The sequence below is a fragment of the Poecile atricapillus genome, chromosome Z (assembly GCF_030490865.1).
Source record: "Poecile atricapillus isolate bPoeAtr1 chromosome Z, bPoeAtr1.hap1, whole genome shotgun sequence".
Taxonomy (NCBI): domain Eukaryota; kingdom Metazoa; phylum Chordata; class Aves; order Passeriformes; family Paridae; genus Poecile; species Poecile atricapillus.
The window spans coordinates 108,140,756-108,429,113 of NC_081289.1; the positions used below are offsets into that span (position 1 = coordinate 108,140,756).

The following is a 288,358-nucleotide window of genomic DNA, read 5'->3' on the forward strand; positions in this document are numbered from 1 at the left end:
CTCTATTAAATTGCATTTGTTTATATGAACAAGAGCACATAATAATTGTGGTCACTCTCTCTCTCAGTGATTTCTTCTACCCTATTAACTCTCCCTAACATTTACGTTATCTGCTGTCTCTGTTGGTATGGAGTTTAATTTTTCTTTCAAGTCATCAATACATAGAATAGTTTAGTTTTTTTTTTTTTTGGTTTTTTTTTTTTTTTTTTTTTTTTTACAGAAAGAGTAACAGGAAGGGCTTCTGGAGTTATGGTATCCTGAAAAGGAAAGTCAAAGAAGCTGACCTACCAAATAAACAAGTCCAGCAAACTGTTAACAAAGGATGCAGGAAACATTGAGGTACCCCACAGATTTTTACTTCAGCCTTTAGGGCAACCTCTCTTCCCCCACTTCTCAGTTAGATGGACAGGAGGATGGGGACTGAAGTAACAAAAGTAAGTTTTAGTTAAAAATTAGTTTCTGGACTACTTGAGGAACGTGAATGCACCTAAATCTATGGGACCTCAGAAGACTCAAAAATCCTGAGGGAATTTGTGAGTTATGTAGTTGCCAAGCCACGTTCCATGATGTTTGAAAAGTCACAGAAATTGAGGGAACTGAAAAAGGATCAACATTGTAGCCATCCTTAGAAAAGGATGAAAGGAAAACTTAAAAAGTAGACTACTTAAAAAGTAGAAAGGAAAACTCTGGGAACTACTAGTCTGTCCCCCTCTCCTTTGTGCCTGGGAGAATCATGGAAAAGATCCTCCTAGAAGCTGAGCTGCGCTAAAGCACATGGAGGAGAGGGAGGGGATTCAAGATGGTGTGTCTTCAGCATGGGCATTCTGAGGGTAGTGATCAATGGTTCAGAGCTCTGATGGACATCAGTGACAAGTGGGGTCCCTCAGGGGTCATTACTGGGACCAGTGTTATTTAATATCTTTATTAATGACATAGACAAAGGGATCAAATGCACTTCCAGCAAATTTGCAGATGCCACCAAGCTGAGTGGTACTGTTGACACACCTGAAGAACAGGATGCCATCCAGAGGCTCCTGGACAAGCTCAAGAACTGGACCCATGTGAATATCCTGAGGTTTAACAGCAAGGTGCTGGACCTGGGTTTGGGCAACCCCTGGTACCAGCACAGGCTGGGGATGAACAGATGGAGAGCAGCCGTGGGGAGAAGGATTTGGGGTTGCTGGTGGACATGACCCAGCCATGGGCACTCCCAGCCCAGAGAGCCAAACGTGTCCTGGGCTGCATCCAAAGCAGCGTGGGCAGCAGGGGAGGGAGGGGATTCTGCCCCTCTGCTCTGCTCTGGTGAGACCCCACCTGGAACCCTGCATCCAACTCTGGGATCCCAGCACAGGAAAGACATGGAACTGTGGGAGGGAGTCCAGAGAGGAGTCACTAACATAATTAGAAGGGTGGGAAAACACTCCTGTGAGAAAAGGCTGAGACAGTTGTGTTTTAGAGCCTGGAGAAAGCTTTGGGTTGATGTTACTGGGACCTTGGCTGAGACAGTTGTGTTTTAGAGCCTGGAGAAAGCTTTGGGTTGATGTTACTGGGACCTTGCAGTACCTAAAGGGAAGATGGAGAAAGACTTTTTACAAGAACATGCAGTGACAATACAAGGGGGAATTGATTCAAACCTCAGGAGAGTAGATTTTGATTAGATATTAGACAAAAACTCTGCTGTGAGGGCGGTGAGGTAGAGGAACAGGTTTCCCAGAGAAATTGTGGATGCCCCATTCCTGTAAGTGTTTAAGGCCAAGCTGGATGGAGCTTTGTGTAACCTGGTCTAGTGGAAGATGTCCCTGCAATATGAGGAGGGGGGAGGGATGAAGGGGCTGGACGTACATGATATTTAAGGTCACTTCCAACCCAAATAAGTTTGTCATTCAGGAATTCTATGATTCTATGATTAATGTGGGTTATGTTGATTTTGGATTGTTCTGATTTCTTAGTCAAAATGTAATGAGATATCAGACCAAATGTTTTACAGAATCCTAAATGCATCATATTAACACTATGACCTTTAGCAATCAAACCTACAACCCCAGCAGAAGACATAATACGTTAGGTTTACATGTATTTTTATAATAAGCTTATGCTGATTGTACTAAAGGCCACTACTCTGAATTCCCACAACAATGATTTCCACATGTACAAATGACCCTGAATATCATAATTGATTTTTGTTTGCTAGCATGCAAAAGGAAAGCTGAGAAGAATGTATTTCCCACAGGTATCATTCCACTCAGTGCACGTACCTTTCCCCCTCATTAGTAACTCTTTTGCACGAGGTTTTAAGAAGCATATTTTTAAATGGTCTACAATTCAGTCCACAGGGACTTGGGAAGGAGACTGAACAGGGCTTACAAGTAGTATAACTAGGTGTCTATGTGTTAGTATTTATATGTATAAATTAATGCTTTTAGATTAGAAGTGTTTTTTAAAGAAAACAAATCTAGAATGTTTTTTTTTAAGCACAAGATTAACTGAGTAATTTTTTTGGTTTTTTATATCCAGATAAATTTGGAGGCTGATCTTTACACGTACATAAAGAAGGTAAGTCTGGCAGAGTAACTTTGTTCTTTTGTAGGACAGTAGAATATTATCAGCATGAAAAAGGTATTTTCATAGCAACATGATGCACAACCTACTACATTCAGGGACCAATTTACTACAGCCAAAGACAGTTAAAGGTTTGTATTTTCCATATAACCTTTCCTAAAGGAATTATAGTAAGAATGCAAAACTTAAAAACAAGGGCACAGTTAAGACCTTCATTATCAGTTCTGAACAGGATTAATTTTAATGATAATTCCACTTGCCTACACAGTGTTCTTAGATGTGAAAAAACCCCATGGGATTAGGCCAAATATTGTCATGGTAACTGAAAGAGAGGGGAATAATTCTAAAACAGTTTCCAACAAGCAAGAGCAGCTACCATTCCATCAGTAGCCTTCAACAGAATGTGACATCTGTTTTTCATTTGCTGTTTCTAGGCTTGAAGAAAAGCAGGATAATTGGAAATAGTACAGTGTTCTGGGAACATATTGAATAAAAAGGCTCTTAGTGCTTTTTAAATATTGGTCCATTTATCTTTAAAAACATCTAGCATGTACCTTCTTTGACCATTTATAAATTGGACAAGTTAGTTGGAAAATTTTCTGGATTCAACTATGCTCAAGCACTGATACATCAAGGCAAGCTTCTTGCTTTCATAAGAACTACCATTTCAGCTGAGAAGTGGACACCTATTTTTGGAAACTGAGAAGATGAGGATGAATTAATTGTATGAAATTATGTGATTACTTCATATTGGGAATAAACTAACCCAAAGAAGAAACATGCATCAGTAGTGGTGTTTTCCACTTCTTATATTCAAGCACACCACTATGTCTTACACATGAATTTAAGACAATACTCATAACTGTACTGCTAAGAGACAAACAGACCAAAAGTCCAGTTGTGGAACTTGAAGGGGAGAAAAAAAAATGGAAAAATCAGTCATAATTTTTAGCAGTAAGGGTGGTTACCGGTGAGACAGTCTACCATTGAATTTTCCCACACATTAAGCTATTTGGACCATTTCTAAGAAGCTGGTCATGGAATGTTAAGTGTGCTCTACCCAATATTAGAAAAGCTTGTTTGCTCACCTAGGTTAGACAATGCACATGCAAATAAAAGCTCTTTTGTCCTACAAATCCATGAGATATTTATACATCAACTTATCAGGTAAAAGGTTGATTTTAGGCACTCACAGTTTTGCAGTAGGAGCTTACAAGTTAGTGTATTGTTAAAAGCTTGGACATTTAGTAGGAGTGAAAAAAAGAGAAGAAACAATAATTTTACTTAATTTATACTGAATATAATTTCGTTGTCTTCATAACAAAGAGGAAAAAATTAGAAGAGAATAATAGAAACTTAAATCTTACCTGATGTTTCTTAAATCAGAATTCTGGATAATACTGTATGAAAGACTTGTTTCTTGTATTTTTTGAGAAATACAGTCTAGCTATATTTCGTACACTGGTCACCTCTGCAGCTTCCTGAAACATCAAGGTCTGATAAGGGTCAGTACAAAGGGTGTTGCTACACTGGTAATTTTTAGTAAAAAGTCATGGCACCCAAAACACTTAAGTCAAGAACCAATAAAGAGTCATAAATTAACACCTTTCAGTTTTTAAGATGAAATCAAACCAAAATGCCCCCAAAACCCATGCCAACAACACATCACCAAGGCAAAAACCTCACAGATCAATTCCAAAACCATTTAAACTAAAAGATAACTGCAGAATGGCTCATTTCATGTGCAATGTGCTACTTGTGCTCTTTTCTCTGTTCATACTGACAAAAATGTAGCTATAAATTATAGTTAGCATCAATTCTTCCATTCCTATTCATTTAGGTATTCTAGGATGTTCCAATAACTATAGATAATGTGCTAGATGCAATTTCCAATTTGAAAGCCTACTGTTGAAGCACTTTTCCAAAAAGGACCTAAGGTTCAAAATAATTTTATTTCAGGCTGCACTCAAATTCACAGTATTTGAAATTATATGCTGACATTGTTTTACCCATAATTTGGCATCTGATTTTAGTGTTACAATAGTGCATCTTGATATCTTTGACCTTGCCTACTGCTGAATTGTGTGGTGACATGACTCATGTCTTTTGAATTCCCTGGCCCTGGATCAGGTTGCTCATGTGTGTAATCCATGCTGTTCCCAGATAGTCTCTGGGTAGGGATGATAGGGAAACTGCTGCTCAGCTTAGGCTCACTGTCCTTCCTGCCGAGGAGACTGTTAGATGACAGTTAAAGGTTTTACGTTTACCAGCTTTTCAGCAGGAAATTCTTAACATTAGGGCAGTTCAGGTACAGTCACATCTTATTAGTGTGAACAAAAGCAAAAAATACCCCAAAAACCTGTTAATCATAAAAATGATTGAGTGGGGGGGTCTTTGTTTATACAGACATTTCGAAAATACAACTCACTTGTCTTGTGACTATTTGTCACAGCAAGACCAGCCTTAATTTTCTTTTTTTTTTTCTTTTCAAATTTTATTTTTGCTTACTTCTATGCCAGTTTCAGGCTTGATTACCTTCAGTTATTTGCGTGCATAGCAACTTCATACACTGAAAAGAGAGCTAATAAGCAGTGACCATCACTAATGGGAGGCAAACACTGAGGAATTTCATTCTTGATGAGTGACTATCAAGGACTATAATGGTGGTTTTGTCACCATTATGCTCATGTCAGACTCTGTGAATCTGACCTACTTGGCTAGGGCAGGTGAAAATTAGTGAGCATGAGGTGGCCTGCATATGTGACAGGTTCTCAAGGAAACTGTCCCTCCAGCCCATTGTCCTCTGGCCCACTGCCCCTCTTGCAGCTCTCATTGCCCACACATTGCCTCCAGGAGTCAAAAAACAACACAGGGAAAGGAGTATGGACCTTTTCAAGCCCTGCTGCTTCAGCTCCCATGGATGCTGGTGCTGGAGAAGGGGAGAACTTGGATTTGGAAAGCAGAAGTCACAGGTGCAGCAGTAGTCTTTATTGCTGTGTTGATTAGAGGACCAACTTCAATATATAAACATAATAAAAGACATAGAGATAGTCACTCTATTCTGCCAGCTGTGGAAATCTCCTTATGTAGCTGGAGACTATGTAGTAGGGCTGGAAATGAAAGAGGAAACTGATTTATTCTCGCTGTTCATTACTGCAATTCAGAGCAATTTATTTAAGGTCACTATCTCCCATTCTCAGGGAAAATGCAAACATTAATCTTCATATACTGTATCTTGGAAACCAGTGTTCTGGATAATTAGTTTGCTATCCTCTTTGTGTGTGCAGTCTTTTCATATTCAGCAAGAAAGATAGTAGTCTAATCATCTGTGCTGTACATATGGGCTTAAGTATACACCACAGTTTAAGCAAACAGGAGATGATTGCTGTCTTCAAATTAATGATACCTTTGGTGTTCTTTTAGGAACAGATTTTATATATTTCAAATAGTGCTTCTATTATTAGGTCTAAACCAACAACAGTACAACAGAAAATTAATTTTTTTGCTTGGCTTGTCCAGAAGTGCTGGACCAAGATGGAAATGAGTACAAGCCATTCTCTGAGTGTTTGCCTTGGTTTTAGGACAGATTTTGCTGTTCCTGCTAGTCAAAGCAAAACCTCTAGTTTACCTGCCCCATGCACTTCCCTTGTGGTGAATTTCAAGGTGCAGCTACATTTTGACTATGTTGTACATGTCCCTTGCATGTCCCATGATTCTGAAGACCTAACCATTGCTTTATGAGGGAGTTTGGGTTCTAAAGGTTCAAGTAGGAGCTCATCCTACTCTACATGGAATTGAAATAAACACCACCAGAGACAGTGAAGTAAGCAAAAAGCACTTCTGACTTCTTTTTGTCACTGTGAAAATATCCATCCTCCTAGATAATATCAACCTGTATGACCTCTCCCACTGCCAAAGAAACATGGAGAAGATGTCCCACAAAACCAAGAAAGACTAAAAGCTCAGGTTTTGCCAGTTCTGATGAACCTAGAGGATGTCACCAATATTTTCCATATGATGGATAGTGAGATTTTTCCTACTTTACATTATTCAGAATTTCTTTTCTGCCTTTGAGGTCAGACTAGAGGCAACAGGTTTTACTCTGCTGGAAATGGTGTTAAGTGAAGTGGAAGTTGAACCACCCAAGGGCAGAGACACACCCAGAGATGCTGAGGACACCAGCATCTTAATGATGTTAACTCCTGGTTTCCCAAATAGGTGCTAATAATCACATAATGCTTCAACAGTATTAGTGAATAATATTTAAAAAACACTGAAGAGACAAATCGGGTACAGGTGGTAGATAAGAGCAGCAGTTAATAGCACCTGGACAGTCTTCATATGAAAAGCATATGAAATTAGCCTGCAAAATTATTCATTCATGATGAATTTCATATAAAAGACAAAAAATAATTAATGCATCAGGAGCAGACCCTCAGAAGTCTAATCAAGACTTATGTGACCTTGTGCTCACCACTGAATCTTTCCAATAGTTGCCGGTCCAAGCCTGGTCACACTGGCTCCTTGACTTTGCCAGAGCCAAACTGGGGCAAGACCAGGTCTTCCTGCAGGTCACATTTCACTTTTCAACCTTGGCCCTGCTGGTAAGCCAGTGTCATGCAGGGATCACTGCTCACTTGCTCTTTGGTAGAGCTCTGCAGTTGTGGTTTCCCACTGGGCTCTTTCAATTCTTCATCCCTCTCTACTGGCTGTTCTTGTCTGGCTTGTGGTTTATTCTCTAAATGTCTGTGAGAAGATTAATAGCATTACTGCTAATGTGCTCCTGGTACTAGCTCAATATTCACAAGACCTCTCTGGGACAGTTTTTCTCATAGCCACTTGCTCAATGTAGAGATGCCAAAGAGAAGAGAGGGTAACTGAAGAGGCAGCCCCTAGCCCTGAGCTGCCTGTGTCCCTCTTCTGGCATGCACATACACACATCCATGCACAAGTCCACCCCATGTCCTCCCACCAGCCTCTTTGTTTCCTTACCTTTTATGCTCTCCAGCCTTGTACGAAGCAGCCATGCAGAAAGCACCTCTCATATGCATGGTGTCCAAGGAGGGACCCCCACAGACAGACAGCATTCATAACAACACAGAATTAACTGCTCCCACTCATCAAAAGCAGAATCATTACATGTATCCCTTACCCAAATGCTTAGAAAAGGCTAAACTTGGAGCAACACTTTGTAATTGTAAATAAAATTTTTGTGGACAGCAGTGGTCCCAGGACTTGCGTAGATGAGGACTGCTGGAGAATGCCAGGAGACCCTGACAGATGCAGTAAGATATGTAGGGCCTGAATCAATTTAGAATTAGTCTTTGCCTTCTATTAAGTTTTAGTTATAGTGAGGAAAAAACAATCATATTCCACTTTCGGACAACAGAAGTGAAAGCCTGTGACTGGCTTGCCTTTAAATTTTCCTGCACAGAGCTTCTACTCACAAAAAAATAATTCTGTATCTGTGTTTCTTCTGTCTGATAGTCCCCACTAGGCTTGTGCAAAGAGGATCAGGGAAACAGAAGTAATTAGAGTGTAAAGCTGATGTCTACCCTGATTGGCTGCTGACTTATATGGAGGATCAATGATTGGTACCAGCTGGAGATTTGGCCACTGGTCTGCTTTGTGTAGCACTTCAGAGATTAACTTCTGGATCAACCAAAGTGACTTCTGAAGTTATATCTATTTTGTTAGGCAGTGCTGGCTGAAGAAAAATAAAATGAATATTTCTTGGAATATAAAAATGCTTTGTTTAGAGTTTGGACTTCAAAATCACAAGAATATGCAGAATCTTCATGCAAGTGAGAATTTTATAAGCTTTGCATTCGTCTCTCATCCAAGCTCTGAATTCTGTTGAGATGGAATTTCAGACCAGACCTTTTGCATCCAAGAATGCTATTTAATTCCTGGCTCAGCACGAGAAGACTATGAGTGCTTTCTCCTGACCATCTCTCTGAGTTGCAGCTGAAAACACAAGAAAAATTTAATGTCAGTTGCAAGAGCTGTGTCTTGTGCCATTTTATGGTTTTGGGCTGGGTTGGTGTTGGGTTTGGTTTTTTTCTCCTTGATAAATAAAAAAGGATCACCCAAGCAAGATGATCCAGAATTAAATTAATTACTAAGATAGCATTTCACTTCAGCAGGGGAAGGTACCTCTAAGAAGGCATCAGGAGGTAATGAACCATCTAGCAGCAGACATAGTGAAAGGCTGCAGGGAACCAGGAGCAGGTCCAAGGGCAGCACTTCTCCCTTGGACTCTGCTCCTGCAGTACTTCTCTGTGGCCAGAAAACAGCATCAGTCCTCGTGTGCCCTATCTCTATGTAGTTGTCATAGTCCCGTCACAGCACTTGAATTTTTCACCAAACATACCTTTGATATGCTTGGGGAGCAGAAGTTTCCTTCTGGCCACACATAAAGATTTTTGCATTTTTTTTGGTTGAAAGAACTTCGAGACAACAGTCTGCACATGCAGTAGTGTACATAACCATGAGATGTTCAGGAGAACAAACTTTGGTGTAGTGTTTTATAGCTCAAAGAGAGCACATCTACTCAACTGTCAGCACATTCATCATTCTTACTCCATTCCTTCACCTAGAATCATAATTTTCTATGGCGATGTGCCCTGGGAACAATACACTGAGAAAAGCATCCATCCATCACAGACTAAAGCTGTTTAGCCCAATGGTGCTTTACCAAGTGCTTCCATGTCAGGGCTGAAAGTTGCTGTATCTGCAACCTCCATTCCAGGCCTGTCATTTAGAGAGGTGAAGGAGAAGCAAAGCTTGGTGTGAGTGGGAAAAAGATGTTTATCTTGAAAAATGTAAGTTAAAAAGTTCAGTAATCACTACTCTGTGTTCTGTTAGCTGAACATCAGGACTTATTATCAAGTACTGCAGTAGAGCTTGTATGTAAGAGAGTTTGAGAGAAGATAATTATTTGGATTTGTCTCATTTTTTTGCTTTGCAGACTGGAGGCTGGTGAACCTATAACCTAGGAAAACATGAGAGACACAGACTAATCTCTCCAACACTCACCTTAGAAAGCATAGCAGACCCATGACTTCTGTAAAGTCAGTGGGAGTTTTTTCACTGACTCTAGTGGAGCCTGGATTTCACTCTGAATTTTTGTCGTGGTTTTAAACCAGTAATTAACAAAAGGGGAAAAAATTTACTTATTTCTTGCTGTGAGATATGGATTAAAACAAGAGCAAACCAGGCATAAAATTTAAAAGGAATAAAGAAAGTTTATTGACAAACTACAACAGTAAGAACACCAGAATAAACTTCCAGAAAAAACCTTTTCATTTCTTACTGCCCACTAGTCTTTTGTTCACATGACAACAGAGACAAAAACTTTAGAACTTTGATGGTTTAAACAGTCTCAATTCTTTCTACAGTCTTTTCATCAGTCTCTGTAGAGAAACAGAAGTCTCTTTCTGTTAATTTATGGAGTTTCTCACAAGAAAACTATTTTTGTTATAGTTTTCCGTTTCCCTGATATCAGCTGCCTAGAGCTGCTGTTATCAGAGCCCACTCCTCCCATTTCACATCACCCTGAGGTGTGTTATGGGTCATGAGTTTAGGGATAGCATTTTTAAGGATAAGTTATTCAAAGGCAAAAAGTATTCTTCATCTGTTTCTGTGAGCTTCACTAGAAAACAGTTTTCTCATTGCCTCTCAAGGCTTCAAATCTCCCAGCACTTCACTATACCATAATTACTCTACTTTTTACTCAAATTTACACTTTGAACACTCTATTCCTCCCCATACTCTGTCATGAATTAAAGGAGTTCTTTTCAGGACTTCATTGTCCATCTCCGTAGTTTTAACAGAAAGATATTTCAGCTTAATTAAAGCATCTTCTTAATTCTCTACCTTTCTTGAAGCTTCTTTTCTTTCTTGTCACTGGTAGTTTATAAAGTCTCTTTTCATGTTGATCACTCTCTTTTTCTCTCTCTGGATAAAAAGATTAATCCGCAAGTCTTATCTGGATAAGAAAGAGTTAAAATCTTGCCCAAGCTTTTGTAGATGGTTCGGTGATCTCTGCTGAACAGGAGCTGGAGCCGTCTGCGATGGAAAGTTCCTCATAGCTGCTCTGGAGAGCGTGGTCACCGTCTCTGCTTGCAGCAGGCCCAGAGCCCCTCTCTTTCTTCACTCGGCAGTTTTCTAGTGAATGTAGTTACAGCAAAACCTGCAGCTGAGCCAGAGATCTGGCCGGGCCCGGCCCGGCCTGGCCCGGGGCAAGCCCCCCCCGCAGGCCCCATCTCACGGCCGGGAGAACGGCAGGCCCAGCCCGGCCCCCGCCCGGCCGCATGGCCTGGGCAGGGAACGGGAGGCCTGGAGCTCCGCCACTCTTCACAGTCAGGAAAAACAAAGAGCACAGGAGTGCTCTGGTTTTACACTTTAAGGTGGGGTTCACAAGTTGATCCCCCTTTTTAATGGCTAAAACTGCTGTCAATTCTCAGCAATGACTGATAATTGGTCATGAGAAAAGACTCCAGGCAGTCTCCAGTAACTTTAACTTTCTTAAAGGTAAAGTAACCCCATGACAGTTTTCCATAATGAAGGCCAGATTTTCCCTTGATTTATGAAGCATGGTATTTTCCCAGCTTCAGTACACACTGTCTCTTGTTTTCCAATGATGCATTCAAAAGCAGAAGTACACCTCTGAAACAAAGGGGAGGATATACAAGAGGGTTTAGAAGAAATATGCTTATACCAAGGGATGAAATGTTTCACTTGGTTTGCGAATTCCACTTTGTGGCCAATATAAATGCAAAACATAATATCTCTTGGAGATGTGATGTGGTCTTAGAGAAGGAGGAACACCAACCTTCTGTTCAGGGTGAACAAACTGACATGAACAAAGAAATCCCATGATGCCTATCTTCCATTAACTGTTTGTTTATGAAGTTAGCCTTGCTAAATTTACTTGAGAAAATAGTAGCTTTTAAAAGAATGCATTTCCATAATTCTCTGCAATTCTGCTGACTTCTGCAAGTTCATCAGGATATCCAGTTCAATAGGATAGGAGCTCCATTTTTAATATCTTACATTTTAATTTGAATGAGCCATTGTCTTGTCTTTTCATGTTTTCAGGCTTAATGGAAATAGTACAGAAAATGTGATCTCACAGATGTGGAGGATTCACAGTTAGGAATGGCTACAACATGCAAGATCTTAATTTTTTTCGACCATTTAAAAACTTTTCAACTGCAAATACTTAAGGTCCCAGGACCAAGTATTAAATATGTCTTTAATTCTGGGACCCCAGGGTTACTTTGTGGTACATTAGCACTTTCAATTCTAATGTAATCCTTGGGTAGCATTTGGTACCTGAGGCTGAAAGCAACCATTCATGGGAGCACACTAGAGTTTGATCCTTTGCTTACCACAGAAATGAGCAGAGTGATTAAAGAAAGAAAATAAAATCCATACAACAGTGTCCTGGATGTGCATAGGTGCTAGATTATACGCTTATGAGCAAAGAAGGCAGGAGAATACATGAAAACACACTCAGGCTCAGTTGCCCTGAATGGGCATTAGAGGTCACAATACAAAAAGCAATTCAACATGAGAAATTCCACTGATTTAATAACAAAGTTATTAATAACAATGAGTGTATGAACAAGGAAGAAGTGATTAGGAGAGGAGATTAAGGTAATTTTATCTCTCTGTACAGTTCAAAACTGACTACTGGGAGAATCCTCCACAGCTGTAAAATACCACTGAGAAAAACCAAAGAAACACAAAACTCATATTAGGACTGAAACAAGTAGAGCATTTTCCAGACAAAACCGGAATGAATTTGGCTCGTCTTCTCATATAAAGTTCGAAATGCTCAGAAGAGAAAAAAAAACAAAACAACCCAAACCCCAAAGATCTCTCAAGAAATAATCTGAAGATGGAAATATTATAGGCAATGTTGTTTAATGGTCTTTGATGCAATGCATAAAGGCACAACAAGTCAGCATGTGGGAAAAGGCCCAATCTATTTAGGTGAAAAGTGAAGACTAATCTTTCCTTACTTGATCCAAGTTGGATGACACAGGTCTAAGGGAAGTGACAAGTATTTGCCTCTCCCTGTCTTGACTTTAGGTCTAGCTGCCTGACAGAAGAGCACATATAAATGAAACAGAGTTAACGGAACAAGATATAACTAGATGAAATGTAATGGCCTGTGATGTACACAAGGTCAAACTGGATGATCTAATGGTCCCTTCTGGCCTTAAACTTCATAAATTGTTTTTACAGCTGCCCTAATAAGCTAGTTGCCAGTCTGGACTTGAGCTGGCTGAGTTTTCCACACCAGTTTCATTGTGATAGCAGCATCCAGGACAATTTCAGGGCCTGGAGGAGTGCAAGTGGCTGAGAAATCGTTCATACCTGGTGTCTCATGCATGTCAGGAGTGGCACAATGCAGTGATGCATGGGACTTGATTTTCAGGATTTTAGTTTCTGGAGTCTTTGAGGTGTCAGTGTCCTGGCTAGCTTGCCTCCAGAAAGGTGTGTCTTTCAAAGAATCTTATTTTCCAAACTGATTGTTAGGAAGCCAGTGAGCTGGTACTCACATCTGCAGGGCTGTACTTGTGCCTGAGCACAGCACTGCTTCAGATCCATGCTGAACAGGCCACATGTCCCTGTTGAACCTCTATGGAGCAATAACCTACAAATGGTTATTTTAGGTAGATGGAGGCCTGAAGGCTGTTTTTCTCATTTGGAAAAAAGTCTCACTGTTTACTTCATCAGCTGGCTACACCTCACTGCTGGGGCTTTGTACAATGGGGAACATGCTTTTCTTCTCCATCCCACAAAGCTCTCCCATTTATTAGCATTTTTGTGTACAGTGATTTACTTGTTAAGGGATTAATTTTCTGTAGGCATCACAACAAAGATAGATGTCCATCAAGTCTATTAGAAATTAGTGATATCCTTTCATTCAAATTTAATCACAAGTGAAGTTTAACTTGCATTTGTGAGGATGAGGCATTCAGATATGGTTTTATGGTTACAAAAAACATGTAACGATTTTGATACTGGAGCCGAAAGGACATCATCAGACAGGAAGAAAATTGTCTCCTTGGTAATATTTAAAATACTTTCAAAACTAAATGCCTTGAGTTGATGCATTCCTAGCTCTTGAAGGGCATAGTAAATTCTCTAATGTATTGGAAATTATATCTAAAGGTAATCAGCAAAAGCACTGGTACAGTTTATTTCCAGATGAGACCTTGAAATTCTGCCCTCTTGTTCAGATATCATTGTTACACTTTCATTCCGTTAATTAATTATTTAACACAATTATCCCTTCTTGCCCTCCATGAGAGCAAGCAGTTTACTTAGTTATACACAAAATCATAGGCTGATACAATTTGCTGACTAGAAAAATCACTGCTATGTTTTGGATTTATTTGTGTAGAAAAACATACATACAGACACATTAAGTCTTAGAGCATAGCTTATAAATTATATTTGCTTTTAAAAAATTAACTGGATACTTTACCCTGCATGTACTGTTACACCAAGTACATGCTGATTATAACTAGAAGCACAGAAATTTAAATAGTACTTATGCATTTGCATACTTGTTTATATGAATGTGTGGCTTTCTGTGCTGGTGCAAAATGCATGGGGTACTTTCACAATTGCAAAATTTTTCTGCAATTACAATTCAAAATAATTAAAATTAATAAAAAGTAAAAGAATGGTTATTTTTAAAAATAAATTACTGAAAAATATTTACTTCTAAAATTATGTGACATACCACAGTTCCAAAATTCTTATAGGTATAAAATGTAACTGCAAAAACCTCCTTAAATACCTTTTTGATTACTAATGTCTCATTTGATTTGAGGCTTGACTTCAGGCCAGCCATCTCATTGCAAATACTCCTGGGGGCTTCCCTGGGACAAATTAACATATTTTGCATACAAAAATGAAATATCCTGGGCTTTGGCATACACTCTGCGCTGTGCCAGAGTGAGACAACAGACTTCAGTCTAGTTTCGTTCTTCTTTCTTCTCTCTACAGTATGAAAACACCTATGAATGAAAGTAAAACTGTCTTTTTTAATGGTCCTTAAGTTTTCTGAGGCATCTCAAATGATGTGCAGTAGCAATTGAATTATACCCTAAAATATCAATGAGATTTTCATTAGAAGAAAGAGAATCTTCCTTAAATGTATCCTTTGCCACCAAAAAAAGTATAATTTTTAAAAATCTAGTCAGGGAAATGCATCAAATTTCAGAAGATGACAATGATTTAACTAATGGTCAAATCCTTTTATAAATTATATAATGTGCTTTGATAAACATTATAAAAGTCTTGGTCCATTACTAGTCTGTCTTCATTCAGTCAAGCTGAAGTAATTTGGAAAAATTTAAGGAAGGAAGGAAGGAAATTATTTGGTTGTGAATTAAGATTCTGCAAAAATAATACATCTCCATAAAGCCTGTTATTAGGCAAAATTTTTCTTGTGAATTTTACAAAAACAACTGAAAATTAACTCTGCTCTGTTTCATGGATTTAATTAGTCTTTTAAATAGTTTATTTTCAGTGGGTTTACTAGTTTTCAGATACTGAGAAGAAATTATCATATGCTCAGAATAATTCTGTTGTTTTCCTTAAATCAGTATTTTCCATTAACAATATTTCTTCCCCTCTGCTCTGTACAGAGACACTTCTGACTGACATAAAGCAGATGAACTCAGCAGTCTGTTCCTACACCATTAGAAGAAAATGAAAATAAAAGGCCAAAACAGAGAAAAAAAGATTTCAAACTGTCTTAAAACAAAATGAAGCGCCTGGCAAGAATTTGTGTAATATATCTAGCGGTTTTAAGATTATCAAACAAACCTCACTGTTTTTGTTAATCTGGTATTAACCTGTGCTCTTTTGTGAGATTTTCAGATTCTGTGAACAAAGCACGGAGATTTTAATGACGGTCACCTGTCCTCTTGAAGGTGATTTCATCCATAATTACAGCTTTGGCACTAATTAGAGGGAGCTCATAGATAAAGATAAAAATACAATTACTACTTTGGAAAGTACAAGATTTTCTTGGGGTACCAAACATTTCAGTAGGGAATTTTCACTTGCTGCAGACACAACAAACGTTTTCTCTTAATTTCAGTTTTGATTTAATTTTCTTCTATAGTATTTCTACAAATGTTCTAAACTATTCTTCTCATAATAACTGAGAAAAATTAGTTACCACCATGAAATTTTGTATCACATTGTTTTTTTTGTTGTTTGCTTGTTTTACAGGATGTCTTTTGCCTCCATTTTCCCTGTTTATTTGGGCAAAGCAGGGTTTGGAACCCCGTACAATTTCTGGAGTGTGGCAGAAGAAGTTGTAAGCAGCTTTGTGATTACTTTGACAAAAGATGCTCCAAAAGATCTGGATGTTGATGTCTAGGTGTTTGCATTGTATTGCTTTCTAAGAATGGTGTGCAACCATGCATGATATCCCTGTCTCCCTGCTTTTGCTAGTGTTACTCTGCCTCCCTAACTATCCACCCTTATTTTCTGGTGATAGCTATGAGAGAGATGGAACTACACGATCAGCAGACCACATGATACTATACAAACCACAGGCAAAAATATATAAGGGTTTAAAGGAAGCATTAGTTTAAATTAGAGTGTCAAATGCAAATGTAATGGTGAGTTGTCCTGCTCATAGTTTGAGAGGTATGTCATAACTTTTTTTGGCTTAAGTATTGTGGATACAGGAATTTAGAAAAGCTTTTAATTACAATTATTAATATTTTTGCTCTAGTCCCTTTGCCATACTGTACACACATACAGGGCTATTAAGTTGTATGAATAACAAAATAATCTACTTATGCTTCAGTTTATAATGACAATGCAGACCTGAACTGTAGTACTATGTCACAGTACTAGAAGAGCACAATGTTTATGTCAAACCTTCCTAGGATGGGGTTCATTACTTGTTAGTGATTGTTATGGCAAAAATCCCAGTATTCTGCAGCATTTCTATATGGAGCTCTCCTTACAGAAAGAGGAGGCAATTACTCACGTGTCTGGGGTGAATTATAGCTTCCCAGGATCAGCTGGGAATAAATTAGCTGCCTGCTAAATACAATTAAGGTGGCATGCAATGTTTATTTAGTACATAAGATAAGGAAACTCCTAGCACAAATATCTCTCTATTCAGAATATTATCACTGTATAAATGGCTTAACAGGATGAATGGTGGCTTTCTAAAACAGGCAACATATAAACTGGCTGCCTTATGCCTATGTCAGATTGACTCTGCTAGTGTTATCTACAGACACTCTTGATCCCTTGCTGGCTTGAGCACAAGAGACCTGCACAGTGTGAAACATCCCACAGCTTCCCAGTCACTTAAGACAGTTGAATGTTTCTTCACAGAAACCTGCTTTTTGACATTACAGGTAGCTATATCTCAGATAGCTAAGGTTTTTCACGCCTTCTCCCTGATTCATCCCAGATGTCCTACTGAGATGGACTGTCACATCTCCAATCTCACATCTCCAATCTTCAGCATCTACATCCTCTGGTTCATCTAACTCATCATGTACTCTATGTGTGCTGTTTTTATGTTTATTTATCTTCCTAAACTTAGAGTTTAAGACAAGTGAACAAAGAAAAAGAGAAGTAGAGGAGACCACAAAGACATCAAGAACAAACAGTGCTCTTGTTCAACAGTGTTTCTGAAGACAAAAAACTCAGTTGTACATGAACATGAAGACTCCATCTTACCTTGAAAGAAGGTACATGTTTTGCAGAAAGATTATGGGGATTTACTATTCATTTGTCTTAATCCAATCCTTTAAATGATTTCTGATATACAGGTGATTTTAAAATATTTTCCTGTGGCATAAGATACACTTGTCCTCACTCTTTCCTGCTATTTATTGATTACATAATCTCCAGTAATCATTCTGGGATCCACTACAGACGAAAATCTTTGCGCATTTATCTATACTGTTTGTTTCTGTCTGGTGCACTGATATAACATCACGCACACCAGTTAAGTAGCCATTCTTGATGTAAACCTCTGTTTCCAACTCTCACCCAAAAATACCTTCAGAAGCACCAGTGAAGTGGCTGTTCTCTATTACTTGGTGGTATTTTTTTTAATATTTGTTTTTATTTTTAAAGATAATTATGAATGTTTTGTATATGCACTACGGTTTGTGTTGCATGGCAGAAACAAACAGCAGCAAGCTTGGTTTTTTTTTTAGGGTTGTTGTCTTTCTTTCTTATTTCTCTAAATCAATTATTTAATAATTCGGATGACAATTTAATTTTGGAGTTAATGGCTTATAAATTTTTTTATATCCCAGGCTTAAGAAGATTTTGGAAATTACATTACAAAACATTTGGAAATGTTTTGTTTGTTTTTGCTTAAAGAAGAGCAAACAGTGACATACAAAATACATGAGCTTTAAAAAGGAGTTTAAAAGAAATGGCAGTTGTAGATAAAATTCCAAAAGTGAAAGTAGTGCTGAGCTGTCCTGCCCATCCCTGCAGAGGGAGCATTTTCTCATTTGGCTTACTATGGAGACAGGATTTATAAAGGCATATACAGTAAAATAGCAGCCAGTTCCTCACATATAATCTACAGTTTTGAAAGCTTTGAGACAAGATCATTTTTCCGTATGAGGAGTCTGGGAGGATTGTGACAGTAGCACCTGGACCAGAGACCTTCACCCTGGGAGATTTTGGGGACCACAGCAAAGCAACATTAAATGAAAGCTTAAGGAACTGTCTGACAGTGAGGAAACACCAGTGGATAGTGCATTTTTCTTGAAGACTAAGAACACACTTTCAACTTTCATGTTATGAAATGTTATAAAGGCAAAATGAGTTCTTGTATCTCCACTTCTCTGCACGCAGTTGAAACAAGCCACTTCTGTTTTGTTGAACCTTGTATTGTTTCTTTCCAGAGTATGACTGTATTTTGCTATGCTTCATATAGCTGTAACTTTTTTTGCTTTATTGTACAACTGCATGGAAGGGACCTAAATTTTCACTGAAATAATGCATTTTTAACAACAGCAAGTAAAAGACAGTATTAAACTGTGTCATTGATAACTTTGTTTCACATTCTAATTTATTTAAGACTTTTAAAGAATTTTTTAAATTGAAATAGAACTACCAAACTCCAGTGGTAACTATATGAACTGTTGTAGTAGTGGGATGAATAAGCATGTGAGAAGGCAATCTTTTCCTGAGCATACTGCTGTGGCAGGCATCAGTGAAGTGGCAAGAGGCAGAGGTAGTGGCTCACTGAGCTCATTCAATGGGACAACATGCAACAGTAAATACTAATCACTGTGCAGATAACAAATAGAATTGACTTCAGAAGTACTGCTAGGTAAATAGTCCTGTCTTCAGGATGTCATTTACATGGGTGTGTTAGTTCATCACAACAGTTATTTAACTTAAGGAATGAGGAAATTAATAGAAAATTTGTTCAACAGCCCCCATGCTCATTCAACCAAATCATTCAGACTGGTCTGGAGCACTTGAATATAATTAATCTCTCACAAGTCTCACCAAATACATCAAAGAAATTTTTACCAAAGAAATTATTTCTGGAGAGAGGTAAAAGATACTCATTACAGATATTCATTACAGATCTTCCTCCCCCTGCTCATAGTGAAATAGAGCAGCAAACCACTGAACCAGAAAATCGGTTTATCACGATCTCTACAAGTGCCGAAGCATGATACACAGCATGCTTTAAAGGAAAAGAAAATTATAATGTTCAGCTAAGCAAAACAATAGAACAGCTTGGTATGCACACTTCTATAGTGAAAGTCCCAGCATGTCAGAGACAACTGAATGGGATGCAAGGGCTTCCCAGCGCAGAGTAACATGATGGAAAAAATATGCACTGTGTCATGTACTCCAGTCTGAGGCAAAACAGTTATTTGTTTGATCTAGGAGATATACAAAGATGTACATTTGCTGTGAGTTGCTCCTGGTGGCCTGGCTCAGCTGTGACCTGCCCAACCCAAACTAGAAAGCCCCACACCTTGGTGAGAAACACATTATGTCTTGTCTTCAGTCTCACAACCGAGTAAATATCACTGGTTTTCTAGTTGTCTTTTCATGCCTCCCATCTCAGGGAAGGGAACTCAGCTGGACTCCCCCTGCCTGGCTTATGGCCATGTACCCTGACTTTCTGAGGTCTGGCAGCAACTGGGTATACCAATAACGATCTACAAAATAAAACACAGCCTTCTTAGAACCTATTAAAGTTCTGCACTTCTGTGAGAGTATAAGCCTCATCCAGCATACAGTACATCAGCCTCTTCATGAATGGCTACCTCATCAGCAGTTCTATTATAGCAACTGGAATTCTGTCTTTTTAATCACTTGTCAGTTGTGTTCCTGCCCAAGCCCAGAGAATTTCTGATTTGAAGAATGACTTTCCAATAGTTGAATAAATAAGAGTTAGTTGCAGCCCTCTGCACAAATTGCTACCCAATGAATGCAGAATAATGCATTATAAGTAGTACTCCATTGTATTTATTGTACAGATACTGATGTGTGTTGAATTTGTGCTATTTAAGAGGCACTTCCATGGTAACTCATCTCTCTTGACAGTCTTTATGTCAGAGAAGAAGTAGAAGATGCATAAAGTTAACTTTGAGTAACCATAAGAGGAAGGAGGCCAGCATTAACCTCACCTAAGCATCACTACAGAACAAGTTGATGTGCATGTCTTCCTTTGAATGTCCTGCTCACCAGGGACTTTCCAGCTGCAGGATGAGAAGGGAGGAAAGGTGGCAGCTGGAAGTGGCTTTTTAAGGTAAAACACAATAAATCTGTGCTGCATTATTTTCAAAGATTGGAAATAAATCTTTTGCCATAGATTTAATCACTGGTATGTTTTAAAAATAAAATAACAGCATGGGAGGGCTACCTCAATGTGACAGTGTTACTAAATGCTGTCAGTAATAGAGCAGGTAACCACACAGCCAGAAAGATAATTATAAGAGCAGGTACACTTTTCTGCCTTTCACTAGTACTGTTGTTTTCAGTTTATATGCAACAGTTTTGCTACCATTTCAAGGTACTGCTAGAGACTGTCAATTTTAGGGATTTTTACACTGGCTCTGGCTCAATTTCTTAGCCTGGCATGAGATTATCTAATTCTCTCCCAAATCTTTTAGAATTACACCTGTTCCACTGAGATCCCTGAGTTTTGACCTCTGGAAGGCAAAACAGCAGCAGGGTTTGATGGCTTGGCTGGGTCCCAAAAGACATCCTCATCACAGCTGACACTTTCCTGGTTTTGATTGTATAGTCCTCAATGACACCAGCTCTGCAGTTGTATGCTGCTAATTGTGCTGAGGCTAGACTGGTTTATTGGTGCCACAGACTTGAAATCAAGAATATTCATGTCCATTGGCTGTATATCTGTCTTTCTAAGGAAAATGTTGGCTTTGTCCAAAGAGAGCTGGCAGCCAAATTTGCCTTATGTGCCATTCTGGCTTGGGAAAACCATTTTTGGACCCTGCCCTGAGTCACATTCACAAAAGTGTTTAAAAGCAAATCTAGTCTAAAAATAACCACTAAGCAATGTATTTGACAGCACAATAGAATTTTGCATAGCTTGGGAAAACTGCATATCCTGCAGTACCTATTTCTTAATGCAAATTTTACTGATCTCTTCATAGTTTTCCAGTGTGGAAATCTGTGAGGTTGTACAACACAAGATGAGCCAAAAGCACACTGCAACAGCTTGTGGATCACCTAGCTCTTGCCAGAGTGATTAGACTCCCACTGGCAAAAAACCCAACAACAATTACTGCCAATAGGTGTTATTTTAACCAAGCAAAGTGCATATTTCTTCAGTGGCCCCTGCTGAATCGAAGGTACCATGTTTAGTCTCCATCTGCTTTCTCTTACCCAAGCCTCTTTAGATTCTGGGTTGCTAAAAAACCTTGGTCCTAGTGACATTTGCCCACATAACTTCCCAAATAGAAAGCAGTAAAAAAAAAAAAAACCAAACAAAAAAAACCAAACCCAAAACCAAAGCAGAAAGGGATTACCTGAGTTTATAATGGATCATTTGCAGAGACTTTTTTGTGTAACTGCTTCAAGGAACTGGAAGACAAATTCTGTGCCAAACCCCTTGCACTTTGAAGTGGGAGAGGGGAGCAGGGGATATGAGATCCATATGTTTGTCTTACTTTATCTCCTAAAAGCTTGCTGTTCCTGACTGTGATTTTTCTTGAAATGTTAATTGTAGGAGCTGGGGATGTCAGTGATGCTCTTAATAGACTGACTCAAGTTCTTAAAAAAATATCACTCAATGAATAAAAAGACAGTTTTAGAAACAGTGATCAGCTGCAGCAAAAGCAGTGGCCTGCATGAGGAGTGGAGGACAGCTCCTCTGCCCACCTGGCACCACTCTGGCCAGGGCTCTGTCAGTGGATTTTTCCCTATGCTGGTGTGCTGGCTCTCAAAACCAGCCTCAGCAAGAGTTTTGAGAACACCCCTGGCTGAACAGGCATTTCCCCCACAATGGTGAGGCACACAGGTGCAAATACTGTTTCTGCCATCCAGCTGGTCACCAGGATGAGAAATTGAGTCAAACATAATGTGTCTCCAAGGAATGATTTGTCTCTAGGACAAGCAATTTTGGTTCTCCCTTTGCTCAAAGAATCAATGGATGCAATAAAACCAGGAGAAGTATTACATTACACTACTGAAGGATTTATCACTTGCTGTGCCAAGGTGAAGTTAGACAATGTCTTGCAGAGAGAAGGTGTCCCCTCCTGGCTCATCTGGGAGTCATCCAATTCACTGCTAATAGACCTCATGCAGCTGAACAGGGTGGCCAAAAAACGGCAAAGGCCAAGACACAGGGATAAAGGCAGTCATCAGCTTACTACACAGCAAATATCAAATTGCCTGAGTGGCAATGAGTGGTGCCTCCCAGCCAGCATGTTCACCCAAAAACTGAGGGTGTACTCCTGAGGTCATGCACCCCTTATCACAAGCACCAGTTGGTGCATGCCAAGGCAGGCAGTGCTGCAGCTCTCTCATTGGTGACTGGGTGTCTTGCTGCGATGGCATTGCACCAATATGGGAGTGTGGGCAGCTGTGTGTAGTGTTTTTGATGAACAGAAGGACAGGAGCCTCCCATCACAGTGATCAACATATTTTCCCACTCACCTAAGACCTAGACCACTGCACAATTAGTCCTTTGCACGCCTCAGTGGAAGTGTGCTGCCTCCTTCCTCCTCTCCAGGGTATCAGTCCTGGACTGATACAGAGGCTGCTGGAAAGAGTCAAGGGGTATTACAGGTTTCAAGCTGACCACAACCACATGCACCCTGCTCATGCTGGGGAAATACCACACCACCTCTGCAAGCATACCATGGGACTGTCCCAATTCACCGCAGAAGAAAAGGACACCTCCTGTCAGCAATTCACCCAGCGATTTGCCAGCGAAAAGGAATCATGTCCATCACTTCTAGCAGGATGTGAACACGCAAAAGCCAAATCAGTTCAGACTTGAGGACAGGGACATCTTGTTTGCCCAAGAGTCACATGAGACTGAGGGCCAAGGCTCTGCTCTCCTCTGTGGGAGCAGCTGCGCTGCAGCTGGTCTATCCTTGATGTACGTTGGGGCAAGACGGGAGGGGGAAGCATCTGTGTTGGCTGTAAGACACAAGTGTGCCGAGATGTTCCCATGTTACTTCTCAGTGGATAGCGCAGGCCTCCCAGCACTACTTAGGGCCTGAAAACCACAAGTTCAGCTTCTGTCAGTTTTGTAGGCTGTGCTGGCTCCCATTTCCATGTTTTTTTCTCCTTTCTCTTGCATCAACAAAACATACTGTCCACCTGCCCTCACATATATTGAGAACATCTGTTGTCTCTGCAGGGCTTAGAAATTAGAGGACACTTATATGTGCAAAAACAAATCGGCTAAGCTTTCTGCTTCAAGTGTGAAGCTGACCATCTCTGCCAGACTGGGTGGTTCTGACCTGCCAATACAAGCTGGGGAAGAAAAGAGCTGCAATTTAATGTTACCCAGGTCCTGGACTGGTAGTACTGGGTAGAACAGCAACAGAAAAGTGTCCAAGAGAGGAAATTTTTTACTTTTGATCAGCTATCATTAACCAGTTGTAAATTGGTTTCAGACCATGAAGCAGAAGGTGATGAATGCCTTGTCATTACTTGCACAGCCTCAGCTTTCCAAAGAAGAACCTGGGTTACCACGAACAGGAGCCTACACTGGGAGTTACCAGTATAAATCAATGCTCCCATTCCTGCTTATCATCAATAATTTACTTAGCCATTCCCAACAGTTCCTAACTGGGATAGCTAGAGAACTCAGAGTAATGAACCAGAAGTCAGCTCTGCCCATGTTGAAATACACTGAATAGAAGTATCACTTTTTATGTATTTACATTAACGGTTCAGAAAAAAAAAAAAAAAAAAAAAAGAAGACAAAAATCAGAATAATAGTGACAGATATGGACTTTCCATGACACTAGAAGTCATTGTAAAAATCTCCCAACTCTTGAAAGCCATGAATTGCTGAAAAAACTCTATGTCTGTTGTGCATGTTAATATATGCAATAAGAGGTTGAACCATGAGGCTCTTAGCATAGAAACTAGTTGAGTAGTTCTTCAAGTGTTTACTTCAAATATTTTTCTTTTTTGCATGAAATCTTTCTTGCCAGAATCAATGGTTTATGACAAATATCAATAAGCTGCTTTGGTAAGCAAACCTGTGAGCCGGATAAGTACAGTCTTCCTACCCTGTCTTGAGTAGATCAAAAATTTTGTTGTTTTTCTTTTTGTCCTTTATAGCACCATGCCTTTTTTTTTTTTTTTAAACATAAGCATTCTCAATATTTAAAAAGGAAATTATTAAAACCATTAAAAATACCAATGGGAACAATCAAAAGGCACCATGAATCACCTTTGAAGCAATACAATGATCAAGATGATTCTCAAGTTATATGAATCATTTAACACAATTACATCCTCACTGTGACATCACTTGTGGAAGTTTGTTGAGACTTAGCAGTAGCAGGTGCAGGACTTTTGTTACATATTCTTTGCTGACCTTTTTAGTGTTTCAGAATTCTCTGCAGATTTTATGCAGGAGGCAGGCACTGGCAAGCTGAGAGACCTTCAGATGCTGTGAAGCTGTGGAAGGATATTGCTGATCTGTGCAAAAGTGATCTTACACAGACTACTAAGTCTGACATGTTTTGGGAGCGTCAGGAACTCATCAGACTCACTAGTCTTTCCCAAGCCTCTTGTGCAGCCTGAACTAACACCCTTACCCTTGCAGTTGCAGTGAACAGAAGGCAGCAAAAATAGCACCAGTCACCACTGCTTTTAAACTGCACCTGTGCTCTGATTTGTACTGCATGCTGCAGGGCCATACGTGTCCAGGTGGGAAAGACAGAAGATACAAAACTCTTCTTCCTCAAGTGACCAAGCGATGAGCACATGTTTCAACACGTCTTGCCTGCCCAAGCCTCCATCTGAGATTGAACTCAAAAGAGCAATGGGACTCCGTGGGTAAGCAGGGTGGTTGCTGGGGAGAGGAAACTTAAACTGGAGTCTTGGGTAGTCTGGGCCATGCAGGAGAGGTACCTGCCTGCCTGCTGCAATGCTGCAAAAATTCTGAGTGTACTGCTGAGGCACTCCATGGGCCCTGCTGGCTCATCTGGCTTTGTGTCTTTGGTGCAAAGCCGCCATGAGAAGGGGCAATGTCCCATCCCTGCTGCAGCTACATGCCCCTCACCTTAAAAATCACTGGGGAAAAGGGAATGGCGGGGACAGTGCATACGGGCTGTTGCATCCATGCTGATGGGACTGCAGGGCAGTGCTAAATACTGGGGGTTTCCAAAAATCTCACTGCAGCCAAACTCATCACAATCACTCTCACTGCAGAGATGTGTTTAATTTTGGGATAGCAAAAATGCATTCAATCCAGAAGGCATCAGGATATTACCATGAAAGCAGGTAAGGCATTTCTAAGCCACTGCATGAACATGAACTGTCAACAAATTTTTTAGTGTGTTTTAATGATATTTTCAGTTTTGGACAGATTTCATCCTGAGGCTCCTTCTCAGTGGATTATTTTCCTTTGACCTTTTGAATGCTTATAGACAGCTCATCTAATCTTTAAGAGGTCTCTTGGCAGAAGGAAACACATACATTCATAGAGTGGCTCTTGTATTGTTTTGATCTGACCTTGAAGGGCTTGGTTGAGATCAAGAGATTGTGGAGGTGTCACTAATACAGCTGCTGAACCTTCCTTTGAATGTGTACATTCTGAATCTTAATTAAGTACTTGGATTTAATGCTATATTTGTTCACAATATATTCATAGTAGACTGACATGAGTTAAAAAGAAAAAAACCACATTTTTAGCAGGGCTGTAGTTTGAGGCACACTTTAAGAAAAGTGCCAGAAAATACCTGAAGGCTTCTCCTAGAAGGTAAGCGGGTGTTTGCTGCCAGCTTCCCAAACGAACAAGAATTTAAATAGGATCTTCTTTTGGACAACGAAGACAAAAAAGATGAATCTGCCATCAGATTGGCCATTCCTTTGTCCTATTAATTTTGGCCAACTCTTCCGTGAACTGTGAGTTCAGCACCTGTTTTTGCTTCACAGTTTTAGAATGCAAAGCTGCCATGCTTCCAAGTATACCAAACTTTTCCTTAATTTCATCCTAAAAGGAATAGAGGTGAATAAAGGCATTCAAAAACAGAAAACAACACACAACACTTCATGAAATTTTTAGTGTTTTAAAGTAATAATTTTATCTTTCTTTTGGATGACATTGTTTATTGTAAGACATCATTTTTATTAAATACACTGTAATACAAGAGACTTTCCATGTCATGTTGAGAAAGCTGGTCACATGATTCACAAACAAAACTTTTAACACTGATACCTAGGCATCACTTTGAAATCAGCCAAGATGCAATGAAAGTTTTAAAGCAATGACTACTTGTAACAAACTGCAAAACAAGAACCACTAAATATTTCCACGGAGACATCACATTAAATAAATTAAAAAAAAATAAAAAACGAGAAAAGAAAGGAGAAAGATAGCTCTACACACCAGGTCACAATTTGGTGACAATATAGAGATTTATATTTGTATGTAGATATTTATCTTCCTCTTTACCTAAAGTGACAAACAGAGTGATATCTAGAAATATATATACATAAAGTATAGGTGGAGAGAAGGGCTGGGACAAATATTTCATAATTAATTGATTCTCTCTCTATTGGTGATTCAATTAAAGATAAATGTTGAATTAAATTATTTGTATATAAAACATTCTTAGGTGCTTTTCTATAAGTTACAGAAAGATACATATCAGCTGCAAGAATTAGGCCTCTGGATAGATTTGATTTGTTCTGTTTTCTCATGTATTTCAATTGGTGGCCTCACTTACTAGCAGCTTCCATAATCCTTGCTCAAATTCAGTGTTTATAAAATATCAGCCAGTCATCATTCAGAACCTTCTACAAGCAAACAAAAATCCCCACAGACCTTGTGCAGAATGCATAGACGGAAAAATAACACACCCTTCATTTCCCATTTCTTCTCCTGAGACATGTTTAAAAGATGGCAAAATAGTCACTTGGTTGCTATTGTGAATTTCACAGTGTTTTCCCTGCAACATGTAGATTTTCTTCTTTTTTTGCTTCATATTTGTGATGAACAACACATGCCCCCACCCTGCCCAAATAAAGGTATTTTAACTAAGGCTCTAAAGGACCTGTTATTCAAAGCAGCAGTGGTTTATTCCAGCCCTCACAATCAGAAAATACAACTTCCTGTGCTATCAAAACCTTCATCTCTGGAAATCCCAACTTGCTCTCCAGTCCTTCCCTGCTCCCCTGCCCCACATTTTATAGCAGTATTTGAAATTCAGTTACAGGCCTCAACAACCCAAATGCGGGCTTGTTCTAGCACATATGCATTATACCTTTCTCATTTGGGTTATTTAATTTCTTTTTGAAGTGTTTTGTAAAAGTCTACATCAATCACAATCTCTTATAAAGGTGGGGAGGGTACAGACAGAGAAAGAAAGAGAGGGAAAGAAAGAAATATAAGAGAAGGAAAGAAGGACAAAAGACAAGAAAAGAGAAAGAAGGAAAGAAGGTGATAAAATAAAAAATAAGCAGTTACTCATTAACCTGTAGACAATATATAGATATCTTGTTTTACAGGTCAAAACGAAGGCAGTCCTTTTTAAAGTGTACACTCCATCAGACATCATAGGGTGCTGTTGCTTTACAAGTGTCTTTCTCCATGGCCAGTTCCAAGTTCTGCAGATCTATTGAGAGTGAAGGACAGAGCGCAGCGAATGCTACTATTATTACTCCTGAATGTCAGTGTTCTCGTTGTTCTACAAGTCATGTTGCAGTGTGAATAGTCCAGCTCATTCTTGGAATTATTTTGTTACTGCAGGCAAGTATAAAATGCTAATGGAGCTGCACTGTTATGCTAGAACAATAAAACAACAGTAACACAAACCCAGAAACAACAGTAAAACAAACTCTGTTTTCTGAGCTTGGAAGCTTATTCATTAATTTCATTGTGAGAAATCAACAAGTGAGATGGGAATGGAAGAAATGTCTTTATGCAATCATCTGGGGAAGAAAAGTGCTTGTTGTTAAATCTCTGGCATTCTAGCACTGCCTCTGCTGCACACCAGTTAGAAAGTTGAATCTTACAAATATAGAAAAAGAAATATCAAAAGAAAAAAAAAATTTGGTTACTCAGTGGACATTATCAATTTATTAATAGCACTCTAATAATAATTTGTAATAACATAGGTGTATGTAAATTTATACATATACACACAGCCCATACATAATGTGCATGCATGTCTGCACATATATAAGTAAAATACAACAGACATAGGCATACATGTATATGCTGTGTGTGTGTATATATATATATGCCATATGCAAACACACATATATTATATATATATATATATGGTCAGTTCATAGTACAGTCCAGAAAGACTTTTTAAATTAGCCTGATTGTCATATTTACTCAGTGTACACAATTTACCTGACAGTGCAAGCATGGTGAATATGCACATACACTCACCCTTCATTGTGATTTGAACATATTTCTTCCTTTTCTCTGCTCACTCTGCTACACTTACCCACCTTTTCAGGAACAAACGCAAACTATGTATAGCTACACTTTACAGCTTTTCTACTGTGATTATACATTTTATGCACTATCAAGAACATTAATGATATAGGTCAAGGTTATCCATGGTGGTGGCTCTGTAGAACATTTGGTCCTTTAGAAATTTAACAAACTGCTATGTTATTGCACAACGCATTTTAATACTATTTATTCTCTGAAATGACTCTAAAAGTGTCACTAGTAAATTAAAAAGAAGATGCCACTAAGCACATTTTCAGGGTCTTGTGGTTATTTTTGGTATACATTCTTTCAGTGCTTGCAAAACACACCTGCTTGCTTTTGGGCTGGAGACTCTTTTACAGTAAAAGCATCATCTCAGATGCCTTTTTCTTCACCTCAGAAGAAACTAAGACAGAATATGCAGGTAGAAACTTAGCAGCCCCCTCCACCAACTGCACCCTCTTCCCACTGCACAGTAAGAGGACTCTGATGTCTTTCTTTTCCACCACTCTTATTTTTGAAGATCAATTTCAAATTCCTTTAAAATATAACATTCATATTCTCAAGAGAATGGGTTTCACTGGATGCTCAGTCTTTTTCTAGTTTTCTGTGAGAACTTCCAAGACAGTCTAGATAAAATCTTAAGGCCCACTTTGTAGGAATCTTCCTCTGGCTTTTTATGAGTTTCCAGTTCAGTAGCAGTTAAGAAATAACATCTAGTTTATTAAAGAAATACTGAGTATGGCTTTATAGTTACACTGTCATGTTTATTTGTAATGCTGCCTTTTCAATGACATTGAGAAGGGTAGAACTTCATCAGTGTCCAGTGAACTCTTTTCTTCTTCTGAAAATGTTCAGAATTTTTATAAGCTAGCTTTAAAAGCTTTTGGAAGGAAAAACTTAAAGTGCCTCATTAAATAATACATGCGAGCAAATGATATATTAAATGTGCTATGGGAACACTTACAAAAATAAAATGCTTAATTTATTAAATAAAATATCCCCAACACGAAGATGGACTATTTTGATCTGGCTCATATCAACAAGAAATAATAAAAAGAGAAAATGGAAAGAAAGATCACTTTTTTTGCAATAACGCCCCCTCACAGAGGGAAGCAGAAGTCTTGAGGAATAGGTAAGGTAGGTTTTCATTTGTAAGAATTCATATTAAAAATAATCCTAGCTCTAAATTTCAAATTGTCAACTTCTAGTTTGAAAAACAACATGTATGTCCATGCAGCGGTCATCAACACAGTGGCCATGCAAATGTTATACACATACAATGCCAATCCAACCAAAAATAAATTATTTAATAAAGTGTGTATGTTGGTTATGACAGCAATAGTACCAATACAAAAATGACGCTGAGCTCAGAATTTTTGCACTCTGAATAGCAAGCCATAACCACAGAGTAATTTGTTTTCTCTAGAGATCTTTATCCCCTGCTATGTCTCAAACATAACCAGTGATCTCCGTGCTTTAGATTATTCATGTTATATCAGCCTATAATATCTATAACATTGTAAAGGCATTTTAAGGTGGCTAATGTCCTCCATTAGCCCCTTCTAATGAAATATATATCATTATGAGTTTGCTATGCCTACTAGGGTGTACTACAAGATGAGTGATTGTTTCTGCACAAAGGGCATTAATTGACAAAGACCATGCACAGTTTTGCTTGCACGGTTAAAAAAAGGAAAAAGAAAGGATTGAGGAAGGAAGGAATATGCTGCTGGACAAGCACAGTATAAGATACACCTGCCTCAGCATTTATAGCTTGTCCTATCAAAATCCTTAGTTTCAACATGTGAGCTTGAGATTAATATTGTATGTAACTAAACTTAGCTTCAGCCTTTACTAAAAAAGACTACCTGGAGAATATTTTTACACCAGTGGCATGTCAATATCCTACCAGAAGACAAAAAAAGGGCATCAGTTTAATTTATCATGTTGTAACACAATTACGTGCAGTGCAGGCAGAATCTTTTTTATGTTTTACTTGATTCTGGCAATGAATGGTGCTGGCAAAGCACCTCCTTAAACAATCCCTTTAGTCCTCAGACTCTTCAGGGAAATAGCTAGACCCCCTTTTATCTTCCATCAAATCACTTCAGTGTGAAGTGGGTCTTGTAGGGTTGGATGCCACCTGATTTCCCAAGTTCCTCCAGGTAGTGTATCACACAAGAGTGTCTTCTTTCTATCTGGCTTTATCTCTGCAGAGGACATTCTTCATGTAGAGAACACCAGTCTTCTTTTTCCACCCACAGGCTGAAGCAAAAAAAAATGAGGTGAATCCATAGAAACTCCCAGTAGCTATACAGCAGAAATCACAAAGTTTTAGTCAAATATATTTTTCCCTTTTTTTCATCCACATCAAAGGCATGAATACAACAAGGCATTGTTAGTTGTGGTGGGCAAACTGAGGAGTCTGCTGATATAACAGATTGGGTTTTTAAGGCCTTTGTCTATGCAGAGTTACAATAATGCAGAAGCCAAATTGATTAGAAAGACAGGAGAGAAGGAAAAAAAAGATAGAAACTGAGAGAAAGAGAGAAGATACTTCTTGGTAATGTCTAAAAAGTCAATACTGTGTCTACAGATGGAGAAGCACACATTGCTTGCCCTTTGAAAGCTTCTCCACAACTTTGTCATTAATACTGTCAAAGTTAAGAACACATTTTAATGTAGTTCAGCGGCAGTTGAACACATTCATTCCCGCAGCCCAGAAGAAGAAATGCTAGGAGACTTTAGCCTAAAATATCCAAGTAGACTGGAGATGCCTTGGCCAAGTTCTGAAGGAGGGAGTGGATTTCTTTGATGTTGAGCCTCATGTGAGGCTCCCGTTGCCAACAGCCCAGCATCAAGTCATACACTTCCTTTGGGCATGTGCGAGGTCGCTGCAGGACTCGGCCCTGAGTGATGCACTCAATCACCTGTGAGAAATCACAAGCAAAAGATCATATTCACAGTTGTGCCAGCTACAGAGAATTAATCCCCAGGAGAGTTAACTTTAACCACAGCAGCCTCACTGCTGTGAGTGGCCATGCAGCCATCTCTGGAAAGGACTGCTTTTCTAGGCAGATGAATGTGTAGCAGTATACAATACGAAAATTCACTGTAAAGTAAGTGATCAAAGAGTAGTAACTTCACTCATGTCAAATTCACCCACATTGTCCACTCCACAAATAGGAAATTGGAGCTGGGCATTAATCCCACAACTTCTCTCTCTACCCAACTACCACCTCAGAGGGAGGATAAATTTTCAACCTGCTCAGAGCATGAATGCCTCTACTTCTTTTTACCCTCTGCAGATTTATGAGCATCACTGTGGCTAATCTCTGGCAGGGGGATACTTGTGACTGCCTAGAAATCAAGAGATAAGATTACTTCAATCTAATCTGTCCATGGTATGGACAACCACTCTGAAACAGTACCATGTATGATACATCTTCTCAGGAGATAGCTAAGGTGCTTTTCTCATGGTCTACCTTTTTTGCCTCATGGTCTACCCAGAGCAGATATTGTGCTATATAAAGGAAAAAAAAAAAAAAAATCCAACTGTTCTAGTTCTGCTTGAACACCTTCCATCTACTCAGGAGAGAAAAGGGTCAGAAAGAAGCAATTCAACCATGTGGTTCATGACAATATAATAAATACCATGTATCAGTGTCAGTCTTTAAGAAATAAATTTGTTGCTGTCCCTTCTCCAGGGAGGCCACACCAATAATTAGTATAACAACTTTCCCAATGCAATTTGAGAATATATTACACACACCTCATTGTTTGAGAGCTGATACCATGGCTGTTTGCCATAAGTAAAGATTTCCCATAATACAACCCCCAGGCTCCAGACATCACTTTCTGTGGTGAACTTCCTGTACATTATACTCTCTGGAGGCATCCAACGAATGGGCAGCATGGTGTGACCCCCAACCTGAGAAAAACAAATAAAAGAGTTAGAAATCGTTTCTTCAGACCCTCACAAGGCAGCCTGAAGACATTAAACATGGAGAACCCCTGGTTTCTTTCTTTCCTATCTGCTAACATTTGCTTTGAGGAGCTTTGAAGAACAGTGGATTCATGGTTCAAACTCCGCTCCCCCAGCAACAATCAGTACCACACAATAAGTTCCTCAACAAAAATCTCAAAGAATGTTGTTTCTGGAGTCTGAACTAATATTTAATGTTTATTTGCCACACCCTACCTAAGGAACAGGAAGATCTATATTGCACTACCAACCAGCTTTGAATTAGGCCAGTTTTACTTTTAACACACAAGAAACTCAAAAGGATTCATTAAATGAAATATGGACAGGTGATTCGCCTAGAAATTCATCAGCATCAACTGAAATACATGAAGACATTGAGGTCTGACTATATGAAATGGTAGAATTTGATCTGTGTGGTTGAATATCCTAATTCTGACTGAATTAAAGCAATGTTATTTTTTGGTTTTAAGTTCCACAGTTAATGCATGAAATTATTTTGTTCCACATTAACTACCCTCTCCATTAAAAAAGATAATAAAAATCAGTCCTTTGGATATATTTCCTTCATAATAAACAACTTGTAAGATATGGATTCCTACCTTAAATACGCTCCTGTTGAATGGGCCCTTCACTGAATTAATGCCTTTCTGAAAGTTTTTAGAACATTTTTAATCTTCCCCAGAAAATTAAACTTCCTAAGACTTAGGTTTCCTAACCTTAATAAAAATTTCTAGAAGTCTTTTATTTCCATGTTCTAAACAACTTATTGTTCCTGGCATGTCCTTTTCTGGTTGGATCATATCAACAAATAAATAATTTCAGTAATTTTTAAACAGTGTAACTGCTGAGATACTGTGATATGGATATAAAGATATGCTATTACTTTTGTACCATGACAGCTGAGAATATTTCCAAGGAAGATTTAAAAAAAAAAAAAGAAAGCTTTTTCAAGGAAATTTTACTCTTGATTAACTCATTTTCCTTTCTGAAAATACATTTAGTTATGAAACCACATTTACACTTTCATGATTCTGTCAATTCAAAATATGATTTCTCCTTTTGGGATGTAACATTTGTTGCTATAAATAATGGCCTTCTTGTTCTCATGTTCAAACAGCAAATGGAAGAAAAACCCAACAGTCAGAGCTGACATTATTTCTAAATCACACAGGATATCCATTACCACCTATTTGTCAACAATTCAGTGTTAGTGCAGCATACAAAACACAGCTATGGCTGTGAGAGCTCAGTCCTGTTCTGTGCATCACCATAGATGCACATAGAAACAGAAAGTCTCGCTAAAATTTTCAAAGACTTGGTTTATTATGATATCCTTCTTCTACTCCCTCCACATGAAATATTATGCGAGTGGTGGATGCATATTACTTAGCAGGCTGTTGAATGACAGGCAGGGCTCCCTATTTCAGTTCCTGACTACACTGTGGATATGCTTCTGACTCCATGCAGGTTTCCATGCACAGGTGTCCGAGCCATTTAAAAAGGGACCCAGCTCCTGTGCAGTGCATTGATAGAGAAAAGACACACATTTTTAAGTGTTTTTTCATAGTTTGGCCCATTTGTCTTTATGTTAACAGTTTATCTCTCTGGCAGACAGACTGGTTGTAAGCACTCTGTGCTTTGGTATTTTTCATTAGCTTTGACTAAGGGGCCTCTCAATGATGTGGAGAGTTTGAACATAACAACATGCTCAGATGCAACCAAACATTCCGTTTCCCACTTTATCATAACCTAAACTGACATGACAACCAAACACTTCCCAACCACCACCACTTTTAATCCAGTCTTGAGAGGTATTTCATTAGAAAGACAAAAAAATTAGTCCCTTAGAAACATGCAGCCACATACACCCATTCAAAGGGCAAGTGCCATTAAAAGATGGTTAGTGATGGGAACCTTTTGGTCTCATCAAATATTAAAATGGCTCTTACATCTGCTCATCATATAACATCTGCTACTGGTTCTGTTCAGCAATTTCTTTGACTCGTTCCTTTAAAAATTAATGGAAGTTATAGACAATAAAATATGTGACTCCATTTTTTTTTTTTTTTAATCACATCTTAAATCAAGATATTTTGAGAAAACAATTTTAAAAATCCCCAACCACTCTTCAAATCTTCTTATGTTTTTTCGTTACAGATCCAGTCTACTTTTGGTAGGACTCTATGCTAAATTTCCAGTGTCACTCAGGAAAATGAAGGACACACCTCCAGAGTGATGATGATAAACTCACACCAAATTATGGCTCTGTGATGAACTGATCTGTAACATCACACACCTAGCTGTCTCTCTTTGCAGTCATAGCAAGACTGACTTGTTAATATTGAAGAATATACCAAGAATTCAGTTTACAGGTAAGCACAGGGCTCATTGGTATTCTTCCCAAACCATCTTGCCTGGAGCTGTGTCCATTTCTGTCCCTGAAAGGCACAAGATTTCACTGGACAGAGGACTTGACCAGTACTGAGAAGTCCTGCGGTCTCTCCATCTCTATCATTCATGTTACTTCAAAGACTTCAACATCTTTTTGAAGACAGAATTTATTGCCTTTCAAAGTATCAACAAAAGTATTATACAGGGTGGCCTCCTTGACAGATGCCACTGCAATGAAGACAAGATAACCCGCAACACTGGTTATCTTCTATAGCACACTGTGCATCTACCCATGGCCTAAAAGCACATTTCATTTCAGTTCAGTTCCATCAAAAGCACACGTCTGGGCCAAAGGCAGCTCTTCTAAATGCATGTTTCCTTCTCTATTAAAAATCAGTGGTTACTGAGTCAACACTCACTCAGCTCAGAAAGGCTTTAAGGGCCATGCTGGTTCTATGCCTAAAATGAAGCACATACTTCAGAGCTTTTTGAACTGAAGCCTAGGACTTGACACAACTGTTTGCAGGGTGCCTGAAACAAATTGCATTTGTTGAGGGCTTCTTTTGATTTTTATCTTATGAGTCCAAGCACCCAGGGTTATACTATAACAGCAGTGAAGAGAGGTGGGGTGCCTTTTTGTTGATGTTGCCATACTTTCAGCAAGGCTAGGAGGTGTTTTCCAAGAAGCACTAGTGAATGAAAACATGACTTCACTGGCCAAAGTTAATAGGTTCTGAGTGCTTCAAAGTGATGCCTCCAGTATATCCTTTAATAAGAAATGCAGGTTATTACAAAGCTCTCAGATATCACCAGCATTCTGCAGTATAAAGTCCCTGCCATGCACACTGTAATTTCACTGCTGCTTGGTACACATACTTTTCAAATGATTTTGTGCTGAATAGACTACAGTTATGTGTAAATAAAACCTTTATATCCAGTCTAGCTAAAGTTATGACAGGATTAAAAGCATTAGAATTTTAATATACTATCACTTTAAAATCCATAACGTAGCTGCATGACCACTTTATATAAACAAATCAAAGCATGTTTTCTTGATACTTACCTGTAAGCAGCTGCATTATCACCATAATACCGTACAATATCACAGTTCCATTTTATTTAGAATTGTACTTCTGCAGAAGTACGGACTTAAGTACTTCCAAATGCCAGTTTATGAAAGCAAGTACACCATAGCCCAGCTATAGCCTTTCATAATATTCACTAGCTGCTTTTACTAGCAATACTGGGCTAGAAGACCTGGTGAATTACCCTCTGCAATGTGCAAACAATCCACGGGGAGGAGACTGCTATGCCCAGTCAGTGAACTGTCATGCTCTCCAAAGAAGCTCTTGCAAGGAAAAACTGCCACAATTTCCCATGCATGAAATGTTGCACTTTCAAAAATACAATCTCATTACCACTTGTCACTGCTTTAAGCAACCATCTTTTCAGTGAATTTAGCCCTTGAAAGGTGCCAGAGGAGCTGGCCTTGAACATTATTTCAATCTATTTGCAAACGTTAACCTTCTAGGGCTGCTATAGAAGGACCATGCCTTAGTCTTGAAGCAGGGCCTCTAATTTTACAGCTTTTTCTCTTTCTTCCAATTAAAAATACATCTGTCTATACCCTGACATGTTCACTATTCCAACTTCATGGCCTAGCTACCATAGAAATCCAAGACCCTGTTGTCTGATTATTCCAAGAAAATGGATGTGCTGTCTTACAGAGAAAAGCAAATGAAGCCTTGTACTTCTGCTGGAAACAGAAGACAGTGGGTGGAGCTCAGGGAAGCCAACCAACAGAGATATGGAACGCACAAGGAGGATGTGGGGCTGCACATATAAGACTGAAGCGACAGGCCAGGAAAGACACAAGAAGTAATCACACGGAATCATCACACAGAATCACTAAGGCTGTCAGAGACCTGAAATCTCATCTAGTTCATATATAGCATCACCACAGTCACCCCTAAACCATGTCCCCAGGTGCCACATCCAGATGCCCCTTGAACACTTCTGGAGACTGTGACTCCACCACTTTTCTTGACAACTTGTTCTAACCACTCTTTCAGAGAAAAATTAATTTGGTGTAATTTAAGGCCATTTCCTCTCATCCTTTCACTTGAGACACGGCAGAAAAGAATGACCCTCACCTTACTACAACTTCCTTTCAGGCAGTTGTAGACAGCAATGAATACTCCTCTCAACTTCTTCTTTAGACTAAAATCCCCCAGCTTGTTCAGCTGTTCCGTGTAAGATCTATGCTCCAGAGCTGTTACCAGCTCTGTTGCACTGCTCTGGACACACTTCAGTAGATCAGAGCAAGAGGTCCAGAACTGTACACAGGATTAGACATGTGTCTTGCTGGATGCATTATGTTTGATCAAGCCAGGATGCTATTGGCCTTCTTGGCCACCTGGGCATGTGCTGGCTCATGTTCAGCTAGCTGTTGACCGGTATCCCTAAGTCTCTTCCTGCTAAACAGCTCTTAAAGCACCCCTCCCCTAGCCTGTAGCACTGCATGGGGTTGTTGTGACTCAAGTGTAGAGCCCAGCACTTTGCCTTGCTGAACTTCATGAAGCTGTCCTTAGGCCACTGATCCAGTCCATCAAGATCTCTCTTGCAGAGCCTTCTGACCCTCAGGCAGATCAACCAATACTGCTGCTAAGATGACCACTCAATCAATTCACACCAGGTTTATGCCTTATTCATCTGAGTACCATGAGGAGGGACTGGCTGCTCTTTTACAATGCATGCCAGCTGCAGCGCAGTCTAACCATACATTCACCGGGGGCTGTGGTGCTGAGAGTGATGGATGGCTTTGGGGCTCCACAACCCAGCTGTAGGGTGCTGCAGCAGATGACAAGGGACAGGACAGAGACCAGACAGAACAGTCTTCCCCCCAAATGTCAGTGACCATATCGGGGGGGCTCCAGCCCTCCTGGAGAGGACATCAAATGGAATTCCCAGCTTTTGCAGGCATCCTGTTACACAAGCCTTTTCTGATTTCCACCCCCCCCCCCGCCCCACTCCCCCCCACCATTTCTGGCTTTAAGTAGTAGATTACTCTGAATTCATGCAGTAAAAAGCACAGCAACCAATTGCATAGCCTCGGAAAACAGACTTCCTCATTAACATTTCACGTTCCCATGTTCCCACGATTCCTGCAGTGTGACATTTCAGTAATGTGTCATAGCACTTTGTATATTCTCTAAAGACTAGTGATGTTATTTCTGCCAAGAGGATAAAAGCAATCTTTTTACTTTGCTAGCCCAATCAAGCTGAATGACTATCAGGGATTCAGCCCTGATCTTGTCCCAGTGTCCTCTCTGGCTTGTCTGGTGCATCTTTCCGGAGTCCTACTGTTTTCAGGCCTTTTGTAATTCAGGGTGGTAGACTTGAGTGCAGCAACATAGTTCAGCATATGTCCAAATTAAAAGTCATGTGACAAGTATATATTCAATCTCTTTAACACAATCGTACCCTAGTCTGTGAAACGAGAAAGAAGCTGAATCTTTTGAATCATTTGTTCACCCTCTCCTAAAGAAATACAAAATCTTGAATACTTGCAAGATAACGCCATTTTAGGGTATTTTTCACTATTTATATTTTGGTCTTCTGACTTGTTTCCCCATCTCAGGATGATATAACTGCAAAGAAATGTTCTCTGCAAAAATTATCATGTCTTATTGCTAAAACTGAAAACCTCTCCTCTCTTGCTGAACATCTGCTCTTTCCCCCTCAAAAAAGCTGGCAAATGTTTCTCTCAGCACAGGAAAAAAAAAAAAAAATCAATCAATAATTATTTTCATTTCTGTCATGCCCTGGCCTTGCAGATGAAGTCAATGTCTTCTCTTGAAATATCAGTCCTGCATGTCTACTTGCAGAAAAGCTATATATTTTTTTCATAGTCATAATAAGCCATACCACTCCAATGCAAGAGGTTACCAATTTATAAAATAAGGCATACTATTAGCCAATAGCTAAAAATGCACCTTTTCATTTTCACTTTTAACCCTGACTTTGTTAATCTTTTATGTATTTTATGTGTATTAAAAGGGGTTTATATCTAGATTTTTTAATTAATTCTACCAGTGGTTTTTTCAGAAAAAGGAAACATGGCCTACAACATTTATTGCACTGTAAATCTCTCTTCAACTGCTTATAATGAACAAAAAGAGGCATCCTGTCACCTAATGTACATCTGCTTGTGGAGCTCACTGACATGAGACACTGCCAATGTGGAAGGTTTACCTGGGATCAAAAAGTGATGGATGATAAAATCTAACAAGGACTATCAGATATGAAGATACTGTTTCTGGCCCAAGAAGCTCTGGAGCTACAGGATGTTGGAGGCTAAGAGAGTACTTGAGGAAGGTATTAATATATGCTTAGCATGTTTCCATACTCTTCCGCAGGCATCTGTTTCTCACAGTGACAGGATCCTGGATTAGAAGGGCTTTTGGAGAAGTTATTGCTATGTTTCTGTATAGGTGGTGCACGTTCAGTCCTTATTAAACCTCTCAGCAATGCTTATGGAGGGCTAGAAGTGATTCTGGCAAAAAGATGGAATGAAGGGGAGATACCACATGAAATTAAAACAGATGAATGATCTAGAGCATCTTGCAATTCAGCATCTTCCGAAGATCTTAAAATGTTAAGTTGAACAGATATAGCAATGGTGCCTACTGTTGTATTTTACACGACGCAATACAAATTTGGGCCCGACAAATAAACAGGATAATTAATAAACTTTAGTAGTAATGGCACTACAGGCCATTTACTCTTCTAAGAAAAGAAGATGAAGTGCTCTGGATGTAAGATCAGATAAGTGCTACAAAGAAGGTGACGTGATTCACATCTCTGATTAAAAGAAAGATCCCTTATCAGAAAGACAGAAGTGAAGTTAACTTCAGTAGAAATCTGCAGCACTTAAAATGAATGGATAACAGCTTTTTGGTGTCCCAGATGAAGTGTGCATTAATGAAAAAACCAAGTCTATTCCTTTAAAATATAATTTCTTTTGATTCAAAATGATAAAGTATTCTAGTGTTAAACAATAAAGAATAACCTAAGCTAAGAGAAAGGGAGATATACTGTGGAAAATTGGAAGGAATGACACTTTGAACAGTGTATTTCAGTGAATTCAGTGTAGATCTAAATTAATTTCTGAACATGGGAATTCAGGATCTTAGTAAAAAAGCAAGAAGATTGGATAACCCAGAGAAATTCTGCTGAATCAGATGACCCCTCCTTTCTAAAACACTCTGCATTCTCCTGATTTTCCATATCAAGTTATGCCACAGCATATACAGTTACTGGTCACTCCAGTGGCATGACTTTCACCTCAGAATGTTGAGCTCATGGGAGGTCCTTTGTTATTGAAGTCCTTACAAAAACTTACCACTATAACCTTTGTACCGTACCACTGTTTCCACATTTGAGTGTCTGCTGCTTATACCAGCAGATGAAGAGAGATATCAAGTACCAGTAGACAAGCAGCTGGAATGACTCATGTTATAATCCTCACAGGCTCCAGGATGATCGTCTAATCTGTCCAAGTCAACAGCAAAACAATTTTGCAATGCAATATTAATGAATTTCAGTTACTGCCTTTCTGATTTTCCAAGTGGTTTACATTATATCAAATTCCACTTTTATATTAATCCTAAGTAGTTTAGGCTACCCCAGCTAAGAAGGTTTTAAAAATAATCTTTAATATGCACTGGAAAACTGGCTTGTACAAATCTGTGTCACAGTTAAAATTCAAAACTCTTTTGCTTTTTCATGTGGGGGTTGGAGGTGTAATGTGATGAGATGCTAGATGAACAGCACAGTCAATATCAACAAGTTGCAGTCACTGGAGCACAGACTCTGAAAGCCAAATAACATGCCACATAAGACAGTTTGCGTTCACTAGGAAATCTCTTACTGCTAATGTAAGTCTGAAAGCTATTTCTTAGTTACTAAAAATCACAACTTTTTTCCATATTTTACTGAAAACCACATTTTTCTTCAAATTTACTGTAGGTTAACATAGCATGTCTCTATTTGGCTCTATCGGTCATGTCAAATTACATCACAGGAGAAGAAGGGAGCAACAGAGCTTGGTTTGTAACTTTACTTCTCCCTTGTGAGTCACAAAAGTATTTTTATAATGTACACTGCATGGGAGAACCTCAATTTTTAGCTGAAATGTCTCAGATGTTCCAATTCTTTGAATTTTGTAAGACTATCTCTTTCCCCTTCCCCCAGATGCTAATAAACAAAGCAATGACAAGGTCCTTGTGCTCATATTCCTTCTCTTCTGCGTCTTGATGATGTTTTCTGCTTCACACTTTCTCTGGGCCATAATTTGTTTACATAAACTAGAAAACACAAGAGGGAAGTTTCACTGAAATAGAACAGGAAAAAAATCTCTGTTGTTTTCCCTCCATGAATTCTAGTTTTTGTCTCCTTAGTTGCGCCACAACATCATTCTATGAGTTGAATCAGGCATTTGCTCTGAAATGAGGCATGCATCAAGCAACACGCAACAAAATCATTAAAAATACAAGTTAACTGCTAGTACTGGGGAGGGGGAAAACCCCTCATTCCTATGGAGCTTGCAAAATCCTGAATTGTTCTCATCAAATTCGTATATCGAATTATTCCTCAAGCCATGCTTAAAATATTGTTCTTGGATACAAGAGCCAAAGTGTAGCCCAAGGAGTGATGAACTCATTTTATAACTCTTGGACAAATTCCTGTACTGGTGTAAAGGGAAAATTTGCACAAGCAGAGGGCTTGGAACCATAAATTTGGGGGTTGGTTTTGTATTAGGTTTCATATTGTTTTGTTTTTTTCCTTTTCAGTGCTTCTCTCTACCCTCAGCACTGTAATTTTCCATTTGGGAAACAATATCCTGCAGTGTGTATACAATGGTTCTTGGAATTCACATTACTGCATTTGTTCAACATCAACATTGAGGTTTAAATTCTGCCTGTGATGCTGAAGCATCTTACCTTCTGCCTGTTAAACAAGGCTGGATAACCTCCTGAGAAGCCAGCATTGGCCGAAGGTGTTAGTCTAGTAAGAAATGACCCCCCAAAATCTCATTGGGTGTATCCATTCACTGATGGCATCTCATCAGGGCAGAGGTTTGGCTTTCTGGTACAAAGCCTCTTTAGCTTGCTTATTACTAGGTGATCCTAGGGAACTAAGGAAGATCAGAGTAAACTTTGAAAGGATTTAGGACTCTGCACCAGCACTGTTGCATTTCATGTAAGGACTCTCTGAAGATCTGACATACAGATTTCCACACTACAGATTGTGCAATGTACTCCTCACATCCTTCACCAAATGTTGGAAGTGTGTGAACAAAAGAAGTGTGTGGGGTGGGAAAGAAACCCACAGGTACACCTATTTTCCTTGCTTTTCCCTCATATTTTGCGGTGCCCCAAGGAAGCACTCCTTCCACATTTTTGTCTGATTGAAGCTACTCCTTACTGTAACCATGCAGCTCTGAGGGGGCTCCATCCTCACACATCTTCCTCTCTGGATAAATAAGAATCTTATTACATGTGGAATTCTTTACTTGCTGCACTTCAATCATTAATTCAAAATAAATATAGAAACATAATTTTAGTTTTCCTGCTCCAATAAAAGTAGGATCTGCAGTAAAACTGAGAGCTCAAAGGTTAGATTCAATTTTTTTAAAAAAAACATGTTCGAATTTTACACCAAAGTAGTTAGGACAAGTAATTTAATTTTTCAGGTCTCTACTATTGGAACTGCAGGTCAACTTTATAATCTTCAATACAAATCTTGCATACAGATTTCCCAGACACCAGAGTTGCAAAGATTCATGAAGTCCTGGAGACATTCAAAACAAGCCAAGTGGAAAATGAAGGTACTATGCTGTTAGGACAACATATTTCAATTTTTGAAGGGTTTTCTGAGATTGTCTACAGACCCAGTTTTTTGATTGTCAGGAATACGTCAGGCTAGGACACTCAAATCAAACTCTGTGAAAAGCTGTTACTAAACCAAGTAATATCTTTATTAGCCTGGAACTAGTATTTTGGCATCTGGTTGTATAATACCTAGATCAATGGAGGCCTGATCTACATGAGGATCCTAGATAGGCTTGCAGTGCCATCATCATCATCATCATCATCATCATCATCATCATCATCATCATCATCATCATCATCATCGTAACAACACCACCACCACCACTTTTTCTAGTCACTTGTAAAAAATTACAAATGGGTAATTTTTACCCATAGCAGTTGCAGTGTTACTTTTTTATATCTGGAATAATTGGGTTAATACAGCCCTAATACTGTTTGTGAGTCTTTGTACTTCAGAATATTTTTCATATGGTCCAGATGAAAACTTCTGAAATATTGTTTCATAAAGCCTGCATTTCCTTTTAAAGCCATGTTATTTTATATTACTCTTTGGACACATTTAGGATGATCCCCGCAGAGTATTATTATCACACACACTCAATGATGGTCTTATGAAAATGTTATGGGCTTCGGCCCTTAGTATATAATTTTCTTTGCTTTCTTGCTAGGCAAATATATTTATTCTTTTTGTTTATTAAGCCATCACATTCACCTAAATAACCTCTGTGGTTATTTCCATCAAAAACATCCCTGGATTTTGTATCCATCAAGTGTGGTTCTGGTGTTCCCATTAGCCTTGACCCCACAGTTAGGCTGCAGCCCCATTTTATTTGCCTTTCCTCTCTGCCAGATAGCAGTTCTCCTTCAAGACTCTACAGTCACTGAGCTAAGAGATTTTTGTTAGTGAAAAGCAGATGCAAAACTTAAGTTCTAATAGAATCTTCTCTTAATAGAGTCTTCTTCCTACCATGTTAATTCTGAGTTTGAAAACCCACTGTATCGTGAAAACCCATTCTGTATGATTACTCCAGCCTTCCAGAACAGGGTGTTAATTTTATCAGAGAGCTTATGCTGAGTAGTTAACACGGACAAAGGAGACTGCCTTTCTAGTATGGCAAGCACATATGAATACTGACATTTTAAATGACTATCCTCCAAGCTGTTGAAGCATGCATTTATCTGTTTTAAGCTGCTTTTCAATTCTTTTGAACACTTTACATACTCATTACATTTATATATTATATTTGCATACTCATTGCTATATGAGTGATTGGGTGTTCTGATGCTGAGACCCTTAAATTAGGTAGTGAAAGAACTGGATAAGCGCAAGATCATGGAGACTCTATCCCAAAATGTGTGCCACTTAATTTTGATATGTTACTGTGTATATACCTATATATAACACTGTAGTGCACTGTGGTGCATTTGGTCAAGCACCTCACTGTTATGGTCAGTATGTCATCTTTGGTGGAGAGCAAGAGATGCTCGCAGTTTTCTGTGAGAGCTGTTGAGCTGTGGAAATAGTGAGGTGGAAGTTAGACATTTGAAAGGCAGATATAAGGTTCCATGTACTTTCCTTGCCTGTTTTGAGGAGCTAGCCATGAATATGTGAGCCTATATGGAATGTACTTGAATCAGGCAGGAATTAAGTATTACAATTCCTGAACAAAACGCAATTCAACTTCTTGCTCTTTAAGGTCAGACAACTTCCCAGATTCCATGTCCTCAATAATGTCCACAATAATGGCAAAAGGAATTTATTGCGTCCATAATAGCAAACTAGAAAAAAACCCCTTACAGTTAAGTTTAAAAAACTTAACTATAGCAATGGGGAGAATGTTCTCTGTTAAATGAACCTAATATAGGTTACTCCCCGCGATGTTCTTGCTCAAATAAGGATCTCTTTATGCCCAGCAGGAGCACTTTAATGAAGAAGCAGCTACAAAATGAAGCAACAACATGGCACCCTAGCTCTGGAGAGTAGGGAAAGGAATCAGGACGAGTATCAGTCGAACAGAAAAGAGAATGTGGGAATGCGATAGAGGGTGAGCAGAGACAAGGCAATTTCCACTAGCTCCTGATGGATTTCATGGGTTGTGAGCAGTTGTCCAAAAAGCCCTGGGCTTTTCAGCTGTCACCACCAGAAAATGGGCTCTCTCCAGGTGAAACTCAGGCAGAGGTTTGGGGAAAGAATCACAGCATGCAGACTGGCCCCAATTTTCTACAGGTCTTGAGGTTATGTCTGCCATCATAGGAACAGACATAATTGTTTTCTCCAAAACAGTTAAGTACATTTGCATTCTGTCTTGCAGCAGAAGTAGCACTGAGATGCATACCAATCACTAAAGTGTATTTACCACAAATTCATCTCCAAAATAATTAACTTTAACATTATATAGTAATGAAAAAAATCTTACCACTATTGTGGAGGAAGCCAGTCCTCTGACAGGCATCCTCCCCAGAGATCAATCCCCTAAGATAAGATAAAACTGCCTAGTCATTGTGACTAAGCTGTGGACCCCTTCCTGTTTTAGGACCCCACCTGTTATCTCCCTGTTAGCTATTGGTCACCTTATCCCCTCTCAGACCATTGGTCCCCTTCCTGATTCTCCTCTTCACTATAAAAACCCCAGCTTTTTCCCAGATCAGTGGTTAGACCATCAGTGTCCCTCTTCACTGAAGCCTGCATTAAAGAACTCTGGTGGGAAGCTACATGGGTTCCCCATCTCTGTCTATGCATGGCTGGGGTAACCCATGAGTGGAGCAGGCTGGGCTGAGCTGAGCTGATCACTGCAAGAGCTGAAGTAACTTCTAAAAGAGCTGATCACTTGAAGCCTCAGGCCACGATCTGAAGGTTTACCCCTTGGCTGGAAACCACCTGGAACTCCCCAGATAGGGGCTCCCTCTCTGGACATCTATCTGGGATTGCTGCTGGCAGAGCTGGGAGTCAGACCCCCGGACCCAGCCACAACACATTATGATTTAGAAAATTCAAATGCATTTAAAAATTAATATTTTATGTTAACACTATATCATCCTTGTTAATATTAATTATTATAGTAATAGGCACTGTTTATGCAGAGAAAGATGCCATAGCTTAAATGAAAGCCAGAACTACTCTATAAGCATGAGTTGGGATGCTGGTTCTAGAATTCAATCATATTTTACTATTCTGAAATAATGGAAAACCTTTTTCTATTGTGCAATTGTATCCAGAAGCAGCCTATGTGCAACCAAACCCTAGATATTTTTGTTCTGTTTTGCTGATACAAAGAAGAAGAGAGAAGAATTAAGCTCTGCAAAGAAAAAGTTTGTTGTATTTAGTCTAAGGACTCACTGACAGAAGAATCACTATAAGTTTTGACTATTATGTTAATACATTGTGATTCAGAAGAATCAGAAGTAGGAGAGGATATGGGATAAGCAGAATAAGAAGTCAATAAGGCAACAGAAAAGTTCACCCTGTACTTTTAATCTGAGAAAGTCTCCCTTGAAAGAGAAAGACTGTCTTAAAGAGAGTCTCCTCTCTTTCACAACACATTCAAACTGATTTAAATGAATTTTTGCCCAGGCTACTTGTAGTACTCTTACTATTCTACTCAACAAAACTATGGTGGTCAGAAAAAGAAGCTCTTGTCTTTGTGAGAATTACTGAAGTTTTGAAATACCTTTGATCCTGTATCAAGTAAAAGTACTGAACATTTTCTCCTAATTTTGAGCACTGCAAAAAAAATTTAAATTAAAAATTCTGGTGTTTCCCAGCAAAACATAGTAGCCAGATGCACCCAAAAGATTTCAGTTTAAATGAAAGCATAAACCAAAAATTACTCAGATAATTTAAAATAAAATGTAACTGATGCTCAATTTAGGTCACACATTCTGCAGCATGCTTTTTGATACTGTGCATTCTCTAAATGGGTTCAGAAAGGAAGCAAGGATCTACAGAGGTGAGAGAAGAAGAATCTCGGCTGAGGCTGCTGCTGGAGGGCTGGGACGTGGAAGGGACCATTATCCTTTTGGAGGGCAGCTTCCTGCACACAGTGAATGTCCTGCACACTTTGAATATGTGGGTGTGCAACATTCAGGCGATTTACTGTGTGTTTCAACCCTGGGTAGCTTGGAGAAGTGAAAGGTTGGCAGAGGCATGATTGGTGGCTTAATGCAATATCACTGGTCTCTAAATGATTTTCATTATCACTTCCAGAAGGAATTCTTCCCATGCTTGAAGCTACTCCATATACAACTCAGATACTCAAGATCTGCACTGAGAGAAGGTACATTTTATGGATATTCACAGAAAAAAACAAGTAAACAAAGGTTCACATGAGATCAATAAAACATGTCTTAAGGCAACTGGTTCCCAGATAAAGCACTAGAACATACTATAGGGAATGAAACTACGTTGAGAAGAGAATGGATTATTTTACAGCCTAAACAAAAACAAGCAACAACAAAATAATAAATTAATAAGCAAATCCTTCTAAAATTTCCCTAGGCAGACTCTTTCCATGGAAAGTAAAATGATGGGAGAAAGCAATCATGAGTTGTTAAAAACTAAAAATCTGAAATACCACCAATCAATGTCCATTAAGATATTTAGACTGTTCTCCTTTCAGATATTAAATATTGTAGTATCACTCTATCACAACAGAACTAATCCATCTAATAATCTCTCCCTGTGTCTTGTTTTCATCTGTGATAGAGTTAATTTTCTTCCTACTAGATGGCACAGTGCAGTGTTTTGGATTTTATATGAGAATAATGTTTATGAAACACTGGGGTTTCAATTTCTGCACAATAGTGCACACCCTAAGTCAAGGACTTTCCAGTTTCCCATCCTTTGACAGACAACACGTGCACAAAAAGCCAGGAGGGAGTACTACCAGGGCAGCTGATCCAAAGTGGCCAAAGGGATATTCCCTACTGTAGAACATCATGCCCACTGCATAAACTGGGGGGAGTTGATTGAGAGCCACCAATCACTTCTGTGGGATGGGTTGGGCATTGGTTGGCAGGTCCTGAGCAATTGTATTGTGCATCACTCTTTTCTTGGGTTTTATTCCTTTGCCCCTCCCCTTTTCACTATATATTTATATAATTTATATATATTATTATTTAAAATATAAATGTTAAAATAATAATTATTATAATATTTTACTTTATATTAATTATTAAACTGTTTTTAACCTGCAAGCCTTACTTTTTCTGATTCTCCCTCCCATCCCAACACAGGTGGGGAGTCAGCAAGGGGATGTGCACTAATTAGATGCTTGCTGGGATTAAACCATGACAGACTTTTACATTGCCCTGTTTATTCAGAAGCCTCACAGAACATTTACAGATCCTGCACAGCTGCATAAAAATTCAGTAAGAGGCAGCTTTACTGAAGTATTGTCAAACAGTACAACCCAGGAAAAAAAATTACAACCATTTAACAGAACAGAGATTTTTTTTTAAAAAACCCACTGGACTAGGCCAAGAAATTAGTATAAGGACTAATGTAAAGAGAAACTGGATGCTCTGCAGGAGGGGGCAGCATATTGCTTGGCATCATAACTACAATCTACCAGACCCCTGTCATCTGCTCCTATAAAAATACACCCTGGTCTCCAAGCTGCATCTTTTCTGTAATACCGTTCTGCCATGGCCTACAAACGAAGAGGCAGCAGAGAAAATATCAAGCCTTTATCCAAATTAAGTTCCCCTACTCCTTCCTCTCCCTGCAGTTCTCCAGCTGAGTGTCATCATGAGGGCTGGTTGGTCATTTCAGAATGCATCATTTTTGTCCCTGTCCCTCCATTTTCACATACCATTTATCTTGTGGGGTGGGAATGGTGCTGGAGAGCTTGTATGTAAGAGAGTATTTGGTGTAGATCCCTGCTTGCTGCCCTCTTCCCCTTCAGCTGACCCTTCAGCTCCTGCCTGCTGCAGCCCTCTTCCCCTGGCCCGCGGCATCCCGGGAACCCCTACCGCTGCCACCGCTGCCTGGCCCTGCATACTAATTGGCACATTTAATGACTTTCCCTTGCTCTCCTTCCCTTCCCCTCCTAAGCTGCTGTCTGGGAGCAGGAGAGCCCGGCTGCCATGGAAACTGAGCCGTCAAACACCCTGAACCTGCCGCACCAGCCTTGGGAGAGGATTCCAGTGGTGAAGCTCAAAGAAGAGGATGCTGGAGGGGGAATAGAAGTGGAGGAGTGGGAAGGTGCAAATCTGACCGTGTCAGGAACGGGTCTGGGCTGTTCTGCGAAGGCACTGCACAAGAGGAGTATATACAGGGCATAAGGAATCAGACATTCAGGAGAAAAACAGGATAACCTTCTGTTACCAGCTTTTTTCTTCACAATGATTCAAATATCTCTCTGCCCCCTTCCTCCCATACATTTACTGTCTGGATCAAATAACCCTAGTGTATGCACATATCATACCATCAAGGGGGTTTTGACAATCCCAAATATGGATCACACATCTCAAGGACTAGCCAGAAAAAGGGCTGATTACAGCAAGCAAATGGTTTGAGGGGGCCTCCAGGCACAAGCTGGCAGAGGACAAACCCCTGCCTAGGCAATAAGGCTGTGATCCTCTGCCCAGCCTTTCAGTCCTGCCTCCCTTTCCCAGGCTAACTGCTGGACTGGAGTCGCATGAAAATGTAGCAGTTTGTGGCACTGTCTGCATGCGCTGATGCCTTTTCTGGGCAGGCACCTAGTTCAACACCAGCTCTGTGTCCAAAAGAATTCTGGTCTCTGCTTCAGGCTGTGTGGCTATGGGAATTGTGCTTTTGTCCTCTGTTTGTCTCCTGAGAATTTACGGGCAAGTAATAAAGGTAAACAAATGTTTGCTTCAACCTTAGCACCCTAATTTCAGCCTTCAAGGGATCCTGTCACTTCTACCCAGTCTCCTTGTAAGCTCTCAGGCCAGCAACGGAGAATCTCCTTGTGTGTCTTTTTTCTAAGCAAAGCTCCCTATGATATGATTTATTCATGAAGGGAGCCCTCAGAAGGTCAATAAAACTGGCATGCTCCCAAAAATACACAAACAAAACAGGGAAGAAGAAAACCCCACTGGGTCAGCACTTTTCTGAAGACAAGATGAAGCTGTTTATGTCCCAGGCAGACCCGCTTATGCAAGGGACATAACAAAGGTTTCGGCTCTCCTCTGTTCCAACCTCTTGAACAACAAGCTTAGTACTGAAAATTTACTCCAGATACAAGTGAGAACTTGCTGTGCCATGAAGTGTCACTGGGTTTTGGATCTGAAGTACCCAAGACACCCAACAAAAGCACTGCTTGGTATTCCTGTGAAACAGGGGAACCTGCAGTGCAGGCTGGGGAGCAGGTCTCAGGCATGACAACAAAGGACAGACAGCCCAACTGACTTCCCAAAGGGATTCTTCCTCCTTAGCTAAGGCCACCAAAGGAGACTTCTGCTTGGAATTTTTTTTTTTTCAGGGACTTTTATGTTGCCTTGTACCTGATCTTGCCATTGATTTGAAAAGGAAAAAGGACTGACCCATTATAAATTGCAGTACCCTTGGTCTGTCACATGTGATTTGCTACTACAAAAATTGGTACATAAAAGACGAATTAGTGCAGAAATATTTGCAAGATATAAAAGTGTCTAAACTAAGAAAGAAAACTATTTTACAGGATTTTCAGCATTTTGTAAGCCTCTGGTTTCATGCAATTGAGAGTTATTTTATTAAATAGGAAATAATATTTGAAACAAAAATATTAAAGGATAATAGGGGGGAAAAAAAAAATAAAGGTTTTTTTCTCCCAAGCAAATAGAGAAACTGGTTAACATTACCAGGGATTCACTTGAGACAGAAGGCATATAGGTGGGAAACTTCAGGTTTCTCATTTAAGAAATAGAGAGGTGATGCATGGGAAAAAAAACTATCAGTCTGTATCTTTCTGAACAGAGAGGAAAAAAAAGTCTGCAGAAAGAGATCCACTCTATCAGCCCAGAGGTGATCCACAGAATGAGTGTGAACAAAGATGATACAGCAGATGATAAAGCATATGTGGATTTTCAAAACAAACACCTTTGATGAGGCTCTACATCACAGGCTATTAAAAAAAAAATAAAATTAAAGGCTGCTACAATGTTTAGAAAAGGCCTTTTTAGGGAATGAAAACTGGTTAAAGTACAAGAAGCAGTAAGTAAGACTTCAAAGTCACTTCTGTTTGGAGAGAAGGCAGCATTGAAGTCCTCAGAGGTCAGTGCTATGACCAGCTACATTCAGCATCTTCAGTAGCCTAGAGATGGAATGGCATTACCAGGTAGTCCAACTCGGGGGGATAAGTTTCAATGCAGTTAACTAAATGCATGATAATCAGCTCAATAAGCAAAAGCTGCCACAAAAACTAAAGACAGTGAGCATCACCAGCACAAGTACCAGCACCATGGCACAGGGCATAATTCTGGCACTTTATAAAGGCGTAGCCCCCTCACATGCCTTCAGTGTGCAGTTCTGATCTCCAGATCTCAAGGAGGATGCAATGTAATTGGAAAGGCACAAAATAGGAGAACTAAACTTCAGTTGAGGCTTACAAACTCACTGAAATGATGGATAAAGTGAGGTCAGTCAACAACTACTGCAGAATAGTTATTAACAAAGTTGGAAGAACTGTAACAAGAGAATACTCAAGAAAACTACCAGGAGATAAATTCAGAACAGATGGAAGTATTTTTATACATAATGGATACTAAAATTCTGGAGCTTGCTCCCACAGTAATGAACAGAACCAGAAGATGCAAACAAGGATGAGACTAAACCTATAGAAAGGTTCACACACAAGTAATAATGGGAACTGCCAGAAGTGACCTCTAACATGCCACATCCTGAGCTTATAGACTCTGTCACAGTATAAGAAAATTCCCATAAAAATTAGGTAAAACATGCAAATTGTAAGAAAATGTGATTCATATCCAAGAACAGGCTCAGTCATTTTTTGGAAAGGGTGGAGAGTCTGCATATTGAACTTGCTTGGGCAGAGTAGAAAGGTCAGGAGAGTATCCTCCTAGACAGAGAAGATTAGGCCAGAATGGAGAGCCACATGCATCTATGAGATGTCTAATTTTGAAGATGGGCTGAATTTTCACACTTTGTTGCTTATTTTTATGTACCAGGTGCATTTTGCTTCAGTAGGAATGGATTAAACCTTTCATTTGGTATGAAAATGGAAAATCACCTTTGCATATTGAATTAAAACATAATGAAATGTCTGAAGATCTTTGGCATTTTACAAGTCCCTGGGTAACCATTTTTATGTGTAGTTGATCAAGGCAGAAGAATTTGTGAATGTACTTTATTTATGACTGTATCACTTCTATATAAATATTTTTATATATATTTTATATCACACGTATGATACATATGGGTTTTCTCCCTCTAGAGAGAAGAGCCCAGTGTCATTAGCAATCTGAAAATGAATTATGGAAAACATTTTTGATTACAGGATCTTATAATGTTTTTCCATACAATCTCTTTTTTAATTCTGTACATTTGCTAGACTGTGCTCAGCAAATGAGGGAGCTGTTAAATACTTCTTCTTAACCACAAGGCTGAAGAACTCCAGCTCTTTCAGCCTGTCTTCATGTTACCTTAGTGGCCCTCCTCTGGACTCACTCCAACAGGTCCATGTCCTTCTTATGTTGGGGGCCCCACAGCTGGATGCAGCACCCCAGGTGGGATCTCACAGAAGTGGAAAACAACAACAACAACAATACAAATCTGGGTATTTGCATCCCCCTGCTCTTTCATGCATGTGAGAGAACCAATTTTAACATCAAAATTTACATATGAAAACTATTGAAACCAAATGAGTACCTAAGTCTTTTAATTTCAGGACCTTAGTCTGACACACTAGAAACTTTAATGGTCAGGGTATTTTTTCTATAAAGCAGAACAAAGTGCTGAGGTGAAGGACTGCAAATTTCACATTATGAGCTGAATGCCAGAAGAATCTTGGATGGACAACTAAACTTCATGTTTTGTTTGTGCTTCATGACAGTGGGGGATTTGCTATTCAGAGGGTAATAATCTTGAAATAGCTGTCTGATAATAACTGCAATTTAACCCACCTGTCTGCAGAAGTCTCCACGCTCCTTTTAAATTCTGAGTAGTTGCTCTTTAAAAGGCATAGAGTCATCCTATAGAATTGAAATTACAGTTCCAGAGTTTTATTCTCTGCGATTTCAGTGTAGAGTAAAATTTCTGTAGCCACCCTGGGGCTTATATTTCCTTCAATTCGAGGCTCCCAATGCTTGCAGTGAAGACCAAGATCAGAAAAAGGCACCCAGATACCCACTAGAAATCAAATAGCTCATCTTGACGTTACTCAACAGGGTCCCAAACTCAGCAATAGAAGAAAGGATGAACCGTTCACTTAACTTCCAGGCAACTTCCAGTGGTTCCCTTCTAACCAAATATTATGTTTTTTCTAGAAGTCGCAAAATCTGTTGGGAAGGTGGATTGAGAGGAAAATACAATTCACCTTTGAGAATAACAGGTATAGGTTTGCTTTATTACATCTTCTTCTGTTACATCCAACAGGAAAATGAGTCTGTCCATTCCCTATCTCCACTATCCAAAATTCAGGAAGACTGACTCAGTGTCCTGGTTGTCATATCCATGTTGGACTGCTGCTGCTAGACTTTCCAATCATATTTGGGATCTCCAGAATGTGAACAGACTTTCGGAACTTGAATACTCTAGAGTGACTGAAGCTGTAATGGCTTTGTACTCGCTCTGAAAGAAGCTTGGAGTATTGCATATAATATGCAATAATGAATGTGATGAATTTGCTATACATTAAAACTCCAGGGAGAACCCAGCACAATCTAGTGTGGAAGCTACAGTACTTCACTTTGCAACAAAGCTGCAATTTTTGACCTAAAGTGAGCTTCCACCTCACCAAACCAGCAAGGGTTGTAATAGAAGCCACTCAGGTTCCGAAATGGTCATGAGCTGAGAAGGTAAGTTCAAATTGCCATTCTTCTTAAAAAAAAAAGAAAAAAAAAAGAAAAAGTGTGCAGAAAACAGAAAGGAGATACAGCTGTAGCAGAAGCAGTGCTATTACATGTTTTCATCCTTTAAAATCTTCTGACTTTCACTTATAAGTAATGGAAGACACTGGGAAACAAGATAAAGCAGTATTTTCTCCTACTGCAGTCAAATAGAAGCACCTGAAAAACTAGAACTCAACCTGACTGGAATGTTGAGAGTTAAAGTTTAATTATATCTAATCAAAGTCAAGGACAAGGAGAATGCATGCTGAATTAAAAGATGGGTTTTTCCTGTCATAGTCACAGAGAAGACATAGTCAAACCTGATTTTCTGTTGTGTGTGTTGTTCCATACACAGTGACAGAAGACAAGAAGTTCCAAATAAGATTTGCACAATTAATAGCAAATATTTTCAAAACTTTTTCATTGCCCTGAAAATTCAGTCACTTTGAAATGTCTTTCAGAAATACTAACAGCTCTGCTTTGAATAATCTGTGCAAACTAATGATGGGGTAAACTGATTGAGGCAAAATTACCTGTGCTTCATACTGCTACTTATGCTGGCACTCTGCTGAACCAAGTATTTCTGACACTATCATGAGTTTTGGTTCTTCATGTGCTTCAAGGTACCTAAACTAAGAATTATGTGGAGCACACCAAGTCCTCTGGTCCTCTTACATCCTAAGGCATAGCTTGTCTACATTGAATCATTCCCTTCATAAATTGCACAGTACCACCTTAAAATGAGATTATTTTATTCTGAGTTCACAGGTTGTCAAAGAATCCCATGCTTTGTTAGAAATCTTTTTCTAGTCTCTTGCTTAAATTCTTGGATAGCCAGATTGCATTAATTTGTTCTTATGTGAGCATTTTTCTTTAGTTTCAATTGTATTCTTTCATCTCTAGTGTTTATTTTAGCCTTTTGAAGCACCCATATAGTACAGTTCTTTTAGACGCTCCTCCAACAAAGATTTTAATCAGGAATGCCCTTGTGCTGCACTTTGGTTTGGAGAAGTACTCTGCCCCCTCTGCAACCAAGAAAAAAGAATTGTTTTTCAGCTGGAATGTTTCATTAATGAAGTTTGCTCAGTGGCTGTAGAAACATTGATCCGGGTGCAGGAAAGCAGATGTTGCAGGAATTAGCTGTTGAGACAAGAGGAGGGCAGGACCTCTGCTTTGGGCAGCAGGGCTGGTTTATGCTGCTCTAAGAGTGTGTTGGCCTCTTTGTCTCCAATCATGAAACAGGCTGTCAATGTCCCTCATTGTTTGAGGATCTCTTCTCTATGTGTGTTCCAGGTTTAACTTTCAATATAGTCTTCATTCCATTGGCCTTGCCGCCTGTGTCTTCATATTTATCACTATCCTTCCAAGACCTGATGTGAGAAATTAATTTTGCTTTCAGGCCAAACTAACTCTCCTTCCCACATCATCACGTCTGCAGTGGCAACACTTTCCTCCTCATACTCTTGACATTTAAAAAGAGACTACTCTTGTCTATTTTAGTATTCTTTTCAAAGCCAATCTCAAATGCTTTTTGGCCCTTTTCACTGCATCCCTGTTTGTCCATTAGCCTCTCCTTCTTTTGTATTTTTGCTTACCTTCTGAGTCCTTCATGAGATTAAATCATCAATAGTTCTGCAATGTATTGCTCCCCACTTTTACATGTGATTTAGGGACATAATTTCCATCTACTATCTGCATCTTTAAAGAAAATCTGCATTCCTCCAGTTCTCAAACTGAACCTAACAACCAGTGCTTTCTATTTTTCAAAGTTGACCTGAACAGCAGCAGAAGGACAGCAAGAAAACAGGTGCTCCCAAAATTTTGGGGTCACAATTATTTTAAAGCTAGGAATTCTGAGATTCTTAGGCAGTTTTTAAATCCATCAATAGCCCTGTGAACTTTACTTACAATAGGAAGTTATTCAACAACAGGTTCAGATTAATTATTATTAATCTATATATATTATTAATTAATTCTCTTCTATGTAATCTGAAGGCTAAACAGATCCAGATATATTCCTTTCTTTTCCCCATGTTTCCTGTCTTCCATCTTAAACAAATGTATCAAGATTTAATAGATTAAAAGGAGTAACTAAGGAAGGAAGCTTTATTTACATACCTTTTTTTTCCTGATCATGTTAATGAGCATAACACTGTTTTCCACATCCCTAATGACAAAGTTGAGAACATATAAACACACAAGCTACATTTAAAGCAACTAGCTTGGACATTGTGAGTAGCACAGAGGAAGAAGTGTGTGCCTCAGAAAAGGAACATTCATCCTGCTTCTGAATAGCTTTGCAGTCTGCATCAAGCTTGTGTCACAGTTTTTGAGCTAGCAGTGTCTGCAGATGTAGACTAGATGTACCTTCATTCTCACACTGTACAGTGGAACTGTATAAACCTCTCCATGAAACTCGTTTGCATTTTCTAATTTATGCCATTTTAGCTGTATTTAAATATGTATTCAAAGGGCTTTTTACTGTGTGCAGCACAACCTTCACTTCCCTAATTTTCTATTTAGCATTTTATTCTACTAACTAAAGTCGATCAAGATGGAAAACCAGGTTAATACTGAATAATAATATGTGTGCATATACAAGCTCCAAACCCACCAAGTAGGCCGTTTCCAGATTGTGATGGAAATACTTTCTGGTCAAACATGTATGTTTCTCCAAGCTTGACTAGTGTAAGAATCACAACTGTGTGTGTCTATGTGAACAGGTAGAAGTTGTGCAAAGATTTCTAACTACTTCCAACAGACTTTCCTTTACAGAAAATGGTAATATTGGACCTATATATTTTAAACAATATACAATCTCTGCTTTGCAGATTCAAATTGGTTTTCTGTTGAAAGGCACATTCTACCCATTGTGTATAGGCACTGACCTTTACTTTAACACAATTAAGCTTTTCCCACACAACTATTCAACACTAGATCCTTTTCTCTAAAAATGGCTGATACTGCATGAGAGACCAGTACTAGAATATTTGAGGATACTCAAGGAGCATGGAAAAGTCACGCAATTGAAAACTGCAAAATTCCCTTTTTCATTGGTGCTTTCAATCTAGAAGACAAGACGAGATGTGCTGCCAAAATTATGGCATGAAATATTCAGCTCTATTTTGATCTCTCTTTTTTCTCTGTGTCTTGTTTTGGTAAAGATGATTTAGAACTCTGCTTGCCGAATCCAAAAAACAAACAGCTCATGCATATGACAGGCTGCCAAGAATGCAAGACCCTGCCCTTTGCTTAGCTCACAAGCAAGAAAAATCTTTTACAAGGATAGTGCCAGGCAGTATGCTGCACTAAATCTCATCGTCAGAAAATAACATTGGCAGCATAATCAGCTGCAAAAGGACTGCATGCAGAGCAGTAATTTGCAAAGAGCCCAGCGTATCAGTTAGCCTTCCAAAGCGACTTCGTGGTGACAGGCATCTGGTAAATCAATCTGGAAAGAATCCATATTCTCCCGATAGCATAACAGTTTCATTTTGTGGGCCTGGGCTGAAGCAGTATGAGGAACACAGATGACAAAAACATTAGGACAAATGATTTGTGATCACCCTGACTGTCATTCAGGCTTCTTCCTTTTTTTTCCCCTTTATATTTATGCTGGCTGTGAAATAATTGCAATACTGATATGTTATCAAAGAATATCTGGCAATATTTTTAATGAATATTTTTATCTTCTTAAAATTCTATGGACAGAAAAAAGGAGAAGAGAGGAGACTCGAGGAGACTCGAGGAGAGGAGAGGAGACTCGAGGAGAGGAGACTCGAGGAGAGGAGAGGAGACTCGAGGAGAGGAGACTCGAGGAGAGGAGAGGAGAGGAGACTCGAGGAGAGGAGAGGAGACTCGAGGAGAGGAGAGGAGACTCGAGGAGAGGAGACTCGAGGAGAGGAGACTCGAGGAGAGGAGACTCGAGGAGACTCGAGGAGAGGAGACTCGAGGAGAGGAGACTCGAGGAGAGGAGACTCGAGGAGAGGAGACTCGAGGAGAGGAGAGGAGACTCGAGGAGAGGAGACTCGAGGAGACTCGAGGAGACTCGAGGAGAGGAGACTCGAGGAGAGGAGAGGAGAGGAGAGGAGAGGAGAGGAGAGGAGAGGAGAGGAGAGGAGAGGAGAGGAGAGGAGAGGAGAGGAGAGGAGAGGAGAGGAGAGGAGAGGAGAGGAGAGGAGAGGAGAGGAGAGGAGAGGAGAGGAGAGGAGAGGAGAGGAGAGGAGAGGAGAGGAGAGGAGAGGAGAGGAGAGGAGAGGAGAGGAGAGGAGAGGAGAGGAGAGGAGAGGAGAGGAGAGGAGAGGAGAGGAGAGGAGAGGAGAGGAGAGGAGAGGAGAGGAGAGGAGAGGAGAGGAGAGGAGAGGAGAGGAGAGGAGAGGAGACTCGAGGAGAGGAGACTCGAGGAGAGGAGAGGAGAGGAGAGGAGAGGAGAGGAGAGGAGAGGAGAGGAGAGGAGAGGAGAGGAGAGGAGAGGAGAGGAGAGGAGAGGAGAGGAGAGGAGAGGAGAGGAGAGGAGAGGAGAGGAGAGGAGAGGAGAGGAGAGGAGAGGAGAGGAGAGGAGAGGAGAGGAGAGGAGAGGAGAGGAGAGGAGAGGAGAGGAGAGGAGAGGAGAGGAGAGGAGAGGAGAGGAGAGGAGAGGAGAGGAGAGGAGAGGAGACTCGAGGAGACTCGAGGAGAGGAGAGGAGAGGAGAGGAGAGGAGAGGAGAGGAGAGGAGACTCGAGGAGAGGAGAGGAGAGGAGAGGAGAGGAGAGGAGAGGAGAGGAGAGGAGAGGAGAGGAGAGGAGAGGAGAGGAGAGGAGAGGAGAGGAGAGGAGAGGAGAGGAGAGGAGAGGAGAGGAGAGGAGAGGAGAGGAGAGGAGAGGAGAGGAGAGGAGAGGAGAGGAGAGGAGAGGAGAGGAGAGGAGAGGAGAGGAGAGGAGAGGAGAGGAGAGGAGAGGAGAGGAGAGGAGAGGAGAGGAGAGGAGAGGAGAGGAGAGGAGAGGAGAGGAGAGGAGAGGAGACTCGAGGAGAGGAGACTCGAGGAGAGGAGACTCGAGGAGAGGAGACTCGAGGAGAGGAGACTCGAGGAGAGGAGAGGAGAGGAGAGGAGAGGAGAGGAGAGGAGAGGAGAGGAGAGGAGAGGAGAGGAGAGGAGAGGAGAGGAGAGGAGAGGAGAGGAGAGGAGAGGAGAGGAGAGGAGAGGAGAGGAGAGGAGAGGAGAGGAGAGGAGAGGAGAGGAGAGGAGAGGAGAGGAGAGGAGAGGAGAGGAGAGGAGAGGAGAGGAGAGGAGAGGAGAGGAGAGGAGAGGAGAGGAGAGGAGAGGAGAGGAGAGGAGAGGAGAGGAGAGGAGAGGAGAGGAGAGGAGAGGAGAGGAGAGGAGAGGAGAGGAGAGGAGAGGAGAGGAGAGGAGAGGAGAGGAGAGGAGAGGAGAGGAGAGGAGAGGAGAGATTTCTTTGCTTTGTTACGATTTCTTCTTTTCTGTGTACATCATTAAATCCAGATTTACAGATACATAATCTTGCAGACCATAAAATAATCTGAAGGACTATCTTCACACACACCTTGAAATGGACTAGATGGTGTTACATAGGAATCTCTTAAGGGAGGCTCCGACTGCATCACATTTTACATATCAGTTTAAAAAAATCCCAGCTTGTATTTCCAACAAAACCTGTTGATTTGCTTTATGGTGTGATATGCAAGAATTGGATCATAGGGTATATGATTTTTTTCACCCTGTGGATCCACCAATGAACATGGAAGTGAAATCAGATAAAAAGCCATTACAAATTTGCAATTAATAAGATTAAAAATAAAATTTCTGTCGCTAGTAATATCAATGCCAGTTTGCTCAGTTTGGATGGGAGGTAGACAAGTTCTCATTCTTTGAATAGGTACCAGTGTATTTCTGTCTTCTAGAGAAATTGTGCGGGCTATAAAACTAACTGCTTAAGTCATATCAATTTTCAATAACAACAGAAAGGACCCAATACTTTGTGCTTTACTGTATTGTAGACTTAAGATTATTTTATCTTGATTAGTTTTTTTTTAATCTTAAATAGTTTTAATTCTGTTTTATTTTTGTTATGTACTCCTTTATTACACAGGATCAATATTTTTGTAGATGTAAATTTGTAGCCTTACACACTTATTATCAGAAGTCTCACACTATAGCTATTTCTTTAAAATCCTGGCTTCTAAGAGTGTGATGTGAATAACTGGAGTGACATTCATTCTACAATGTTCACTTCAAGGACTCACATTTGTGAAGAAATGCTTGAACACAGCTACGTGGAACTGAGGACAGAAAAATAGTTTGATGAGGCTCAAAAATTATGGAATTCTATAGTTTAAGCTTCTTGCAAGGCAATGGGAAATAGCTTGAAGACAGACAATATAAACGTTATACCTCTCTGGAGATTAAAACAATTATAAGAATAAATAAAGGAGTAGTTTTGAAATTTCATTTGCATCACCTCTTGCCGCGGCGACGGAAAGCCCGGAGCACCGCGACTTCTCTGGAGAGACAGCCCTGAAAAGGGCTGGGCCGAAGCGCGTGTGAGCAGCTTCGAGCAGTCGAGTGATTCCAGCTCAGCTCAGCGGCGGTGGGCAGGTGACACGGGAAGCAGGGACGAGAAAGCTGGGCCAGCGTTCCACTAAGCACAAACCTTTATTCAGGCAGAGCTTTGGCGAAGGGTGACAGCAACAGCTAATCTGCCCATTAGGGAAAAACCCGGGATATTTATAGGAGAGGAGAGGAGAGGGGCGGGGGGAGCCCGAGATACCTGTATCGGGGTGGGACAACAAGGGGGAACACCAATGGGGCACAAGAGTTTAACAAAACTAACTCAAAGAGCCCTGGGAGCGATACGTTGTGTCTCTCTTACAGAGCAGTACCTTGTCTCCAGGGCAGAACCTGGATCTCGGGCTCGGCGGGTGCCTCCGTACCCACAACCTCTCACTATTGGTAGCTCTATCTGATCATTTCAATGGGTCTGACTCGGCTCCCAGCCCAAGCATGTGAGACCACTATGGCAATATCAAGCCCTGGATGAAATGAACTGTGGAAGAGAAATAGGAACTGATTGTACACCAAATTTAATGTAAGCTCTTCAAATCCTCATGGGCTGGACAGCACTTTGCAAGAATATTTTAAAGGGCAAATAAATAGTAATTTTTGAAAGCAAATTCAAGGGTATTAAGTTAGTGGGTTTTTTTTCTTGAAGGCATTTCAGTACATAGGAAAGAATGAAGTTACTTCCCACCCATATGGCTTTTCTTTTGGAGGTTTGTTTATCCACCTGATGGAGGCAGAAGTATTTGAGTCACCACAATATTTTTTTTTTATAATTCCTTTATATCTGTCCTTGATAGAAGATGCATGTTCTGTCACGCACCTTAAATCAGGCCTTCATCTCTTCGTAGGACAGCTAGAAGCTTGACAGAATTTTATGCATATTTTGGTTCCATTTTATGTAAGATTAGATTAATTCAAAGCCAAATTATCTCTGAAGCCTAATTACAAAGTTCCTGAGACTATAACATGTGGTATCAGTTTATTTCTGGAGTCCTCACCTTCTAGGGAGCTTGGAGAGCTGTTCCTGACAAGGTGTCAAAAACTTTACCGCTGTTCATGACATCTGGTATTGAAAACATTTCACAAAGGCATACGTGTTACAGCTACACAGGTAACCACAGATTGTCTGACGGAATGTTTTCTGTCACTGATCCTAACAGCCTGTGATTAAATTTTTGCTCCTGACTTCCCTTCCACTCCATGTTGGAGTGGACACATGCTCTACTGGACAGAAAAAGGACACAGAGAGCAGTGAAAATGGAAATGATCTGCAGTGTCACACAGTTCTTCCCCATTTCCATCACCACCAGTAGGCTCTTTGCTATGCATACACGAGTCTGCAGAGCTAGATTCGTAGCCTCGGCTCTATTACTAGCTGGGGCTGTCCTCTTATCCTCTCAATCCATCCTGTTACACGTAGCACTTCATAGTCTAATTGTCTAGTTCTTCCTTCCTGTGCTTCCTGAGTTCTGTGGGCCAAAAGAGTGCCAATTGTTCATCAAGCCCAGGGTAAAAAATGCATATTTAGGAAAACTGCCTAGCAACTGCTTTCTTTAGTGCAAGGAGAGAGGCCATTTGCATAAGAAAACCTTCCAGCTGGAAGCCTGCAAAGACTCTGCTGGGAGCTGATTCTGTGACCAGACATCAAAGGAGAATTCCCATTTCAGGACTGCTCCCTCTGGGTGGCCTTTCTGTGCTGTCCCACCATCGGCGGGGGCAGTGGCAGCCGCACAGATCGCACCAGTGCTCTGCAGCACCCAGGAGATGCCATTCCAGCCTCCGACTGTGCTCCCAGAGATTTTTTACTGATTTTGTTCCCACATCATCTTTTCCTCACACTGCGCACATCACACATCAAAAAGTCAACAGTTTCAGCTGCTAACCTTTGGAATTCTGTAAATTGCTTTGCAGATTGCCTGCCAAAAGTGACAATCTGTAGCACTGCAGTATAGTATCTCCAGATATTTACACATGGTTCCTCCTCATAATTACTAAAAGGCATTATGAGTCTGCACAAAGACCTGGCCCAGGAAGAAAAACAACAGAAATTACTTAGCAATTTCTTTTGCCATTTTATGCCTTGAAAAAGTTGCTCACAAACTTTTCACTTTCCAAAACCCCCGGACAAAAACATTGGCTCTAGTAAAGTCAATGGAAATGGCCTCCACCAAGTACAATCCGGCAAATTGTGAACAAGGATGGGATTGAGGACATGGCTCTCTTATGTGCTAATCATCTAAACAACAGTTAAATCGTTTCAGCACCTGCAAAAAATAGCTTTGTACAGCTCTGCTGCTACTTAATGGAAAGAGGCGATTACGATCAGAGTTCTGCAAAGCTCTCCAAATTGCAGTTCCTAAGGCTAATTTCAATGTGTGAATCATTGCTTTCCTGCAATTTATATCCATATGTGTGGTTATTTTTGAGAATGATTCAGTTTTGTATGTATAATTTTAAAAGGACTTTTTAAGTTAATGAACATCTGTGCTAAGAGCCCCTCAACAGAAAAGCTTGTGTCAGCCACTGGTGACGATGACTGTGTAAACTTCCTGTTATCCTATAGGGGTGCATGTGGATCCTATGGCTCTTACCAAATTCATACTGCAGGAGTAACCAGCTGAAAAGCACTCCATTAAAATTCTTTAACAATAGGGTGGGAAATCCAAAATTTCCAGCCCCTTGAAAACAGTAATATCTGTTCCTTAATCGGTATGGAACCAAATACTAAATTCTCAAAGCTTTAAACAGAAGCAAACAGAGGAAAAATTTCCATTTGAAAATTTCCAAACACTTTAATATTTTGATTGACACACAATTCAACACTTTCAGGTATAGTGTAGCTCAACAGGATTTCTGCTTAACATATATTTCTAGGTACTGCCTCCTGGCTTGAAGTTTTTTTTCTCAAGGTGAACTTACTTCTTGACATCTGCATGAGAACCATATTGGTATAAATCTAGTGGGGGTGGATTTACAAAGGAAAAATTAGGCACTGAAATTCAATGGATAATCAAGTAACTGGACACAGCAACAAGGTCACTTTGCTTTGGTCTGTCTTTTAATCAGCTTAATTTTTCAACCTAGTTATTATGGGTTTTTGTTTCTGCCCTCTTTGCACTCTTTGATCTCGCAGACTGAAGGAGAATGTACTTCAGGAGCCATGAAGCTGTCTTCCCATTTGCACATTTAAAGCAAAAGGCAGCTTAAATCTGGCCAAGTGAAGTATGTCACAACCTCCCAGTTAAAAGTCTGATTTTCTGTATTACTAACCTGTCATTAACCCTGCGAGACAGAGTTTAGTAAGAACTGACTCTTAAATGCAGCACACTACACATGTTGGACATCCAATGTTCCTTCTCCTAACACTAATAAGGAAAACTTTCTTGGACTCCCCTCTTAGGATGTGTGTTGGTGAAAACAGATGGAAGCAGAATGCAGATGCAAGTACGACCAATAACCCTGTTGTGAAGATGATGAAAAAACTTCACTTAGTGAAGGAAGTGACTACATCTACAGCTGTACTAAAAAAGTTGGAACTTGTTCTTGTTAAGACAAAGCTGAAATTAGGTTTTCTGTGAAGAACTGAGGAAGTTAACAGCTGTAATTCCAAATAATTCCAAACAAAACCAGGAATCCAACCAGTAGTTGTGTAAGTAACAGCTGGCGACAGACCATGCCTCCTGCACAGCATAGAATATACTCTGGCTTGGGCAAGTAGTGACAGTTATCAAGCCATGGTACTCATCCATTGTCGTCAGGATAATGCCATGTCCTGGTACATACCAGTTTCTAAATGCTGACATTGCAGTGACTTTTAGAAAGCCCTTTAAAATCATTAGACCTAATTCTGCTTGTGATTATGTTACTTTAAGTTCAGAGGTGCTGCACTGTCTTCAAGGAAGCTACTTTGGATTTACATCTCTCAGGCTGGCCTATTATTTCTGGTATTGTTTCCAGTTGCATGAAATCATCTGTGCACGTCCTCCAGGATTGCTGGAACCCTCTGTCCTCCCCAGCACTACACATGATGCAATGAGCCTCTGACGGAGGAGGAAAGCCGAGAAGTCCATGTAGGGAAGCAGATAATTTCCTTTTGAGCAATGGATGCAAAAATAGCAGCTAATAAAAAGCCTTCAAACTGTGCCTTCAAACTGTGACAATTCAATACACACACCTACGAGAATGCCTTGACAAGCTGCTTGACTTCCCAGTAACTCTTTCTTGTTTTCTTTAGTGCAGCCTCCTCCAAACTCCCACACACAGGTATTCATCTCTGTAGTGACAGCTGAGGCCTGCAGGTGTTTGCTGCTATTGCCCTTTCAGAATAGACAGACACTTGTTCCTCACCGTAAACATTTGTATCATGGTGTTTGCCTGGCTAGTTACAGCCCAAATAATGATAAACCAGCCTTTTCTTTTTTTAGGCCCTTGCTGTCATGCATTAATTCTCTTTGCAAATAGGCATTAGGTAGTGGAAATAGCTTAAGCAAGATCACTCTCTGGTGATTATTTCACTAGCCTTATCTTTTGGAAAATATTTCATAGAGTGTCACCAGAAAAGTAATCATGCAATTTCCAGAAATATGGACTCTACAGCATTAAATTCATATATGAAGGGAGGGTATGTCTAGTGGGCAAGATGCTTTTTCACTCCTTTAATTTTAATGTTATTTCACTGTTCTTCAAACTGCGACTTTGGTCTTGTTAAGGAACAGCAAAAATCGGATTAAGAATTGTTTGTTAAAGACTTTTAACACTAACAGGTGTCAAAATGGTTTCTCAAAAGGGTTGTTAACCTTTTTTATGTAGCAAGAAGGTCCAAATTCCATGTATTTTTAAATATTTTATTTAATTTGCCTGGAATGGCAAATTGTGTAACCATTTCTGGAGGTCTGGGAGGTTAAGGAGTTTAATAACTTCTCCTGTCCTAACTGAAAGTGCATGGGAACTCTATTTTTTAAAAGGACAGACATCCCAGAATACTTAATGTTAGCATTAAATAAAAATTATCAAGGAAACATTAGGAAACAAAGCTACAGAAATCTAGGAAGCTTCCTTACAAACCTTTCTCACTCTATCAGCTGTTTACTTTTTGGTACCCTGGTTCTATTTTTTTAGTTCTTTTTCACTGATTCAGACAAGACCTGAATTCTAATTTAAAAAACCAAAACAAAACAACCCAGCCCTCAAAGAAGCCAAAAAAATAAAAGAGAAACAACAGTCTTTCTCAACCACTGGAGGTACAAAATGTGCCAGTATGAATTGCAAAGTCATTCACTGAGGGACTGAAACCCAAAACTTAGGGGAAAAAAAAGGGATGTTCTTCATTTGCAGGGAGTAGAAGATGAGAGTGGCCCAGGGCATTGTCTGACAATACAGTTAACATGTGCCAATGACACAGGCTGTGTGAGTTTAGATGTACTATGCAGCACATTTTCATTAGGGACTGGGAGGTACCTCTAATCCAAGAAAGGGAAAAATCTGACTTGAAAAATACCACTCACAGTTCTAGCAATGTCTGTACCAGAAAGAGATACAAATAGTGGGTTTTTGCACAGTGAAAATCATTGGAGAAAGCTAGTGAGGGAGAAAAAAATGAAGACACTTTTTTCTCTGACAGTGGGCCTTTTTTAACCCTCTAAAACAGTCTGATAGGGGACAGGAGTAGTTTCTCTAAATACAATTGATATTTAAAGGCTGGAAAGAGAGTAGAATTATGTGATTCAGTAGGTGTCTATTGCTCATGAGTTAATTCAGGTTGCTGGATTTTAAAAAAATTTTAAAAAATACAGCTGTTAGGACAGAGAAGCTGTTGTGTAGCCTTCTGGATAAAGCACTGGCAGCACAGGATTCTACTTATTTGCAGCGTCCACTTTGAGAGAAGGGGCTGTGTGACAGTACAGGAGTGATTCAGGAGTTAGAATTCCAGGCTTTAGAAAGCCTGCTGCTATCCAGGTCTGTATCTGAGAGGTATTTGAGAAGAAGCCTGTCAACATTTTGCAGGCTGCATCTTATTAACTTTTTCAACTAAAGTTTTTTTCAGGACTTGTCTATTTGTTTTTCCTCTTGTGGTATTATTTGATTCTGGATCATCTTTGGTTCCCACACTGCTCTAAGGTGCTGAGGACAGGCAACATGGCCAGATGTGCTCTGAGAGGGATCACCAAATGCAAGTTATGCCACAGACTGGTGCAGCTGGCTTGGGCCTACATAGCTTTTTCCGGTTCACCAGTTCAGAAGATGATTTTCACAGAAATGTCTGATGGGGATTGCTGTCACATCTTGCTGTGTGTCAGGTGTGACTGACTACCTAAGACCTCTCAGGAATTTTTGCCAAATATAGTTTCTCTTTAAGTGCTTAGGACACTTTTGAAATCTTCTCTTTTTCCCTGGCAGACTAGAATTTTTATAGGGCTTTGTGTCTTAAAAAGAAGGAGCTAAAGTACTAGTGAGTGTTTTACTGGCAGCATGATGAGGGAGCGGGTTCTTGTTGCTCCTACCCTTAACACCTATTGCGTGGCTTCCTTCAAGAGTAAAAGAGGCTCAGTAACCTGTGTCTCTTCTTACAATCTGACATGCTATGCTCTCTTTAAATAGCAAAATGGTACAAAACGCGGAGAAGATTTTAAAGAGAAATGGAGTCAGTGAAATTTATACTGAAACACATCCTCTTAGTCTTCTGATGAATCTGTGCCAGACGTGAAGGAAACTAGTTTGTGAACCTCTCTTAGGTTCAGAGGCAAGCTGGGCCTAAAGGAAGACAGAAACCTCACTAGGCCCAGTCTTTTGACAGAGTTTTGAGTGATTTGTGCAAGCTGAGAAAAGGAGTCCATATTTTCTCTGCTGTTCTTGTGCTGTTACATAAAGGCAAGTAGGTTATACAATAGCTAAACAGGGATTACAAAACTGAGCTCCATAAATCTAAATAAGAAACAGAATGTCTATCCTTCACTGGACAAACAAAACTGGGGAAGGATGAAACTCTGGTCCTAATGAAGTTAATGGGAAAACTCTTGCTTAGTCTGGTGAGATCACAGTTTTATCCAAAACCTTGGCTCAAGCCTGTAGTTGGCTGACCAGACTGCATATTTAAAGTATATCTGTGTTAAGTTTTTCCAAGTACTGGGATAAGATGACTTCTACATTTTTTTTCAAGCTTTTTGCTTATAATTAAGAAATTAATTTATTTTAAGACCAAGTACTAGGCGATCACTTGCAAACCTGAACTGGAAACCTAAAAAGACTCTGATGTGTTACCTCTGAATGCAAGGAAAAAGTAACAACAAAATAGCTTTTCCCAGGCTTCAGTGTCAACACTTAAAAGCACTGAAAGCTACTTTAAAGCATTACCTGGGTATCTTAGAGTAAGATAGGAAATTCTGACCTGCGGGCATAGGAAATCAAACAACAGACCCCAGACATCAACAAAATAAATAAAACCCCCTAATAAACTTGAGACCTAAGCTCTGTAAGTAAATAACTTTGTAAAAGGATCTTTTGTGCTAAAAGGATGGCAGTGTAGCAGTGTTGCTGGAGCTGTTTGGCTCACAGACCAAACCAATTACTTGACAGTTGTTTAACTTTGGCCTGGGGTGTAGAGCACTTTTGGGAAGAAAAGCCTTCATAGTTTCTTCATGTCCCCAGGCTAATCTGGTCTGACTATCAAAACCTATTGATGTTACACCGGATGCTAGCATGTACATCTGGACTTCTCCCACCTACAAGACTCCTCCTGCATGATGAAAAAGAGAAAAAAAATTAAGGGGGAGAAAAGGAAAGCTTTTCAGGGCCACACATCACATGTATTCCCAGTCCAAAGGTTACTTCTCTCCCCCTCTTCCCTGAAGCATCTCTTAACAGCTGAGCTGATTCGATGCAGAATGTCATTAACAATCTAACAGTGCACAATGACTTGGGATCATCCTTATCTTACAGAAGCAATCTATAAATAATCATCTTGGGCAAATCTAACATCATGACTGAGTGGCAGGCTCCAAAAAAACCACAATCCCTGTGTATTGTGTTCATCATCAAATGATGAACTATATTTTGCAGAACTTTTTGGAATTGTTTAAGTCTCTCCAATGAGCACCAGATAAAGCTGTCAGGGTTGGGGACGATTTGCTCCTCTCTGAGTGATTAAGCCTGAACGGTTAAAAAGACTTAGCCTGCTATAAGCAATTAGGTATGGTATGTCACTGCCATTCCAGTGTTATCACTGACTTAGGCCTGTCAAGGATGCAATTCTCCTGGCAGCCATCTGGGAATTCATCATTGCCTTGATTTTTTCATGACCATCTTCTGACCAGCCCACAGATATCCCAGAAAGGGCAGGCCAAAACTTCAGAGGCTTCCAACTATTATCAAGTATGAAATATGATGGCATGGCAGGCTGTGGCTCTGTCCCTCCTCTGCACTAATTAGAAACTAATTAGAAACCAGCTGGACCACGAGGCTCCAAAGAAATTAACCTTCTTGCTTTTATTACTGTGTAGAAAAAGCAACTTCCCAGCTTGATGTTTCCATCACTCCGCATGCTTACACCACCAGTTTGGATGGGGCCATTCTATTTTACATTGTCCCTTTTGATACTTGTTTACCTCTTTCTCTCTTCATTCACATTTCTGTCTTTCAGAACACCTTTCTAACACCTCTCTACTCCTGCCTTTCCCGCCTTACTTGTTCCCTCTCTCACATCAATGATTGCGCTATCTTCACACTACTGCCTCTTTCTTCCACTTTGTTACACCCTGGACCTCACAGAAGCCCTCCTATGCCTTCAAAAATAAGTGAAGATAAGGGAGAGAAGAAGGAAAGAAGAGAGCGATTCTGTATGAAGGACAGTGGGAAGTACAAAGTACCCCTTAAATGAGATCCTTTGAGAGGTGCCGAAGGACTATTCTGGTTACCCAGAATTTCCTGAACTCCAGCTTTTTCAAGGTCATTGGTGTTCTAAATTTGTGTTACAGTGGGTAGGAAGCTTTGCTTGAGTACCCATGTGTAAGACTTGAGGATTAAACCCAGAGGTATGTGAGCAGGTACACTGATGCCAGAGTCTGTGCACCATCACATGCCCGAGCCAGGCCTCAGTTGTCTCCAGGAAAGCCATATGACTACTGAGCTTCTACCCCCTTTTGCAGGTAGTTTTTATGCAGCAGGGGGAGTTACTATTTTTTTTCCAAAAATAAGCAAAGGGTATGTTCAAAAATGTTGCCTCTGACTGTAACAACCTTTGGAAACACGTACTGTTTTGCATATACATTCGTTCTTAAATGTAACGACTAACACAATAAACACTGAGGTATGGAACAGAGATATGACTTCAGTCCCAATAAGTGGTGCAAAGATGCAATACGCAAAATCAGATGCAAAATCCAGAAACCTCAGCCTCTGCTCACTGCTGTCCTTTAAACCACAGAGGAAGTTATTACCATCATGTATATTTTTTTCAAGCTCTGAAGTGGAGTCGTGCTTATTAGACATTGAGCAAATAATTCAAAGTCCCAGTTTCCAAAATAACAATATATAAGAGGAATTCGGATCGTATGTTTACTAAATACTAGGTTTGTCTTCGAAAGGAAAGAAAATTAAGAGGGGAGGCTGTTACTTATGAGCTTTCAAGTGAGTCAGTGTTCAACAATTTTCAAATGCGTAGCTTCCTCTATCCTGTCTACCCAGCCTCAACCACATGTAGAGGCAATCTCTTTCCAGGCATCCCACCAACACTGATGGTGAGGTGACGCTTTCCTTTATTAAGACAATCCAAACTGAGTGGCTAAGAAAGTAATAGCGAAGAAGGAATAAGAAATAAGGACTACAGAGGCAGATACAAAACGTGCTTAAAGAGGATGAGTTTACCTTACAGGATAAACTCTAGGGTTTGTAAATTATCAGTTTGGTCATGGCTTGCCTTCCCCAAGACATAAACACTTGACAGGTTCAGTTTCAATCATGAAACTGAAATCTGATAGCAAACAGCAAACGGTGTCAACTCCATAACTTACCACATAGCACAAAGACTATGTCAACAACATCATTAATATACACAGTTTGTTTATCCCAGCAATCTTAGAAGGTCTTTGCAAAATTCAGTATACCACTTTATGGCAACCAAGCTCAGGGAAAACAGTCAGAATGAAAAAGAGCAATGGGCTACTCTTACCCTCTGCAAAACATTCAGAAGTTTCATTCATTCATCATGAATCCTCTTCAACATTAAGAAGGAGGACTAAAGACCTGGCTTATGGCAGGAAAAGCTTTCAGGTGCTGAGTATACAACAACTTCTCACCTAATCTCTTCTTGAGTAAAATAACTGGTCATGTCTGCTGTCCAGTACTTATGTTTTCTCCAGTTAACTGTCACATTATACAAGTGCTCCCCAAAGTTACCATTTCCATTTTTCTTAGCAATATTTAAGAACATATTTTAATAGCTTCAAAGTGTTGGGACAAATTTTCTTCCTTTTCATCTGCTGCGTCTTGACTCATGCCAAGCAAACATGCAAAATTTTCATCGTGAGAAAAAGACCTTTCTGTGATTTAGAATCTAAACCAAACATATACAAACAACAAAACACGACAAACTATTCTGAATAACTCTCCACATTTACAAAAACCTTTTAATTCAGAACCAGGCTCTCCATATGCTAGGCTCTAAATTACCTGACAGACAGATGGTCAAGTGTAAAAGCAGAATCAGTCACAGCAAAGTGGTAAGAAGACTGAACAAGACCTAGGTTTTTACTTATTACAGCAGTTCACTTACCCGATAGTAGTCTGTGCTGTACACATCTCTAGACATCCCAAAATCCCCAATCTTCACCAGCAGGTTTTCACCAACCAGACAATTCCGGGTAGCAAGATCCCGATGCACGAAGTGCTGCGATGCCAGGTAAACCATACCAGAAGCAATCTGCTGGGCAATGTGAAGCATCTGGGATTGGGTCAGCTCAGCAGGACGGTTGCCTTCTGCCATCAGTCCTGCATCAGGTCCATGTGCCCTGCACCAAAACACAATCTGAGAAACTGATAGGCCACTTGTAAGATAGAGAAGTGAAAGGCATTAATGAGTGTCAGCCCACACAACTCCATCAAAAGTGCTATAAATTACTTATTGAAATAGGGATTGTTTTCTTTTGTCTCAGCTTTTTTCATTTACTGTCTTTCTTCATTGGTGAAAGATTGGTGTTCTGAAGAGTATTACAAACTGGATATATATTACTCAAGGAAATAAGGCATATGTGTTCACAATAGTACCCATCTGTCAGAAAGCATCACTTTTCTCCTGTTCCATTCTAGTAATTTTTCTGGAGAAAGGCTGACAAACAAACCTGCTTGGGAACCAAGGGAAAGTCTTATCACTTTGTAAGACTGAAAAACAATTGAGGGAAAGGCGATGAAGTGGCATGCACAGCATCACTTTTCCTGTGACTGGCATTCCTTCATTTCTACAGGGATACAGGCCATTGACCCTTCCATCTTTTCTTAAACAAGAAAGAGCTAACTTCCTTCTCCATTTGAGAAACAAGGGCAGAAATTTGAAATTTATACTTCTGATTTCCTATCCAAATGCACAGCAGGAAAGGATTTTTGCTTATTTCATCACCAAGGGTGAGTCCTGCCTGAGACTGGAATTATTTACAATAGGAAGAGGACACAAAACACACACTATTTGGAAAAACAAAATAGCTTCAGAAATATGAGTTTTTCAAGACCTAGCAAGTCCCTAAGTCCTTAAGAAGTGCTTAATATGCACTTCATCAAAACCAGAGATATTTTGCATTAGGAAAACTCAGTGTAGTACTGGGACACATGAGCTTTACCCATCTTAACTATGTGAGTTCTGGTATGCCTTTACATCCTAGGATCTTGAAGATACAGATACATAAACAGTCATATTAACAATGTTTTACAGGAAGAACTACTAGCTAATCCTTATCCAATCAATGAGGTAATCTGGCAATCATTCCTCATTTGATACATATTACAATGTTCTAAATATAGTTTTCCATCCATTCTATTTTTCTGTGTTTTCAGAAGCCCCTTTTTTTTTTTTCCATTCCTGAAAAGTATTCTTTCAAAGAGATCCCCTCTTCTCTTCCCTCCTCAACAGAGGTGAGGCCTTAATTTTTCTCAAGGGTAAGGGCACAGGAGTTTGGAAAAGAGTTCCAAATTAATCAAAATCTTTGAGACCAAATCTGACACTACCAATTAGAAATATGATATTAAAATTGCCCCAAGGGAAGAATTTCATGAGCAAAGTGACAGACATGAGAAAGAAACAAAGGAGGGTGTGTAGCATTGATGGGACTGTATCTAGTACCAGGCAAAGCAGCTTTCTGCCACAGGGTATGTACAGGCTGCTGTTCATCTGGACTAGTTTGATGGGGATAGGAATAAATGGAAAGATATGAAATCTCCAACTAAAAGTCACAAGCAAATTCCTATTGAAAAATAGTGTACCTTTATCATGCATAGATTTTTTTTTAATAAGTGCTCTCAGACATGAACCTCTGAGCTTCTAAATTAGAGAACTTTTCATCTTTTGCTAGTGTCCCTGAGGACATGGTCTGTATCTAATGGAATCTGTAGATTATTCTTAACATTCCACCCAGCTTGCTTGTCTGCTTCGTGCTGGCCATAAATGAGGTGATCTTCAGTGTCTGCGAAAGCCAGGGACTTTGACAGATATTCTCTGCAGCCACATCGTCCTCTAGTCCACAGACCAAGCACTGGGCAGGCACAGGTTTGAGGCTTTAGTCCTAGATCCAAACAGCCTTTGGCTGCATGCAGGCAGCCAGGCTCATTTGGGTTAAATTTTCAGATCAATTTTTCCCCAACTGCCTTTGGTGGCGCTGCAGGGTAAGAAATATGGAACAGCCCACTTTATGAACCTCTGGTCTGCGGCACAAGCTGCAGAAAATGTGAGAGGAATGACAAATTGGAGCTTAGGTTTAACAGCTTGTCCCAGCATAATCATTTTATGTTCTAAAGACAAGGGCTGATTAATAGTTTTTTTAAACGTGAAGGCATTAAAGTAAGAAATATACTGTCTGCTAAAATACTTTTCTGTACAATAACTCAAAATCAGAGTTACAGCATAAGAAAAGGCCAATCAAAAAGAATCAAGATGCAAGTATTTCTTATGGAGCAAGAAATTATTTCTCATCAACTGAGAATCTGGCTTCTTCTAACAGAAATTCAGTGTTCTGAAAATGTACTAGGGCGGCATCTAGGGAAACTGCAGCTCTCTCCTGATTCATAGAAGAAGACCAAGGAGACAAATGTAAATGCCCTTAATTCTTAAATAAACTTAAATCCTTTGCCAGAGAGACAGTCAGTCTGGGAAGAGTAGTAGTGTTTGCTCTGCATCTCCAGTTCAGATCCCAGTTTCTTCATCAAACCTGCCAACCCTGCCAGTAAGGGAGGATGCCAGTTGATGTCATTTGTGTTATGGTGTGGCTATTTTTTTCAAGAGGCAGTAGAAAGACAGTAAACTCATTTCACATACGCTATAAATGGCAGCATTAGCAACCATAGTAATTTCAGTTATATAGAAAATATGAATCCATTTAACAGGACGTCTCTGTAACAATCTGTTCTAATTGTTTTACAGCTTTGTTAGAGATATCTTTCCAAAAGGGTGGTATCCTTAGCTACCTTTAGCAGGAAAGACCTCTGTATATTGAAATTCCTTTGTGATATCTATTGATAAAATTACACAGTAGACATGGAAAGAATAGTCTTACATTTTTAACATAGAAGCAAATGATATCTCTTAACTGTCAATTTTTATGTCAAAAAGTGCAAGTTAGTAGAAATGGCACATACATGAGGCCTCTGTCCATAACTTCCTGGATCATGGGTTACCTATTATTGTGAACCTTATGTATCATCTATTTATTTATAACTGCTCTACTGCCAAATTTTGATTTCCTATGCACATTCCTGAATAGCTTTATGAAATAAAGCCCTAATCTGGACCCCAAAGTACAGCATTTTCCAACTAGAAGAAGTTTCCATAGCTCACAGTTTTCTTGCTGCAGATTTATAGCAGTCTTTCCAAAACAGTGAGAGGAGAGAAGAGAAAAGGGGTTAGACTTCAGAAGCTCTTTGACACCTACAGATAGCAATAGGTGTTGAGTGGGATCTTCCAAATGTTATCAGAAAGCCTGTAATAAAATCATTCCTACTGTAGGATTTATAACCAAACATTTCAGAATACACTGAAATATACTGGAAACAATATTTCTTTGGTATAAAACTTGATTTTATGGTACTTCCTAACAGGCAAAGAAAGAGAGCCCCACATCCTGGTACAAAACACCAGTAAATTTGTTTTCCTAGGTGTCAGCTTTTTCCAGTGGTAGTTGTTAATTTAACATTAAGTAGCAGTAACACCTACCTTTTCTGCCCCCTTTTGGCTCAGAATCACAATATTTGTTCATGGATTTACCTGAGGAATTTGTTAAGATCTCCATGCTTCATATACTCAAAGACCATGATGAGTGGATCACCCTCAACACAGACACCATAGAATTTGACAATGTGCTCATGTTGCAGGTTAGTTAGCAGTTCTGCCTCACGGTGGAAGTCCTTGCGGGCATTGTCACTGGCATCCTTCAGTGTCTGGTGGAGAAAATGAAAATGTAAGGAAGGACAGATTTTCACAGAAGGTAGGAAACGTGTGGGACAGCCCTGTGAGGGTAAGACAAGGACACAGTACAGCATAGAGGATGGAGGAAGTACTCTCTTAATAGCTCTTTTAGAAATGCAGATGTGATCTTGAAGTGCAGTTAAATAATGGCAGTACAATTTTCATTCTCTTGCCACATGTTATCCCAAACAAACACTTTTCTTGTAAGAGAATGTATGAATACTCATGCTCTCACTGTGACAAGTGTTTTCCAAACACAGAACAAATAAACTGATCTCATCCCAAAAATATACTAGTACACAGCTGGTTTGTATCCCTGAGCATTTAACTCAAGCAACCCCTAGTATCCTGCTGGTATTTACCTTTCCTGTTAGTTCTTTAAAATAAAAATCTTCTTGTTTGAAATACATGGTGGTAATGTGGATGCATTCTTTATGTACTGCTGACATTAGTCCCTGTGGTGTGCTATACATTAGGTAGATTTACATGAGAGTAGGTCCCTGGACCAGAAAAACCTGAGACTTCAGCCAGAAACTTCTTTGAAATTCTGTTAATCTACTCACATGACTAAGATTAGGCAACAATCCAGGTAGGTTGACCTGGAGGTCAAATCCTAAAGTGATAGACACGGAGGAAAGCAGATGCACCGAAAGTGTCACCGGATCAAACAGGAGGCTTAAAAGTTGTATAATGAAATAATATTAATTTAACTGTCACACCTAGGCAGTTTCTGATTTCTCCTTACAAACTACATTTCATGAGCAAGAAAACACTTTCATGCACAAAAAAAAAGCATGTTCAGACACCAATTAAATGAGGAATAATTATAATTGACAATAAACCACTAATAGACTCTGCAGTCAAGAGGTACAGTGGTTGCACTATACTAATTCAAAAAATATTTCTAAAACCACAAGAGAAAGATGGCAAGTTACCAACATTCAAAATTTATTCTTCACAGAAACTGCTGTCTGGGCTCTGTACCTCTAGATTTTAACAACACCTAGGTTTAATACAATGGAAGATAACACACAAAACTAGTGGCTATGTTTTAACTAAAGATGCCTTTTTCCTGGCCATATAGACACTTTACTTTCTACCCTGAATTGATATATAGAGCATAGGACCAACCACACTCACCAGAACAGAAACAGAATAAGCTGATACTGTCCAATTGTTCTGCCAACAAACTGAGGTTTTAGCTGCAGTAGTCATGATTTGTCCAACCCTTTACTCCAGCAGGGACAATTCTGTCCACTTTTCTAGTATTAGATGTATGCATGTGTGAAGAAGAGCCTAGAATATGACTGCTGGAAAAAACATGTGCTTTACTTGTGATACAACAATTCTGGGCCTTGAAAAATGGATAGCTACCATAACAAAATTCATATGGGGGGATAAGGAGTAGGGCAGAATGGATTGCTGTCTTCTGGGTTAAGGGGCTTTTCCCTGTGGGTTTCAGGCTCTGTGGATCCTAGAGGCAAAAGAAATCACTCATGCCTTAGCTGTCCCTTCCCCTGAAGAACGTACCTATGAACCTTAACATGCCTTCAGGCTCAGAATACCTTCTCCACAAGACCTACCAATGGTGAAACAAGGATATTGCCTCATCAAGGCTTCACTAGTCATAATATGTTAGTAATACACAGCTGTAGCATGGGTATCAATTTTGCTTCCCACTCTGGTCTACACACAATCACATCTGAACTGAGTGAGGGCTGAAATGGAAGTGTCTTCCAATACTTTCAGGCTCTGGGATGATGCTTTAACATGATACAGGGATCAAGCCACAGTCAAATGTATGCTATATATTCTGAAAACACAGGTAATAATTATGTTGTCACTTGAGTTTCCTCTGGTGGTTTCATATATGAAGTGATTGGACTGTAATTCTTCTCAACAACAGAATTAGAAAAACAATTAACACAAAACCCATTTTTAAATAATAGCAATCTGGAAAAAAACTGAAAGGGAGAAGCAGAGGCTGATCCTCTTTCCAACAGGCTCTTTCCCTGGAAAGACAGTAAAAATGCTGACAGCTCTGTCCTGTGAGGATGGCATATTGTATATTTGAGAAGATGCTTTTTATCTCACAGAAACAGCAAAATTATCATATGACAGAGCAGTTGCCATGGCAATTCCACATTTTCTGTCAAACAGCAAAATGCAGAAAAGTCTAAAACTCTGGTGAAACTCATGCAGGGTTTCTACTACCATGGGCTGACTAGAATTTCTGTCACCCACCATTGCAAAATCTCCTTTTCATTATTTCATGGAGTGCATAAAACACTGACACAATGACATGAGAGAGTTGGCACAGTCAGGCAAGGAGGAGACTGGAAGGTAAAAAAAATTAATAAGTATGTAGAATTTACATAGAAATTACATCGAGTAATGCATTTAGCTTGCTCTCAGTACAAGAAAAAAAAGAAAAAAACCAAAATAAAACCCTGAGAGCACAAAGAGAGGAAAGACATATTAATTATTATTATCATTACTGACAAGTATGCCAAAGCTCTGCATACAAAGCACTTTCACCAGTCGACAGGAGGTTTTCCCAAGCAGGATCTGAGATTCAATCACATGTGCTTCCCAGCCACTCAGGCCCACAGTTAAAGAGGAGGAACAAGCTTCCTTGGGAAGCAGAGGGGCCCCTGGCTCTTACAGGAGCTCCACATCTGCCAAGTTCATCCTTGTAACAGTTGGACTACCAGCCCACACTTACTCTCCTCCACAGAGTCCTTGCCCAGGTAGCAGCACTGTGTGTGGTCTGTGCTGCCCTGCAGCGAGTGTGAGCCCTGACACCACAGAGATGCCTTCGTGGGTCAGTCAGAGCAACAGCAGGAGGATGGGGCTGCCACCAACATCAGCAGGACTTGGCAGCCAAACTCTCAAGACAGCTATATGACTACTACTACTGCTTTCTACTGTTTCAGCCTTCTCCTACAAAGTAATTGCTACTGCTTCCCATAAACATATGGTATGTCTCCTCAAGAAATGAAGGGGTCATTTCGAGCCTTCTCAGAACTGAACATCTGAAGAATTGGAAACCTTTGATTTTCCTGTGCAGGTGCCATGGAAATGTTCTTGATGTCATACACGCAGCAGTCTGCTAGCTGAGCAAAACCTCGCAGGGGAGCCAGAAGTAGTTGCTAACCTGTGTCTTGTCAGCCTCACCTCCCGCTCTGGACAAGCTACACTAGTGTGAGACTATGCCTGGGGATCCAGTCCTGTGAGGACACAGTACTGACCCAGGCCTGAACAAACATAAGGCCCACAAGAAAACACTATTTTTTCCTTCCTCTACCCTCTGTTCTCTAAAAGTGCCTGCAGCAAATGGTGTCCTGATGTGCTTTGGGGGCAACGCTAGTACAATGCCCAGGTTTTGTCCTATGGAAAATATTTCCAAACACTCTGTGTTGCCCCCAAAAATCAATCAAAACCAATGTAAACAAATTGGCTTTCTCCTCTTTAAAGGACCAAAAGCTCAAGCTCTTTGGTATTTTATGCTAGGCCTGATCTTTTTTATCTTCCCAGATTTTTCTGGGCCTCCTAGCTCCTAAATAATTTGCTGCAGCAACATCAGCATTTTGGATACCAGCTGGCTGATAAGAAGGGAACGTGTTGAGTTAGAAGGAGGGATGCTCAGGGCCAGGCACAAGCCATTCAGTTTTTCAGCAACTGGCAGGCACAGGGAGCTGACAGGGACCACTAGCCAATGTGACCCCCATTGTGCAGGTGAGGCTGTGCCTCCTTGCAGCTGGAATCTCCCTGGCAGCACCTTACTCTTCAGCAAGTACCTATTTCCACTGGGTTCACCAAATCTGTTTTATAGTTATAGGTGTGCTCTGTTTTTGCCCATGGAGCTGAAGCTCTCTAAAGACCTTGTTGTGTGTCAGCAGGAGCTGCTTACTGCTGCTGGCATCCAGGTCTGCTCCTCTACGACTAAAACTGCCAAATCCTGTGTTCAGAGACGTAGTCCAGACACAGGAGAGCTCTCTGCACTCCAGCTGAGGCCCCAGCCCTTCACCTCCACTGTGGCTGAGGGATACCTGCTCTCTGTGGCTGGTACCCACAGTGGAAGAGACAAACATCAGGCAATTAACCCCTCAGTTATATGAAGATCAATCCAGTGGCTCAGTTCACAAAAAAATTTGCTCTGTGACAACAGACAAAGTCACATCTTTAAGTGCCAATAACAGAAACATAAAATGGGCATAACCTGTTCCCAGAGGTAGTTCTTCCCAGAGCCGCCTGCAAGATTTTTATTATAAGGACACTATAAAAAGAGGATTTAATGAAAAAGAAAAACCAAACCAAACCAAAACAGTATGACAACTTGCCCAGAAAATGGATAGATTTGTCATCTAGGTCTATGGAGACATATATACCTTTAAAGATTGAGTACTCTTCCATTTGATTTACACTAAGAATGAGCAGCAGAGAGAAAGTGCAGTGCAGCATTTAACAGCAGAAGTGCTGGGTTCCATCTGGACAGGATTTTCAAAGGGAGCAGGTGAATGGAAATACTTTTATTTTTCTATTAAGCAGTTCTCTAAAGTGATAAAGGCCATTTCCATTATAGCTTCACCAAAATACAACCAAAAAATTATTCAGATATAACTTTGTTGTCTCTTATCTCTTGCTTTCTCCTGTCTATGCTATATCTCTTCAGAGCTTATTTTTCTTCTCACCAGTCAACATGACTGAACTACTCCCAAGTATTGAAAAGCCTACTACATTGGCAAACCCAAAACCCCACTATTTTTGATGGAACATTCTACAAGACTATCCCCCTTTCATGCTCTTCCACTGTCAGATTCAAGACTCTATTTCTTGTTACCAAATTAAAAAGATGATCTGCATGATTTTTTTTTACTGTGTGGTTTCATCCAAAATGCACATAGGGTTGCCTAATTGTGACCTGTCAGATAAAATTATTCTCTGGTCACTTGGCACAGCCCAAATTCTGGACATCTATTCCCTCTGCACGTAATGAGATATTTCAAATGCTGGACACTTAGTTTAGCTTTTAGGAGAACACTACAGATGGAGGTAAGAGGTTGTTTTCAGGGAAAGTTTTTGAAATCTGAGAGTGTAGTTTCACCAATACTGTTTTCTAGCTACATCCACAGCTAAGGTCAACAGCTAATCTCAGCTCTTGAATTTTGGAGGACAAGAAGGGCTTCATGCAGAGAAGCAGGCTTGGTCTCCAAGCTACATTAAAGAAAACTACCCACTGACAATTTCAGTTGCAGACTGAAAGAATGGCACAGTCTTGAAACAGAAAAGTGTTCTTTGCCTAGAAATTATAAACGTAACCTATTCAGTTAGCTAGTAAGAGATCATTTTTTAGACACACACACATGCATTTTTAATGACCTAGATATTATTTTTCTATATATTATTTTTTATATTTAATAATGCTTCAGACAGATCATAAAAGATTTTGCCACCTCGTGACGCAATCTGTTTCCTCCCTTTTCCTTATGAGACTCAGGTCTCATAAATTTGTGGATTTGTAATCCACAGCAAGATCAAATACCAAATTACCTTAACACTCCATTAGCCTTGTGAACTCTTCTACAGATATCAGAACAGTTACATGGGATTATGGAATAGGTAAACATGATCATTTACAAATAAAACAGCATGAGTTGCAACCATGAATTAATAATGGTAACCCTAGACTCTTTTACCTTCACTGCAACCAAGATCTTGCCCTGCTCAGGACACAGGTTATAGCATTCTGCCAGAAAGACCTTCCCAAAGGCTCCTTCTCCCAGTTCTCTTTTAAGAACGATATTGTGACGCTTGATGTGATGCACAACTGTGAAAAGAAGACAAAATAGAGGTCAGAAGGGAGCTGCAAGTTGAGGATGGAGCCCATGCTTACAGCCACATGGAGATAGGCTTGCCTGTAAAGTAAGGGAGGAATCAAAGTGCCCACATGTCATTTTTTACCACTTTCTGCAAAAAGACTGAGTTCATACATGTGTATTTGGAGGGTAGTGCATTTTCTGGATAAGAAGACATGGAATTGAGGAAAAAAGAAAAGGAAAAATGTCCTGGGAAAAGGACATTTATCATCACGTTAGGATGACTGCTGAAGAGCATATTTAAGAGCCAATGGTACTTTTTAAAAAATATTAAGACAGTGAATCAGAAAACAAACCAAGCCTTTCTAACAACTTTTCTGCTTTTGTACCTTTAACAATAGCAGAACTCGCCTGTCCAAATCCAAAAAGTTTTAAAACTAATCTAAACCAAGAAAACCAAATGTGTCCTCTTTCAACTAAATGCAACTTAACACTCTGCTTTCCCAAGTTCTGCTACACTATAGCTACAATAAAATAAGAAATTCTGTTCTCACAAACATGATTTACAGTATTGATCTGAAGTAAAAGAAACAAAAGATGGACAAAGATTTTAGTCCACATAGTGGACAGAACCTTAGTTCAATTGCTGCCCAGAATCAATTGATTCATGAAGCCCAGGAACGTTTTTTGACTTACTTTATATTCTCCTTTCAGCAAAATCTTCCATTAAAATCTTTAATATTTAAAATATTGTACTAAATTTTGTAGACTACATTATCAATTTACAACGTTCAAGCTAAATAAAGCAGTTCTAAGGGCAGTTTAGCTGCCAATAGGGTGGACAGCTAGTGTTGCTGAAACCGTACAATCCAGACAGCATCTGCTGATGATTTTAACCTCAGTGCACTTAGCTGTCTTTGAAAACACTGAAATTTAACCCTGCCTGGAAGAAGCCCATTTGCAACTTAAATTCTAAACTCTGAATTAAATAGCAGAGTACAGGCATCAGTCTGACTTCTGCAAGGGTGAAAATCTCACCTTGGCTGCTCAACTGCAGGGACCAGAACTGAACCCTGGCAATAATTTAGGATCTAACCAGATGCAGACCAACATCTGCCTCCATACTTGGTCACAAGCCTATTCCAAACCAGGTGACCACTTACAGAAAATCACCTTGCCTCCATGGCTAAAGGAGGAGGGCTGATGATAACATCAGTATGGAGAAACGGCACAGCCTGTTCCTATTCCCATCACCAGTATTTGGATAAAAGGATCACAGTTTACAAGAGAAGAAAATGTGTGCCCCATACCTTAAGCCTACAGCAACCTAACCCGAGCACAGTGCACGTAAATACACTTCATATCCGTGTGTGTGGACATGAGGGAAACGTGGTGCTGGAGCCGGCTTGGAGAGACAGCAATCCACCACCCATCTGCCGTCATCAAGTGGGCAGCACACCCAAGGAACAGATCTCCACCAGACCCAGCTGGCACCTGCTAGAGGGCCCCTGGGCAGTGTGCAAGCAGCACCCCCACACACTGTGCATAGAGTGGTGAAGGCTGGATTCACTCCACAGCCCACCAGACTCACCAGGCTTTGCTGCTTTCCCCACAGCTGGTGGCTGCAGAGGGAATATTCACAGCCTCATTTTCCAGTGCCAAGTCTTCCAGGAGAGGCCACATGTCCCAGTAGGTATACATGAAATGAGACTACATGGTACCTAAACTTTTTACTCTTGTCACACACTGGTCTAGCACAAAATTAAGTTTTGTCATGGTGATGCTTTATTTGGCCAGCTACCTTAGCAGGTCTGTGCTAGCACCCAGTAAGAATTTGCTTTTAATTTTCATTTCTTCCTCAGCACTGGCTTTGCAAGAAAGGCTCAATATGCAGTCAGCACAAGATAGGCCTGAACCAAAACACACCCTTTCCCCATGGGCACAAGTTACCCAGCATTGCTGGCCTCTGCTAACCCTGGTCACAAGGCAGACCAGCAGAGCTGAAGGGTTGCTGCCCTGGCATGCCACCTGAGCGACAGAGTGTGGCACATCTCATCACCTGAACTTTAAAAATTTCTGGTAACAAATGAGTGATACCCCCTGTCCTCTAAAAAACCTACCATCCAACGCTACCTCTTGGGGAAATCTCTTTCCCTCTGCTTTACTAGTAGTATTACCAGTAGAGGCATTGCCAGGAGAATGCCTCTCTTCCTTTCTCAGAGGGGAAAGGCAGCAAAGACAGTTTTTAATTTTTTTTTCTGCCCACATCTGCCAAAGACTTGTTGATGAAGACAGTCTGAATTTTGTGTGGATCCTCTCCATTTTGAGCCCATTATACTGCTAATGTTGGGCCTAGCAGTACAAAGGAGTTTTTTGTGAAACTCCTGGAGGACTTTACAAACAATAGAATAAAAATAAATAAGAAACATATTCAATACTTCTCTGTAGTACACTTACAGCTGCTGTTAAACACTCTTATATAAACGTAGAATTTGAATAAACAATCCATCCCATAAACCAAACTGTAAAAGCTGAAACACAGCAAGGCGTAGAAGAGGTCTGCACAGAATCTATTTGCAACTTGTTATGCTCTATCCATTCCTGTTACCTTTTTGAGCTGCACTGAGTTACTGAACAAATAAAAAATGACAGTAAGTATGACTAAATGGGCAGAGATTAAATGTAAGAAAAATGTAAGTAAATCAAACACATATGATGTGACAGATATATGAGCTAAGGAAAAAAATCCATTTAGCACACTCAGGGCCCCAACCATAATGACACCATCTTCAGTGGGAGGATATTTGAGCAAGAGATACACTGGAAAATTCAGGTCAAAATCTGCTTTCAGTTACTATCAGGATAAAGCAAATTATGTCTGTTAAAGTCCAAGAGATTATCCTGGATTTACATTGAAGAAATAAAGCAGAATTTGGCCAAAGAGGTGACATAAACAAAGAAGTCATCTCATAACACTGTCTCACAAGAAAAGGTACACAAACATTCGAATGACAGCTATGTATTTTCCTCCTTTTGATTCTAAGTGGCAATTGCATTTGACCTGCCATTTGTACTTTTAAGGTCATATCATCTCTGTTTTAAATCTCAAATGATTTCTGTAAAAAAATATGTTCCATTAAGCTAAAAGCCAAGTTGAGTTGAAACACTTCAGATAGAAATTAAATATAAAACACGGAGCAAGACAAAATGAATTAAAGAAGGGTAAGTGCTGAAAAGAGGCTATGTTAAAATAATACCCATGCAGCCATACCCTTAAAAGCAGGGGGCTCCCATGGAGGATTTCAGGGGCAACTGAGAATCGGATGGCAATGGCAGAAAATGTCTCTCTTCTCATCTTATGAAGCATCAGAGAAACATCTCACAAAAAGAGTTGGATCTTTAGGTATTTCACTCACTAGAAGACATCATGTCACACGGGAAATGATGCAGTAACATATTTCCAGGTATGGGACTGCACTCCCCAGGTAACCTACCTTTGATGGTGAGACTGAACAGAGAGGGCCACACCACATTCTGGAATGGATTCCAGCAAAACAGGCAACTCAGAATCACCTCATCACATTGAATTCTCTGAGTTGGACACAAATTAATCCAGCCAGGGGCAGCAAGACATGCAGCAGTATAAATTAGCATTTTTTTGCCCATATTTAAAAAATGAAATGTGACTAAGTGAAAGAGCTTCTCCTTGGTCACAAACAATAGGTCTTCACATTTTACCACTACATGTGACCATTACACCATCTAAACTGACCTTCTAAACTGTATAGAGCATAATATTGATAATAAATGACTCGTATATGGCAGAAGACTGTCTCCAGAAAGAGACTGTGCCAGTTGTGATTTGAAAGTCTGAACTGTCCTCTTCCTTTCATGTGTAATCATTTCATTGTTAATAAAAATGCATGTCTTTTTCTTTGTCTCTTAATCATTAACTTGTCAGGTTTGCATCTCCCTTCCTTGGTCTTTAGGGGACTTTCCCTGATAGTTTTAGTGGCCTTTTCATGTTTGGTATTAAATACATGTAATCAACACCCTTCTTGCCCTTCTTGGTGAGGCAAAGAGACAGAATTTCCTCCACCCAGGAAAGCATTTTCTCCAGTTCACCAGTCATTGTCTTGACTTTTCTCCAGATAAATTTTAAACATTTTTTTAAAATAAGTTATTTCTAGTTGATTTTTCCCAACTGGTAGCCACTCTCCCCAGGGTTGTGATAAAAACATAAAATCAGTTCCCTATATCTCTTCACATCCATAGATTACACTAGTCCTTTAAGGCTGGATTCCCTAAGGAGCACAAAAGTGAAATACTTCTGTGGTATGCCTGTGAGTGTCTCATCTTGAAGACCTCACCCAAATACAATATTACAAATGTTGTAGGTTTCAAATGCATTCCCATATACCTCACGAGAAGAGCGAGATTTATGGAGAGACTGAAACATGGACTCACTGATGGACAATAAACAGACAACAGCTGACGGGCATCACTGCTCACTGAACTACCAACACTGTAAGATCCTTTTATGTTGCATATCCACTTAAATTATCTGCTGAGTCTGCTTCTGAGGATACTGTTCAAAATTTTGCTAGTGGTACACACGTGGGGCAGTCCTGAAGAAATTTGTTGTGCCAGGACTCTGAGAAGAGAATGAGGACTTCAAAATGCCAAGAAACTGGGCAAGGTTTATATATGTAGATATAGATACAGATATATTTATATTTATATTTATATTTATATTTATATTTATATTTATATTTATATTTATATTTATATTTATATTTATATTTATATTTATATTTATATTTATATTTATATTTATATTTATATTATAATCTCATATAATATTATACCCACAGCTGCTTAAAGTTTAAAGGCAGTAACGGCAAAGACTTAGCTTGTGATGTGGCACAAGGTCCCATAGAAAGATCCTTTGCAAATTTCTTCATTCCTTTTCCCACTATTTCTATGGCAATTGTGTATTGAACTATTTCTGATGCCTAGCTAGAAAAAAACAGTTGTAAATGGCCAAGTGATTGTTTAGATAGTGTATCAAATTTGTACAGCATTTGCCTGTATAGAAAAGAAGTTTCTGCTGGAGTCTTATAGCAGAAGGATATAAATTCACTACAAACAGCATGCAGCAAGTCTAGACTGATGGCCATGTCTGCAGTTTCTAGAAGCTATTGCCAGAATAGAAATTTTGGCTTATTGAGATATCTACTCTCTAACATGGCAGTAAAAGCCAACAACAATGGTGGGAGTATTTTGGTTTTTGGTTTGTTTTTTTTTAAACCTTTTGAACTGCCAGCCTTGTCTGGGCAGAGAAATAGGTCAACTCAGCTGTATCTTTCTGATTATTTGATGCATTTATCCCATACAACATTCATTACTTATTATTCTGTATAGATTTTTATGTAGTGCTACTGTTTAGTTTTTACCATATAGCAGCAACAATTGCTCATGCAAGGCTCATGCCCAGCTGTTGTAGATACAAACAAACAATGTTTCCATGTATAAATATATATACACATTTTTAATTTGTATATATCTGTGTATATATAAATGTGTGCATATACACACACACACACACCCTCCATTATATATATGTATACATAATAGTCCACAGCTGAGAATCAACTCACACATCTTCAACAGAAGTAAAATAAGCTGACAGAAATTCTCCTCTCAGTGCCTGAGGTACTCTGTTCTAAATGAAAGGGGTTGGTACAGGCTATAGAAAACTGAGTAGGGAAGACTCACAGAAAACAAGGCCAGAAGGGCACTTGGGCCTTGTCACATTACCTGTTCAAGTCCAGCTTCTGAAGCACTTTGAATCTTGTTTTGTGTCTTTGGAAAAAACACAGTATAATTCAAGAGTGGTAGAACAGTTATCCCTTGGGTGGCCATCAGTGATTTGTCAGGCTTGTCACAGGCATTAGATCCTAAATGGGCCTTAAGGAAGGGATGGCCCACTTAGGATCTAATACCAGTCTGAACAGGAATTGAACTTCATGGAAGAACTGGAGGCATTTATGAAAGGCAAACAAGTGACTTCCACAGGAATGGCATAATTCCCAGGCACTTACTTCCTACTGGTCTGGAGCTACATCTGGTAAATCAAATAAATCTGTGATTGCTGCAGCTTAACCTTTCAGTTGCTTTGTTTACAATTTAAATCCTCACAGGATATATATTTAAAACACAGAATTTTTATTTTCCTGCGTTAGAATTAGGCTTCCTTTTGTAACACAGCGCTGCAGCTCTGGTGGGTGTCCTGCTCTTCTCTACCTGCCTGGAGCAGCAGGGGCACCACAGATCTTGTCCACTGTAAACTCATTTTGCTGTAGCTGGCATGGCTCTTGTCTGTCTGAAACACAAGTGTTTACTGTCTTTTGGGGTTAATATTTTATTCCTGGTGAGCCATTTCACTTTACTAATTTCTTACTAGAATTTATTTGGTTCAGTTGGCCAAGATCCCCTCAGCTTGGCTACAGATAGCCATGATGCCATACATTTTTAAATCATTATATTCAAATAAGCATTACTTAAGAATAAATTCTAGCAAAAATGCCATCATTGTCTTAAATGCATGAGTCTGATTAACTTAACTCACCCTTCATGGGGAAAAAAAAAAGTCAACAGTTTATCCATACATGAACTTGCCCTTGCATATTAAAACTGAGATGCACAAGACCTTCAAGCCCTAGCAACGTAAAACTGATCTTTTACATGCTAAAACAATTGGGTAGAATAGAAAAGCTGAAAGCTAAATTTGGCTATTTTCAGAATTAATCACCCTGCACTTCTCCTTCTATGATGCTTCCAGCCTACTAAAAGCTTTTTAGCACGGTATGGTAAATCAGCTTTAAGCAGAAAACCATGCTGGAGTTTTGACAAAACACTGCTTTTACAGATATGTATACACTTAATTTATAGATGCCAATCTCAATGCGCTTCTTCCAAAAGGTTAATTAATCATCATGCAACTTAGAGTCTATTGTGTGTGAGTTGCTGTGTAAAACCTGTTAGCATTATTTTATGGTTGCAAATCTAGTCTGTCTTTCATATTTAACTGGACACAATGATCTCAACATGAACACCCTTCCCATACAGACCTGGAAATCCTCTCCCTCCACACTATGCTAATCTTCAGGAATCTTCTGTATTACAAAAATAGGAGTACTTGGCAAAGGATGGGGGGAATATCATGTAACATATCTGATATAATAGATACTTGCAGAGGGGGAAGGGCTAATAAACATACGGTACTCCAAATAGTAACTCTTTTCTATCTGTTTTCAGAAATGGACATGGTCTGAAAAGCATCTGACAGTGCCGGCCTGAGAAGTAGGACCTGAAAGAAACTACCTCCAGAGATGAACCATATTCAAGCTTAGAGTAAATGGGTATAATGTGAAATTCAATGGAGATTGCACTGTTTTTGATCTACATTTCTCAGCTTTGCTACTGCTCTTCTTGTTTTAAAAGGAAAAGGAAATAATTTGGTGGCTCTATGTTGTGGTAATGAGAGATGTAGGGACCCCAGGCGGGTGCAAAGGAGCGCTCTTTATTGTTACTGATACGTAAGGCTTTATAAAGCCTTACCTATCAGTAACAGCTCTACATGAGGGAGTACAGAAGGGTTTTACTGATGGCCTTTCAAAGCGAAATATGAAAAGCAAATGGAGCTTTCAAGCTTGTGAAGGAATAAACCATATGCTTGGCTCATAGCTGAAATTCTATTCCCTTCTTAAAAGTTAAGCACATACTCAATCTTTACCTTTTGCTGAACTATCTTTCTGAAAGACAGCATAGAATCTGATCAGCCATGTTAGATAGGTAGGTCTGCCCTGTTGCAGTTAACTGAGCATAGAAAGAAAAGGGAATATTAGAGAAAACATCATAGCAGCATGACAGAACCCAGACTTACAGCTCACTTTTGAGCAAATTATTTACCCTTTTCTTAATTTTTTTTCCCATTTCCTTTTACAGTTCTATCAGGCTGCAACACACCGTGTGGCTTTTTGTGATGAAACCTGCATCTTAATGCATTTTTATGTTATGCTTTGCTTTCTTTTAGCCAATCAAATTAAACCCTTCCCCTAAGCACAAGGCTCAGCCTCTGCCTGCTTCCTTAACTGCACACACTGCTAAGGCTTTGCTTCTATATGGTAATTTGCTCTTATGATTCTGTACATATCTTCTTTCCTTTATGGATTTTGCCGCAAGTGGCCTTTAAACAGAAAGAAAAGTTAAGAGTTTAGCCATGTCTGAGGAGGATCCCCAAATGACACATAAAGACACTTAACACGGCAAACAAAGAAAATATAAGACCTTCCTCATCATGCATTATTTACTGAAAAAAAAAAAACAAAACCTCATCAAAATGAAGAAAAAACATATCTCGAATTTTCCTACACACTGACACAGCAAGAACATCAGTTTGCCTTCTGTCATATGGGTACATGGAAGGAGTTAGCATTATATTGTCTGTGCCCCATTTGACAGGAGAGAGGACCAAAACATCATAAAAGGTGGACAAACCTGGACAAGAAGCTATTCCCTTTTACAGACTTGCTGTCCTTCAGCATTTCTGCCTTCTTCCATTGGTGAGGCACTTGCTCTGTTTTTGTTCCACTGCCAGACTGGCACACCTTTTTGTTAGGACATGCCATACACAGAGCCTTATGTCCCCATAGGGCATTTTTCCTTTGGCCTTGCTACTGTTCCAGAATTCCAGTGCTTATGATGTAATTGGCAGCACATGCATGCAAGGCACACCCAGAAAATCCATCTTTACCACTAGGCTGTAACAGATACCTCTACAGCAGCCACAGTGCAGTCAGAAGATTATTATGTTGTGCTACCTTCCAACAAAAAGACCTGCAAGATTTCACTTTTAGGTCAACAAAATGGATTTGCAAAGGGTTTACAAGACCGAACATGATGGGGGTTTTTCAGGATCAAAGCCTTAAAAATTGCAAAGAAAAGATGACTTTTCTTTTGTCCTGTTATAAATGCGCTGGGGGGAAAAAAAAAAATCTTTCTATGTTTCCACACAAGCATAGCACATGCTTAATTTTTCAAGCTTGAAAAGATCTTATTGCTAATTGCAGACCACATATCACCTCCTCTGCTGACCTGATTCTTCTCTCCTTCATCCTTGGAAGGACTAATATAATAAAGTGTATGTTTACATGAAACAAATTATTTCCTGTGTAAAGGCAATGGAGTTTCTAGAGTTTGAGTGACTTATCATTCTTCAGGGTCTGACAACCTTCCCAAATCCTAGGCAAGGATGCAAACTAGACAATACCATGCTCCTTGCATCGAGCTTTGCATAAGGAAACAGTGGTACTCCTACTTGGACATTATCTGTAAACTGCACTAAACTATAGCTCAGCCAGATTTGAGAACACTAAAGGCTTTTTTTAATAGCAATGAGATGAGTGCCTATTCTACTTCTCCTACCAGAAAACCCAGCCTGCCCTATGATAAAGTGAGAAAAGAAAACTGACTTTTCAACGGGAACAGGAGGACTTTCCCAGATCATTTTTCTTGCAAGAAAAAAGTCACAGGTTTTCTTTTCTCTCTTGGTTCAGCATGTTATTTTCATGTAACATGAAAACTGATACACCTATCTAACAGACATAGAAAAGAATATAAGAAATCTCCTTTCACTCACTTGAGCTCCAGATTGCATTATCTGACAGCTGAAATTACGTTTCCCTACATTTCAGATAAATAAGGAGGAATTCCACACCTTTACTAAAACAAATTTAGTGAGGGAGAAAAGGTCTCCATTATGTTCAGGTCCTTGCAACTGATCTCACAGCCTGCAGCCCAGGGCCACTTGTCCTTTAGTGCATCATAGGCAATGTCTTGCCCAGTATGCCCCCATGGCTAGGGACAGCCAGGCACCAGTCATGCAGTCAGCTCATAGTCAGTCTGTCAAATGGAGGTGTGTTTAAAGTAGCATCCGAGAGTGTCTTGGTTCCACTGCAGACAACAAATCCACAGCTCTGTTTGGTCTCAGCAAGGGTTCCTTCAGACTGTGTTTAAGTAAGGCCTTTGTAAACTCTCACTAACACATATAAATCCCCTCCCACATATCCATAAAATTTTATTTTAGAGAAAGAGAATGAACACAGATACATTGATTGAAAGTTAACTATACAGTATGTCAGGAGCTAATGAAAAACAAAGACATATACTCCTTTGGGATAACAACAACTTCCCACAGGGTCCAGTGTGATAACAAACTGTCAGAGCCCCAGTGCCAACAGTGACAAAACAACCACCACCAAACGGATCTTATAAAGCTGTGGCCCATTATGAGGTTGAGGACAAAGTCAGTCTCTGCCAAAATGCTTTCACTACCTAAAAGCATCTTGGTTTTGACTTGATAATTATAGTGTGCTGAGCCAACCAGCTGTCACTAAGGAACAGGAGCTGCCCAAATGAAGCAAAATGCATAGACATTTACTGCTGATTTATCACACAATAATGAACCCAGTTACAGCCTTTTGAGGCGTGGAACTGAAAGACAGAGAGAGAGAGAGAGGAGAAAAAAAAAAAATAAGAAGAAAGGGAGAAAGAAAGAGCTTTGAACGCTTTGTTCCAGTCAGTTCCCATGAATGAGGAAAACACCAGGCTTGATTCAATCGAAGGATGCCCTCCCACAGTCATGCTGTTGCTGGAGAAGTGGCCACTGGGCAGATACCTGAGACATACATATCCCAAAGCACACAGACCCAGCCTTCACTGAAACATGAACTGATGGCAGCACACATACATAGCAGGGCACACAAGAAGAACAGCAGAAATGGCTGAACGAACTTTATTCAGGATCTGACATACAATGTCAGTATAATAAATGTGACCTAAAGAAGATTGTTACACTCATAACAAGACTGAATTGGCAGCTTTGCCCAATTAGTACCAGTTCATTTTATGTTGATAACTAGTATACACATACGATATGCTGTAAAAGCTTAATAGATGTCACCATAAATCATAGTCCTTTTTATCCCCTGTGCTCTTTATATTTGGAAAGTACTTTTAGTTGAATCTTCTTTAATACTAGTTGTAGACTGAAATTAATGCAAATGTAATTCTGGCAGTCTCTGCAAGACACCAGAAATGCATGGACCAGAAAGGTTCTTTTCTCACCCAGCATCTATAGGACTACCACTCTTAAAAAAAAAACCTGTTTTGTTCCAACTACTGTACACCATGATATTTACAGCAACTTTTGCCTGCACATAACTAAGATAGGCAAAATGTAGGGGTTTTCTCCCCATCCTCCTGTAGTTCAAGTTCTCAGAAAAACAACTACCAGTTTGCCTACATACTCACCTACTGGGGAAACATTTTAAGCAGCAGTAATCAATACAAACAGCTGCTACATTTTTTGCACTGTAATGGCAGAGTACCCCACTTGCTTACCAGTAAAGAAAATAGTAAAAATTGCCATGATTTTTCCTGTTACCAGTGAAAATGCTGAATTCTGGTCTCAAACTGCTCAAACTGACAGTTGCAGCCAAGGAAATGGGGGTCATCCCTTGATATGTCCCTGGCTGCACTTAGCTAAAACACTGAAGTGTTAAAATGTCACCAGGGTAGCCTCACATACCACTTTACAGGCAGTGTTTGTTAACTGCTGCCTTCTGCAAGACCACCACCAGCAGGAGGGCAAGTACAGACCTGCTTTGAGGAGGGACATGTCTGAAGTCTGTTGTCATGCTGGAGGGATACTTTACCTTTTGGTAGTCTAACATCCACAAAATGGCCCCTAGGCAATTTTCAGGGCTCTGTGTTTCCAGCCTGTCCTTTAGAATTTTAATGAGGAGGAAGGGTCAGAAGTTAACATAATTATTTATAAACCAATGTCAAGATTTGTTGGGTAGTTTTTCTAGTGTTTCCCATGTACAACTCTAAACTAACTAATATACTAGTGCATTGCTTTCAACATTGCTTATTTATTCTTGTAACATTTTCTTCAGTAAGAGAATGGTAATTCAGCCATATGTTCCAAGAATATAACAGGCTCTAACTGCAAAAATAACTATTACTGATTTTCATTTTTCCTTACAGAGAAACTACAGAGAGACAACATTGTTTACTTCTAAAGACTAGATACACACACACACACACACACACACACACACACACACACACACACACACATATTAAAAGGTATTTGTCATAAGCATTTTGGCAAACAACTCTTATGAGGCTTCTGCTGAGTGAATCCCTCCCTATATGACTGTTTTCCCCACCTCAAAAATAAGGCCAGAAATGCATACCTAGCTGTTTCATAATAGTAGTTGGGATATTTAAAAAGTATTGCTTGTTTTCTACTTGAATAGTGTCACAAAGCTATAAAGCATAAGTTATATATTCATCATGATTCTTATTTGGTGTATTTTGAAAACAATGGCACAAACTCCTCACTGACATCCCTTTCTTAAGTTTAAAATCTCAACTGGAAACTCTTCAGTTAAGAGTTTGGCTGAAATAAATATTTCCTTGTAATTTTACTGATTCTGGCCTCCTTAAAGTGTATTATAATGCACTCAAAAATAAAATAAAATAGTCAAGAATACATTCAGAAAAAAAGATTTTAAAACAACACTATTTCTCTTGCATTGCATTCAGAATTATCTTGTATGCCATGAAAGCAATCCTCACTCACAAAATGTGAGCTGGAAAAACAAGTGGAGTTCTTCCAGATTAACTGTCACAAAGAGAAACTGCTGAAGGAAGCAATTAAGAAACCCACAGCATCCCCTAATTTAAGACACATTAAAAGAAAAAGAAAAAAAAAAAAACAAACAAAAACTTGCCATGAACAAAGGAAAATGTGAGGTCTACTGCTAGCTGTGCCCTAATTCTTTGCTTATTCCAATCTTTATGCTGTTAGTTTACAGTATTTTATGTACTATCCTCCATAAAAATAAATAGGTCCTTGGGGACTAAAATACCACAACCAGCACTTCAAAACTACTTGCAGTAGCTCTCTTTCCACACCTTCATAGATGTAAACAAATAAAGATTTCTGAACAGGGGCTACTGGTATCATTTGCCTTCATATTGTGCCAAGCAGGCTTTTGAAATACCAGTTGTTGTGGAAACTGGGGGAAATGGTAAATTGCATCTTAATGAGGGCTATTCTAGCTAAGCATTGGAACAACATCATTAGGAAAAATCCCTTCTCAATACTATTTTAAAAGGTATTTTCCTCCATAATTTACCAAATTGAAAGCTAGGACAGTAGCTAAGACCAATCAGTTTGAAAAATCTGCATTATCCTTGCTACTCGCCGAAAAGAACTGTGCTTTCACATATAGAGCTTACTGGAAGCCCTTGTTAAGCACAGCTGTGACAAATCCTGCTCCAGCATTTTTAGTTCAGGTCCAGTTCTGCAGGATTCTAACATAACTTTCCCAAATCAGTGACAAACTTGTCACTGACATTGAGTGGAACCTGAAACAAACAGTCTAACAGAAACGAGGGATGTCTTACTACAGAAAGACCTCTGAAACTGGGCAGGTTGTGAGTCTGAATGAGAAGACAGTGCACACATAGAAAATGTGCTACATGCTGCAGCTCTCCATTCAGTAATTAATATCTGCAGATATACAGGAGAGGAGGATGATCCACATTGTGGAGTTTATTGACAAGGAACACAGAAGAGAGATAAAATACGGGCAGGGTACAACATGAACTCTAAAAAATAGAAAGAAAAGGAAGATGACTAAACTGCTACAGTTCAAAAGAAAGGGGATCTCCAGAGCTCAGGTGATTACTAGTGCTAGACAGATATCCCCCATTTTTCTCACTTAAGCATTTTAGGTCCTGTTAATTCATGTTTCTTTATTCTTAACTGTGTTTTATAGATGCTTTATAGACAGAAAGATAAACATCTGTCCTGCAAAGAATTCCCTTAAAGATTTTATGTAACATTTTACATAAATACTATGCCTAGTACAGAAAGAATTTGTCCATACCCAAACCAACACAAGCTACTTATTTCTGCACAGTGATTTTTTTTTTTTTTTTCTGTTACACTAGACAATCATATTTGGGATATGTTTAGAAAAAAAGACAGAAACTTTTGCTAGCTTCTATTTCACTACTTCTTAATGACTCAGCTTTATTTTAATGCCACATATTGCACAGCTACCTGCCTGTTGGAAATAATTCTACATCCTATTTTGTTAGCTGTCCTACAATTTCAGAAGCTTGTGATCTCTTATGGAAGTTTGCAGATGTAGTTCCCTCTCCCTCCCCAGCTACAGCATGACAATGCATGCCAGAACATAAGCTCTGGCACAGACTTTGGAGACGGATGTGGAAAGGTTACATAATTTTGCAATAAATTCAATATGATCAAGCAGCACCAGTTAAAGCAATCACTCTCCTGGCCAAAGAAATAAGTGAGGAAAAGAAAAACAAAAAACCCAAGTCTTCACTTTTCTGATGTCCTGTTGCATCAAAGCACAGGTTGCAACAAGATGAGAAAGTGTAATGTGCTTCAACGTCTTTTTCAGTTGCTATGGTACAGTTTCTTATGGAAAATTCCTTGTTCTGCGTGATGTTTTTCCTGCCTCATTTGGGATGGCAGAACCGTTCCTTGTGTCACCTGAGAAACCGGGCTGTCAGTTTCCACCTATTGGTGAGAAAGAAACTCATCAGCAGCAGAACTCAATGGAAAATTCCCTGGTCAGAAGTTTCTGCGCTGGAGGCCAACATGACAGTGGGGAGCAAGGACGGATAGGTCAGGGGATGAAGGTGCCACACAGGAGATCTGGCTTCCCATCTCGGGGTCAGACACACATTTCCTGTGTAATCTGGGGCAAAGGATTTAATCACTGGGACTCCCTGCTCATACAGGCAGGACAACCAAGCATCCTTTCCCCGTTCTTCACCCTGTGTGTGAAGCCCCAGGTCTGTAACCTGTCCACTGGACAACTAAGTAGCTCCAGGTTACAGCAGAGGGGCCATAGCCCAAAAGCTCTTCAGGCAAGGGTTATGTGAACCTGCAGAGTCCCCAGTGTTTTGCACAGTGAGGTCTTGGTCGGACCATGGGGCTCTAAAGTAATGGATGGAAATAATACAAACTGATTTCATTATTCTCTGTTTTTAAGGAAAAATATCAACATAGGCAAGGAGGGAAAACTCCAGCTTTAGTGTACAGCCAAACAGGAAAAACACTGGGCTTTTGTGTTCTGGAGGAGACCTGCATTCTATTTTCTCTATAGATAATACTGGAAATTGCCAGAAATACAGTATAAAAATGCTATTGTAGCATCACATTAGTGATGCAAAGCAATCAGGGATCAGGACTTGTCACTAGGAGAATTTTTGTTATGGACTTGTTGGAAGTAATCTGATTTTAATGTGACATTTTTCCTGCTGGAGTGTTTGCCCTTCCAATCAAAAAATAATTAGATTCCACCACTTTTGATTCATGACAAAAACAAAGCATGGTTAAAAAGAAGAACTAAAAAAAAATCATTAATATTTTAATGCTGTTGGATACCTGTGGTACTTCAGAATGCCGAAATTTCCATGGACTCCCTATGGTGGTGAGAAGAGCTTTTGACCTCTCTGACCAGATGGGTTTTGAAAATAATAAATGCATAAGTATTTGAAAAGAGACTTCTTTAGTAATGTCTGTCATGAGAATGAAGAGCATTCAAAATATGACAATGCAAGTGCATTCCACAGGACGAATTTTCTGGTGGTGCCAATATTTAAAGCTCCATTGACTTCAGTGGAGTTTCACCCTTTAATCTAAGAAGGTTTGGACTTGTTGGATATCACTCGCAGTAACATACAAATTTTTGTCTTTTAGAGTCCCTTACCAGCTAAATTCAAATAGAAAATTAATGGAAACAGGTGTAGGAATGAAAGAAAATATACTAATACTAGTTAAATATGAGTCAGGACATTCAAAATTTTGATTCCCATAGCATTAATTCCAGCATAAAGCTAGTCAAAAATTTCACTGAAAAATATTAATGATGTAAAATAAAGTTTTAAATATTTGGGAGCAGATTTTTAGTTACCCTTTTGCTTTCTAAAACAAAGAATCAAATTTAACATTCCAAAGTGGGAATATCATTCCCCTCCCCCAGACAAGCACACACCAAAACACTCTTACCCATATTTTTGAAATATTTTCACAAATTGAAATATTAAAAAATATATAATTTTAAAATACCAACTTGTTTAAATTTTATTGAAGTTTTTTTTTTCTGTTTCTACAGTTCAAGTTGAAACTTGAGACAAAATTGAACCAAGTGCCCTATGCTTTCTCTTATATTTTAAAGCAGCAAATAATCTTGAAATGCTAAAATCTCCCATGGGAGGAAAATTCTATTTTTGAACAGCTTTACTTCTGTGCATTTAAAATCTCAGCTACTACCCTGGAACTCTGGAGGGGGAGGGCTTGTACTGAACATGGATTAATTCAGTAAAGGCTGTATTATTCTGGCTGTACAAGGTGGTTGGTAAAGGCTGCAGGACCTTCCTTTCACTTTGCATTATGATGGAGGAACCACACTTTCAAGGCTGCCACCAGATGTAGAACTGGTTGCCAGTCTCACTCAGAAACCTGTGCAGGATCCCTGCAAACCAGCACATTGCTCCACTGATTATTTTCCTCATTCTAGCAGTTTGGACTCCCAGATGACAAACTTTACAGTCTGATCTGAATTCTGTGACTTAAAAGCAATTGTTCTGAAAATCTCTCCCAGAATGCGCAAAATGATAAAAATGAAAGAGGCATTCTGCATTTTAATTCCCATGTTACTGCAAAGATTTGTCTATGTACATATCCTTTGGAACAGCAAAAGTTTTGTATGCAACAGTATTTTTGTGTTTGAGTCAGCATTTGGATTATGAAGGGCCATCTCATCTTCTGTAAGGATAGTGCTGTTATATCAATATTCCTAATAAAAGAGAATCTGAAGAATAGTTCCTCAACTTTTCAGTGGCCAGCGTAAATTAGGATACCTCTTAAATACCCAGACCCTTTGATAATCAAAAGCACTGCTGTTACATTTCCCCTCTCCCAGCATCCTAATAATCTTCCTCCTTGTATCTCCAGCAGTAGAAGCTGGAGCCCAGAGGTGGCCACAGACTGATGGAGAAATAAAGAGTGACCTAGAAGAGGTTTTTGTTGCTCATCTTGTACTCTGTTGATCCTTTCACACTCCCCAAAGATCTGAGACATTTTATAATTATGACCATAATGCAGTGCCATCAGGGATTCAAGAAGTAGATTCCTACTGAACATCTAGAGGAGCAATAAATATATATATTAAAAGCTACAAAACAAAATCAACTCTTAAAGCCACAGTTATAAGGCCCTGACACGCCAACTAATTGGAAAACTTAATGAACACACTGGCCTGGTGAAAGACAATTAGAAAATCCTTAATCAAACACTGCATGTTTAACAAATCAGGTAATGTATCAAAAGCAAAAACTACTTGCCTAAATCCTTTTGCTCTCTTAATCCTAATCCTGAAACCATGGAGTACATGGTAGATAGTGATTGTAATTGTGTTAAATTTGGAGAAGTACAGCTGCAAAACATTGGCTTCATCAGAGTAAACTGACAACAGGCCTACCTTTTGTCTTGTTTATCTTTTATTTCCTTTTCCCTCCCCCATTCTCTCCTTCCTTCTCTTTGTTTGGGAGCGGAAGCTCTGTATACTTCGCTGTCTCCCAGAGTGCCACTTCTTACGGGAGCCCTCTGTGGTTATTGCTTGGATGCAAGTCACAGCATTTTGTGTGTCCTTTCCCCATTGTCTGAGCATGATTTATATATGCTGCGTCTTTGTGACATTGGTTCAGTTTTGTCCAGTCTAATTAACTTCTCAGTAATTTTTTCTCACAGTTTCCATTTATGACACCTTAATGTTCTTTCTGTCTTAAACAGCACCTAAAGATAAGATTTTTTTCTCCATGTTTGCAACATGGGTATTACTCCCTGTAGCAAAGCCTAACGACATACATCGTGTTCTGCCCATACAGAGCAGCTGCCTACTAAAGGTAATAGGTAAAATGTTAGAGTTTGCATTGACTTTTCTTTGTTCCATAATCTTGCTAAAAATGTAAGAATATACTTCATATATTTGCATTCATGTATAGGGTTCATTTCATAAGTCTTCACATTATTTTTACCTGGCACTTTGTTCCACCACCTTTCATTGGGTTGAAGAAGAAGGGAGAAGAAACTATTGGGCTCTGTGAATCAAACTATCCACCTTCTGTAGATCAGATTAACTGTTCAAAAGTGTGATTTTACTCACAGTCATCCTACAGCTTGCATAACTTAACAACACACATAAAGAATCTCAGTAACTCAAGTGTTTCAGAATGCAGAAATGCTTAGCTTGCACAGTATTAAATGGCTCATTAATTTACATGAAAGCAACAACCTAAAAGCTAATTCTAAACACAAAGAACAGTAGTAGCTGGGTTTGGTTTGAATATGTTCAAATAGGCTTTGATCTATGTCTGCCTTAGACTGCCTTAGACTGATTACCCAGAGAGCTAATATGCCATGCAAAACTCCAAGTCCAGCTCAGCACTGACACAGCCTCTCAGAATTTCAACCAGAAAGCAGAGTAGGGAATAATGGGCAGCTTGTGACCTTGGAGGATTTATATCCTAGCTTGTGAACCAGGATTTCCTTTCCTTATTGGAAGTGTGTCGAGATCTAGGAAAGATTGAAACCCAGGACTGATATCTTTCTGAGACCGCATTGCCATTTAAATTATTGTTCTTTCTTAAAAATGAAAACTCATCTCTTGAGATGCTTTAGCTAATGAACAGCATGGATTTTAACATGCATGATTGTATATAGTATACCCATAGAGAAACACCACAGAAAGCAAAACAATGTTTTTTAAAAGCTTTTGCAGACATCTAGATGGGATGTATGACTGGTCTCATGAGGACAAGAGCTCACTGTGGGTGGGCACAATCCTTTTTATACGATGAAAAATATGGCACAAGGAGGCAGGAACTCTGTCCCAAGAGTAGACCAACAAAAACAAAACAAAACAAAACAAACAAACAAAAAAAAAACCACCCACAAAAAACCCCACAAAAAAAAACCCCAAAAACCCCAATACCCAAGCACTTCTCTGTACATTTTCTCTCCATTGTTATAAAAAACATGCAATGCTTTTCTGTGTTTTTCCCATAAAAAGTGCTCTATATATTTCTGTATACATATTCTGTCAATAAACACAAGCATAAAGTTGAGCTGGCAAAGCTGTCTTCTGCAGGAGCAATGAACACCTGTGTGATTTGTTCTGTCTTGAAAACACTCTATCTTGCTGTCAAAAAAAGAAAACTACCAGTCCAAAATAAATCTCTTACCAGTTTGTTTAATGTTGCCGTTTACTACAGCCCTGCTTCAGATGCTGAGGCCAATTTCAAAACACAGAGAGACCAATAAGCAGGAAAGACTCATGTTTGTTAAAATGGGAAATCAGTTCTGGATTGGGCCTCTAGAGGAAAGATAACACTGCAAAGAAAAGTTGAATCTTCTCATCTTCCTCATTCAGTCAGAAGTTGAACTTTATGATCTTGGATGTTTTTTTCCAATCTTAATGATTCTATGATTTCTGAAAGATACACTTTATTTTGCACTGTGTTTATTCCTCAGTGTGGTACAATTTCAAGGTTCCCTAAAATGTTGCTATTAATTAATTTTAATTAATGCTGCCAAAAATATGTAACTTTAAAGTTCAATATAACCTCATGGAAAATGTGGGAAAGCATTTCCAACAAGGAAATGTGCAACATCAGAATGCATAATGCAAAAGCTTTTAGCAAGTTGGGAAATAGTCATCTTCCTATTCAGATAAAAAAGCTAAGACAAAAAGGAAGTCTGTTCTCCAAGAAATTCTCTGTGAATTTGAGTCTTGAGTCTGTGCTCCTATACCACATCTTCAGGGTAAGAACTGTGATTTACTGTGTTTGCAAATACACCTCACTGAAAAAATGCACCCAGTGGTGGGTGTGTCAGGGTGTCTCAGGGGTGGGCACAAGGCTGAAAGGCCTTTCCTGTAGGGCTGAGTGAGCACAGAGCTTTTGAGCTTCATGCCTGACGCCTGCTGGGGCTGGCTATGGCACCTGAGGGAGTCCAGCCCACTAATTCACCCTGCCCAGCAGTGGCCACAGAACTGATGTGACTTGGTGACAGGCAGCTTACACCTGCAGTCAGCTCTGGGCTGTTGAGCTTGAGTGACCACAAACTTGCCTCTAGTTGTCCTGCTATAGATGAGGTGCTCTTCTCCAGGCACTTTGTGAAAGCTGTGGGGGTTCAGAGCCCTCAAGGCACAACCAAATGCTCACTCCTGTGATTGCACTGAGGGCTGGGCTCTAATCATACCTGATCTTGCTAACACTGTTTCACGTCATTACCTGGCAGGACAGATGAACATCAGCTCACTGCTGCAATGGCTGTGGGTGATCTGTCACCCTTTGGCCTTTCAGCTGCTTCTGAATCTCTCTTCTCCTCTGGTGTCCTGGTCCTGAGTGTTTCAGGCATAGGAGGATATAAATATGTTGCTGTTAATGTCAGTGAAAGCACTGCATACTATTCTGGGAATATCTGCTTGTTTATTAGACAGGGTTAGTATTCACAAAAGGACAATGTGTCACTGAGCATAAGCCAGTCTTTACGTGTTAGACGACCTGAAAGAAATACACACCTTAAGGTTTATTGGATGCTTATTTGAAGAAAAGTTCCTAATAGGTACTGCCATTTTCAGGTACTAGAAGAGTTACTACCGGGATCCACTGTAGCAATTTGTCCATTCCTGAATTGAGCAGACAAAGTATGCAAAATAAATTGAGAATCTACTACCAATATAAGCAGGAATGGCATTGCTGGACAATGATAACACAAATCATTTAATTCTCACCTGATTATTCAGCACTTTTGCACACCTGCCATTGCACATGTAAACTTCATGGAACCAAGCATCACAAACCCATTAAAACACAACGCTGTGTAACAGGGTACTTCTACATCAGAGGTTGGAGAATTAGCCTATAAGCTTTTCGCTTTTTCCTTATCACTCAAGAAGGAGCTATTCAAGCTTTTCTACATAGGGCAGGTCAATGTGTTTCTATCTGGAGGCAATCCCATTGCTATTTCAGTCTCAACAGCCCCTTGAGTGGAGTCTGCAAATACTGCAAAATGGTTGTTTTTCTTATGATGAGAATAAAACAGGAACAAGATAAATCATGTCCTCCTGCAAAGTGGTTGGAACACATCAGACATGTATTTATTGTGTTTTCTTTGCCAAAAAAAGCTGAAGCTGAGGTTCTTGTTTATTTTCCATTTGTTTTTCCCTTTTTATGTTCCTACTTTGTGTGGGACATGTTCCACTCGATGGGTATTGTTTTCAGCTATTTCTTGGGGTTTCTTTCTTAAGGCAGCCACAGGCGTTCCAAGCTGTGGGCACCAGGGGGAAAAAAAAAAAGAGAAAAAATAATAAAAAAAAAGAGGTACATCCTTGAAAGAAATCCCAAGAAATCTAAAGAAATCCTCAGCAACATTCAGAAATAATTGCTGTGTGGAAATGGCTTAATTTCAGAAAGTTCCTAACTGAAACTGTGGCTCAAGGAAGTATTCATAATGGCAGTTGAAAATCTTTCTGTCAAATCTTTCTTTCCTTCAAAATTATATAGGCTGGAGATTGTTTGAAGTTAGATTTAGTTTCTATCCAACCTGGGAATAAATAAAACAAACATGATAGAGACAGGCACCCCATTTTCCATTCCAATTCTGTGGAAATAAACCAAGGTGGGAGGAGCAAAGAAGGAAGGAATCTCTGAAAACAGCTTTGCTTCCCATCTTATCTCTGATTCCAGCCATCCAATACAACTCAGAGCTGCATCCTCCTGCAGCCTGTGCAACTACTCACTTTCAGCAGTTTCCAACAACCAGTTTTCAAAGGCATTTAGGTAGCTAAAGGTGAACCAATAATTTACTGGAATTTCCCAAAGTACTAAGCTGACTAAGCCTCTGAATTCTATTGACCAGACTTTGCACTTTGAAGCTGTTTAGGGCTTCCTAGAAAACCAGTTGGTTAGTTTTATTTAGTACCTGAATGCTGTTTCAGAACACTAGCTGACATCTGAGGAACAGAATTTAAATTCCCCCAACAGCAGAAATCGAAAAAAAAAATCTCTAGAGAGAGTATTAGTATTAGAGTATTAATGTATATTAGATATACAGAGATATGTTGCAATATAGAGAAACAGGAAATAATTGGTATGCATTCACCACATATTTTTTATAAATGTAAACAATACTCCCATGCAGTATGTTTTCCATTTAATTGTTTAATTGGCCCCCAAAGCTAACAGGCAAGTTAGTAGCCATAGGTATGGCGCAACTTTTCACCTGGAGAACTTTTAAGAATTTCAGATCTTGTTGCAGCATTTTGACTTTGCTTATTGGACACTTACTTTCCCCTTTGGGAGTTCTGTGCTGCTATCACAATAAGTCCCTCTCAACCTGCAAATAAGAGTCTTCAATTATTATGGGCATGGATAGACTAGAGGTAGGACCAATCTAGTGTTCACCTCATACCAGGTCTGTATGCTTCATAGTTCAATCCACATTCTGACCTTTGAAGATCAATAGCCTATCCTTTGTGGAGTGTTCTGCTCAATCACAGGCTGAGAAAGCCACTACAACCCTCACTGCCAAGTACTACTGAGCTCAAGGACTGTCTGTCTCTCCTTGTGCCCCTCAGACACTGTCCCACTCAGCAGAGGTACCTTCAGCATCCTTAACCAAGAAAACAGAGGGTAATGAAAGGTGTTCTCACTTCTGTCCAACAAATCAAAAGAGAACTAGTTTAAGGGCAAGTGAGAAAGGGACAGCTTTAAAAAATTATCATAAAATACATTTCAGTTGATTAGTGATAGAAGTATGTTCCTGGAATTGTCTGCTCACATCCTGGCTTTTATACGACTGAAAAATGCTGAACTCAGGTATTTTATTATATAGAATATATACATCTAAATTAAAATAGGCATATTAATTAAACATCTTCCAGTGAGAAAAAAAGTAATTCCCCAACTGATCTTGTAGAATATGAGAAGCCTATTCAGAAGTTTAATTAACAAGCCAACACTGACAAAAAATATTTGAAGAACATTACAGAGTACTTAATAATACTACCAACTGTGTTACTTTTATCTCTGGTGGAATTTTAAATATCTGTTAGATTCAACTTGTGCTGGTCTACCCTATCCTTGTAAAACAGATGCAGATAAGTATGAGACTGAGGAACTCCCTAGCAAAAACCTGTCAAAACCAAAACTAACATGCTTAAATCTTATGAACCTCAGCGGCATTTTTGCTGGGAAAGGTTCCTGACAACAGATGATAATCAAGCTGCACAGGCTGCAGAACAAAAAATCTTTGGGACATTAACCACTGAAGAGCAGCTGAAAGCTCAAGCTTTTTGCATCCCAGCCTTCATATTCTTCTCCAGTGGGATGCAGTAGGGAAAGCAGCTCCTTGGTATAATTTAGTAACCAGAGCACAAATGATACAGGAAAAGGAGGGAGGACACTGAGCAGGTGAATTCCTGCTGGGTGCAAGCTGCCACACAAGTCAATACACCCCCAATCACACACGAAAACATGAGGGGCGTGAATATATTGAGTTCTGATGGCATAACAGGCCTCCCAGAGCCTCCCTGCCTGTGGCAGTTCTGCAGACTTGCAAAGCCAGCCACATGGTCCTACAGGACACAAACTGCTAAACTTCTCTCAAATGTCAGTCTCAAAGCACTGACAGCCTTAATTGCTCAGAGACAGCTGCTGGCAAGGACAGTGAAGATGTTACACACAGCTGAAAAACAACATGGTTCATCACATTGTATCTGCAATAAATACTGTCTTAACCAATGCTTACTGTGGGCATCTGTATTCCTGATCATTTTCTCCCAAAATTCATCTTCACTTGAGTTCACGCTCAAGGCTAACTGCATTTTTACACAAACATTCTTCTGAATAATGATGCAACTTGCTTGGTGATGAATACAAGAAAATTAGAAGTAGGGTTTAGGAAGTAATTCTGGCTACGAAGTTATTTATTTCTAACTTGCTCATACTTTAGTATTTCTCAGATTTAGAATTTCTCAATTTATCCCTGGCATGTGTATTTCTCATTTAGCCAGAACTTTCACTAACACAAAGAAATAAATCCAAGGCCAAATCCTACTCCCATGCATAGGCCCATGATAGGGATGTTTTCAGAATGAATTATCCTTTTTTTTTCCCATTCGGTTTAAGTATTACCCATGCAGGTTTCTGTATATAAAATTAACATCCATTGAACCTAGTTTGCAGAGTCTGAAAAGCATAACTTAACCTAACTTAACTTATATTAGAATATAAATTACTATTTGTCATTTACATGTTACAGATTTAGATAGGTATTCTGGTGACAAAGCACTATATGTATTTCTGATACAGATGTATTATCAAATGACAAACTGAAATGTAGCAATGCCTCGCAGACTACACTACAGTAAAAGCACTACACTAGATTTTTTGACCCTGACTAATAACTGAATTGCAGAAAATGCTTGAACATGTGTTTAATTTCACTTATCTTTCATAAAGTGTGCTCTTTGACTGAAGCCCATAGCTGGGCTGGATGTAGGCAGTATACTTCAGTGGTCTCCTGAGGAAGAACAGTGTTACCTGAAGTTTACCTGATGAATTTAAACAATTTAAAGCCTTTAATTAAGGCTTCACCTTCATTTTGACACTGGACACTTCCTTGAGAGTTCATGTTTCATACTGTCTTGATTCATAATATATACTTGAAATGCATACTTTGGATCTTCTTTGCTCAGATATCCTTATAACATCTGCTATTTACCCTGAAGTATGTTTCATGTACTGTTATTTCCAGGTGGTAGAACACTTGTGCTATCCACGAAACAGAGATCAGAGTTAAAGCTGTTTTTTCTTGCAGTTTCATTTCCAGCATTTGGACTTCAGTGCAAATATTTTACTGAATAATCTGGGTCACAGAACAACATTCTGTGTGATGAAATGCAAATATTTTGCAGAGCAGGATATCTTCCCTTTTTGATTAGATGTAAATGGACTTCAAGGACAGATCAAGAGTGCAACAAAAGTTATACATCATGGGGAAAGAAGTGATTCTGTGGGTTCACCTCAACACTAAATGAGGACATTAATACGCTTTTCTTTTAAATTCTGAAATCTTAATGAGGTAAAAGCCCACGCTTTTCAACTTGAAGCCTTCTGCCTTTGGAAGCATTTCTTGCATTTGGTTGGAAAACAAAAAAATGCAGGTTTATTGAGTCTCAGAATGAGCAGCAGGAGTAAAAATATCTAATTTCTCTAAAATGCATTTATTTCCTATTGCATTTAATTAATTGGGCAAAGGAAATAGATGACCACATTCTTGGTCAGAATGCTATGGTCTGAGAGAAAAATCTCTTGCCCAGTTAAAAAAAAAAAGGTCAAATGCAACTAATGGAAATACACCACTGATATATACAGCTGCCAATTCTGACATACCTGTGACTTGATGAACAACTGTAAAGACACATATTTTAAATGGTGACTGCAATCAGGGATTAAAATATGCAGTCAAACTACAAAAGTATTTAGTCAAAATGATAAAATATAACTTCCTATATCTTTATATCCTTATTCAGCCAATAAAATACCTCCAGAGTAAAACAAACAGTAGGATCAGGACAAGAAGTAAATATAATTTTTATATCCCTCCTTGTAATCTCAACCTCATCCATGTTTGGTTTTCAGCATATAAAGTTTTTTCAGTTTTCAGCACCTGATGAGTACAAAGTGAGTGCCCTGTTAAACCCCACAATCACAACTACCAATGAATGCCAGGAATTGCAAGTTCAGATTGGACAGAGAGGTTTTTCTTCCCAATCGTTAGTCTGGATTTCACTAAGATTCATCAGTTTTGCTCCTCTGAATTCTGGCTGTGAGGTCATAGTGTCTTTTATAGGAAAATGAGCTGCTTATAAATTTTCAGTGCTGCAGACTTTGGGAGTTGATGGAAAATCCTCAGCCCCAGGGTTCAGCTGGTTAAGAAAACACTACACAGCCCTTTTTTGTAGTCACTCAATTACAAAAGTCTTTCCAAAGAGATGGAAATGCTCACAGAGTTTGTCTTGGGCAATCCTTCTGTGCACAGGGACCAACTCAATTTAATTAATATTTTACCTTATAATGTTAGGCAAAAATTACCCCCATTCCTCAGGACTGTAGGAAACTGTAGGTTGACAGAGTCTGGAATAAAGTCAAATGGAGACCACCTGCTGCAGGCAGTCTGCATTTTGCACATTGTTACTTTCTAAAGTACACTACCTGTGCAAGATGAGCAGCGCCCAGAAACAGAAAAATATGCTGCTCTGGGTGAGGGGCCTGTCAGATCCCAGCAGCACAGAGATTCTCCTGGTGAATTCTGGGTTTCCCAGCAGCTTCTGTTTCACTGGAGTCTCATATCCCTGTCTGGCAGTGAGAGCTTGCACACCCAACAAAGAAACACATGCTGGGGCCAGGCTCTGCCGTGGGACTCCTGGGACAAGGATGCTTGAAAAATACAGACCAGGTGTTCACAGCTTCTCCTTTTGCTGCACCTACCCTGGAAATACAGACAACTACTTCTTTTCTCATATTGAATGACTCACTGTTATTGATCCAAGGGTTGGGAAGAAGGTTGTCAACACGCTCCAAAATTAAGAGAAGCCAGACTGCCTTGTAAGGTGTGAGTGGTCAGAGCTGTGAAAAACAACAAGGTGTTGAACTACAAGGAGCTGCACCCTTCTGCAAACAGCCTGATAGAGGAACTGCAACTCAGTGGCCCTAGTGTCTGGCTGCACCTCTCTGTTCTCTGTGGTGGCCATGACAGGGCTGTGTCCACACAGTGGCAGGGAAGGGCCAGCTCTGGACACTCATGTGTTTCTGCCCTGTTCAAATGCTCCCAAATAATCAAAGCTGAATATAAAAATAATGTAATGAATAAAACAAAAAGGAACATAATAAACAAAATAACAAAAAATCCAGATTTTTTTCTGTTTCCTCAGGCTTCTGGGGTCTGCCTCATATTCTGAACCTTTTCTTTGGGTTTTTTTTCATTCTAAAATAAAATCTGACATCATCACCAGAATCCAAGACCTATGGCTTTAAACACAGAAGTCCGGTACTGTAGGAGTCATGATAAAATTATAACTGTCCTATTTCTTTTCTCCCTCAAAAGCCATTAAAGAAAGTGGTGGTCTGAAGCAGAGCACTGCTGCAACTTTACTGACTAATAGGAGCACACAAAATCTGGTTATGCACATGTTAAAAAGAAATATATAGTTAAAGAATAAGGAAAGTCAGAAAAATATTGAGGTCACCCTTAACTAAATGATGTAACAAACACTAAAATGCAAATAAAAATCCCTAAGTATAAATTGAAAAGTTCAGTGTTCAGAAGGGGATAAAAGAGGGGTGCTCTCAGAATTTCTGCCTTTAAAATTAGTACTGCACATGCAATTAGCAATTTACTCTGGAACAGGAACTATGGGCTAAATTATTTTTTTCAGATCAGCAAAATAAATAAATATTAATTTAGAAAAATTATTTCTGCCAACTTGTAATCAGCTTCAGACTTTCTGTAATGGGAGCCAAGTGGAAGTAAAATAACTATTATCTAAACTGCATATTCAGGCTCCTACACTTGAAAGAACAGAACCTGAAAATGCAGAAATATAGATAAAATATTAAGACTATCTCAAGAACATACCCAAATTTTCCATATGAAAATCACAATCAAGACCATATTATCTGAAACGCAATGGCTATTTATAAGGCCAGTCACTGAAAACATCTTGCCACTAAACCATCCACTGACAAATCAATAAGCCTGCCCAGTACAGCACGCTCTTTTCCAACACTGAAATCAATGAAATTGACAAAATTGAGTGAGTTGCAAGTACAGATTTAGCTGGGAAGTGCAAACTGATGTCAGTACAGCTATTTCTCCACTGTAGGGGGCCTGAAACCTCTTCATTAAAGGGAAAAGCTGTAACCTTCCTTTTAGTAGCACCCAAACAACCACAGAGACTTTGTGGGGCAGGGGTGGAAGGCTCAGAAAACAATTTGATTCTCAAAATCCCAAAACCACCTGCAAGAAATTTCTTATCCAAGTTCTGCCCTAAGAATCTCAGCCTGGGCACTTCCACTGACGTTTTGTGACCTCTCCTGAGGTTTGGCTTTTCACATTTCTACCAACACAGCCATGCTGTTTACAGACTGCATTTTCCACCATTAATCACGGAAATCTAGCAGTCATGATACATTCCAAGTGCTAGGCTGCAAGTCAAGTGATGAAGAAAGTCCACAGTTGTTCCTTGAGAAAATGGATTTGTTTCTTCCATACTCTTTCAACTGGTCTGGTAGGCTTGTCTGATAACTTCAGGAACTACAGTTTATGTGCAGACAGGTAGAGGACTAATTTTTGAAATACCATGTTATTAATGAAAATCTCAAATAGTTTAGGGTCTGTGACAGCTCATAAGATCAGTGAAGCTAACCACGTAGAAAAGGTTAGGCTCAATGCCCCCAAAATATTTCCTTGTGCGTCTGATTTCAGAGGAACAAAAATCTCGCAAGATTTGCCATCCATGCAAGGTTTATGGACTTGGTGATGTTACTCCCCTACAAAATTGTGCTTCAATTTTCAACAGCAACAACTGAACCGTATTGGTAATTCCCAGGCAAGAGGCTTTCAGGTAGACACTAACACAGCACCTGGTTTATAATGCCTTAACCACAAAGAGCACTGCAGCAGGCCCAGGCTTCTGGCTCTTTCTCACCCATCTAAAATCAGAATTTTCACTGTCTGACAAGAACTGACAAATGAGACATACCTTCTGCATTCGTACAAAAAAGAACCAAGAAGTCTGGTAGGTGTCTGAAACATGGTCTGTGCACCCCAGACTGTATCATTCCAAGGTGAAAATATTCAAGATGTTGGAGTGGCAGATGAGCCTGCCAGGCAGCAGCAACCAACAGAACATGGCATGGAAAGGAAAAGCCAGGAGCTCTGGCATAGCATGTGAGACAGACATATGCTGAACGAGCTGATGAGAAATACTGGTAGTTAAGCGGTAATTATCAGCCAATCCCAATTGGAAGACGTAATCTTCTACTGTGTTGTCAGTTAAAGGTAAAGACAAATGCTGTGCTGAAATGACAGAAATGCAGTCCTCTAAAGTGATGACTGGAACCTGACCACTGAAGCTGATGGGTCTTTGGTCTCCACTAGTTTGCTTTTTCCACCCTGAAGGCTATACCTTAAGAGGAGAAAAGTGCTGTAATTTTTAGCCTGAGACAGACTCTTTTGAAGTCATCACTCTTTGGATTTAGTTATTCAGTAGTGAAAGGACCAAATTACAAGATAGAGTGATGGAATTTCAAATGACACTGATTGTAATCAACTTTTAAATTTTCTTTTAAACACATGCAATTCTAATTCTTTGCAATGAAGCTTGATATACTGTATTCAGAAATGGTTTTCTGCAGATAAGTCAAAGTATGGCCTAATTAGGTAATAAAAAAGAAACTCCACGTGCTACTAACAGCAAAAATATTCCTTCATTTCTGTGAAAACTGCAATACAATCTGTGTACAGATGCACCTAGCTTGATGTCTCACCTCCTTACACAGACCAACAAATGCTAAATACAGAAGGACCTTTTCCATCATGACTATCAGTGATTGTTTGGCTTAATGGTGGTAAACGATGGAACTCAGATCAAATAGGAAATAAACATAACTGTTAACTATCTTGCTGGATACCAAAACCAGTTGACATCTGAAGCTGGCATTATTCCGTACAGGAACAAAAAAGGTACAAAAGCTACTTAGAGGTTTATAAATACCAGATATACGCATCAGGAGGAGGTTGGTGGGTTAAGAAAGGACAAGCACAGCTCCATAACAATAAACAACTGAGAAAGAAGGAAAGCGTGCATATGCGAAAATATATCTGGGAAGCCCATTTTTGTCCAAGACAATTTCAATTACACCTTTTTAGTGATAGATGCTCAGAGTGGTAGAAGAAATCTGCCTTGGTTTATACACTGCCATAATTTACCCGATTCTCTCTGCTAAAGCAAAACAACTACCACCAACACTACGCCCCCACCCTCCACAACACAAAGACTGGGACCACAGTGGCAATGTGTCAGAATGCAGAGCACCAGCCCCTCAAACCTCCCCAGAGCACCACAGCAAAGTCCTGAAGCATATCCAGCAAGTATATATACACCAGCTCAACTTCATGTACCGTGATTAATTTCTGAGATACCATGTGGGTTTCATTGCAGCCCACAATACCAAATACAGACTCACGTATTTTTAGGATCAGGACCTACTTAACACAAGTCAGCCGTGATTTAATATGTCTGTACTTAATGTGCAGTTTTCTAAATGTGAGAGAATTCTGTATTTTAGTGCAGTTTTTGTTTTTCCCCAGAACAGCATATATGTTGTTTCAACATTAATGCTGAAGTTAAAAACTCTGCAGTTACTGATGCTTATTTAAAGAATTAAAAAGTTGTCTAGTGCAGCTGGGAACAGAGGTACAGTCTTTCTGACTGTACCTCATCTTTAAAAGCATAGACTATTATATAACAATAGGAAGCACTACTGGGGATGTTTCTCATTTATGATTCTTTAGCAGCTTCTGTTTTTCACAAGAATTAATGTTCTAATCAGAAGGCATCTGTATAACATTTTTCTCTTGCTGATCAAGTATCACCAATTCAGTGGTTTCCTGTGATCACACTGCATATTCTGGGTCAGAATATTCAGATTGTGATTATCTGCTGGTAGAAGAGGTAATACAGCATTTCAAGCCACAAAATAGCTTCACACAAAAAAGCTGTAGTAATAGTGAACATCAGGGATATACAATAAAAAGGCAGAAAAAGACCTTTTTTTCAGGACCATCCTTCTGGACTGTGCTTAGTGCAACAATCTGGATCTAAATAAGCATTAATATTCACAAGATAAGTGGGTAGTTCAGCATCAGTCTTTGTTTGCAGTGTTAGGAGTTATGCATTTGTGTCATGCATGCATGTGGTCATGCACAGGTCAAAAAGAATTTCTGTTACAGCATTTAAGCTCTGCAAAGTTGGAAGCAAAGGATTCCAAACTTGACAGTAAGCCTCTACACTACAGTTTGTGCTAGAAAGTGGTATCTTTCAGGGTAGGATACAGACAGGATTTAGTGTCCCTTAGTTGCAAGACCAGTGCTCGCTAATCTCTAGATTGACTCTAGGGAATCTCTAGAGTGACTTCCCAGAGAAACAGTTGAGACTTCCAGTGACACTTCAGAACAACTTTCTCTGAAACACTTAGAGAACTCAGTGTCCTGATGAAAAATAGTAAAGAGTGCAGTTTCTATTTACCACAATTTCCTTTTGGTATTTTTTCAGTTATGTACACTAATGCTAATCACTGGTTCAAAGCCCGGCATTTCACATGCTCAATTCTGAAACTATTACTAGGTTTGAAAAGTAGCATCTGAAGTAAATGATACTCTTTTTTAACTCTTCATAGTTCAATATGTTTAGCTCTTCATATTTTTTCACATTCCACTTGCTACTAACTGAACGTGAAAGAATTTGTATGTGACATGTATTGTCCCTCATGTAACCGTCTCTTCTGCTCTACTTTTAAACATTCAAAACAATTTCTGTCTGTGGAGGATGAATTGTACAAAGAAATTACAAGTATTGAAGTTTTAACCCTTATAATTTTTACAACTTTACAAATACTCAGATTTGAAATTTGAAATTTGAGAACTCAGATTAGATTATGTTAATATGATTTGATGATATGATCTGGTGATGTTGATATGATCAATTTATAAATAGTGCGTATGTAACAATACTCTTTTTTTGCTGATCCAAGATTTGTTTTCTCCCAATAATACATTCAGTGCACAGCACTGGCCAAAGACCACTGAAATCAATGGAAAGGCTACCAATGATTTTGTTGAAATATGGATCAGGCTTTGAGCATAACACTGCTCACTTCATTGCCTTGTCACAAGGGCTGAATTTGGCTTAGACAGAGGTAAAGCAGTTCATCCCATATACCATTAGTAAATAGCACACATTTTAACCTCACTATTCCACTCCCAGGAATTTAGAGTATTTTGTTATGGTAGTGCTGTTAAGGAGCCACAACACTTGCACAGGTAAAATGAATGACTGAAACACATACAGCTTGTACTTACAGGTGTCTGGCTTGAGTTGACTGTTGGTAATTCCAAAATACTGTGGATTTTCAATGACAGGAATCTTCGTCATCCCAATGATGACTGCATCAGGACCACCCTCAGAAGAAGATGGAGTGTTACTGCCATTTGAAATGTGGTGGAGGGGACTGGCTGAATCGTCGTCATTGCTGATGACTGAAGAAGGACCTAGAGTTAGAAAAAAATATTTTCTTGTAACCCAGTGTATGGTACTCTTCCCTCAGATGAGCAATTTTTATTTTTTTTTTTTTTTTAAATTCTGACCAGTTGTCCTCCATTCCTCTAGTCAACAATTCTCTTTGTGTGTCTTGTTGACCTTACCTGAAAAATTTTGTATCTCTGGGTGCAGATGGAGAACAGTGGGTTTTTTCCCATTAGGAAATGGAATCAAAACAAGTTTTTGAACTGGTACATCATCTAGAGTAAATGTCAGGAACCAGCACAGTCTGTCACTGTGCAAGATCTCAAAACTTGTTGAAGTCGTTTTGTCGCTCTCAAAAATAAGCCATGGAATACACACATTAACTTTTTTACCTTATGCCCTACCTGAAGCACACAGCAGTAACAGCACAAATCCAGGAAATCCAGGGAAATCCTGGCATTATAACAAGACAAGACACAGAGCAAATGGGCTTGTCCTGATGTGGGAAGCTGGTAATCTCTGAAACATGGTTCAGGGCCAAAATCCAGGGGACAATTTGCATAGTCACAGAGGTGCAGAGAAGATGCTGAGAAGAGTAGAGGAGTTAAAACCTGGAGTTGCTGCAGAGAGGCTCATCCTGTCCAGGGGCACATTCTACTGGCTCCCCAGTCCATATCTCAATCTAGTCACCTTCCAGAGAAAGGTCTATTGTGAGCAGCAATTCAGTGACAATTTTTGTTTTGTTTTTACTCTAAGCTTGCATTTTTTAATGAAAGTGCTAGAGATAAAACCTTGTAAATTGATTTAAAAAAAAAAAATCCTGCTTAGCAGTGTCCCACTTCCATGAATTGAGCCTTTGAACAAACAGCAAACCAGCACAGATGACATTCAAACTCTTGATATCTAACTTTTCCACTTAAATTCCACATTAGTTCTTCCAGTTTACATTCAGTATTCATAGAAAACCAGCATCATTTAGCAGAAGAGACATTTTGCCTAGTCTCCTGACTGAAGAGACAGCAGAGATCACACATACCATATTTCACTTCATTCTCCATCCACATTAACTAAGGTTTTTGGGATGACATTCACATCTTTTAATTGTAACAATCAAAAGACAATGCTAGAAACAGATGGAAAAAAACACCTCCTGGAAATGCCTATTCTGAAATTGCATATTTAGCAAGCTGCATTTAGCCTTTGGGCAGCAGCAACAGCTTGAGCAAATGTCCTTGCAAAGAAGGGGGCAGAAGAGAAGACCTTGAGGACAATAAAAAGCTGTGTTTACTCCAAGCCACCCAACTGCAACATGTTGGACTCCCAGACTGAGTTTTAGATTGGATAGAAGGAACACTGCAGATGCAAGACAGAGCTGAGTAAACCACCATGTAGATGGCATCTGTGTCTGCAGAAGAGACAGGGAATGCAGAGGGGAGAGTGAGAATGGGGACCAGCAGCCGGTTCTGTATGCACATTACTGAGGACATGAGAGTAAACAAACAGAATCCACTGCAGAAGACACACAGCTGAAGAACCAGATGACAAAAAGGATAGCCCCAAGCACAGCAATGAAAGGACAGTTTAAAAGAAGCCCCTACTCTTCTGTGGCTCACTGTATCGTTAACAAAATCACTTAATCAGTATGAAGCATGGTTCACAGCAATAAAACTTAAATATTATGGCATGTGGCTATTCAACCCTATATTTTGAGACACAAGCATATTCACACCCCTGTCCTGCTTCTGTTTCTCCCTAGCTGGTTTAATGGTGCATGAGGGAAATGTTCTCATAGTTTGAAAAACTACTTCTTCCCCCAGCCTGAAACACTAGAAGTAATTTTTCAAATACCTGGCACTTCACAGGGAAAGTCACTGTTGACAAATGTAAGTAAAGCTTCAACGTCTGCAATTTATCAAGTTAAATACTCATACCAAGGCTGGTTTTGTCATTACTGATCACCCAGATCCCCACATGATTGACTCTACTGGGAAAGATGCCAGGATTAAGAATTTTTGGTGAAGATTTCTGTAATGAAGGGCAGAGCCTAACAAACTGTGGGAATGGGCCAGTTAGATGGCAGGGCCAATACTTAAGTCACAACACCTTTTTCAGATGCATGAGAATTTGTACAAACATTAAGAGTGCAGCCCATTTAAAACTGCATTCAGTTTTTGGTAGATACCATCCTTACATCTTTAAACTTTCTGAATCTCAACTTTTTGCTCAAAAAAAGCAGGCTGATGGATACTTCTTTGGGGGAAAAAAATGCTTTTTTTCTTTTTAGTATGAGGATCAAATTCCTTCTCTCACAGCAAATAGGGAAATTCTCTCAGCTCTGAAACTTAATAGATGTATGTCTTTAAGTCCTTTTCAGTCCTGCTGTTCTCTGCTGCACAGGACGAGGCTCTTTTGTCATTACTTGCTTCCACCATACATGCAGGGATGGCAAGGAAAAGTGACCATTACACATTTCTACACTTTAAAGTGGGATAATGCCTAGGAACTCAGTCTATTCACTGAATAATTTCTGCAGTACTTCAAGATGCAGTTTTATATGGTGAATTACTATTTTCAACCAGTACAAACTGCAAAGTGCTACAGGTGGAAAGTTCTGTAAGTCAACTCAGTTAGGCTAACAGGTAAAAGCCAGTCTTCTGTGTGTTATGAAGCAGGTTCCAAGCATATGCAGCTGTCTGATGTAGATGAGGAAAACCATGAAAATAGGGTGACTTTCAGGTCAATTCCTGGCAGCACAAAACAGTTTTTCAATAAAAATTCCACCCTAGGAACCTTGTTGCTATATCATTCTGTGATGCCTCTTATTAGCAAGTAAACTTCTCATCCAGTGTTTTTTGTGAATAGTTGTTTGCATTCAAAAATCCTATTTCCTGTCTATTTCTCTTCTAATTAAGACAATTAGAACCCATCAGATGAAATTTTTTTGTGTATCAGGGGCAGCTGAGCTCACATCCTTTCAAACTTCCACTTTCCTGACCTTTTTATCAATGTGAACAAACTTTTACGTAGACCATTTCCAGTCTTGTTTATTTGCTAGACCATCTACTCATCAGAAAGTTACATTTAATTGTCTGAGTGCACTAAGCCACATTACATCTACAGACCAGCCAGCCCTGTAGCTAGCTATGATATTCTAGTAATGTAAAATCATTTCCAGGATGCAAGATGAGACTATCACCTGTGCTGACAAGAAATGAGAGCTGCCCTTTTCTGAATGGCCTCTGTGCTCAAAATGAAGGGTAATTTCTTGAAGCACTTTGGAGTGTGGTTTCATCCATGTGAAATGCGGTCACTGAATTAGGTAGAACAAGTATGGTAATTACACTCAGTCACCTACTATTGCCTCTGGTTTTCATAAAATCTGCTCTCTGTTTTACACCTGTAATCTGAAAATTTTAGGCAAAATGTAATGGGGTGGAGTGAAAATCACATGCTATCAGTAGTCATTAGCTATTGTCAAGCGCAGATTCATAGTTGGTTTAAGCTTTTAAGAAGACTCCAGAGACCTTCTCCACCTTCCAGTGTGCTGCCAAGAATCTTCCCTTGATTTCATTTTTAGATAATTTTTCTTAAGAAGACAAGTTGGAGCCAGAAAAAAATCTGTAGTCTGCTTTGGGGAAGATGGCTATCCACCACAGATATTAATTTCTCTTCTATTTGGTATTTAGCTAAAGACTTGTCAATTCTGCATCACCTCGGCTCAAGAAAAATCCCTTTTGTGTACAAAAAAACCCCAGCAGCTCTCTAAAAAAAGTTGTGATATGTAAGAAAAACACTTGTATTTGAAACTGTTGAGCTATAATACAACCAAAATGCCTCCAATTTTGGTTGGGAAATTATCCTCAACATATAATATGGGGACAGGCAGAAACAGCAAACTTCACTTACTGCACATCTCAAGGAGAACTGTGCTATCTCTTGAACAGTGTATGTCTGCACTGTACTTTACCCTGGTGGGGCCAAAAGAAATTTAGTTTCCCTAGGTTAAGAAATAAAGTTTAATTATTTTCAAGGTGTGCTGCTGTTTTTGAACAGGTGAGGGACATTCATGATTATTATATACAGCCTTTCATGAAAGGAAAAGCTAAGAAAATTGGGATTGTGCAGCCTGCAAAATGGAAGGCTTCAGGGTGACTTCATTGCATTTTTCCAGTACCTGAAGGGAGCCTACAAGCAAGATGGAGCAAAAATATTTACAAGAGCATGCAGTGACAGGACAAGGGATAATGGCTTCAAACTGAAAGACAGTAGGATTAAATTAGACATTAGGAAGAAATTCTTTATTGTGAGGGTGGTGAGGAAACCTGAAATAGGTTTCCCAGAGAAGCTGTGGATGCCCCATCCCTGGAAGTGCTCAAGGCCAGACTGGATGGAGCTCTGAGCTCTGGTTTAGTGAAAGCTCTCCCTGCCACTGGTAAGTGGGGTTGGAACTGGGTGACCTTTAAGGTCCCTTCCAACCCAAGCCACTCCATGACTGTATTCTGTGGTTCATTATACTCCTATCACCATCAGAGTTAATGCAGTTTTAATGTACATGCTACCAAGACCTAGCTATGTTCTATTTGTTGGAGCTACATTTGCACAACACAATTCTATGCAACACACATCACTACAATTATCCGTGAAGCCACTACTCATGGCTCAGGCACACTGAAAGATAATAAGGGTAATGAAATACCACAACTCCCTCCATGATTTTAGCTTTGTGGTTGGAGTTGTGAATTTCCAAGGATGTATCTACTCACTCAACTGTTAGGAAGCAGCTCATGTAAGAAGCAGCATTTATAGAGATGATTTTGTGCTGTGATGCCTTAATAAACATCATTCCTCCCATGAAAAATTATGTTGATTCCTAGGATGACCTCTCAATGGACTTTGCACTACCATTGGCTCTTAGTTCCTCTGGGAACAGGGACCAGTCTGTGCCAAGACATGTAACAGCACACTATCAAATTAAAACCACAACAGCGAATGTATGTCACATCAGTCAGCACCTCTGCTAAATTCCAAGGCAATACTGAATCTTCTCCCCTTTTCCTTTTGGGAGAGGTGTATTTTTTCACTAGTTAAATACATTGTTCTGAAAAGCAATTACACAAAATTTCTGGTCCTGTGAGATTCCCATGTTTGCTGTAGATTTTTTATATTTTCTGCATGATTGAAATGAAAGTGTTATGCTTCAGCAAGAGCAGATATTCAATTTTTCCTGTTATCAAAGCAAGAGCCAACTTTCTTACCAGAAGAGGCACCTTTTCAGCTTTACTCTAAAAATTGCCATCTTATCTTTTACTGCCTCTGGAAGATGAGTAATCACACCTTGGTGCACTTTTATTCTGACTGAGGTGTTAAGTTTTACTTCAAATATTCCTTTGCATTCCCAAGTTCAGAAACCATGGCACCAAATCATGTTTGTGCAATTCTGTTAGACTGGATAAGAAAGGCAGCAGAATAGAAAGCAATGCAATTATAGAAAAAGTATTTTAAACTATTGGTCTCTTAAAATGCAATATGTTGAATATAGGGAATAGAATGAAAAGGTGTAAATAGAACTCAAGAAAAATACCCAAAACCAAACCAACCAACCAACCAAAGAAGATTGAATATGCTTCCAAAGAGAAACAAGTATAGTCTTGCTTTTCTTGATGGAGCTTTTCACAGTGAAGTCAGACTTTTCTTCAAATCTAGAATGGGCATATTAAAACTATGGTCTTTTCTTTGATTTGCCACTGCTTGTAATGAGGGAAGGCTCAAGGCAAGGCACTCCCATGTTTTGTCAGCAGTTCAGCTGTGTGGAGCAATAGCACATTTAGCCTTCATCCACCTTTCAACTGACCTTTCCTATCTCATATCCCCATCCCTGCCAGCTACCCAGACAATAGCCATTAGTCTTAGCTTTTGTGTAGTCATCTCTGCAGTCACTATCACATGCAGTTGCAAAATGAGTATTAGGGGGTTAATTCTCCTTTGTGGTGAAAAAAACCACCAAGATCACACTAAAAAGCCTTACAATTGAGTCCATCCTGCTAAAGCATATTGCTCTTCACAGATTGAAAAGTGCCTGTCCTACCCTGGAACAGTACACTGAGCCAAAAACCACACTTTTACACATTAAGTCTGTGACTCAGAAAACTGAGACTTGCCAGGCTTTAGTGTTTAGAGGATAAACAATTTCACATTTCTGACAGGTATCATCAATCTGTTTAACTGATTTACACCCACCAGTGCTTGTTTAAGCTTGTACTCTCTTGCTTCTTGACATATGAGATGAGAAAAACCTTTTGACACTGCCCAAGAAGTTCAGTTCCCATCAGAGACAATGCTCCCAGGAAGTCAGGAGAACCCAAACAGAGAGCTGGAGAACATCCTCATATCCAGCAGACAAATACCTCTGTTCCCCAACAGCATGCACTTCTAATATTATCTCAATAACAAAAGAAAATAGGTTTTTTCAAGGTCTCTCAAAGGAGAGCAGGAAACCAGGGCTTAAACTCAAGAAGCAATCCCTAGGAATCTGTTTACAACTATTGCAAAACAAAGTGGAGAAATCAGTTTGAAAATCATGATGAAACTAGACCAATTCAATGGTGAATTGTTTTGTTTGGGTGATCAAGGATAAAAGGTATTTTGCCTTTGTTTCCATGTGAAAAATCAATGCTTGGCTTTCTTTGATTTGTTGCAGCTTCACAAGAAATCTAAATTGTTTGGTTCTAACTGTATCACTTTCATACAGAGCAAAGATCTACACTGTTGATCATTCCCACATGGAATAATTTAAGTAATGTGTACCTTTGAGTCTAATGAAATAACAGGTACGTTATTCAGCTTTACAGCACCAAATTTTCAGTGTTGCTAGGTGTCAAGATGTCTTTTCCCTAAAACACATGTTCATCTTGCAGGAAAACTTATTTAAATGCCTAGCTCCTCTGCAGAGGAACAAACACACAATCTGGGTAATTTCCATTGACATGACTATGCACAGATTTTAGCCACTCAATATTTCATCAGGGTTCTTTGTTCTGGCTTTGAATCTAAGAGCCACAGCTGCATATTTGTTTGCTTGGGTTTTATTCTGGTGCGTGACTATGAAAGAATCCCAGTCAGTTCCTTTCAGCTGCCTTTCTCCTCACAACCTCCTCTATACTCCCCTGTATCCATGTATTCCTGCATCCCCACACACACAAGCCTAGAAAAAAGGCAGGAGTCCCTAGGATAGCCTAGGGGACCCCTTCATAATGCAAATAACTCCTGAAAGTCATGCAACCTACAGGCGCAGGAATAAAGAAGCTGGTGTCTTGGTCTGGGGCAGACAGGCAAGACAGTTCACCCCAGAAGCCTCTTTGCAGCACTGCAAAGCCCTGTAGGGAAAAGAATGAGGTGTCTAAAACATACTGAATTTGCTAGTATTGTCTGGACAGGATGAAAGGTGCCTAACCCTTCTGCCCCAGCTTCACTCCAGGGCCGGCTCTCACCACGGATGCCATCAGCAAAACCTCAACCTGCATCACAAAGGTTGCTGATTTCTTTTTCCCTTTCAGCTAGAATGGAAAGCATTTGTGTAACAGATCTAACAACTGCAATCTGGCATGCACTGTCACATTCTCATGCACCATAACCAATAAATCCATGTAGATCATCCATGATTCTATTATGTATGATTCCATCATACTATTATTTGGAGGCAACAGGAAGAGCATTTTGTTACTGAATTACCCAGCACTGAAGGTGGGGTCTCTTTCAAAGTCATGACCAGAACCTGGGAGGAACAGGCAGCCCCAGCTGTCAAACCATGGAGCCCTTTGGGACACATAGCCCTCCTCAGATATAGGATGGATGGTGGTTGTACAGCAATCCACTGCTTCATGGACACATTTGCAGTATCTGCAGCTTAGATGATGTGCCCTCTTATGAAAAATGGAGAATTTATGGCCTCTCATTATTGGTAGTCAAATGAAACACAGACCTAAGGAAAAAAAACCGAGCTGGGATGTGGCATATTAATCAATATTAATACATAAGCCAGAGAATTAAAGAAACTAGGCAGCAGAAAATGTGAAAGAATGTAAGAAAAAATGATTTATAATTTTTTAATATAGATCATCAGCACTATACATTATAGTCACCTGCAGGTTTGGATGTATTTGAAAGATGGGTAAAAATTACAATCCTTCAAAAATACTACAGTGAAAATCACCACAATAATAAAAAACATCAACGGGAAGGTACTTGTTAGCATCAAGGAAAAAAAAAATAATTCACCTGAAATTAAATCCTTGTTGCCTTTCATTTCATTTAAGAGCTATTTAATTAAAAACTGCTTCCTTACAGACTTCTTATAAATAATCTAAGTGTTAGCATTCCCACTCCTAAGACTGGGAATGAGGTCCTTTGTTGTCCAGAAGATGAATACAAAGTGTACGGAAGCAATAAAATTTTCCCCATGCTACTTTGGCTGTCAATCTTTACCTGAGAGAACAACAAAGCTATTTGGAGTCGCTATCTTGAATAATTTTCTTAATTCAGTTTAGTCCAACATAGATGATAAGGCATATATGCTAGATTGTATAGAAAAGCTTCCTGATTATGAACTTGTATTTGATTGTGCAGGATTTTTTAAAGGAGATAAAAAGTATTACTAATGACACGATCTAATTTTTTTAAGCCTCAATGATTATTTCCTTGAAGCAGAGAGATATCATCTACAGGCCTCTTCCATTCAAGCATATCAAATGAAAATACAAAATGGAAAAATCTAGAAATACTCAGAGACCTGATGAAAAACTGAGGAATTGGGATTTCTTTTATCTTTAACCAAGGTCTGAGGAGGTACACAGGGATAGCCTTCCAATGCATAGTTACAATTTTTACTGCATGTCTTTGCCAAACAGGAACAAAAAGTTCCATGACAATAAGACAAAGGTAAAAACTGGAATTGATTGCCAGGATTAGATCCTCAGGAACTTTTGAATAGGTCTTGCTTCCATGAGCCCTGCAATTGCTCATAGAAGACTCAGAAATCTCCACTTCTGGAGTTCTTGATGCTACATGAGGAAAGATGTCTCTTGGAAAACATACAGGTTTTTTTGATACAGATTTAGGATAGGGAAGGATCTCCCAGGTGTTCTTTCATCCCTAACCTTCCATAATGAAAAAAAGGTAGACCATGAGTGATCTTACAGGAAACACCTTAGGTCTTCAAATGTTGATTTATGTCTACTCAGAACCGAAGGAAACCTAGACCTCAACAAATACACATCACAGCTCAGTGAAACATGTATATTTCCGTACATTAGCAGGTCACTTTTCCAGCCTGCAGAATAAAGTTAGCTTTAGTTGCGTGAGAAGGACACCAGTGCTCTACTACACAGTGGGCTATTCTACTAGAACACAGGTTGTTTAATAGCATTATTTACATACAATTTATTTCAGTAGGATATTTCCCTTCATTGCTTCTGAAAAACGATCATTAGTGGAAGTGTTAATTACATTAATGACATAGTAACACAAAGTCTCAAATAATTTCTTACTTTCTGTCAGTACAAGACTATTACAGGCCCCCAGCATTTGAACAGGTTATGAAATCAACACTACAGTGAAATAGACCTCTGAATTTGTTCTTAACAAGCATTCCAGCATAACAGCTTCCAAATAATTTTTGATTTACAACCAGATTAGCTAACCTTAAACCTGACAAGCTACAAGGAAGCAAAACTAAATCATCCCAAACATAACACTCAAATTGTAAACAACATCTGCATAAATCTGCTTTTGCTGTTCACTAAGCTCTCACTGAGATGATCTTACAGCCTAAATAGAGCTGTTTTGGACTTGCACTGATGTGGACTGCCTCCTCTTCATCTCCGAACACTTCTCATCCTGGAAAACAGGTTTTAAAAATTAAATACAAATGCCTACCTATGTGTGAAGAGAAGGGTATGGGAAGGTGGTGAACTAACACTGTCCCATCTATTCCTTTGCAAGCAGTTTGCTTTCACCTTAGGTGAACAGGCTTTGGGTGCTGATGGCCCCAGTTTTGCATGTATTGCAAAGGTAGTAGCTGGCCTTTGGAAGAGGGCTGCTTGAAGGGCATAGGGCTTTGGCACAGAAGACAAGCTGTCCAAAACTAGCCCTCAGTAAGCACAAAGCAAGACAGAGCTAACTTTCCTTCCTGAACATTAAAACCTGACATTTTATTCAAATTTATATTAGATTACTTAGCAACAGTGAAACTGATTCCTTTTGTGTCTGTGCAACAACAGCTATTTCTCTACAGAACCTGTCCCCAAAGCACTCAGCAACATACATATCCCAGACCTTTAAACAGATCACAGGCCATGCTCAGAAAACCTTGGTGGCTACCAAGAAACTGGCAAGAATCTTCCGTGAAGGGTTTTGGTGCTCAGAAATCACATGTCATGAAAAATAGTAGCAATATCCAGGTGAAGTATTTGGAACAGTCTTACCAGCAGACCAACTCCAGCACTTCTTCTGTGCACCTCTAAGAAATCATAAGCAAAAGAAAAGCAGTCATTTTCTGTTGTTATGGATTTCTGGATTATGCTCGACTAGATCTTTTGGACACTGTTTAAGGAACAGTTCACCTTTTGAGATGGTAGGAAGCATAACAGGCTGTTTGGAGGAATATCTTGGCCAAAACATCTTCAGATAAAAGATGCAGAATTGCCTTCCAACAACACCCTTCTTTCCCAAAACACAATTCCTAAGGCAGTGAATCTTTACATACTCAAAATTCTTTTCAAATGCAGATCTAAAAATTACTACAGTAGAGCAAATGACACTCATAGAAAGGAAACGTCAAATTTCTGTTCCAGCAGCATCACTCACAAGCTATAGGATTAGCTGCATAAATTGACTGTCTTGTCTCTATATGATAAACCTCTACTGCCATTTACAGACACCTCCTCCTCTCCACCACATGATGCCTCATCTGCTGGAGATTCCTCCTGTCACCTCTCTCCTGCCAGCTTTCCTTGCAATTGCTGCTATGGGAAGCAAGAAAATGCTGCATACTCAAGCCTATTTGCAATACATCAGCTAGACTGGCCATCCCAAAAGTTGCCACATTACAAACTCTGGCAGTTTTGCCAGATTTTGTAATGCCAGAGCAGATTTGGAAACAGATGCATTACTTCTGAAACTGATCAGGACACAACAATGGGCTTTTGCTATAATACTGGATCTCTACTTCCATTCTTCAGGGCTCTGAACAACGCAGAGTTTCTCTTCATCCAGGATGCTGCACAAAATATTTTTATAAATTAATTCTGCTGCTTCTACTTCTTCTGAGTATTTTATATATAGCATTTTGCTGATGGGTCTTCTCTGCTTATTTTCTCACTTCCTCCTTTATAAAGAGTTTCACCTATTACACTTAACTGAGTCTCTCTTGACCACCTGTCTCATCTATCCTCACTTTTTCCAACAACAACATGGCATCCTGTGATGTTGTCAATTTTATGTTAGGATTAAACAGAATTACTACTTGTTAAATTCAAGTATTTTAGGATGACATTCATTTATTTTCAGTCTAGTTTCCTCTTTTATCAAAAATTCAGTCATGGCTGTTTCTTAGCAACAGATTTATCAGAACAGATTTGCATGAAAATCAAATACTCTCAAAAAGGAACTGCTAAAGCACAGCCTTATTCCTGACCACCATTAAAAGCAAATGGTACAAAGCAGAAGAAAATGGTTTTGTAATTCCACACAAAATCTACTGAACACATGTAGAATATTGGCACCAATTGATGTAGATGACCTTATAAACTTTCCTAGGTAATGTATCTCTTGAACTGACCTGCAAAAATAATCTCGCCTTTAGAGATCAACAAGGAAAAACAAAACCAAAAACACAAACCATGCACAGCCACAATCTGCTATTGCACTGGACTAGATTAAAAATTGGCAGGTGCAATGGTCACACACAAAGGTCTCAAAGGACCAAGCTGCAAAAGACAGAAACGTGTGTGAAAAATGCCCACAATCAATACAACCACAGCAGTACTAGGTAACCAAGAACTGGACTTCAGTGCAGGAGCATAACTGATATTTCATTCTCTAGATCTATACTCTATCTATCTATCTATCTATCTATCTATCTATCTATCTATCTATCTATCTATCTATCTATCTATCTATCTCTCTATCTCTCTATCTCTCTATCACCACATTTATACCATAATTTCAGTAAACTCCAACTTAATTTTCACAGTCTTTAGAAAGAAATCATTTTCCCCTCAAAAATTTTTCTACACCTTACTTCTCTTCGCCAGATGAGGTTTTCCTGTTTTTTTTTCTCCTTTTTCAATACAATATAATGTGCTAAACTCCAGCTAAGTAGCTCATCACAAATTTAAAGAAAAGCAAATCCAGAGATAGGGTGGAAGAGTCAAACCAAACACAAAGCATGAAATCCTTTGAACAGATAAAGTGGAATAGCAATACCAAGAGCCTAATTCCCTTCCCCTTAATATCAATCAGGAGGAAGTTATTAAATTGACAATGGTTTAAAATTCCTATGAATGACAGTGGAATTAGGACTGCTATCTATTTATTAAGAATGATGACAACCTTTTTGGCAAATGCAGTCTTCTCCTGCTATTGCACTTAGTTATGTCACTAAAAGATAGCATCTGTAATATATGGCTGCAAATGAGTTATGTTAAGAATGGGTTAAAGTAATTTATCTGTATTTTTCCCATGAGACAATGCCAAAAAGGTAATTGCCCATATTTGTACTACTACATTATAAAGAATGTCAGTTTTATGTCTTCCTAATGTTTAACTGAAAATCTATAATATCCATTTCTCTTTCTTGCTGAAAAATTAATGTAGGACCAAAACCTGAAATTCCAATGCTGGTCATGCTCAGACAAAACTCCCACTGAAGTCAGTGGGAGTTTTGCCAGGGAAAGGATTAAAGACAGTGTGATTTGCTGCATGCTACCCGACTTGTAAAAGCTACAGAACTAGATTTTCATTATGATGTTTCTAGGACTATTAAAAATTAGCAAGATATTGGTCTTTCAGCTTTCAGTCATGCAGTCATGTGTGCTTGCAGAGAAGGGAAAAATGCGAGGCAGACAAGCCATCTTGCTGGAGGGTGCTAAATGGTGGGCTGGTTTTTGTTTGCCAGTAGTTTCCAGAGGCATTAGAATCTGATTTCTTAAAAGAGGTACAACTTTTCTTAGTTTATCAACCAATTTCTCCATGTTTTCATGATGTGGCAGCAGTACCCAAGGAACAAAGGTATGACAACCTGAAACAGCTAAGTTATCTAACCAATCTGTAAAAATAAAGGAAAAAGTTAGTCCTGAGCTACTCACTTATTTAAATATTTATCAAAAATAAACATGTCAATATAGATTATTTTTTTAACGAAATCTCATTTTTAAGAGTATGATTACAAGTTTCTGACCCTTTGTCTCACTAGCAATGCCATCTGGCATCAATTTAGTTTCAGACTGTCAAGGAATCCTTGCTAAAAAATTACCTAATATTCACACTTAAGGATATTTTATAAAACTCTTAATGAAAAAAAGTACGTCTAGAGACGACCATCCCTTGCAAAATAAAGATTAATAGAGATTCATTTACCATCACAGAGACACTGGAGTTCTGAATTTAAAATAAGACAGCCCTGTTAAATTAAACTCACTGATCTAAGTTCTAAAGTAAGTTTCCAAGTATGTAACACACATAAATTAATTCAATACTAGCAGCAAAAAAATTAGTTACTTTATCTACCATGTTAGTAACACACGACTAACACTGCAATATATAGCACTATTTTACACCTACATAATCTCCTAAAAGATTATTTTGTAGGAAAAAAAAAATGAAACTATAGGCAAATACAGATCTTACGTGAAATCTGGGTATTATAGATTCAACACCACAAACACCTTACGGTTTTGGAATTAAAATTGCATTGCTTCAATTGGCTGGCATTTCCTTTTTATGTTAAATGTTTGGCAGAACCTAAAATTACTCCTTCTAATGTTAACAGACAATGAATATCAAGCTTTAAAATTTACCATTCCCAAATAGCTGGAAGTAGTAGTACTTAAAACTGACTGTTTAAGTTAGTATTTAGCTGATGTGAATTGGTTAAAGGATCTGACTTATACTTTTCTCTGTCCCTACTGATTTTGTGTACCTTGTGGTTTAGCATCCCATGCAGATACATTCACTGCTGGACAGACAGATCTGTCAATACTTTATAGCTACATGGTATAAACAGAAATTACATACAAGGAAAGACATGGGAGAATCAGTCTGCATAAGCTCTGTACTTGCAACTGTGATGTGTAAGCAGCAATGACAGAACCTTTCATGGATGCTAAAGAAAGCAGTTACACATTACTAAGGGACAATTTAATGTGGTACTCTAGCAGGCCTTCCTAGAATCCTGCAACAGGTAACATAACTTGAGTAAGAGCAAGATGTGACTTCAGGTAGGACCACACATACATGCACTGCTTCTCCCACCCATAACTGCAGTGATGACAAAAATCTCAGATGAATAAACACCCCTGATTTGTTTTATAGTGGAGTACCATGCTGTGGTCTATCCAGGGTCAGAGCCAGGGTTCTAGTGCAACCAGACACGGACCCTTTATATCCCTACATAACATGTAGGTTGAAAACCTCATGAATGTAAAGTTAAACTTCCATTTATACTCTATATTAAACAAATAAATCTCATAGGAGCATGATTAATGGCACCTGAAGCAAAACTTGCATGTTTCCACATGGGAAGAAACGGTTTTTGAAATTTCCACTCCCCTCTTAGAGATTTGCGGTTTGGTTGATCACAGGGTAACTCAGTCTCTCTGCCATCAATCATCAACCTCTCTTCTTCCTCTGCCAAAGGCTGCCCTTTCCTGGTATGAGTAGCTGTCCCCTGGCAATCACTGATCAAACTGCTATCATGTGGGTCATTTATCTATCTATCTATCTATCTATCTATCTATCTATCTATCTGTCTGTCTGTCTGTCTGTCTATCTCTATCTATCTATTTATCTATCTGTCTGTCTGTCTGTCTGTCTATCTATCTCTATCTATCTATCTATCTATCTATCTATCTATCTATCTATCTATCTATCTATCTATCTATCTATCTATCTATATCTCTATCTATCTATCTATCTATCTATCTATCTCTGTCTATCTATCTATCTATCTATCTATATCTATCTATCTATCTATCTATCTATCTATCTATCATCTATCTATCTATCTATCTATCTATCTATCTATCTATCTATCTATCTATCTATCTATCTATCTATCTATCTATCTATCTATATCTCTATCTATATCTCTATCTATCTATCTATCTATATCTCTATCTATCTATCTATCTATCTATCTATCTATCTATCTATCTATCTATCTATCTATCTATCTATCTATCTATCTATCTATCATCACAGCTGCTCTCACCATGTTCAGACCAGAACCCAGGAGCAAAAAATAACCTTACAGTTAGGAACAACTGATTTCAGAGGCCATACCACCACCTCTTAATCACAGGTAATGTCTTCACCTGGGTACCAGGGTAGTTGAGTTCAACTCAACAGCAACAGGGTTATATATACATTTAGATTCCATCAAAGTGTGAAGCTGCAGCAAGCAATGGAAACTTGGCATCTTCATTAGGAAGAAAAAGCACGATGATAAATCTTTGCCTTCCTCTTGAAACTGCATTTGGCTCTTCACACTTTTTTTAGACATTGATGAAGTCTGATAAAGTGTGATTCTTTACCTGGAAAGAGACTATGCCAACTTCCAAGGGAAAAACAATGCTGACACATGGGAAAAGGTAACTTGTTATACCACACAGAAAGTAGAAGGCTAGTCTTAGCATGTCCTGCTTCAAAAACTGTACCACAAATGCCCAGAGAAAGGAAATGCTCAGGCAAATCACAGTCAACTTACCTGATTTTGATTCATACTCTCATAAGCAAACAAATACAGAGTTGATGATTTGGTTTGTATTTTAAAAACATTTAATGTATTTAAAACTTATGCACCTAGGCAACTAGTAATAACACAGTTGTGTGCAGAGGCCTTCACCATCTGATAGGATTATCAGAGACTGAGATATCTATCAATGGGCTACTTGGACCAAGAAGACAAACTTCACCAAGCCAGGCAGACAGTTATATTACAACATACAGGTAGTATCTCAGATTACCAAAAAATTACTTTTGGCTCCTAGAAGATCAAACTGAGAGAGAAACTGTCTCCCTAGATTGTCTAAACCCCTGAGATTAATGAGCAGGGTTTATCAGGAGGAATCCAACATTGATTTTGCTTGCTTCTTTCTCATATTTACAGCAACATGCAGAGTTTTGAATCTGAATGGGAAAATGGGAGTATTACATAAATGTATTCTTCTAAAAAGCATAGACTTATCAAGATTTTACATTTTGTTCCAATTCTGATAGTTAATCTCTACAGGTACACAGGATCTTTTTCCTTGGATTTTTCAGACATCTAACATGAAGCAACTTTTTATGACTATGCAATGATTACATAGAATAAAGTGTACCAGGAATCTCTGATACAGCTAGCCAGATTGACCTTCTCTCTGAGACACCTGGGGATTAAAAGTGTGAGCTAATTTATAAGCTCTGACCTCAGCATCATCCTAGCTCTCATAAGAAAACATTAAAATTTATTGCATGGCATGAATCTTTAGAAAACGAAAGGGAGATTTTGGTTTAGGCAGCGGGGTCTGTGCTGGTATGTCTCCTGGACTAAAGACATCATAACTATTCAGCACGGGTTGAGGAAAAAAAAAGAAAGAAACCCTATCCAGCCCTCAGACAAAGGTTTATATAAAACTAACTGTTTTCTTGGATCTTGTTCCCTGAGGCAAGGATGATGCATACATTCCTGAGGAATCATATACTTCAGTCCTGTAGACACTGAAATTTTGCTAAAACCCTTCAAGGGGAAAACATGGTGGAACACACTAGTCATCAAGAAACTTCACAGCCAATTGCCCATCTGGAGTTTCATCACCTTCTGCTTTCTGACTTCTAGTATCCAACATGAGCTGCAAGGAATTATTAGGGAACTGCAGTTGCTGTTTGTGGTGGTGCATCCCTCCCTCCCCTTGGCCATACTATCATTGTGTGGTTCCCAACACACACCTGCATATTTCTGTTCCTCACATCAGCTATCTTGGGAAGGTGCTGTGGCTAGAACAGCCAGTTAAAATGGTTTCCTCCTTCAGAACATGTAGATAGCACAGCACTTCTAGGTGGAAAGTCTTAGAAGACAGTGGAGGTATAAAAAGGACTGTCATGTTCATATTCTAATTTGTCATTAGACACTATTTGGGATTTTAATGATTATAGTCACAATGTATTAAGGAAATAGATCTGAAGTTTGCTACAATAACTACTGAAGACACAATAATGGCATCAGAAAATGGCATAATGTGAATAAAGTATGAATTTGAAAACGACAATAGAAAAACATAAATAAAACAAACAAGTAGTCTTTGAATTAAATTTTTAAATTACCAGAGCTATAACTTCAAATGATTTTTCATTTGTCTTTCAAATACACCTCTCTATTCTCTTTACTCACACTTATTTTAGAAAACTGCAGTGTATTTGCTTTTAATAGGTAAAAAACATATAGCCAGAAGTTCTTTCCATATAACTGAAATACAATATATATATATTATCAAACAGTATTTTGTGACTTTTTGCAACCTTCTCATGAAACTGCAATACACAAATAATTGCTTCTTATGTGCTCTGCATTTTTACTTTAGAGCCCGATTACTAACATAATAAAGGAAGAAACATCAATTACTCAAGCTGAAAAGTGATCTTTGAATTAGTTTTAGTTTTAAAATAGTAACAGAATTATAAACTAACCTTTGAAATTAACTTTTTATTCTTGAAGTATTTTAATGATCAAAGTAGATGGAAATTACAATATCTCAAGATACAAATCCAATACATGCTTTATCTTTTCTTCTCATTTAAAATAATAAAATCAAGACTTCTGCAACAATACTTTTAAGTTGCCATTCAAGTTCATTAAAAATAAACCCTTGTTTGTAGTTTCACACTAATTTGAATTATCAAGAATATTAGGACTTTTTTATTTCTTACAGTGTTGACTTCCTAATTTCCCATGCAGTGTAAATGGCTATTTTCACTGTTGCCTTTATTCAGCTTCATTTTTGATTCTTCTCTCTAGATAACAACTTTTTGGTCTACTGAGTCTGAAAACCTTCTATTACAGTATTTTGATAGCAAGCTTGTTACTACACAAAAAAATATCAAATACATCACAATCTCAGCATGTTCTACTTGGCATTTTAGAGAATCTAACATTTCATACTGTTTGAATACCTTCTGCAATATAGTTATATCTACCAGCTTAATCAACGTCAGAATTTACCTCAGTAAATTTAACATTTAACATTTAACAGTTGTCTTACTGAAAGCTCCTCCTAGAAAAAGAATGGACCTTTATATGGTCTGTTTGTTATGGGCTGTTTGTTACAGGCTGCTTCTTCTAGATACTGAGGATCCATCAAACTAGTTCCAAAAGAATATTTTACATGGGTGATGATAAAAAGCCATATGTGTAAAATACACTACATAACATCACAATTGTCCAGATAGGTGAAAAATTTCAAAATTGCTTATGGGTATAAAAAGCAGACTTGGTGCAATACTCAGAGATCTGGTAAGATCCCAGAGGAGAAGAGCTTGACAAAACATTTCAGAAGCAAGAAAATGAACATGTGATCTGCTGTAGTCCAAATACAACAATCACATTAATGGGAAAATATGACATGCCCTAGTGAGAAGCAAAAAAAGATAAAAGACTTGGACATATCCTGTGATACAATCATTTCAACATTCTTCTGTATTCTGTTTCATTAAATCTGGAAGGAAATCCAGATAGTTCAGGCCAACAAACAGAAGTCCCAAAGCAAAACATACCCTTCAAATCACTGATGTTTCCTCAAAATAGTTGGGAAAATCGCCACATTGTAATTCAGTGTTTAACCAAACAACTCTTTTTTGTGTTAAGTTCTGAGTAGATGATGTATGGCTTAACATGTAAAACTTTGTGTCTTACAGGCAACAGGTGAACATGTTATTTGACCTGAATGCACATACATTTGATTGAATGTACATGTTAAAGATACGCACATTTAAATGAAATTAAATTAAATAGAAATAAAACTACTGCAAACAGTTGGGGTGGGTGCTTTCTAAATAGAATAACTATTAATAATGCTATAAAATATAATTAAGGGGTTGAATCTCACTTTTTTCTCAGAACATGAAGACAACAATAGCATTTTTATAACAACAGGTAACAGGTGAGGAACTCAAAGATTGACATATTTTTCAATGCACTGCACTATTATTAATGAAATACAAGATGTGATCAATTTACAGGTAGTGAAAGACACAATGATATGAGATTATAGAACTTTATTGGCCTGTTAAAAGTAAGTTCATCTAATACATTTTTTACAGATTGTCCTAGCTGTTATGGTAGCATTTGGGAACAAAATACAATGTTTGTCTGTTACTTATAAGAAACGTGAAACAGTTTCAATAGGCAGAATTAGAGGGAAGAGGGGGAGAAGAGTCACAGCTTGCTGATGGACCACAGCAAGTAATTTTTAAACCCACAGAATGACAGAATGGGTCAGGTTGAAAGGGACCACAGTGGGTCCTCTGGTCCAACCTCCCTGCTCAAGCCAGGCCATCTCAGAGCACATGGCACAGGACTGTATCCAGATGGTTCTTGAATATCTCCAGCAAAGGAGACTCTATACCCTCTCTTGGCAATCTGAGCCAGTGCTTGGTCACCTGCACTGCAAAGTTCTTCCCCATGTTCAGCTGGAACTTTCTGTACATCAGTTTGTGCCTGTTGCCTCTTGTCCTGTTACTTGGCTTCCATGATTTGAATGAATATAGTAGAAAGCAATTTTGCGATATAATTTAAAATATTACTTTTTTTCATATGTGAAAAAAATATTTTAGTAAAGACTGTTAAAGTTCTATACTTTGATATCAACTGAATGACTCTTCCTGTTTTTAAACTGAGTCTGAAATACAAAAAAAGACTCAGGAACAGAGAGCTCTGGATGGCAGTGAAAGGTATTTAAAGTGTATTTGTTGAAGACTCTGGTCTTGGGTTTGTGCTGTAGTGTGGCAACCCAATTAAGTTCATGCACTAGTAAAGTCAGTAATACCAATGAAATAGCTGTGTTAAAAAAACTCTCAGGAAAAAAAGTAAGGATTTCCTTTCTGTTTGGTAGACATGCCTGACAAGAGAGCCCTCTGCTTACATCAAAGATAAACCAAAACTGATGTAAGAAAGCCATGACTTTACCCTTTACTTGCTTGAATATCAGATAGTTCCCTGAAATTTTATATGGTTGTTCATGTCATTCCAGCTGAGGAACAAAGTAACAGTGAAAATATGTATGCAAGGAGACAAGTTTCCTCCTATATTAAGACATAATCTGCTTGGTAACCCCACTGTGACTTTCTGCCTCTAGAGACTGTGGGGGAATGGTCCTCTTCAAGATGAAAGCAGTTTGGCTCTATGCTGCCTACAGCTATGCTCCAGGCCAGGACATATGCTTATCCTACACACTCCTTGCAGCTGCAAAAATATAGCTAGTCATATCAATACAGCTAGTCAGAAGGTTGCTATTAAAATTAGAAGGATATAGCATGTCCATAACAAAACAATACACACTCCAGTGTGGGCTCTTCCCATCTATTGCTTTTTTTTTGATGAAAGTAAGTCAACCAGTTAATCTCAAGGCTGATTAAAACATGTTCTGCAAGTTCAGTCCCATACATGCTTGTGGAACTGAATAGCTATATTTATTTCCAATCAATGCATCATTTCCTATCTTTAGAACTGATTTAATTTGTATGAACAAAAGAAAAAATGTAGCAAATGGAAGCCAGCTTCAAACATTCAGGGATACAGATTCTTGTGGAAGTGGGACAATGAGATGGGCTGTGACATGTGAAATACACAGCACTGGCATTCTCTGTGCACCCTATAATATTGCATTCATACTCAATACTTCCAACCACCTACAAACTCTTGCTCTGGAGATCAGATGACAAAAATCTTGCACAACTTGGACCTACGTTATAACCTGGAATACTTTACGCTATCACATAATGATGGCAAAGTCCTTCAAAAGGATATTCCAAGACCCTGCACATTTGTGGCCTAAGAAGAGAGCTTACCACAACTCACAAAGTAGCACACTGAGCTCTCTGAAGAATAGAAAACAGAACCACCAAAAACTGGAAGGAAAAGAAGAAGCCACAGAGAATGATGGAGAAGAAGAAAATACTAAAAACCTTTACATAAGCTTTTGGGGTTTTCTTTTAAAATAAACATGAACAAAATACTTAGCTGGTCAGTCCACTAATAACTTTTTAATTATTTCAAATAATAAAATATTATTATTATTAATAGTAATTATTATAATAATTATTAGCTGGAAAAATATGGCTGAATTAAAAAGAGCTCAGAAAGGATGATTCTTTTTTTATCTGTTGGATAATAGCTTCCAACTTTACAAACAATTTGCAAGTTTTTAAGCATTAAAATAGACACAAATGGTGGTCTTCATGGTGATGATTAATTGTCCACTTGACATGGACAGCTGGGTAAAGGGATTGACAAGCTTTGCATGAAGACAGTTCTTTAAGTGTAAAAAAGTGTAAGTATACACCTCTGGTGGAAGTGTACAAGTCATTTTCATATGGCAAAATTACATGTTTTACAGTTTTTGAAAAACCAGGCTTAGATTTGGGCTTTCTTAGGAAAAAAAAAATATTTTTAGTGTTTCTGCCTACAGTCAAAAAAGAAAAAGCAATCCCCACAAGAATTTTTTGAAGTAAAATTGTTTTCAACTAGCTGTCCACAGGTTTTCTTGGCACTGTCTGCTGTTTGAATGATCTTGATCTTGCTCTCACTGAATTGCATGTTTTTCTTCACTGTTGCCTGGGAGAGATCCAGCTAGGTAGACAAAGGCAGTGGAAAGGATGAAGAGTGCCTTTCACAGGTTAGGATACTCAAGGCACATATTCCCATGAAAATATTTCATAGCAGTCTCAGTCTGCCTTGGCTGTGAGCTTCCAGGACTCCCATTAAAAAATAAATGGTCCCTACACAGCTTTCTTCAGGAAGAGACACTTTGCAACTGCTCCCATCTTGCTTTTCATGACTGGCAGCTGCAGCAAGCATACCTCAGACCTCTACCTGGGAACTATGCACTTCTTTGCAACTCTGACCTGACCACTGGTCAAACATCCACCACATTCAACAGAAACAGTAGAAGTTAAATAAACTGGATGACATGACTTGCCTCACACCAAAACACCCCCACTAGTGCTTCCTCTCCAGGCCCCCAACTAATCTGCCCATCAAACTCCTCAACAGCTTATCTCAACATGTCTCCGAGCATATTAAATGTCTATCTAAAATAAATTCTAGTACAAATAAACCCCTTCTAGCAAAACCTTAGAAATATGTTTTTATTTTAGTTTAATGTCTGGCACAGTGAAAAAAAATAGCAACTCTGCCTTTAGACATTTCATAGCCTTTTTATTGCTCAGTAAAACAATATAAAAGCCTTTTAATGTCAAATTCTGGATGTGCATCAACTTTTACCATGTTAACAGTTCCTGTATGATTTTTAGTTTCAGTCTCACTTTATTTTAAGGAGGTCAAGAATTTGTAATTAAGTGAGCCCTTTGTAAACCAACACCATTTGGGCCGATCGGAATCTCTACAGTTACAAGCAATGTCACTTATAATCAAGCTGAAAGACAGAAGCTAGTGGCTACCATAATTTCCATGTTAAAAGTTTAGCTCCCTTAGCTTTAAGAGGCTCTGTCCACATACTGAAAAGAAACCATTTTAGAACATGTAGTCTTTTTCCATCAAGCATTAAACATCTGTGCTAAGACATTATTAGTAATAAATCACGTGCTGTAATCCATAATGTTCTGTGAATATCTGCATCAAGTAATAATGTACTGAGTGTCTAACATAATGTAGTACAAAATATGTAAGAAGGGTATTCTACAATACAGATATAAAAATATATATATATATATATTTCAGTGGTGCATAGATCAGTTGTTTATTAAAGTTACCTCCATGATTACATAAAATCCAAAATACTGTGTCAGTACATTTTGAAACATGTGAAGGCAAAACTACCCCTATCTGATAAAGATGAACTGCAAAGTGCTACAAAATAAATTACAAAAAAAAATTATGTAAAATCCCCAATCAATAACTGTGCATATTTATGCATATAAATATTATGAATCAGAAAGAACTACCTTTTAAAATTAAATATTTCAAAGGTCAACTGCCAAATTCCAGCTTTGCAGGTTTGCTTTTTCCCTGCCAAAATAAAAGGGTTCATATTCTCACCTCATTAATTTGGCAATAAATTGTGAACACATAACTGAAATATGCTGACTTTGTCCCAGCAAAACTTCAAACTAGAATTTGGGCCACTGGGTCAAGCACTGCTCATGATCCAATATGTGTGTGATGTAAGTCCACTGACTTTAGTTCAAATATTGTTGCTAGATGATTGTCTACTGATTAAGAATCAGCTCTGTAACATTAGGTGTTATTCCAACAGGAGGACAGATTCACGGATAAGCAAGAAGTCCGAGGAGAAAATAATTAAAAGGAAGTCAAAAGTGAATCAGTAAGCAGGAGAGAAAGGTAAGATCTCTGGAAAATAAGACCATGTCCACACAGACTTAGGGAGGAAAAAAGGCAGACATTCCTAATACTCTTTCTGAGGAACAGCAGAGCACTTGATGACATCTAACTTCAAACAGGAACTATGATGGATATCGTTAATTGCTGCCATCCCTCCCCAAATCACCACAGTATGTGCAGGGCGACAAAGACAACACGATTCCTAGGTCATCAGTAGTCTTCCAGCTCTGTCCTCTGCTTTAATGTGGGGAACAGAATACATCTTTGGGACAGATTTTTAGCAACTGCATCTCCCATTCCCTAACTAGTGGAAAGGGAAAGGAAGCATCTCCCTACATAGGCCCAGAAGAATGCAAATGTGGACACGTTTCTTGACTAATAAGGATCTTTCTGAAACTTGAGCACAGCAGGAAAAAAGAACTTGGATGCAAAAAACCCAAGAGAATGCAAGAAAAAAGCTGAAGGATTAAAAGTTATAGAAGGCAAAAAACAAGTAAATACACAGAAATAGAATGAAAGAGTCAAGACAGTGCTGTAGAAAGAGAGGGATGGTGTATGGCCTTAAAACACTGCAGTAAGAGAAAAGGCAATAATGTTACAATGGAAAAGTGAAAATGACTGAAATTAAAAACAGGTAACAATGAAAAGCAAGTACATTAGGGACAAAATAATACCATCTCTTCTTTTTTACTAAACATAATTGCAAGGAATTAAATAAAAACCATATCTCAAAAATTTAACCAGAATACACAGAAACATAAGCATCTACCTCAGTCTTTCACTACTATTCCTTGTAGCTAACTCTCACTCAAAAATAACCCTGAAACCTCATACTTCTTACAATTCCCTAAACTGAGAAGATCAAAGTAGACCCTCAGGATTTGATACATAAATCAAATGAAAATTAATTTCTAGTACTATATGTAAATGCAGCCCTGCTCTTGAAATATGCTCATGCCTTCATTTAGCTTTACTTGTTAGAGTAGACTCTTCTCTGCAGTACAGTGAAGCACATTTTGAAGCATAATTTACAGTTAAATATGGACAGTTAAACAAGTCTCTCTAAGTCTACATCTGAAGGACCAGCCAAATACTGTTGTTATTCTTGCTCTTGGCTCAGAATCAGCATTCTGGCCTACTACAGATTTGTATGCTTATTCAAACTTAGGGACTATCTTCAATAAGCACAACCTAACTGAATGTCTAAGTGATGGCACTTGTTCAATACCCAAACACACCAAACAGTATTGCCACCTTTCAGTATATAGCTTAGACTCTCCATCTTCCTGGTAAAGTCAGTGGAACTACATACATAATGAGATTTGCAGGGCCAGCTCTGCAATTTACTGCTTCAGGAATTAAGACCATATTCTGCAAATATACAAGAACTTAAAATTTAAGGATGTGAGCATTCCCACTGAATTCAGTGAGCTTGCACACACACTCAAACTAAGCACTGTAGAAATTTTGCAGAGACGCTAATTCAATAAAATAAAAGCAGCTTTGCAGTTCACCTTTGAATAATATTATTTATAAAAACAATATCTTTCCAGTTAAGTTCGAACAGAAAAAAAAACTGTCAGAGGAAACAATATAATTTCATTTCAATGTCATTTTGGAAGACATAGTGAGGACAAGGCAATAGGAAAGAGTGTGGTAGCTTATTTCTGGACTTTCTTGAGATTTTTAGCTGCCTCAGGGCTTCGCTTTTCCCTGCTCTTGGAAAAACAGCTACTGATTTGAATGTACTTCTATCGTTCTCCAAACATAATCAACGTTTAAAAGAGAAATCCAAGGGAGGTGGTACTTCACTGGGCAAGAACACTGTCCACTCCCTACAGTGCAGCATACAGATTCCACAAGCTCAACAGCCCCTTTCTCATCTTTTCCTTATTTCATTTACCCATCCAGTGGGATCTTATGAAATAAAACAAAACCTAAAAGAAACAAAATAAAATGTGAGAAATCATGCTTTAAAAAAAAAAAAAGTCAAAGAAAAATCAATACAAAATACAAATGAATACTTGGTAATCAAACACATACACATAAAAGGCACTTAAAGCATACATAAATGACATAAAAACTGTACATGAATTTATGAAAATGGCAACAGTACCTCTATCTTGTGGCTAAAGATTTTATTTGTTAAATACAAATGTATAGTGTGCACTATCTACTTGTCTTTAACATATCAACATACTCAGATTGAGCTGGAATGCAGTAATTCTAGAATTCCAGAATTCTCCAACCAGGGACTTTCCTATATATGGGTTAGAAAAACCTCAGCCAGGTGCTCTGACTTGTGCCAAGGCTTATAGTGAACAGCCCAACATGCACAATGAAGTTCTCTTTGTTCAGTTTGGTACACCAACTAAATGAAGGGTATCCCACTATGCCATAGACATACTCTAAGGGATTTTCTCCCTTTTGTTTCACACCTTAGTGCTGTGCACATCATCCTTTCTGGCTGCTCTGACCGGGCTGTTGCCCTTAATGGCATTAACTGCCTCTGTAACAGCAGAAAAAAGTGGAGCTGTGGGAAATAGTAGTCAATTATCTTGAAATTAATTGTATTTAAATAACAAGAAGAACTTAAAAATCAGCCACTAAATATGACAGCACACTGAAATACATAAAAATCCCCAGGATGTGTTCTGCTCTCAAGTGAAGGAAAAACCTATTTCCCAAACTTTGCCTGACAGGATAAGACTAAGATTTATTTTTTTTTAAAAGGCTATGTAGGATCCTGTATGGAATTCAGCTAGCTGACTTTATGGCACAAATACTTCCTATAACAGCATTGCCTTACCCAGTCTGTTGTTATCTGTTGCAGTTGAGTTATTATGTACATCACTGTTGACAGCCACCATTACTTGTTCTAATGACATTTGAAAAAAACACATGTGAGAGTTGTACTATTAGTCAGCAAATGTAAACTTCAGTAGCAGTTTTTGTCGACTTTTTAATCTTGTTTTAATAAGTACTCAATGTTTGTGAAGACTGAAAGCTTATCCGTATTCCATAGAAATATAAACAATTCAGAGCCAAATTTTGATTTGCTTTCAATGAATGGGACTTAAAGCTATCAGTTTCTAGAGAAGTTGAATTTCACTGTTAGTAGCAATGACTAATTAATTTACATTGCATTTTCTTGTTTGCTTCTACCGTGGAACTAGGTAATCACACATACAGAAACTGAACTTGCTAGCTTTGTGCAATCCCACATTTCCAAAAGTGTGTGGCAAAATGCCTTTTCTTTGAAACAGTTATTAAGGTCTCATGTAAAGTGTCAAAAAAACCCATAGGGATATGCTAATTCACAGACAAAAATAGAGTATCAGTTGAAGAGAGACTAATTTCAGAACAGTAAGCAATTATCTGAAGGATGTTTAGAAGTTACAGGTTAGCAAAGGAGAAATAACATCGGGGTTTTTGGTAGTCTACAGTTAAGTCTGCTGTATGGTTGCTACTTTCCTCTTGAATTCTCTAAGTCATTCAGATCTCTCCTGGAATTTTGCTTTCTTAAATATAGGAGATTGCATATGTTCTTGGCAACTTAAGACAAAGGACACATACATGTATTTATATAAAAACACACATTTATACCACACTTTTAACACCAGAGCAAATCATTACAAGGGAAAGTTTGTTCTGACTTTCAGATTATTCCTTACCTGGTCTGCTGCAGTCACAGTGAAATCATATTTCTGTGTTTTAAGTCACCTCTGAATTTTAATTTGAGAAGCTGACAACTTACGAACTAATATTTAGTACACAGGCAAACAACAGGTATGAAATAGATCTGCTTACAACTCCTGCGAACTTTACATGGTAAGTCATGATGTGAGGGCAGGAGTAAGAGGAAGGTGGCACAACTGTTTTAAGGAAGGCAAGCTGATGTGCTCTTGTAAATCACCAGAGCTGCTTAGGGACATGGTTTAGTGGTGGGCTTCGTAGCGTTAGTTTAATGAGTGGACTTGATGATCTTAAAGGTATTTTTCAACTGAAGTGATTCTATTATTCTATATTCTTAGTTGCATTTGTGCATATTTTAGTAACCCTGGTAGTCAACAGTGGTGTCTAAAACAACCAGTATGGGAGAAACCTCACACTTATGACTGAGCAGTCTACAGGAGTCAAGAAGTCCACAGGGGAGTCCTGCAAGTCCTATTGAAGGCAGAAAAATTAATCACAATAAAAACATCTTTTAAAGAAAGAAATGCTTAAACAGAAAGGAGTCCAAAAAAAAGAACGAAAGGAAAAAGGTGAAAGAAAGAAAGAAAAAGGTGAAAAAAGGACAAGAGTCTACTAACTTTAATCACTAAAACATGGAAAGAAAGCAGGTGCAGTACACAGAAATGAAAAGGATATATAAATACAAAATAATTGTGGGGAGTGGAGTGGAAGGGGACAATGAAGCAAGGAAACAGGACAAATATAAAAATGCAGAAACTGAACAGAAGTGCTTCAAAAAAATAGAACTTCATTTGCACACTGGATCTCTGACTATTTGAAGACATTGAGCTAGCTAACAAAGGCAAAATATTATAGGCAGTAGATATTTAGAAGATGATTTCTCATGTCCTAACTGCCAGCTTCCAATTTGGCTTCTCAGAGTTCAAATGGAGTCAGGCAGGTTGAGGCAAAGTTTGATTTTGGTTTGAGTTGCTGCTGAGGCGCTGATTCTGACTTTAATATTAGTTTTAAAAGTACACTGCTGTTATATAAGCTGCCACTCAAAGTTGCAGAGGAAAGTACACTAAAGAATAAAAAATAAAAAAAAGTCAAAATGAAAGTGGAAGACAGAAAAAAACTATTCATCTTCCCTGTACAAGGAATGACAGAACTTCATTCATCCTTTAAAAGAACATTATGTATCTGTCTCTCTGAAATGCAAATTTTTCCAAGACAGTAAAGAAAATAATAAGTAGTTTAAAATGTAACCAGGTGATAACTTTATTTCCAATAGCAGCTCTTCATTCAAAATTCTTTGAAATCAGCACTGTATTAATTATTAGTCTTCAAATAAACATCATAAAGAATCTGGAGTACACTATTTTTGGAACATCACATTTAAGCCTAACTGCTTAATAGGAAGAATAGTTTGAATTATGTTATTAATAAGGATATAGTTGAGCCACCAGTGAGGACTTTTTTTAATCCTACTTTCTGGAAGTACCACAGTTGACTATCTCAAGAGTTTTGTAGATCTCTTATCTCAGATACTGGATGATCTGTACTGTTCTGAGGGTTTACTTTGACTGGAACCTGAACAAAATGCCACCAACTAACTGTTCCTTGCTTTTCAACTCATTAGAGAGGAAAGCATGAAATGAAAAGTATAATAGCAAATCCCCTACCTTTATACCTACTGTACTGATTTTGAAAGAAGAGCCTTTAAACATGATCCTTTTTAAATGTAAATAAGCCAATTTTTTTTCCATGTTCAATCAGCACACAACAGAAAACTGAGCAGTCAACAGCATCATGGCTACATATGCATCATAACATGTAATTACCATATTTGGGAAAATCACTGTTCTTGGGATAGCCACATATCCATGGACTGAATTTCTACCTGTCCCAACAGTCTCAATCACACTTCTTCTCACTGGTTATCGTCTCTACAAGCCATTGTCTAAGTCATTCAGGAAGGAAAATGTTACACCTTCTGAACTTTTTTCACATAGCAAGTTACTAAATTTCAGTTGCCTAAAATACTTCTTCCTCCAACAGGATTTGAAATACTATATTTCAATGGGTTGTAATGAACTGGAGAACTGAAGTCAGACTTTCTTGGTCATTATCAACCTGATTTACACTCTGTCAGAAAAAATAAAAGCTTCCCATAATGATGACTTAACTGAACACAAAACTAAAGTTTTATATACTCACATCCCACTTGCCAATTATGTCTCTCAACATATGAGTTGCATAAATTTGGAGACCACGTATCTAAACCAAATAACTCAAGGGAAAGTACAAGCAAAAGAAGTACTGAAAAATTGAAACTTTCTATGATGTTAAGTCTCATTCCATCTTCTCTCTTCATTGAGTGCATAAAGTTTACTCTAATATTGCATAAGGTTTGCATAAGGTTTATTCAGAATATTGTTTATGGCTTTGATCCAAACAAAGCACTTTGAATCAAAAATCAATGTACATTTTACTTTTTCCAGTGTGGAGTAAATTGAGCATACATGGCATATATCTCTTTATTCTTTTTAATTGAACTGTGATTTATATGGAGAAAGTTCAAACTGATGACTGGAAGGGAGGAAGGCAAAGGTAAGATGCAGTTGCATTACCTAAAACAGTAGTCTTATCAAATTTGTCAGTTTCTTTTTTCAAGAGGAAAATGAAACAGTTTATTCCTAGTTTTATTTGCTTCTTAGATCTCAGCTATTGCTTCAAAGAGCTGTGCTAGCTAATGCTATGTCAAAATCAGGACAAAATGTCACCTCATTTTTATTGGAAACCAAGTAGAGGTTCCTGGATAGCTTCTGCAGAATTTTCTTTGCACAAGGAAGAATAATATCTTGTCTTATAGAGCAATGCCTACACAGCAGCAGCAGACACAGTTGTCTGAAGAAATACATACAATTTCTCAGGATTTTGTAGATTTTACATGCATCAGGCTCAATACTGCCATTTGTTTCAGAGCACAAAAACATAAACATTCACTACAATTTTTTTCCTTAATCTAAAAATTGTGTTTACCTCATGAAGTACCAAGACCATATTTTTAATTCATATCATTAAAAGCTCTAATGACAAGCATAAATACTACTTTTCAACCTAAGGATAAAAGCATGTATAGAAGACAAACAAATGAACTTATTAGAGGCCAGGAATTCATAGAAAATCCTGTATCTGAATTCAAGATTAGTCTGTATTTTCTGATCTAACTTTGCTGTAACCAAATTTACTTAGTAAATGGGAAAACTATGACCAGAAGATATTAAATAAACTGACCCATGAAGTTATACATCAAGGTAAAGAGTTTTGACCCTCTTACATGCTCCAATTACTTACAACAGTAAGGCAGCACACAATCATATTAAAATTAGGACTATTAACAGTAACCCAAAACTAAAAAGTTTCTTCAAAATATCCAGTATCTTATAAAGATGTCTTTTCCACTACCACTGTCACTCCCTCTAATGTCTAAATTTATGCTCCATGGATAAGGATACATAGTTTGTAATTTTATGAATGCTTCCCCTTGTATTAGATTTCCGAGTAAACACAATAAAATTGGAGTCATCAATGGCAGTATTGCAGCTGGAATTCAAACTATTTGGTTGCTTGTTTCATTAATCTACAAGTTCATGAAATGAGAATGGAGGTCAAACAGAATTATACATACTTAAGTATAGAACCTCATAAAGATGTTCTCACTGTAAAAGACATTAGAACTAAGAGATGGTAAAACTGGACCTTTTTACTCAACATTTTAGAAACCAAAAATATTTTGGGTTGACAGTTCTCTAGCCTGCTAGCAAGGACCATTTAATGTCTTAATCTGTTTTTCTTTAGTTTGATCTGGACTTTTGATTTTATCTCCCAGCATGATGCATTGGAAGACATGCTCATTTTCCAAGCAGGCGGCAGAAAACAAAACATTTGTGCTCTGTACTCTTGAAGGAGAAAATGCTGTATCTTTCTTAATGAGGGTCATTACCCTCATGATTTCCAGCGCAATATCCAACAGAAGTGTCCTTTTACAGTACGGCTGATCATGTTGTAGTTGTTTCACTTTCTATTGATTCGTAAGGGTCAAGGATATTAAGGGCTGGAGCTCAAACCACCATTGCTCAGAGACAGCCACTACATATATTTTGCAGAGCTTCAAATTCAGGGACAGTTAAAGTAAAAAAGAGGAAGTGTGAATAAGCAACTTTTTAGAAACTCAAACAGAACCTGGCATTAACAGCAGCTCCCCACAGAACCACAGAAAATGTGCAATAGTAGAAACTCAGTTCATAAGAAAGAGTGTAGCAATTACTATTTGCATAGGCATTGTAAAAGATGGATATCTGTGGGCTATTTTACACTTAATTTGCATGAAACACTGTATGCCTGAGAGATCAATCAATAAATCAAGGGATGCTTTCTCAAAGGTTCCTGTAAGTACTTGAAAAGTCAAAGCTGCTAGGAAAGAAGGCCCTTTACCTTACGACATCCCTAGAATTTGTGTTTAATGCGCTCATTGTTATGCATGTAAAATACAGAAATGCTACTACACAGACACAATTTTGACATTCAAGCATCAGTTTACAGCCACAAGAAAGAAGATCAGAGCATTTAAAGGACACAGCATAATTATGTCTTGCCCCTTTGAGAAAGAGAATCACTGTCAATTTTGAAACCATTTTGTCTCTACCCAAATATTGAGGACAACTCGACCATACAGTTAGCTCAATTCCAAATATTCCATATTTTCAACACATGACCTTTTAGTAAGACCTGGCAAGAGAGTTTTTATATAAAAATTAGGGAAATAACATTGCCCGTTAGTGCACAATAAGAGTTATGGAACTGTATCACCTATGTTCATTTATAATGGGATTATTTTGCTTACTGTTCCCTTACAACAATATTAACACCTTTAATTAATTACCATCCTCAGAGCTGTTATTGAGCAATTCTCCAGCTTCCTTGCTATGACATCTTACCTTGTGTCTGTGAAATCTGAACATTTCTTAAAAGATGCATCTCATAATCACTCAGTGCCTCTAGTAAAACAACTGGGGGCTTTCTTCATTAATTTCAACTGCCTTCCTTCACAGTCACTACTAATCAAGTACTTCCACATGGCAATCAACCATCTTCCTTAAAAATACTCATCTGTGCATGGTCAACGGTCAAGATAATGGACTGACAGCAAACAACCAAGAGCTAAATTCCATCTAGTCCCATTAATGTTATGCTCCATGAAGACAAACTACATCATTTCTGTGCATCTCTTTTTCCTCCATCTTCTGCAGACTTCTAGGTCCAGGACCAGAGATTACTGCCCCATTTTGATACAATCTTGGCTCAAGTATTTCACCCCACAAATTCTCTCTTGACAGAAAACTTAAGATGTAGGTCCCATAGGTGATCAGGCCCACACAGCATTGTTTATGAGATGTTGGTTCTGAATGACAAACCTGGTCTATGTCTATGACAAACCAACACACTCAGTGGATGAGGGGAGGAATATGGATGTTGTTGGCCTGTACTTTAGTCAAGCCTTTTTCCCACAGCACTTTCCTGGAGAAGCTGGCTGCTCATGGCTTGGATGACTGCACTATTCTCAGGGTTAAAAACCGTCTGGACAGCTGGCCCAAAGAGTGTTGGTGAATGGAGTTACATCCAGTTGGTGGCCAGTCACCAGTGGCTTTCAGCAGGGAAAAAGACAAAATAGTGAAAAAATGCTGCTAGTTATCTCTTCATAAATCCAATGTCACAGGAAAGAGACAACCTTCAAGTTGCCATCCACTGAACCTTAACTGAAGTAATTCTCCTATGCAGTAACACACGGCCTTTGAGGGAGGTGAAGGATGAGGCACAGGATGTTTCCTCATGAACCTCGTGGCCTGGTTTTACATTCCTGAAAAGTCACCTTGAAGTTTTGCATACTTTTGTAAGCAGTTTGAAGAATATGCGTTCAGGTCGTGAACCTATTTCAAGGCTCCGTGAACTTTTCTTTCTCCCTAGATATTACAGTATGTTGAAATCCTTCCCCAGTGCAGAAAATTGAGAATATTTGTAAGGAAAAAATACTGCACAAAACAGAGCTAAATGAAGCAATTTGAATCTTCAAAATCACAGCTAGTTGAAGCCATTGTGAAAACAATGTGCACTTACTCCAGTCTAGCTTTGATTTGCTTTACTGTGTTGTCAGTTTTACATGGACACAAGATGGATCTCTGTTCAAAGGAGCACTCTTCACAGGACACTCAAGAAAAGGAAAAGGGAAGTGGTCATGGGAAAAACAGAAGTTTCCGCTTTTTATATTTATGAATGCTACCTCTCACAGCACCCTTTTGATGCAACAAATTACATACATTTATTGTGCTAATTCCACCTAAATTATGGCCAAAAATATAATTATAAATTTAGTTAGCATCAAAAAAACGAGACACGAATCTATAACAGATACTGTCTGTAATTGCCATAGCTGCCAGAGCAGGCTATTAGCAAATCGGTAAGATTTGTTCTTATTTGAAGCTGTATTCCTGCAAGTGGAGTGTATGGGTTTTCATCCACACCTGGCACACAGGATGCCATAAATGTTATATGATTTTGAATTTCTGTGTGACTACTCTTTGTCTGCTACCACTGATGCACTAGGAACAGAAATTTACAAGGCATTTAAACAGGAATAGAAATATCATTTCCCTTTCTATACAAGTGAAACAAACTCCTGTCCTGTAACCAGGTCATGTAGAACCACTCTCGAACATATTATTGTCATATAACTTTGTAGAGAGAAAATATGTATTTCTATTGCTCAGTTATCACTGCTGCATTGCTGAGGTAAGCCTTCTGAATTTCCCTCTTTCTACACAAAGAATGGTCTTGTAAATGTATTAAGGTTAACAAAATGCTTGACATGCATTTGAAATAAACAATATTTCATCTGAAAGAAGAGGGATTGATGCCTTCCTTGGTGACAATTCCACTAAAGGCACCATTTAAGAAAAGCAGAGTCCTCAGCCTTCACAGTCAAATTGACTTTTCAGTCAGTAAGTAGCCATACCAATACACCTGACTCTTCTTTGGTCAGAGAAATAACGCCTGCTTTTGGGCTCCAGAAACTAAACAGGTTCCAGCCTGCAACAACTGCAGGTCAGGAGTCCATGGAACTGGCAGTGCTTTGGCCATGATGCTGCCAGTGTTGGCCAAGTAGATTCTCTCCACTTCTACCACAGCCACTGCACAAAGAACCAGTAACAATGCTAACACCTGCCTTACTTTCATGAGATAGGTTCTCATCTCATCCCCACATCCCTAGTCTCCTCCCTGAAAATAAACTCAAGACTTACATGGAGCAAGGCTATTGCAGACTTGAATGACCCCTTCACACCTGAATAATCATGTGAATTCAGACACACAAGATGTGGAACAGACACACGAGATCCAAACAGTAGTTAACAAGCCAAAAACTCTCTGGTGTAAATACTATGTGCAAGACTACTTGCTTCCAGGCCCATGTGCTAAGAGAAAGACTTACAAAGAGGTTCAGGGCACATATCTGCCACTAAATAAAAATATGCAGGGTTGTATACTCTTTTTTTTTTATCCAGTTATTTAACCTCTATTAAGGTAAGTTACTATTTTGCCCTAAGACAAACAGCACTCTTAGAAAATGTTCCAGTATGTTTCAAAGGCAAGCATGTGTCAAAAATATTTTTCAAGTACATATGGGGCCATCCTACTTGAGGAATATGAGAGAAGAGACTTTTAAACCCATGGACACAATTTATGCCTTTCCCTACGGGCCAGAGAACACAGTCAAAGCCGAGTCCCATTGGCTTTGATGGCATACTGGTAACCTCAAAGACTGCTGTGCATTGCCCCAGAACCAAATCAAATTATACAGTATATGCAAACCACATACTATGACTACTGTCCAGAGAGACATCTTAAGACATAATACAGAACTAAGTTATTTCTGATTACGCTAAGTTAATTGGAAGAGGTGAGTCAGTTTGTGAGATACATGCTATTATTGCAACTGAATTTTTATAATTTTCAGTATAATTGTACCAGTATTTGTTAGTGTAGGGCCCAGAAGTCTGGCATTTGGCCAATGGTGATTATTTAGGCATGTTGTTGTGAATTACTACTGATGGGACACAAAACAATTTTTGACATTCTGTCCGAAAAATGCATTAAAAGTACTTGAGAACTTTTGTGATTTTAATCTTGCCTGGACTGGAAATAAAATGTTGATTGAAAAAATGCTAAAAAACTTTAAAAAAAACCCCACCCAAACTATACACAAGCCTAAGTCGGAGCACAAGATTTAAGACATTTCCCTGGATACACAGCTAGGTTTGCTTATGCCAATGGATTCGTAACAGTTGCTTCACAATGTATTTGTAATGAGCAAAGCAAGACAGCAACTTATGTTTTCACATGGTTATTTAGACCATTCAAATTTTTCAAATATTTCAGTAGAAAAAAATCCCTTTCAAGTTCTGTTCAAAGTCCTGACAATTTCCCAGATTCGTATGGGAACACAATATGCATCATTAATTATTCACAATTTTGACTGCATGTATATTTTTTCGACCAAAAATGTATGTATTCATGTATACACAGATATACATAACAGGATACATACATCCTGAAAAAATAACTGAAAGATATGTAGTATTTTATAGTGACATTTGTTCTAAGAATAAATAATTCATCAGGTATATTTAATAACATTATTTACAGGTTAGTCTGAATAGCTTTATTATCTCACCTTCATTGTCGCAGTCTTGCAATGAAAGCCATATTTGATCTACCAGACCAACGCCTTTTACTTCACCATGAACTGGAATGGAATGCATTACCATTAATGCAATCAAGGTTAAGGGTTTGGTTTGCAATTGCCAATGCTACTCTTTTTAAAATTTATGTTTCTTCATCAATTTCTTTAATTTTCATTCTAAACTGCAGAAGAGAAAACATCCACTGTGATACTTTAAGATTGCTCTCATTTCGCATTTTTCACACCTAACCATCTATAACATGAGAAAGACTGTAATCCTTGGTACTTTTTTGGACTGGATTCTACCAGACTTAACTTGTACATGTGTTTTAGAGCTATGGAAACGCACATCACTTAAAAATATTTATTAAAAATTGCAATATCATGCTTTATGATAAGCAGCAAGGAGATATTCTTCAATCATTGGCCTAATTCTTCTTGGTGTATATTCTTGGCCTGCAAAGACAAACTTGGTGTACTTATAGTCTGCACAAAAGTCAGAGTCAAGGCTTGGTCGTACAGCATGCAGCCATTTTTTTACTTGGTGCTTATGAGTTTTGTCCAGGACTTTTGCTTTTGTTGGGTATCACATAGAGGCAAACCCTTACTACTTAACACTGAAACAGCTTGTTCAGCACCTGGCCCCACTCCTCACTCCCAGTACTGAAAGTAACCTATAACCAATCAACCCTTGCTGAAGGCAGGAGGTACCCATGCAGCTAAAGAACAGGTATCCACATCTCCTCTGTTCTACTCCAAGGTACCTCAGCAAGTGGCATCACATAAATATGTGCAGAAGATTAGCAAATTCAGTGCTGAGTATTCTTTGCAACATGAAAAAATACTAACTTCACATGCAAAGGCAACAGATCTGTAGCCAGCAGACCTGGACATAGTTTATGAATTTGATGTAGGGACAAACATCTAAAAATAAAAAAAATATAAAACCAAATCCCAGCCAAATGGCAAGGCTCAATTTAAATAATCTATTTAAATTATACCACTTGAAAATTTGTGTAACTGCACATTTATATATATATGTACATACAAACTCCCTCCAACATATTTCATATGAGTCACTGAAGAGCTTTTTCCTTGGAAATTACATTAACATAAAAAAACCCAGCAATAGAAATAGATTTTCTATTACTAGCATTTTATGAACACCATAAAATCAATAAAATAAAAAAATAATTGATTTAGGCCATATTAAATATTATGTCAGTAGAATGAGCAAAGTGAACTGTGAACATTCTTTGACTGATTAGGGATTATGACCAACAGCAAATTTGGATGCATCATCATGTTCAACAAGCATGATTAATTTAATAATATTCTATAATAAAGAATAACCTCCAGAAGCTTGCTCCTGGAATTATTACAATAACTCTGAACTCTGTCATGACTTTAGACCTCTATCTTGTCCAGATTTTCCTAAAAAGCAGGAGAAGGAAGAGATGATGGCCTGGATGTTATCTATTATATTTCAGCCAACACAAGAATTACACTAGACCAAAGTTTTTAGCTCCTGCAAATGCACTCAGCTCATTCTACTCGAGTTAACAGATCTTAAAGATCACTTTTAAGTCACAGAATTTAATTTTCAAAAAGCAGACACTGTAAAGCAGTATGATGTCTTTGTGAAAACTGAAGCATTTAAGGAAGGATACGCAGCCTTGCTTCTCGACAAAGCATCAAACCTCTATTTTGGTAGCTTATTCTGAAAGAAAACGCTTGGCTGAGAGAATACTCTAACAGGATTCTAAACAAAAGATATTAAAATATTATTCTCTATTTCTGGCTGTTTATGATACTTCTCAAAATAGGAAAAATATTTTACAGGGACAAATATTTCCACTGCCATTAAAGGAGCATTGTTTCCTTTGCTGCAGTTAAAACACTGGATCTGGTACTCACTTTAGGATTTACAATATAACTTCAGGGAGTGAGGTTAATTAATGAGCATGTAACATGTTTACTTAGTCTACACTGAACTTAATTCTAAATATAGGAAAAAAAGTATCAAAAATCTAGAAAAAAGGCAGACAAAAAATATATTAATATTTTTTAAAATATACACTTCACTTGCAGCTCTGGGAAACAAACTGCCAAAACACATTAAGAAGTATCATTTGAAACAACCTTTCCCTCGCAAAGACAGAAAATTTTCTCAAACTCAGCTCTATTTTATAAATCTTGCAAAATCAAGTAACTGATACACAACACTGCTTTACAGCTTTCCTGTCCATAATGCAACCACAATATTACTGGGGATAGGATGGCAGGGGGAAAGCCTCATTCACATCTGACATGATGCTGCTTGCAAATGCAGCAGTCTTTAGTTGGATCAGGGAAGAGCCCTCTCCGGTAATAACTTGACTTTCTGTCCAAGTTCAGCTATGATAAGAGTTATTGATGACAACCTCAAATAAAATAGTAATTAAATCTTCTGAAACACTCCTATGACTGGACAAGGGTTGTGAGAAGGACAGACACCAAGCAGCAGTTCTGACCTTGAAGCAAAACTATTGATTTGATTTTGCCTTGTGAAAGGAAGAAGGGGAAACTGAAACCAACCATTCTGAATCATTAATGAGCTCCCACAGCATGTTCCTAATTTCAATTTTTTACATATCCATGTGCATTTTTCTTTTGGCTTCCTCAAAACAAGCCTATTTGCAATCTAGACATGAAAAAAACCTGTAAATTAATTTAAGACAACATGAAGTACCTCTAGATAACAACAGACAAAATCAAAGTTTTGTGTTTGTTAGGCAAAACATGCACAAAAGATTGTGTAAAACTTAACATAAATGTTACATATACTTTTAAATACACACACACACATATATATATATATCTGCATCTGTGTATGTGTTTATTCATGTTATGTTAATTACTGTAAATTAATAAAAGATGCTATTAATTGCCTATTAATTGTGCTGCCACCGTGTTTTTGTTAGCACCCACTGAGGCAGAATGTGACTTTACAGTCTTTTGATAATTCCTAGGATTGAAAGTACATTGAGCATGTTTTCCATGAGAAATTTGGCCATAAAAAAGGAAACATTTGTGTTATTGATTTTTAAAGAAAAGCTCTTTATAGAATAAAAAAATAAAATTATAAGAATAGTTATAATTTGTGTGGCAGAAGAATTTCAAATAACTGCTGTTTAGCATTGATTAACACTAAAATGATAGAGAGAAGTAAATGGGGAGCAAAAAGCCAACCATTTGATAAAACACAGGGAGGTGTGTGATCATTTTCTCCTTATTTATCTTAAATTTCACTCATCCCCCTTCATTTTCACTCATCAACATATTCCTTAATTTTTCTTACACCCTCTTGTCCCACAAATTGTCTCCAACAGCTTTTATTCAGCAGCTACAGTGCTATTTACTGTAACACAAAGAAAGCATCCTCCTTTGTCCTTGTCTCATCTAGCAGTCCTGAAGAAAATGATTCCTTAATGATGTACTTCTACACAGAAGTCATAACTTAGTTTATAAAACTACTTCTCTGATACCTTCATTAAACAAATCAGCCACATTAAAAATGGGAAACTATTAAGCCAAGATATCTTTTTAAATGCAATCAAACAAAGTGAACTGGAAGAAAAACATCCAACAGCCAAATGGTCACTGACTGTAGACATTTCCTCTTAAAGAGACGCAGCCCAACACAACCATCAAGGTGCAAATATGAAATGATTTTTCTGTTTACCATCCACTGTAAGAAGGAATAAATGTGATGACTTCTGTCCTCACTGTCACACAGCAGTGCATTAGCAGAAGTATATAGGCTGTCTCAGCACAAAGAAGTGAACAGTGCTGTCCAAGACAGTGAGTTCATGTGTGAGAGAAACTGGCTACTTTCAAAATATCCGCATGATTAGTTTCCTTTTAATTGCCTATTTAATTACCAATGCTTTCACCATCTAGAGATCAGAAATGCTGTCTTTACGAAGGATAATATGGCAAGATTGACAAAGGTAGGAATTGCTACTGCTAGAATTAGATTCAGTTGCCTTCTACAATAATACAATATAAAACCCCACCACAGTAGCATTGCAGCTTCTTTACTTAATAATTAGAAATAATGTCACAAGATAATGCGGTACCCATTATCTTACACCAAGTATATAGAGGATTAAAAATTCTATAGTAGAATAATTGCATTCAGAAGATTATCCATTTAGCCCTGACCTCTGAAATACAAAACTTCTGCTCACACTGTGGAAATACGCATTTTTGTACGCTAGTAAAAAAATGTCCAAAAAAGATTAAAATACCATAGTTAAGAAACAAGTGAGCTATGCAATGATACACACTCATTAAGGAAGAGGGAAAGATGAGTACAACATACAAAGGGCAACATACAAACCTACTCTATAGCAAAGCCAGAAGTAAATGTGCCTTTAGTGTTAGTACAAAACTCCTGTGTGACTACACAGTAAATTCAGCATGAGATTTACAACAGGAACTACATGGTGCTACACAGAATCATTCACAATGTTATTGTTCAGTTTATATTTGGCCTCTAGCTCTGTCTGTTCCCTAAAATTCAAGCAATGAATGATGCTATGAACTGGACAATATCTAAATGCCATATCCAAGGGTCTATAACACCTATGAATTAATTCTTTCTCATAAAAACAGAAAAATAAATTCCAAATCCAAAGGCCATTATTAAATAATTCATTCCAATAATATTTCAAATTAAAACCTTCCCACTGTGGGAACATGGCTGCGTTCAGCTCATTTTATACAAAAAAATCAAGGAGGAATAAAAGGCAATGGAACATCTTTCTGTAAAAAAAGTTTATAATTTTGGCTAGAACTACTACAGCCATCTAACTCCAGGTCAGAAACGACCTGTAATAATTTGCAAACAATGACCGCATACAATCCTATGTATAAAGTCATTTACAGGCCAAGGGCAAAATTTTCACCTTCCATGCATGTTAAAAATCTGCTATCTGTGGAGTCTGTCACAGTGCTGATTCTGCACTGACAGGTGGCTCCTATTTCCATCAGTGGTGTTTGTGGTGCTGAAAAAGCAATAAGACAAGCTAGGGCAAAGAGATTTCTCTTACCGCTGGTTGAACCCTACAGCACCCAACACCATACCAGAACAAGCCACCTTTCTAATTTTACACAGCTGATCCACAGTTCCAATCAGCTGCTTCTGCAGGCACAATGATTTTCACATGGTGGGTGGGAGAGGCATCATATTTTTGCATTCATTATTTTAATTGTACATATTGTACACACTAAAATTCATGGCATTCATTGAAGTAGAGAAAAGTCTGGCTGCTGATTGCATTTGTTACTGTATTCTTAGATATGTTCACATCCACTCTTGTGGCTGAATGCCACTGTACAGAGCTTTGCTTTCTTGGCCTCCTACATTTTTGATCCTATAGTGGCTGTGGCAAAAGAAATACATTTCTTAGCCCTGCCTGTTTGATCTTTAGTGACACTGATCTGGCCTTTGTGCATGCCAAGTTGAAGGTTAAATATCTTAATTTTTCTTTTCTTTTTTGTTTGGTTTTCTTAGAAAGGTGCATTGGAATTCCTAAGTATGCAGATTCAGTGAGGGGCATCATAAAAAAGCAGGTGATCAGGACGCTGCTAATAACTAAGCAGCAGAATACAGTCACAACAGAAACACAGGTGTCTTCCTCCAGTCCCATGATACTATTTTGAAATAACAGATAGCTTCTGGTATCAAATTCCACACTAACAAACCAGCCTCAAAACCATACAGTTCCACTGACTGCATTTCAGGTTGGCAGCCTTTAGAGACAAGAAAAAAGCTAGCTTCCCAAGCTTTCATTCTGCTGTCACTGAGCTCAGAGCAGCTCCTGGGCCCAGTCATGATGACTGGACAAAATCTAGCAATGTTTGCAAAATACTTGCAAAAGATGCATTTCCAATAACCATCTTCAGTTAGAAAAAGTTCTCATGTTGTTGCTTTGCAATGTATCATCTGGTCTCTCTCATGTCATCAGAGATGATACTCTCCACAGCCCTCAATCCCCACCCCTCAGGGTTTTCTTCTTTTGCTTTCATTCCTTTCTTCATTCACTTTCTCACTGATTTTTTTTTTTCTCTCCATGACATCAGGAACCACTTCAAAGCCTGGTTGGGACTTTCCCCAGATAGACAAGAAATCACACTGTGCTTGTTTTTGTCATGCTTCCAGCAAAACTGAAATGAGTCCCACCTTCCTCATCACCACCAAGTATGACATCTTCAATCCCAGCAACTCCTACACAGCTCTGGGCTCCTATCTTAGTCCCTTCACACTCTTCTCTTTGTATTCAGAATATAATCAATCCTTCCAGTACAAAATTGGAAGAGGGAGTGATTTATTTTACCTTCTTTGGCTTACTTTCTCTTAGTTACACAGCAACATTTTCCTCTTTCCTCATCACAAATTAAGAAATTCCCTACCAGCACACCTTTTCTAGTCTTCTCCCTTGGACCTGAAGTCCTTGTTTTCTATATTTCCTTGCTTCTACTCCTCCTTCACACCCTTCACCACTTCTCAGCTCATCTTCTATATCATCAAGCTTGGGCTTTTTTGGTTGTTTTTTTTGGAAAAAGTACTCCCATCTGCCTCTGAAACTATTAACTGTGCTTCTCATTGTGCTCAGTGAATGATTTGCAGGAGGTTCACCTCCTCTTATTCTTATTCTTGGACTACTAGTCTTCTGACTACAGTCAACTTTGTGTATACCCAAAACCTTACTCAGCATAGTCTTGACCCATGACAGTTATTCCTTCTTACTTTAACATATCATTCAGCTTCTGTGCTTAGAATTTGGCTTGATTTACAGTTCAGAACTATTTGTTCTATCAAAACTGCCACTTGCTGACAATACAATTATTGAATTCCTTATAGTCTGTCTCAGAAAAAAGAAAATGGAATTTTGATGAAATATCATGAAATAGCAGTGAAGATGATGCTAGTATGTAGAATCTCCAACCACATGTACTGCTGTGTAAGACAAATCAAAGTTGATACAAAGAACTAGAAAACACTATATTGCAGAAAAGGAAAACTGAGTCTATTTGCTCTGCTTGCAATAATCACACAAAATCATGTGAAATTAATTTTCCGTATTTTTCCATCCTAGATCTATCATCTTATAGACCTTTTCTGCATTATTAGCAACCCCTTTTAGTGAAATTAAACAAGAGAAATTTGCCAGAACAGCAGTCACTTTCCAAAAAATGTGAATCATAAGAAGTGAAGCCTGTGTAGTATTTTAAAAATTGATGTATTTGGTCTATACTGGAAAAATTAAAACCATGAAGTTCTGCTAAATGATGCAGCAAACTATTTTGAGTTATATTTAAGGAAGACATTTATCTACCTGTAGCTGAGTAGCTATACACCAAAATAAGAATGCACAAGCATATGTGACCACAAATATGAATGTACTTGGACCCTTCAGTTGTGTAAAAAGGATTCATCAGTTCAGCCTACAACCTGTGTTGTGTCTACTACTGGCACAAGCAAAATAGCTTTTGCTGCACCCTTTGTGCATCACACACATATACACACACCAGCCAGTGGAGTCAGCTGCATCTGAAGTGCAGCTAAGGGCACCCACCCTCTGACATTTCAGCTCCTTAAACTCCCTCCTCCACAACATTTTTTGTAGCTAAGACAAAGAAGAATTGGTCCTGATTCATATCTTGTCCAGAGCAGGTTCAGAAGCAACCTTATTACGTGGGGCTCTTCTCTTACATTTTTTTAAGTCCTGCCATGTCTGAAAGCAGCAATACCACAAACCACTCATATTTCATTCCCTATTTAAGAAGCTGCTTAAGAATCACTCAAAGATGTCCCACTCAACCAGAATCCAGTATTACAGTGCCAAGGTTAATTGAGGAGCTAAAGGCCAAGATTAAGTTCCACCTGTTCTCTGGGAGGATTTAGTTTCCAATGTTACTTTCCCAGATGCACATGGAAGCTGACACAGCCAACCACAGGACCTCTGCCTACAGCTCTTCTCTTCCCAGAGAAATGCTGACCCCCATCAACGTAAATTAGCCTGATTCCTAACTACACTCATTTACTGGCAGAGCAGTTAAAGGGGCCATGGTGTAAAAAAACATTCTGGCTCATTGATCTTTCCATAATTTATGAAGGATGCTACAACCACATCAACATCTTTAGATACCAGTGATGCATTCTATGCAGCCTAGATCCTCTTCCCCTTCAAAAATATGTCTACTCAGCAAGGTACTACCTCAGTGTAAATCTTCAAGGTATTTCTTTGACTAAGTAACAGACCCTGAATTTTGAAGCTGCCACTGCAGATGAGAAGATTTTTAAATTTTCCCCCTCACATTGAAGCAAACAAATTTGCAACCAAGTTGCTGAACTGTAAGAACACATCTCATTAAAGCATTTACATAATATTGCTCACAATCCTGAATCTGAAAATTGCATTTTCAGAATTGGAACAAAGGAAAAAGGTTATCAGTAGCCACCCGCAATGGAATGAGTTGGAAAAAGACAGGGTACCTAACTAGCTAACTCTGAAGTACCCAATTAACATTAAAGTAATCTTGGAACTTCGGAGAACTGAAAGAGGCACTAGAAAACCCTCAGAAGCTCTATGCCCTTGCTCTTTAAAAACAGAATAAATGACAGGAATTAATTAGGTGTGCAGCGAGTATGGAAGCTCAATAGCAAGGTCACTGCTCCAAGGCCAGCTGGTGTGCACAACAGTGCACATGGACATCATTTTTTTACCAGTTGTGGCCAGTGAGAACAGTGCCTAGCTTTACATGTCATGCAGTCAAAAAGCCTGCTTGTAGAAGCATAGGTTGTACTTAGTAAAAACATTGTCCTGACTACTGGGAGCAAATTAAAATTTGTGAAAATTACCATGGCCACAAAACCTAACCATTTAAATCCTAGGTAACTGTGATTAATAGTGAATGTCTACTGTAGCATGAACACTTTTCAGAGAGCATGGGTGGGTAACAGTCAATTGCATAAAGACTGCAAACACATGGAATCCCTCTTCCTTTAGCATCAGGAGGGCACAAACTGTCAGCTCAGAACTGCCAATGTCAGCTCAGAACTGCCACAGGCAGCACCAGCAGGATGGCAGTAAAAGACAGTCTCCTCCCAGGATTATCAACTGCTCAAATTTGGCACTCTTGGGCTTGAGCTGTGCAACTGGACAGACATTTCCAGTCCCTACAGGAACATGCAGACTCTGACCTGAGCAACTATCCGAACACACCAAATGGAAAAGCAAATTATTTCTCCACAGCCTCAAGACACTATGGCTCAACAGCCTGAAAGCATAAATGTGCCTGAGCTGCTTTGTTGGTTTGCTGTCATGCTGCTCTTGTACTTGCCACAGGACCCATAGAGTATGCCATGTCCCAGACTCAGGTATGGCCTGCTTTGCCGAGGAGTGAAAGGTAGAATATTTCCTCTGATTCCTCTGCCTTTGTGAGAGATTACCTGGTGAACTGCACCCTAAGCCAGAAGACATTCCAAACTATTACTTTTCTAAAATAAAGACATGCACATATTTTATATTCTTCTTTACCAAAACAACAACAAACAGAATAAACAGTGCTTAATAAACAGAAAGGAAAGCTTCCCTTCCTTGTGAGTCTTCCTTTGTGCATCACAGAATGCAAGAACAGCCATGCTGGTCCAACCAAATGAAACATCTATTGCCCTGCTTCTGACAAGAGCCAAAAGCATCTGCCTGAGGGATTGCATTAGCACAGAGCAAGCACATACCAGAACATCTTTGCCACATCACATCACAAAGACTGCATGTGCCAGAGGTGATACCTTTGTGCTTAACAGCTGTATCTCTGAAACTCACAGCTGCTGGGCAAGCCCTGTGCCATCCACCTGACTCACAACCTGCACTCTTCAAGGCACCTTGGCTTTACTATGCCACTGGCAGTGGTTGGCAAGTTGACTTCTTGTGATGGCAGCAGAATAGTCTGCATTACTTTTTGTCTGGAGCACACTGGGAGAGGACACTGCAAAAGCAGATGCAATGCACAAGCTCCAGGCACTATGAGAAGCAGCTGCAACACCTGCCTAGCTGGCAAGCCAGCATTCAAAAACGCGGAAAGAGGAATTCAGCAGGGGAGGCTCTTTACTACTCTCCAGAATGACTGACAGCTGTGAGAGCTTACAGGGCTCCAAGATGGCCATGGGCAGAAATATTTAGCTTGTGGTAGCCACAAAGACAGGACTTGACCTTTTAATTCGAATGTTTTAATTTGACCTTCAAGCTACAAGAGAGGCATTCAACAAATGCACAACCGCATCAGAGCCAGCTGAAGACAGAAAACATGGGTAGCTCATAGTGCATATCCCCACATGCCACAGGAGAAGAACAGATAACAGCGCAGTTTCAGATACTGTCTGACAGAACACTGCAATGGCTCTCTCCAAAAAAGCAAGGGATGTCAACACGTTCTGGTTCAGACTCTTGTGCAAAAAGGAATGTTATTACAAGGTACACTTCTGTTGCTGTCTGTTTCTACAAGTCACAGAAATACAACTTTCTCAAAGGGCACAAACCTCTCTTGGAAGGCGTTTGGTAACAAATATTTCAGCTGCAGCTCCTATGCCTGAGAGCTCCAATGTGAAATAAAGGGTTCTGGTAACTCAATTCACTACTTTTTAAGGAATGTTTTTCTCCCAGTTTGAACTACTCACATCTACTGACCAGAACTAAAGTTAAAATTTCTCCTACTTTAGGGGCTGGCCTGTCAAATGTGGAGGCAAATCCATGATCACACTCCTCCCAAGGGTTACAAATGGACTCCCTCCAGCTGCAGATGCTTACACATATGATCTGCAGAAGAGTTGTGGCAGTACAGAAATTCTGCCACAACTGTCATCTTCTTACTTAGGAAAATTATGCCTTTAAAATCCAAAATAGCTATGAAGGGAAAGGCCTGAGTTCTCAGACAAGCCAGCTCTGCAGTACCATACCATCAACACTCAGAGCAGGCAAGAGGCAAAGGGGCTGGTAGAGGGAGGAAGACCACAGTCATGACTGGCTTGCCAAAGTGCCAAGAAGTGAAACTTCATGACCAGAATCATAGAACAGTTTGGACCAGAAGGGGACTTAAAGATCACCTGGCTTCCAACTGTTTGCCATGGGCAGACTTTCACTGTCCCACACTGTTCCAAGCCCCATCCAACCTTGCCTTAAAGACTTCCAGGGATGAAGCATCCACAACTTCTCTGGGCAACCTGTTTCAGTTGCCTCACCACTCTCAAAGTAAAAAATTTCTTCCTAATGTCTAAACTTAACCTACACTCCTTCAGTTAGTTCACATACTTCCTTATGCGTCAGGAAAAGGTGAAGGACGTTTTTATAAATACTTCTTGTATGTTTACTTTACTACACCTTGTGCTCCAGGGTATTCAGCCATGCCGGACAGTTGAAGGAACAGTGCATTTGACACCATGAATAAAACTGATGTAGGCTAAATAGTAGTAACTAGATAGTTTGTCCATTTTACTTCGATATAAAGGATCCTGTTACAGTGCTCCCTCTCTGACCTCTTTTTCAAGAAGGTTCAAAAAATCAAACAGAGCAAATTAGAAAGACTCTCAATCCTGCCCTAATTTTTGTTTTTTCCAATTTCAAAGATAGATGTCATTTTCCTAAATCTGGTTTCTCATTTCCACACTAGCAGTGCCATCAAGTTTTCCTGGTTTCTGCTATTGGCAAAGCAAACAGTTCTAAATGGGACAAAATAGGTCAGAGCACAAAACAGAAAGAATGACAGATTCTCCTTTAACAAGGCAATTCTGATTTTTGTGCAGAATACATAAGAGGTATCAGGACAAAATGGACTTTGAGGGCAGCAAAAGTGTTCGTTCATTTAGAATGACTATTCCTATGTCACTCATGATCCATATATGGAGGAAAAAATATTTTTAAAAAATGTCTTATTATATGTAACACACTATTCTGATCCTTACACTGGATTATCATCCAGCCTGAGGACTGTATATAAACCCAACATTTTAAGTATATAAATGTGAAAGGCTGGAACATTAGCCACTGTGAGGCAGAGAGGCATACTCATATTGCACCAGTGACGAAGCACAGGGAGGTCCAGTATCTCCACGAAAACAACAATTGAGAAGAGTTGTGAGTCACCTGGAACAAGTGTGCTTGGCTACCCACAAAGACACTGGCTACAGTGAATTAACAGCTAATGTACAGTGCTGATCCCAGGCTATAGATATTCTGGAAGACGCTAAACATGTGTCAGAGTGTGTGTGTCAAAAAGAGATAAAAAAGGACCTATTTGTTCAAATTATAAATTCTTACTTGAATTTTTTCCCAGAACTGAAGTAAAACCTGAAGTGTTTCTTTTACTAGATATTCAAGCTTGACTACATTTTGTCTTGATTTTCCTTAATTATTCTACATTTTGTACTTCTTCATTGCTTCCTAAGAAGCAATAGCACTGCTGCAGTAATGGCTTTACAGAATTTCTTGTTCATTCTGAAAGAAGAAACACCATCAACATCATCAGCTCACCCTGCTTTGTGCTGAGTGTGGGACTAGGCACTTGCAGAGTGCCTGTCAGCATCTGCCGTTCTGTGGAAAGTCAGTTCAACTGGCCCAGCCTTCAGGAGGAGCCTCTGCTGCCAGTCACTTCCATATTAGCCTTTTTCCTAATTGATAGATAGATAGATAGATAGATAGATAGATAGATAGATAGATAGATAGATAGATAAACAGATGATAATAAAGGCCAGCTTTCTTGTTCTTTAGTAATTTTCTTTCTTTCTGATTCACTGGCTTCTATTTCATCTGATTACTTCTTCACTTTGATCACAGGTAAACTTACCATTATCATGATATACTTTCTCTCTACCTTCTATTTCTCTCATCCTCTTATTTCCTCCTATATTCCATCTCACTTCATTCTAAAATTCTCTATGGACTAATCCACAATTTGCCCTCACAAAGTAACACACTCCCAAAATAGCATGACCTGCATATGGGCAAGAAGTTCATAAAGCAGGTGAGAATTCACCCTTTGAATACAACAAACCAAAGGAGAAACTCTAGGCTCTGTAAAATGAAGACCTGTGAAGCAAATGTGGATGTAGACTGAACATGGGGTTGGGACTCTGCAGTTTAAACTTCTAGAACTGTCTTATTCTTTCACTGCCTTGAACTAGGAGCTCTCCTCTTTCTGTATGCCTCGGCCCATACCAAGGTAGAGCCTTAGCAACCATAATTTTCAGCTCTCCTAATTTTTACTGTATCCATGCCTTCTCTTCAATCCCTTTGCATTTCATCCCTAAGCTGTCCTCTACTCAGCATCTCCCCAGTGCTCCATTCAACTTCATGCACACCACATACCTGTGCATTCTTTCATCCCATCACCTCCTTCTTTTAGGGGGAGGGGGAATGAGATATAATAGGTACTTGTTTGCACTTGCCTTCCATATTTTTTACTACTAATGGCCATGAGGTCTCAGATAATTTTCCTTTGTTCATAATATCAGTGTTAATAATACCACCATAGTAGTCTGAATCATCTAAAGCTCTAAGCAAGCTAATAACTCCTTTTCTCCCTCAATCATTACCACTGCATTTACATTTTGCAATAAAAGCAGATCAGAGTCAAATGCACCACTGCATCATTAAATTCCCCAGTTCAGATTTGAGCTGTCTTCATAAATCTTGTGTTAAATTATGAGGCATCATCTACCAGCTTGTTCCTATTACAGAAACAGCTGCATTCTTCTATGGTATCTTGCACTTTAGGATTGGACTCAGGAAACCCAACAGCAGACCAAAACAGACACCTGAGATCTAGAGATCAAATTTTATATAAGTAACAATAATGGAACTCTAAAAATGTCTAACAGTATGCTCTGATACAGTGACACAGACCCAAACCAATGCAATAAACAGAGGTCTTTTATTTACTGAAACACAAGAGGATGGTAGCTTAAATGTTTTAAGATCTTTCTAAAATCCTTTACATGGAATTACCTTCATGGATCAGTTAATACAAACTCTCATTTTTTCACATTTTTATAGAAATTTGCTTCTTAAAAGTAAGGTACTTAGAATCATTAACAACCGTATCTCCCGAATGTTCATGTGGTAAAGCAATATTACAGCAGCCATTAACAAGTGATGCACCTAAGACAGACAATTTATATGATTGGCCCATGATTACAGGGACTGGAATGTTAGTGTCAAACAATAAAAAAAGCTCCTTGTGTGTGGTTCAGAATGAGCAATAACACCATTGTCTTTACATTGTCTACTCACTAAAAATACTGCAGATTTTAGCACATTAATTTTTCTCTATATCTGATTTACAACACTGACTCACATGAATTGATCCCCCTTTTATATCCTGCTCATTGACTAAGTAATGGAATGTTCTAAAGGTATTAAAGGATTGACACCCACAGAATTGGCATTTGGGTAGGTATAACACAGCACAAAATCACTTCTATAGGTAAAAGTGGAAACTAAAAAAGCTCATTATTTCACTGACTTGCTGAAAGTCAAGCAGAAAATGCATTCCCAAGCTACAAACTTGATCTTCTAATGATTTGTCTGAAAAGGCAAAATTGTAATCATTACTGCTACAAAGCTTAGTATATAAGAATTTGAACACTAGGGCATACTTGTCAAACTGCAGATCTTTGCTGACTATGCAAAGCTTTCATTTTGCAGTTGTTTTAGAATTAAAAGTATTTCTATTTTAACTGCATTTCACTTTTCTCCTACTCTATAAGCAATAGCCCAATTGCTTAAGCAAGACATGTGATACATGGGTTAGCAATAAACACAAAAATTCTCCCTTTTCCCACATCAATAATTCAAACTACTCAGCATCATCTAAACACTCCGAAATCCTAATTCTTCAGTCATCAATGTGAATGAAACAGAGGGATTTTTTTTTTTTAATCCCTTGCTATCAGCCCCTCTCAGACAACAAGGTGAAGTCAAGAAAAATGTATTAAAGCAGAAAAACTAATGACCATTTGCTATATGTTTACAGACAAGTAAGACATAAAAGATCTTTGCAGACAGCCCTTAAGTAACACATTCCAACACAACCAAAGGAACATGCAAAAGTCTCAGACAGTAAGGTACTCTACTTTCACCTGGATTGTATTTAAAGTCATGTAAACATGATTGTTTGGGTAAATGAGGGTTAAAATCACTCATTATGTTATGTCATTGTGTCAGAAGGACAATTCTGGTTTGTAAGGAGACTCTTACCATGCTTTTGTACAGTGTTTCTTGCCCAAACTAAAATAGGGTAAGACAACAGAAATATGCTGCAACTGAAATGAGTTCCATGCTGCTTTCCGCTGTACCATCTTTTGGACCAAAGCTCAAAAAGTTATAAGTGGTTACAAGCAAGTAAAATATACTGAACTGTAACACAATGAGAAGTATTCCTGTACTATCAGTGTACTTCTGTTGGAATAACCAATGTTTTTATTTAAAAAGTTTTCAAGGATGTTCATGGCCCATACATTAAATGAATAACTTGAGAGAAAAAGCTATCAAGAAGCAGGACAAAGTATCCTGTTTGGACTTTGGCAGGCAAATTCCATGGGTGTGTTCCTAATTTTTGATCAGCTTGATGAAAAAGAACAGTATTCTCATGACAGTCCAAATTAAATTAAATTAAACTTACACTCCAAAAAGTCAACAAGCAGCTAGGAAAAACTTTAAGGAAATGTAGTATTTTGGGGTGTTTGTCCTAAAAGAGATACAATTTTCTTTCCTAGATTAACCACACGATCTCATTCATTTCTGTACACTGATCTGCACGGACTTGCAATGCTTGAACGGGGTGAAGAATTCATAGTCAGGACATATATTTAGACACGGGAAGTAGTTCTGAGAGTGCCTGAGGAATGGGAAGCACCTTTCAAAGCATGACATTCAAGCCCAGAGACACAAGAAGATTGTTGGCATTGCCTAAATACAATGCGAATTTCAGACTGTTCCCTTACCTTTGCACTTTGCACGCAGCTCAAGGCACTGACAGAGACTTCATACAAGGTGTGAAAGCTGCGTACAATGTTTCATACAATATATGAAAAAAATCCCTCCCACCCCACATGGAACAATTACACGTTTCCCTCTATTTCTGTCGGTTTCTATCTGTTAACTTAAAACACAGAAGACACTGCTTTGGTTAAGAGTGGCTTCTCTTTCCTTTCTGATTTTAGTAAAACCTATACAATCTCCATTTATCTCTATCAGTAAAACTGCTTTGATAGTACTCTTGTCCCTGACTATCCACCTCCAGATTCCCCAGGAAGCAGGGAGTACTAGGGATATTGTCTTGTCATTGGAATAGGAACAGTTGATATAATCAAAAATGTTTCCATCCTTTTAACTCAATCATGCTATTTTGAAGTTTATCCACCAATTTATCTTTCATCAGTTTTCTTTATACTTCCCTCCATGCTTAGTGGCATGATAACATCTGCAAACTGTGTACTGGGCTGGTTGTGCTGCAAACCATTCAGTTACTTCCATCACTATTCAACATGCAAAGTAGAATAAAACAGGATTAGAATCACTCTTCCACAAATCCTCTCAGGGAGTTCACAAACGATCCCTTGTCCTCTCTATTCCAGTTCCCTTGTTATTTTTCAGTTTCATAAGCTGGTTAGATGGAGTCAGAAATAAACACAAAACAGTAAGAGCTGTCTTGGCAGCCTCCAGTGAATTCCACCATAAGCATTTTCACATCCCACAGCAAGCAAGCAAGCAGGCAAGCAAGCCAAGGTGTTTCGTAAGAGCAACCCACAAGTCTTAACAAACGCATTTATGAAATTAACTGAAGCTTTCACTATTTATGCTACAGCATCTTGCAAGGTCTAAAAACCTCACCTCCAGATCCAAGCAACCAAAAGCAGCTTTTCATACAAAGCTGTTGTCATTAGGCCCTGTATAAGAAGGTGTTTAAAATGTACACAAGCAGCAAAATAGAGAATTATGTTCCACCAATTATTCTGATTGATTTTGCTGTGGAAGTCTGAAGTCTAGCACAACATGAGAGTTTTTTGTACTAACCCTATTTTAAGACTCTTCTAGCACAGATCACAGATCTGTTCTGTACTAATACTGTTCCCAAAACCAATCATTAGAAACTGTAATCTCCTCTAGCTCTGAAAGACAGAGTAAAAAAAATTAAGGCAAGAATTAAAAAAACTGCTTCCTACAGTATAATCCAAGTTCAATCAGAATACAGAACATCCCAAGAAAAGTGTTTCCAAATGCTTTGCATTTCTCTTGAGGAGAAATTTGTCCTCCTCACCTCTAAAAACACTATATTACTACAGTCCGGAAAGGTAACTGAGCAAAATGAACATATCCCAAGTTATTCTCTTACCTTATATATACCAAATGATTAGAGAAAAGTAAAATTAGGGATGTTATTTTTATACAACTCTTCAACAGACCTTGATGACATATTGATCAATACTGCCAAAGAACTGGAAGTTCCCAGAGGACCTGGTGCTCCTTATTGCAAAGACTGGACACTTTTCTGCTCCATTCAGTACTGGGGAGAAGTTATCAGGGTGAGCTCTGTTGGCAGCCTCTGCATGTGCAGTACCTCCAGGCATGGGCAGCTCTAACACAGCCATAGCTCAGACACACCTGCCTGCTCCACCTCTCTTTCTGGGGACTCGGTCACTGTCAGTCCCACACTCCAACCATGCTCAAACTGTCTAAGCACAGAACTCAGCAAAGACACGAGTTTAGGAAGTGGGCAGATGATGCCCATGTAAAAGATCGGATAAACTGACATTTAAAAGTAGGAGGCATAAAACAATGTCTACAGAAGCTGCAGATGCCTGCTCTGAACCCAAACAAGATGAAAATGTCATCCCTTACATAAAGATACTTCCTACGGGACACACAGTTACGTTAGCCTATATACACTTTTTTTTTTCTGATTTTCCATGGAACATTTCTTCCAAATACATGGTTACATGAAAAATACCATTGGTGACAGTTTGACTGCTCCAATTATTGAACGCTTACTTTGTTTTTTCCAAATTGGTTGCTGAAGAAGGGTGCATAGACATTTAATGATAGGGTGTCTGAGCGACCATGTTGTGTTCTCAGAACACAAGAGAAAAAGAAGCACAGTCTTTTGTGCATTTCTGCCTGATGTAACTCAGGAGGTTACTTCTTATGAATGTAAAAATCATCATGAATTTTGGGGAGGATGTTTAAATCTTGTTTTACACATATTTTCCACGGAAATCTGCATATTTTGCTCATTCCCATTTCCCTACAGAGACTGTTTATTAAACTACCACTATAGCACACTGTATATGAAGTTTGGATTAATTTTGCTCTAACTGAATTAAATTGCAAATGTCTCAGAATACTCAGGTAGCTGAGTTGACCCTTTTACTCACAAATTCCAAGATACACATCTAAATGTATTGATCAATAATGACTTAAAAAAACCGTTCTCTTCATGCTTACCTTATTTTCCTCATGTTCAAATACACCAGATTATTTACTTTCATATTTCAATTCTTAACATATACTTACAATGCAGGTTTTTCAGAGAAGGCAATATTTTTCTTCTTAGCCCAGGTATTACATTATCTATTTATCTAATCTCAAGACTTTAAATATTGTTTTAATATAAATTCAGTAATACTGATAATGATAAAAGGAGAGAGTGTTTCTGTACTTTGGACTATGGATTGATGCAGATGGTGAATCTGAGGTGTGAATGCATGCTTTGGAAAAATTTGAGGTCCACTTAAGGGACAGATGAAAGTTACTCCTTCCTCATAAAGAACTCAAAAGTTATTTGTAACTCACAGTGACATTTCACCATTAGAAATAAAATAAATAATATGTATGAGGTTGCCGCCTTTTTGTAATTTCATATAGTCATTTCCGTGAAATCATATTCTTATTAAAATATGATACACATGGACAATTTTGCAACAAATAACTACTCAGGTCAAACTTACTGATTAGGCAAGAGCACTATTTTTGTGAGAGGAGCTGAATCTGAAGATACCAAAAAACAAGTAGCTTCCCAGAAGGTAACTTAACACTACAACACAAAATAGAACTTTGTGCATTCTCCCTCAGGGTAGGATTTCCTTCCTACTTTTTTTAATAATGTGTGTTGAAATATTTAATGCATATTTTGAAAAACCTAACAAGTATTCAGCTTTAAAGAGCTAACATCAAACAATTCTCACTGTCCCTCTCAATCAGCTTCCACCTACTTCAGCGCTCTAAATGCAATTCAAAAAGCCTCGAACACAAATAAAATTTAGGCTGAACTGCTCAGTCACAGACTAGCCTTCTGCCAAAACTCTGCAGCTCAGTCCTGCTGACTTCATGTTGCTATTCAGAATATTTCACAATGTTCTCTGTTAATGCTACCCCAAACAGCAGACACTCTGTCGTATTGGAAGGAGGTAAGAGACAAGATTACCATCCCAGCGCCAACTAAGTTTCTGTTCTGCTCAAATCCCATTTGTTTCATGAAATCTACTCTAAACAGAATACAGGAACACGCAATACAGAGTAGATATCTCTAAAAAGAACACTTATGAAGAGCATGCAAACATTACTAAAATATACATTCAAGTGGTACTGCATCATAAGCACATTTGAGAAGAAGGACATGAGATTAACAGGAGTCTACCACAAGATTACTTACCATGTTCTCCACAGACCCTCATCTATGTATCTTAAGAACAAATACTCATCTCCTTTAGCACACAGCAAAGCATCTTCTAGGTTTCTCAACAAGACAGCAAGCTTTTTTTTAATTTTCTCTTTCAATTTCTCTCTCTTTTTTTTTTTTTAATAGATTTTCACACACATCATCAGACACAGATTGATGATACCAGTAAAAGAATATAGTAATGGAGTTGTTGCAGGTAGCTCTGTGCTACACACAGCTCCATCTGGCTGTAAAATACATTAATTAATAAATGAAGGGCTGAGATTTCCCCCTTCCACAGGGACACGAGTACTTGCTGCTCTTCTTGCTCCAGATGATGTTCCCCAAGAAGCACAAGAAAATGCGTCTCTCAGAAAGCACCACTGTGACAGGATCCACAGCAAATGCACCTTCTGCTCTTGTCATTGCTTCCCCTTCACCTTAATGGGACATTGCAGTATTGTCTGAAGTACCTCTTACATACAGCACAGATTCTCATCAATCAAACTTGCAACAGAATAAATTTAATTTCCTGTCTTCCTCCTACCTAAAATGACTTGAGAAATATGTTACTCCAGGAATTGCCTCAGGGGGCTTTGAAGCAGAAGGCAGAGAAATGGTATTTATCCTAAGAAGAAAACAGAAGTAGAACTGTTTGTTCCAAAATTCTACACTCTGTCTACACCTATCTCTGCCCTTACTTACCTGATGAATAAACAAAATGTTAAATGTAGCGGCATTTAATATAGCTGTTTTGACTGCTCCCGGTTCAGCAGACAACAGTCTCAGCTCATACAACCCACAACAATTCTGAAATGTGTAAAACCAACTCTGCTTACCTTTCATCCCAAACTTAGAGTGTCTTCCAAACTTCAGAATAATGAGGGTTATTACTAATCCAGTGCACACCAGTGCTGCAATTCCCACCACAACATACACCTAAAAAAAAAAATGAGGACAGAAATAGAACTGTTTGTTTTGGTTTTGTGTCTTCAAAGACATCCAGCATACATTCAAATTAATCCAGTTATGAAAAAGAGATTAATTTCAACTGGAAAACATTTGCACTTAGATCAAAGAATACAGAAAACAGACACTTGTTGAGGTTTCTTCTGTTCTGCAGAGAACAGAGATTAAGACACTTATGAGAACTTTTTCAACATCCTACACACTCAAGGCAGGTGGGAGGGAGTGTACATCACCCTTTTTCCTTCCAGCAGACTGGCATGTTAGAAGAAAACACATAAGAACAGCACATAGGAAAAAAGAATTTACTGTGGGGATGGTTGAATACACATATAAATTACCTAGAGTGGCTGTGAAGGCTTCATCTGGAAATGCAAAAACCAGAGAGGACACAACCATAAAAACCATACGGGCCCTGCTTTAATCAGGAGAGGCTGGGCCGGAGGACTTTCACAGGTCCCACCTTTACCACCTTGGCAGTCCAATGACTGTCATCAGAGGAGACAAGACTGACTTGGATCCTCTCAATTTTTAACACACTGTCCCAACAGTCTGCTCTCTGATTAATGACTGCACACCCTTGTAGACTTGTTGCTGCTTTGGAGAGTCACCAATGGAAGGAGGCTGCAATGTCAACCAGGCTGGTAACCAACCACCAGTTTCCAACATTTCAGTTCAGGAAAGCATGAGACACAAGGCAGCAAAGGAGGAGGCCCACCAGTTCAGCCACTTGTACTGAAATCTATCACAAGCCATTTAATCAAAAACCTCTATGAAATCATGTCTTAAAACATACAGTTAGATTTTGAAAATTCATTGCAGCATATCACCTCTCTAACATGGAAGTGACTCGAGGACGGGTATTCAACCAACAATCTTCAAATTACCTTGGAGGTCTTTTTTTTGTAAATGAAGATTTTCGCTCCTTGACTAAAAATTAGATGTAAAGTGTTAGGCTAAAAAAATTACAGTTACATCATTCAGAAAAGCAAGACACAAAACAGTGGTTTTACTTGAACTAAAAAGTGATTCACTCATTCAAAAAATATGAGGGAAGGACAAGAGTGGGGAGCACTGATTTTATTTTTCATCCTTTTTTTGTTTCCAGAGCTTTGATCACAATACAGGAATAACTACAGTTTTATGATAGGCCAGAGTGTCTGCAATTTTGTAAGTTGTAGAGTCAAAAAGATCACAAAGATCATAGAGCAGGAAACAATGCTTATACTTACAGTGATGCTATCTTCATTCTCTTTGTTGGAAACATCCGTTGAAGTGATTTGATTACTATTATTTGTGGCATCTCCAAGATCATTAGGTGTGGTTTCATACTCTTAAAAAAGAAAAATATGTTGCTTTTATCACTTCATAATTTTGATGGGGAAATGGTTTTCTACATTATTTCTGCTCTGTAAGATGGTAAGACCGCAATCAACTTTAGGAATTTAAGCTTTTTGGACACAACTCAAAATTGTTAAAAAAGCTGGAATATTTTGGGGGTAATCACTGTGGCGTGTAATTGAACAAAGGTGCTGTGACTGGCAAATGTGAAAAAACCCCAATGTATATCATAATGTGTATCCCTACAGGAAACACTAGAGTTAAATGAGAACTCTATCCATAGAACTACTTTCATGTGCTTCTGACTTCCCATTAAAAATGAAAGACTGCCCTCTGTACTGAACTTCACCAGCCTTGTATTCAGTCAAATATAGGACAGTCTTAGAAATTAGCTTGAGCACTTTTGATTTGCTCAGAACAACTTGGCAGATGGGTTTCAAGCTATCTTACTAATATCAAATGTGAAATAGCTGTTTTCATTTGTTTAATACATAATTTAAAAAACAAACATGTTATATGCACAGAGTTTACAGTTTAGCATTGCTACCATACAGCTAAACTATTAAAAATTAAAGTGCCTGAGATGGTATGAAGAAATTTGATTGATTTATCAAAATAGTTCCACTGACATGGCTGCAGGGGCAAAACCAGGACTACTCCATACAAAGAATGATCATGGCTCAATTATTTCTAAGAACTTTAAAACAAAATACAGATATTTACAGTCCATAATTTCCTGGGAAAAAAAAAAAAATCAAATGAGAGAAAAATAGTTTAAGTGTTATATAGATATATGAAGTTAAGCTAAAAATGCATTAAAATAAAATTTTAAAATGCATTTATTTTATTATTACATCTTCCAGATGTATTTTATTGTAATTTATTATTACATCTGTGAACACACATAACATTTTAATTTCACGATTGTAATGTATGCAGATGAAAGAAACGAAGGGCAATAACTGTGCCTATTATAAAATACACCTCCAGCATAGTAATTTAAGTTTGAAATTAAATGGGTATTTCTTTACATGCTTCGTTAAAATCAGTGCCATAAGCCTGCAGATGAAATCTTAAATGTGAATTTGAACAAGCTCTTGCTAACTATATTGGCAGGATCATTTCTGTGCAAGGAGTTCCAGCTGAGCAAGAACAGGGAGGGCTTGCACCTAAGCACTATTCTCCTTTAGCTCCCAAGGCCAGTTTGGAGAGCTCAGCTGGCAGTGTTAGTAAGAAGTTGCACTGGGCTTTTGATCTTCAGGCATGCAAGGACATATTTGCTTTCTGCAAAGCACTTTCAGGCTGCAGATTTTTTTTTGGTACAGGAAGCTGTCAGCTACCTCTGGCACCAGTGCTACAGTCAGCACAGTCAGGATGTCTAAACAACTCACATAGTCTATTTTGGCTCTAAACTATGCATGCCAAAAGACAGGACTCTTTCAAGACAAAATACGTATTAAATATATACAGCTTTCAAGAGAAAAAAAATAATTTCCTCATCTTGTACCATTTGAATTTCTCCAACTCTATACTGCATCTCTGTGTGTGTAGTTTATCACGCAGCAAGGTGAGCAGCAGCAACAGGAGAATGGACAGCATTCCTTGCTCATCCAGGTAGCACAATAACTGCCTGAATGGCTCACCTGCACAAGCAGCCTAGACTACCAGACAAGGTTCTGTGCTGACCATCTGTCACTGTGAGTACATCTTTTGCCAGAGCAGAGGAGAAGACTTCTACCTCATTATTTGCAGGCAAAGCCTGCTTTATAACAAGTACTTCAGTCTAAAAAAATTTGGCTTCCTTTACAATAAGCTGGGAAAAAATTCACAAAGATGGTTTTGGTCAACCCTATCTTTATGATTGATTTATAATACTAACATATAAAACAAATATTTAGAGCTTTTGCTGCTCTGACTATGTAAAACAAAGTTTGAAGAAGGAAATTTTTTGCCCCCAATTTCACTTGTAAATAACCACTGATGCTATTTATAGTTCTGTTTATGCTCATGCCTGTTATAAACTACTAGAAATCACACCCTGGAGGGCTAATGAGAGCCACAGGTCTGCTCTGTGAATCCTCTCAATGCACTTCTGTATTAAAATGGGCAAGAGCTAAGGTAGGCTACCTTGGTATGCTGACATTGCTTTCTGTCTAACTGTGGCTCATTTGCATTTGAGACACTGCCAGATCTTCAAAGCCCCTTGAAATCGATGAATCAGGCAAGGAAAATACACGTGACAGCTATTCAGCCCAAGCCGAACGATTTGAGTTAAACAAATTCCTGTTCAATTCACTATGAAATCCTGACATAGACACTGAGCACTCCTGCAGACAGGGTCACGCCTTTTGACTCATGCTAGGTAAAGCTCATATTGCTTTAGGGCCAGGTTCCCTGGTGCTCTGTACCTCATGCAGCCACCAGTGACTAATAACAGCTGTGGTGATTAGCAGCTGACGCTGGCCAATATTTTACACAGTACACACAGCAGCACAAACACATCAACACTGGGGGGTCACTCCGCACAGTCATTCTGGAGTATGGCGCATACTGGGGCAGGTTGTCTCTCTCACGTTCACAACCACATTTTCATGACATGAAAATAAGAACTCAGAGCCAAAGGAGCTGGCTTTGCATTCAATGTCCTGCTCAGACCCACGTTTATTTCTCTCAGTTAACTTCCAGATTGGGTCACGACAGCATTCTCTGTCTTTTCCAAGAGGTGCCACAGAGCTGAGCCAGAGGCACAAGCGACTGCTCCACACTTGTGGCAAGCACCCATGCAGGCAGGACTCGCCTCGTCAAACTCAATGTCATGCAGCCTGATGTCACCTCATCAGATCTTCTGATTTCTGTTGTATGTTTGAAACACTTTACAAAAACATTTGAAAATCACCTCACATCACAAGGACAGCAGTTTCAAACAGCAGGAAGAACAGCCAGGAATAAAGAGGAAGGTTGCCTTCATCAGGACTAGGCCTGCAGGCTGTGATCTGCTGGCAAAACTCAAAGTGCACACCTCAACAGAAACCCACTCAGGTCAGTCAAAGCACAGCACCCACATGGCCAAAGCCATACACAGGTATCAGGACCTTGACAAAAAGCTCAGAATCAATATCTTCATGCATACAGCTTATATAATACAACACATGAACAAACTATGCAAACCATCCCCACTTTCCCTTTCTCCTCCAAAAAAGGGATTTTGGAAAGAGAGGGAGGGGAAGCTATCCTTTGGAGTTTCTAAGCATTTGAAGTCAAATTCATGCTTCAACTGCACATTTGCTAAAGTTTAATGACGTGGAATGGAATCAAAGCAATAACATTTAGATCAGCTTTAGGTAACCTGAGTCATGCTATTCATCCAAATAAAAAGCACTCCAAACAGGATCCAGCTCCAAGCTGTGTATGGTGGGTAAGATGAACTTTTCTATTCACCAGAAGTATACCAGAAATACTTTAAAAAATCAGACAGTTGCTTTTCATTCTGCAGCTTCTATTTCAGTGCACACTGGCTTTCACTTGGTACATTTTGCCTAACTGAAAAACTAATGTGAACACTGTGCCATCAAAATCTCCTGGCACACACTCAGCATCACTGAATTGATGGTCTGCTTATGCAAGAGAGATTAAGGGAAGGTACAAATGAGCAGACAGAGCAAAATAAATTGCCTACAGGAAAACTTACTTGTGCCAACTTCATTTCTAAGTGGGATTTAGGGGTACATTTTTGGAGGCAAAACAAGTATGGAATCATCCCTGAAAAAATAAATTAAGTTGTATAAAGAGAAATCACAAATTCTCTTTCCTCCAAGAAATGCCTCCAAAAGGTTCACAAAATCTCATGTCTGTGAACTACCTCACACAGCTGTCATCCTACAGGATCAACTGCACCCATTTGTAGCAGTGGATTTACGCTTCAAATGTGAATCAAAAGCAGCACAGTAAGTAAAACATCTTATTGTCATCACATATGTTAGATATAAGACAGGAAAACCAAAACCACAAAGTACCTTTAAGAGCTGTATTATTCTACGTGACATTTCAATTTAACTAAGCCTAACATTTGGACTTTCAATGTTTCAGTTCCTTCATTTCTGTTATTAAAAGAAAAGAAAATCAAATATATACCATAAACGTCTGGATCCAAAATTGGGCCACTACCTGTACATGGAAAAGAGAAAAAAAAAAAAAAAAAAGAAAGAAAAGTTTTGTAAATAAATTGCAAATGATGGAAGAATAAAAATTTCTTTAGCAGTAGTTTTAAGAGTTAACTTTGCCATAGCAATCATAAGTACCTACTTAAATGCAAATCAACATCAATAACTTCAGTTTATTAATTACATTTACAATCATCTTAGAGTTATCCCAAAGGTTAATATTTTGCTTCATGTGTACACATGGCACTAACTCTGGCAGGGGCATGCATTATTTCACAACTGGGCAAAATCCTACTTTCCAGAATATTTATATACATATATATATATGGAATAAGTGTAACAATAACTATTCCTGTTGAAAAGCGAAAGGTAAAATTTTCCCTGATTTCAAGTGGAAGCAGATTTCACAGAGCTTTAAAATTACTGATTTTTACCTGATAAAAATAATTATGTTATTATATCACTGTGCGAGCAAACCATTTTAAACTGTGAGCTGTCAAGTCAAGGGCTACAGGTAGAAATGACTTAAGCAGCACCATTTGATTCACTCTGTAAAAGGATGCTTCCAAGAAGCCAGCTGCACAGCTGATACACAGACAGAACTTACTGAGAGTCATATGTCTCAGAAACCAGACTTTACACTAGCAAATGGATACCTGTCTAGTCTGCACTTCTGTATACTTTACCAGCTCCTCTTTTCAGTGTTTTCTGATTACTTACTGCATGTATGTAAGACTTAACGCATACGTGAGTAAAATGCACAGAACAGTCACAGAAATTAGGGAACTGTTATTCATGTTTTGCAAGATACTTGTGTTTGAACACACTCATTCATTCTGATCTATAGTGTACTTCCAGCATAGCTTATATATTAGGTTTATAGTTATCTTTTCCATATTTTTTTCTCTCCATTTTTGCAGGTTTGGAAATAAAATTAACAAATAATTAAAACGTCTAAAGATGAATCAAACTTCAATAAACATAATTCTGTTTATACTACCATACAGTAAATCCATAGCAGTAGCATTGCATGGGCATAATGCCACAGGGAATAAGAGCAGAACACCATTGTTAACAGCATGAGAATCTGTGCAGAAGATTAGGCTTATTTTTAAATGCACTTGAAGATATTCCAGTATCTAAGGACACATGTCAATAGATCCCATGAGAACTGTCATGTCAATCGGCAGAAATAAATAACCAGTGAAGAAAGCCTGAGTATCCATTCTCAAGTAATCCGACCAGAGATTTTTGTTCACAAAAGTAAATGGATTCAGTTTTCCAACATGTAGAACATACAATTGCTGCAAAACAGTATTTCTAACTCACCTTCTGTAATCTGAAGTGGAAAGAAAACCTCAAACAAAAAAAAAAAAACCTGCAAAACCTTTATTTAATAGTTAAATGTCAACATTTTTGTTTCTATTCACTGGAATAGACTAAGACGGTTAGTATAATCCTTAACTCCTCCTGGACATAAACAATAAGAAATCCTCAATTCCATTCAAATATTTTTTATATAACTAAACACTTCGAATAAAGCTACAAAAGTCACAAAATGTACAAAAGATGATGGTCAACCCCAAATTTCTGTTTAATATCACTTTTTCTATTTAACACATAAAACCAAACCAATATTAATAATCAGTTGAAGTTATTTTTAAATTAAACTTCACCACAGCCCTTTTGCACATTTATACACAATTCTTTTCAAGGCCGAGTACTGAACAGCACCATTGTTTTGGTGTCCATTAGAAGAGGTTGTTGAGTAAATGAGCCATCAAAAGCCTTATCTTATTCACTCATCTTTACAAACTACATCAACTGCAGTCAGATTGTTTACTTCTTTCTAAATTTGGCATTTTCAAAATAAAGCAGCAGCAAAAGGCTCAATCCAAAAACATGCTTCTGCAAAGAAAGATGCAGAATGTTATGTTATGCTGCACAAGCAATATGCTATTTCTAAGGCATATTTAGCATATTCTTTTGCTTCAACAAGATATATGTGACTTGGACTCCTTCAGCTGAATTTTAACATAGAGAGTTAGTAGATGAATAAGCTTAATTAAAAATTTGTATAATTGGTAAAAATCTCTCCCACATTCACTAGCCATTTTGGATCAACTATGTAAACAGCCTCCAGAATAAACCATGACCATTTCTTGCTTACAGTTGGTCTCAAATAATCAGGTCTCTCTCATCAAGAACTAGAAACCAAGAACTTTAGCAGACTAAAGGCAGTTAAAAATTCAGCTAGTAAAACATGAAATTAATTCTTCCAGGTCTTCACATTTGAAACAAATCCTTAATTTACAACACTAACGTGGATATCATTAGAACAATCAAAATCCTACTATGATACATGGTGTCCTGTCTTTCATGCCTGCATCCTCAGACCAGTGAAAAACTGTTCTTCAAGAAGCATGCTGAAAGTTAGGAGCATCTTAGCACAAATTACCTCTTCATCATGCTTAATCCCACTCTAAAAGTGGACTATTGTTCTATTGATGTAGAACATTCTTCAGACTTATATACATTTACCTTGGGTTGGCACATGGATTTACAGGTGAGGGGATTTTTTTTTAATTTGCTTTTTTTTTTTTTCCCAGAGCATTTGCTCAAGTGATGCAATAAGCAGAGAATCAGTTTAAAGCTCAGTGACTGTACTCCGCCCCATGAAACATCAGGACTGGTATTTAATTCAGTCATGAAGACATGAAAATGAACATAATACCAGGGCGTGGGCCTTAATCTTTATGCCTCAGTGCACAATATGTGGGCCAAAAGAAGAAACTACACAGTAACGACAGCACTGAAAAAGCCTTTTAAGGATTTGAAAAAGCCTGACAGTGCTTTAAATAGCAATAGTATAGAACAAAAATTGTAATACGATGCATTTGCTTTAATGAGAGCTTCAGTGGAGGAGACAACAATGTTGTGATGTTTTCTAGGCCTCAATTCCATGACTCTTGCAGGAGAAAATAAAAACAACATTGAGGAGGCTAAGTAGATAAGCCATTTCTCCTGTTGTTGATTTTTAAGACTGGTTTGGTACCATCCACTGTGCATGAACTAATTTCTAATGCAGTTACATCCTGTCTATATATAGTCCCACTTCCTCTAAACTCTTTTTGTGAAGCTTACTCCACCACAGATCTTGGGAAATTCTTAAAGAACACAGCACAGTTTATATTGGTAGACTTACCTTCTGTAGGAATATAAAAGGGTTGGAACAAATAAATGTTTTCTTTCTAAATGAAAGGATAGCTACAGTTCTATTTACTGTGGATAGCAGCATAAAGGAAAAGCAGGACAGGAAAGAGGATTTGGATTAAAAAAAAAGATAAAATTGCGTAATGTATTAGAGGTAGCTGATACTATGCTAGAAAATGAAGCTGGGTTCATATTACATAATGAGGGTGTATGAGAACTTCCACAGAACATCCATGAGGTGAACTGTTTTGCTGAATTTAAATGCAGTATTAGGGAACACCAGCAGCTGAAACCATGGCATGTTTCTGTAATGAGTCTCTTTAAGGAAGAACTCCAGAGAAAAAAGGGGAGAGGAGCAGTGAGCACAGCAGGAGTAAATAAAGCCTGGTTTTATGAGCTCTTCGTCTTCTCCTAAGGATGGGAAAGCAAAAGACCTACCATCTCTCTCCCTACAGCAAACTGAGCTGAAAGGGAAAATTGAAATACTGACCATATTTTTATGGTCTGTGGCCTGAGATGTAGGATGAGAATTTAAATAATCACTACTTTTTTTCCCATCAGATAACATAACAGAGCACTGCTGTTTAAAAAAAAATAAGGCAACTATTTATATCACATGGCCAAGAAACTGAAGATACATACAGTCTCATATTTTGAGGTATGGCTATGTAATTATCTGCACAAGATAACAACTTCTATTTCTACTCCACATGTGCAAGGTCCACTCAGAGTTCTCTTCCATGTGCTACAATATGCTTGCATGTACAGTGACTGTTACTACAGCCACTTCATGTATGGTTTTGAAGGTGTGGGAAAAGATCAAACCACAGTGAACATCAATCACTTACAGCAGTGCCTGCAATTCAGTGAGCTAGTCCACCTTGAGCCTGCCCAGATTATTTAGAAAGGCCAAGGGAGAATCTTTAGAGCAACTGAAGGTGCAGCCATCTTGAGCGCTGATACTCCTAGCAATGTAGGTGCCCAGCCACCACCTAGACAAATGGCAACTGGACACCAAAAATGCCTGTTAAGATATGAGACCTCATCCATCCTGCCTCTGGGTTACTTGTTTTCTCTCCAGTTCCCTCTAGTGTCCTAAAAACATCATATTGCCATGAACTCACTTGACTGCACTATCAATTTTGCAACAAGGCACTAGATTCCACACAAGCATCCTCCATGTCCTTGAACACACTGCCTAGTTCCATTCATATGCAGTACAGCAAGTTACAGAGTTACTGAATGGCACACAGTGCTTTTCAGGATAAGAACTGAGGCTTGGGAAAACTTCAGAAACAGCAACTTTTCATTAGCCTTGGCTGGCAGGGAGGATGGTTACTCAAAAGAAGATTTACAGACCACTGGCATGACCTGCCTTCAGAAGCAATAAACAAGAAAAAAATGTTCAAGAAAAACATTAATTTATAAGTAATATTGAAGACATTCATTCAGAGAAAATAAAGTTCTTCCAAAATAGTTAAACTGGCCAAAAGCACTATTTCACCACTTTCATCAATTTGCAATTGCTAGCATAAAGAAAACAAAACACTACACTCACCATCTCCAGGCACTGACATGAAATGAGCATCAACCCGTTTTTCATCCTCTCCATAATCATTCTTTGCCAGTAAGGTATAAGCACCATTGTTCAGGTGTGTAGGATTGTCCAGCTGAAGGCAGCCATGGTATTCACTTTGATTGATAACGTGTATTTTAGTACAGATATATTCAGACTCATTCAGTACAGCTCCTTCATAGAACCACTGCAATGTGGGCTTAGGATTCCCTTTCACAGTGAATGGAATACACCAGTGGTGGTCCGGGGTCGGAGACTCAATAAATGTGATATTTGGTGCAACTATATTGGAAAAAAGAGTGAAGAGCATCAGAATATTCTGAACATGTCCTTACTCCCTTCCCTCTCTCTCTCCCTCCCTCCCAAGTTCTCATGGAAGTACTTTTCATTCATCAGTACAAAAGTATGTTACTAGGTGGAATGGTACCTATTTGAAGGATACTCGCACAGGAACATACCTTCTCTGTCTAGAGTATTATGCTGAACTGACCTGAAGCCGCTCTTTAGAAAGAAATAAAACAAGCTACTTTCAAAGACTGAAAATGTATTAAATCACTTAAAACATGTAAGGTGTGGGAACTTCAGTTTGTGGTTCACTTAGAAGGAGGAGAAAGACATTTTATTTTTACTTTGCTGAAAAAATGGTGCATAAGAGTGCTGAAGGAAGGCAATAGTATTGAAAATATTTAAAACTGGCCAAAAGCAAGTACTACTGGAAAGGCACTCAGCTAGGAATCCAAATTTACAGATTATTTTCTTAACAGAATCAAAGACAGAACAGATTATTTAATTCTCTGGATTCTTCTCTCAGGGAAAAATAACTCTCTAGTATACATATTCTCATCCTCGTTCGAACTTTACTAAACGTCTCAAATTTACAGACCTCTTCTGTTTCCCTCAAGAGATTATTCCAACACCTTGCCCATTATTTTCCTCTACATTTATTCTTAACTACATTCAATTTCTTCTAGTTATACTCCCTTTTATCACTCAAAATAGTGCCAAACTCAGAATCTCATTTACACTCTTCAAACATTTCTAGTTTATGTTTGTTCCCATAGTTATAACATATCCAATTTCAACCTACAAACCTACATCTGTAGTGTTTTTTCTAGTTTACTCTGTCATAAGCACATGCTGAGCAAAATTTGCCATCTACAAAGTGTTCCATTCCCATCTTCAATTAAACAGAGGGTTGCAACTTGTGAAAACATGCTGTATAGTTCATGTAAAATGAATTCAGCCTGGAGCTCAGATCTAAGAAACAAATGGTTCTCTACACTATATGCCCCTTCTCCTTTCCTTGGCCCTGAGAAATAATTGCACTATTCAAAGCCATGACAAATAAATTTACATCTGGCTGTACAAACAATGAACAAAGGAGTTCTTGTTTTATGTAGTAAGAACATGTATACATGTGTAGTCTTGTACAATTCTACCAGCCTTTTGATGCATTCCCATTTTGCAGTTCCTAAGACAGTGTGCATGTATGTACATACACACCATTACAAACCTTCCCACACTGACAGTGCCATTTAGTTTTCAGGATTTCAGACCTTTACTTACAGATTCTTTTAACTGGAAGACAAAGCAGCCAGAAATACATTTTTTGCAGAATACAGAGCTGAAAAAGATAAATGCAACAACGGCTGACTGGGCTACTCCTAGCATTAACTGCAGTAGATAGTTCACACACCTTAAGGGTTTTCATTCCAACAGCCTGAAGGTCCCAAAAATACCCTAAACAGTTCCTGACAATGCAGTTTGGCCTCCAGGTCTGTATGGAGGCCCACATACGTACAGAATACCGTAAGCTCGGCAGAGGCTTGGTCCTCTCCCACAATGTTCTCTGCTACACAGGAAATCTCCAGTCCACTGTCCATTGATGAAACATTCCTGATGGTGAGTGAGGCAGGGTTCTTATTTGTGTCACTCTAAAAATGATCAGAAAAACATGTATGCGTCAATGACAACATTAAAAACAAAGGAGAGGGAGGGAATTACTGACCACAGCTGAATGGCATTTTTCATTTTCACTTCCTTTTAGCTGTGTCTGTCCACAATTAATCAAAGCCTTATTTTAGTGTCTTATCCAAACAGACATAAAACACCTACAGAACCAACTCCAACTGTCAGTACAGTGGATTCAAAGCTCCTAAGTCCTGCTACAAACATTGCACTCAGTCATATTTCTGCCCTGTCACTTTCAGTCAGTGGGTTTTTCTACCACTTTATCCCCTCTGCACAAAGGGGTTTTTTCCTCTAATCATCTACCCTTGCTCATCCCTCTCTCCTACTTTATGACTTATTTCTATGGTCTATCTCTAAAACTATCTCTTCCTGCCTATATTGTGTTCAATCCTTGTTTTACTCATCCTTTTCTCTCTTTCCTTTAAATTTATGCCTCACATCTCTTCCACTGCTGTTTTCTGAGCCCTGCTGTATCTTGACATGTTTTCTATCTCCTTCTTAACCAAATTTCTTCTGAAAGCTTTCTTTTCTTAAGAAATCTTCCAAAAGAAACTGCATACCTTCTACTACCTAACCTATTTGCCAAGTACTGTTTTATGTATTTATAAACAAGCTAATTAAAGTAAGATTGATGATTCTTGAAAATCTTGATTCTTATGATTCTTAGAAAGCTCAGTGTCTATCTACAGCCTTAAATAACATAATGACTATGCAGCTATGTCACACTGGTTAAGCAAATATGGCTGAACTACCCCCACCTCCTCCCCACACAAAAAGCACTAGCAAAGCTAGTTACTCTGATGTTAATAAATCAGGCTCTTCATATAATCTCCAAATAATTATTGTTTCCATACTTGAATTTTTCATAAAGAGAGCTGGACTATTTTGTTAAACTGGAAAGGAACCAAAACACACTCCAAAAATAAATAATAATTATGATAATTTTCACAACTATTTTTGAGATACTTTTTGTAACGTACACTGTCAGTGCTAGAGACAGCACAAACAAGTAACCCACTATAACTGTAAAACCACAGCAACTTCAGGTGGCAGTCAACAGGAATATGTGGGAATGGTCCTGCATGCAGTCCTGTGCAAACAGAATTTTGAACCTTGAGATGACACCCTAACTCCATTTGAGTTCCATGTCCCTTCAATCTCAGTGTGACAGTAGGGAAGGCAGGTGGAAAAGCAAACACCTCTTCACATATTTTCCTATTTTGCAGTTCTTAGAGCTGAGCAGTGCTCAAAGCTGGACTAAAAGCAGAGGGGCTGTAACACAGGCTCAGGGCTGAAATCTAGAGCAAGAAAAATCCAAACATCAGTCAAACTATCCATCAACACAGAAACTCAGAACGTAAAGGTTAGCTTTGCAGAACTAGAGCCTAGTTTTAACCTTTGCTAATGTCCCTCTTTTAAAACAGTGGAAAACAGAGGAAACAGTGAGAAAAAACATACAAGATGAAGAAAATGAAGGCAAAAACTGATATATGGAAGTGAAAGAAAAGAAACCGAAAGCAATGCTCATAGAAAAGGATAGTTGGGAATGGGAAATAATGTCTAAAAAGCTCATGCTCTTCTGCTGCTGAAAAGACTGCTGTGTTCCCTGGCTAAGGTTGCAGCCAGCCTGTATTATAACCCCCTCTACAATGGCATGATGAAGTTATGCCAGGACAGAATACTCATGGAAAACTTGAAGCAAACTGATCATGGCATTTCAAAGATAGGAGGGTTAAAAAAATTAGATGATCTCACTTTTTGAACAGTTTCACATTTGGTTTGGCTCCTATAATTAAAATTTAAAAAAAAAAAATTAGAAAGAGGGCAACTTGGCAGAGCTCCCCAATTTAAAACAGCTTGTTTTAATTGTTCTTTAATTTAACTAGTTCTCAATGACAACTGATGTCTTGATGCCTTTGGGAAGTTTTACAGATCAGAGAAAGTTTTAAAAATACAACTAGAGCTCTGCACAGCTCTTACTTATGAAAGCTGGAATGAAAGATAGACTACCTGAAGTCTATACAAGTCTGATATAATGAACTTTGGAAAGAAAATATAACAACTATGAGACTCAAGAGGTCCTGTCTCCTCCTCACTGCAGGAAGAGTGTTGGAAGTACACTTCCCACACCTTCTATAGACCAAGAAGCTTTAGGCAGTGTGCACCATCATGAATATAGGAAAGCAAATACCATAAAATCGTAATAAACAAGGGTTTTTCCCATTGTGAAACAATAGCAATTTATGAGATCAGCAGCTGCTTATATAGCCCTCCTTTTTCAATATTTCCATCAAAAAGGACTTAAGCAGCACACAATCTATAAAAGACAAAAAATATAAAGAGGCCAGAAAACAAAATTTACCCAGCTAGATGATTTCAATGAGGAAAGATACATCATTAGAAAAAAAAAAACAGAACAAAACAAATCTGACAGTCTTTTAAGTAAAATCTTCAATGTTAAGGCTTTCTGTTGCTGCTAAGTGTGTTGAAGAAAAATTAAACAAGCCACAAAATATTTACAACCAAATTCCAACACACTAAATTATAAAATGAGAATATAATAAAATTACAGATGCAAAGATTTTTTACAATCAGTATAGATTGAATTTAATCTTTGTAGGCAGGTATCAGTGATAATAAGAAAGTCCTTGTGTTTCAGTATTCCAATTCACATTACTTCCAAAAATTTACATTACTCTCATTTACAAGTGAACATCCAAAACACCAGAGTGAAAATGAGAATCTTGAGAAACAAATGTCTGCCATCCCCCAAAAGCACTGCCACAGTCAGCCTGGATTGAAAGTAACTGGAAGATAAACGTAATCCCAACATTAGCTTTCTATTTCATCTTTTAATAGAAAGTTAACCAGAGCTGGACATGAAACTTCATTCCATCCTTCAGCAGGTGTCACCTGAATTGTCACGTGTTTGAATATAAACCTTACCTCATGGTTTGAAACAAGATTAGTTACCACCCAGGACACATTTGGGGGTGGCCCGCCAGTAGTATCACAGTACAGCGTGATGCTCTTCCCTTCCACCACGGTGATGTTGTAATTGCTTAAGTTTGCTGAGGGCAAGTCTGTAATAGAAACAACAACACAATAACCCAACATGTACTTGTATTTGACAGACTAGACACCATGCAACTCTAAGCAAGCCATATAAATGCAAGCACTACATCAAATATTCACTGTAGACAGTACTATTCAGTCAGGCAGTACAAACAGCATCTTTGGAAATAAAAAAACTACAATCTTTAGCTGCTATATATTTTCTGCACCTCCTCTGCTTCACATCCTAAGAAAACATCACTGCATATGGAAACACATAAACTAGTTAATTATATAGGAATACATGTCAGGTGCACGAACAGAAATTATCTTAACTTCAGTTTTCAACTTCAAAATGAAGTTCCTTTACTCCTCCTTTACTCTTTAAAACTGGAAATTGTATCTGTCTCTTTATAACAGCTATAAAACAACCTCTAGGTTGCACTGACATTGTGATATTTCCACTGCTCTCCACAACACTAACAGGAAAATCCCATTAGCTCCCAGTATCCCACAGGAGACTGCAGCCCTCTCTCTTATATAGAGACATCACTCAGAGAGAGTGGGGCAAAACCTAGATCTGAAGCTCAAAGGGAGGAAAACACAGAATGAACAGATTGAACTAGAGAAGGGAAAAGACAGAAGAAAGAGTTAGCAATTGCACAGAACTTTACTCAAGGCACCTCAGTTGATTTTTCTATTATCCTCAGGAAAGCAGAAAAGCAGTGAGATGGTTAGCACTCATCAGGAAACAAGACCATGTTTTACAAGAATTAGAACTCCCTCTCCATCTTACAGAGCTATAAATCACTCTGTGCCTCATTCTAAGGCACCCAAAGCAATGGAACTTCCCAGAGAGTAAATTCATGCTGAATGAAAAACATGAGGAATTATAGAATGACCCTCTCCAAAATAAAACTAGCAATATCAGTAGATTTCAGGCATATAGCAACTCACATTTCAAATTTATTTATGTAGCAAATAATTATGCACAATTCTAGAAAAAGCATCTTTCTTAAAAGATACCAGGTCATCATTTGAAGCTGCTACATTCCTTAAAGAGTTTCGGTCTCCTTTATGAGGCATTTCACATCAGCTCTTCCAGGCAAATTTTACTTGCAATTTATCATCTCAAATAATCAATCTTATCTGCTGTGCAGGACATTTATGCATGATTTTGCAATGACTTTTCTTTGTCTGAAACAACAGCTCTCTTTGGTTGTGTTTTTTAGTTGAGAGTACCGCAGTTTCATGATGGACTTGCTGGTATAGAAGTTTAGCAGAGACACTTTTCTTTATGTAAAAGATCCAAAACAAATAAATAACCATCAAATCCCTGTGAACAGATTCATATGTTTGCTGGAGGTTCAACAGAAGCTAGATGTATTAGAAACCTCCCTTAAATTAGTTCAATAAAAAATAACTGAGTGGAAGCAATGCAGAAAAGAAGATGAATAATTTTCCAGACAATGCTTTCCTGCCTAATAAGATTTGAAGATCAGCACAAGTATACAATAACTGCTCAGGCAATTCTCACAGTGTTTCAAGTGGTATGGTAATATGATTCCATTACAGGCATCATGGATTTCTTCCATTATGTTCACTGTATAAATCATGTGTTGAAGTTTATTGAGACAGAGCTGGAGAGTTTGTATGTCTTGATGCAGTAATCTGTTAGCGAAGGTAGCCATCTGCTCTAGCCTGCTGTGAGTTCAGACCTCACCAGTGTCTGTCAACTAGCTGAGCAGGAAATAAAACTAATCTTAGGGAACATTTGGATATTAATTATGCTAGTTAGGGAACAAGCATGAGAACCAATGAGGTAATTTGCTTCATAAAGTTACACTTTCACAACACCTCTAAACACTATTCCAATTACTCCTGCCAGACCTGAACATGCAAAGAGAATGAAAGTCCCCACTCTTCTTAACGCTACCACTTGGGAGGAGGTCTACATGATAGATTAGCATTTCATTGTGCAAACTGGCACAGCTCCTACTAACACATCATTTCATGTGAAACCTCTCATGCAAGCAAAAATAAAAACAACTTTTTTCCCTTAGAGCTCTCCTTTAAATAGCTGTTAAGTTTTGGGACAACTTCTTCCTGCAGTGTGTTTATTTATAGGATAAGCAGCTGAAGTTTAATTCCTCTGGTACTGGCTCTGGTTCCCACCCAGAACTAGATCTAGTTCTGTTTATTTGCAGAAGTCTTCACATGTCATATTGGTGTTACATCTCTAATGGAAACAGCTACATCACGATGCATCCTGCCAGAAGGCTATAAAGTAACAGTGCTTATTATATGTTATGTATAATATGTTCATAAAGTTACACTAAAAACCAGTTGCAAGGTCCCTGAATCTAAAAAGGTACAAATGAATGGAATGGAATGGAATGGAATGGAATGGAATGGAATGGAATGGAAGAATTTGAGATAGAATAGAGATCGCATTATTGTGTGTTATTTTACTCTTTTTCCAGTCATAAGATGGGTGGAAACCCAAGAATTGTCTTGGGATTGATTTTTCTGGTTAGATGTATTGAGATAGAGTGCTTTAACTGCAGGCTAATTTTGCTTTTATTTCCAGGGGCACCCAGACTGCTCAACAGCAGAATCCACACAAGTTGAGATGTGGCTCTATTTGTGAAAATAAAGACAATCACATAAGGCCTCATCTAGACATGTGATACACTGCTTTTACCAGCAAAGCAATGACACTAAGCAGGAAAACCTGTATTGAACAATAACTGAATGCTAAGAAACCATGATGGACCTTAACATACAAGAATGCTCAGTTTGTATGCCCAGTGTAGTGTGAGACCATTTACATTGACCAGTAACACTTTGACTCTTATAGAACTACAGAGATACCCAACCACACTGCCTTTACTCCCTAGTTAATTTGGTTAAATACAGTGTTTTAGATAGTTACCGCTTTTGTTTATAGGGACTTTGTAAACAGTAGTTGATACAAAGTATCAGGTAGCATACTCAAATACTTTTGTATGCTGCCAGCAGAGTGAGATTATACTGGAGCATAAGGGCCTGTACAAGGTAGACATGACATCATCGTTCTACAAGTTTCATCTTGGTATCTGTCAGATTACTCCATGCCACAAAGCTCAAAACACAATCTCTGTTCCAAACTTTGACAGAATTAATTATTATGAGTCTGGATATCAGCAATAACCCTGGTAGTACCTGTCCGATGTTTCAAGTTTGCTATATTCTTGGCCTTAACCTTCTGCAATAATGTGTTGCATACAGGCTGTAGACACAAGCCACTCCCTTTTATGAGTTCTGGAATTTCTCACTGACATTCAAATTTATTGAGTACTCTCCTATTCTGGTGGAACAGAGTAAAGAGAGTTTCTGAATGATCTTTTTAAGACCACCTTGTTTTATTTTGTTTTTAAATTCCTCTTCTTTTTCAATAGTCTATTCAAAGCTTTCAACCTCTACAAAAATGAAGAATAGAACCTACTACTGAGAACTTAAAACTGCAATGTAGAGAGTAACACAGTTTGAGAGATTAAATCATACACTAAAATCCATGTTTCCATTATGCGCTGGTACATAATAGTTACCTGCTTTCACTGCATACAGAATGTATTTTTTCATATTCAGTGTGATTACACTTTATTCCCAGGAATAGGAAGATCTGGATTAGAATAAGCAGTTACTTCCCTCACCCCAGCACTAGACAGAACTAGAGACAAGCAAGAGGAACTCATTTATATCAGCTGAGTCTCTCCAAATATCATCTCATGCTTTAGGAGAAACAAACACTCTTTAAAGTAGGGTTTGGGGGAGAGGGGGCATTTACCTTCACAGACCATCATTAGGGCAAAAGGATGGCCTGAAGCCATCAGACAGTGAAACTGTCAAGCACAACTAGGGAATGACTCACATCTTACAGCGCATGGCTGGGACTTCAGCAGCCACAAAACCAACACTTTGGATGCCATTTTCAAAGGTTACTACCACATTTGGCTACACAGCTGTCAATAGAAATTAAGAAAATGAATATGCCTGTACTCCTAGAGGGCTTTCTAAGTCTTCATGCTGCTACTTTCTACAGAAAACCTGAACTGGCTTCCCTAAGCCAGACTGTCACTACATGTCAAAGGAAGGATATGATCTAATAGAGAAATAAAAACTCTAGTCTGAAATTCAACTTTTAGCATCAAGAACTTAAGTCAGTATACTAAAGGAACATTTAAAAGAAGGTGGTCTTAAACCAGAACAAGCAAATCCACCGTTACACCAAAGATACTGTATCACTATCTGCAGTTATAAAATTTTTTGCAAAATTAATACTAGATTCACTTCTTCTGCTTCAACTTTCACCAGCTCAGTTCTAGGATTTTTTTCAGTTGTTCAAAAAATTAAAAAATTCTATTATTATGGTAAATTAGCCTAATACTTAAGAAATTACATGATGAAAGAGTTAGTACCTGAGAGAACACTATAAATTCAATATTGCATTCATTTATGCCATCCTTTGCACACTAAGCCCCTGATTTTCACTGGCCTCTCAACAAACTCCCAGGAGTCTAGATATGGTATCACTAAATGGTTTTCAATATGGCCCATGTCATCTCATTTTTGCTTGGCATGCTTTTGGAAGTCAGTTTGTTGTGCAACAAGAACAAAAAGCTACCAAATAAAAATGACAATTTTTTCTGCATCTGATTTTTAACCAGGTAATTTTAATCCTCACCTGAAATTCTTAACAATCTTTTTAATAAATATATTAGACACAGAATGATTAAAACAATACTGAGGCAGAAACCATCTGTCAAACTGAACCATTCAAGGCAGCCTATCAGAACCACTGATTTATACACTTCCACTGCTGTTCTTAGGGCACAGTGATTCAAATCAGTCTACTTTCCTCACATAAGGTTCCGATACAGTCTAGGATTCTTGGTTCTCCTGGTTTGTCTTTTTCACTCTAGGGATAAAACATACAACTAATTACATCACTACAGTACAACCTGGTAACAGCCACTACTTATACTGTCTGGAGCCTGAAAACATGATGGTTGACAATGCAATCTGACATGAACTGTCACATGGATCTGCAACTTTCAGAGGTCTTACTGGCTCAAAACTGGCTGTATCAATGTAAGGAAAACAGGATATGATGATACAATACTCCTTGTATCATTCTACTGAAATTGTGCCTTGTTTGAAAATGCACTAATGTTTACAAATTCCAGAGGTCTTTTCCTATGTGCTTTCAATGGTTTAAAGAAAAAAGAAAAAAACAGCGAGAAACTTTCTAGTAATTCTAGCTACAAAGATAAGAGCTGTTGGATATGTGATTCACCTCTCGGGTTTCACTTAACAAAAGCCTGCAGCCAACAAGCTCTGAGCCAAATTTCCAGCCTGGCTGGCTTCAAAGGACTATAAAAAGGATTCTCCAAAAATTTACAAGCAAAGCATGAATGAAAGAAACACAAGTAATTGTTTCCATTTCCTGTTGTATCACAACCACAGAATCAAAATGCTCAGTATGTAAAAAATTACAGAAATCTCAGAATTTGTAACAAGATGACAAGCACATATTTAATGAAGATTAAAAAAAAAAATATGTTGGGCAAATAATATACAAAATTAGTGGAAATAAAGAACATTAAATACAAATTTTCATGTTTCTTTTATCTTCTAGAGCCCAAATATCTCTGGTTTTTTTCTTAAGTTCTAAGATCCCTTTACTCTCCAGTCCTCATTTCATTATATTAATCACCATGCACTACTCTTCATCACTTCACTAAGATTTTGCCATCATGAACAACAAAACTTGGATTTTTCCAATGGGTTAAAATGGAAAGTTAGAGGTATAAGAGGAAAAGATCAAAATGAATCTGGGATTATGACCCATTTCTCCAAATTTCCATACTCTGCCCACTGTGTGTGAATGCAAATTTGAAAAACCTGCCCTGGATCAAAATCTCTTCAAATCTTCAGGAGAATATATAGCCACTGAATAAAGCACTGAATCACCACTGAATAGACATACACTTGCCATGTGGTACAGCAAATATTGATGGGTGTTTTCCACAATGACCAAATGTACCAATGGTGCTTTGCACAGGTCTGGCAGAACGTATTTCTGTCAGAAGGCAGAATGAAAGATATGGCAGCTCACTGAGACACCCAAATATTTTAAAATACTAAATGAAATCTCCCTCCTCTCATGGCATGCCTGATTGCAACTTTCAACCAGGAGTCTTGACAGAAAACAATTAATCAAGTACAGTCTCCACCAGATGATGATTCTACTTTATAGTATGCTTCCCCAGATCAAATGCAGTCTTACTTTGCCTTTAAACACTCCATCACTCCATACTTAACTAAAATTTTCACCAGAAGCAAACTTCTTTACATAGAACCAGCACATGCCACAGCAAAGACCACAAGACTTGCTAACTCATCTTCACAGCCACAGTGACAAGCACTGTCTCCACAGAACTGTCATGCCATCCAGGGCTTCAAATGCCATCATGAATGCAGTGCAGCCAAAAAGCACCAACAGATGTGCACCCATACAAATTCATTTGGACACCAAGTTGTCATCTGCAGTCAACCTCTACAGAAGCTCTGACAATTGCTGCTGGTATTTCAAACCACATGAAGGGATTACATTCCCAAGGCTTACATCAGCCCCTTAACTTCTGCCCAGGACCTTTCCTTCAAAAGCCTTAGGTGTGGTCTGGATTCTATTAGGAAGGTGCTGAATAAAATAGGAGCTTGCGTATTATCACCTGGTCCCCAGTAAAAATATAAACTGCAAGAATTTTGAGATGAAATGTTTTTATAGGAGCTATCAATCTTACCAGCAGTTTGCTTGCTAGCAGTATCATGAAGGTATCCAACCATGTTTTCTGAATGGCTAAGGAAATTAAACTACATCTGTAGAAATTTTTCTAATGTGGCATTTAAGCTTCAGTTGATCCACAACAGCTTTCAAAAGAAAACCAAAGACAGGTAGTGCCATTGGGCTGCACATGTCAGCCACAAGCTTACGAGATGAACTGAGAGTTATACTGCCTTTGAATAGTAAGTTAATGAGACCCAAACCAGCTTATGCAAACCTCTAACAAATGGCTTCTTATTCACTAAGTGTAGGTAATGCAGCTGCAACTCCTGTGTGGCTATCTGCAAAATTTCACGTGTGTCCAGAAAATACTCAAAACAATGCTGACCTGCCTAATGTTGCAGCATGATAAACATGTGATCCTGAAACAGGAACATTTTTAGAGAACAACATAAAAAAGTAAATTGATGGGTTTCACCTTTGGCACCAAGTATACCATACGCCAAGCATATTACTGAAGGGATGCCTTGAAGACAGGATTCCCCTTTAAAAGAAAACAGCACTTTCTTTAGACCTCAGGATAGAGTTATCAAGTCACCAGTCTTCACCTATATAGAGCAAAGTAAGAACATCACCAGAAAAGAGTCAAGGAGCTGTTCTTAGCAGATCAGTACTCCACACTTACACAGATGCATCAAGTCAGGCACAGAGAGTACCTCTGTAAACCTGCACAGTGTCATGAGTTCAGAGACACTTCTTTCACTTGGATAATGCTTTATTTCTTCCTGTTTCTAATCTGCTTTGTATTACAAATTTACTTCGCCAACATTAAAGCAGAACTTGAATCAGAAATATCAAACAAAAATCAGCTTTTTGTTTTAATATGAGACATTCACCTATGCCACATGTGGCTCAACTATCATCATTCACTATCCCTGATTTACGTAGATAGTCATGTCTAAACATCTGTATGAAAGTTGATATTTGATTCACAAATTGATAAATACTGCAAGTTCAGAAGAAAGTTATATATGTATCTTTAAAAATGAGATTCTCATTGCCTTTTCAAACTCCATAATTTTTGGTTATTTCCACTTAAAAGTGAGAAAATTCTTTTAATTAAGTTTGGAAAATTTTAACTCAACTTGAGAGCAACAGTGAAACCCCATTACTGTCAAAGACTCACAAAAAATGAAGTTTTTCACATAGCCCATGATCACAGACAAGAATTAAAACTCTTACAGAGAAAATAAGAACAGTTTGCCACCTCATATCATGCACCACATCTAGTTCTTGTGCCAAAATAAACAACACAGGCTAGAGAATCCATGAATATTCTGAAATGTAAACACTGAGAACATTCAAGGCTTTTTTTAAACTCAATTCTGCCTGTAATATTCTCCTTCTAATAGTCTTATCAGTGAAATCTGGCTGATAGTGGAAAAAAATGTCAACACCCACTGGATTATGTCTTTGCTTGTGGTTTTAGATTGCATTTTACTGTGATTGCCTAAGATCTAATGCTTATTTTATTGGCTCGGTAATACTACAGATCTTTTCTGTAAATTCGAAGAAAAAAATGTGTCAATCCTTCAGTTTGCCTTTTTTCCTCGGGATTTATACCCACCTGTTTCCAGTCTCATATCACCACTTATTTATCTCTAGCACAAAAAACAAAATCACTAGAAACAGGTTTAAATGAAGCTAGACCCAACAAGCAAGAAATGGGCAAGCAGTTACTTCAGTTTGAAATTCTACATTACAACAAGTCCTACATGTTTTTCAGTTGTACACAAGTATCTTAGTACACAATAAGAGCAACACCATGGTACTTTGTGTGCAGGAGAAGAGACAGGCATAGAATGTGAGCATTCATTAAATCACATAGCTCTTAGATGAAGCAACAGTTCTGCTGACTAGCTGCAGATGCAAACAGCCAGCCACTCTGCACATACTTTAGTGATACGTAAAGCAAATTAGCACAGGGAACTAGCCTGTGACATTGTTCAGTGGATTGTAGCAAGTATACATTACCAGTGACAAGAAAGACTCCTAAAGAATATATGCTAAAAAACCATCCAAAGCTGGCACAGTAAGCAAAACTGAAAGATTCAGCACCACATCTCCATATACGAAGCTAAATTGGCCAGATAAGGCAAAATGCCATTAACCAGACATGCAAATGCCAAATCTGCACAGGACTGCAAAGACAGCTGTAGAATCCACTCCTTTTCACAAAACACAGTAAGAAAAATATTTCTTTCAGTATCACTGAAATCAATGATAATGGCTCAACTGAATGTCTACCAGAGGGAGAAAGCAACACATCAACAATCAGTCCCAAGGATGTAGTCCTGCCTCCCTGGCATTCAGTGAGTTCCATGTGATCTGCAGGCTTTTGAGTGACCTTATCCAAGGCACAGAACATGCCTCACTTCCAACGACTTAAGAAACTGGTGATAATAGACACCAAAGCTTAGGAGCATTAATAAGAATAAAGTGTTTACTCATTTAGTTCTCTATTAATTTTCTAATGCTATTTATCAGATGAAAACAAAAGGAGATGTCCCAGGTGGTGGTGCTGTCCATGCTGTACAGAAAATTGGCAAATGCTCTGAGAATGGCAAAACTGAAAACCACCATCTCTGTACACAGAAGGCTCTACTACTGTGATAGATGCAACTTGAAAATCTTTGACACAGTAATTACGTGTCCTAAATCCTAAATCCTAAAACCTAGAAAAATTTGACAATTTTCATCATATCTACATACATTTCAAATGTAGTTGGAAAAAAATTACCGATTTGCACTTTTTATACTGCAGATGGAAAAGATCCTCTAGATAGTGAGCGTACCTGGCTTTAAACATCAATAAAATTAATCAAAAAGTTGATGACATCTAAATGATAGTCAATATTTAATCAGCACATTAAGTTCAACAAGGAGATGAGATGAAACAATTTCATTAGCAGAAAAAATTAGAAAATAAGAGAAAATGTTTTACTAAAAATGCAGAAGCCTACATGCCTAAATATTTCTCTTCACAGCAAAGGAAGCTAAAAAGCATCACGGTTTTCACAGGAAAAAAAACTTCAATATGTCAAAAGCTGAATTCCTCTTCTGTTTCAGTTCTACATATTAGTTTCTCAAAAGGTTCTGGAAATGAAAGACACCATCTTCATCAGTGGTTTTGTTTTGAAGCTAAGGCTTGTCCTTTAAAATACAGAAAAATATCTGTAAAGATACTGACAACAGCCATGCATTGGATTTTTAAGCTATCTTCCAGAACACATTCCATCAATATGGTCATTGCTCTTCAGTAGGGATTCTCTACTCTGTGTCTAGGAAAAGAAAGTGTTGTTATCTTTATTAAAAATCTATGAATCAAATGAACCTGAATTGGTTCATTTTGAAAAGGTAAACTAAGAGGAAACAGCTGCTAAAAGAAAAGGGGGAAAAAAGGGACGAAAAATTATGTCAAATTTAGTGAAATTTGGGCCCTGTAAACATCAATGTAGGCATGTGCTGGCATCCACTCAGATCTTCAATACAATGCAAGTTTTCCATATGCATATTACACATACTGCAAATTCTAATCTAAACGTTGTATATACTCACCTTTCCTCCTCCTTTTCCTTTTCTAGTTTTAAGTACCACCTTCCCTTGTCATGACAAGTATTTTAGTCAAGATATGCCCACAGGATGCATGCACGTGTACAGACCTATGCACCTAAACAGCATCCAGAGACAAGCCTGTTTTGGCTATAGATGGTTAAGAAATCAAGGGAAATAACTAACCTTACACAGGTTTAATTCTGAGTATTTAAATCTAAAGTTTTCAAAGGAAAATCCTAGCAACCTGGTAACTTCTAGAGGTGCCAGCCAAGAATGTTACAAAATGTGCTGGAGTTTCTCTTTTGCCGTAATTGATCTCAGCCCAACAGCTGACCTCTCTACACCCAGCACATTAATCTACCTTCTAGTCCATCCAGCTGGAGCAGAAAGTTGGATCCATTTAGCTCAGCTAGGTACTATATCTCCCATTTCAGGTAAATCAGATACTGGAGCACACAAGACCAACTCCACAGCTCACAAGACTCCCTGAGTTTTTTGATTGCATGAGACACTAACACCATTTCTGCCACCACACCTGGCCCCAGAAAGAAGCTGAGCACAACATCAACAATGATATGAGGCCACGAAACACATTACTGACACTAAATGCTGCACTTGCTGGGCCTGCAGTGGTCCCCACCATGGCTGTTCTTTGCTGGCAGCTGCAATCAGAGAATGTTACAGCCAGCACACAAGGCAGTGGAGAAAAGGACACTCAATGGACAAAGACAGAAGGATAAAAGGTATAATTTCTCCTACTCATCACATTCACTTACAGCTTTTCCCACCCAAATCAGCTCTCCATGAAGATCCCCTTGCTCCCTTTCCTTCCTGCCTGCCATTTCCCACTCTGCTTCCAGAGTCCAGCAGATGTGACATCATGTTGGAAACACCCCATTTCTGCCCCTCATACACAGAGGAGGAGAAATCTCCAGCTAGTGAGTGAAACCTTTCCCCAGCTGTCCCAGCAGCAAACTGTATGTAGGCAGCAAAACTGTATGGCAAAGGAAGGCAAAGGCAAAAAAGGCAAGGAGATGACCTTACAGTTATATAATTTTTCCTGTTTTTTTTCTAGATCCATATACCTGAAAAAAATATGCTACAGTATACCACAGACCTAAGCTTGATATAACTCGCTTGTATAGCCTTTAAAGTGAGCTCAGGAGAATTTTATTTGCATGAAGAACAGAGCTGTTGCTAATTTGTCTCAAGTAGCATGCAGGTCTGAATTTTCTTCCAATGGTCCTAATACTAGTATTTTTGAAGGAAAATAAATACTTCATGAACTATAAATACCTGAAAAAAAATTTCAAGTAGGTGAAATTGAGCTATGAATGTCTATTGAGCTTGGAAATAATATTTAGTTCAACAAAGGCACATGCATCCTATATATTACTTGTGTGCTATCTATAATCAGTATTCTGTTTCCCTGCACTTGAATAATGGTACGCGCTTAGATAATCAAGAGAAGAACAAATGTATTTACATGAACAGGTGAAAGGCCTAGACACCATATCAGTTGTGGCTGAGGTCACTTGGCCTGGAAGAGATGGAAGGGAGACCTCATTGGGGTCTTCAGCTTCCTCGCGAGGGGAAGATGAGGGGCAGGCACTGATCTCTTCACACGTGTAACCAATGGACTCAAGGAAATGGCATGAAGATGAGTTGGGGGAGTTTAGGCTGGATATCAGGAGTGTGGTTGGGCACTGCAACAGGCTTCCCATGGAACTGGTTCCAGCACCAACCCTGTCTGAGTTCAAAAGGCATTTGGACAAAGCTTTTGGGCACATGGTGTTACTCCTGGGGTGTCCTGTGCAGTGCCAGGAGCTGGACTCCATGATCCTGATGGGTCCCTTCCAACTCAGGATATTCTATTATTTTATGAAGTTCCCAGGACCATTCCATGTGGGTCAAAAGACCACTGAACAGTTAATATCTCCACTGAAAACCTCCTTTGGAGCACTATTGTCATCCTGAAGAGTATTTTGTTAAAAAGCATGTTTGTTTTTCCTGGGCTCATGATTATTTAGGAGTAGTTTTATATTAAAAGAATATTACCGCAGTTTGGGACCTTCATATCCAACAGGGCTGTCCTCTTATTGTTGTCATCTATGCAATATAAGTCCTGAGTTTCTGTGTAAAACTTGGTCTCTTGAAATTTCTTAATCCACATGATTTCACAGGAACACTTGAATGGATTGTCACCCAATATCCTAGAGGAAAAAACACCAATTTATTTGTAGGGTGTAACATGCCAAGCATACAGAAAAAAAATGAGGGCCAGGGGGGCTCCAAGCATTCATCTGGGTGAAAATACAAGTTAGTTAGGAAGGTTAACAAAGGCAAGTTGAACCCTTTCCTTAAGAAGCATAAGGCATGCACCTTTGGTAAACTCAGTGCAAAGTAAACTGCCAAGTGGTAACAGTTTCCATGCAGGGAATTAAGCGCTGCATGCACTGAGAACCCAGAATATCATAGGCAGGAGAGCTCACACAGGGGATTTGGCTACTATTTCCAATACATCTGTGTAAATCAGGAGCCCATGGAGAATGGCCGCTCAAGAAACTCCATTTTATTTCATAAATCAGGAAGAGATTAGAATTCATCCCTTCTACACCTGAGCCACCACTCAGTTACTTCAGAAATGGTTTACTGCTGTGGGGTGGTAAATTCTTTATAGAGTCAGTCTTGGATTATATGCACACTCTAACAAACTTTAATCACAAAAGAAGATTTTTCTTAATCTTTCAAATTCATCTGCTACAACACTCTAGAAAAGCCTCACGGTAAAACCATAGGTAATATCATGAAGAAATACTAAATAAAAAAATGGCCCTGAAACAGAAATTGATATGGTACCCTGTGTAGAATTTAAACCACAGGTTAGCAAACTTAACAAATTCTAGTTTTACAATTTGATAAATATACACAACTAGCAATTAATTACATGCATGTTAAATAGGAACAGAAAAATATCTCCATAAACAGTGACCAGCATTATTTTTCCTTCTACTGGCATACATGAGATGCAATAAAGTGGGTGAGCAAGTGTCTGTTTAAGGCATTTCATTATCAGGAGAAAAATCATTCTTAACAAAGTTTCACAGGTATTTTTAATGTACAGAAACTCAAGTTTCTTCCAGAATCTATGCTCATAACTGCCTCCTGAAGACATGAAGCGTGCAAATCATGAAAAAAACAATCTTATTAGAGCCATAACCTGTTTCTCCAAAAGCCACCTCAAGTTCTTTGAGGAGAAACAACTGCAGGGATCCTCAAAAGTGTCTGAAGGAGCAATTTGTATTCACAGAAGTCATCCACTGGACCTTAACATCTAGCATGAGCAAAAATTGTCTGCACAAGACATAGTATGAATATGATGATTCCTTGGGTCAAAACCTATTATGTGCATTTTCAAAACAGTGACATTTACTTCCATCTCCTGTTTCATTCTATGGCTTCCTGGAAAAGAGAAATTTCTCTTGACCAATGGCTGAGCAGCCTTCTAGTGTTTTATTTTGTGCTAAACCCATCTAGGGAGTTAGGCACATCATTGGCAGGATGCTGGACCCATAATGACCCCCTACAGACACTCGTGTGAAAAAAAAATTCTGACCTGTGGACAGCATATTCCAAGTCTTTACCTTGTTTGCAGTAATTTTATGGCTGCAGCTCATTTGTCAAGAAGAAACCTTCCAAGGTGGCATCATCTTCACTGTAATACCTGGTGACTATCCTCTACTATACCTTATTCTAAACTTCTCATCCCTTTAAGTTTTGATTTGCAAGAGTACTAACAAGACAAACATACTTATCTATCATATTTAGGGGAAGTTCTTTAGAGGCTATTTATGGTAACATTAGTATCTCAGATTCACCTACCAACACTCTTCCTTGTCCCCTGTTTCTGATCTTCCAGCTATGTGTTAAACACTTGTGAACAGAATTGTTCAAACATACTGATTCCATCACTGCTTCTCCTCCTTTCGGGCTCTGCTTTTCTCCCTCCACTTTTTTTCCCTCATTTTCCCCACATCTGTTTGTCTCACTTCATCACAATATTTATTTACATAACTTCAGTTTGTCTAGTCCTACACTCCCTTTCCCAAGCCCACAACACTCTACCTCAATTTTGTATCCTCTTTCTCTCTCAACTTGTACATCATCATCACACATTGCCTCCATACCTCAAATACTACTCTCTTTAACCTTCACACTATCCATTTTTCCCATATCTCGCTCACTCCCACTACCTCTGCCCTGCTTCTTCATGCAGAAGCAGCAAAACAACAAAGGGCATGGAACAATGGGGGAGCTTTGCAGCTGGCTAGTATCCTCATTAGAGAGTTCAGCAACTGTCACGTTGAAAAAAAATTTTCCAGTGAACAGTGTTCCCTGGGCCATAAAGGAATTATACCAACTTAATTATCAACAAAATATACCTAAAGGACATAGTCTTTTTGTGCCACTGAGATTCGCTCATTTCACTTTTCACATGCTGAAGTTCACCAAAAGAGGCCTAGGATTGCATGTCAGGTGCTTCAGACTTGGACTGGCACTTTGCACAAATTCTGACTCTGCTCTGAGATCCAAAAGAGCAACCTCCCTCTCCTCTGTAGCCCCAGCTCTCTCAGAACACCTGCAGGCTCTCTGCATATTAACAGAGAATGCACAGCATGACCAAAATTTTTGAATGTATGTCAGTAAGAAAATATGGCAGATGTAACAGGGAATAAAAATATCTGCTATATTTCTTTTATAAAAATAAAAAATATAGCACTGAAAAAAAATCGATACAGAAATGTTTACCAGTGCTTTCATTGCTAAATGATTATATAAAGCACACTCAAGAATTTGAGAAAATAAAGATACTCTTAAATAGCCAGCCACAAGCATACAAGCTGTGTAGCCACTATAAGAATATGAGAGACAATCTTTGTATAAGTATGTGCAAAAGACTGTATTTTCACAAGTTCAAATATTCAAATAAACACCAGTAGTTTTGTGTGAAGTAATCTCACAAAAGAATATATCTTAAAGCTGAAAGAAGAGGTTATTTTCACCTCTACGTTGCTTTGAAATAAATACCTAACCTTCTGGAAGCCCTGGAATGAAAATTCCTCTGCATTTAACTGTTCAGATTTGATGCTTTCTTTGGACTAGAACTGCACTTCTAATTCCTGATGGACCTCTGCCTTCAACAGAACAAACTTCGAAGTGTTATTCTCCCATTCCAGCCAAAAATAGACTTATATTTTAAGAAATGACAACTTACAGATCAGACAAACCCAGATGGCGAAAAGGCTTCTTGGACAAACTTGAGAGCTTGTTTCTGGATAAATTTCTATGGCAAAAGAAAAAATTTGCATTAATTAGAATTGCTTCTTCTTATACTAAAAATACAGTTTGTGTCTCCTGAAAAAGCAATTAAGAAGTAGAACCAGCTCTAAAAACCCTTTGACTTCAGTTGTAAAAGGGCAGTGTCCAGTCTAACTTTATGATTTGAATGTTTTCAAGGACTTGAATCCAGTCAGCATCTAATGCCAAATACATTCAGAATCAAACTCAACAAGGATCAATATTTTCAATTTTAGCACTTTTTCAATCGCAGAAAAGCAGCAGATTTAACTGTGTTTCAAAAGTATTTTGTAAAGTCCAGGTGTTAATTATATGCTCAATTTATTCATGTGAAATGGGTGTATCCCTTTCTTTGATGCTGTACCAAACTCTACTCATATAAGCCCTCCTCACATGCTAGCACACATCCACATCAGAACTCTTTAGTTGTTCTTTTCAAATTGCATGTGCAATATGCACCCACATGGAAGATCAAAAGGAAAACTGTAAAATGCCTGTATTGGGCTTTTTTATGTCAATTAAGCATTTATGATTTCCAGTGGTAATTAAGTGAAAGGTCTTCTCCCATTATGCAGAGCAAAGAAATGTCAATCTGAACCAGAAATACTCCTCCCCTCATGGGCTTACAAAACTGCTTTCTCCACCCCAAAGCAAAAAAATGCTGGTTTTGTATAGTCTTATCAGCCTATGAATTAAAGATAGTGAAAGCAGTAAACTGTTTAACTGCCAGCAGTAAAGCGCAAATCAGTGTTATGAGCCAAAATACCATGAATTTTATGTGGTATTATAAAGGCGCCATAGGGGCTCCAAACTCAGCGTTGCATTGAATCTAAAACCAGGGATTAATTTTTTTTTTATTTTTTATCTGACAGTGTTTACTTCCCAACTTTCAGTCATTGATCTTTGAGTACAAGATAATTTTCACAGAAATTACAAGCTGGATATTGTACAAATGTTTAGAACAGAATCAAAGAGATTATATTTATATTTCATCACTGATTCCTTCTGGCAAAGAAGAGCCTGAAGTTTACAAACTAACTGGTCTTTATGTGTGAGAGCAAAACACAGGAGGTACTATTTCATTAGTCAGGTGAACTGCACTGCCCTGTGGCAGATGCTGGTGGAAATGTCTCATGGACTCTGATCAGATAAATCAATATTAAGGCACAATATGCATATAGAACAGAAGTTATGTTTAAGCAAATACTGTCACTATGTGGTTTTACTGTCACTCTGTGTTGGGAGGCTGAAAAGAAGCTGGATCCTCATACTGACTTGGATTTTTGCCTCCAACACAGAACCACATCAAACTCCATCCCTCCATGAGAAACTCTTCACTCACCACACAGGGGAATTGCTTCTTTCCCACACTGACAAGCAGCACATATGGAGGCCCCTGAGGTATTGCCAGGCAATGCATGCACCTGCCTCTCTTATCTGCATTATCAAATAAATCCTACCTCTCCTAAAAGACAATCAGATATACAGTGGGCTTTACCTGCAGACCACTGCTATAAATTTATCACCTTGAGCAATACTTTGACAGTAAATTTAATTTTATATATATTTTTTTCATAAAGTGAGCATTTTTAATTGACTACAGAGATGCCTACTGCAGTTTCCTTAACTCATGTCAAGTGAAAAAAAATCAATGCCAGGTTTATTTTGAAGTAGTTAATGATCCCACTTCCACTTTCATAGAAAGAGAATAAAAATTAATTCCCCAATTCAACCACACATAAAAAGACCACAGCCAGCAGCCCAAAGAAAATGCATCTGAGGCTCTAAAGGGTTTTTTTCTTACAGAAAAAGAAAGTCAAGAGTACAGAGCCTGGCCCTGAAGCTAAACTTAAGGAGAAGACACAGATTTAGTCAAAAGTATGCCTGTATTTTCATGAAAAGATCAAGCTCACTCTAAACTTGTTAGCCCTAATTCAGCTAAAAGCAAATCAGTGGCAATATGAGTAGAACAAAAACAGACTGAGAAACCACATAAAGATTTACAGAGCTAGCAACATGGACAGAGTTCTATCACCTATTGTGCTTCTGAAAAGGAGAAGCAAGAAAGAGGAGGAGGGAACAGATCTAAGGAGAACTGGGGAAAGAGGTGAAGACATGACCATTTTGCTACACTCAGTCTCCCTCCACAGGCAACAGCCTGCTCTGCCTATGGCTGGAACCAGCCCTGTGTGCAAACAAGGGGAAATCTGCAGCAGAATTGATCTCTAATGGTTTCCTTTGGCTGCTTTACCTAAACCTGAACAGTGTAGAGATACAGACACATTTTAATACCTGGAGCTGTATGTATACACTACACTCACAATTTATGATTCAGCGATGCACTCATATGCAGGCTGGCACATAACAACAACTATATTTTAAAGTTTTTGTGAATAGGCACTTGCTGTGAAATGTTTTTACGTTTAAAGGCACTGACAATATACCAGACATGTGTATTACACAGGTCTATTAAATTACTGTTAGCCGCAGATAAGCTTATAAACTGCAGCACTACTAAAATGAGGCTGTTGGCTAGGTTGAGTCTATGGGCAGTGTAAACACCAAAATTAGCTGAGCAAAGCTATTAATTACACTTTAATAGCATCTATTGGGACATTTATTTTCCTGTCATTTATGTTATTACTCAAATCTTCTCATGATAGATAATTTTATAAAGAAACCTTCTAAATTTAGAAATATACCTTTTATATAATATAGCTCCTTAACAACATTAAAAGATTTTTCACAGACCAAAAAATAAAGTTGTATCATAGCAAAATTAATGCTTATATAATTACATCAAGCTTTAGAAAAATGCTTTTTATTTTCCTTATGGGATAGTAAAAAATTTATTTCCAAATAAAATGTAAGACTTCTTAATAAAATACTTCAAATAAAATGTAAGACCTATACTCATACATTACCCTTTCAAAATTAAATTCCTTTAGCTCTTAATAGTTTTCACTGTCCCAACCACAACAGGAGCTATACTTCCTCCATAGGCAGTCAACAGGATTTTTATTGCTGATGACAACAAGCCATGTTTCACTAGGGCTTTCAGAAACATTTTAGTGTACCTAATGACTTGCCAAAGAAAACAAACAAATGCATTTTGCAGGGATAACAGATCAGCCTTAGTAAAAAATACCTCCATACTTGCTGCTTTGTCCTGTGCATCTAGAGCAGCTGGTGCCACTTAATATTTTCCATCTTATCTAGGCTTATCCTGTGTCTGCCAACATAACTAAATCCCACCAAAAGAAAACATAGTATGAGACTGGATAAGCTCCTGGTTCATAATGTAAGTATTCTGCATCAAGAATTCATCTCTATCAACTGAACAGATGTCAAGTTAGTCTAATTTGTTTCTAACAAGGTGATTCATGAGCTGCAGCTCTACTAAAGCCTGCTTACCAGCAAAAACATATTCCCAGTTTGACTGTATGCTCAAATAAAGCTCTTCCTATGGCTGAAACACTTCAAAGCCATCTTATTCAAGTGGATTCTGTAAAGTCTAGCAGTTCACATATGTAGAGTGATTCTTTTCCCTTAAGTGGTAACTTTGATAGGGTCTCTCTCTTCTGTTCAACAGACAGTTTTCTAAAAACTTGTTTACCTGTGTAAGTTTTGGTTAGAAGCAAACACTGGAGACAGACACACTTTGTGACTGTATGAAACCCATTTCCCTAAGGCAACATGCAAAAAAGCCTCTCAAGAGCTCATACCTGTTGTCACATCTTACATGGTGTCTACCTGCCCAGACAGCTGAGAAGATCTGAAACTCTATTTATCTTTCTCCAAACTAAACTCATTATTTCTCACACTATATTCACAGTCATGGAGAGAACTGTTTGCTTTCTTCATCATAATTACTCTTATTTTAAAGATAAGATGAGCACAGAAGCATAGAATCATAAAATAGTCTGGGTTGGAAGGGACCTTTAAAAGTGATCTAGTTCCAACTCTCCAACATCTTCATCTACATGAGCTTGCTCAGAGTCCTGTCCAACCTAACCCTGAATGCTTCCAGGACTGCGTCATCCACCATGTCTATGGGCAACCAGAGTGCCTGTGTTTCATCACCCTTATTGTAAGAAACTTCTTCCTTATTTCAGTCTTTGATTTTCAAATCATTATTCTTCATCCTATTGCAATGATGTATGTACCTTTTCAAATGGCTCTTTATTGCACTGATCATACTCAGGCTCTGAGCCTCCTTATAGTATTTGCCTTACAAGCTCCTTATGGCTCCACTACTCTTCTCTGCAGCATTTTTCAAGATGAGTAGATTAGGTGTCCTAATCTATATACAGTATTCCAATAGATTCCCTCACAGCAGCTAATGCAATGGGGAAAAGATGTAAAAATGTAACACAATATTCCTTCTGATCCCAGACTTGAATTTGTTTTGTTCTGCTTCATTGCACAGAGAGAGAATCTCACTTCTCTCCCAGCAGAGTCACTAAATCTTTCTCTGCAAATATGTCCCTCAGACAGCATGTTTTTATTGCATATTTCCACAGCCAGTGCACATGCACTTGGCTTTATGGAGTTTCATAGTTTACAGCCATAATTCACTGAGCAACTGTTATAGACGCAAACACTTCAATTTACTCTGGAATGCAGTTCCCCTATATTACCAACTGATTATAGTAAAAGTTCTTTATTAATGACTATATGAAGCAATATAAATTTCACAGGTTCCCAAGATCTGGTTCACACTCCTCTGGTGACTGTTCCATATTAAGGACAGCAATTACAGTCTAGGCAGAAACAGATATTCACGTCCACTTCCTTACACAAATTAATTGCTGTTCTTTGGAAAACACAGGTCAGAAAGTGATTCCATCTCATGAAGAAAGAGATCAAATCAAACAGGACCCTGTGTTCTGTTCAACAATTCTTTCCTTTTACAACAAAGTACCTTACAAAGACAAGGTTTGTCATTATGTCTTCTAAATCTCATTAGAATAAAAGCAAAGGGTTTGGTTAAATGCTAATACATGTTAGTGTTCATCTATTGAAGATGTATGGACTAAAGCAGATACCTGGAATATTTGGCTAAAACAGGGCACTTGTGAAGAACTGAGCCACTCACAGTGTGATCTCAGTGTTTTATTGACCCATGTAAGTACCAAAGTGAGCTACTCTATGTCCCACTAGAAGGCACAAAAGTTGTAAAAAAAGAACTTTGATCAGTTCAGCCTTTGCTAAATCTAAAGCATAACAAATCTAGAAAAACACAGTCAAAAAGCTGCATAGGTACAAAATCTGCTTCTTGTAGGTCATGAACTACAAATCACATTTGGGTGTGAAAGCAACATCATTCCTATATTCTGCTGTGGGTGCATTAGTTCTGATCTTGAGTGAGCTTTTAAAGTGAATCACCCCTTGGACTTCAGTTCACAGTCATATCACAGTCTCTGGGCACATATACTGATCAAATTATATTAGATGTGCTCCATGCATGCGTCTCCTGCACTGCAGCTGCTTAAATATATTCAGCTCATTGAGTCAGACTAGAGCTAGTCAAAACCATGTCACTGAGTGTGATGCACTGTGTGGACATCATACCCTCAAGAGACACACTCTTTGTGCTACATTACTTAGCACAAAAGACACAGCTGAAGTACACTGTTAGAGACAGGATAATGAACTGGATGGTCTTTTCACACATCATGTTTTTATGATCCACTAGTTCCTTACCATATATATCTTACTGAAGGGCAATTAATGATAGAAGACCATTATAAGTCTGTCTTGTTAAAATATTTTTTAATGAAGTAAATGGTAAGAGATAGAAATAAATTAACAATAAATAAATGAACATGAGTTGGGCAGTTTTGACTTAGAATGCAGACACTATTCTTACTCACATGTATTGTAAGTTCACATTTTTCACAAAAGCATGACGGGACACGAATCTTAGGCCTGAATCCACCACGGTCCTAGGAAAAGTAATAAAACTGTTAGAATGTTTAATCTAAAACATAATGGGAAGTGTAATGATAATACCTATTAAAATAAGACTTTGGATGAAATCTCTGGAAGGATCAGGCACAAGATTTACAACTTTGCTCAGTAATACATGAAGTTAGGCATACAGTTTGATAAGGTCTCTACATGCTTCTATAAAAGAAACAGAAAAAACAGATGTATAAAATGTATCCCATACTCACAGATTTTTAAGTCCAACATAAAATCCAACTTCATTGTCATTGATACTTTCCAAATTTGGCTGGTTTGCAATGTAACTGTTGAAAAAGCAAAACCGAAAGAAGTATGTAAGTGGATCCTTCCATGCCTTTGACTTAGAATGCAGTTCAGAAATCATGCACTGATGTATGGAAGTCAGTTATGTTTGCTGACCTACTGCAATTAGTTCTAAGTCCTAATTAGACCAGCTGCAGAACAAAAGTGCTCCTTAAAATCTTCTTCATCATTTAAATGGTACTTTGTGGGACAGGGGAGCAGCTTATTTTTACACAGGGGAAATGATGAAACAAGCCAACCTGAAGGCCAAATAAAGCTGCATTACAATGTCACCATTCTCCAAGACACATGTCCTTACCTCATGGATTTAACAACAACAAAGGGGACAAGTTTAAAGATCGTACTGGAGTTATCACCACTTACAATGAGAGACAATCATATTTCCTAGTCTTTTCCCTCATGTTAACTTAATCACTTCTTACTCTTATTTTTTCCCTGACACAAAGTAATTTCTGCTCTTTTTACAAGGTGTGGCAATAGGAAAATTGAGAAAAGAGAGGTTGTACTTCACAATGCTATACACCCAAGCAGAAATTAAGAGAAGAGAAACTGCTGTATCAGATTAAAGTACTGAATCTACTCATATATCCTTAATATCTGCCTAAAAGGATGTGGGCAATCCAAGTTCTGCAAGAACTGCAAGCCAGTTCTCTGTATTATGACCATGTGTATCTGAACACCCAGGGACATCCCGCAGACTGGAAATTAAAATGTTCACAGCAAATTTATCATTACTTCTTCTACAGGAAGAAAAAAGTTTCACACCGCAAATCATACAGTCCAGGAAGAAGAAATCAGTGGAAACTGCAATTTTTCTGACATTATGGGCAGAAAAGTACACCTGATTTAAGGGATGGCTTGCTGGAGTCCACACATTTCAAAATATAAGCCCGGTCCCAGAAAAACTTAAAGAAAGATTGACATGTGTTTGCACCAAGCATCACAAACTAAACAGATGTGGGTTCTCCTAAAATGAATGAGTCTTTCTTTGTTAGAAGAAAACTTTTCTTTATTCTAAGCAGTTTTTAGAATTTATTTAAAGGGAATTCTGGTCAATTAGTAAGAAGGCATATTGCTCTTCCAAAGGCAATCCATGTGCCTGAGCTGGTTGTGTTGAAAAATTCACAGTGTTTCTAAATCCCAACAGAAGCCTGAGAATCCCATAAATTGGTTTGGGCTCTCCTCCAAAGATGCAATGCTGACTTGGGCTATGCTCTCACCATGTACCAGGAAAAGTAAAAAGTTTCCCCTAATGGCATCCATTGTCCCTTGGGAAAAAGAAGGGCAATAAAAAGACAATGCATGATGCTAGCTGGAGCACATTACTAAGCATCATATGACAATGACTGCTCTTCGAGACTTTTCAGAATAAGATTAACACAGGATACCCATTAGAAGATCAGAGTCCTTTGTTTTTTGTGCTTCCTTTCCTGAATTTTTAAGATAGCCTTCAGTAAGGCTCACCTTACTAATCTCAATACTTACTAACCTATTTTGTTTGGTTGGTTTTTTTTGTGTGTTGGCAAGTTTATGTATTTTGCCAACAGTGATGAAGTAGTATACAAAAATCTATCTATTCCTTCATCTAAGATTCCTGCAAGTCAATGAACATACTTCCTCTAAACATGCTCTGAAGAACTCGATCTTGAGTTAAGTATCCTGCATCTTTGTCACTTGGACCTCAGAACACTAAAATAAAGTTATGCAATAGGTTTCAAAGATACCTTCCTCATCCTGTCTTCAGTTATCAAACAACAAGGGATTGACAAGGAATTCTGTCAAGCTCAAATAGAGATAGGGAAATCACATAAAAGCAGGAATTGAGGAAAATGGACAGTAAAACACACAGTGTCAAGAGACTCGGATTTAAAGAAAAGAAACAGAGTAACTAGTTGCATTTGATAAAAATTAGGCCATCAAAAAAACCCAAACCTGGCAAACACTGCCAAAATGCAGATCCATCACTTAAACACACATATCACCCATCCAAATCTGACACTGCAATTTCAATCACACAAACATTTAACCAGAACCACTCACCACAAGGAAGTCCAGAACCTGTCATAACTTACAGTGTTGCACAAAAATTTGTTAGTGTATTACATCCTGTGTTAAGTCTCAGTGAAAATGGTTTGCTCTGCTGAAGCCAATGAAGCTTCACAATTTACTTCAGACAAAATTCTTAGCATGAGCACACAATCTATATAAAAAGATTGGTATCAGACCATCAGGGAATAGACAAAACAGATTATATTTGGGAAGTAGTAATATGAGCTTCTGGTATCTTCTTTCCTTCCCTTTTTGCATCCCTTAGAAGAAACCCTAGGTGGGGGAGAGCTGGGTATTCTTTAATCTAAGCTGGTACTGGTTTCTCTAAAATGAATGATTTATAATTCTATTTCCTAGCTGAAACAACAAAAAGAAACCATTGCTTTTTCACAACCTTCCCATTTGGGACTAAGAAGACCTTTTGTCTAGGTGTAACTAACTCAATGACTACTCTGCAAGACACTTATAAAAACACTCTCAGTACAGAACACAACAGTAAAGCAAACTTCATGCAGTTGGAAATCTTGAAAAGAGTGGACAGACATAATTTACCATAAGCAGGTCACATCCTCTTACACTTCCTTAATCAGTTAACAGGTCTGTTTCAAGTTAAGCCTTTACAGCTACGTCATAGCCATGAGAAAGAAAAGAGTAGAATGATGTAGCTATACCCTATAAGGGAAAGTTGCTCTTCTGTTTAATTTAGAGTGAGAGCTGAAATAAAACCTCTCTCTAACTGAAGTCTATTTTTACCTTCTTCACAACAACTTTACCTTAATGTTACTTATCATCAAACATTAATACTCTAAAAGCTTTGACTTGCAGTGGGTGATGCTGAGAAATGTAATTTGCCTGCCTGCCCTTAAGAATATCCACCCTATTCTTTAAGAGAACATTTTTACTGTAGCACAGAAGAAAAACATACTGACTCATGGCTGGCTGAAGTCACGTGAAGAGCTTGGAAGCTCACACTGCACACCACAGCAGTGTTGCACTGCCAGAACCTGGCTGGATAGCACCAGACAGACCACTCGTATGAGTTCACAAATACTGGCTGCTGCCTCTAAATCAAGCCCTCAGCTGCCTACAAAGCTATTTGCTTGATTACACTATAGCATTCTGCATCTCCTTCAGTGAGTAATCAGTAAACAATAATTGCCTTCAGATCTCTAATTTAATCTCCCCCTTGTAAATTACTGATTAATTCTAATAAAGGCATTCAGAATCACACACCTAGCTTGCACATTGCAACCTATAATAGCATGTTCATCTTGCCACACTTCTGCAGCTACTGAATAATGTCACACACTCCCACTTCACCACTGCTACAACATTTTGGAAACAACAGTTTGAAATCCTAATCTGTAAGAGTCACCTCCTCCAAGATCTCCTTTGAGAGGCTGGTCTTCACTTACACTCATGACAAAAGTGAAAGGATACAGATTATGTTTAACACCAGTGAAGCAACTTCTGAACTGCAAAAGCATTAAGAAAGTGGGTTCTGATGGCTTTAAAGCCATCTAGATTACTTTATTCCCTAGTAATTTAAAAAAGGGATTTCCATGACAACTTTTAAATCTTTTCCTTAACCTGAATATAAAAGGCCAGCAGAAATATGCTTTCTTAACTTACTTACTCTATTTCCTCCTGCTTAATGTATGTTAAGGTATACTACTCCATCTGGAGATATAAGGACATGCAGGAAAAAAAACTAGCACATGCTAGCTTTAACAACATAGATGCAAGCAAATAACACTGCAGTGCAGCTTCAGAAGTATTTCTGTTGCCAAAAAACTCCCTTTATGGGAAGCATATTTTCTTAACACTCAAAAAAATAAATCAATTATATGTCTAGCTCTACTTCATACAGCTGGGAAATAAAGATTTCAAAATTAATAAACACTCACTGGTGAAATGTTTCTGAACTTTGTGAAAATTTTATATTTCAAGCTGTTTTTTCACTAAGTCTTTAGGGGACAAAGGCAGCACACTTCAGACACTGAACTGTCATTAGATGAATTACCATTTAATGACAGGTCACATATGTCCCTAGTCTAGACTACTGTGAAAGCTGTAAGTTAACATTGAGAATTAAACACTGCAAACTTCCCTAGTGCCGTATCTTCTTACAAACTCAAATGTCATACCAAGTTCATCAAAAGGTAGCCTAAACCTTAGAGGCATTTTCAACAAACGTGGGCTGATTCATTGTTATGCATTAAGATCACATAAAATTTGTGAACTTGATACAATACTTGATGAAACCTGGCATATTCAACTGGGTGACATTTGTAGACCTTCTGAAAACAAGTTTAAAATAATGATGAAGTGCTATGAACTCACAGTTGGAAAATGAAGCACAGAGCTATACCAGTTGCATATCAGGAATCTAAACTTTCAGACGGATGTAGGCATCAATGTTATAATCTCTGCTCAGTCAAGAAATCTTCCTGCAAATGACCAAGCTTGCTCTAGGAAGGAAACTCCTAACAAGCTATGAATGTGATATAGACATCTAAATGCAGCAAGTATTCTGCAGATGTACAAGCTTACTCCAATTATTTTATTCTATTTTGCTTCCTCCACCTTGTACCATAAGTATGAGATTTAACAAGGATAACTTCAGGAAACAGAACCTCTACTGCTAGAGGAGCATGCCATAACTCAGGAAAGATGCAGTGTGTTGAGACCATCCACAGTGGACTTACCCAGCATTCAGAATTTTACCAGTACTTTACTCCTTCCATGGCTGCCTGGTGCCTCATGACAAATTCTGAGCAAGTGCTGCAGTGTTGTTTTTTATTTTATTTTAAACTGTGAATCTCCCCGAATTTCACAAAGAATGAAAAACTGGTTGCCACTATCCCAGGTTCCCTAAGGGTTTTTTCCTCACATTTAGAGTATTTAACCACAAGTCACAGAAGACTTCAGGAAATAGCTCTCCCCGTGCCAGTACAGCAGCTCTGGAGACAACATAATTAGCTCTGGGATCTTTCTTTATAGACACAGGCATGCCCATTTTTTCAGCAAATCCTGCACTACACACATCCCATACTCAGGTAACGCATTGTTCAGGACAATCTGGAACCCAGAATCTCACAGGCAAGGTCAGAGATCAGTTAATTCCAAGAATTCCCTGTTCTTGATGTATGGCTGTGTCAACTGCCAGGAAGCAACAGGGCCCAGACATTCTGCTCCACAACAGTATACTATTATCCAATTAGTAGCACATAGCTGCCACTGCAAATTGATTCTCCAAAGCCATCATCTTGAACAATTAGTGCCAACCCACCAGTTTAAAGCAGAAGAAAATGGGAATTCAGTGGAGATTGCAATCTTGTTTTGGCACTGCAGGACCAGATCCATGCTCTTGCTTGTGACTACAGCTGCCTGAAAAATGGGAAGTCCATGGTTTTCCAGCCAACCTGAGTTCCCACTTTACAGCATAATGGCAAAAGTAAAAACAAATTAATATGCCTGGAATGCAAAGTTTAAAGAAAGTTACTGTAAGGCAGGGAAAATGAAATGTAATATACCCTTGGTCTTACTTATATTTCTGGTTTGGCTTCAAGGTTGCTTTATTCTCTTCAGATAGGAGATGACCAAATCAGGGAAACTATCAAGACATTTCATGCTGCTTTCCAGATTTAAGCTCCACCTTCAGAATGACTTTTCCCCGAATGCCTGCAGAGCTTATTTAAATATTTTCTCCATTTAGAGACCTGTCCTCTCCTTTGAGATCCCCAAGTCTGTACATTTGATATCACAACAAGACACCATTTTCTGATGTTTTTCCAGGAATACATGACAGCTACAGACTTGTTTTTCCTTAGCAAAGATATTTTGGAAATGTCGATATTCCTTTTTATTGTCAGAAGGCCAAACAGTGACCTATTTATTTCTAAAGATCTAATCTCTGACCTTATACTTATCTTCAAAACACATTTTCATCCTGTGTATGAAATAATCTATGCAGATTGATAGGAAGAGGCTTAAACTCCCATACAGACCCTTTATAATATATATGCTACAAATCATAAAGTAAATTAACATACGAAAGGAGAGTAGTAAGTGTGGCTTTCCATTATTTCTCAACAGAAAGCAGCCATAAGACTAATCTTTATTATTATTGTTGTTCTTGATGATGTCATTATTTCCTTGAAAGGATGAAAGAGCATCTCAAAGGAATGAATAAATACAAATATATGTGACAGTTCTTTTTCCTGCAGAATCACCTAGTCTTCAAAAAGCAGCAATGCAAATACTCTTTTTCAGCACTTGCATACACCATCGCTACAGCTGTCAGTGGCCCTGATGCAAATGAGAATGGAAAAACATCCGTTCCACAAGAGCACAGTAAGATTTCAGACAACCATCCCTTATATGCATCTTTTTAAGTCCCTCAGTGAATCAAAACATTAAAGCTTCTTGATTGCTGTCAAAACCTTGGAATTCTCTTCCTTTCAGGTGCCCATACTCAGACAGTGACTTTCTGGAAGAGATGTCTTAGGCAGCTGCACATCCTTCAGAATTAGATAGTACTTCTGACATAAATCAGTATCCCCCACAACAGATTTTTTTTTTCCTGTCTCTGGTTTCTGACCTGTTCAGTATTCCTTGACTTGACTCTTTCATTCAACATAAGACATGCCTTCTCAAATCTCCTTTGAAGTCAGTCTTCTCCCACATATACAATTCCCACTGTTTGACATTAATATTTGGATTTATTCAATTTAAAATTACTGGCCATTAGAATATCAAATACTCTAAACAATCTGCTCTGGATCACTGGATCATCAAGACATATATCAGCACCTGCTACCCTGTTTACTCTCTCATTCACTGCATTTTTCACCGTTTCCCATTTATGTGCTCTTCACAGTTTCCTATTTCACTTTATCACATTTATTTACATTATAGTATAGTCCACTCTTCATTGTAGCTGGCCAATCTTTTGAATTCATAGCTTCTTCCATTAGGGTTATTCCACTTGAGGAATCCTGTTCTTCATTTAATATAAATAGTTTCTCACTTGCATTGCATATATTAGCATAATGATGTGTTTATTACACTTCTTGCACAATTGTCAGAATCCAAAATATTTCTAATACTTGTGCTGACTGCCACATTGATGCTACTGCTTCCTTTCCTGTACTTTCCACGTTCCTGTACTAGGCCAGTTTGATTTTGAGCAAATTCGCTGTCACAATGGTGCACCTATACAACCATCCCATGCCTTTGAGTTTTCTCTTTGTATTTCTATTTGTTCTGCTATGTGACATATGCAATGCTCCTTCCAGACTGCAATCAGCTTGTACTTAAAGCCTGCTCATGTCTGCATGTGTTGTTATACTTTTGAAGCATAAGGAAAATACACTCTTTTGTAAGCATTTATCTCAGATAGATTATATCATATATATATTATAGTTTCTAGTCTTAGATCATCTTCTTTACCATTTTACCTTCAGATGAAACTCTTACCCTGCATGTACCTCTTCCACGAGGTGACATCTATAGCTAGTCTTCAACCTTCTTCACTACCTCCGAAAAGCTGCCTTCTCACCACCACTACTTTCACAGCATTCTTCATTTACTTTTACAGCTTTTGTCCTGCCACTCCTTATGAGTAGAGCAGTACCTCTCTCATCCTCCAGCCTGATTCTGTTTATGGTTCTCCTGACTGCACTCCAGCACCAGACACACCTTTCAGCATTCCTCCATCCTACACATCCTCTGCAGCAGTGCCCCTTGCCCAAGACACAGGTAGTAATGGTGAAGTGTTCACCTGCAAATATAAGATAAATTGGTATTTAATTGGTATAAATTGATGATACTTCGAACTGTTGAGACTCTCACCTCCTAAAACTTTAATTTTAGTCACTCAGTGTGAAGAGCAACACTGCTACAAGTTAAACTGTTCATTAAAACTCATGAGAACATGCAGAAGTGCTCTAAAACAGGAAAAACTCTGCATGTAACCAAACATTGAAACAGAAAGAACAGCTGCCCTGTCTCAATGCAGACAGGGATGCCACGAAGGATTGGGAAAAATGCTCAGAGCAAGAAAGGAAAAGTCTTTCTTTTTTCTTTATTTCTTTTCCAGACCAATTTCTACGGCAAGCAGTATCTATTTCTGCACCAGTGTTACCTTCATATCTCCTAAATTACATAGGCTTCAGGCAATAAGACAGTCATAGTACACAAACATGATCCAGGATTTGCAGTGATGTCTACAGCAGGAGTAGAATCCAGCATTAATATTTTCTGCTTAGGTGCCTTGATGTCACATGGATTTGTGCCAATCCAAAATGTTTGTAATATTGTAGTTTTATTATATTTATAAATAGTGGCAAAAGCATCACCCGCCAGTCAAGGGAGGGGATTGTTCCACTTTACTGTGCACTGGCTGCACCTTGAATATGGCATGCAGTTTTGGGCACCACAGTGTAACAACGGTATTAAACTATTAGAGACCATCCAGAGGACAGCAACAAAGATGGTGAAGGGTCTTTACGGGAAGCAGTATGAGGAGCAGCTGAGCTCACATGGTCTGTTCAGCCTGGAGGAGACTGAAGACAGACCTCACACCTACAACTTCCTCACAAAGAGGAGAGGCAGACACTGATCTCTCCTCTATGGTGATCAGTGACAGGACCCCTGGGAACGGTCTGAAGTTGTGTCTAGGGAGGTTTAGGTTGGATATTAGAAAAAGGTTCTTCCCCCAGAGGGTGGTTGGTCACTGGAAAAGGATCCCCAGTGAAACGGTCACAGCAGCAGCCTGACAGGGTTCAAGAAACACTTGGACAGTGCTCTCAGGCACACAGCGTGACTCTTGGGGATGATGCAGTGCAGGGCCAGTAGCTGGACTCGATCATCCTTGAGGGTCCCTTCCAATTCAGCACATTCTGTGATTCTGTGATACGTGCACAATAGTCTAAGAAAGATGTTTACTTACTACCACTCTAAACTGAAAACTCTTAAAACATATTACATAGACCACAGAGTTAAAAACTGCTCCCAGCTGGAGGGTACGGTATATATGTTTACCAGGTGAAGACCACATAAGCATAATGTGTTCCAAAACCTGTTTCTAAAAATTAGTAGAGGCAAGACTGGAGAGGAGAATAGGAGATGAATATGCAATAGACTATTCACCCACTTGGCTGGGGGGAAAAAAAAAACAAAAAACAAAAAACCAAACCAAACCATATGAGGTTGAAGACCACAGATTCACAGATTTGGAGGAAATGCTGTAAATAATGCTCCAGTAGCATCTGGGGTACCAGATTCATGGTTTTTTCCTTTCCCTAACGAAAACTTATTCCAGTCTCACAGAAGATACCATATTTACCATGTTAAGCCATCTTAAAGAGGACAATCTCCACCTTACCTGTTTGTGCTGTTCCAATTTTTGCTATAATTGAACACTCAGTGAAGCAGGAGCAGGACCCAGCTGTCTCACTACACAAATAAGCATCACAGCTTCTTAGCTAAAAGGACTTTCCTGCTCTCTGACCTAAAAGCACATTTGAATATTCTATGCCAAGGAAGGCAACTCAGACTGGAAGAACCAAGGCAAGCCCACATCTGTACACCATACAGGACCAGCAGTTAAGATGCTGACATGCAAGACCCTGGTTCAGACCCACGCTCTGCTTCTAGCAGAGCAGCTCCTCACATGCATGCAGAGATGGTTTACCTTAGACCACAAAATCAGTTTACTCCACAGTATGACTGCTTGCTAAAAGGTCTTGCTTTTGCCCCCTCACCCCAGTGAATTAAGTCCCCAGTGTTTTCTAAATAGTCACTGGAGATGGAAGGGGATGACTGTATGGGGTAATTTGCAGTGGGAACCTAATTTAGCCTCCTGAAACACTTCCTGGAAGTGCATTCTACATTGTGGAGAGTAGCCAGTTGAGTTAAGTGCCTTCGCTACACAGTTAGTAGGGAGTTGCCAGATTTTAAATGGCAAGGCCTGGACAGCCCCAGACATGATTAGTAGGTCCAACGCATGAGATCCAGAGCACATGCTCTGGAACGATCTCCCAGCCCATGCCCGGTAAGTCTGACATGCCCAGTATGTGCACATGATTTATCCGCATATGCTTGCCGTGCCGTCTGGCATTCAGAAAAACAGACAGTTGTTGCAAAAGAATTGGAAGTCACACCCTATACACTCTTCACATGCATCTTATTGTGCAATGTTGGGTAGTCGTGCTCCACAAGATACCTGCTGAACGCAGCCTTACTTAGTTTTACAGGCATGGTTAGGAAATTGAAAAGGTAAAATTAATTGCATTTACATCTAAAACTGGAAGGTTTCTTTTGGCTCATCTGTCAAACCAAGAGGAAAAAATACATAGCTCTCCCAGCCTCAACAACAGCTCTGTGGACAGATCCTTCCATGAGGAGCTCAGAGGTGTTGCCATTTCATTGTTGTCTGTTTCAGCAACAGATTGACTTAACTTTGATTAATTAATTTTCTTTTATTTATACATCAGGCAACTGTATACAATGAACTATATATCCTCTACTAATCCATAGCAGGAGCTGCAACTTTTTTTTGCATGAGAAGGTTAATTCCAAAGCAAAATTATCTAAAACGTTGTAAAAGGCTCCTTCCTGAAATACTCAATTTTAGCTTCCACTTACGTCAATGTATTTAGTATTCATACAGAATGAAAACACATGAAAGGCAAAAAAAACTGCAAGTCAAAAACACATCAAGTAATCGAGCAATAAGCCACATCCCTTCCAAACTTAAAAAAAGGCAGGAAAATGCCTGAATCAAGGTTCCTTTCATCCTTCACATACATACTCTTACACTATGCTGGTGAAACACTAACTCCATTCATTTTTATCACTGACTTTACATAGGCCAGAATCCCAGCCTCAGCTTCCCCCTGAAATAAAAATCATCTAACTACCTTGCAAGATCTGGACTAGATTTCTTTAGCAAAGTAAAGTTCAAGTTACACCACTCAAAGATTACAATCTCTCAAAGTGCCTCTGAAAATACCTTGGACACCTTTGGCCTGCTTTCTTCCATTTTATCTTACTTCTGAAGAAAAAAAAAAAAAAATCTCATTACTTCAGACCTTGTCTAGGAAAAAAAGAATATTGGCCTGAAACCTGATCTCCAAGAATGTATCCTAACAATGAAAACACAACACAGAAATATATATGGCTGAATTGGTATTAAAAATATTTACGTTTCAGCTGTAGCTTCTGACAATGAACAATGCTCAATGTAGGTAATTTTCTTACAAGAAAGTAATAAAAAAAAAATGCAGAATTCCACGTTGTGGCTCTTTTCCAGTAAGTCCACTACAACTGTGCAATGTGATCATGAGATGATTGTGGATTCAGCCTTGAGAAGAGATCACTCTGAGGTGATCTTGTCAATGCATGGAAGTATCTGAAAGAATGATGCCAACAGGACAGAACCAGTCTCTCCTTGGTGGTGCTGAGCAATAGGACAAAGACGATGAGCACAAACTGATGTACAGAAAGTTCCACCTGAACACGAGGAATTCTTTACCGCGCAGGTGACCAGGCGCCGGAACAGATTGCCTGGAGAGGTTGTAGAACCTCCCATGCTGGAGATATTCAAGAACCACCTGGATACAATGCTGTGCCACTGTGCTCTAGCAGACCCTTCTCAAGCAGGGAGGTTGGACCAGATGATCCCACCAGTGGTCCCTTTCAAGGTGACCCATTCTGTGATTCTGTGATACTGTAATACCATGTTAAACAGTAGCTATGTAAAAACACGGAATCTCCATACATTCATTTCAGGACAGGCAGTAGTTTGGTTTGTCTTTTGCAGTTTCCTTAAATATAGGTCCACAACCAAACAGAAATTAAGATGCATCCCAATTATATATGATAATACATAATTTATCAGCAGTGATGTATTACAAACATCTGGATAAAGAGATCTTCACAAACATAACAGCATCCTGTAGAAAAGCATATTCACAACCCAAGTAATAGAAGGTTTCAAGTCTCTACCCATTTATCTCTCCATTTCAAATGCATGTAAATTAGTGAATTTATACAATCTGCTTTGCTTTTTAAAGGGCAATTTTTAAAGAGCAGTTTTTCAGAGGTAACAAGCTAAATATACTAGTGAAATCAACAACACACTGAAGCAGTTTTAGAGTTCTTTGCTCCATTACCTTCAACACTTCTCTTGCTTGGGCAAGAATATCTGGATGACCACCTTAAGGGCCACACTCTTAGACAGTTGTGTAGTGACAAAAGACAAACATGGGAGAAAGAGAGAGGAAAAGAGAGAGAGAGAGAGAGAGAGAGAGAGAGAGAGAGAGAGAGAGAGAGAGAGAGAGAGGGAGAGAGAGAGAGAGACAGGATCCCTTTTTACTTTAAAATGAAAACTAAAATGGAGAAATCAGGCCCATGTTCGGTTACGTAAAATTTTTTGCTCAACAGTGCTAGGGATCCAGAATATTGCTAAGCTACTTTCTCTGTTACACTTGTCAGCATAAAAATAATGGAGAAAAAATAGAACCTGAGAAATCTGGAAAATGCCATCCTAAAGATATCACAGGCTGCACTGCCAAACCCTATTTTCTCATTAGTATGGAAAAAAAATGGAAGTTTCTTGAAAATGTGTTCAATACCAAATCTTTCATTTCAGTATATACATCCCAAACCTCCCTCAAAACTCTTGAGTGACCAAAGATATTGAGGGAGAGACAGTGTTCTTATCACCCTGCCCAACATGGACTGCCTCCTGAAGGATGATGCTCTCTTCCAGCCCCGTGAGCTGTTTGGCTCTGCCTGATTGAGACAGCCTCAGTGGAAACCCTCAGGAGCCCCATCAGTCCTCACAAACCAGCAGGACAACATCTAGAACAAGACATAGAAAAGGTTCCCTGGGAGCAGAAAAAAAGGAACAAACACAAAATTCAATGCTTTGTGATCCTGGAGTATTTTTAGAGTCCAGAAATTATGAAACAGATTTTCACAGTGCATACTTTTAAATCACCTTAACCAATTAGCCAGATTTTAAAGGAAGTTTTTTGTTTTTGTTTTTGTTTTTTTTTTAAAAAAGACGAATTTCTAAAGGAAGCTACTACATCACTACTGTCCAAAATGCATTTAATAATTTGTAGCCTGGTGCCTCATATTTTATTATACAATTCCAAGTCACCAGAAATAACTTCTCAATCCAGCCAAGTCATGCAATCATGCACAGTGAGAAGCTGCTTTGAGGAGGAAGGGGCTAGAGGCTGAGGAGCCTTGTAGACAGTTTTATATGACATTAAATCTACAACAGTCTCAAAATCCAGAATAAAAAGGACTCAAAATACCAACAGCTCTGAGCTTCAATGAATTTTAACTCGCCCTTTTTTTTAGCACAAGCTCACATGACTTGTTAAATAATTTACTCTATAAATTACTTATCCTGTCTTACTTATTAACAATTCTAGAGTGCTTTATATAACTGCATTAGAAATTTATTTTGTGGTTTTGAAATGTACGCAATACACAATCACCTCTCTTTTAATAGGCAAGAGCTTAAAAGTTGCCTACTATTTTGTTGGCAAGCAGTTCTTCCTGAAAAATACCAATTAATTTCAAACCTCATTCACCTGAATAATCATAAGTAAGCATATTAATGACTTGATAGCAGAACTGTGAAGCTAGGCCAGGAATATATTTGTCACTTTTAAATCAAAGTCTTTGAAGAGTCATGTACACTGAGCTACAACAGCAATACATTTTCCTTAATAAGAAAATATTACACTGGTCCTTTTACAAGAAGTCCTGACCACTCTAAAAATTTCTCATTAACTACGCTATTAATATTTTTGCATGACTGATCTTGACAAGACCTGCTTATTTGCTATTGTGCCTACAATGCATGGATTTTACAAAAACTAAAAAAGTCATTTTGCTTTTGTCACTCTTGGTCCTTGGCTTTTAATGTATCGATGACTGATACCATTTATCCTAATGCAGGATCTCACTCTGGGATTCAATTTATCTCCAATAATACCAAAGTGATGAAACAATTATTACAAGTACAGTCTGTTATGATAAGCACCAGTACTTGCCTTCCACATAAAGACCAGCCCACATCATCATCTTAATCAACTGGGCAAATCTAAAATCTGTCTTATTTACCATAGTAGAGAACTATGCAAAAACAGCCAGGAAGGGAAAGAGTGAGAGAGATGACTAAGAAAGCACCAGGCATAAATACTCTTATGCCCTCCCACATCAAGTTTCAGCAGCTGGCCTTCATAGGGCTGATGCAGAAGAACCCTCTCCATAGATTTGGATGCTGGATCCAAGCAGGAATCAAGAAACAGCTGGACAGGGAAGAGACTACTTACAGACTCTAAAGCACAATCTACCTGTGGACCAAAACAGAGGTGAAGCACCTGGGTGTTAAGTGGTGTAAGCTGCTAGATACATAGTACCTCATCTCTGTTATTCTTGCTGCACCATCCCATCTTTTTCCATCTCTTAAAGCCAAGTGGAAAACCCTGGCTGCCCACTCACATGCTGCCTGCTTGGTGCCATCCACCTAGACAACAGCCAATTCTCTGCACCACCATGGGCTTCACATACAGCCCTTACCATGCAGTTATCCCAGCGCTCCCAGTGCCTGTGGATGGGGTAAGGAACTCGACCCACGCCCTGGGAGCCAGTGGATGTTTCGCCTAGGACTGCAGGATCCACTCCTGTCAAGACCAGGACATTACCAAGAAGTGAAGGACTGATTTCAACAGATACTCAGGAAATACACGCAAATAAATTCTTCAAATTAATTGTCTTATACTTTTCACATGTTACTTATACCAAGAAAAATGCCACCAGAGACCAATGGAATGTATCTGCAGAGCACATAAAAGAGACAGGCCTAAAGCTACATAAGTGAAATGTAACACCCCAGTCTCTTAAACCTGTTTCATAGCTAGAATTAAGCAAGACCAGTGATGTTAAAAATGGTCTGATAGTCTGTACCTACTTTATTAGAATTGCTTCTGTTTGTACTTAGGGGTTACAGAGCTCACACAATGAAACAACATGACAGCTACTGCACTTCAATTTTTAATTTGTGTCTATAAACTAATTAAAGGATCCCTGTGTTTTATGTTAAAAGCACACATGGAAAGACCATCTTAAATACGTGCAACAGCATCTCCTGAGAAATCCATGACTCAAAATTATTTTTAGATCACCAAACACAACAATGTGCAATGTCACAGAATGATACAGTAAAAGCCAAAAAGAACTGTAAAGACGACTATGCTCAAGAAAAAAAAAACAGAAAAATTAGAGCCAAAAGTATCGGTGCCAAATGACTAGACATGTTCTAAGTTGATCGTGGAAGAGAACACATTTATAATACGTCTTTTCTGTTCTGGCCTTTCAAACCAGAGATTAAATTTTAGAGGAAAATTGCTCTGTTACTTCTAAACAGAATGCACTGGATAAAAAGACTACCAAAGCCTATAAAAATGATCACAGATGCACAGCTCAAAGTAATGGTTTTTTTTCTGTTTAAGCAGTCTACAGAATATTACACAAACATCTGAATCAATAACAGTTATAACTCAGAAAGACCATTTTTTTCTCACGGGTCCTAATAAAGCTCTGAAAGGTGGGCCATACATAAGTAGTAGAATTGAATGCCTCCAGCTTTTCCCCCAAGCACATGGAGGGAAATGCAGCAAATTGACTTCAGTGAACTGCAGGAATGTAGCCCAAAGGCTAGAATTTAATCTAAACTCACACCGTATTTCACAGTACTTTTTTATTTATTCTAAAAGATACTAAAAAACAGAAGAAGGATGGAGAATACAAATAGTGAGAAATCTGTATAGATTTGGGGCAAATATGGTGGTATCTTTTACATTAAATGCCAGAGAAAGCAATTAAAAAACAGTGGTAGGGAAATACGAACAAAAAGGCTTGAGAAGGTTTTTTCCCGAGATCTATCATCTACATATCAATGTCCAAAATTTTAATCTCTGCAAGAGATCTTCTTGCGTACGTAAGTGCTATGGTGCTCTGATCTGCGAAACGACGCAGGATTTAACACGAAAAGCTACAGAACTCTCTCACCAAATACTGTCTTGGAGGCCAACGAGGATGAAAGCACCACATGGGAATGAGAGGAAAAAAAAACTTTCTTCCTCACGGTTAATTACGGTTCTCTTATTCCCTCCCAATTGCTGATAAGCAGCAGTATGTTCATTCCTCTGCAGGTTTTGTATTTTTTCCTTCCAGCCACCTCCACTGAGAAGGTCAAAGCAGGTTCGCATTCCTATGGTTAGGGCATAAAAGGCAGCTTGCTGTCACTTTCTGCCGCATCTCTACCTTTACTTTTTTCTCTTTACTTTTTTCTCCTTTTTTTTTTTTTTCTTTTTTTTGTGTACGAAAATAAAACAGGAGATATCTGGGGCGAAGGAGAAGCCACCCACCAAAACTCTCAGTTCGCGGCGATAACTGAGGGAACGGAAGAAAAAAGAAAAAAAAAAAAAAAAGAAAAACCTCTCCGTTTCATACCTACTGCCGCCGCAGAGGTGCGGGCTGAGCGGTGCGCAACCCCCGGCAGCAGCTGGGGCAAGGTTCGGAGGCGAAGCCCCGTCCCGCTCCCCGGCTGCCCCGTGGTCCCGCTGCAGCCGGCGCTGACCCCCGCCCCGGTCCCCGCGACCTGCATCGCGAACAATCAGGATTCATCGCCTAAACGGGCTGGCAGCGGCAGCTCTTTAAGCCGCGTCCAAGTGCAGTCACACGGGGTTTTTAGGCTTCCAGCCACCGCATCTGCCCGCGGAGCAAGAGCCTCTAGGCGGGGGTCAGGTCCCTGCCGCCTCCGCCCGCAGCTTCCCCCTCGTGCTCCGGCCCGTCGCCCCCGCGCCCGGCCCCGGGCCGTACTCACATCTCGGTAACATTGTCGCCCTCGGCGATCCTCTGCGGCACGGGGAAGGAGGCGATGCCCGGCGACGATCCCGTGCACCAGATCCGCCAGGAGTTGCACCCGCAGGACGCGGGGCAGCCCAGCGCGCCCGGCCAGCAGCCCAGCACCAAGCAGCACAAGCCCCACAGCCGCGCCAGGCCGGGCCCCGGCCTCCGCCGCCAGGACACCATGCTCACTCCAGCACTGCCCCGACGGCCTCCTCCTGCTCCCGCCGCCGCCGCTGCCGGGGCGCACGGCCGGAGGGTGCGCAGCCTTCCGCGCCGCGGGCGGGCACCCCGCGACCGGGGCTCACATGGGCGCGCCGCAGCCGCAGCCACGGGCGCCCCGCGGCGCTGACCGGCCCGGGCGGGCGCTGCGCGGGGCGGCGGGGGCCGGAGCTGGGCGCCGCGGCGGACAGGGGGAGCGGGGCCTCCGGCGCGGCGCGGCACCTGTCCCTGGCCCCGCGGGCGGACAGCGGCACCGCCTGCCCCCGCGGCTGCTGCCGATGATGCTGCAAAACGCGCGGGGCGGCGGGGGCAGGTGCGGAGGCTGCGCTCCTATCTGCGGGGGCTCGGGCGGCCGCTGCCCGCCGGAGGGACGGCGAGCGGGCGGCGAGGGAGGCGCAGCGATCGGCGGCGGCGGGGCTCAGAGCTCCGCGCTCGCCCCTTTACGCACCGTCTCCTCCTCCCTCCAGCTGATAATAAAGCAGCTCCGGCTCCTGCTCCAGCCCAAGACGGGGAGCTGCCGGCAAAGTGACGTGGGGCTGACGCAGAGAGGGGCAGAAACTCCACAAAATGAGCCTGAAATAAAAATGAAAAAAAAAAAAAAAAAAAAGAAAAAAGACAAGGGAGGAGGGAGCGGGGGAAAAGGGAGGGTGCCGAAGACCAGATACCAATAGGCAGGCTGCACTTGAGCTTTCAGCCTCGCACGTACATGTACATACACACACACGCACTCATACAGGCGTACACGCACCCCGCGGGATGGGCAGCGCGCCGCCGCCTGCGCGGCCTCTGTGCCCTGCCGGGCGGACTGAGGCGCCGTGCCGAGAGGCACCTGGCATGCCCGCCAAGGCGGGAACTCGCTATCGGATGATAAACGGGGATGGTGCGAGAACCCCGGGAGGCGACGGATGAGCGACCCTAAAGCGCCTTGTTTTCCCCTTGACAGCTCGGTCGCGGCTGCTTTTCTTTTTTCTTCCCCCACCCCCGGTTGCGGGTTTCTGCAGCGCTGCCGGTGCACTGGATCCCGCCGCAGTGCCCCGCGCTGAGCGCTCCGCAGGCGCCACCGCGCGTCCCGCCGCCGCCCTGCACCGCGGCCCGGCCCGCGGGGCCGTGCAGCCCCGGCGCACACCCCCTTGGCACTGGGGGGACGACACACGAGGCACCACAAGAAGAAGTTATCATTTCCGTACATCGAAGCTGAGGCAAGTCTGAATGACATACGTGTGTTACGTACTCGCAGGTGCAAGAGCAGCTGATGTGGGATGCTCTTCCCTTGCCGTTTCTGAGATTGTCCTGGCACAGGACAGGTAGTCCTTCGCCTGTGACGACAGGCTCTTCACTTGCCACTTTACCATTAAGTATACAGAGGTTGATGGCCCTTTCTTACCTAATTACCCAAAATGAGTGTTTTGAAATGACTAAATCAGGGCGAATTAAAGAAAACAAAGGTTACAGAATTCCTGTTACAAAGGTACAGAATGAAAGTTAATACAGTGTTAGAAGGTGCTTGGGACTAAATTTGACATGACACTTACTGAAAAAAAACACACCCTATTCTATTTGCATCTGCTCAGGCTAACAGGAAAATCCACATCTTACCAGGTGGCTTTGTGGGCCTGGCATGGGTTGATTTCGCTTTAAAAGAACATCCTAACTAGCTAAGAAGGTCATATCCATACTTGGCTGAGACACACTATACCAAAATAATGTACCTCCCCATAAAGCAACAAATGCAGACTGCACAAAAAGACATAATCAAAAGTATTGTCAGTCATGATATTTTTAAACCAAAGTTATTGAAGTTTGAATATACTGCCTCTGTATGAAGTTCAGGACTTTGTCTGTACTAAATAAAACACAAGGAAGATGAAGAGAGTCCAAAAGAATAACAAAGCAAATGATACTGCATAAAAACATTGGAAGGACCTTTTCTCTACACCTAATAATTTTTTTTTTTTTTGAAAGGCACTAATAAATTTGAAGTATTTGTCTAAACAAAATATTTATGGAAGGGTAGCAAGTAAGATTAAAATTTCATGCAGAAATTTTCTAGAGGCAAAAGTTGGTGATTTTTAAAGGATTTGGAGGAAAGAAATATTAATACCATAAAGTACAATATGTTTCAAATTAGAAAATACCTTGAGAAAGAGTTTTAATGCAAGATAGAAGTAAAATTTTGAAAGCTCTAAGTTGATGCAACACCTGGATATTCTCCAGTTAAGTCTGCTTACAGCTTTGGAAACTATGCCTTATACCCACTCTCTCTCCTGGAGGAGCACAAAGACATCACGTCTTTAGGGCAATAAATACCCTTTTAACTGTCCTAGTGATTTTATGACAATAAGCTCACATTTGTCTAATCATATATAGGCACATACTCAATATTATTCTTTCTCAGACATCTTTGTTTTCTATGAATCTGTGAAACTGAGGAGTTGTCAAAGAAGTTTAAGATAAAACCATGCAGTTGGATCAAACTGGCTAATTAGATAATTCAATAGTGTTGAAAGAGTAAAGTTCCATAGCCCAGATCATACATTCATAAATCTGCAAATCAGTGTTAAATAAAGCTAGAGGCAACACTTGGAAAAGGGTATTACCACTTGTTGTGGTAAACATCAGTTTGCTACCATTCAAAAGATTTCTCATAGGAATGTTGCTGAACTGTGCTGTAATCTTGTCTTAGAAGGTTTGAGACACATAGATTTCTGCACAACAATGCCAAAAATTACCAGATGTGAAAATATTTAAAAAAAAAAAAATCATAAAATTACTGAATACTGTTAAAAATCCATTTTCCCCCTAAAATAAGTATTTTACCAAAACTGACTGGGGGAAGAATCTGGAAAGAAAAACTGAAAGTGTCATATTTTCAGGGTGCCAGTGTTGTCAAAATGAAAGCTATGGAATGCTCCATCAAGAAATACCATTGCTGGTTTAATGGGGGAAACAGCAACTCTTTCTACAGGCACAGCTCCTGCTTTGAGTCTTTAAATTGTAGAATTATTAAAGGGCAGCAGAACAAAGAAATTCTGTGGTAAATCATGACTTCATTTCTATATAGATAAGTTTTATTTCTATATTTGCTGTGCATTTTTTTTTTTCAATAAAGTTGAAAAGAACTTGAAATACTCAAATACTTCCTATTAATCAGTACATAAGGAAGAGACACAATATGAATTGGTATTTAAGGAAGAGACGCAACTGAACCACTAAAGACAAGTAGGTGTCTGGTAATGCTACAAGAGCTAACATCATCCTGAAGGTGGTGAAATTATAGAAAAGAGCTGAAAATATTACAAAGCTATAGAGTGTGATCGGAGGGCTAGAAAATATGAATTGAGTCAAGACTGAAAGAACTCCCTTTCTTCAGTCATGAAAGTCTGACAGGAAGTCCAATAACACCCCTGAAATACCTAACAAAGACAGGTACTATTTTGTTCCTTGTCTATGGGATAGGACAAGGATTAATACACTTGATTCACAACAAGGTAGATTCATGTTTGACATTATGAAAACTTTTGAAAAGGACAGTTAAGCACACCAAATAGATCACTTCAGAGAACACTCAAATCTTGAGTAATAGAGCCTTCTCAGAGCAGGTGCGGTAAACATCTTCCAAGCTAGGTAGATGAAAGCAAATCAATGACTTCCCAGAAATTCTGTTCCTTTTCAATATATACTTCTTTGCCTATTTTTATTTTACTGATATAGATAAAGTTATGGGAGAACATTCATCTGAATATATTACAAGGAAAACCTGAAGATGCTGAAAACCTCAGTGTTTGCATGAAACCACTGTTCTAAAGTTGAATGTTTGATTACTTCATAAGTTTTGAAACTTTAATTCATACACCATACATAAAGAATGTGTTGCAGCATAGGAATTATAGTAAATATCTATAAAGATTTTAACATGTATTTCAGCAGAAGAGGTAAGAGGTGGAAACTCAAAGACTCCTTGGGAGAGTACTGCTATTTAGGTGGAGGAATAAGAAATTATACCACAGAGTCTGGGAATATGTAAAGGCCATATGATTTGTGTGTGTGCTATGGTATCCTATCCCATCCAAAGGAGTGTGTGCAGAAAGACCAGTCCTACCAAAACTGTGCAGAAATAAACTGCTTAAATTCTGCTTACAGTTTGGGAATTTTTAGCTCTTACAAGCTAAAGGGTTGGACAGTTCATGGGACCTCATGATCTTAGCAGAAACATTTTGTTTTCCAGTGCAATATCCCAATTCCCATGAAACTTTTCACATGAAGGTGTTCTTGCGTTCAAGCCAGAACTGTGGTCAGAGACACACATCTATACCCTGACTCAGAGTGAGCCTGCAAACTCCAGTTGACAGCTTCTTGCTGACAACTACACTGAGGTGTACCTGCTTCTCTTAGGTGAGATCCCACATATTTTTCCTTAAATGAAGCCAAAATTTGGCTTCCATACAGCACTTTTCTGAATTTCCTTCAAACACGAGGCACCCTCTGAGTGTTTTAGCCTACATTTTATTCTTTCCAGTGTTCCTCCTATTTGCAGATTTATCTAGGTACTTTATCCTGGCTGATTTTGCATTTCTAATAATGGAAACATGCTTACCTTATCACTCTGGAGCGCTGCTCAGCCTTGAATGGCTTTAAAGTGAAGCTGAATCCTGCCACCTTGTGCTCAAGAAAATTAGCACACCTCTTTATTTTGGGAAGACGAAAGAGGAAAGGGGAAGTAAAACTTGATTAACTACCATATTCCTATTAAAGAAGGAATTAATTGAGGATCTGAAGATTCAATTGGTTGGGTCAAGTTCGATATTGCCTGAGATGTCTACCGGAGATCTTCTCAAAAGGACGGTCACTCTCCTAGAGACAGTGTTCATGCCATGGACAGCCACTTTTCATATCCCCACAGGGTTTTGAAGCTGTGGCCTCCCCCATGACCTGATGCAGACAAGACACTTACCCAGCCTCTCATCCCATAACCTCTGTTTGTTTGATGGCTCAAGTTATTAGTCACAGAACTCTGGTTGCACTTGGTCACATTTGCTATGAGACCAGCACTACTTTCTTTTCATCAATAAGAAATCACATCACAGTGTAGAGGGAAAGACCCTTGTCATTTATAAAAAAAGGAAGAGTATTTTTGAGGGGGTGGTAAAAGTAATGCATGTAAGGAGCAATGGATATCCCTTTTCTGCTGAAGTCTTAAGTCAGCATTCTTTTTTCCTGTCTGTCAGGGTTCCACAAGTACCTTTCTGGTAATGTGTGAATGCAAACATCATCCTGAAGGTGGTAGAACTGGAACAGACTTGGAAAGGTATCGTCTTCCACCACGTGCTTAATTGTGCCTCCCCTCCTCCTCACCTCTGCCTTCTCGTGCCTCCCCACCCCCCCCCCCCCGCCCCTCCGCATATTGTCGCTGCGAGCTCATGCCTCAGCATCAGTCTGTCTTATCCACCACTCCTGTGAGTCTCTGTGTAGCCAGACAAACAGAACAGCTTGTTGATTCTGCAGCTATCCACTTACCACATTCTGGATGCCTGGCAGCAAACATAAATGGTGTGCTTACCTGTAAGCAGGAGACATTCCAAAGCAACTGATCAGCACTAATGTTCTATTTTCCCAGGTTATTTCCAAACAATGTTTGTTCAGGTTAAGTTTGTATCAATTGCACAATTTTCTCAGTTCATAGAAGTAATTTCTTCCTCAGATAACTCAGTTCTTTATATGTCTGTTTGCACATACATATTTTGTTGTGCAAATTAAGCTTGTCTTTCTGATTACAAAGATTCAACAGATGGAAAATGGCAACACAAAAAAAATCTGAAAGCCATTTGTTAGTTTTTTCCCTGTTTAAAACTGTAAGCATTTTTTGCCCATTTTAAGCCAATATTCTGAATCCTCCTTTAGAGTAGTCAGTGTAAAATAAGATTTTTTTTTTTAAAAAAAAAAGACAGACTCCCCAAAATTCCAATTTCACTGGAGTCTCCAGTACACTAAATAAAAACATCCAAAATCATCTGAAAACTAGCTGGCAAACTAGCTTCATTTGGCACATTACTGAGTTACTGCTGCTGTCATCATTTACATTCACATTGTGCATGGCTCATGGTTATGGTTTTGGACTCCTTGTCCTTCTAGGCCATAGGAAATACAGGGACCTGAAGAAAGAAAGCTCTGTAATTTATTGCTCAAGATAGATATAATTAAGTTTTTGATGCAGATATGCTTATCATGGCTGTGCTAGTTAGTGTTTCATTCTAACAGAGGGTAAATCTCATTATAAGGCCTCTTTCTCCAAGGGGAAATACTGCTTGTACAGTTGTGTTCATTGTTGACAGCACACAGAGGACACAGTAATTGTGTTCCAAAACTACTGATGATGTCTGAGCTTGCCTCTTGTCACAATGGCACAGATAACACCAGAGTAGTGATAAGCAGTCAAACCAGTAGAGACCTAGAAGGTCAGAAATCAATTGCTTCCAACTGATTGATTTAGGACTGAGAGATCCTGATGGTTAGTATAGCAGCTGTAAATGGAGGTAATTATGCCACTTATGGATAATATACTGTGAATGCCATGGTAAATCCAGTCTTCATCTAACTGAAAATCACGTGTACAGGGCCATTGTTAATTTTTCTTTCCAAAAAAAAGAAAAGAAAAATTTCTTTCTCCTACTACAAATAGTTACGATTATTTGTAGTAGAGATAATACTATGTAATTGTAATACTTGTTAGCAATTTCTGTTTCCTGTTTGACTCTTCCCATGTCTAGTTATATTTTACATAGCTTGTGCAGCCTCTATACAATAGAAGATTTTACATGATGTTAGCTCTTTCTAAGACTGAACAAGAAGTAAACAGGAGAACTTTTCTAAAAGACCTGGTAATTTCTTTGCAGAACAATAAAATATTCTGCTCTCAGAAAATGTCCATTTTATCCCCTGTTTATGAAATAATCTCTTGATGCTGACAGAATTCATTGCCGCCCTCTGGCTTGACTTAAAAGAACATATTGACAAGTTTGCTGCAAAGTCACTCTGCTATCATTTGGAGCCTTCCTGTTCAAGATTATTTTCAGGTTATAGTCTAGCATGGAAGATATGAAGATCCCTTTAAGGCTTTTTCCAGCCTTCTCTCTCCCTACATCCTCTCCCTGCCTCCATTACTTATAGAGACACTCCCTTGCTGATTATTTTCTATGGCTTCCACAGCCTTTAGTGGCCACCAAGATGTTTTAATCTTTTCGTCATTTCCTTCAGAGTCTTCTCTTCTCCACAACACCTAGAATTGCCCACAAGGCATGAGGGACTCTCTTACATAATGTCCTGCAGGTTTCTACGGTACTTCCACTCAGTTTCCCACAGCAACCATACAGAGCAGGAGACATTTTAAGATCTACCATCATCCACTATAAATCCATCTCACAAGATTCAGATAACATTGTTTTTTCACACGGTCATATCCAAATAAGACAGAGACATCATTTGGTGTCAGTTTTCTGAAGTTCAGTAATATTGACTTGTGGTGTGGCAACATCTGAGTCAAAGAAAGAGCTAATAGTCATCATTCTGGTAACAAGGAATGCAAAAAAAAGTTTAAAATCTGGAAACGTGTTTTTGAAAGTGTTAATTTAAATCACACTCTGTGGGTTTGGTACCATCCTGAAACATCTAGGTAAGGCAGGGTCCAGCTGCCTTCCCCAAGCAGCTGGACCAGTTGGATTAAGCACATTATGTACAATCTTGTGCAGAAACAATGCAGAACTGCTGATTGTTGTCAGTATTCACAGTCATTTAAGGTGAATTAATCTTACAACTTAGGTCCTGAAGCTGAAGTCGGTGCAAAATTCTTATCACCTTAACTGAACCTTATCTATTATGCACAGCTTAGTTCTCAGCAGTTAAATCCTGTTTGGGTTGTACTTTTTTACTTTGGCCTTGTGTGCCATCTGTTAGCTTGAAATTATAATATAGCAAAAGTTTATCTACTTTCAGTGGAATTTGCTTAAAGTTTTTGAATGGATTATCTTTCTTAGATGTATGAAAATTCTTGTTTGTCTATTCTATTCATGCCCAAAATACTTGATTTTATCATCTTCCTGTGTTGCTTTTGTTGTTTGAGTGTTTTTTGTCAAAACAGCATTTGGATGTCTAAGCTTTCACTAAATATATTTTCATTTCAACATTTCATCCAAGAATCACAGGGCAAAAAAGGCTCTTCTATCTAAGTTGCCAACATAAGGTAGTTAGTACTTGTTTTTTCTCCATCATTTGCAGTTGTATTACTCATTTTACCTGAAGAACACCATCTCTCTTCAGAGGCTGGTGCTTTTACTTGTCATTTACATAGGCAATGTTTTTTGAGATCTGTTCCCATCAGAAGTACCTACTAACGGCTTTTCTTTCTTCCAGGGCCACTAATCTCAGATACCACACCTCTGACAGTCATGTCACAGGGCTTCTTCTAAGCTTTTTAGATAAATACAAATGTATGGCTGAGGTAACTAACAACACCAGTAGCACATTAGCAGCAGCATTTAGGGTTTTTCTAGATCTTTTATCTCTTCAGCCATTTCAGAATTTAGTCCATCCCAGCTGAAAAGACAAGCAGATGAAATAACTGAAGATGAACTCACCCTGTAATAGGGAAAAGAAACGCAGTGGATTCATTGCTCCCCACACCAAAGAGATAAGGTTGGCATTCCACAGGTTTAACTTATTCCTTACAAGTACCAGTGAACACTTATCTCTGCAGCAAAAAATTCTCTGATTTTGTTAGTAATTTGGTCCCACACCTAGAAAAGAAGATGAAAAAATCCAGAAGTTTGATATCAAACCTCATACATGTTGATATCAAACAAACACAACCTTTCCTAGCTGTGCCCATTTTAATCTGCTTTTGGAGACCTCTGCTGAAGAATTACTATCTTCTGAAGAAGACAGATTTTCCTTAGCAGCAGAGTTTAGTGTCAGGATTTATCTTACTACATGTAGAATTTCACAGCATAAATCCGTGTTTCTTTAATATTAGTCGGGAGAGATGGACAATGCTTGAAATATCTCACCCTTAAGTCTGATCCATTTCAGATGGATCATTTCCTGGAAGTACCTATTTCTCTACTGATTGCAAGGTGACGACCTAGATGTGGAAGTTTTTATTCCAGATGCACATATTTAAGTGAATACTGGTCCTAAATAGACTTCTCTCTTTGTTTGAAGAAATCTGTTGATGTTCCTACAAATATTTGGAGTAGAAGCACCAAGTAAAAAATTGCCTTGACTCCTTGATCATTCTGTCCCACAAAAAAAATATTTCTTGATTACAAGTCCTTACCATTTTTTATCGCTGTCAATGAAGTTAAAAGATATGAACGAGCATTCTCCAGAATAACACTGAACAAAATCCCCTTCAATTTCAAATGTATCATATTCCAATACAGTTTGTATATTTACAAGGTTAATTTCACTAACTAATAGCCAGTAACATTTTGTTTTCATCTTGATTCAAGCAGATGATTCTTCATCAAGTCTACATGTATGGAATTATTTTGCCAAAGATGTAGCTGTTCAACAACAATGTGTGTTATAAGTTACACACACATGCCTGTAACAGCCTAGTTTTTGCCTTTGGTGTCTGCCTTTGGGGACTCTCATGCTTTTGGAGTAATTTATTGGTGTTATCTTCCTGAATCCCAGCTACTCAAATCCTTCAACCTATTTTAACCAATGAAGCAAAGCCCCCATGAACCAGTAATTTCTGAAATCTAACCTAAAAGCTCATGTTTTTGTAGCCCATTCCTGTTAGTTTCATTTATCTACCCCAAGAATCCTTTCTTCCCCTCTACTGTCCTCACCAGTAGGTGGATCTACCAGGTACAACTGGTAAAATCTACCTACCTCAGCAAAACCCACAATTAATTTTCTTTTAGCTCCTACAGTCAGGACGAAACACCTTCTGCGCAGCATTCTTCTTCTTGGCACATGACTATGCCTCATCAGAGCTTTGTGCAGTCATATCAGCCAGCGATTTCCCAATATTTTGTAAAGAGTATAATTTTCTAAAGTCAGGGTTCACAGACAGCCAAATCCAATTAATGTGCTGGTTTTTCCCTTTCATGTACGTAATAATTACTCACAGTTAGATGTACTCTCACTTTTGAAGTTGCTGGTCCAGTCCAGATTCTGTTGCAGCTACAGCACTTTCACCAAGCCTGGGACAGGTATCCCTAGATCTTCCACTTGTACTTGTGTGACTATGCTTGAAGGCCAAGGTGCTTATATTAAAAAAAACCAGTCTTGATTTCTTTAAAGGAAAGGGTCTCGTGTCCTACTTCATGTTTCGTGTGTACCCACATTAGATCTTGGTGGGCTTAAGAGGAGTCACTGAGAAATGGTTAGTCTTCTTTCCCATCACTATTTATGGTGTTTGGACTGGATTTGTTCCATGGAATGATTCTTGCATAGCAGTCCCTACAACTTTTTTTTTTTTTTTTTTTTTAAATTTGAGAGGCAGTGGGGTAGTTGAAGAGATTTCCAAGCCGTCATCCACCCAGAGATTCTGGTCATAACATGTAGGACGAACACAATCCCTTGCATGCTGTTTGAACCACAAGCAATATTTCTTGAAAGGCAGATGGCCTGATGGCTAAAAGGTTAAAAGCTTTGTTAAACATGTGTGTGCATTGCCATTGATTGTGGATTTGATGGTATTTAAGTGTACTGTGACAGGAAACCACTGATGTAGGGCCCTCTCCTTGTCATCCTTACTCAATCCCAGTGTGAAACAACCTTACAGACTGTCAACTTATTAATTGGCCACAGAATGTGGGTCAAAGGACTGAAGTACATGGATGATAATTACTGGGTTTGTTGAATCTGGGTACATGGAAGTACACTGCAGCATCAGTGTAACTTTCTATGTGGTGAGAGAATGAACAAAAAGCCAGGATTGAGTTGACACAACGCATTTAGCTAGCTGAAAAAATCTTTTCCGGTTGTTATTGTAAGGACTGACCTTCAGTTTGTTTCAGGAACTCATTTCAGTTGGCAGACTCAGGCATGTGTGGAGAAGAATGTCACTATTCTGAAAAGTAAATAAGGAAATACTAAGAATACCATCAGCAAGATGATAGGCAAAACTTCTATCACCATTAAGATAACGTGCAAGTTGCACAAGGTTTTTAATATTTGTGGAACTGCTTAATATTTTCTGTTCTGGTTTTTTGACCTGAAGTTAAAAGAAATAGTATGCCTTGCTTCCTTAGTTGTGCCTGGATTTGTAAAATTTGTATTTCATTTTAAAGATAAGAGCAAAAGAATTTGATATAAACAATAACACAAATGAAAAGTGACAGTACAACAACATGCATTTGTGATTCAATTAATAATAGATTAGTATATACATAAAATACTTTTGTTTACAATAATATATAATCATTAAGATTATTCTTCCCAAGCATTTTTGTAGTCTGAAATGCTTATGTAACATATTTATGGTATTTAGAGAATTAGTGTGGTAGCAAATCCCAGAAGTCACTGGTACAACTAGTATTTTGTAAAAGTTATCCAAGATCACAAACACACCGAGTGTGTTACATCTATTGACCTAGAAATGCAGACCGTAAGCACAAGGATGTAAACCCTTTAAAGCTGACAAAACAGAAATCACATCCTTCTGCAAGCAAAGCAGCAGCCATGAAAATGTTCTGACTGTAACTACTTTTGAATTAAGTTCCTGTTCTTGAATACCTAGAATGATTCCTGAGAATTCAGAGTCATATGAAGACCAATGTCTTGATTAAAAACTTATACAAAAGTGTAAAAAGCATGCAGTCTCTTTTTAAAATGGATGCTTTTTTCTTCCACTTCTTATGATACTGCAGTTTTGTAGAGTCACAAGGTGCATTAACACATCTGTCTGCACATCCTAGGCAATCCATGCTAGTAACTCAGGTAAAATGAGGAAGCCGTTCAATTGCCACTTGAGACAATTGGCAAAATGGGGATTTTTGCCTCAATATTCTGAGGCAGAAAAAAAAGAAAAAAAAATTGAAAATGCCTCCTGCTGTAGCCTAAACACAAAGAGACACTGCAAAATCAAGAGCATCTAAGAGGACTTACCTGAAAAGAGATCACAGAGCTGGCTCAACTGCGTTCAGTTGGCAAGGGCAGGGAAGAACAGAGGCTGTTTGCCCAGAGTGATAATTGTTAGGCTGTAGAATGGTCTCCCATGAGAACATTGCTGGATGTACCAACACCTGGCACATCTAAAATCATACTAAATAAAGCAGCATAATCTCTGCTGTGAAGCATAGCCTTTCACTGGCACACTAGTATTCTAACCTTTCACCTTAGTGATGCCCAATATCATCTTCCAATTACCAGACCTGTGACCTAACACTTCTTTTTCAAGTAATTTTCATGGTTGTGTGAATACAGGGTTGAGTCAAAAGTTGTTTGCCATTATGCTAAATGAGAATTTTTCAGATTTCTGCCTGCATTTAAAAACAATACTGCCTTCCTTGAGTAGAGAGGGGGGAAAATGAAGAAGCAGTTAATCTCTCAGTGAAGTTCACTCCCTTTTTTGTGCCACTTCTTATGTGTCTTCTTTTTATACAAGGGGATCTTATCTCACAGAGCATCTCTTAGCTTTTTATTTATGTGGTGTACATTGGCCCAGATGATTTCAGACACTGTGAAAGTGGATGTTCCTAACTGAAAAATTGCTCAATGGGTTGTTACAGGCACTTAATTGACCATCTGACTTTTAAGCTCAATCTCAGTCTGGGAAGGTCAATTATTTCCAGGTTTTTCATGCTTTTTGACTGCAGAGTGTGACAGCATTGAGAAATGAAAAATAATAAGGGAACACAATAGCATTTTGAGCCCTGGTTAAAGGAAAACAAAGCAAATAATAAGAGTAATATACCAAATGTAAACATGGGAATAATGCTGGAGTCTTCTTAATAGAGGCCCAGGGCACTGGAGTAAGTCAGGCTGTGCTGAGCATTCAAAACTATCTTTCTCAACAGTGTCAGCATCTCTTTGTCTGGCAATAACGGTGCTAAAAACTGTGCTGTCACAAAAAATACAGGAAGACAAAAGGCCTGGCTCGACAATGAGTTACTCTGTTTTTGTGTCATGGTAACCCCTCTGAAAACAAGCTGAAGCAAAAATATGTAAGTGGGGAAATAAAGGTGTTAATCTAGCTTGTCTCAAGGCAAAGATTTCTGCTAGCCAGTTTTGCTTACTAAAAACATCTTACTTGGTTGAAATAGAACATGAGACAATGTTCTATGGCATTATATTTAAACTGCATAATCTTATAAATGTCATAGCAAACTATAAGAATTATATCCTACTTCTCTTATCTACGCTTTTATGGACATTGTCATCAGGAACTACCGATACATTCTTCAAAATATTTTTCTTAGCATGCAAAGCAAAAGAATCTATACTGTAATTTGAGAGAGATTCCATATGAATGCAAGCAATCATGGCAGAAGAGTTTTTTACTTTTGTTTCAAAAAGGAGGCAATTTCTGAAGAAAAGTTGTATCTGAAAATAGGAAAATGTATCATTGCTGGATTGCTGAAAGAAGAGGTTGGCTATATGCAATTTAAAGACCCCCTAGACAGGGTGAATATAAATAACAAATACATTTCTTGGAGTAACCCTAGACTTTGTAAATCATTCATTTTGTCATCTGAAAGACCCTTTGTATGTGTTACCTCATACCAGAGGAGAGATCCAGGGTCATAATGAGATTTGGAAAAAAATTTGCAGAAGTTTTAGCCATTTAATTGTATTTTCTGTGAGGCTGAAGAAATACTGTAGGGATAATCCCTTGTAACAGAGGGCAATTACTTCAGGAATTGAATTCCAGGCATTGAATTCCCAAGGGTTCACCAGTGTAACTTAGTTATGGTGTTGAGTAGTGGTGACCAGTGCAAAACCAGTGGGCCCATGGGATGGTCTGTCAGAAAAGAGTTGCCAGAATAATAAGCATGCCCTAGCTGAATCCAGATGCTCAAAGGTCCCAAATTCAGAGTGATCATCAAGACACACAGATGAAATACCTAGAAGTTTCCCAAGAAAGGAAAGTACACCTAAGTTCAGAGCCAGGTACCAAACCAAGAACTAAATGGGTCACTGTGTTCAGGTGAGTGAGCTGTTTTGTTGGATGTCTTTTGTTTGGGTGGATGGTTTTGCTTTAGTTTTACCCCTTTTTGGAAATAAAATATTTACTAAAAGCATAATTTTGTTCCATGCATGAAGCTGTTTCCAAAGAAAAGCACTCCTGCTATTCCTCTCAGAAGACTATAGAGAGAGGTGTGCATCGCCATATGAAGGCACAGAAACAACATCCCTAATTGTGTGTTATTGAGGGAATTGTGATGGCTTTGCAACTAATGAGAAACTTTTCAACACCTTTTGAAGGATCAGAATTGAACCTTAGTCAGACAGGACCAGTGTGAAATCAGTGATATTCTCCTGCAAATTTCTGGAGAATGATGGACTCTCTTTCTAAATTTTCTTCATTTTTTCTTATAGGATTCACCTGAATATGGGAAATGAACACCATCTCCAAATGGATTGCAAAGTTTTTTTTCTTCATCCCTGTACTTCATTCACTTTCAATACTTAGAAATAATTTGGGACACACAGTTTAAATTTCATTCAGCAGATTGATTTTCTAATGGCAAATTCCTGTGCTATGTGTGCACAGCATTCTTCTTATTCTGTGCAGACCAGACCTTGTAACAGTAAAAAATAGAAGTTCCTGTAAGTGTTGATCAGCTTTCTATCTTAGGAGAGCAAACTCATGGAAATTTTTATAACTATATCAAATACTGCTTGCCTGTGCATGCTGTGATTCTCTTTCCTGGATCAGAAATTTAGAGATTCAACTCACAGGCTGTGAGCTTGCCTCCTACACGAAGCTGACATCACAGTTATTTAAAAGAAAGTCACGGTACTACTGGCATTCTTGAGATGAGGCATTAGCGTAGCACATTCTAGACAGCATACAACTCCTACAAATTATTCCACAGATTGCTTGGCACTGACACAAGCTCTCATCATTAAGGGAAAGTGGAGGAATACTGTTGGGATTCCTGATGTTGTGTAAAAACAACAAAACCCCTCCAATTATTCAATCTTAAGGGATGAAAAGCACAAAAACTACATTAGTGGGTACCTGATGGCAGGGTGTAAACTGCCTAAGATTGTACCAGACAATGCTAAGAGGTAGTAGCTGCCACTAATTCCTCAACAGAAATAGGAGGTTCTTATGCTCCTCTCATATCTCCACTCTTTTGTAACATGATATGTTCATTCATTTATTTCCCAGGATGAGGCTGAGCACAGTGGATATATTCACACTTATTCAATTATTCTGTATTTCTAGGCATTTTGCTTAACAATGATAACAAATGAATGAATAATACTTACTGTCTTTTCTCAGCCAAGTATTCACAGTCCAAACTCCGTTACTTTCGCAGCTGTCTGCACTCCTGTTGGTTGATGAACCCTTGATCTTTGTCATTTTTTGTTTTAGACCAGGACTTCCTGGTAAAGCTGATGGTTGTGACAAGCCTTCTTGACTCTGTGATTCCCAGAAAATGCAAAGAACATAGACACCCCAGTGACTATGACTCACACTTGGAAGATACTGTAGGTCCCAGCTCAGAAGCTCTGCTCTGTTGGCTTGACTCATCAGCAGTGTAAAACACCCTATGATCTCTGAACACTGCTCATTACAGCCAAACTGAAAAGAAGAAAGAAAAGAAAATGAAGTCCACTTCTGTTTATAACCATGTTTTCACTGCAATAGTTAGAAGTATAATTTCTCTGCCAAAATTTGTTGTTTTGTCTTTTTCAAAGTCATCTTCTACTCTGAGCTGGATAGAGATTATAATTTCTAAAGAGAAAAAACCATATTTTTTTAGTTGTTTTTAGGGTAAGAATTTAATAAAGCAGCACATTAAATAAGTTGGTTCTGTCTCATGTTCTATCTAACATGCAGAGAAAGATTTGATTGCCAAAGCATAGAATATTTATGTTTTGCTCACTATTTCCCCTAGTCAATAACTCTGTTAACATGTAAGGTGTGGCATACCCTCATATCTGTAATCACAGGAGAAGATCATAGGTGCATAGGAACCAATGTTCCTATGTATATAATGATACGATGTTCACATGTGTATAGACATGCAGCTTTTTTTTTAGTGGGATAGTAAAGGATAACTGGTAGTTCTCCATTACAGATTAGATTAGACTGATTAGGAGCATCTATAACTCGCATGCATGCTCTACAGTGCATCCATTTAGGGCAATAGTAGATCCTTATTGGGTCTAGATCCCTTGGGTCATCTCTTAGTCAGAAACTGCAGGCACACTTTCCTGCTCTTCTGCCAACATATGCATTCCAGACACTGGACAGCACCAGCAGTGTCCTCCCCATATTTGTTTCTGTTTTGTGAAAAGGAAATTCAAGGCATAGCTTATCCCAACAAGTCACAAATCTGGGCAGCTGGGATCCTCCAAATTCAGCTGTGAGATCTGGAGTGACAGTCAATATTTTTCCTCAAATCCTGATAGCTGAGAGGTGTTGCAGACCTTCAAGCCTGATATTAGACCTCTCAGAATTTCCTGAATTCAATCATAGTTTTGTGGACTAGTTAAGGATGAGGAAAATAATCTGAAATGGAATGAGGGTCATATTAGAAGTGACCGATATCATCATGTCCTTAAAGCTCTAGATATGTACATCATTCAGAGAAACAAAAGAGAAGCTGCGTGTGTTTTTCTTAAAAGCATGCAGAAAACCTTATCAAATCACTGCTATTTATTTGAAAGAAAACCTGCAAAAAAAGACAAATGCACGTGGCAAATGCAATGTTTTAGGAGATTTACATTTACAACAGGCTTTTACTCTGTGGTTCATGTGAGTGAGCAAACTTACTCTTCTGCCACACAAAACTCTGTACTTATGGGATTTAACAGCTAAAAATGAAATAGGGGAAGAAAAAAAAGAAGAAAACAATGAAAAAGAGTTTTCCTTTAAGTAGACAAGCACATTTGTTTGTTCTGTTCCCACACTTCACAACTGTAACACAGTATAAACCAGCTAAAACTCAAACTCACCCTATCAGATAACTGGCTTTTCATTTCTCCATTTGAGTCACAGCCAGATGATGAGTCAGCCAAAAATACTGCTGATAATCCAATCAGAATTTCTTCACAGTATTTAGTCCACAAGCCCATTAGAGCTTTCTGCAAGGGAAGAAAGACAGTATTTCAAGCTACTTTATTTTTCTCTCCTCTGCTTCCATTTCTCCAATATCCTGTGATATGTGTTGGTGAAGGGTTGGGGTTTTTTTGTAGTTTTGGGGTGGGTTTGGTTTTGTCTGGTTGGTTAGTTTTATTTGATGTTTTTGTTGTTGCAGTTGTTGGGGGGATTTACTACAATTTAAATTACTTAATCTCCATCTTTCATTTTCAAAGTATATTTCACCTGGGTGGAAATTTGGTCTCAACTTTTTGGAAACCTCCAGAAGATCATTTAACTGGTATTTAGAGCACTTAGGAAACTGTGGCTACAAAAATACAAATCAGAAGCATCTGTGACTTCAAGGAAAATATTTAAAACACAGTGTGAAATGGTATTAGCTTGTTTGTAGATCAGATCCAGATAGTTCAAAACAGTCCATGCTCTGTGTACATTTTTATTCCTGTTAAAAATTTAAAAGGCAACCTTTTAATGTCTTTGCATTAACTTAAATTGTAGTCAGTCTGTAAAACAATCAGAGAGATAGTATTAAAAGTATATTAATAATAAAACAGATGCTTTAAAAATTTTAGTAACAGCCTGAGTCCACTTTATGTTTCACAGAGCTTGCTTGGCTGAGAATTACTGTACTCCACTCAAATTTCAGACTGGAGCCCTGGGTGGAAAATTCTAACTTTTCACTGGAAAAACAAGACTTGATTATCTTGTTTAGTTACTTTTTAAGAAGAAAATGCCACTTTGGTCCTTGTATTAACTCCTGAAATTAGTTAGTTAATTTACTTCTAAGGACTGAGAGCAAAGTATGAAAAAGTCACCCACAGATGACCAAACCATAGCATCTAAGCTGGACAGAGGCTTTTTTCTCTGTTAGAAATTATGACAGAAGAGAACCTCTCATTGCTAACCTCATGTAGTTTCACCAGCAAAAATGTTTCCAGAAGCAAGGCTTTACCACAGCTAGTACAGGATCTGAATACCAGATACAGAAAGCCACATCCTTAGCAGCTTCATCTTCAGGCATGAGCACAGGTATGCATTTACTCTACTGCCAGGGTGTAAGTGAAAAATTTTAAAGATAGCTTTAGAGCCAATAGCATTACTTAGAAACATCTCCCATATCCCTTAGCTTACCAGCTTCCTTAGCTGTAGTGCTCTATTTTAATATTACTCTAGATTTGAATAGAATATTCAAATAGTAGAATAGACCTTTTCCATATTCCCAGTGCATGTGCTGCTTATTTTGTGACATCCAGCCTTCCCAATACCACATATTCCCACACTACTTCAGGCATACAGATGGACTGACATATCTCCACAGCCATTTGTCTCAGTTAAGGGACAAATTTTAGGAGAAAACACCCTGGTAAGAGTGTTTTTCTCCAAAGAAAAGGGCTCCAATAATCCCTTTTTGCCAGTGAGAGAAATGAATATCAGTGGGTAAAAATGAAAAAGGTAAAACTGTTTATTAACAAAGCAAGATACCTGCAAGACACTGAAAAAAAATTTTAACCTTACACCCCACACCCACCTTACCTCACAGCCGGAAGGTAAAGATGGTGGGTTGCCCTCTTGATCTCAGGGGAAGGGGAGAAAAAAATGTTCACACAGCAGCTGGGAATCTGTTGGATTCTTGGTGTTGATCTCCTCCTCACAGCAGGTGAAATTGGTGGATTTTAGTGTCCTTTCTCATGTTCGTTCAGCTTCTCCAAGGTTTTGGGTTTAGGGTAGTCCCTGCCAGCTCCCTGGACAGATAAAAAAAATCCCAAGCTGAAAACAGTTCAAGGGGAAAAAAATCAAAAACAAAAAGCCACTGATAGGATTCCTAGTATATATAGAATTCCTTCCTCCAAGTTAGAGGAAGGAAAAAAAATGAGACTTCTTGCTTCAAGTTACCAGAAACCAATGCAACCAAAAGAACAATGTAGGGCCCTGGTCTGTGCCACAGCCCAAGCACACCAGAGAGAGACCAAGATTTGAGCAGAGCCCACCTGGGGTTCCCAGGCGCTGGCCTGCCACCTGGTTCAAGTACAGCAGCCACTTCTGGGCATAAAGCAGATTATTAGGAAACAGAGTATCATCATAAAATCACCCCAAGACACCATTCTAAATTAAAAATTCTGCATTACTGATAGAATTTTTCTTTTTATAGCTGAAACTGCCGACTTTAAAAATATTAATTTAAAGCATGTATCAGCTCATGTTAGCTATCTTTACATCTACAGATGTCTCTGTTCTTTGTTCAGATTTTTAGAGATCTGTTTGCTCTGTCTGCTGCTGCCAGTAATATAGGCTTATTGAACACAAGCACAGGACAATTGTGCTCAAGTACCTATAAAACTTATTATGAAACTGAAGCAAAAATTTATCTTTGGCAATTACAGGAGATAAAGCCAAAATATCAATACCCTTTCTAAGAGACTGGATCCACAGAGATCTGAGTTGTTTCTTAAATTACAGAGGTAGCTACTTCTCCTGTTATACATTCAGGTATACATTACATTAGTTTTGGGACAAATGGTCTTTAAGGAATTCTTACAGCTAATATCTTCTTTAAGGGCTTCACTGAAGTTACTTATGTTTGTAGTAACACATTGCCTCAGGCCTCTGCAAATTGAATACACATAAATACTGCCTTTAATAAACATAGATTTATATCCTGCTCCTGTTGTAAGAGCTTTAAAAAGCAATAGGAACTAAGCACCTAGTTTAAAAACTATTGGACAGGCTCCAGATGACCCAAGGCAGCTCCTGTTTTAGAGAAAAAAATACTATTCAATACTCAGACTAGAAGCCAGTCATAAATTGCCTTCTTTTGTCTTGCTTTGTTTTCTTCTACATCTGATATCATGTTTACAACCGAAGCATGAATTGAAGGTCACTACAATGCTCTGGCATGAGCCAAGCAATCTCCACGACATGCAAAATAAACAAAATCTATTATCCTCTGAGTATGGTTAGGACCCTTTCATCTTCCCTGGATGAAGAGAGAGGTCCTTTATCTTCAAAGAACTTTCTGTGGTAGTCTTATCTTCTGATCCAGCACAATCTGTTGAATTTACACAGTTCATAGACTAATGACCAGACAGATTAAAAGAGAGTAGAAAACATTCTAAAAAAAATCCCATTTCATGTTATTCCACACTGCCACAACCCTTTGCACTGGACCGGTTGGGAGCACATACAACTGGGTTCTCATTGGTGACACCACCCCATCTGCCAGCCCCACGCTGCTGCCTTGCTGCTGGCTCACCTTGCTGCGTGGAACACACACACACACCTCATTGCTCAGAAGGCTACTGCAACACAGGGCCTCTCCTGGACAAGGGTGAGGGCACAGCCAGGTAAAAACACAGAGCTTGCAGGAAGTATAAGCTCCAGGATTCAGCCTTATGGATAAAGAAAAAGAAAAGATGCCACAACTTTGTTTATCAGAAGCAGCAGTTGCCACTTCAATGACTTTCACTTCTTGATATTGGCTGCAAGGAGTGATGCATAAACTTTGGAGTGAGCCCTGGGCTGTGTACCTAGCACACAGGAACTTTGGGAAGTCAATGCTGAGCAGCTGTGTTAGCGTCACAAGAACTCTGGTGTCTACACTGAATATCCACATTTAATAGCAATATTGCAGAAAATATTTATACCTTATTTCACACTTGTTTATTTTCAGAGACCAACAATGAAAAAGGTGCCAAACTTTCTTCAGATCAGAGGGTAACAAGCTAGAAAGGAGAGGCAGGGTCCTAGAAAATCCTGTTCATAAAAATAAAATGTTGAATATCAGTGTGTACGGTTTACAGAGGGTGACGGATCAAAATATATACAGTAATCTCTGGTGATCTCCTTCTCCATTTCCCCATTGAATGCTATTAATTGTACAGCCAGCTGTCACTAAGAAAGGTTTGACAGACAAAGTGACAGACGTGTTGCGGTACCTGCTATATCAGGAATTGCTAAACACTTAGTTGCACACCACATTTAATTGCATAAACCATTTTAGATTTAGGGAAAGAAAAAAAAATATAGTGCTCTGCAGTCCTTAAAATACTGGACTTAAATTAGAAACCAAGTCAGAGACACAGGGTCTTGAAAGGGAGTTTAAAACAATGAAGAAAATGTAAATTCAGCAATGAAGGTTGAATCTCCCAGAGTGGAAACATAAACTTTCTACTGATTTCAAATGAGTTTTCCTCCAGGGCAGTGCTGTCCTCTGCTTCCCCTTGGGGTTGATCTGGCTTTCTTCAGACTCTATGTGTTCTCAGATCCCTTGCTTTCCCTCACTCTGAAGGGAACCAATTGGTCTGCCCAATATATCACCCCTTCAGTGCATTTTTTAGACCAGCTTGATTTACAGGCTGATGCCAATAAGTAATATCAACATGGGAGCCAGTCCTAGGCACTTTAATGGGTCAGAAGAGGAACTCACATCACCTCCGGATCCAAGGACAAAGAATGTCTTTTCAGAGACACAGAAATATTTGGGCATCAGTAAATTATACTATCACTCTTCAGAAAAACAAGTAGAGGATCCATTTTACATTATTTGAACAGGACAGAAACATGTATACATCACAGAAATATAACTTTTTTAAGCTGGATGAGGTGTAAGTGCTGTCTGTATCTGTGCATTTTTAAATCCATATTTTTACCATTCCTGATAGCCAAGGAAATTTGAAAAGTATAAGATATTGTTTATCAATATCTGATTTCCTCCAAGTCATCAGTTTCTCCTACACTGAATGTCAAACACTGGATGTTGGGAGGCTGTGATGCAATGACACAGGCTTTGTTAGTGGGATACTTAAATACCCGCACCTCACTCCTGGTCTCCTTCAGATCACTTCTTCTGAGACACTGAGCCGTTTTATATCAAGGATCTTTCATGGCTGAGGTGAGTTTTGGTAGGCTTGCAGAAAGGAAGTCACAAACTCTTGGGGATTAATCCAGCATTATTGCCATTTAAATGGGAGAACTTCAGGACACAGTGTACTTGCAAGTCACCTTTCAAGAGTCATATTCTTCATTTGTGGAGGGAAAAGAGAGCAACAAGGCATTAATATAAAAATGTATACTGGAAAAATGCAAAAAAAAAAAAGCCAACTGAAAACCTGGCTGATCTTTTCCTGGACTGCATTACTTGTCACTATTTATTTGAGAATTGGAGATTTTGTCTGCATCTTACATCCGTAAGAATTTCCAGGAGAGTTTTTAGAACAGTTCTTGTGCTGGCAAAGAAAAAAAAAAAACACAACTATATTTATGGCTAAAGATGAAGAGGAATACAGCTTTTGGGTTTGTGCATAAAATACTTTGAAAATGGCAGAGGGAAAATATCCACAGGCATGTGATAGCAATGCAATTGCAGTTGTATAACAAGCATGCAAATTCAAGGAAGAAAAGTTTAAATTTTCTTCTGCCGAATAAATAAATAAATATTGTAGAGGCCAGTGGGCCAATCAACAATGAACCCACAACTCTCCCTTGGGGAGAAAGCTCCTAGAAGAGTTCTTTCTCTTTTGGGGCAACAAAGAGTCACTTCCAGCATGCCTTGCAGCCCCTGCACATTTTATGTACCCTGTGCAAATTCTATGTACTCTATTGGTCCTTCCCCTTTGCTCTGCCCCCAAACCCTCAGTGGACTACTCCTGATGCTCCTGTATAAGCCCCTGTTTCCCTCTGACTATCTGAAGTTTTTTGTCCCTGACCCCTTTGTGGTAGCCAGAGTGCTCCTTGTCCCTGGATGAAGAATAAAGGCTTGTTGTGGAACACCACATGAGACTCCCATCCCTCCTTTTGTGTCTCCCAGATATCAACCGAAGAGCTGCAATGACTCAAGAGCCCTTTTCAGGGCTCAGAGCTGAGATCATTCTCGGCAGGGCAGGGAGTGCCTGAGCACCCGAGAGTATCCTTCCAGGGGCGCTTCTCTAGGAAGGGCATGGCACCCAGACCACTGCCCAGGCCATGGCAGAGTACGGCTGGAAACTTAACCTTCTACGTGCAATGTGCACTTATACAAAATGTATAAGGCATTAACTCAATGAAAAAGAGACCTTTTGATGTTTACAAATATTAGGTTTAATTTAGATTTATTTAAAAATCTAGTCTGATCTTTGCTCAGCATTTGTTTACTAGTTTTTACTAATTCTAACACATTCCAAGTGTTTTTGAGAGGTGTTTTATATAACACAGTGCATTAGGTTTGCATGTTTTTGGTGCTACAGGAATGGCTTCTGTGAGAATCTGCTGGAAGCCACCCCCACCCCCTGTTGAAACAATCCCAGCTGGCTCCCAGACAGACATGCTGCTGGCCAAGGCTGGGCCAATCAGAAATGGTGATAACGCTCCTGTGGTAACAGATTTAAGAGCAGGGGACAAAAAATGTGATTGCACAGATGTAACTGCAGCCAGAAAAGAATGGGGTGAGAGGAACAGCTCTGCAGGCACCAAGGTCAGTGCAGAAGGAGGGGAGAAGGTGCTCCAAGCACCAGAGCTGAGATTCCCCCACAGCCCCTGGTACAGCCCATGGTGAGGCAGCCGTGCCCCTGCAGCCCATGGAGGTCCATGGGTGTAGCGGTTTAGATTTGCCAATTTCGATTTCCTGGCCAATGCACCAAATAAATGTCGTGGTTTTAAAACAGTAACTAAAAAATTACTAGAAAACTTACTTATTTGTTGCTGTGAGATATGGATTAGAGCAAGAACAAAACTGGCTTAAAACTTAAAAGGAATAAAGAAAGTTTATTAACAAAACTACAAGAATAAGAACACCAGAATAAACCTCCAGAAAACCCTTTTATCCCCCACTACCCACCATTCCCTTGTTCACGTGACGACATAGAGACAAAAAACTTCGGAACTTTGGTGTTTAAAACAGTCCCGATTCCTGCTAAAGTCTTTTCATCAGCCTTTGTAGAGAAACAGAAGTCTTCTTCTGCTAATCTATGGAGTTTCTCACAAGAAAACTATTTCTGTTATAGCTTTCTATTTCTCTGATGCCAGCTGCCCGGAAATCTGTCATCAGTTCACTCCTCCCATTTCACATCACTCTGAGGTGTGTATGGGTCAATGAGTCTAGGGATGTCATTTTTTAAGGATGAGTTATTCAAAGGCAAAAGTTCTCTTCATCTGTCTCTGTGAGCTTCTCTGGAAAAACAGTTTTATCATTGCCCTCAAGGCCTCAAATCTTCACTTCACTCTGTTCCAGCACCTCACTGTATCACAATTACCCTACCTTTTGCTCAAAATCCACACTTTGAACACTCCATTCCTCCCCATATACTCTGTCATGAATTAAAGCTTTTTTTTCAGAACACTATTTTCCATCTCCATAGCTTTAACAGAAAAATATTTCAGCTTATAAAGCGTCTCCTTATTCTCTCTTCCTCATCTAAAACTTAACTCTTTTCTTCACTGTCTTCTTCATGTTGATTGTCTCTGTCTCTCTGGGAAAAAAGAGTAATCTGTACGTTTTTTTCCAGGTAGCAAAAGTATTAAAGTCTTGGAAAAGCTGCAGATGTTCATGGTGTCAGATTTCAGTCCAGCAGCAGAAACTACAAACTAAACCAGGCTGGCCAGCTCCATTTCTCTTCCCAACCCCCCCCCCCCCCACCGCCTCTGCCCTCTGCGGCCTTGTCCGGCCTGGAGAGGGGGGACGAGGCCGAGACAGAGCCTTGTTACTTTGTCAGAAGCCGGAAACCAAAGAAAGCAAGAGAACTCTGGCTTTACATCTTAAGGTGGTGTTCACAAGTTGATCTCACTTTTCAATGGTCAAAACTGCAGTCAATTCTTAGAAATGACCGATAATTGTTCAGGAGAAAAGACTCCCATCAGCCACCAGCAGCTTCAACTTCCTTAGTTCCCAAAGTGATCTTAAAGGTAAAGTCACCCCATGACGATGGGGATGCAGCTCATGGAGGAGCAGATGGATGCCTAAGGGAAATCTGGGGGAGACCTGTGCTGTAACAGGTATTTGGCTGGGGCCTGCAGGCCTGTGGAGAGAGTAGTGCACTCCGAAGCAGGTTTCCTGGAAGGACTTGGAATACCATGGGGGACCCACACGGGAATAGGCTGCATCTAAAGGTCCACACTCCATGGAAGAATGACCTGCATTGGAGCAGTTTGTGGAGAACTGTTGCCCACAGGATGTACTCATGAGAGACGTTTGTGGAAAGCAATCTCCTGTGGTAGTTTGTGGGAGCCCACTGGAGCAGGAAAAGGACTCATCTACCTGAGCAGCAGCAGGAAGAACTTGTGATGAAGTGGTTGTAACCCCCATTCCCTGTCTTCCTGCACCATTGTGAGGGAGTAGGTAATGTTGCCTGGAATCAGAAGGAAAACTTTTCTAACCAATATTAAAGTAGTAGTACAAGGAGCAGATCTTTAATGAAAGCTTTCTGGTGCTCAAAACATAGGATGTACATGCACAGTACAGGAGTTCTACTGTTTTCATAAGGTTAATTTATTAATATATTTAGCAGGTGCATCCGATAAGAGATCAGTTGCCCCAAAAATATGCCCTTGGGTCAGTCCCTTGGAGTTGCTCCAGGGACTTATTTTCCCTATTTCTTGTTATCTTATGTCTCTTAAGTTCTAGTGCAAAACACTGTCTTTGTTAGAAATTCTTTTCTTGAAAAGATGAATTTTAAGAATGTGTCGTGGTTTTAAGCTAGTAACAAAAAACTACTTATTTCTTGCTAGAGATATGGATTAAAATAAGAGCAAAACAGGCTTAAAACTTAAAAGGAATAAAGACAGTTTATTAACAAACTACTAGAATAAGAATACCAAAAACTTTCAGAGAACCCTTTTACTTTTCACTACTTGATCATTTCTTTGTACACATAACAACATAGAGACAAAAAAATTAGAATCTTGATGGTCAAAAACAGTTTCAATTTTTAGAGTCTTTTCATCAGTCTCCGCAGAGAAACAGAAGTCTCTTTCTGCTAATTCATGGAGTTTCTAGAGTTTACTCCTCCCATTGTACACTCTTCCGAGGTGTGCAAGGGTCATTTTAAGTCCTGGGATGCCACTTTTAAGGATAAGTAATTCAAAGGTAGAAATCTTCTTCATTTTCCTCTGTGAGCCCTCCTGGAAAACAGCCATCTCTCTGGCTCTTTTAAAGCTTCAAAATCTTCACTTCACTCCTAAGTTCCAGCAACTCACAGTTATCACAACCACTTTTCTCTAAAGTCCACACTTTGAATACTCTATTCCTCCCATACTCTAGTCATGAATTAAAGGAGTCTTTAAACTACTGTCCATCTCCATAGCTGTAACAGAAAGACTTTTCAGCAACAAGCATCTCCTTTTCTCTCTTTCTTATTTAAACTTAACTCTTTTCTTCACTGTTTTTGGTGGTTTTATGATGTCTTACATGTTAATTGTCTCTGTCTTTTTTAAGAAAAAGGAGTAATCTGTTTGTTTATTCAGGTAGTCAAAGAATTAAAAGTTTTAAGAAAGCTGCAAAAGTTCATAGTGTCAGGTTTCAGTCTAACAGCAGACCTTGAAAACTAAACAAAAGTGTTAAGCTCGGATTTTTCTCTCCTCCTCCCCCCCCATCCCTGCGGCCTTGTCCCGGGCCTGGGGGGGGGGGGAAACCAACACAGAGCTTGTTACCTCTCAAACGCCGGAAACCAGAAAGAGGGAGAGAAAGCTCCCAGTATACTTCTTAAGGGGGTGTTTACAAGTTGAATTCACTTTTTAATGGTCAGATTTGCTGTCAATTCTTGGAAATGGCTGATAATTGGTCAGGAAGAAAAACTCCCATCAGTCACCAGTAGCTTCAACTTCCTCTTTTTTTCACTCGGTCTTAAAGGTGAAGCTAACCCATGACAGAATGTGACACAGCTACTTTTCTAAAATGTGAAATAGGGTACTAGGGTGCTAGAGGCCATAGAACTAGGCACTAAAAATCTAGCTACAAATATATGAAAAATATATAAAAACAAAAAGAAAATCTTTGGGCATCAGTAAAGCTTGAGAAATAGGGAGGAGTTGGGAAAAGGTGTTTTTAAAATGTATTTTACTTCTAATATCCTGTTCTGGTTTTGTTAGCACTAAATTCAATTAATTGCCACAAGCTGAGTCTGTTTTGCCCGTGACAGTATTTGATAACAGTCCTTAGCTCATGTCATGAGCCCTTCATATTTTCTCTTCCCTGTCTGGTTGCAGAGGGGAGTGATAGAGTGGCTTGAGTGAGTGTCTGGCATCCAGCCAGGGTCAACCCATTATACACAAGTATTCTGAACATCCCTTTTCTTCTCATTTGCTGTCTTCTTGATTTTGCTAGTAAAGCCAAGGCAAACTGTAAGATCTAAAACACATAGGTAGAACTTTACAGCAGAAGGCACTTGTACTGAAATTTAATCCCTTATTAGATTTTAGGAGCATTTATATTTCCTGTAGGGAAAAAGCCTCCAAACCTAAAAAACAACCCCAAATGAAAAATCCTGTGAAGGAATCAAATGATGACAGAAGCCTTGCATGACACTCTCGGTAGACAAGGAACTTGGCATAAATCCTTCCACTTGCATAAATCTATTCTGAAAGTCAGTAAAATTACCAAGTTGTAAACCAATGCAAAACTTTTTCTTATAAATTGACCCTGCCCCTCTGTGCGTTTTTTTTTTTGCCTTTTCCATTTCCTTCCCACATTTCAGTTATGTCTTTTCCAGTTCCTTTGGACTACACCACTTCACAGATGGGAGAATTTATTCCTACAGCTTCAAATCTTAGGGCCCTGATTCAGACTGGGACCTTTGGCTACCACAGCAAGATAACACCAAGCTAGAAATATGCCTTTTTTCCTAAAGAATCTTTTCAAACGGGACTACCAAATGGTATATGAGAAACTTAGTCTTTTTCATGGTAGTAGCCATTCTCTCACATACAAAACACACCAAAACCACACATATGATATGCCAGTAACACTGATTCATCCATCTGAATTTCTCTTCTCCCTTTCCCTGAATATTTCTAATGTGATCCATCATTTTTCAGATTGAGAACCCTTCATATCTTATGTTACATATCAATTAATGCAATGTCTTGAGATGAAATTTGAGAAGATAAAATATTAGATGCACAAGCAGGCCCATTTGTAATTAAGTACCAAGCTTTCTGTAATGGAAACTTATTTTTAGAAAGTTAATAAAGAAATTCATCTTCCAGTCTACAGGCAGTAGGAAAATTACCAATTGTTTAATCATCATGCATATCAGTAACATGCGCAATGTTAAGTGTAAGACTAGTCATTGACCCTTTCCAGTGAATGAATAGGTTATTATGTTCAACATTTCAATTTAGCCCAATACCACAAGTGCATTGTAATTGTGATTTTATTATACAGCCACATAAATAATGCAGTATTTTTAAGACTCCATAGCCTTTAGAATACCACACTGAAAGTAAGAAAGTAGTACACTCTGTTTAATTTTTGCTGACATTAAAGTTGTAAGGAACACAGAAATTCCAACAGCTTTAAAGAAAAAATCAACACTATAGCAATGAAATTGTCTAGCTTTACCACAGTACCTGTCAATCAATATGTGGATAGTTGGTTAGGAAAGGAATCTGTAATCTCAAAAAGAAAGTAAGGACATTGTAACAATAAAGTCTGACTTAATGTCGTCATTCTTTTTCCTCTATACTAAAATAATATACAACACATGTAGGGTATTTTAAAATTTAACACTGCAAACAAAAACTCCATATATTTCACTATTTTTTTTTAGCTCTTCCAAAAACAATATATTCTTTTCTAGCTCTGCAGAAAGAGCAAGGACTTTAGGGAAAACACAGTGCTGAGCAATTGCTTTCAACACCAGGATCTCTAGGGAGGCTCTGTTTCACTCTCCGTAAGAAAGGACCTTTTTGGCTATTTTGTGATTCACCAGTTTTCAGATTGCAGAGAGCAAAAGTCTGAAAAACATAAGTGTGATGCAGTGAAAGCCATCGCAAAAGGAGGGTTGGATGTAGACATTCTGATGTGAGTGGGAGTTATTTGGACAATGAGCAATACTAGCTCTGCTCCTGGGATTTCCTTTTGAGTATCTGCCTTTCTGACTGACACAGGCCAAGACTTCTCTTGCTTCAGCTGCTTCCATTCATGCACAAAACTCTAACAGCACAATCGTGTGCTTATTGACTCAATGTTGCCTTCTCAGCTATAGGTACAAGAATGCCTCCTGGTATTGCAGCACAGCACTAACCCTTCCCTTCGCATTTATCAGAAGCCACAGCACATATGTGTGCATGTCTAATGCACACGCAATTCTCAGAGCCTGTCTCTTGAAGTTCTCTTACTGTTCTCTGACCAGCCACCTTTTCTGGGCAGTTCATGGATATGTTTAAATTACTGTGGTCATCTTCTCAGCAGGTCAACACCACCAAGTGCTCTTTAAGGATTTTCCAAACATCTTACACATTTCTAAAATTCACAAGTAGCCCTGATTTTTTTCCATCAGTAGCTCAGTGTATTTTCTCAGTGTGGTCCAGTCCTGTTGGAGTGCTCTATAATTACTCAGTCACTGATTCTCTAAATCATGACATTCTCACCATGAATCCTAGAGCAGTATGTTCTGTATGTCACGATTTGCATGGAAACTTATTTCAAAAACTAGCTGCTTAGCTAGTCAATAAACTAATTTGAGTACTAAAAGTACAGGATAATAATGCTCTTTGATCTTCCAAAGATATTTTAGATCTTCTTTGAGCCAACAGAATCAACCAAATATTCCTCAGCCTTAGTTCCTCTGTTTGTTATTCTGCATACCACAACCAATCCTATAATTCTTAAAAGTTCTTTGACTTCACAGCAACAGATTTCAATCTTCTACCTACCAAAACACACAGCTGTAATCAATTTTAAACTTCACTAGCTGAGTTTCTTTACAAATAAGTTTCACCATCAGAGTCATTGCTCTAAAACATACCCTAAACTTCTGTCTGATCATTAATTTCTCCTTGGCTGATTTGGGTTTTTATTAATTCTGCCAAAAATTAAATATTCTGAAATGAAAGGAAAACAAGAAACATCATCACATGCTCATGTCTGAGACACATAAAATGTAAGTTGCTGAATGGTCTGTCAGCAAAATAACAGTGATCTGTGAATTGTAATACTTTTAATCATTACTTTACTGACTGCTGTGCAGCAACTAACCCTGGGTGTGAGCTACTTCCTGCTTGCAGGAAGTGCATTTACAGGCACTTCAAGACGTATAGAAGTCCAGAACCAGAGAAAAAATACCAATGTGGTTGTGAGATGTGGAGTGTGACATCTCCCTGCTACTGCCATGTCAGAGTTGCTAACATAGAGTACAATGGGTAGGTGAATAATTCTAGAAAAAAGAACAGTCCGTCGAGACTAGGAAGAAAGGAGGAAGGATACTGAAGTAAGAGATCTTTCTTCTCTCTAACACAAGGACTTGTGTAATTTCTTGATGTTATGACAAAGACCACAAAAGTGTAATGTAACTCTCTCACTTTTCACAATTGTTCCCATAATTAATACTACTGTTTCAAATTAACATCATTTTTTCATCTATAATGGTGTAGCCAACAGGACTATGGAAGGGATCATCCCCCTTTCCTTGGCACCAGGGAGGCCACATGTCAAATCAGTTTCGGACCCTCACTCACTACAAGAAAGACACTGAGGTGCTGGAGCATGTCCAGAGATGGGTAATGGAGCTAGTGAAGGGACCACTATGAAGACCATTATGAGGAGCAACTGGAGAAAAGGAGGGTCAGGGTGGACCTTATCACTGTCTGCAACTACCTGGAAGTAGTGTAGTTCTCCTGGGTAACAACTGACAGGACAGGAGAGCAGATATCTAGGACTTAGAAGAAATCCAGGTGTTATGCCTTTCAAACATAACTGCTGTGTGATTCTGTGAATTTTGCTATTTGCAGTCAAGTTCTGAAGACTGATTGGTTCTTATTTCTCCACAGTATATCTCCTGCCTCCTTTTTTTTGTATACTCCTGACCTTTACATAATACCTGAATAAACATATACTACCCTGAAAATCTCAAGCCTTGAAAAAACCTTATCTATACAAATTCACATTATATGTAACAAAAACGTAGATAATTTGCCATAATCTTCCAAAATATTCATGCTAGGCTTAGCCTAAAATCCTCTGTGTTCTCTGGTCTATTTCTGCAGTCTGTTGCCATAAAAACAAAAGTGACTTAAAATAATATCCACTTTACAGTTCTGGAATGCTGTAATTTTTTTGTTGTTGTTGTTTTCTCTAAAAATGTTACGATGCTGAGAAACAATGTGGTACAGAATAGAGACCAAATTAAAATACATATTTAAGATAGCATGTGGAATCAATGTTATACCTAAGAAACATCTGACAAACAAAACTAGAACTCTGAGAGGTTCTAAGGTTTATTATCAGACCGGCAATGAGACTTCTGCTTACATGCACCAGTAACGTGAGCTACCCGAAGGACCGCCTGGCTAGAGGGGAAAAAGAAACTGAACTGAAGAAAATGTCTACTGGAAAATACTGACAGAAAAAGGCCAACTTGGAAGCTATGAACCTGGGAGCTAAGCTTATGAACCAGTACCATCCTTGACAAGGGCAGCTGGTCTCTTGGAAATATTGTTGGTATACCTAGAAAGAGGAGACATCCTGAGATACTATTAATAAGTGCAAACACAAGGAACTGAAATGACACCTGATAATTCAAGAAGGTGGAAAATAGTCTAAGAAAAACAGAAATTTCTCTGAAAGAACAGAAAACCCCATTTTCAGTTGAAAAACAGAAATTGAAGCATCTATTGGCTACATGAAGCAAATATATTCTATGCCATTTTATGTCTCTAATATAAAACAAGCCTAATTTCTTCTCAAATCTATGTCTCTCTTCCTGGGAGCATACCTTTCCACACCTACTCTTTCTTTTTTAACAGGCTGAATTCTCCACATTAACTTTCTATGAGATCTTGGGTTCTCACTCTATATTTTGTACCACAGATCACTTTTGAAGTGAGACAGCCTGTAATCTTTTTTGGACCCACGTTTGTACTCTCAGTTCTGGGATGGTTGGGTTCACCTCTGGGATTAGTTTGGCCCCCACTTTGGGTGGTCTATCCCCTTGTGAAATCTGTCTGATTCCCTTTATATTGATATTATAAATCCATGTAAATAATCTATCACATCTGGTATTACACTGTTGATAAGTGGCTTCACTAATGAAAAGTTCATTATAAAAATACATACCTAATTGGTAGTTGCTGTTAGTGACTTGTTCTATGACTGATTGCTGCTATCATACCACTGCTGCCATACTATTGACTGATACTATATTATTGATTGGAATAGATGGGTGTATATGTATATATCTATATATATTATATATATATATCTTTGTGTGTGTGTGTGTGCGCACACATTTAGTTTATTAATCATAAGTATACTTGCTATAGGTGATTTTTACTATGTTTTTTGTGCCAGTTTACTTGTTAGTTTTAAATTTTGTTGTATTTGTGGTAATCTGTAATAAAGCAGAGAAATTTAGAGGCTAAAGTCTCCATATGCTTGAGCACTAGGGAATGCTAGAAACCTATGGTCATAATCTCCATACACCCTCCCTTTTTTTCTCAACACTCATGCACCTTCATCTCCTTACCATTAAAGCATTATCAACAAAGCGATACAAAAACCATATGGGCACGTTCCTTGCACACAAAAATATCTTGGTGGCATACTAGTTGCCAATTTAGTGCCTCTGGCTCTATTTCTCAGTCTTTGAGTATATAATCTGCTGATTTCAGGTACTTCTGGACAAAATCAATAACCTCTGCAAGGCTCTTAGTTGCCCAAAAACTGTTAAAGACAAAAAGAGGTGGAACAGAGGACAGTCACTGGAAAGGACAGAAAGACAGGGAGACTAAAGGAAAGTTAAAAAGCAGTCAGAAAATACTATCTACCTTGAATTTCCCACCTATAAATGCAGCTGATGGTATTTTTATCTTTTATAAAGTACTCAGTTGTATTCAAGTCTGAGTTGAGTGCACTTCAGTCAATGCAAAATACCTCTCAGTCTCATCAGGATGTGAATTACTGATTGCAGGTGGTAATGTATGTGTAATCCTGATAATGTGACTGACATTCTGATTTTATTTTTGCATGCCTAGTTGTGACTTAGTAATACTATAACCTGCCTGTAATCTACTGCATACAAGAAAAAATGATAGGCAGAGCATAGCAACTCTGCTTCACAAAGATTTAGGGAATTTGAAAATCTGCATATTAAGGAATATATATGCAAAATAAAGTACTGCAGAAAAAATGTAGTCTTTTAAAGTCTGAGCACACTGGGTAGAAGTCATCTTACTGAAATTTAGACATCTAAATTAGGCATCAAATACAATGTTACCAGTCAGCCTCCCTTTACAGTCAACAACAGGAAACAGGTACTTCTGGGAGAAATTAGTCAAATCCATGTCAAAAGCCAGATGAAGGACTGGATTAATTATACTATGTGTATATATATATATGTATATACATGTATATATACTAGGTATATATATAGCATTCATACCTCACCTTTTATCTTTTGATGCCTATGTCAGTCATCAGTCAGAACTAATGAACTGCACCTTAAATATATATATATACTTACCTCAGTCTAGGAAAATGATACCTTAAGGGAAATGAGATCTAGCCAACTTCCCCAAAATAGCATAAGTATACAGATCGGGGCAGAAATATGACACCTAAAATGCCACATGCTTCTCTCAAAACATGCAAGTACTCACACTGGGACAAGTGTGTTTCTTAAAAAAAAAAAACAAAACAATACAGTCTGAGCCAAGAGAGGAGAAAGACCACTTTTTCATAGGAAGTATAGAAGGAAAGTAACCACAGGGAAAAAAAATCATGATTTGCAGAAAAAATTGAATTCAAGTAAGGGGAGTATTGCTTTTACAGAGATACTGAGAAAACAGACAGCAAGAATGACAAATTTTACATTACCCTGTTCTAAATATTATTATTTCTTCAAATAGTTTCTTGTAAAATGAGTATGCCTCTGTATTTGTTTGTCTTTGCCTTTCTATCTCCCTGAAGAGCTGAATGGTTAGTCAAGACTAGCTCCCTACAGAAGTCATGTCCAAGGTGAGGATGGGTCAGCTGCTCTGTTTCTGTCACTGGGTTATCTGAGTGTCAAAGCCTCTGCATCTGGGATGTGAAACAAGTGGACTAAATCATGCAGCTAATGTGCTCAAAAATTCAAGACAGAAAGTCAAACAGATACACAGTCCAAGGCAAGTTTTAAAAAAACATCCAATACAGTGAGACCTGAGTTCAACAGCCTCACAAGTGTCGTGGTTTTAAACCAGTAACAAAGATTACTTATTTTTTGCTGTGAGATATGGATTAAAATAAGAGTAAAACAGGCTTAAAACTTAAAAGGAATAAAGATAGTTTATTAACAAACTACTAGAATAAGAATACCAGAATAAACTTTCAGAAAACCCTTTTACTTCTCACTACTTGACTATTTCTTTGTACACATAACAACATAGAGACAAAAAATTTTAGAATTTTGGTGGTCAAAAACAGTCTCAATTTCTAGAGTCTTTTCATCAGTCCCCGCAGAGAAACAGAATTCTCTTTCTGCCAATCTATGGAGTTTCTAGAGTCCACTCCTCCCATCTCACACTACTCCGAGGTGTGCATGGGTCAAATGAGTCCAGGGATGCTATTTTTAAGGATAAGTTATTTAAAGGTAGAAATCTTCTTCATTTGTTTCTGTGAGTCTTCCTGGAAAACAGCCATCTCTTTGGCCCCTTTAAAGCTTTAGAATCTTCACTCGTAAGTTCCAGCAACTCACAGTATCACAACCACTCTCTCTTTTCTTTAAAGTCCACACTTTGAATACTCTATTTCTCCCATACTCTAGTCATGAATTAAAGGAGTCTTTTAAACTATTGTCCATCTCCATAGCTGTAACAGAAAGATATTTCAGCTGTAAAGCATCTTCTTATTCCCTCTTTCTTATTTAAACTTAACTCTTTTCCTCTCTGTTTTTAGTAGTTCTATGATGTCTTTTGCATGTGGTGTAGCTCGGCTTGCTCAGGTCTTATCAGTCCCTCTGGCACTGGAAAGTGCCGAGGCCCAGGCCCCGGTGGGCCACAGGCGTGAGCTCCCGGGGTTTGGCTGGGTGTTCAAAAGAGTAATCTGTACGTCTATCAGGTAGTAAAAATATTAAAGCCTTAGAAAAAGCTGCAAGAGTTCATGGTGTCAGGTTTCAGTACAGCAGCAGAAACTGAAAATCATGCTCGGCTGGCCAGCTCTGGTTCTTCCCCCCCCCCCCGCGGCCTTGTCCAGCCTGGAGGCGGGGGGGAAGGCCAAGACAGAGCTTGTTACCTCTTAAAAGCCGGAAACCAAAGAGAACGAGACAGCTCGGAATGTACTTCTTAAGGAAGTGTTTACAAGTTGAATTCACTTTTTAATGGTCAGATCTGCTGTCAATTCTTGAAAATGACTGATAATTGGTCAGGAGGAAAAACTCCTATCAGCCACCAGTAGCTTCAACTTCCCCTCTTTTTACTCTGTCTTAAAGGTGAAGCTACCCCATGACAACAAGTAAGCAGCCAGAGAAAATCTTTATGTGGACCATACCATTGCACAAGAAAAGATGCTCGGGAAAAAAACAAAAAACAAAGCTAAAACCAAATAACCAAAAAAAAAACCCAACCAAAAACCAAAATATTTTTCTCCAAAAATGACAAAGCAGTTTGGAGTGTTTCTTCAGAATATATTCCCTGAAACTTCCTCAAGAGCTGAAAAAAAGATATTTTTTTTAAAGATAATTTAGATTAGTATCACCAACTGCATTTTAGAGTGAATATTGGTTTCCATTCTTTTTCTCAATTTGCTTGAAGACAAGGTTAAACAGCTATGCCCTGCTGATCTCAGTATCAGAGTGATCAGCAGCCTGCCAAGTCTTTCCCATAAACTATCATATTTGAAACAATGAATAGGTAGTTTCAGTCATAGGAAGGAATCACTTCTCTTAAGGGTTGGGAAAACAAGTGGCTTTTTGGTTAGGTGTCTTGGTTTGAAAAGATAGGTGTCTACTAAGGAAAGCAGAAACTTTTTTTTTTTTCAATAAAAAATGTAAATCACATTCCCCTCTGAGTTATTATAATCTTGAAATCAAGGGCCTCTCAGGCAATGATATGGGCATAGGACTAACAGTTCTTTACTAGGAAAATTAAAATAAAATGCAGTAGTACAAAAAACAACCCAGTGACAGAGTCAGAATACAACCTGACACCCTGTTGGTCAGGGTGTTGGCAGCAGTCTGATTAAATGGTGGCTGCAGCCCTCCTCCAGTGGCGGATGTGGTTCTGTTGAAGGAATGATGCTGTAGGATGGTGTAGTTTTTCTCTGAAGGTCCAGTGGTGGTGGTGTAGATGGGTCCAGTCTTCCTCTGGGAATCCAGTGGAGAAAGGCTGCCTGCAATGTTCCAAGTCTCAGATTATATCCAGGTAGGAATGCTTGGCTCCTCCCCCCGGGTGGAGCATCTCCCAATTGGATGATGTAATTTTATCAGCCGTGCAGTGAGACTCACTGGCCCATTAACAGGAGATATCCCCCTGGAGGGAAGATGGGTTGTGGAAGAGATAAAGAACACTGCCACAGCTGGTTTTAACAGATGGTAATGGAATTCACACTTTTGGTTGTACCTTGCATTGCAACGCAAGACATTAGGCTTAGTAAGTGACTTTTTAGATCAGTGTATTGAATTTGGTATCATCTCAAATGAGGAAAAGAGATTAACATAAACTCAAATGTTACTAGATGCCCAAAAATCCACTTTACACATTTCATATCTTTAGAAAAGGAGCAGTTGTAACCTGAATCTTCATTAAAAAGAAGTGTGTCTCTGTAAAACACAAATCCATTGGAATCCAGACCTATTGGATGTTTTTTTGTTACTCATACATATGTACTCTGCCTGAAATTTTCAAGTTTTTTTTTTTTCTGTTGACAAAATTTGGACAAAAAAGTTCAACTCCTTTAGAAAACAAAGAATGTTGGAGAAAAGCAAAATTAATTCCATGTATTATGATATAATTTTTTAAAACCTTCCTACCTGGGAACACAAAGGAAATGAAGTATGAAATTTCTTGCCTGTCACTGTGCTGGGCAGCAGATAGTGTGTCCACAACTGTCAGTCCTTTTTGCACTTAAATGCAATTAAAATGCAATTTGCAATTAAAAAACAATTTCTTTTTTATAAAAATGCTACATCCTTTCCAGTGTCACTCAACAATTTTATATCCAACAAAGTGATATCAAAAGTAAAAAAATACTAGGGCCAGTGTTTAGACAAGAAAAACATACTGTATTTTTTTCTGAATTGATGAACAGCAATTGATAATATTTCTGGCATTTTTAGAGGAGGTTGTGGGGGTTTCTGGACAATAGATCCTAACTTTGTGTGCCTCACCATGTCATAAAATGGAGATATGACCTGATAGTACTCTTGTAGTTGTTGTGTTTGTTTAATAAAATTGCTGATAGCAATAAATCTTACAGGGATTTGAGCAAAATACTGCATTTCGAAAGAGAGCTCATCACATGGTCAAGTCCTTTGCTTAATTCACTTAATAATTTTGTGAATTGTGGCCCAGGACAACATATTTTAGGTAGGAGGTTATTTACATTAAATATAAATTATTGTTGACATTGTAAATTAGTCTGAATATCTGTTAAGCACAAAGTTTTTCACTTCTCTTTTTGTTAGCAGAAAATAGATTATCCTTTCCTCCTTCAAGTGACATAAAAGCAAGTCATACCCATGCCTTTTTAAATTATGCAAAAAATTTTGAAGTAATATTATGTAGTTTGGTCCCAAGTAATACATTATCCCAAGTGATATTTTGCTAAACTCCCTGAATCAGATACACAAATTGAAATACATCTTCTTCCTTCCTTTATAACCTGTTGCTGTAGTTAACATTGAGGGGTTCCTATAATTTGAAGAAATACAAATAATTTGCATGATACAACAGATGTTATTTTATCCCGCTGTCTTCACTTATTTTTGAGGTCTTTCTTTCTGAACATGTCTAGGTAAATGCATATTAATCAATGCCATTTCAGTTAGTTATGACACAGGCAGTCAATCATTTACCAAAAATAAAGAGATTTAGAAAACTACAAGTACACAGATTTTTGTTCCTGCCACCTTCTTAATTCTCACAAAACCCAATCTCCATCACATGATTTATTTCAACATAACTTGTTGTTATTCAGATTAACTGTATATATTTAAGATATCTATGCTGGAGATTCAGAAAATAGTAGTTTTCTGGCAAGTCATATACATTTGTTAAGATAGTTAATTTTAGAAGAAAAATAATGGCATTCCAGAGAATTAAGGAGAAGATGGCTGAGAATTGAATAGCATTTCCTTATCCATTCAAAGAGGATGTTGTCCATTCATCAGCTTGATACATTTTGTTAAGACTGTCAGCAGCTACAAAGTGACAAGATAATGAAAAACATTAATTTTAATTATCTAGAATATTTCCCTCATGAAAGTTGAAAATAGCTTCAGTTCATTCTAGTAATGAAGGGATAAAGAAAGTATTCATTTTATAGTTGAGTAAACAAATGCTGCATAGTTTACAAAAATATATATTTTTGCATAAATTCACTCAGCTTTTTTTGCTTGCTTGGTTGGTTCATTGGTTAGTTTGAGTTTTACTGTTTAATATAGACATTCATCTTAAAAGTAAGAGCTTTTTAATTGTTAAAAAGCTTGTTAATGTTGGGTTTTCTTCCTCTAAAATTACCACTATAGACTTTCAAATCTGGTTTTAAATATATATTATCAGTTAATAACTTTTCTTTTTTCATACATTTCAATGTTTCAATTTAAGAAGCTGTTCTGATTGTGTATCATATATAGAATCTATGGAGACTGTGGTATTCTCATGGCTGCTATCTCACATACCTGCCAGGATCCTTTCTCTTACACTGACCAATGAACAATCATCTACAATTCACTATGTGTTTAGTAAAAATTACTAGGAGAACAAATAAATCAAAATTCAGGAGATTTACTTCTACTTAATCCTAATGATCAATGTATCTGTACCTGTTAAAAAACAACAAAGACAGGAAATCTAGAAGTTTGTATTGAAAGATAGATTTTGAAAGCAAAAATAAGTAGAAAATATGATTTTCAGTCATGGTACTTAAGATCATTGATGAAATGCTTCACTAAATGTCATGGGATGTAACCTTGAATATGTGTGAACTTAGTAAAGGAGGCTTTTAGTAGGAGGGGATTTTTGCTAAATGCGGATTAGAAAGGTAGCACTCCCTGATATTAATTTATCAGTTATGCTTCTACCACAGTGTAGACCAGGAATAACTTAATTAAATCATGATAATTTAAATAAAAGCCCAGACTGAAGAATGAAAGCAGGTAACCTGTTTTATCAAGTGGATGAACGATTTTGTTCAGATCAAGGCTCTGAGTGAAGCCAAGTTCTTCGGGGGCAGCAAATCTTTCCAAGGAGGTCTGCCAAAACACAGTACATCCATTGCCTGCTGTAAGAACCCACCACTATCCAGCAACCTCAAAACTGTACAGAGTAGCTGCAGTCCTACACAGAAAACTAAAGAACCCTTCTCAGAGAGACCATATCAAAACAGCTACAGTGAAGATTCTACAGCAAACACAATCTCCTCTTTCCAATAAAGCTGACTTTAGTTTTGCATAATTCTGAAAACATCAGGGTAGTAATTCTGATTTAAAAGTGAAAATAATTTTCTCATATAGAGGAAAATACGATTATGCAGGTATTAGGATGATGCACTGGACATGGCAATTGGGAGTGAACACAGTTCATACACAATCAGGATTTTGACTCTCAACTCATAAACTTCCAAAGAATTTTCAGCTACTAGAGTGGAAACTGAATTAAAGACAGGAATTTTCCCACACCCTTCTCCAGGACAAACTGGCAAGACTGGGTGAGTAGTCTGTGAAATGGATAAGAAATTGGTTAGCAGGGCACACTCAGGGAGAGATATTCAATGTATTTCACCCAGGCTGGCAGCCTGTCAATGGGGGTTTCCTCAGGAATTAATGTTCCACATCTTCACTGATATTCTGGACAATGCCATAACAGAGAGACCTGGACAGGCTGAAAGGGTAGAGCTGCAAGAGCAGTGTGAGGTGCAGCAGAGACAAGTGCACAGCCCTGCTCCTGGGGTGACATCCCCAAAGGGCCCAGCACAGGCTGTGACCTGCATGTCTGGGGACAGCCTTGCTGAAAGGGACACAGACGTTCAGGGGACAATGGCTTGAACCAAGTAACTGGTGTGACACTGCAGCTATGAAGGCAAATCAGATCCTGGGCTGCAGCTGCAGGGACATTGCTGGCAGAGGAAAACAGGATGTATGAAGAATATGAAGAAAAAAAAAAAAATTAGTTTAATTAACTGAAAGTATCAGCTGGGAAGCATTTCAAACAATGATTATTCTGTCAGCCTTCAGCTAATTGCTCAACATAACTGACTGTTATTAGAAGATTTCTGATCATATTTTAAAGTAAACATAAATTATTTTCCCAAGAAAGAACAAAAAACACAGACTTGACTGTGATGTCAGTTTTCTATACACAGGCAGTTGGAGCTGCGTATGGTTACAGTTAATTTATGAAAATTTAAAGTTTCTCTGTTAATCTGAAAGTCTTCAGATTACAGACAGTGAAATCAGGATCTAGATCCTTTATTTTAATGGGAAACCCCTAATTTAGAGCAGCATGAAATTACAATCAGACCTGGAATATGAAGAAATAGCAGAGTTACACTTTTAAGATATAGAGGACTATAGGAGACTATAGACTATATAGAAGACTATACTGAGAATTGGGTGTGCAGTACACAGGGTGAAATATGAAAATGAAGGTTTATTTTCATGCTCACACCTGAAATGCAAATGTGTAACATACATCTAGCTATCTCTTTTCATTCTATCAACGTCACATTGATCACAGCACAAAAATATATACCATATCATAATTGAACTGATGGAAAGCCTGTATTATTATACAGTGACTTTAAGGAGCTCTCTGTAAGTATATCTGTTTTAATTTGAACCTGTGAAGTTGGGTCTTCCCTTAGAGCAGGCCCAAAACACCTATAGCTGAGAAATCATTCACTGCAAAATATCCTAATAATAACTTGCAAATCCCCAATGCTGTCAAAATATAAGGCTTCATTGAATTACAAACTTATTTATACAAGGTATGAGTTTATATTTGCATATTCAAATGTATCAAAAGTGGTACATATTTATGTGCATATGTACATATTTAATTTCCACCTATTCATAGGAGACCTAAGTTGCTATTTTTTCATTATACTTCAGCTGAATACCCTATTACCTCAATTTTTTGGTAGAGCATGATTTTCTTACAGTAGGACACACCGGATTAGGAGAAGAAGAAAATGTACAGCACTGGATTATGGAATATGGTATTATTTATTTATTGTGTCTAGAGTAAAGCAGTCAGGGCTGCTAAATTTCTTTTCACATTATTCCACATAAGAGGATCTCTAGTGTCTTTGTGTTCTGGGATACACTCCTAGATGGGGTTAGAAAATACTAGTACAGTTCTTCTTCAGAAGGGGGTGGTCTATTATTAAATGGGGCATTATAAACCTTCAGAAAATATTTTTAAAGCCTCCAGACTGCTATGTGGTATTCTTTTCATGTTCTTCAGGGTTTTGCAATCCCTTCCTGTTTTAGCCTCACAATAAAATGAAAGATTGTCATTATTCTGTGAGGTTCAGGTAGTCTATTGTCTTAAAATGAAATCATGTGAGAGCCTTCACTGACCAGAAGAGCATGTGATAAAATCACATAAAGACACAAGATAAAGACACAAGAGGCCAGAACATATAGTGCTGGAAGCACCACCTGGACAAAGACATTAACTTATTACAGGCCAAAAATGTTCCTACTTTCAGAACTAAGTGACACAAGTAACAGAAACAGAGGTCACAAAAACCAGTTGTCACAGGGATGAACGACAAAAAATCCCCATGAAAAAACAGAGAACTTCCATTAAGTAAACTGAAAGAGGAGAGATCATGGCATGGCTCTGGGATCCAACCAAAACATCCTTTTCCTGCACACATCTTTTTGACTTCAGCCAGTTTTGGATATGATTGACAGATACATCATATTTTGAGCAGGGAGGAAATTCAGAGCGATTTCTTACTACACAGTTGTGCTCCTGCAATCCAGAAGGGCTAACCCCAGCATTAGACTACCACATGCACAGGGGTTCACTAATCCGTTAGCTATGACATTTGCATTCCAGAGTTTTCATAAGAAATGTAACAGCTGTGACTATCTGAAGTGTCTCCTAAAGCAATGACTGACTGGAGATGATCACTCCCTTTTCCCTTAAAACAGGATAGAGTTTCCCCTGTGGCTTCATGCTCGTGGAAGGGATTCTGGATAACCTCTGACTGTTTAATCCCTGAAGATCTTGGGAGCAGTGGAAGTGTGGGTGGTGAATGAAGGGAAAAGTTTTCCTACTGAATTCTGAGAATTCTTACCCTTCAGGTGCTCCCTCTTTTCCAAGAGTGTCAGTGATCTGCTGTCAAAATGTTCAGCAGACATTTGAAGAAAAATATTTTTCCCTGGGCTGAGATAAACCCCGTGTCTCAGAGGTGCATAAACAAGTCCAAAAAAGCTGGAGAAAGAAGGGAACCTGCATGCAGACTTTTTTAACTAAAAGAGCAACTTCATTTATCAAATTAAGTTATTCTAAGGAGTTATATTCTAAAAACATTCTAAGGGCATGAATAGTGAGAAAATGAGTTAAAATTAAATTTGGAGATAATAAATAGCATTTTAGAGAATCATTGAATCACAGAGTATGCTGAGTTTGATCATTGAGTCCAGTTCCTGGCCCTGCACACTGCCATCCCAATCCCATTACACCATGTGCCAAAGAGCATTGTCCAAACACTTCTTGAACTCCTTGAGGCTGGTGCTGTGACCACTTCCCTGGGGAGTCTGTTCCAGTGCCCAAACACCTTCCGGCTGCAAAACCTCCCGCTATCCAGACTAACCTCCCTTGACTCAGCTTAATGCTGTTTCCTTGAGTCCTGTCTCTGGTCTTATTTCAAGGCAATGCAAGAAAAAATAATGAATATGATTGCTTAAGGTTCAAGCAATCTAACTTGTGTGAAGCTCCACAAAGAGTCATTAGCAAAGCAATTTTACTGAAAGGGATACCCAAACCACAAGCAGGATATTTAAATTGCTTCTCCTCTCTCTACCCTTAATCTTTGCCTTCTGATCTTAAAAAAATTAATTTATAGAAAGTCCTCAAGCTTTTCTCAGACCTTAATTTGAGATAATGAAGGTAAAGATAGTTCATCTCTCTTTTCTGAAAATTATGATCTTTGGTCTCTCAAACATTAAGGAAAGGCAAAGATGGCTAATGTCTCTAGCTGACCTCCTTCCCTCTGACAGAACACAAAGCAGAAATTCATGCTGAGAATTTGGTCAAAGCCAAATGAGTTACTCGAGTCAAACTCAAGTGTCTAAAACAGGTTGTATTTCATCTGGAAGACCACAGCAGGCAGGTGAAGTCTGGCCTTCACAGGAAGGGCTCATTTTGGCTTTTTACCATACATCCATACTGAATGGGTGCAGAATCACAAGGTTAAGGCATCTGAACTCAAAAGCAGTCTGCATTTCATCCCTAGGGTACAATCCATCTTGAAAATGAAATTAAGAATACAAGGCAAATGACTATGAAAACACTCATGTATTATCTTTGAACCTGTACCAATGCATATCTCACTTTATAAAAATTGCGTTCCATCTGGAACCTTCTGAACCATTCACAAACCTTTCACCATCCCATCGAGATTATCCCTTGATCTTGAAAGCGCTGACACTACTGCTTTCTACTGTAATGATTCTTTGTCCCTTGTCAGGGAAGGAGGTAGAAGAAAAGAACAAGAGAGAGAGAATTAATTTTTAATTTTGGCATAGTTAAACTGCAATTTCTGGGCATTATAGCAGGTAATTTCAGACACACTGAAGACAAGTCCTAAGGTCTTTGATGATCATGTAACAAGTACAAAGAGAATTATCCTCTAACAGTATCATTTATTTTAAAGGTGTACTCAGCAATTCAACATTATGTCTTATATGTATAAATATTTTGGCTCAGTTTGTATCACTTTTAGTTATACTGGCTAAAGATTCTTTTAGCATGTATCATTTCACTGAATTTAATTGGATGAAGAAATTTCCATGGTTCCTGACAATAACACATTTTCCAGAGGAGAAGGTACCACGTCTTTGTTCAGACTCAGCTACCCACTATATTTTTTCCTGTTAGTTTATGTTATTTCTCAAAAATCTAAGGCCTATCTGGGAAGAATAAAGAAATTATATTTTTCCAAGAGCTACCATCTGTGCTGGATTTAGGGAGCTTGTGAAAACATAATGTCAAATGAAGTTACATACTTTTAGTGCTGAAAGATGAAGAAAAATTACTGAGAACAACTTATTAGTTTAGAGCAGTTTATGTCAGTTTATTACTTTATAAAATATTCAGGCTATTTCCTCCTGCTTAATTGACATGCTAGATGAAATAAGACACAGGCTGAATAGATAAGGTGTGACCATGGAAGAGTATTTCCTAACAGTACTAAAATATTAAATTAAAACAGATGTTGCAAAGTTTAAATACAAAAGATTCAAATTTTTCATGAACATACGTGTGGGATACTTGCAGCTCCATGGTTAGGCATCAATCTAACTGTATAGCCTAACTGTCAGAGCTATTGACTGTTCAGTTCCACTGGGTGATCTAGAGATTATATTTGTACACAAAGAAAGTTTGCAAATTATACTAACTTCTAGTATTTTTACCCACACTGCAAGAGGGGTGTCCCTTTACAAGCATTTTGAAAAGCCTTATTAGTGCAATCTGGACACACATTTTATCTGCTTATTAATAGGAAACTGTATTGATTGTTCTCCAAACACAGTTTGTTAATGGATCAGTGCTCAAGCAAAGTACCAGAAAATGCAGTGCATAGCAATTTTGAAAGTATAAATACCAAGAGGCCACATTTCTTGCTTTTATGACTTTACATCAGTTTTTTCTGCTCCTCCAGAAACTGGATCAAGTGAGATGAGGGCACAAGGGAAGCAGATGCTTCTCCTCTACCAAAACATCAGTGTGGGACAGAACAGGAAAGAAAAATATAGTCTATGACATTGGGCAAAATGGAGCAAATATGACTTTGAAGCATACACAACTTTCTATACTACACAGGAAAAAAGTAATTACACTGTAGGTACCCTCAGTTAACAGATATAGGAAGTTAACTGGGGGTAAAATAAGGAAAGAGAAGAGGAAGAAAGTAATCTCAGAGGGTAGTTTTAATTGCTTCATAGTTCTAACAGTGGCCTGTGTTTATATTGTAAATCTTCAAAGTCTACTTTATTTCACAGTCTTTTTTAACTTTTCAGTTTTCAATTGCTTTATTGAAGAGGGAATTAAGTCACATTTTGTCACCTGTGAAGGTGTAAACTAGTAGCTTGGAATGTGCATGTTTTAAATATTTCTGTTTAATGCAAGGAAGGAGATATTACAGGTTTTTATATGATTCTCCTTGCAGATGCTTGGTTGCCTTGTCTTTTACCATTGAACCCTTTATTTTATGAAACTTTACAGTTTGTTCAGGGTAATAGGACATTTTGATATAGATTTGAACTCTCAGCCCATGCTGTAAACTGTACTTATGCTGTCTGATCTGGTTCTCACTCACTTTACTTTTATAATGATTTCATTAGCCTTGGTGAGATATTGGTGAGATTTAGACCAGATGGCTGTCACTGCATTATCATTGCTCACATTGTCCAGCCGTAAGTCTCTTCTCTCCCCATGTCTATACATGTACCTGCATGGCATTTCATACAACAAATGTCATTGATTTTGACCAAAAACAGACTTTTGCGATTTGTGATCTTCGTCCTGCAACTACATCTAATTCTGAGTCTCACCTGAACTACTGACATCAAAAAAGAAAAATAAAATAAAATAAAATAAAATAAAATAAAATAAAATAAAATAAAATAAAATAAAATAAAATAAAATAAAATAAAATAAAATAAAATAAAATAAAATAAAATAAAATAAAATAAAATAAAATAAAATAAAATAAAATAATAAAACCAAAAAAACCCAACACCCCCCCCCAAAAAAAACAAAAAAAACAACCGAAAAACCCAAAAAAAGCAGTAATGAATCAATGTCTGTCTCCAAGCTGCATCTTGTGCAAGGGCAGGAGGGAGAAGTCATAATGAGATGGGTGTCTTCCCACCTCCTGCTCTCATGCAGCCCTGGGCCTTGCAGCAGGACAGCCTCACCTGGGACTGCTGCAGGCTCTGAATCACCAGGATCACACCATCTAAATGGGACTGGATTGTGGCTGTCTTTGTGCCCATATCCAACCTCTGCCCTCATCCACCCTTCTTTGTCTAAAACTAATGCTGGAAAAGAGGCAAGAGCAGCTCATGGGTGGCCACACAAGACAGATCAGATGATTGCTCTACAACAAATAATAGCAAACTGCTCTAACCAGATCCAAAGCAGAGCACAGTGGTTCCAAAAGAAATGGAAAAAGCATATAAAATTTTTGACAATTACTGATGTGTTGGATTAAGACCCATAGCACTTATGGAGCAGGAGGGGATTCACTTAGGACCACAACACTAAACTTCATTCTGGCAAAAATTCCATTCATTTTATCTGATCAGTTTAATTTTTCAGTTCAGGATAGACAATTTACAGCAGCAGCTACAGAAATAATGCCTAGCATTACCTTCCTATACCTATCAACACCCCCCACCCTTTCAAAAATATTTAAAAATATACCTGTGACTTTACTGTAACGACAAACAAACTAAATAGCCACATTTATATTGTCTAAAAGTAACTGTGTATATGAAAGCTCACATATTAAGCAGGATAAATGGAAGAAATTGTTTACAATTCCACCAAAATGAAAAGCATAAAGCTAGAGGCCAAAACAGAAAGGAAGACAGAGGAATTCTTAAGACCTTTACAAGCCCTCAGAATTAGGGTTTAAGTGCAGTATAAAACGATTTGGGATGACAGCAAGGCAGATAAGGGAAATCTGCTTTTAGCAGCCCTTTGTTATTCACTTCAATAAAAAGTTATCCCAGTAGTGTAGTGGGATAGATAGGGAGAAGGCCAGACCCCCATAGTAGGTTGTGAGGTGGCTGTTGAATATTCTTTACTCTGATGGCTGTGATGGTGCCAGGAATCTCCATGGAAAAATTCCTTGTAGGAGGTGCAGCCCAAGGCCTTAAAGCAATATAATCCTTTCTGGATTCCTTCAGGTTTTAAGGTATGCAAGTGACTTCACAATCACTAAACCTATGCTTTGGCTGGTATTTTTTTAAGTACTCCAGCATCTTTGTAGCTCAAACTGAAACACAAACATTCTTAGAGAGACTAGAAATATTTGCCAAAAATTCTAATGGCAAGAGTTAAAACAACTCTGAACAGATTAAATGCTTAGATGCTTTACTCTTAGGCCACAGAAATTACCCTAGTGCTTAACTTTCATCCTCCAGGTAAAAAATTCAAAGAAGAAAAATCTGATAAGCTACTGAAACTTCAGGGAAGATTTGGGATCTTCAGTACTGAAAGAAATCATGTTTATTGGATTTCTGAACAGTTCAAAACCTATCACATTTCTGTAAGTAAAGAATATGAAGAATTTATCCATCTATAACAAACCCTGCACACTGTGGATGGTAAATGAAAGATGTATCTGTATTCTTCTCAGCTTCATGAAACATCATTAAAAAGGCTTCCAGAAAGAGTCACAGTTGTTAGCAAAAGTAAAATTTGAATCCATGAGAATTTAAAGCTGCACTTGCTGATGTAAAACTTTCTGACTTCCTAAGCTTCTGTGGCTCTATATGGCACATTGGTGCCATGTAAGAATGGTACATCTTTGTGGAAAAAATGGGATATATACCTTTCATTTAAATATTATTGTCAAACACTTTATAATAATAAAAGTATGTATACACTCATATAAGTACTCAGTGGAGGAAATTAATTGCTTCAAGTCTCTGAAAGATAAAAGATATCTGTCAGAAATTAAGAGGCTGAGTGGATAATGCCAATAATCCACCTCATTCCTTATGGACTGAGGCAACACTTCTAGTCAATACTGAGAACAACAAACTCTTATGAAGATATACTGAGCTTTTATAATTGCTTTAGTAATTACATTGATACCTAAAGAATTATATCAATAATGTACCCTGCCTAAATACAAGGTGCCAAACTTCCCCAACCCCGATTAAAGGCTATTTTCAGAATAGCTTTTATATGCTTTTACAGACATCTGCCCTCAGTGTAGCCTTCTAGAAGTCAAAAAACTGACATGGTCCCTGTACAGGTGGTGTTGTATGTTGCAAGCCAGCTATGGTACTGAATCCTCATAAGACTGGTAACACTGATGCATAAGGGAGTATCACTGGTTGGAGGTTGGTGGAGGCAGCACAGCAGGATGTATGAATGATGTATTCAGCAGGATGAACTGATGTATGGCCATGAATGGCGACATGTACCCTGAAATTGAACAAGGAGTGAAGTCACAGCTTGGAAGCATAATAGGAAGCATAATAGGTAAAAAATCTTGGTCTGCCCCTTATGTGACATTTAATGAGGGTGAGGTCTGCCATGCCTACTTGTGCAGAGGTCTGGATTCTGTCAAGCATTTGCCTACATCCTAGCCAGTCTGGGATGAAGGTGGCTTGAAAAACTGTTAACTAAAGCATGACTTGGAAGCTTGATTCCTCCTGAGACTCCTCCTGACCATGGCTGATAGAAGCTCAGTGGGCACCTTGGCTTGAAATGGCCATGAAGGTTTTTTGCCAGTTTTTTAGTAGGTAATGATCCAAGAACTCCAAGGCCATCTGATTATAGCAGGGGTGCCAGGACAGTCAGCCTGGTGCAGTTCAAAGTTTACACTCAGCAGTTAATAAAAGCAATTGGCCATCTCTGGCAGCAGATGTTTCCTTAAGGGTATATTAAACAAGCTTTTAGCAGAGTCATCCAGTTCAGCCCTGCCAGCTTTCTTACATGTGACAAAACCTGATGTGACAAAAATAACACAGCAAATCACTCTTTCAGGAGCCTGTATTGCCAAACAATGTAGAATAGAAATATTAATTTTGCTATGTAAAATTAGGAAAAATCAGTGCACTTTAAGTGTCTCTTAAATGCACTTAAAATCAGAAAGGTCTCGTTTTAATGCGTAGTGGTGTTTCAGTATTTCACGGCCTAGGTTCATTGTCAAAGGGCTTTTAAGTAGCTATCATCCACTTGGATGCCTTTGCCACCTAAACAGATAACAGCTAGGGAATAGTTATTCTCACCTTTCCTATAATTGACTCTATGAATATTCTCTGAAATAATTAGGTTTAGTGGTTTTTCAAGAACAAACTGATCCCTTCTGCATTAATCTCTTGCCAACACATTGATGTTCTAGAATTCACATGAATTTACATCTCAACTGGCCTGAGGCTGTTACTTAAAAAAACTCTAGCCAACCAACCAAACAAAAAATTACCAAACTTACATGAGAATCTAAGGCCTGTGATTTGAATAATGAGGCACTTACTGTACTCGTCTGAAAACAAAACTTGTTTAGTATTCCTGATAAGTGACTATGAGTTTAAAATCAAAACTTTCCATATTCTGTCTCCAAGATAATTTGTTAGAGGAAGCTCCTATTTAATTTTTATATTATGTTTATGATAGATAATATCTTTTTTTATAACCTGCAGTTAATTATCAATATTTGACACTTGAAATGAAGAACCTTTTGATTAGTAGACCCTAGGAACTATATGTGATCTTGGGATTATTTTTCAGGAACTCTTCAATAAGGTGTCTTTCCAGCCTGCCTCCAATTATATCACTGCTTCCTGTCAGTCATGAATGAATGTGCTAGCAGAATTTCCTCTTGAATCTTGACACTTTCAAATTAAATTGAATTGGGATTTCAGCTTTTTCAGAGCTTAGATATGTATTGCCAATGCTCTTACAGTACAAAAATATTTTGATCAATTCTCCTTTTAATGATTATTATAGAAAAAAATCAAAGCCTGAATAATCCCATGTCTATTTTTCTTACTTTTTAAAAAAAATTCAACTGTCAGGGACATGTCTCGTTTTATTGAGAAGTTTTTGACGTCAGAACTGTAAGCTCTAAAAAACTCCATTCAGTTGTTTGTTGATAATATCACAGATATTGCTAAAACACATTCCATTCGTTTCTAGCATTTGTCAGTGGCATTTCAATAGCGTGCATATGAGTGCTTCTAATCCGCCAAATTCTTTGGAATGGAAACTCTTCCACTTCAAATACAAAGCCTGCAGAACTAAGGTCTAGTTACACATTTCTAGTTACATTTCTAGTTACACAGAATTTTAATCTGCCTCTAGACACAAAAGTAAAGTATTCTAATGGAAAAAAGGGGGGGGTTGTTATTTTTTTAAATATTTACCAATAACTTACTTCACTCCAATGATAAAATTCTTCAAAGGCAAGGAGAAAAAGACAAATACTGAAAAATTAGTACTATTATATATTAGTGCTATGCAAACCATCCAATCACTTTATTGGTGAGCCAGTCAAGTCTGAGCCATAGATGCCCTAAGGTACTCAGAATTTGTCAATATTATCCATATGACTTTTTGGTCTTATTTTTCTACAACTGCCTTAATAATATTACTTTATAATTGCTGAAAGAAATGGTATCATATCAAATTTATAACACCAAATGCCTATTTCCCTATTTACCTTGATTTTTCACTACTCCTGTGCCAAGATGAAAGGTAAGTATTATGCCAAATATAAATTTGCTGAGCATGTTTAGGAATACGAAATCCTGTGCTATGACATGGTATGATGTTTTTGTTTTCTAGTGTAATTCCTAGATATTAAAATATATGTGTTCTTTTCTTATATATGTATTATTCAATGTATGAATAAATACAGAGTTTAAATGCCTGGGGAAAGATGTAGTTTTTAAAGCTATTGGTAAGTGAAAAGTCTTCATTCAAGGATGCTGACTCATTTCTAAATATACTGGGCTCCTTTAAGCACTTGCTAAGGATTTTTTTATCCAAGAATGAAGATAAAACTAAACTATTTTGACTGCTATTCTTAGAAACTCAAAAGGACAGCAGCTCTGCAATAGATGAAGTAGAGCCAACCAAAGCTTTTGGTATCCCACTCAATCAGATAAATGACAATTTGTCAGACTGTATCAAGTACCTCCAAATCTCTCAGTGAATTTAATGCTATCAGCACTTTGCTGTCTTATCTCTCCTCATCCACTCCCACACAGAGACACTCTCCAATTAGGTTTTCTATCACCAAGGAGAAATTAGGATGTTTCACCACTTGTAAGCAGAGTGACCTGGGGGATATTTAGGACAATACACTGATGTTGCCACAGCAATCTGAAGACAACCTGAGACATATTGACTGGGTCTTTAAGCATCATACACTGGCATAATCAACATGACTAAGTAAGACAACAGCTCTCACCCCTCCAGCAGTTCCTAAGTCTGCTAAAGTTTTCAGTGCTCCCAAATGGAGAACATTTCCTTTTCAACAAATGTTGTGGAAACATTTAGCTATGAAATCATACCTCTTGAAGAACATGTATCATCTGCTTCTAATTTTGAACAAGGAGATACTCTGTAGATAGGAGGTATTTACCTTTTGACTCTAATTAAAGTTTTGCAGTGCAGACGGAAAAATAAAACAGAGGATGTACCTTCTTTATAAAATAGTGTCAGGTTTATGATTGAATTCACAATCTCAAATACACTGCTTTTCCTGAAACTGCTTTTAAGTATGGAGCTGCTGCCTATAAAATGTTCAACAGCAAAACTGAAGGGCAATTCTTCAATTTCACAAAACCAGAAAAAGAAATCTGGGGTTTCTTTCAGCTTCATATGTTTTGTGGATGGCGTTTGCAGGTAAGATGCTGCAGAACAGCATGGGTGTAGTTAATTGTACTAGTTGCAGTAGTGCTCTGTAGCAGCATCTTGAAAGTCCCCAAGTTCATCTGGTTAATGAACATTCATGTCCTACCCCTCAGAGTACAACATGGTTAACCACAAAGTGGCACCCCTCCATAATTGGCTCTGCTTTCCCTAAGTGCTTATTTACAAGAACTGTTGCAGTTTAGCAGTGGTATTCTCCGACTCACTGCCCCCACGGAGACCATCCCAAACCACATGCCACTTTCTCACCCTTCCCTTTCCTACTGGGGCAGGATGGAGCTGGGAATTGGAGGCACAGAAGGTGAAGGTCACAAGTTAAGAACAATTTACTGGAAACAGCAAGGAGATAAGAAAACAAACAGTAACAGCAACAATATTAGTTTTAAAAGTCTACAAAAAAGAGGGTCATTCACATACAAAAATGGTCACCACAGACTCTGACATAATGAGCAATGGTGGACAGCTTCTCACCTGCCTTACAAGTTTTTTTCTACTGGAAGACCTGCCCTTCTACCCCAGAGCCAGAGAGCTCCCAACCCCAGCAATGATGTGAGATGGTATAGAATGATATCTGGGTCCTGGTCATATGCCCTCAGACATGCCCCCACTCCCAGCTACTCCCAGTAAAAAATCAACCCTGCCCAGGCCAAAACACACAAACCTCCTATGTTTCAATATTGCTTTAGAGAGTGTGTTTTCAAGTCTCTTTATGCCTACGAAGTCATATTACTCAAAATACTGAACTTGAATTCCTCACTTTTGAAACAAAACCACGTGAAAATAAATTTGTGGCAAAAGTAAAGTCTGAATTCAGTTTTTAAGTGCAAAATGTCGCTATTATTTCAATGCTGCTTATAGATTTTAGTGCAAAAAACCTGAGGTATTGGAAGGTACATCTATTTCTGTAGTAACTATATTGAAACTTTTTGGTGACTCATGATATCTTCATTTTATTTCATGTTCTATTTTTGTTAAAATATCTTGCTAATGATTCCTTTATAGGTGAGTGTGAAGACCTTTTGTTTGTCACATAATTAACCAGGAAGAATTCTAAGTTTTGTCATGGTAGTGTCACTTACTCAGTGTCCCACCCTGCAAGTGTCCAAGCATATTTATAAATAGTCTGCTTCCTGACAAAAAAGAAAAATCCTGGTGGTTCACCAACATACATGCAACTTGGTCTGGTAAAATGGTGACAGGGTATGACTTTGTTTTGGTATTATTCTTTACTAGAGTACTGGAGTACTTTTTAAATGCACTAGTCCATGTTCTCCTGGAACCTGCAGTCAAAACTTGGGACTAACGGCCAATAAACTCAACTGTTACTTTATTTAACTATAAATAATTTTGTTTAACAAAAATCAATAAATCCATCACAAAGGAGGGCAAATATTTTATCCAAACCACTGTTTATTTAATCCCCCCTCAAAAGGGACTTGAGATATGATTAGATACACAGATGGAATGAATGTCACATAAAAAAATACACTTACTTCTGAAAAAAAAAAAAAAAAAAGAGTGCAAGCTATTGAAAAGGCTTCATGTTTTCCCAGGCTTACTTATCAGACATAATTACTTATTTCCTCTGTTGAATTTTTTGTCAAAAAATTCCCTATAGCCTCTCTTTGATAGAATCAAGATCTACTGAATTTCTCAGAACTTTTCCTATTTGTTGTTCATCCAGAGAAGAGAAACAGGGAATTGCAATTTAGGAAATCAATCAGAGTAATCAGTTTGCAGGAAGGCATGTTTTATGCAGGCTTCTGATTATTAAAACCTTTGCCTTTCAACTACAAAAATACATTTCAGGAGAAGAAAAAAAATTATAGATGAGGAATGAGTTATGTTACACCATTAATAACGGGTCATTATTCCACTGCAGACATCAAATGCATGCCCTACAATGTATAAGAGTAAGGAATTGCAACAGAATTTTTAAATTCAAAACAATATCACCCTTTACATACTCCAGAATGTCCAGAAGAAACTGCAGATATATTCTTACAGAGAAAATTCTGACAGATTAATATTACAATTTACATCTGAAATCTGAGGGGAAAAAACCTGAGCACTACACTCTTTTGCCACTAGATTAGCGGTATGATTTGTGGTTCTCTCACCACAAGTTCATATCTACCATCTACCATAGGAAAACTTTATGCTAATTTGGAGGGAAGAGGACTGAGCTGAAGTATGTCATTGCTTCAAGAAGCATATAAGGGGTCAGCTGTAGAATTTCTTATTAGAACCCTGAAATGCAGGTGTAATAGCTAGTGGATTAGTGAACTGACAATCTGGTAATCTAATGCTGGGGTTAGATTTTTATGGATTGCTGGGAGCACAACAGCAGCACAGAGGTGCTCTGCATGTCCTCCCTTTTCATAAAGCCAAAATGCTTATACAGAAATGGCAAATCACCTTGTAGGTTGATTTACAAGTTTAGTCCTACTTAATTCTGGAAGGCCTTTTAACTTACCTGCTGAGATGCTTTGCACCAGTTCTGACTTCCATAAGAACTTCAAGGTTAAGTCAATGTGGACGATGTTAAATAGATGCTCAAAACCTGGAGCACCAACCATGAACATTAATTTTATTTTTCTTCTTCCTGTAGAACTGCAGTTTGGAACCTTGGTCCTCAAGAGTTGACCTCTCACTGCAGCTTTTCTGGAATAAGCCCTTCTTCCAGCATGCAAAGCTAAAAGATGGTAAAGTTGTTTGGTCTTTATTATTCCAGCAAGGTCTGCCTGATCTATGCACTGTTGCTGGCAGGGAAGCTCTTATTTTCCAAATGGCACCAGTATGGGGTTTGTCAAGGAGCGGTAGGTGAACAGCGCCGTCGTTTCAGGTGGGATTTACTGGCTGTCCCCTGGAGACCAACAGCTGTGGGGGCTCCCTGAGGGGGCAGGAGAGAACCAGCAGCCAGGGCTGTCCCATCACACCAGCTAGGGAGAAAGAGGGTAGCCCCAGCTCAACACACAGCTGAAAATCAGCTCCCAGAGAACAGGAGGGGCTCTGACCAATGCCTCCTTGCAGGGTATCTGGAAGGCCCTGGAACTAGGGGAACACAGTTGTCCTATGAGTTGGTCCCAACTCCCAGTGGCAAAACCCCTAGAGAGGCATGATGTTCCAGCTCCTGACACGAGAAGTATAAGACCCATGGGCTCACTCTTTCCGCTGAACAGCAGAAACAGTCAGAATTCCTCTAAAAATCCATTTATATTTCAAAAACTAGTCTGTGTGCTCACATGCAGATTTTAAGTATTATAAAATTACCAATCAGACTCTAGGCTTCTTGGGAAGTACTTTTTGATCTTTGATATTAATCAGATATTAATATTAAAAATATTTGTTTTGGGCTAAAATACAAAATCAGTAATGAAGATAATTTCTTTCTAAATGCTTAGGACCTTAGTAACTTTGAATGTTCCAAGACAAAAAAAAAGTGGTTTTGAATCCCCAATGTCTTTTTGCTCTCTTGAATAATTTCTCAGAAATATAATAAGCAATAAGGAACAAGAATAGTTTCCAAGGCTTTAAGCTTTCAGAAGCATAACTTGCCTTACCATGCCCTGCCCATTGCAAAAAAGATTGGAAAATAAATTGCTGCCTTTGGTTTCAATGCAGTTAAGGCAAAATGAAATCAGTGAAGACATGAGAGAACCCACTCCTTGTAATAATAACCACATGAACAGCTCACAAAGCTAGTAAGTAGTAAGAAATAAGAAAAGCTGGACTGCTGCCTAATGAGTGTACATACAGACCTTGAGTACAGATCATTGTCTTAAGTGTCCTAAATACAGACAAGATTCCAAATACTGTGGCATAAGGCAACAGAGCTCCTCTTTTTGGTAGAAACTTCAGTAGTTTGCAGTCCATGAGAGTACATAGTTACACAAAGTTCATAGTTTACTGTACTATTACTACATGTGAGTCAGGGCTATCCCAAACACAGATACAGGCTGGGTGGAGAACAGATCTAGGCTAGCCCTGGGGTGAAAGACCTGCAGGATGTTTGCAGAAAAAAGCTCAATATGACTCAGGTCTGCATGCCTGTATCCCAGAAGGTCAACTGTATCCTGGGCTGCATCAAGAGGCATGAGCAGCAGGTTGAGGGCAGTGATTCTGCCCCTCTGCTTTTCTGAGAACCCCCCTGGACTGGTAAAAAAGAGAGACATGGACCTATTGGAAGGAGTCTGGAGGAGAACAAGTTGATCACAGGGCTGGAAAATATCTCCTATGAAGACCAGCTGTTCAGCCTACAGAAGAAAGGGTTCCAGAGAGACATTATAGGAGCCTTCCAGTACCTAAAAGGGTCTTAGAAGAAGGCTGCAGAGGGACTTTTCACAAGGACATGTAATGAGAGGAAAAGGGGTAATGACTTCAAATTGGAAAAGAGTAGGTTTAGATTAGACATTACGAAGAAATTCTTTGAAGTGAGGGTGGTGAGGCACAGGAGCAGGTTTCCCAGAGGGGCTGTGGATGCCCTGTCGCCCTGAAAACTCAGCTTCTGAGCTTGCTAACATAGTTTTCTAAGGACTTTCCCAGGACAGTAACTGTAAACATAGATATGTGTACATTCTTTCTGTTACACGTCTTGTGATGGACATCTCTCATGGCCAGTGCTGTGAGAAAGTGTTATCCTGACCATCCAATCCCTGGCTGTGGTCAGGAGCCTATAAATCCTGGAGGGAAAAATAAACCTCGCTCTTCTCTTCACCACACCTCGACCTGTGTCCGTGTGATCTATTCATCTTCAGCGGCAACAATGCCCCATCCCTGGAGGTGTTGAAGACCAGGCTGGATGGGCCTCTGAGCAACCTGGTCTAGTAGAAAGTTCCCTGCTCACAGCAGAAGTGTTGGAGCTCAATGATTTTTAAGGTCCCTTCTAACCCAAACTGTTCTATGTTTCTATGATTCTGGCACATGGGACATCAGCTCAGTTACAAGATAAACACAGCCCTCCAGAACCGTATTCAATATATTCTAAATGGAGATGAGAAATTATATTAGAAAGAAAATTATGTTACAGGCAATATTTAGCAACTCTACTTACATGTAAGTGACTTCTGACAACTTGTATAAATATGAGCTCTCTGCATATTGCACTGCAGAACTTTAAATGGTCTTGCACTATGACCTGAAAATTGTGTTCAGGCACCTTGATTCTTTACATCTGTTATGCATTTAGTTTTCAAGGATCTGCAGGAAAATAAAAATGTCAGTTTTTATCTTGTGCACCATATGGTTCAGGCATTTTAGATCTGGCAGCTTAATCTCACAGATTCGGCAGTTTCGTTTCATTGTGTTGTTTTTCATTTTTTAAAACAAAACCCTCCCCTTAATACATAGTACAAAAAATAGTACATAAATTAAAACCCCCTTGTAGTATATATCTAGTATAGTCTCATTTATAAATGTTGTCACAGTGATGTGTGCTGAAGAACTCCTGGGTTCTTAAACAGAAGATAGCCATAATTCATACATGGAGATGATAACATTAGGGATACATCTCAACACAGTGCTTTATCATTCTCCTCAGTCAACAGCATCCGCTCTTTAAATGTAAATTCTTGAGAGCTCAGATGCTTTTATATTATTCATTCAGTCATGGCTTTGCACAACAGGACACTGATCGACACAGGGTGCCATGAAAGCAGAAATTACAATGATTCTAGACTTTCAGCTCAAATGGCTTCTTTGCCTTAGATGTTGCACATTTTACTGAGGTACAACTTTGCCATTTAGGATGTTGATGTGGAGGGACGTGTATTCATCTGAGATATGTCCAACTGGGAATAGTTTTAATGGTTTTTTGTGACTGAAATTGCAATCTCTATCAACTAGAAAAGTGGAGATGTTTGCTTAGGTACACTTTCTTGTCTTCACAGTTATATTACAGAGACCACTTTTCACTGACTTGCAGTAATAACAAAGACTAGAAGAGCTTACTCTTTCTGTGTCTTCATTACAAGCCTATAGGTAAATGCAAAATTGCAGTCATCTTCTGCTGCATGTTAGCTGATGTAGCAAACTTGCTGCCTTTGCAGTATGACTTGTTTATAATTGTTAATGTTGGCTTTGTAGTACTTGTAGGCATTTTAAATACAAAATTCTGTTTACAGTAGCTGTATAACAAATTTACAGTCCACTGTGTATTGGACAGTTTAATATGGAGCTTGTTTCCAATGCAATTATTACCATCACTTGCAATTACATCATTTGCATTTTACAAAACAGCAAATAAAATTACTTCCAAGTCTAAAAACACAGTAGGAAAAGTGTGGGAATGGAGCAACCCAAATTATATTGAGCTGGGTATTTACATGCAAGCAGAGAGTTGGAATATCATCTTTAAAAAGCAAGAATTGTTCTACAATGAGATCTTCAGTCCCTCTAATCCATCTTTCCATTTCCTAGTCTGACCAGCACTGGATGCTTCAGAAGAATGTATGAGTGTTACAAGAGTGGCAGTAGAATAAAAGTCCTTTACAAGGGTATCCATCTAAGTTCTAATAGGTAAAATTCAGCTTAATTTCTAGACTCTCTGTCTAACAAACCTGTTCCTTTCTAAGTGCCTACAGCTGCAATAACTCTAAATTTTGAAACTGTAATCACTATTTTCTTTTTACACTTGCTAGATTACAGTTCTTGATTACTTGCTGTGATGATGAATTCCATGGGCTCAGTATACTATTTGTCTGGAAAAGTACAGCCTTTATCAGTTAGGAATTTTATACCTTCTTGTAAAATTGAATAGCTCAAGTTTTGCTAGATAAATCATATGTTCTTGAATCCTGATCTAGTTTACTTCACTAATCATTTTAAACATATATGCATTAAAACAGCACATCTTATTTATTCCCTTTCTATGGTAAGAAGTGCTTTCTACATCTGTTAGAAAAAGCACCCCTCTTTCATATTTTAATCACTTGCATGCTTTTTTAACTATGATTATATGCAGACCAAGACTATGGTAGAAAATGATGAAACTACTGTTACACACAGATGAAGATAAGCCACTATACCTCTGTGCTATTGTTTCCCACACTGCATGGAAAAGCATGCACTTTTCTCTTGAAAAGATATCTTGATTTTCCTTTGTGTTTCTTTGCTTGTTGACTATTTTTGCAATAGATTCATACTGAATTTGCCATACAGATGCCCTACTCCTTCACCCACAACCTTAAAGAACTCAATAAAATATGGAAGTCAAATGTTTTCCTCCACTGAACAACCGCTGATGCTCCTGTTTAGATTGGATGCTGTCTGCCACCTGCTCGCTACAGAGGGAAGGTGATGGATTCTCAGTATGTGAAACTGAACCTTCTTTGAGAGTTTCAGTTTAAAGATGGACCAGGGCTCAACACAGTAAATAATTTCATGGAAGCAAAAGCTGTGTCCTATTCTTCTTGCCAATATTTTTTCAGCCTTAGAAAATAAAAAGGAGAGCTTTCTTTCTGAGGAGCTCCCATTTTAAAAACTTCCACTACCTTCCAGTCTATCTGAAGCCACTCTGACTTGAAAAGCTGGTAAAGTCTGACAGTTCTGTCAATAGAAACATGGTGCCTCCACACTTTCACAGTAACTTGGCTCTCTTTCTTCTGCAAAGTAGTAAGATGTACTTGCGTTCCATTACAAAGCAGATGTTTGAGACAAGTCCTACAAAGCAGAGTCTAAGCCTGTGTTTAAGTATTAATGCCCTTTCTTGCTTCATTTTTTAACTATTAACTCTATCAAGTTTTCAAATTGCATGCTAAATAAGAAATCACAGAGGTGCACTAAGAGCCCCACAGTTTAAAAGCCTCACCAATTTGTCATCTTGGCATTTCATGTCCATTCATGTCCATTGCTGAAACATGTTATGTTCAGAACAATCAGTGAAGTGTCCTGTCTTTAACAGCTTCTAGAAATCTGAGGTCACTATTGTAGACAGTGGTTGCTACAAACTAATAGAAACTAAACAGAATGGTAGCAAGCAGCCCAGGAAAGGCCATAGGAAAAGGACAAAACAATAAGAAAATTTTAAGGCAAAAAGTAGAAATTAAATAGCGTAAGTAATAGAGAAAAATCACAGTGAGTAATTGCAGGGTGACAGAAAAATATATAATTGAAAGAAATCATGAAATAAAGACACTCAAAAGAATAGTATGTACACTTCTTGCAAGTGTTCATTCTTTACAATTTAGGCTTTTTTGTCTCTGGCAATGAATCAGATTTACAATGTATTCCAACAAAAAGTCATCTCAGACACCTCTCAGGATGCTGAAATTTAAATTCAAAAAAACCCCAGTGATCTGAAAAAGGAGAAAATAATACTTCTGATTCTTTAGCATACTATTTTGCTTATCATTAACATTATATTAAACTTTGTGCATCTGGAACACAGTGAACTTAATTGCAACTGAAGCCACCTTTACCTACTAAGGAAATGAGGTGAGCTTTTCCCATACAAATATGTCTCAGACCTGCTCTAGAAGCATAACTGCCATGGGTGACATAAGTCAGGGATGAAAGATAATCAATCCTTACAATTTATGACTACTTGCTAAAGGTACAAATTACAGGTAGTTCAACAGTCAGTAACTCTAAAAAAGTATTGTAAATAACCAGAATACTTTTAGTCTTTCCTCATTTAATAATGAATGCAGCTGGTATTCAGTTTGCAGGAGGGAGGCTGTCAAAGTTTGGGACTTGGCTTTTTATAAGTGATCAAGTGCTGATGATGAGGATGAAATGAATGAGTGATCTAACAAGAGAGGTGTTGTCCCTGTTGATTGTGCACTTCTGCAGTTACAGAAAAAAGTTCCTACCAACACACATAGTATTAGAGGTCTAGTTGCTGTTCAACTTCAGTAGGAATTATATTTTTAATTATATTTTTAATAGGCATCTGAGCCTCAGAAGTTTAATTTCTATGATTTACCATGATTTGCCTCCTAAATCCCACCAGTGCCCTTGGAGAATCTCCTTTGGAGTCTGAAAATGGCAATTTTACACTTAGAATATTGCCTATAAATTGCAGAGAAATACACAGTGATACATTTATTTCATCTCTTATGCATTATCAACTGAAATATTACTCCATAGTTTTTTAGCTAGGATTCCTTACAACAGAGCTGTAATATGGGAATTCCCTTTGGTTTTCATTAATTCAATACAATTCTGAGATGTGTAGATTCAGCAAGGTTTTGTATGGTAATTTAACTGGCCTTGCAGGTCAAGAGCATTGATTTAGTCCACTTGGATAAAGATACGAACAGCACAAGCACAGCTTTGTGTTTGGAAGTCACTGATCTCCAGTCAAAGGCTAGCATGCAAGGAGGCATTATTCCTGTCAGATCTGTGGGGGAAAAAAAACAGTTGACCAATATGCATGAAATTATCTCTCTCACTGTTTTGTGTTCATTAGGGGATGTTACAGAGTTAGCAAAAATATTCATAAACATTCTGAAGCAGTGTAACAGGCAGACTGTTCAAATAATACAAATAAATAGCAGTATGCAAAATAAAAATTAATTTCCAGCAGTGAAAAGCCTGGCAAGTGTTTTCACCTGGTAAAGACAGCACCTTGAGACTTCTTGATACCTCACAATATGAATAATTGTATCAGGCACAGTTGGCTCTGTATAAACCACACATTAAGTTCCTTCATACTTTAGAAGAATTATACTCCTCTAAAGAGTAAACCAGTAGATATTTTACCTGATTCACTAAGTCTTTCTTTATTTTCTGTGGAAAGTGGAGTTGTAAATAACAGTAGTTTGCTTAATGCTATTTTATTGCAATGGCTTCAAGATATTTGTCTAACACTTCACCAGAGTTTGTGTTCTTCCAATGATGTGGTGTAAGGTTGTCCCACATTTGTGTCTTCAGAGAGGCAGCAGAAAACATTCTCTTCCTGCTCAGCTCAGCTTCACCCGTGGAGGTGTTTAGGAAGGATTTTTTCACAGTTAGAGAAAACTACTTAGCTGGTCTGCTCCCAAACCAAAGAACCCATTTTACTCTAAGATCTAGTCTCACACTGGGTACAGAAATAAACAAAGAGTAATTATGCCAAATAGTCTCTGGCATATGCTTACAACACAGTTATATCTGACTGTACCAAGGGGTTTATATGGTGTATGTCTATATAGGAGATATGTCTATAGGTTTTATATGGGATAAGAAATTTGTGAAGAGGTGTACTGGCAGATGGAAAACTGAATATGAGCTGGCAATGTGCTCTTGCAGCCCAGATCAACCTCATCCTGGGCTGCATCTGAAGCAGCACGGGCAGCAGGGCAAGGAAGGGGATTCTGCCCCTCTGCTCCTCCCTGGTGAGACACCACCTGGAACCCTGCATCCAGCTCTGGGGTCCCAGCACAGGAAGGACATGAACCTGTTAGAATAGGTCCAGAGGAGGGTCACCTAAATGTTTAGATGGCTGGAGCACCTCTCCTACAAGGGAAGACTGAGAGAGCTGGAATTTTTTAGCCTGGAGAAGGCTCCAGGGAGCCCTCACTGCAGTCTTCAGCAGTAGAGTTTATAAAAAAAGAGGTAGAGCACCTTTATACACAGGCAGATAGTGATAGGGCAAGGTGAGACAGTTTTAAACTAAAAGAGCAGAGATTAGAAGAGACATTAGGAAAAAAATATATTTTGTGAGGGTGGTTGAGGCACTGGAGC

The 288,358-nt window shown here is 38.6% G+C and overlaps 1 protein-coding gene across 7 annotated transcripts; it reads right to left on the reverse strand.

Moving 5' to 3' along the window:
• Positions 1–31,090: 31,090 nt before the first annotated feature.
• NTRK2 (neurotrophic receptor tyrosine kinase 2) lies at positions 31,091–225,206 on the reverse strand. Of its 7 annotated transcripts, XM_058827383.1 has the most exons (19): positions 224,993–225,206; positions 207,930–208,004; positions 207,627–207,698; positions 201,668–201,736; positions 198,451–198,605; positions 185,841–185,977; positions 182,725–182,857; positions 180,902–181,205; positions 173,152–173,186; positions 171,866–171,966; positions 170,507–170,606; positions 158,827–158,846; positions 138,251–138,278; positions 113,442–113,630; positions 80,930–81,060; positions 75,030–75,202; positions 71,340–71,574; positions 32,508–32,666; positions 31,091–31,665 (listed from the first exon to the last, which is right to left on the reverse strand). In XM_058827383.1, exons 1-19 carry the CDS (start codon positions 225,199–225,201, stop codon positions 31,480–31,482), a joined length of 2,511 nt encoding a protein of 836 aa, XP_058683366.1. In that variant the 5' UTR covers positions 225,202–225,206; the 3' UTR covers positions 31,091–31,479. The 7 variants fall into 7 exon arrangements, with proteins under 7 accessions (XP_058683366.1, XP_058683370.1, XP_058683364.1 ...); XM_058827387.1 differs by lacking the exons at positions 138,251–138,278; positions 158,827–158,846; positions 173,152–173,186 and adding exons at positions 149,898–149,969; positions 176,106–176,138 and having other exon boundaries at positions 180,906–181,205; XM_058827381.1 differs by lacking the exons at positions 138,251–138,278; positions 158,827–158,846; positions 173,152–173,186 and adding an exon at positions 176,106–176,138 and having other exon boundaries at positions 180,906–181,205.
• Between the last annotated feature and the right edge of the window lie 63,152 nt (positions 225,207–288,358).

Excerpts from the sequence above, each read along its gene's own strand:
- NTRK2 (XM_058827387.1), bottom strand. The coding sequence starts at position 225,201 with ATGGTGTCCTGGCGGCGGAGGCCGGGGCCCGGCCTGGCGCGGCTGTGG. Across the intron at positions 170,607-171,865 it reads AGAATGAAGATAGCATCACT|GTGTATGTTGTGGTGGGAAT; the intron begins GTAAGTATAAGC and ends TTTTTTTTTTAG. Across the intron at positions 81,061-113,441 it reads TCAACTCAAGCCAGACACCT|TTGTGCATCACATCAAGCGT; the intron begins GTAAGTACAAGC and ends TTCTTTTCACAG.